This window comes from Pseudorasbora parva, chromosome 14, assembly GCF_024679245.1.
Source record: "Pseudorasbora parva isolate DD20220531a chromosome 14, ASM2467924v1, whole genome shotgun sequence".
Lineage (NCBI taxonomy): Eukaryota > Metazoa > Chordata > Actinopteri > Cypriniformes > Gobionidae > Pseudorasbora > Pseudorasbora parva.
Window position 1 is genome coordinate 24,207,419 of NC_090185.1, and position 247,337 is coordinate 24,454,755.

Consider the following 247,337-nt stretch of genomic DNA (forward strand, 5'->3'; position numbering starts at 1 on the left):
GGGGCCCAATTGATAATCGTCTCATTGTCCAGGTCCCAAATAATGAGATTTGGCTCAATTAGGGTCCTTTCAAGGTGCGAAAGCAGAGTGAAGAGGCTAGTAGCGCCGGAGGCAGCTAATCCACACGGCTCTCGGACTGAGCGCAGTGGATTATACCCACTGCTGCTGTTTATCCTGCTCATACAGCAGCCATCCGCACCACAGACACCTCCTCAAGAGATAACATCTGATCTGGGCAGAGCCAATGTGTGTGTGTGAGGAGAGTCTGACAAACAGCAGGACTCAGGTTTCTTCTAGGACTCATCGCAGCCCAAGTGTCTGGATCCTTGGATGCTTTTGTTTTAGCGTTCATGTGGTACAACTGGTAGACTTATAGCACTAATGATACCAAGGCTGTGGGATTCCCAGGGAAAATGATTTTTGTTCATGTTTTGCTGTCATACAGTAGATGAACTCCTGGTTCAAGGTGTGCAACAGAACAACAGAATCGGCAAAACGGAGCTATGGTCGCATTGCTTGTTCTGTTAAGTTTTCTGTCCTGAACAATTCAGCAATAATTTTCTTTTTTATTAATGAAATAATTAATCCATAAAATTATATTTTCATTTCTGTATTCTATGCAATAAAATATATGTATTTATGTATAGTTCTATTATATGTTATACTTACTGTTTCAAACCAACTTTTACATAAAAAAGAGAGACCAAAATACAAATCTATTTTGTATTTTTACACTATGCAATGTTCAATTTATTAAAACCAAGCATAAATTTCATCTAGTGTTTTTTTTAAACACATTTTTACATGTATTCCAAAATAATAACTTGTGGCCAAAATGCCACAAAAAGATAATACGCATGCGTGAACATGCACATGACAACACCGTTTTCACAAATTCAGGCTCCCAAAATGCTGTTGTCATAAATGAACAGCCGAAACGCATAAAAAGTTGTCGTGTAAACATACCCGGAGTGGCCATTAATGCCATCATTATCTTCATTCAGGCCGAGTCTGGAACACGCACGAAAACAAGAGGCGGGATTTATTGCACAAACCAACCATATCCAATCATAACCAATCCAATCATGCTCAATTACCTCCCATCAAACCTACTGCATACTCTGTTAAAAGTCTATGGGCTCAGGGGAGGCAAGCCTCCCACTGTAACTTCACCTGTGGGTGTCGCTGTTGGACAGTGTTACTAAAAACAAGCGACTTACTCTTTTACGCTTGGCAATAATATAGTTTACAGTTTGCAACCATAAGCAATCAAGTTGTTTTGATTTGTTTACGGACATATTGCGTCTCATTCAGCTCTCTAGGTATTATTGTAAAGTGTTACCAAATAATATTATATACTTGTTTGACATGAAGTGTTTTAAATAATATCTCTGGCTTTTATGTGAGTATTTATGCTCAAGATACTTGACCAAAGATGTAATTTGTTCACCTCGCCTGTGCTCTTTTTTGTAGTATGTGTTCTGCTACGACAACAACATGACAGAAGACAGGAAAGATTGTGTAATGTGAGCTGTGCAGCAATTTTGGTAGTCTGTCAGTCGTGTAGTGAGGGCACGGCCTAAGTTGCATTGGATAAAAGCGTCTGCCAAATAAATAAATGTAAATGGATGTTACATGAGCCGCAAGGACTGTGCTGAGGCTGATGGGATTAGATGCTCTTGATTGAGTCTTATACCTCTGCTTGAACTCTTTTCAGTTGATTCTACAAAGAAAATTACACCTACGTCAAGGTTCATGCGGACACGTACGCACGTGTGTTTGTCCCAAAGCACAGCCTACAAATATACACAACTGACTTCCCTGTAGGGACTTTTTGTCTGGTTAATTGTGGGTAAACTAGCCTTGCTGGCTAAACATGTTTAAATGCCACAACAAAATGGTACATTAAAACCCACAAAACATATTTTTGTTAATCATACAATACATTCTGTCAGCCAAAATAAAGACACATTATATCTTATATCACCAATGTAATTCCTGTCATTGTCACTGAATAAAACATTGCCATTTTTACCTTCACAATCCTGCACATTTAAAGCCACAATATGTAATTTTTCACCACTTATTCAAAACAAAGGCATTGCTTGACGAGACAAGCTCTTCCACTTCTTCTGGTCATGTGTATGTGGGGTAACGCAGCACTGTTTTATATATTAGATACAATATTTGACTCTGTTGAAAATTATGTTAGAATGCTACTTTGTAGCCCCTTTCACACTGCGATTCCGGCAAATACATGGATAATGCGACCCGGCATTTGTTCCCGGGCCGCTAGATTTGGTCCATTCACACTGCCAGCGAAATACCGTAATATGTGCGCTTTCACACACAACGCTTAACGGTCCCGGGGCGAGTTGACACGTGACATCCTGATGTGACGTATAATGGCGAGCGATCTCCGCTTCAGCGCGGATAGTAAGGAGCTCCGTGGTCTCGACTTGTGTCCAGTTTGCGCACATTTCTGCTTGTTTAATTTGAGTTTCTTTTGTATACGAACACTCTCTGCGTTTAAAACACCGACTAGCTCTTCTGGCACTGCAGGGTTGTATTATTGAAAAAACAAGCTCTAGGAGTCGCACGATAACTACGTAACATACACGTTGCGGCATTAGTTTCGGCTTTTGTTCTCACAGCGCTCGTCCCGGGTCGAATACCGCAATATTACTAGGTCCCCGACCCGGGTCGAATTCGGTAATCAATCCCGGGACGTGGTTGCTTTCACACAGAAGGCGACCCGGCAATGTTCCGGGAATATTGCGGGTCCGACGTGCAGTGTGAAAGGGGCTTAAGTGTTTGCTCTGTGGCTCCTATGAGACACTTGTCACACACTAAACTAAATCAGTATTAGGTATGGTAAAACATGGTACACGTGGTAAATCAAGAAAACGAAATTTAAACAATAAGACTGTGATGAGCTATATAACATCACATAACATTAATTATTAGTTTTCTGTCAATCAATGTATCCAAACCTGTCTAATAAAACCCATAGGCCTAATATTTTGAAGCGTTTTTGGAGTTTCCATGGTTTCTAGAAAATAAAACGAGGCTAACGGTCTTTGTCCTGGTTATTTCAACCTTCTTGGAAACATTTGGGATAATGTAAGTGCACAAGTCAACAAAATATATGACACTGTTCTAGTGATTTTTGGACATTTGAATCCAAAAATCTTACGTATTGTGCCTTTAAATTATCAGCTAGATAACTGCAATGTTGGATGTCAAGTTATAAGAATATACAACAATACATAAGACAAAAAATACAGATACAGTAAATACAGACCTTTTTTTGCTAATGCTACCGGGGTGCCTCAGGGCTCAGTGCTTGGACCAATTCACTTCTCCATCTACATGTCATTACTAGGATCTGACGTTCAAAAACATGACTTTCCTACCACTGCTATGCTGATGACACAACTCTACCTTTTGATTCCAGCTGTATGATAGGACAGTAGCTGCTCGCATCACAGCCTGCCTGACACTTCTTGCTGGATGAAGGACTATCACCTTCAACTCAACCTTGCCAAGACTTGTGGTTTCGGCCAACCCAACACTTTTCCATTCAAATCACAACTTCTCCATTCAGCTTGGCTTATCAACCATAACTCCTTCCAGGACAGCCAGGAACCAACTGTCCAGTCCTGCAGATCGACTCTCATGAGCTGGTTCTATTTAGTGAATCAAGCACACACAGTGCAACCAGTTTAGTCTGACTCCTATATGACTCCTCAAAAGCCTCTTTGTATGTTAGAAATGTTATAGATTGATAAGTCTGTCAACTTCTTGTCCAAACATCTACTCTTGACACAGCAGAAGTGAACTCATCCCAGCCTGGATGGGTTGGGTTTTTGGGGGGAATGGGGGCCCTCTTTACTTTTATGGCCTGTGTTGCAGGCCTATGGAGATTTGGTTTCATTTTCCCGGAGCGGGACAGATCCTGCAGGCCCCACTGCTGGCAGCAGCTTTTATTTGATGTGGACGTCTCGTGTTGGGTTTCAGCACCAGCTAAACATATGATCTTCATTACAGGCTGGAGCAGGAACGGATGGCGGTTGCTGACTGGTGATGCTATGGACACATAGATTTGGAGCGAGGCGTTAATACAGACCACACTGACATCCGCTGCCAGACAGGGGGTAAAAGTCAGCAGCTAAATCTGACATCAAACATGTATAGTCTCTTCAGCGAAATCTGAGATGCGGCTTTATCTAGGAGCTGAAATGTACCGTGAGATATCTGACAGGGTTTTGTAGAGACAAGGCGTGTGGCGTATAGGCCGTAATCTCACCATTTATCACCACTGTTTACTGAGGCTGTACAGATCTTCAAAAAAATAAATAATATGGCATAAATATGATAAATGACAAAACAAAACGCATTCTATGAGAAAATCAACTCTTCGCTGTCTTGGAGCTGTAGCCTACTGATCGCACAGGATATCCAAGATTCAGGTATCAGCAGATTTGTCCAGATTAACCTGGATTTATAAGAGATGTTGTGCACGGAGATTACCAATGCTGCTTATGTAACAAGTGCAACCGATCAACTAGTGTGAATGTAGAGTTCACTTGTGCCAGTAGCAAAGTCCCCTTTTGGTGTTATTTTTCCAATATGAATTCAAGTTCTAGATCAGGGGTGCCCAATCATGTTCCTGGACCTGGAGATCTACCTACCCAGTTCAGATCTAACCTTAAAGGGATAGTTCACTCAAAAATGAAAATTCTACTCACCCTAATGTTGTTCCAAACCCTTAAGAGATTCGTTCATCTTCACAACACAAATTAAGATATTTTTAATGAAATTCGAGAGCTCTCTGACCCCTCCATAGACAGAAATTGAATTAAATTTTTAAAGGCCCAGAAAGTTAGTAAAGACATTGTTAAAATAGTATGGAATAATATGGAACTCCAGTGGTTACACCTTAATTTTATGAACCAAAGTGAATACTTTTTGTGCGCACAAACAAACAAAAATTATTACTTTATTTAACAATTTCGTTCTAGCCTGTGTCTGACTCCTACACAGTTTACGTTGTAAATACAGTGCTGCTTCTGCATCATCATCACACGCTTGCTGACGTAAACGGCATCAACTGAACTCGTAGAACTCGAAACCTATGCACTTTACAACGGAAAAATTATATTTTGTGTGTGTGTGTAGCCTTTATCTGCATATCTGAAACATCATCCACTGGTGTCGCTGTTGGCCACTGTTAGGTATTTATACATTATTAAATCTCATATTTCTTTTTTGTACTGTGAATTATTTCATAATTTGATTTATTCTTATTTTTGAGCCTCCCATGAGAAAACAGCCCAGGTTAAATGAAAGTCATTTGGGTTAAGAATGACGGAATTCACAAATATATGGTGCCTTAAATGTTATCATATTCAAACGAACACAATAACATTAAAAAAGTCATCAATTCAGTAAATTATAGGAGTTCTTAGATTAACCACATTTAAAAGCTGTCATACCCAGCAGGTTTGTTTTATTGAGCTTATAATAGTGTAACTCTCTGTTTTATTGTCTAGGCCTTAGCATCTATTGTTCCCCCTCCGTTTGTGATTCAAAATATTTAGATCTCACATTTCCATAATATGATGGGACAGGAACATTCACATTTATTGCGTCTTTATCCTAAGTCCATTCTCTCCGTAAAATCATAACGGCACAGTATTTTATAACGCTCCCTTATCAGCTTCGGGGTTTAGTTATTTACTTTAAAATGGACTAATTTCTTATTCTAGCAGAGGGGGGAACGGCTGCTGACTTGAACAGCTGCTTCATGACCCAAAAAACTGTCAGTCTTTCCCTGGAATAAATTGTGGACTGTTCCATTTCCGACGGAGGGGGAGCGACTGTGTGGAGAAAGACATGCGGAGGAGAAAACGGCATTAATTACCTCAGGATTTGTTTTCTGAAACACAAAACACTTAAAACGCATTTTTAAATACATATGTGATTGGTTTGTAGGAATATAATGGTGGTGTTTGTACGATTAAAAGTTTATATGTGTCTGTGTTTACCTCAGTGTTTTTTCGCTCCGATTCGGGTAGGCTCATAGTAGAATCAATTCACAGAGAGGGGAGCTTGAAACCGTCCTCTCGTGCCCGCGCGCTGAGTTTGGTGAGCGGCGTGTTGGGTATCTCGGAGCTGAACTCTGGGTGTAAGATGTATGATAAGCTGTCCATCTCCAGGAGACATATTCATTTGTTTAAATGTTTCTAACATGAACGTGCGTTTGAGAGTGAAAGAAACAGGCGTTGCGCGCGCGCATTCGTTTGGTTACGGAAATTAAAACATTCTTCGCGTTCTTTAAGTTGCATCTTAAAGTTTCTCTTCAAGCCATTCTGCTGTTCAGGGCTTTAAAACGTGCATTTGTCTTCACCGCAGCGTTGTCACGTGTTTAAAAGCAAACAGTACGGTTAATTTTTTTTCTCAGGTCTATGTAGGTCTGATTCACTTGGTTAATTTGATTGACAGGCGTCAAGTATTACTCATGCAACTCCTTTGTGACGTCACGCGTCGTTAAACTCATGAATTATGTATATTATACATATTTATGACATTGAAAGGATGATATTTCATGTGTACATTGTTTTTGTTCTCGTTTATTGGGGGAAAACACCAGAATCGTCACTAACTGTCAAATTCATTCCACGAAACATTTCATATATTTAAAATATTTATATTGCTCCTTACTAAAGAGAGTCATTTTTAATATGTTTTAATATAGAAGTGAAGTGGCTATTACCAAAAAAAATGTCCATCCATAGTGTGGAATGAGGGCTGGCAATCCATGCATATAGATGTTCATATTTTTTAATTTAATCATAGCTTATTGCTGTCTTGTACGGTATACAACCTAAATCCAAGGTCAAACAAATACACAAATATGTCAATGTCATGCCTTATGCATATTTGGTGGTCTGTAAATGACCACATTAGTAAAACATCCAGAAAGCACCTACTTATGCATACATGAGATGATTATGGAAAATAGGCGATATCACATTCATACCACTTAGTTTCTCTCACTGTTTTTCTCTCTTTCATTATTCTGTTCGTTTCTACAGGCATGGCTATTTTCACAGGGCCCTGTGTGGCAGCGGCTTTGGCTCTTCAATACACTGCAGGCTGACTTTACCAGCAGGCTGGGACTGATAAGGAAGTCGTATATGGTTGAAGCGGAGTTCTAGCCCAAAGACCTCGGCAGCAATAACGACAGAACTCCAACTCGGCTCCACTGCGTCCCCTGTGGCAAAACATTTGAAGTGCAGGCACAGCTTTGAACTCTGACAGGACATGATTGACTTGTTAGTCACACTGTACTTATTTAGAGGTATTACGGGTAAGCACGTCATACCGCCGTCACTTTCAGGTTAGTGATAAGAATCAATGACATGGAATGAAAGTAATAAAATTAGATATCCATATGACTTCTTACAGGTTTGAAACAACATGAGGGTGAGTAAATGCCAGTGTTTTCATTTCGACCGCCGTCCCTTTAATTCTCCCACACTGGGATTACAGTCCCCCATATTCCCTCCCACTGTAAAGATTCTCATCTAGATTTATTCTCATCCGCTACCCAGGTGTGGCGAGCCACTGTTATTCAGAACCCAGCACAGGTCTTCATCAAGTGCAATGCACTGTGGGATAGGGCTCGGTCTGTGCGTAGGGGGGGACAAACAGAGCAGAACAGGGTTCATGTAGGGTTGTTATTAGCTTTGTGCGTTAGCATTGAGTCAGATGCTTCAGGAACTGACCGCGTGAGTCATACGCAAACAAATCTATCTTTAGTTGGGTTTCTGTAGTCCCCTAGCAAGCCTATTGTGTGGCATCGCAGTCCCGTCGACTATGTTAATGTTTGCACAGCCGCACAATGCTCTCTATCTGATATCCTCATCTGCTACCTATCAGGTTAATACTAAACTGAGGTGACTAGACGGACCAGATAATGAGTAAAAGAGCAAGAGGGCAGAAGAGAGTCATTAGAATAATGAGAATTAAAGCAATAGTTCACCTAATAATTGTGATCTCATAAATAATCATTTAAGGCACACTCACGCCACAGACGATAACGATATTGATTTAAAAATCGTTCTACATTTAAAAGATTTGCACCATAGTCTATATATAATGGCAGAGTACAACAGTGCCTGTCAACTTTTTCAGCTGTGCTGGTTTGAGAAGGATTTTTTCCATAAATTTTCCCCGTAGGGATTTTAAAAGCCTTCGTTTAAGCATTATAAGCCACGAACGAAGCCGACCAGCTATGAGGTGAATCATAGCATTTCAAACTTTTATTTGAAGCAAAAAAGTATTTGAAAATCAGTCGGTGGGAAAGTGAGGGAAAGAACTACAATCCCATGAAGCATTGCAAACTGCATAACCGAAATTAAAAACGATAGGATATATAATTACAGTGCTTCAAGGGAGTGGACGGAGCTAAGAGCTCTTTTGGCACATTTAACCTGTTTTGACTCTCTAATTGGTGGACATTTCAGTACACCATCATGGGTAATGTAGTTTTTCACCACAAATTCCGCGGTTTAACACTTTTATTTAAAAAATAAGCTGAAATAATGATGGTGGACAGCTTCAGCACAAGCATGGGCTGCCTTTAAAGGTTTAAAAGTCATTGTTAAATATCAATTTCCCTTTGGGAAAATGAATTGAGTTTTTACTTCCGGAACCCAAATGTTGCACTCTGTTGTTGGAATCACTTTCAAAACTAATTTTTAGCCATGAGCTGGTAATTATGACTTCAGAAGTGGGAAGTAGGAAATTTCCCACCAGTTCATTTCCAAGTTCTAAACAAAATTCTTGATTCTGATTGGGCGCTGATAATATTCGTCGTCGTCCATGACAACGCATATCAGCGCAAAGTCAGCGCTACTTTTGTCTGTAGTATCACGCAAACTCGACTTATCGTATACATGGTAATCGATGTCTTTTTCTTTGTGGAGGTTAGATTATAATACAATTTAAATTCAAATCAACATGTAATGAGTATTTAATCAGGCTTATGTTAGTAGCCGTGCAAAAAAATGGGATAAAGTGCAGTCAGCTGGTAATTAGTGCAAAAAATAAACATCGACAGTGGTATAAAATCTCCTCGCGGTATACCTCACTTACCATATAACACACTTTTTCCTGTGTTGTATTTCATCATCAATACACAGACGAAACGTGAATCGAAGCGCCAGGTGGGAAATGTTCTATGACAGCTTCAGTGTGTGTGTGTGTGTGTGTGTGACGGTGTTAAATCTGTGGGAAGTTATTTTTGAAGAACTGTCAGCTGGACATCTCGCTGACCTTCACAGGTTCGCACCTGCTTCACAGCACAGGTGGTTTGTTTTTTGGAAAATACCTGTAAAAGGTAAGTGATGCAGCTTTTGGGACCGTAAAAGTCAAAAAATAGATTTTGAGAGATTAAGAGAAGCAGTTTATAATGTGTCATTAATGGTTTTTGACACTATAGACACTATTCCGGGGTTAAATTGAGGTGTAATTACATCTGTGTGAATGTAATAAAGTAACCCCCAGGCGTCTACACGAATCTGTATGTGAAAGTGCGCCATCTAGTGGTCATAATATGAATGCACACTTTTGCACTGACAAATGCCTCCCACAATCAAGGTTCCACTATAACATAACGTTAAAAAATAGTTATGAGAAAAGTCTAAATGTTTTGTTTTAAAAATATACATTTTCATTAATTAAATTGACCATGAAGTACCAGTTATTATCCACAGCCATTCATTATGAAGAAACATACCGCTCTATCTCCCTCGTGTGGTGAATTATTACAGTTACAACTCAATTTCACTGTAAAAGTGTGCAGAGGACTTGAATGACAGGATTTGGTTGCAGTGGATTGGGAAAGTCAATTTCAAACTCTTTTTCTTACCATATGCAGTCACTAAATTTGTTATAGTGTCATATCCATGTCATTTTATATATAGGATGCATGATGAAACATTTAGTTGAACTTTAGATTTGGTTGAAGTTATTTTAATGTCAATTTATTTGAGATCAATTTGAACAGGATCTTGACCCACACCAGATAAATTACAACATGAAAACACTTTATTCGTCCGATATTATGGCGTATCGTATGGGAAACTGTTCAAACGAGAGAAAAAAAAAAGATATTACTGACTTGTATTTCACAGTAATGATGAACCAGTAGATATTAAATGGCTTATTAAGGTATCGCACCCCTTGACGTCTTAGTAATCTATGGTCATAATTACAATGCCTACTAAACATTAAGCAAAAACACAAAGATCACAAGCATACAGCAGTTTGTTTCCAAAATAGATGGGACGATATATTCAATGTCTCATAGCGTACTAGCATGCACTGTGGCTGGGCTTAAATGGGGGAAAACAGCAGCACAAGACAAATAGTGCCATGAAAGCTCCTCAATTCTACAGCCTAGTTACAAAAGATATTTGTCAAAGCCTGGTGGTAGGCATTCAAAACCCGCCCCCTCCACCCTCCACTGGTTTTCCCAACAAGCCGGGCAGAGATGGAGAATATAAGAGGAAAGGCATTGGAATAATACAACAATTCACTTTCGGTCTGAACAGCAAGCATTTTCCTCCCTACAACAGTTTACACTGGGAATAAATGTACAATTACGCATCATAAAATCGATGAGCTATCTAAATGAGATTATATTGCTGTAAGCTTTGAATAAATACATGAATAAATAAATAAATACACATCATGCTTCCGTGGCATGAATGCGAGTAGTTTAGTAGTATGGATGCATAATTATGCAAATGAAAATCGCCCTCGAAATACCTGCCTGTGTACAAAACATCCTATTTTAACTGTACAATTTAACAAAATCCTAATTTAACTTGCGTATTCACAATCTGTAAAGTAATTAAGAGTCCTTGTCGGTTTGATTACAGATCAGTTCAAAGGACGCATTCATGTTTTGTAAATGCTGTTATGAAACCAGATCATTTGCTAATTGGCTGCATTTGATTTTTCTTTTGCTCGTTTCACATCAAAGTGAGAATCGAGTGCGACTCTTCAACGGATCACCTTCAAAGCTTCTCTTCCAGTTTAAATGCGGCGCTAATTAATAACAGGGAGGGGCGCTTTAAAAGTATTCATCACTAAACTAAATGTTCATCGTAGTATCTAAACGCGGGGCGAAGCCCCCAAAGCTTGACAAATAACCCTGCTCTTCTTTTGAGGTTGTGGCATAATCTACCATCCGAGCCCGTGTTTATACAGTGCTTTTTTAAGAATTCAATAAGAACGTATCACAACAGCAATCAGAAACTTGCTGCAAAGTTGTTCATGAGCTCAAACATTACTAGTGTATGTATATATTAGTCAAAAATGCGTTAGTACATTATGTGAACAAGCACCTATACTACGATTCCATGAGGTTTCGCGAATTCGGTGAAGAGACTAGTGTTCAGACAGGACGTACGTCGTAACTGATATAATACATGGCGTCATGCATTTTTTTTATTTAGAAAAACAATGCAACTTTCCCTTAAATTGCAAGAAATAGCTCTGGAGATGATTTAAACCCTAGTCGTCAAAATTAGCGACCTCTTCTGTGCTTTTAAAGCGATGTTTTGCTGAGGTCGACCTTGACCGGAAGTGGCCCCGCCTCCTTGATCTCCGATTGGCCGATTGTCATTGCGATCACTGGAGTCAAGTGGTAGGGGTTCACCTTCTGGGTGTCATCCATGAACTCTTTATCTCCGTTGATGCTAAGCTGCAAGTATAACATTGATTAATGACATTTAACTTTTGTTTGGTATTCAATTTTTTTTTAAAGTACTTTATAGTAGCCACACTCTTGAAGGAGTTCTCATGTATGCTAGATACTTGTTTGCTGCTTTTCTTTCACTTTTTGCTCCAACTTGTCAATTTAAAGAAAGGCTCTCACCTTGTCTGCCTTACATTTTATTGGTAGTGTGCGCTTGATGAATGAACAGGTACCTGATTCTTGACGTGCTGCTCAGGTGCTGTGACAAGACTGGCACAGCTCAGCCACAGCATCACCATGATGGACAGGAAGAGGCACGCAGCTAAGATCCAACGTGGCAGTCCTGAGCGCCTAGGGAACGGAAATTAACTTAATGGACATCCATTAAGACATTACAACAAAACATAAAAGCTCTATCATGTTTTTAAAAATCTATTTAAAAGTGTATTTTTATATACTAAAACATTTTGGGACACCTGCCTTTACATTCACACATGAACTTTAATGACATCCCTTTCTTAATCCATAGGGTTTAATATAGAGTTGGCCCATCCTTTGCAGCTATAACAGCTTCAACTTATCTGGGAAGGCTTTCCACAAGGTTTAGGAGTGTTTGTATGGGAATTTTTGACCATTCTTCTAGAAGCGCATTTGTGAGGCCAGGCACCATGTTGGACTAGAAGTCCTGGCTTGCAGTCAAGTCAAGTTCCTCCACACCAAAGTCGCTCATTCATGTCTTTATGGACCTTGTTTTGTGCACTGGTGTGCAGTCATGTTGGAACAGGAAGGGACCATCCCCAAAATGTTCCCACAAAGTTGGGAGCATGAAATTGTCCAAAATATCTTGGCATGCTGAAACATTTCACACCTTTGCTGAAACGCCTTTCACTGGAAGTAAGAGGCCAAGCCCAACCCCTGAAAAACATACCCACACCATAATCCCCACTCCACCAAACTTTACATGTGGCACAGTGCAGTCAGGCAAGTACCATTCTCCTGGCAACCACCAATCCCAGACTCGTCCATCGGAAGCATGATTCTTCACTCCAAAGGACACGTCTTCACTGCTCTAGAGTCGGTGGTGTGCTTTACACCAGTGGTTCTCAAACCTGTCCTGGGGACCCCCAACCAGTGCACATTTTGCATGTCTCCCTCATCTAACACACCTGATTCAAATCATCAGCTCATTAGTAGAGACTGCAAGACTTGAATTGAGTTTGTTTGATGAGGGAACATACAAAATGTGCAATGGTGAGGGGTCCCTAGGACAGGTTTGAGAACCACTGCTTTACACCACTGCATCGGACGCATTCCATTGCGTTGATTTAGGGCTGGGCGATATGTGAATTTTTTGGGGGGGATAATCACCTTCAAAAATATTGCGATATCCGATATCCTCTACTCCGCACTGACCCCGCCAACGAGGTGAGATCTTGCATGGAGCCCCAGTCCAAGGGAGATTGACAGTCATGTTAAGCTTCTTCCATTTTTTAATGATTGCTCCAACAGTGGACCTTTTTTCACCAAGCTGCTTGGTAATTTCCCCGTAGCCCTTTCCAGCCTTGTGGAGGTGTACAAGGCGGCTGCGGGAGATCGTGGTGACAGTATTGTGGTGGAGACGAGGTTGAAGTATTCATAGGACAGTTCGGGGGCAACGTGGAAGCAGGTTGGGGAGTCAAAATGAATATGACAGTGGTCAAGGCTTTGCACACAGATCTGGACGCGCCGCTCATAGCAGGAGCAGACACGGTGTGACACGGAGCAGGGGCTATTATGCATAATATATAATATTATATATATGTGCCCCATATATGGAATCAGAGTGCCTACTGTATATAGTAAATGGAAAATCTCTACAGCAAAAGGCAAATCGCTACATGCATTCAGTTTGTTTCTTACATTTATTAGTAATGATTTATACAGCGTGTTTACTATTTACTATTTACCTGAACATTCAGTATTGTGTAGTATATCACACAGAAGGTGAGGGACATTTGGGGGAAAAAAAGTGCTGTATTTTATCATTTAAACATGTGGCTTTTCATGAAAATTCTATAATCTAAGATTGCCAACACCTTATGATGTCATAATATGCAAATTAGATGGGAAAATGTAATCCCTACATAAACTTTGTGTCATCCTTACACAGTGGACATGCACCTACGATGACAATTTCAGACCCCTTCATGATTTCCAGGTGGGAGAACTTGCAAAATAGCAGGGTGTTCAAATACTTTTTTTCCTCACTGTATATAAATTAAATGTAAAATATACATACATACATATACAGACATATTAATATTATTTTTATTGCATTATTTTATTTGCATTGTTTTAAAAACATTTTACTGTGACTTAACCAAACCATTACCAAAATGCAACTTCTGGATTGAAAAAAGCCCCTCTGACACCCACCTTGACATGCAGCCCAGGAAGTCGTGCTCGGCAGCTGGGTCCTCGGCATGTTGGCTGACATGCTTTCCTTTCACCCCAGGTTTTGCCGCATTTCTCTCCCCATGTGACCGCCCACCTGCAAGGATGCAGAGGCAGCACTTTCAGCATGTGGACATTGATTTTATGACCCTCAAGCTCCGGACAAACTACAGCGGCGCAGCACAGGATGTGTCGCAAATGAAAGTCAAAGCTCAAGCTCTGGTCCATGGCTCCACTTAAATGAGCTTTCAGAGGAAAAAGGAAAGCTGACAGCAGCCATCTGGGGTGAAAGCGGTCACTCTTACCAGTATGTGGCCGCTGTGTGTGGGAGTTGACTTGGGGCCAGGGTTTGTCAACCACATTGGAGCGCGGGGCTTGTAACTCAGGCAAGGAGTACTCGATCTCTGGCTGGCTCTGGGAGAATCAACAAACACACTGTCAAGGGCAGGAAACGGTATTATGGGATTTACTCAGCAGAAAGACTTCTGAATGAAACGGTTGGGTTTGTGACCGTTGTGTTGTGGTGAGGTTTTCAACACAATCATGCGCAGGCTGGCAAAGCAGGGAAAAGAAATTCAGAGTGACATAAGGCTGTGTTTCTTACAAACATACAGATGATGAATAGCACGGTTAAATATGATGACGTAGAGGGCACATTTCAAAAACTGCTAATGCGGCTTCTGCATGCGCCTGTTTTATGGACTGCTAGAATTGGCAAAAATAGATTCCCAGAAGGCAAACAGAAGAAAGAAATACCTGACACCAGGTTGATTTGATTACATCAATTGCAATATTTTAAGCAACTGGGTGGTCACTGCAATGGTTCCTGTTTATATAGTAACCACAACCAGGGCCGGCACAAGCTAAACTGCCGCTCTTTAATATTGTTGTGGCGCCCCCCCTTCATACCCACAATTAAACACCATCTTCAAGATGCATGTGAAAGACTGGAGATTGTGATTATTAATATATTTGCACTAAAATAAAAGCAGACACAAGCATGTTTTTTGATTTTAGTTTTTTCATTCTGCAATGTAAAAAAATAAATAAATCAGCACGCAACCTCTAGTACAGCTGCAAATGCAAATTATGTTTTATATTATATAATAACTATTACAGGCCCAGAGTGCCCATTGGGAAATTTGTTTTGATGGACATTTTTGGATGTACATCAGGGTGTTTTACATGTAGGCCGATGCCGCAATAAGAGTGTTCATTTAGATTTAGAATAACTTTTTGATTTAAGTGCAATAATTCCAAACTTATGTCTAAACAACAAGTAAATAATTGCATTTAATTCAAAATGAAATCTTGCCGCCCTAGGTGGATGCCTTGTTCATCTATCGGCCATGACCGCAACATCTCTGTTTGGTCAATCTTAAATATTTTGTCATGAAAAAGGTTCTCCGAGTTTGATTTACATAAAATGTTTAGGTATATGCACTAGTGGACCAGCACAATGTTTTCAACATTGATAACAATAAGAAATGTTTCTTGAGCATCAAATCACCGAATCTTTATATATTTATGTTGGTGTATACCGTATAAAGTATATATACAACAATTGTGTATAACATTATGACCTAATATTGTGTTGGTTCCCCTTTTGCTGCCAAAACAGCTCTGATCCGTCTAAGCATGGACTCTACTAGACCCCTGAAGGTGTGCTGTGGTATCAGATCTTAGCAGCAGATCCTTTAAGTCCTGTAAGTTGCGAGGTGGGGTCTCCATGGATCAGACTTGTTAGTTCAGCACATGCCAGATGCTCGATTGGATCGAGATCTGGGGAATTTGGAGTCCAAGTCAACATCTCAAACTCGTTGTGCTCCTCAAACCATTCCTGACCATTTTGCTTTGTGGCAGGAGCATTATCCTGCTGAAAGAGGCTACAGCCACCAGGGAATACCGTTTCCATCCTGGTGCCATGTGTTCCGCAGTTAAAGGGTTACTTCAGCGATTAGCATATGTCTTAGTATCAGTATATACCCTGGAGTATAATCAAATGATTGTGCTTATATTGAACAGACACGTTCAGTATTTAATTGTAGTGTCTGTTCTCTAACTCAGTCACAGTAATTCAGTAGCGGTGGCTTTGGGAATGGCCTCACAGGGCAGCGAAGCATTCTGGGAATTGTAGTCTTTCATCCCCAAGAGACAAAAATACATTTTCTGTCTTTTCTCAGTCTAGAAGGCACCATATTCAAAAATAATTTTACATTTCTATTACATTGATGACCCAGTTTAAATACAGATTCATCTTTCCAGCGCTAAAGTACCCCTTTAAGTGATGCACATGCACCCGGCCATCCACGTGATGTAAAAGAAAACATGATTCATCAGACCAGGCCACCTTATTCCATTGGTCTCTTTCGGCGATGGACAGGGGTATTGACCTTGATTGGTCTGAGGTTATGCACCCCCATAGGCAATAAACTGTGTATTCTGACACCTTTCTGAACCAGCATTAACTTCTTGAGCAATATTAGCTAGAGAAGCTCATCTGTTTGATCAGACCACACGGGTTAGCCTTAGCTCCCCACATGCATCAATGAGCCTAGGCCACCCATGACCCTGTCGTCGGTTCACAACTGTTCCTTCCTTGGACCACTTTTGATAGAAACTGACTACTACAGACTGGGAACACCCCACTAGAGCTGCAGTTTTGGAGATGTTCGGACCCAGTCAAGTACAAGACAAGTAGTACACAGAAATATATATTTACTAGGTTTACTTTTTCTTTTGCGTTGCACTTGGAAGCCCGGCCCACAGTGGAATCTGATTGGTCAAAATCCTGCACAACATATGCCTGTTTAATAATCACTGAATATTTTCTAACTGCCTATGGTTGTTATTCGCACATCATTTGTACTTTCAAAGACAAACTACTTCCCACTTGACTGTTGTCACATTGCACCTGTTGAGCACTTGGTGTAAGAAGGTCCAGACGACATTTTGGTTTGCTTGATGCCATCAAGATTCTTTAAAAGCTATAGTCAGCTGTTTCCAGCTCGAGAAACCACGCAAGAGCACCAAGTCAACCGAGTCTCTTTCCACCCTCAATTACATGGCTGCCTGGCGGCGCTAAGCCATGCTGGTCAAACCGAGCACTAGACGCCAACTCTGACGAGAGCGAGGGGACTACTTGACTTGAATAAGAGCTTTAAAGAGGCCACTTTCAAACATGATCCAAAGGATGTGATTTGAAATCTGTCTCATTAGTCTACGACTGGATGTGTCCCTTTCTGCCTCTCCATCTTGCCCTGTATGTGTAAATTAGCACATGTTTTTTTAGACTGTTTCCTTAGTTCCCCCTTGAGATCTTATTAAAGAGAGATTCTTGCTCTCTTCCACTGAATTCTTCTAAAACTGGCTCAGCAGAGCGGACCACTGAGATAACCTCTCCAGGGAGGCTCATATGAACTTCCAAAATGACCACAGAGAAGCAAGCACACATGGTTTTTCATGTCAGACTCGAAGTAGACAAGAACGCAAGGAACTGTTTGGAGTGTCATGTTATTCCTACAGTCTAATAGTTTGTAACTGGAGGCAGAAGGGGTACATTGGGATTGTATGTATAAATGACTGGTGTGTCCAATCCTAATTTCTAAAAGAATAAAGGAATGGAACAGACAAAATGAAAATCCTGTCATCCTCACCCTCATGCTGTTCTAAAGCCATATGACTTTCTTTTGCGGGGAGAAAATCTGAAGTCTGTTTTCTGTATTCTTTTTTTATGCAATTACAGTGAATTACAGCAATTACAGGGAATGAAGCCTTCAGGCTTCAAAAGGGTGAAAGTATCATAAGGAAATTCTCCATATGACTATATTGATTTTGAGAACTGAGTCAGTCAGATTAATGAACAAATCATTCAGGGATGTGTTTCCCATACAATGTCATAACTTGTCACTGTTTAACTAGCATAGTACATTGCATTGTTGAAGGAATTAAATAAGCTTTATAGTAACTTTATCTGTTTAAACCATGTTGGTTCACATAGAACTGTCCGTCACTAATGATATCACCGGTGGTGGAGTAACAACTTCTGCTCAGTCAGTTTGCGATTAATGTCAAAATATTGGGTTACATTTTTACGGTGTCATACTGGGCAATTATATATTTAAGTATTGAGTAATATTGAGTAGCTATATGTACTTAATATAGGATTAGGGTTTGGTTTTTGGGTTACTTGCATGTAATTATGCATAATTTACTGTTGTTACTATGGTATTCCCATGTAACATATAATAAGGACGCTGTATAATAAAGTGTTACCGAATATTGCCATAGATAACGAACATAGCATCTGAGGTTTTAATGCACTATTTTTGTTCTCCATTGTTTTCCTTTATTTCGAAATTTTTGATTCAATTGTGTGTTCCCTCTTACATCACACTAGCCTGACAAGCCAGACCCACATCAAGATGTTTGGTCTGGAAACTCACCATAGACAGGGCTCAATCCGAGAGGTGGGATAAACGGTTGTCTTTCAAACTCCCTCTGCATGCAATAGGATAGCGCTACACCAACCAGAGCAACGAAGGTGAAGCAGAGCTCGCTGACTGATTAAACATTCGCCGTATCCGGTCGGCTAATCTCTGAACACATCTTCCCTTTTTAAGAATGACTTCAGTGCCGCTCTTTGTTCTTTTCTCAGAGAAAAGCTTAACTCCAAGTCTTCCAGAGTCGCGGTCAAAGCTGATTCGAAAGACCGCCGTTCGGCAGTTTCTGTGTTTACTAGAAGCACACAAACGCAACTCGGTCGTCGTCATTATGGCCCCGCCCGCCGACTCTATACATGATGTGATTGGGCCGTCCAGATTGTGAGGAATACTGCTCAGAAGGGTATTGAGAGCTCCTAGACGACACTTGAGGGCAGATTAAATTTGCTGCCGCTAGGGTGCGTCTAGATTTCTAGGCTAACATCACACAGTATTCTAGAGCAAATTTGCACTTAAAAACTAAAAAGACAGAATGATTTTTGAATTAACATGTAATGAAAGATAGGAGCATGAACAACCTCATATTAGGGATGCATGATGACATCGGACAAGATATGCACATTTTTTATGTTATCGTTATTGCCCGATACGAAAATGTAGTCGATATACTAAGGACAATAAATAATGGATTATTTCCTTCAGCTGAGACACTTCAGATGTGCATGTTCACCATGATAGTTTTGAATTACTCAAAATATATTTGGAATCACTTAAAAAAGGAAAATACAGTTAAGTGAAACGTGCAGTGCAAGTCTGTCATATAGGCTACATCAAATTATAATAAGAACATTATAATTGTGTGCTTGGGACAAGGCTTTTAATGGTGAGACTTGTTTTTGCAATCAGCCTCTTCAAAAATTATATAAAAATTAGTATTTAGATTTATCAGCAAATATATCAGCTTTCAAATTTAAAGAATTATCACTATTGGCCAAAATCGGTGCATCTTTACCTCATATTAACAAGAAACTGCTTCTAACTAGAGGTTGAGAGCTTTTTGGTGTTGTTTGCAAATGTTCGTTGGAACAATGGTTTTTGAATTGACTAATTTGCTAACAATGCAATTTGCGACCAGAGTTGGTTAACGTCGCTTTTGGGAAATTCGCTTTTGGTTTTGCGAACAGGATCAACAAATTAAACGGAAAGATCCGGCTCCAAGAGTCTTGTCTTATACACTCACATGTACATAATATCTTTGATTGTGTTCCACAGAGAAAAGAAAGTCATATGGATTTTAACAACATGAAGGTGAGTACAGAATTTTCATTTTTGGTTGAACTAATTCTTTACATAAAGAGACATGAAGTCATGAAATGCAACATAGTATGGGCAATTTAGCTCTGTAAAAAGCCTGAGCCTCGCTGTTGCGTTAATTGAAAGGGATGCTGTCAAAATTATTGAATCCAGATGTCCGCAAGGGATGAGAATCAAAGGGGGGAAAAATGAACATCTGAGGAAGTTAATGTTGACTGGCCACAGACCAATGGAATCTTGCCATTAGTGAAAGCGGTCTGATGTGCATCTGTCACGCATTACCGCAGAACTAGCCAAAGGTGATCAATGCAGCTTACGAGACTGCCAAGAAGACGAGGCAGAGATTGTTGACTTCATAGTAAACAATTCCATTTCCCTTATTAGGAATTTGCTTGCTTTCTCTAAACTTGTCTTTTCGCATGTAGCGGCTGTCCGCATTCAATTTAAACAAGATGGCCGACCTCCGTCCAAACAAAAATCCATTGCACCAATCAGTGGCTATTCAGAGACCGAGTCGCGTTTACCCTTCAGCTCCGAGGAAATAGTCTGATTCCTGTTGATTACCTCTGAGGGACTCATCAAAACCCTGAACAGAACGGACAAACATTAAGCCCAGACTGCAGCGTAACCAATGTCAAATGTCGGCCTGATACTGATGTGAAACTAAGCTGCAGATCATAATGTGGATCTGGGGGATGGGGGAATTTTAATAAAAATTGCAAATATCTGGGCTCCAGAAAGATAATGTTGGTGGGCCAATCTGTAAATGTTATTTACTCACCGTTTCAATAGTGTAGCCACAAGACAAAAAATGTGTGTTAACATGATTTTAGTATGGAAAAATTGCTTACTAACCTTTTCTGTACAAAGTAAATTCAGTTGTACTTATAAACCCTATAACTCGTGTTATTTATCCACTCACACATCAGATGTGGTAAATCAACGGAAGCTTCTGCAAGAACCAATAAGGTTCATTCTCGTGTTACGCAGCACGTTTGAGCTTCTGCAAGAACCAATGAGGTTCATTCTTGTGTTACGCAGCACGTTTGAGCTTCTGCAAGAACCAATGAGGTTCATTCTTGTGTTACGCAGCACGATTGAGCTTCTGCAAGAACCAATAAGGTTCATTCTCGTGTTACGCAGCACGTTTGAGCTTCTGCAAGAACCAATGAGGTTCATTCTTGTGTTACGCAGCACGTTTGAGCTTCTGCAAGAACCAATGAGGTTCATTCTTGTGTTACGCAGCACGATTGAGCTTCAGCAAGAACCAATGAGGTTAATTCTTGTGTTACGCAACACGATTGAGCTTCAACAAGAACCAATGAGGTTCATTCTTGTGTAACGCAGCACGTTTGAGCTTCAGCAAGAACCAATGAGGTTCATTCTCATGTTATGCAGCACGTTTGAGCTTCTGCAAGAACCAATGAGGTTAATTCTCGTGTTACGCAGCACGTTTGAGCTTCTGCAAGAACCAATGAGGTTCATTCTCGTGTTACGCAGCACGTTTGAGCTTCTGCAAGAACCAATGAAGTTAATTCTTGTGTTACGCAGCACGTTTCAGCTTCAGCAAGAACCAATGAGGTTCATTCTCGTGTTACGCAGCACGTTTGAGCTTCAGCAAGAACCAATGAGGTTCATTCTCATGTTACGCAGCACGTTTGAGCTTCAGCAAGAACCAATGAGGTTAATTCTTGTGTAACGCAGCACGATTGAGCTTCAGCAAGAACCAATGAGGTTCATTCTCATGTTATGCAGCACGTTTGAGCTTCTGCAAGAACCAATGAGGTTCATTCTCGTGTTACGCAGCACGTTTGAGCTTCTGCAAGAACCAATGAAGTTAATTCTTGTGTTACGCAGCACGTTTCAGCTTCAGCAAGAACCAATGAGGATCATTCTCGTGTTACGCAGCACGTTTGAGCTTCTGCAAGAACCAATGAGGTTCATTCTCGTGTTACGCAGCACGTTTGAGATTCAGCAAGAACCAATGAGGTTCATTTTCATGTTACGCAGCACGTTTGAGCTTCAGCAAGAACCAATGAGGTTAATTCTTGTGTTACGCAACACGATTGAGCTTCAGCAAGAACCAATGAGGTTCATTCTTGTGTAACGCAGCACGATTGAGCTTCAGCAAGAACCAATGAGGTTCATTCTCATGTTATGCAGCACGTTTGAGCTTCTGCAAGAACCAATGAGGTTCATTCTCGTGTTACGCAGCACGTTTGAGCTTCTGCAAGAACCAATGAGGTTCATTCTTGTGTTACGCAGCACGATTGAGCTTCAGCAAGAACCAATGAGGTTAATTCTTGTGTTACGCAACACGATTGAGCTTCAACAAGAACCAATGAGGTTCATTCTCATGTTATGCAGCACGTTTGAGCTTCTGCAAGAACCAATGAGGTTAATTCTCGTGTTACGCAGCACGTTTGAGCTTCTGCAAGAACCAATGAGGTTAATTCTCGTGTTACGCAGCACGTTTGAGCTTCTGCAAGAACCAATGAAGTTAATTCTTGTGTTACGCAGCACGTTTCAGCTTCAGCAAGAACCAATGAGGATCATTCTCGTGTTACGCAGCACGTTTGAGCTTCTGCAAGAACCAATGAGGCTCATTCTCGTGTTACGCAGCACGTTTGAGATTCAGCAAGAACCAATGAGGTTCATTCTCATGTTACGCAGCACGTTTGAGCTTCAGCAAGAACCAATGAGGTTAATTCTTGTGTAACGCAGCACGATTGAGCTTCAGCAAGAACCAATGAGGTTCATTCTCATGTTATGCAGTACGTTTGAGCTTCTGCAAGAACCAATGAGGTTCATTCTCGTGTTACGCAGCACGTTTGAGCTTCTGCAAGAACCAATGAAGTTAATTCTTGTGTTACGCAGCACGTTTCAGCTTCAGCAAGAACCAATGAGGATCATTCTCGTGTTACGCAGCACGTTTGAGCTTCTGCAAGAACCAATGAGGTTCATTTTCATGTTACGCAGCACGTTTGAGCTTCAGCAAGAACCAATGAGGTTAATTCTTGTGTTACGCAACACGATTGAGCTTCTGCAAGAACCAATGAGGTTCATTCTTGTGTAACGCAGCACGATTGAGCTTCAGCAAGAACCAATGAGGTTCATTCTCATGTTATGCAGCACGTTTGAGCTTCTGCAAGAACCAATGAGGTTCATTCTCGTGTTACGCAGCACGTTTGAGCTTCTGCAAGAACCAATGAAGTTAATTCTTGTGTTACGCAGCACGTTTCAGCTTCAGCAAGAACCAATGAGGATCATTCTTGTGTTACGCAGCACGTTTGAGATTCAGCAAGAACCAATGAGGTTCATTCTCGTGTTACACAGCACGTTTGAGCTTTCACAAGAGGTTTGTTCTTGTGTGTCAATCAGGTTTGGTTGAGATTCTGTTTATGTTCGCTGATCAATGTTTTTATGTGAATAAAAGCTCTTTAGAAAATTTGGACTAAACTAAACTTTTCGAAGCATCAAAGTGGTAGATGCATTTTCAATGGAGGGACAGAAAGCTCTCCGATTTCATAAAAAAATATGTTAATTTGTGTTCCAAAGACTACAGGTTATATTAATTGATGACAATTTTTATTTTTGGGTGAACTATCCTTATAACAAGCACAAAAAAGCATAGTGCTACTCCTATTCACAAACACACTGCATGTTCTTCAATAATTCAGAATAAATGTAGCTAAAATAATGGTTATGGTTTTATTTGGCCGTTGAAGTATTCCCACAAATGTTCAAATGATACCATTACAGATATCCCCAAAAATTCCAGAGCAGTCATGGAGTACTGGGAGAACTTCCACCGGAGAACCTCAGACATTAATCAAAGATTCATATAGAATTTTACATTTGGTTTCTACCGATGCTCCTTGCTAGTGATTCGATTTTTTTCAACATGAGACTTCGGGGAAATGTGTGAAGTGCTGTGGGAAGCACTTGGGAAAACACTTTATGAAGTGCAAAAAATTCCCTCTAGACTTCTCTTCTTAAAGATATGTTTCATTAGTTCCTCACAAAAATCAAACAGATTATTACATAAATCACATTTATGCAGGAAACTTTCAAAATCCAGCACACCCAAACTTCCATATTCTGTTTTTCATGCCATGCTATTTATATTCCAGTTGTGTGATGGTTCACGTAACTGTGAAAACAGCATCTTCTGGGCTGAAATGCACACCACAGCAGGTCTGGTGAAAAACAATCTGTTTTCATTCCTCTGTTTAGACGCCCGAGGCAAAAAGGCCATCATTAGTGCTCCACTTCCTCCAGAAATTGAGTCTTGCTATTTCTACAAAGTTCTAACTCCATATGCTCGATTTAATGGATAGGTAGCGTGATGCTACCGCTAAAACCATGGGTTTTCACCCTCTGTGCAATCTCTGGCCCGTGTCAGTCCTTCACTTGGGCTGGCGGTCTTCCAGCTGACCGCTAAATACAGACTAGGCCTGCCGCAGGACTGCTCTGGAGGTTTTCTCTCGCTTCTTCTCCTGTCACGGCCATTAAATGCGCATTCATCAAGGCTGCGACTAAACTGAAAAATCACGGTTGAGTTTGTAATGATGAAATTCTACATTTCTATTTGTTTAAAGTGAAGAACTGTCTTTATTTACATAATCATTTTGAGGTTGTCTAATGATTGTAGCTGGTTTAGAAACAGCAGGGAATTCACAAAACATGTTAGGCTATGGATAAAGCTGGATGACCTCCAGGGAGAATAAGGTTTCTGATTAAACATCATTGGTTGTTCTTTGAAGAACCAGTCCCCTGTGCTCATATAATCCCAATACCGCAGTGATGTGACCGCAACTTTCGTAAAACATACCAGATCTCGAAACCAAGAGCATATGAGAATCACTAAAGGAATCGTCTACACCAGTGGTTCTCTACCAGAGGGTTGCAACCCAAAATGGGTCACAGGTCTGATCTGATGGGAAAAAACGATGCTAAATGCAAATAATAAAACTCAAAACATTTGAAATGGAGCAGAAAATGCTTCCCAGATATTTTGTTGCTGACATCAGAGGTTGAGTGGCTTGTTTATCCTTAATTTATTTGTTTTGTGAACGCCAAGAACACGAAACCCAAGAAATTCCAAGACATTTAGGAAGCATTTGAAAGAGTTTGGTCTATGTCAGGTTAATAATAAAATATGGAATAATTAACACGTTTAAAAATAAACTCTTTTTAAAGGTTTCATTAAATGTTTTAAGTTTCAATAAATATGAATTATAATATTTGCTTATTAATCGAATAAAACTAATAGAATTAATAGAACTGTTGACTATTCATCTAAAAACAAAAAAATAGTTAAAATTAAAACATAAATTACAATAAAAACTTATTAAAATTATTTCTCAGTTTTGCAACTTTGTATCTTGTAATTGGGATTGAATGTCTCACAATTGCAAATTTATTTCTCGTAATTTCTCAAACTCATAAAAGAATAAAGATTATTTTAAGCAATACCAAAATTTCAAATTTTTTATTTTTATTAACACTAAAAAACAGTGAACACTACAGTGTTGTTATTGTTAACTAAAACTAATAGTAGTAAATATTAAAATATTAATATTATAATTTAATATTAACTTATAATATTAAAAAATATATTAAAATTAAACCTAAAAGTTTTTTGGACCCACTTTATATTAGGTGGCCTTAACTACTATGTACTAACATTTTAATTAATCATTTGATACAATGCACTTTTTGTGTACATACATGTTTTTACATTGTACTTACATTTAAAAAAAAATACCTGCATGTAATTACGTCTGTAATTAATTTCTGTAGTTACATTTGTAATTACACAGTTGGCACTTCCCTTACCCCTAACCCTACCCTTAAACTGACCCACACCACCACACCTGTCCCTAAGTCTACCCGTATCCACCTCAATATCAGCAAAGGTGCTTTGCAATACAATTTGAACACAGTAAGTAAATTGTACTTACTTTTTTATGTAAGTACATAGTACTTAAGGCCACCTAATATAAAGTGGGGCCAATTTTTTTTCTTGCATTGGCAACTGAAACAAGTTAAGTACTAAAAGTAATTTCAATTTTCTGAAATAATAGAAATATAAAAACACTATAAAACTATATTAAAAAAAAATACTAAAACTGAAAATACAAAAATAAAAGATAATTTTATATATATTCTATTTTCAAAAAGTATTTGCTGAATTTTGTTAAACCTTGGCCCATAAGCAAAACCAGTTCCACATCATCAAGTCTACTCAGAGTCGCCGGTGGACTAACCTGGAACACAACGACCTTCCCATCATCGGCCTGCAGGTAGAAGGTCCAGGTGGAAGAAATGAAGCTCTGGGCGGAACTGACGATGTCATTGCACCAGCTAGACACGGCATCCATTACAGAGACGTGCTTGGGCCGGTTGGTCAGGGCCTTGAGCTGCAGATCAAGCCGAGAGCATTTGTCGAGTTGGATAAAGATGTCAAAACGTCGGCGCAAGCCCGAAAGGAAACAACCGAGAGTCTTACCTTTCTCCGCTTGATCTCCGGCTCGGCGGGTTGGCTAGCACACCCAGTGCTGCACGCCTCCTGCTCCAGCAGTTTACTGTAGGCCTCCTGGCATGCTGCGCACACACACACACACACACACACAAACCATACCTGTCAGGCGGCTCCATCTCCATTCAACCCTCCCCACGGTCAAGCAGTCATCAATATCAACAAACATCTGAGCAGCAGCCGCCCGCACCAGAAAGCGCAGGATTGATTTTCAATAAAACAGCTTCCCTCATGCCTAGCAGCTTCCCACAGACAGCTCTGTTTGCCACTAGCACACAACACCATCTCCAGATAAAAAAAAAAGAGTGCTATCAGCCTGTCTGCACACTCTATTGTATACGTCCTTGGGCTATGCGGCGCTTCATTCCCAAACATTAGCGCTGTCAAATGTTCATGAACGCATTCAAAACGATCGTTTTTCAATTTGAGCAGTCTGATATATCTTAGTGGTTTTTCAACCGAGTTCAAGTCCTCCTGGATAGTTTGAACTTACAAGCAAGGAAACACAGTTATGACATGCGTTCAAGAGACATTTACTGTATTTCAGGCAAATTTTCACAGGCGAAATCCCGTCATATTTCACATGAATGCGAAAGAATTCCCCACACAGATTTTGCAACGGGACCAATTTGTCATTGCGAATTCACCGCACTGACCAATAGATAACCGCTTGGTTTGAAATTGAGCTCTGTGAGAGCTATGCTTCATACATCGCACTACTGACAATAGACAACGGACCATTTTTGCCTGCAAACTTTCGCTAATGTGACCGCACCTTTGAGCTGCATTCAAGGCCTCCTGGGCTTGAATCATAATGGAATCATAATTACAATGCGCGTTCACGAGATCTCGGTCAGAAAATTAAGGACTTAAGGTGAGGTCACATTTACCAGTTTTGGTGCGAAATTCAGGCATTCCCACACTATCCGGAAATCTGCGTGAGGGTGAAAGATTTCCCCATGCAGATCAAGTTTGTCATGCCAGTTTGCTTGATTTGTTTTGAAAGTGACTTCTGTTTGAGTTGTGCTTCACTATTGACAACAGACAATGTACCTTTTTTGTCTGCGAACTTTCACTAACGTTATCTCACCTTTAAGCAGCATTCAAGTCCTCCAGGGAAGTTTGTACATGGGTCATTGACAAAGCTTCAAAAAAGCATGTAATGCATATTTTTGAGTCGTGAACAATGTGTTTAAACAAGCTTTAGCTGTTAAATAACATTTCAAAATGTTTAAATTCATTTTTTGACTGTTTTTTCGCCTGACATGGAAAGTGTACCAACATACCCTTGCTTGAAATGAGCAGCTTTTCCCAGTATTTGAGAGAGATCTATAAACCTCTTTGCTCACAAGGATCAGTTGGGCTGCTCTGGATGATGCATTATCAGGTTTACTGTTATTACCTTGTGCCACCCTGACATTTGAGAATATACAAAATGCTGGGCAAAAGTTTTTCAATGATCTCAACAGCTTTAAAACTACAGAGATTTATAAAAATAAAAATAAATGAATAAAGTGATGGTAAAGTGGCTATATAGAATAAAGTGATGTGTGTCATGAATTTATCATATTTTAAAAGGAAATAATGCACTTGGACATAAAAATATCCATGTCATGCCACTGACCCACAGCTCAAGAGGTTTTGGTCAGAAAAATAGAACTTAAAGTACTTCATACATAGCTACACAACTGACAATGGACCTTTTTACTGCAAAATTTCACTAATGTGACTGAAGCTTTAAATAGGTCATTAACATTGTTGGGGAAGCTACTTTGAAACTGTAGCTTAGAAAGACACATGCTATGGGTCATTCGAACTAGTTAGCTACCCTACAAGCTTCTAACAAAAATCTGAAGTTAGGCTACATATAAATAAATAAATAACAATTTAAACATAGTCATATTTTTGCTTGCACAAAATGAATGAATGATTGAATTAATAAATCTCAATTATAGTCCATCCATCCATCCATCATCTTCCGCTTATCCGGGGTCGGGTCGCGGGGGCAACAGTCTAAGCAGAGACGCCCAGACTTCCTTCTCTCTGGCCACTTCCTCCAGCTCCTCCGGGGGTACCCCGAGGCGTTCCCAGGCCAGCCTGGAGACATAATCCCTCCAGCGTGTCCTGGGTCTTCCCCGGGGCCTCCTCCCGGTGGGATGTGCCCGGAACACCTCCCTGGGAAGGCGTCCAGGGGGCATCCGAAATAGATGCCCGAGATGCTCAATTATAGTGACAATATCAAACTTGCACAGGTAACTTTATACTAAATATAATTTTTTTTAAAGAAAAGAGTGAATCATAGTGCATCTGTTACTTTCTGAATGGACCAATTCACTAGAATGATCTGAACGTTCCAGTTCTGTAGTTAAAGGGACAGTTTACCCAAAAATGAAAATCGATGATTTACTCACCCTCAAGCCATCCGATGTGTATATGACATTCTTCTTTCAGATGAATACAATGAAAGTTATATTAAAAAAAATGTCTTGGCTAATCCAAGCTTTTGGTGGCAGCTTAAAATTTGAATTCCAAAAAATTGCATTATAAAATAAATCCACATGGCTCCGGGGGGTTAACAACTAGCTTCTGGTTAACTTCTGAAGCGAACTGTTGGTTGTGTGTTAGAAAATTATCTTTATAATTCTTTATAAAGTAAAATATCTAGTTTCTGTCAGACCGCCTTCCGTATTCAATCTACGAAGAACAAGTAATGCCTCTCGCAGTTTAAAACGCTTATGCTACATCCAACGTCATCGTTATTCTGGTTAGTCTGGTGGAAGCTAGATATTTTACTTTACGTGTTAATCATGGATATATTTGCTTCAGAAGGGCTTTATTAACCCCCTGAAGCCGTGTGGAGCACTTTTATAACGGATGGATGCACTTTTTTGAGCTTCAGATCACAGCCATTCACTGCCATTATAAAGCTTGGATTAGCCAGGACATTTCTTAATATAACTCTGATTGTATTCGTCTGAAAGTGGAATGTCATGTACACCTAGGATGACTTGAGGGTGAGTAAATCATGGGGTAATTTTTATTTTTGGGTGAACTATCCCTTTAAGTTAATACAGTTGCAACTTTACTTCCAAAACTGGTCAAAATAGGTCATACCTCCTTGGCACTCTTCCTTGCTGGTATTGATGCCTGTATTTCCATTCACAAACTGGCAGATGGAGTAGAGCCGACAGCCACGGTGACAGGCATTCATGATAGAGTCCTGTAGGAAAAAAACCCCGAAAACTGTGATGTCATACACATGCGTATTACAAAGTGCCATTGCTGGTTTTTAATTGGTTTTGCGTATTGCAATGTTGTCGTCTGTACGTGAAAAACAAAAAGGAACCGCTTTTCTGTTTTTAGTACATCGTTGTCGTGTAAATGTTCAAATTTTCAAAATAATAATCCTCAAGAGCCATTTCTTTTTAGAGAATCAAAAAGATATATAAATCAGTCAGAAGGGTTATTGAAATGGAAGTTATAACTTTCATCATGTGCTACTTGAAATTATGCATCGTCTTTAGGTATTTTATGAAAAGGAATGAATCAGAGTTAAAGTTAAATCCACAATATGTAATTTTTTTACCACTAGAGGTTGCTTATTTAAAACAAAGGCGTTGCTTGATGATGCCTTGAGTTCGTGGAGCTTTTACTATGCCACAGCAAGCTCTTCGGCTTCTTCTGGTCATGCGTATGTGGGGTAATGCAGTGCTGTTTTATATATTAGATACAAAATTTGTATCTAATATACAAATCAAAATAAACAAATAAAGTCATAAGGGTATATTTTTTGAAATTGAGATTTATTTATTATCTGAAATAATCAGTTGAATAAATAAGCTTTCCATTGATGTATGATTTGTTAGGACAGGACAATATTTGGCTGAGATAACTATATGAAAATCTGGGGCCATATTCACAAAACATCTGAAGGCTAAAAGTAGCTCCTAACTTGCCAATTTATGATAAACTATTCAAAATAAGGGGCATGTCCGTCCTAATTTTAGGACTCCTAAATTTTTGCTCTAAGAGTTTTTCACAAAGCATTTTTAGAACTCAAACTAGCTCCTAAATCCACAAAACGCTAGGAGTAGTCAAGAGGAAACACTAAACAACCCTAATGGCAGTTGCAGCAATCCACCTAAATAAACTTTATACAATGTTGAGGCAATAGTGATAATTAATGTATCTTTAATAAAAATGTCAGATTAGCTGTGGTAGTTGTTTTTACAAGTTCACACTTACAAATGATTGAATAAAGTAAAACAATATAAGCGTATTTGCCGTGCTGTCCGAAGACATCGAGGGCTCCGAGCTCAGAATTTAGCCCAAACCCAGAGTTCTGCCCCGTATCGCAGACCGAGAGTGAGTACAGCAACATGAAACCTTGTTCAACAAAATATTTCTATAATTAAATCACTGACAGAGAACCAGAGAACATCCATAGCAATGAGGTCAACCCCGCCCTAACTCTTAACTTAAAGGGATGGTTCACCCAAAAAGGAAAATTCTGTCATTATTTACTCACCCTCATGTTGTTCACCCTTAAGAAGATATTTTGAATAATGTTCGTAACCAAGCAGATAGAACAACCATTCACTACCATAGTAGGGGAAAAATACTATGGTAGTGATTAGTTGCTCTATCTGCTTTGTTACAAACATTCTTCAAAATATCATCTTTTGTGTTCAGCAGAACAAAGAAACTCATTCAGGTTTGGAACAACATGAGGGTGAGTAAATGATGACAGAATTTTCATTTTTTGGGTGAACTATCCCTTTAAGACTTCTCTCGATTCCTTAGTAAAAGTTGCTCTCAGCAGCTTTGTGAATAGATGTTGAGAGAAAACTCGTAACCCAGAACTTTTACTGCCATTTAGGAGAACTCTTAGTGGTAAGATAAAATGTTTTGTGAATACAGCCTCTGGAATCTTAAAGTAAAATCATCTTTAAAATTGTTCTAATGAAGTCCTTAGAAATGCATATTAATAATAATAATACATTTTTGATATATTTACGGTAGGAAATGTACAAAATATCTTCATGAAACATGATCTTTACTTAATTTCCTAATGATTTTTGGCATAAAAGTAAAACTATAATTGACCCATATTATGTTGTTAGCTTTTGCCAAAAATATACCCGTGCGACTTATGACTTATTTTGTGATCAAGGGTCACATCTGAGTGTGTAAGGAAGTTATGTTATAATGTGCGTTTGCTCTGTGGCTACTATGACAGTAATTTAGATCGACATTAGGCATGGTAAAACATGGTAGGCTACTCGCAGTAAATCAAGAAAATAAGATGTAAACAATAAGTCTAACCGTGTTGAGCTAGTATATAACATTAATGATTCGTTTTCAGTCGATGAATGTAATAGCTACAAATAAAATATTAAAGCATCTTCGGTGTTTTCATAATATCTACAAAATAAAACCAGAATTCGAGGGTAACGCGGATATGATGTTATGATGATACACAGATCCGTGTCCTGGTTTAAATGGTTTATTTCTCTGGATTTAAACAGTCTTAGAAACATTTGCGATAATAAGTACAAAAGTCAACAAAATATATAACAATTCTAGTGGTTCTTTGATAATTTGATACAAAATCATACATAATATGTAAGATTTTGTATTAAATTATCGAAGAACCATACGAACTCTCCCTCTCTCTCTCTCCCTCACACACACAAACACACACACGTCTTTAAAGGCCCACTTTTAAACAGTATGTGAAAAGTCATCTAAAATCTATTTGACACAGCGTTTGTAATCCTAAATAGATCTGTTCTGTTGATATTCGAAATGATCTCGTTGCATTTTTAGGGCAGTAAAAGCAACCAGAGTTGATTATAATGAAAATCGTTCCAATCAATTCTCATCCCTACAAACGACCCTTCACTAAAGTGGTGCGGGCTTCAAGGTAAATGAGGACTCCATCTCAGTTTCCGAACACATTTAAATCTAAACGAGTGTAAAGGAATGACATCGCCCTCGGATATCGAGCAAATATCAACCCACGTCTTTACGGGTTTACGGGCCATCATCAAACAATGAGAATGTGCTCGCGTGCTTCTATTGGCGCGTTCCGCTTTGCGCATGTAGAATGTTCGTTGCCCTTTAAACGCATCCGACTGACAGGTACAGCCAGACAGCGTCTGTGTCTACATATTGACCGTTAAAATCCCATGCGTCACAAAGCATCATTCTCGGCCTGTTCTTGGTGGATACAAAGTAACGTTTCCACGCGGTGCCAAAAACTAGGACACAGAAATCCATGAATCGATTAAGAATTGGCTCAGGGTGCTGGCAAATAATGCTCCCATCTTTGCGCAGTGTCTTTGCGCAGAACAGTTTTATGTCAAAATTAAGGTTAGATTCCACCTTGCACATTTTCAATTGCAAAACGGCTTTATTTATTCACATCTGCAAATGGCTGCGGCTGTGATGAACCATAAGTAAATGCAAACATCATATTATTATTTATTTTTTCCACAGGCCGTTACAATATACTGCAGAAGCATCTGGTACGTGGCACTTACTTTGGCGGGGCTTTTGTTTTTGATGGACATCTGGCATTGCTTTTTGCAGTAATTGATATCGCCCAGTTGGTTGTCAAACAGATCAGATGATGCCGCCGCCAACGCCACCAGAATCAGAGAGACGAGCGCGGGAACGCCGCGCACCCTGCCGCCGAACTGGAGCATCTTTTATTCGCAGGATTCGGTGCACTGGCGCGTCGGTTCGGTGCGTCTCGACCTGTCCCTGCCGTTGCTGCTGCTTCGTTTCGGGCTCTATCAGCCTCGGAGATCTCGTGCCTTTGATGCGCCGTGTCGTCACTCCTCACATCATCACGCACGCGCTGCGCGTCTCCGTCCAATGCAATGTATCGCAGGCAGCAGATCGGGAGTGGATGGAAAGAATGTAGAATAGCCTACAGGGGGAAATATTTCTAGTTTATTATTGTAAATAAAAGCGACCAAACAAATGTTTAATTTCTACCAGATTAAACAATTAAGTTCTAATTATTTTTAAATTGCCATGAGCAAAAGAACTGAAAAAATGAAACAATATGTGGATTTAACTCCTTAAAATTGTATTTTATATTATTTTTTGATATTATTAACACACACTCTCTTTCTCTCTCTCTCGGTCTCTCTCTCACACACTCACACACTCACACACACACACACACACACACACACACACACACACACACACACACACACACACACACACACACACACACACACACACACACACACACACACACACACACACACACACACACACACACACACACACACACACACACACACACACACACACACACACACACACACACACAATTATATATTTACATTAGCCGAAAAATGACTATATATAACATTTTCATGTAAAAGTAAATATGCATTTATTCTTAGATTACAAATGAATTTTCCCCCATTTTAAAAAATGTTACTTGAGCTGAACATGGAGCTGAACAATATTCACTTGGATGTTTATTAAACTGATTTAAAAAAAAAAAAAAAAAGAAAAGTGGAATCTTGTAGAACTTATAAAAAAAGTTGAAAATTGCTCGACTTAGTTTGATGAGATGTACAAGCAATGTACATAAAAAACGTAGCGTTCTCATAACTCATAGATCATATAACTTTTTTGCAGTGTTTGTTGTGTGAACAGCAGCGACCAGGAGTTTGTTATCTATCCAAAATATAAATAAATTAATAATCAAAATAGGCCTACATGCGCTAAGAAAATATGCACAAGTTAAAAAGGTCTAAAGTCTAATAAATATTACAACATTTTAAAATACATTCATGGTAATAAATTATTGTTTGATCTCTAAATGATAGCCTAGGGCTATTTGTTAACTATTCAGCAATTACACAATTCATATTAAAGCAGCATGGGTGTGGATTTGCAGTGTAAAAAAACAGCCCATAACTATGCACTACAGATAGATTATAGCCTAAATAACAAATATGTGATGAATAGCTGACACTTTTGGAAAGGGTTTATTTCATTATTTTCCAACTTGGCATACAAAATAGTAAAGAAAACACTGTCTGCAGATGCCCTACTAATAATGACTTGTGGCTGTGTGGTAAGACATGGGAGGAGCTTCAGAAGAATCAACTTTTTCAGCTTTTGAGGCGTTCACTATATTGATTCTTCTCTAAAATTGAGAGGGAAGGTGAATCTGAGCGTCCTTTCCGCATAATGGTGCTTTTCGTAACCAGCAATGATTTTTACGAAGCTTTCTGGTGATTAAGGCTTTTATTTTTGTGCCGTTTATGTGAAGGAGAATGGATTATGAGTACGCGCGCTCCCATCACCATGGCAAGAATCGAGTTGAGAGCGCGCGCGACAGACAAATGACAATTTCAGTCATTATGTTGTTTTTTGTTGCGCTTCTACCGTATGCGCTCACAGCACGTAAGTACGATTTCAGGTGTATTTAGAGTTTATTTAAAGCCATAAGAAGACGTCTGCACTTCATCTTTATTTAAAGGTTATTTTTTGAGGTGTTTGTTTTCATTTCCATATCTACTTAAGGGAATGTCAATTTAGAGGATACGTTTTCCTTAGTTCACGCTAAAATAGCTAATGAAGAATTATTACTTTAAACAGTGGCAATTTGTCATTAACTGCTTTGATTAAAAACAAATACAACTAAATGACAAAAAGTTTTTCATGCTATTTGAAGGCGACCCTATAATCGTTTACAGCACTAATACTAATTGTATTTGGAAGAAACTGTAGTTACCATGGTAAATGTGTGCAAAGAGACGATAAGATAACAAAAATAATAGTTTAGAATAACAATGTTTACTAATAAACATAAGAAAATAAGGTAAAATAGGTAGTTTTATTCACAAAACAGCTCTATATATGCATTATTGCTATTATAAAATAGTTGCCTCATAATACATTTATTAATGACAAGGGTTTTTTGCATAAAATAAAATAAAGTAATTTACGCATTCTTCCGCTAAAAAGATATAGTCCATTATATAACAACGTTGCTATGCAACAAAAACAATCATCCGCCACGTTCGGTGTTTTGATCAAACAGAAGCGATAAAAACGGTATGCTAAATTGAATATAGCCCTAATTGTACATAAAGTTGTTTATTCACTAGTTCATTGGTCTGTATTTCCGAACTCAAGGAGAAAAAATAATAAGTCCCATAGTTGTTTCCTAACTCTTCTTCTTCAATGTTCCTTAGAGTTCAATGGCACGTTAAAGAGCTTGTCCGCCTCCCACCAGGAGCAGAAATGATCCACATCAACACTTGTTTTCCCTTAAGGCCAGTAGTAGCTTTTCAAACCCAGCCATTGTTCCCAACAAACATTTATCTTAAACATGAATAAATATGAGCTCATTGGACACACAAGACGAAAATTTACAAGATGGGAAACCACTTAAAATGCTGAAAAATGACCTTATGCAACCTTTCCAACTGCCGGTCATAAATCCAGTTGTAAAATTTGCTGGAATCATGAAACCTCCTCTTCTTCTGACCCCCAGACTTGGCTGTCATATCCCCCCAGGATCCAGTGCTTCACATTGGCTCGAGCTTGACTGCAGTGTGCACCGTTAGTGCCGAGCTGGAAATAACAGCTAGATCCTTGTACTGGACGCTGAACGGAAGACGCTTGGCGAGAAACACTTACAGAGTCCTGAGCCCAACCGAATCAAGCGTCACACTTCATCAACTCAATGGCTCCTTGCAGCAGTCAGGAGACAACCTGGTTTGCCACCGAAGCAACGGAGAAGTGTTGGCCGGATCGTGTATTTATGTCGGCTGTGAGTGTGTGAACAAGTTTTGGTGTTTTTTCCCTTGTGTTTTTGAATATTCATGCTTCTTTTCATTTAATTTGATTTACAGCACCCCCTGAGAAACCCGTCAACCTGACATGCTGGTCACGAAACACCAAAGATCTCAGCTGTAGATGGAGTCCAGGGAGTACGGGGGAAACGTTCATCAACACCAAATACGTCCTCAAATACAAACTAAAGTGAGATTTTATAACAAAAAAACTTTATATTGCCACATTTTTTTTGCAAGAATCCCTTTCAGCATGCAATTTCCATTTTGATGACCATCTAGATGGTACGGTAAAGAGAAAGACTGCGAGGACTACACGGGAAAGCCGTATATGTGCTACGTTCCACGTGACCTTGCAATTTTTACACCATATGAAGTCTGGGTGGATGCGTCCAATCAGCTCGGCTCTGCCACTTCTGATGTGGTCACCTTAGACATTTTAGATGTAGGTAAGTAGGTCTAAAATACGCTTGTTTGATGGAAAACTGGATGGTGGGATCAAGGTGACTTGGGATTACAATTCCCAACTCACACATAGATGCACAAAACCATCTGAACGTCTCGCATATGGTGCGCACACACTCGTCTGAGAGAATAGATTTTTACAGACTGTAAAAGCACTTTCCAACTGCTGAAACCGTTCCAAAAAGCAACTTGTGAAAATAGAAGTTTGAAGGTCAACAGGCAGCTGAAAGTCTGTTGGCAATTGGTTAAAATGCATTATTTGACATATATTACTTGACAAATTACTTTTTTGACATACCAATGAATTAATCGTATTAATCACAATTAAATTACATCCATCTATCAGCACTTTTTGCAGAGAAAAGCAAAGACATTACTTCACCATCTTCAAGTCCTCATTTCCTCATCTTCTGAAACAATAAGCTATGGAATTCTCCATGATTGGCTTTGCCCTAAAGGCAAGCTTGATTAAAAAACATATCAGTGGACCACGTCCAATCGCAAACATCAATGGAAATGGGAGATTGCATTTGCACGGGCAAAATATCATCTAGCTAATGAGCAGCGATCAAGGTTTATTGGGAGATTCAATTACAAGCAGCTAGTTTTCAACTCTTTGAAGGGAGCTTAAAATTACCTCTTGTATTTTTACTATCTTTTGGGTGATCAACAGTTCTGAAACAAAATTTTCACAGTGTTAGATAATGTGAAACATTTCTGTTCAGTAACTACAGATCCGCCTCCTGATGTCCTTGTGAGCCGTGTTGGAGATTTGGAAGATCAGTTAAGTGTACGCTGGGGAAGTCCTCCTGCCCTGAAAGACTACCTGTTTCAGGCCAAGTATCAGATACGATACCGCGTGGAGGAGAGCGACGAATGGAAGGTATGGTTGGAAGGGTTTTGTCCAATGGTGTCCAATCCTGCTCCTGGAGGGCCAACGTCCTGCAGAGTTTAGCTCCAACATGCCCCAACACACCTGCCTAGAAGTTTCTGGTAATCCTTTAAGATTAGCTGGTTCAGGTGTGTTTAATTGGGGTTGAAGCCAGTGTTGGCAAGTCTGTAATTTTCCTGTGGAATTTGACTACTTTTAAGTTGTTTCCGTGAGTTGATTTCCACCCCAGTACGATTTGGGTGTTCCAACACCCCACCAGACATACAAATTTATAGGAGAATTCGGCTGTTGGAGAAAATGGCTTTGGGCTATTTTTAGGCTATTTTTGGGCACCTTTTGACTGGCCCATTGGCCAACTTTTGTTGCACAGACCTAGCAACCCTAGTTGAACCTAAACTGCACTATTGAATATAATGGTTCCAAGTTTTCACAGCGATGCCATAGGACAGGGGTTCTCAACACTGGCCCTCAAGGTGCTATTTTCTGCAGTTTTACTCCAACCCTATTCAAACAGACCTAAACAAACTAATCAAGGTCTTCAGGATTACTAGAAGGTTATAGTTATTGGGCAACTATTTGAATATGAACAGTTCATGAACAGTGAACAGTTCTTATAATAACCTTTTATTTCTGTGTGTGAAGAACATTTTAATAATCTATAGAAGGTTTTTGCACTATATAGAATATTTTGTGCAAAGGTTCAATAGATATTAAAGGTTCTTCATGGAAGCATGGTTGCCAATAAAGATATTTTGTTTTCAAAGTGTGGAGCAGGATTCGATAGCCCTAACAATTTTGTATCCATACAAAGGAGGCAAACTTAAAATGTATTGAAATGAATAAGTTATCTTTAGGTAAACTTTGAGTATCTCACTGCTGGGCCGAGTGTCCTGGTTTTCGGTAATCAAAATATGGCCACCCTAGTGACCAAAGAAGCATGTTTGAATTCACACTACTCATAAAACAGTAGACGGGAAGTACCTGGATGACCTACTATTTCCGGCGAGATTCTGAAGTGTGTATATGATGGACACTTTACTATCACATGAGGCCACGGAAAAAGAAAGAAACAAAGTAAGGGTGGTGAAAATAAGTACCTACTCAAACTCAAAAGAGTATGCCATTTCGGATACATCCTGATTAAAATCACACCTGAATCAGGTAACCAAGGTCTTTATGCTGCATTAACGCCATGTCGTAATTTCTGTAAATATAGATTCGTATGTCATACACCAATTAGTCTGTGCAGCGCTGCTTCAAGTAGAACACACCTTAAATCTCCAGTGGTCAGGTGGTATAAGTTGTAGCTCTCAGAAAATTAAGAGTTCTACAAGCATTCAAAGCAAAGTTCTACAAGCATGTAAAGGCTTTTTACAATTCAGTATCATTATGGTAGCAGGTGTGTTGGAGCTAAACTTTGCAGGAAATTTCTCTCCAGGAGTAGGATAGGACAACCCTGATTTTAAGGGATAGTTCACCCCAAAATGAATATTCTGTTATTAGTTCTGTTATAATGTCTAGTGCGCATACTTGAAATGTTATTCTTAGTTATTTCTTATCTATTTCCTCTCAGGTGATAGATGATGCTGGAAACCAAACATCATGTCGGTTAGCAGGTCTCAGGGCCGGTACTGTGTATTTTGTCCAAGTACGCTGTAACCCAGTGGGCATATACGGCTCGAAGAAGGCAGGTATCTGGAGCGACTGGAGCCACTCGACCGCCGCGTCGACACCTGGTATTGGTGAGCTAAAATTCATAGCAGTAATGCAACATTGACATTAAGCTTCTGCATCATAAGCTAATTAGATTTAAACCATATGTAAACACCGAAAAAAACACATCAAGCTGCTTGATAGGGATCTCTCACAGGCAGATTTAAAAGACTTCAGTAAAATGTCAAAGCGCTTTAGGGGACAATTGATAAATTCTTTCAGCTTGTCTTAGATTGATAAATTAAAAAAGTCTTAGAGCATGTTAAGATTAAAAGGGCGATCGACCTGAAGCTTAGTGAAAACAGATTTGGTTCATAAGAAATTATGTTACATGTCTTGCATTAAAGAGAGGATGTTATTAAGCTCTTTTTTATGCCAAGCAATATGAGTTATGGCAAGTCTGAGCTCCTCCTCCTGCATTCTATGTTTGATGCTTTAGAGCTCATTAGCAGAGAGATGGTAAATAGCCTATTATTCATGGGTACGTGCACATCGCTCAGGGCAACACTGTGCAATCAACAGCAGTTAAGCAACTGTCGTCAGCTGGGGCTGAATTTAACAAATGTTTTACAAATGGTTGACATATAAAAATATGTAGACCTTAATGCAATAAAATACTAAATGAGCTGGATGATGTACTGAATATTCACAACATATTCAGGAAGAATTTGCTGGCGATTTAAAATTAAGCAATGTCATAGATATCAGCTTTAAGTTTCCTATGAACAGAGCTGTTATTTAGCTGTCAGGCTAGATTCACAATCCTTCCTTTTCCCACAAGTATAAAAGCATTATAGCCTAAACTATTTTTTTATGATTCATTTGTAAGGAATCAGTTCAGTTCAGTGTTGTCATTTATATTAATTAAATGTATTCATATTAAATAATTTTAATAAATTGAAATACAGCTGAAATAAAAAATAGATGAAAAACAGAAATGAGAAATTATACAAGTAAAAATAGCTCATTCAAAACACTAATAATAATATATAAATAATGCAAACACATAAACTTACAAAATTATCACTTTTAATATATTACAAATAATATGTTAAAAATTGTTAAAATTAAGGATTCATCAATATAAAAATTCTGGCTATTACTTATAAGCTAATAATTATAGGACAATAAATGACCAGTGTTCAAATTGTATAAAATGTTGTCTAAATAATTAAATAAAGCACTAAAATCAATCATTTTAAATTCTACAATTGTATTTAGAAATCAAAAGATTATAATGAACAGTAAGAATTATTATATTATAATAATTGACATATGGTACTGATATGTCATGCATCCAAAAATGAATACTGTCAAAATGTTGAAAATTTTAGATTTTTATAATCGGCCAGTCTAAGTACACTATATTGCCAACAGTTTTGGGACTCCTGCCTTTACATGCACATGAACTTTAATGACATCCCTTTCTTAATCCGTAGGGTTTAATATAGAGTTGGCCCATCCTTTGCAGCTATAACAGCTTCAACTCTTCTGGAAAGGCTTTCCACAAGCTTTAGGAGTGTGTTTATGGCAATTTTTGACCATTCTTCTAGAAGCGCATTTGTGAGGTCAGGCACTGATGTTAGACGAGAAGGCCTGACTCGCAGTCTCCGTTCTAATTCATCCCAAAGATGTTCAATCAGGTTGAGGTCAGGAATCTGTGCAGGCCAGTCAAGCTCCACACCAAACTCACTCATTCATGCCTTTATGAACCATGTTTTGTGCACTGGTGTGCAGTCATGTTGGAACATGAAGGGGCCATCCCCAAACTGTTCCCACAAAGTTGGGAGCATGAAATTGTCCGAAATGTCTTGGTATGCTAAAGCATTAAGAGTTCTCTCAGTCAGGCAAGTACCGTTCTCCTGGCAACAGCCAAACCCAGACTCTTCTATCGGATTGCCAAACAGAAGCCCCTTTCACACTGCACGTCGGACCCGCAATAGTCCCGGAACATTGCCGGGTCGCCTTCTGTGTGAAAGCAACCACGTCCCGGCATTGATTACCGAATTCGACCCGGGTCAGGGACCTAGTAATATTGCGGTATTCGACCCGGGACGAGCGCTGTGTGAACAAAAGCCGAAACTAATGCCGCAACGTGTACGTAGTTATCGTGCGACTCCTAGACCTTGTTTTTTCAATAATACAACCCTGCAGTGCCAGAAGAGCTAGTCGGTGTTTTAAACGCAGAGAGTGTTCGTATACAAAAGAAACTCAAATTAAACAAGCAGAAATGTGCGCAAACTGGACACAAGTCGAGACCACGGAGCTCCTTACTATCCGCGCTGAAGCTGAGATCGCTCGCCATTATACGTCACATCAGGATGTCACGTGTCAACTCGACCCGGGACCGTTAAGCGTTGTGTGTGAAAGCGCACATATTACGGGCATTTCGCTGGCAATGTGAATGGACCAAATCTAGCGGCCCGGGAACAAATGCCGGGTCGCATTATCCGTGTATTTGCCGGAATCGCAGTGTGAAAGGGGCTAGAGAAGCATGATTTCGTCACTCAATACATACATAGACAATACATCTCCACTGCTCTAGAGTCCAGTGGCAGTGTGCTTTACACCCCTGCATCCAACACTTTGCATTGCACTTGGTGATGTAAGGCTTGAATGCAGTAGCTCGGCCATGGAAACCCATTCTATGAAGCTCTCTATGCACTGTTCTTGAGCTAATCTGAAAGCCACATGAAGTTTGGAGACCTGTAGCTATTGACTGTGAGAGTTGAAGTCTTCTGTGCACTGTGCCTCAGCATGCGCTGACCCCACTCTGTGATTTTACATGGCTGAGTTGCTGTTGTTCCTAATTGCTACCACTTTGTTATAATATCACTAACAGTTGACCGTGAAATATTTAGTAGTGCGGAAATTTCACAAATTGACTTATTGCACAGGTGGCAACCTCCTCGTACCACGCTTGAATTCACTGAACTCCTGAGAGCGACCCATTCTTTCACAAATGCATGCCTAGGCGCTTGATGTTATACACCTGTGGCCAGTGATTGGAAGATCTGAACTCAATCCCTGCGTCCCAATTCGCATACTATCCATCCTAAATAGTATTCGAAAATAGAATTAGTATGTCCCAAATCGTAGTATGTTGAAAAGAGTATTCCAAAGATTCCCGGATGGTTTACTATTTCCGGTCCGAATTCACAGTATGGATCGATGTGCACTCTAACGGCTGATATTGCCCACAACCCATTGCGAGTTGGACGAGGATTCGATTAGAACTACAAACGCGGATAAAAAGCGTTAAAAAACTACAAACATGACGGATGTGCGAGTTCGACGGTTAAGTAGAGAAGTTTAGATAAAGGGGTTTGAGTGACCAACTACCAATATTTAACCTGACAAAAATATATTTATTCAGTGTTGTCACATTATATTTCACCCGCAGCAGCATTGAGAACTTTTGAAATGACACGTTTGGCCATTAACTTTTAAATGCATCATTATATTTAAACTGTAAATACATGAGGAGAGTCTCTGCATTAAAGACCCACAAATGGCAGATCAACGAGCGGCTACATTTCTCTCCGATACGGTAGGAGATTCAACTGAATGTGGAGGATTTGAACTGTGACGAATCTGACGATGATTGACAGGGCAGTTAAACGGTGACTGGATGCACGTAACTAAGCGACAGAGTCCGTTAAAGATGGCGAAGTAGTATGTCCCGAAGCTTGCATACTTTTCTGCTACACACTCAAAAGTATATACTTTTTCTTCACAAAAAGAGTACATACTTTTAGGACGTAGTATAAGTAGGCGAATTGGGACGCAGCACATGATTTGGAGGTTGTCCCAATAGTTTTGGCAATATAGTGTATTTACATATAGTATTGAGTATTGAACATTTACAGTCATGATTTTATGTAACTGTTTACCAAAAAGTCATGAGAAATATTTTAATATCACTTTCATTTCCCAACAGAAAGGTCACACAGTGGCTCGTGCGATTCAAAGCCCAGTGAGCACAACTCAACGCTTAGAAAGGAGCTCAAGCAGTTTTTCGGCTGGATGCGCAAACACTCTTACGGCTGTACAGACGTCAGCATCAAACTCTACGACCAATGGCGCGTCTGGCTGCAGAAAGCCCAGAAAACACACGACCAGGTCAGTACGGACAAAGCGTACCTCCTTTTGCGACACATATCAAGACGGCAAATCATCACTCTTGGCACACATGAAATGCAGCCTGTGCAAAAAAGCATTTAGTGGTTTTATATGACCCACAAAAAAGAGAGCCAAAATATCTGTTTATTCTTTTGATCAATAGACTCGCATTTGATTGCTTTTACTAATGGTGAAGCATCATATAATCTTCAGACGGTTACCACAACAGACGAGAACGGCCAGTCAAAGTAATCAGCCGGAATGCTAATAAATTCCTTTTAGGTTAGACTGTGCAGCAAGGCTTCAGCTGCGATCCAACAGAGCCCGAGAAGTCTTGTGTGGCGTACTCGTATGCTATCCGACATCCGCTGCACGCTCTCTGAACCGATTCAGTGGTTACTGTTGCTTTGGCCCTGACGACTGTTGGGAAACTTAGGTCGCTTCATTAGTCACACTGTCCTTTGAAGAACACGATGTAACTGCCACAAGAATGGCTGGTACCAATTACGCTTCTCTGTCCCCATATATCAAGTCATCACATTCACTTGTAAATGCCATTGTCTTGCCTTTCAGGTACTACAAAGCGGTAAATCATAGTGAAACTCTAAAGAAGAGCTTGGGAGAGTTTGCGGGGGCCTGCGACGACAAGGTTTTTATCACTCTCCAGTGCTTGGGACGTTTCATCTGGATGAGCCAAGACTCTGAAGGAATCCGTAGTTTGGCGACATGATCTACTGCTCGCCTCCTGCTACAGTCCCTGTCAAATACGTCAAAGGAAGTGCTTTTGTCTCAGACATGTTATTTATAAGGGGCATTAAAACATAAAGAGAGACTGAAAATGACGAAAGAGAGCATAAAATGTTGATGATGGGAGACTTTTTAATTCTCATTTCTCATCTCACCATTGACCTGTCATTCAAAAGAGGACCTTTACACTCAAGACACACATGTAGATTGAAAATGAAAGCAAAAAACCCTGACAGATCAGACAATTTTATATACTATGTTTACCGTATTTGCAAAGAGTGATAATTTAAGCAACAACAAAACGAATTTAAATATTTCACTCTATGAAAATGTTCCTCCAGTGCAATAGCCCCTAATGTTAAAGGGATAGTCCACCCAAAAATGAACATTTTGTCATCATTTACTCCCCCTCAAGTTGTTCCAAACCTGTATGAGTTTCTTTCTTCTGTTGAACACAAAACAAGTTATTTTGAAGATAAGTTGGTAACCAGACAATACCATGGAAGTCAATGGGTGCCGTCAACTATCGGGTTACCAACATTCTTCCAAATATCTTCTTTTTAGTTAAACAGAAGAAAGACTTGTACAGGTTCAATGACAAGTTGGAACAACATGAGGGTGAATAAATAATGACAGAATTTTCATGGTTGCATGAACTATCCCTTTAACAAATTAAACCTTATTGTAAAGTGCTACCAAAAAAGTTAAATGAGGACTGAAGCCCTATAAAAGTATCATAAATCCGACTTGTGCTTTATATTCCAAGGCCTATATTTTGTGTGACGGACAGATCAAATTGAAACGGATCTTAAATCTAGTTCATGAGATAATTAGCAATGTTCTGAATGAATTGTTCTTCACTGATCTAGTTTACGAAACTTTATCTGAATGATTCAATTACGATTCTTGTGTTTAATGACTCAATGATTCAGAGTCAAATAACTGTTCCTCACACAAAACTATCATATGTCTTCAGAAGACTTTGAATATCATCACTTGGAAAACTTTTTAGTGCTTTTGTGTCTTTTTTGAAACTTGAAAGCCTTCACATTAGAAAAAAATGCATACAGTTTGACAGGAATGACGTGAGTGTGAGTGAATAATGACAGACGTTTCATTTCATTTCAGTGTACTGTCCCTTTAATTGGCAAACATTGGATCATTTAAGTGGAATTTTAAATGCAGTTTGCAACTTGTTTATCCTCTCTGTTCAAAGACTTCATGTAAATACTGTATCATTATGTATAAATAGTTTTGTCTGTATAAATGTCTTAAAATATTTATGGAATGTTATGGGAACACTTATTATGCATATGATCATGAACAATATTTAAATTAAGAATTAACAGTTTTATCCTTTCAATGAACATTGTGTTGGTTTAATAAACAAAATGTCAAGCTATTTCAAACATAAACAAAATGATAAAATGAAAGATATTTTAATAAAAATATGATTCGCAAACCCTGCAACAGCATCAGCAATGCAGTCTATCTATGAGGCGCAGAGACAGCAATCGATACCTTAGATGACTCTTCATTAGAAGGGAAAGTTCATAGAGGATCTGAATCCATTTCTGTCTCCTGAGACAGACTACATCTCACTCCGGCTCTTCCGAGTCATACTTGAAGTCTTGCAGAATCTCACTCAAAGCAGCTGTATTCTTTATTACACTGACAGAGATGGGGCGAAACAGAAAGAGACAGATTTTTTATTTGGATGTTTAACAATAATAGGTTTTAATCATTACCCTGATATACTGTACAAAGTACAACAAAACCAAGATGAAACATTATAGTATTGATACAGTAGTGATATTTTCTTTATTTAATGAATTGTATAAAAATTTATACTTTTTTATTCATTTTTAATTAAATTACATTAATTTATTTTATTAATTCATTGTTTTTATCAGTAATATTCAATATATAACAGCAGAAATATATTAATAATATAATTATTTTAAATGTTTTATATCAACGTATTATAACATCTAACATAAAAGTGTGTGTGTGTGTGTGTGTGTGTGTGCATATACATATATCTTTTATAACATTATAAATCTTTACTACCACTTATCAATTTAACACATCCTTGCTGAATAAAAGTATTAATTTCTTTTAAAAAAAAATAAGAAGAAAAAAAAACTTACTTTTGAACAGTAGTGTATATTGTTAGAAAATCTTAATTTTCTTTTTTTAATGCATTTATTCTTATTATTTTAAATAAATGTTATTTTTGGACGGTTAATTCATCAAAGAATCCTGAAAAAAATATCATAGGTTGTAAAAAAAATATTAAGAGGTTTATTTAAAACATTGCAACATTAATAATAAATCAGCATATTAGAATTGATTTCTGAAGGATCATCTGACACTGAAGACTGGAGTAATGATGCTGGAACAATTTTAAATTGTAATGATATTTCACAGAAAGTTTTTTCTGTATTTTGATAAAATAAATGTGGGCTTGATGAGCATAAGGAATTATAAGAATATTCAAAAACAAACTTTTGACTCTCTATACACCACCACAATGGATTTGAAATGAAATGAACAAGATGTGCTTTAACTGCAGACTTTTAAAAAGTAATGGGACAATTGGCTGCTCATATTCAGCCAAATGCTTCAGAACTCATTGGACGGCGCTTCACAGTGCAGATGGACAATGACCCAAAGCATACTGCGAAAGCAACCAATGAGTTTTTAAGGGAGAGAAGTGGAATGTTATGCAATGGCAGAGGTGGACAGTAACTAAGTACATTTACTTGAGTACTGTACTTAAGTACACTTTTTGAGTATCTGTACTTTACTGAAGTATTATTTTTTCTGGAAACTTATGACTTTTACTTCACTACATTTGAAAGACAAATATCGTACTTTTTACTCCACTACATTTTTATCAAGGTCGAAAGTCGTTTCTGTAGCAGCTCTAAAAGTCGCAGGACTTTTTTTAGTGTGGTTGTTTCAGACAGTCTGTCAGGAATCACTCTTATAGGGTCATATACATTTTCCCAACTTTTTTTGAACACTGATCAGTTCATAGCAAAATGGAAGAAGATGTGTGTGCACCCATAGCCATACTTTGAAAGTATCTTTCAGTTTAAAAAAAATCAAGATTAGTTTAGTTGGCATACACTTGGTGCATGTCTTATAAAATATTAAAAATGTAAATGTCTGGGAGAAAGAGAAGAGTAAAGTTGGGAGAATATCAGATGTGTATCAGTGTATTGGATCCGTGCGTTCGGCCTTAAAGAGACAGCAGCTTTGTAAAGAGCTTTGTAACTTTTATACAAGTATTTAAATGAGTTTAAGTTAGTCGTATGCTAGTACGTCAGATGGAGCATCATTGACTGGCTTAAACCATGTTATGGCATAATGTGCATTTATACAACAATAATAAAATAATGCATTGCCATAAAAAAGGAAATTTACTTTGATACTTAAGTACTTTTGAAAACGAATACTTCTGTACTTTTACTTGAGTAAAAATCTATTTTTACAACTTTCACTTGTAACAGAGTAATATTTGACCAGTAGTACTTTTACTTTTACTCAAGTAATAGAGTTGTGTACTTTATTCCACCTCTGTGCAATGGCCAAGTCAATGACCTGACCTGAATCTGATTGAGCATGCATTTCACTTGCTGAAGACAAGACTGAAGGGAAAATGCCTCAAGATCAAGCAGGAACTGAAGACAGTTGCAGTAGAGCCCTGGCAGAGCATCACCAGGGATGAAACCCAGCGTCTGGGACTCTGGGGATGTCAATGCATTCCAGACTTCAGGCTGTAATTGACTGCAAAGGATTTGCAACCAAGTATTGAAAAGTGAAATTAGGGGCCAAGCACCAAAGGTGCGGAGTCCCTCTTGAAATCGTTAGCATTCCTATTATTAATAATATTCTGCTACTTCTTTTTCTTCTGCTCTGGAAGTCTATGGAAGCCTATAGAACCGCTTGCGGGAAAGTTATGAAATTTGGTACACTGATAGAGGTCAGTACCAATAGTAACCACACCAAATTTGGAGTCTCTAAATCCTTTCCTCTAGTGCCACCAACTGTCCAAAGTTTTACTCATGTTTATGCTAATAACTTTTGAACCATAAGAGCTAGACACAAACATTTTTTCCTCTGATTCCTTGGCTCAAGCCGATTTGATTGCACCTTATGACGTCATTTTCCGAATTCAGTATCGAATTCAAGTTGATTCATCAAATCATTTTTGATAAACGCGCAAACAAATTTTACGTAGTGGTTGCAAAAACACACTAAAGTCTATATCTCCGCAACGCTTTATCATATTCAAAAAAAATTTGGTACACGTCATCACAAGTATGACCTGAGGACACATGCCGCGTTTCGGCGAAAGCACCACCTACTGATCCGGAGATACGAAAATTGTTGGCTTATGACTTCTGAACCGTTTATCCAAAAATCAATCAAATAAAATAACCTTGTTAGATTTGGGGTGTCATGCTGAATCGACTAATATCCAATTTTGACATGTCGGCCATTTTGGATGTTGGCCATTTTGAATTATGTGCTAAAAAGCTGTATTTTATGAACACATGAATGGATTGTTACGAAACTAGGTATGGGTCATCACCACTATGCCCTGAAGTAGCCTGAGAAGTTCCAAAACAGCGCCACCTAGTGGAGTTTTTTTTCTTCAAACGCTTATAACTTTGGGTGTGGTTAGCATATTTTGATGGGAGTAACTTTTTTGTCTCCTGAATCCTTACCGAGTCCAACGATACCAGATTTCCCAGGTTTCGATGTATAGTTTGTGCAGAGTTGTAATTAAGTGCTTACCAAACATTAGCTGATATTCTCATAACCGCTAGTCCAATCGAGGCGAAAACAGCGTCAGAATTTCGGAAACATAGGTTGATAGCTAAAAGTTAATGCCAAAACATTGATAGTAAGGGGTAGTAAAATCCAATCAAAGTCAGGTGTCAGTCATTTTTAATGTGTTTTTTTTTTCATTTAAATGTCTAACTCCAAAACGAAATGAGATATTTTCACCAAAATCCACATAGACATCTATGGGCTCACTCTGAGGACACACAATTTTTTTTAATGATTGTGCCTCTTGGTGGCACTATAATTAAACAAAACATGTAATTTTGGTAACACACTATACAACTCAATGTATTAATGTGGGGTTTCAACATTTTTGCTTAAAAAGTGTCTCCAAATGTCTCACTCATTTTTGTTAGCTTACTTGTTTGCTTTTGTTGCGCTTGGCCCCGGTAATGCGAAACAAAGCATTCAATATAAAGCAGCTATATTATGATTTATGATTGTGTCCCATTACTTTTGGTCCCTTAAAAAGTATGAGGCAGGTATACAAACTGTTGTAATTCCTACACCGTTCACCTGATTTAGATGTAAATACCCTCAAATTAAAGCTAAAAGTTGTTTGTTACATTTCAAATCCATTGTGGTGGTGTATAGAGCCAAAACGATTAGAATTGTGTCGATGTCCCAATATTTATGGATCTGTCTGTATATACTGCTCCGCGGATAACGGTTTAAATGAACAAACTTTGAGTGCTGATCAAGAGTTTTGTGCAAGCAATTTAAGGTCGCGAGACCTGCAACTCTTGTCCCAAATATAGCAGGCTTCATTCAGTGATTGAAACAAATATTATTAATATTAATTGAAGTTTTACAGCATATTGAGCGCTCTGAGCGAGCTCTGCTGTGCTAAACATGGAGCTTTTCCCTGGCATGGTAAATAATCACACCAGTGAAAGCAGTGCATTTATCCTTTAATCATGCAATATCTCTTCAGTCAGTACAGTAGCCTACATTTTAGTTATGTTTCTGTTTAATGTTAAATCAAATGAGGCATGGTATGCTAACTGTATTTTTGCATAGCTTACATATAACTTTATCTCGCGGGGTCGCAGCTCAACAATTTTATCTCCTACCGACCAAAATCCAACGTACTTCCAGACATGTCGAGTTGGGCTCTGCACTTTCTGCCATCTTCTCTGCAAGACGCGTCCACTTTCAGCAGTGACTCCTGTGACCTGTCCCTGAACCCCCATGTGCGCGCTCACTCGTGAAGCAGACAGCCACACCTCTACTACCACGGCGGGGGATTTGTTTCCGCTTTTTTTGTAATTTTTTTAAAATTAATTTTAATATTAATTTTCACCTTCGAAATTTGTTTTTTAAATTTCAAAATACAGAAAAAACTGTAATATTGTGAAATATTATTACAATTTAAAATAATGGTTTTCTATTTAAAAAAATTGTTCCAGCATCATTACTTCATATATTCACTTCATAAATTCAATTTAAATGTTAAAGTATATTAAAATAGAAAACCATTATTTTGAAGTGTAATAATATTTACTACTATTGCCATCAGTGTTGGGAAAGTCACTCTAGAAAAGTAATTAATTACTAGTTACTAATTACATCTTCAACAGTGTAATTCTATTACTGTACTAATTAATCTTTCTAAACAATATCGCATCCCATATCAACCTCAACTATATGAACAATACAATGATAGACATGGAACGGCTCTTTTAATTCTTTCAAATATATAATATAAAATTGCAGAAATTATTATTGACCAAACTGACCAAAATATTTAAATTTTAACATTAGACATTACATTTTAATGTTGAATCTACTATTTTATTCTTTTATATAGAATTGTTCAGGTCGATAAAGTATTTAATGCAATCACATCAGAAGTAGCGCTAATTATATTACAGAAAAGTTCAAACTAATTAATTACTTGAATTTTATAAGGGAAAAGTACTTAAATTACAGCAATTCATGACGTAGTAATGACGATTACACCTATCACTACTTGCCAGTCATTTTGTGTATCATGTATTTGACATTAGGAGGCGTGTAGAAAAAGTTGCACTTACTCCTGTTTGATCTCGCGGACTTTCTCCTGGAAATCCTCATCTTCTGGGTGATCCTGGGCGTTCTGCTTGGCCAACTGTAACTTCGCTGTCTAAAAAGAGGTTAATGTAGATAGACATTAATACAGTAAACAGTTACAGATTTGGTTAAATACTATTTTAGTTTTTTGCATAAAAATAGGAGCAAAATCATGCTAACTGGATGACACAAAAGTAATGCATGACTTAAATGTTTATTTACTACCCTAAGTAAATACACTTGACAGTGCACATCATAGAATGGTTTCTTATGCATATAAAATATCAATGCACTGACTGAAATGTTGCATCCCATGATGCAAAATGCACTCAACTTTCCATTTACAATGTGATTAATCAATTTCCAGCTATTTTATCAGACTGACAAAATAATCTGGAATTTAAAAGCACATTAGAATGCTTTATATATTGTTGATATGATAAAAGTGCCTACCAGCTCTAGCTTTTCTTTCTCTTTTATCTGCAGTTTGTCAATGTGCTCTGAAAGGTCTGGCCGGTCGAAGTCTTGGTGCAGTTGCTCTTTAATCTTCAGAACTTCTTTGGAAATGCCACAGAATGCTTTTGTTATCTCATTTACCAGCTGTTTGTAGTGCTCAAAGTCATAGTGTGGTCCCGTCCTTAAGTACGCCTCATGACCCCTGAGAACAACAACTGTATTACCTCAAAATACCTCAGACAGACAGAAAGATAGATAGATAGATAGATAGATAGATAGATAGATAGATAGATAGATAGATAGATAGATAGATAGACTTACTCCTCAAATAGTTTGTACGCCTCCACACGCTCAGCTTGAAGAACATAAAATCTTCTGACCAAATTTTTGAAGTCTGTAGGTGCCTTTAAAAAATGAAAGATGCATGATATTAAGTTAGGATAGACAACACACAAAACATCAAAGACTTTAAGAACAATATGAATCCCATATATTTATGTATGTGTGTATGATTAACTTATTCATAAACTGTTATTTAAACGGTAGGCTACTTCAAATCATAAATTATCCCCAAGGCAAATGTTCAAAACATATAATCCACAGTGATATAATAAGAAAGTATTTGTATATATTGTAGTATTATTTTTTGTTAATATGAACTTTACTACTATTTATGTAATATTTGTAACTTTTATTAGAATAAAATTGTTGAACATTTGTACTTCTGTATAGCATTAGCAATTTAGCGACTTTGTATACATTTTCTGGTAATTTCATATTCTTGAATCTAATTATATGAAACAGGCTGAATTTTTAGCATTAACTTACCATGATGCTGAAACTGTGCTTTCGGTGTTTTCGTTTCTTGGCTGATGTTTCTAATCACTCGCGACATGTGTGTCGTTTCGTGTAGTCACGCTGTAGCACTCACTTCCTGTTTAGGTTCGCGGACAACAACGTCATGTGACGTCACCGCGATGCGATGCTCGCGTACTGGCCAAACCTGAATAAAGATTAATTTGAGATATATATATATATATATATATATATATATATATATATATATATATATATATATATATATATATATATATATATATATATATATATAGTTTATTTTGACTAGTTATTTCTACACCCCTATTTATTTTTTCTTTCTGTCGTATTTTCTATTTGGCCCTTTTTAATTCTTGTGTTGTAGCTGCCATTTTGACTGTTAATATGCTATATTGTTAATATAATGGTTTATGCCTTTTAGCACAATTACTTAAAGGGATAGTTCACCCAAAATAAAAATAAAAATCTGTCATTATTTACTCGCCCCCAAGTCCCAAACCTGTATGAGTTTCTTTGTTATGTGGAGCATAAAAGAAGATATTTTGAAGAATGTTTGTAACAAAACAGTTAATGGGTCCTCATTGACTTCCATAGTATTTTTATTTTATTTTACTTTTTATCTAGCATTTGCTACTTTATATTATGCAATTCTGACTATATAACTTAAACTCTGGCCTTTATATAACGCAATTCTGAGATAAAAAGTCGCAATTAATATTTTATTTTTTAAAGCTTCCATAGTTTGGTTACAAACATTCTTCAAAAAAAGTATTTTATGTTCCATATAACAAAGAAATCCATACAGGTTTGGAGTAAATGATGACAGATTTTTGGGTGAACTATCCCTTTAAGTAACTGCGATAAAAATAACTGCTTCAATTTAAACAATAGCCTATATATTTATTCTCCATGATAAAGCAATGTAATGTTTGTTTACGCTATAACAGTTTTAATCGATTCACTTTTAACCGGTATAAACACAAACACAACATAAACCGGTATAATTTTACAATACAAATGCTCAATTTAAATGTGTAGTGCTAAAGCGCCACTAGGGGGTGCCAATGTCCTATATTTTTGCACCTAAATTGTGCATGAATTCACGTCAGGTTAAAGTTTTACATTTTGACTACTAACTTTTTTATGTACATAAATAATATTTAAGAAACGCCTCAGTTAAATAATATATTTTTTTATAGTTATATTGCACATGCATTAAATCATTCAATCTCATTCAATCGGACCTGTAAAGCTTCCAATCTGCGTTGTAGGCACAGTGCAGTCTTGTCTCTACTAGCTCAGAGGGGCTCTGTTAGACTTGTTCTGACACACCACTGAATGAGACAAAAGCCTGGAGAGTTCAAAGGGGCAAAAGCAGACTGCCCTGGTTACATTGGGCTGTGGAGCTCAGCTCAATGGCTCTGATGTGCATTAAATACCGCTCTACTCAAGGGGTGGGGTGGATGGAGATAAGTTTTAATGCTGAAATATGAGCAATCCGAACTAAGGCGGATAAATAAGGCACGCCAAGAGGGATTGTCTTTACGCGTGGAGAGGAGTTCAAAAATCAGTTGCCGGACACGACATTGGGAATTGGGATAAAAACTGTAGCACGCGCTGCACCGGAGACTAGTGCGTTCCCCTCGTGGATACTTCAGTTTGCACTCGAAATAGTAATTATATATTTGTGGAATATACGCAGGGGAGACGCATTACAAAACAAACGAGGGACAAAATGAGAGTGTTGCATGTGCACCACAACTCCTGGACTCTGTGGACTGTGTTCATGTGTGTTATGAGTGGAGTTCATTCACAAGAAAGACAGTAAGTATGTTTGTAATGCTGTTTAACGCATGCTATAACCCGCTTTTTCATTTCAAGCATGCATATTTTGATTAGACTTCAGTCAGGTTCAGCCAGAAATGTTTGTGCATCAACCAAAAATAAACTCAGCAGCACAGCTGTTTAATGTGTGTGGACGTAACAAATTACATGTAATCCGTTACAAAAATGTTCACGGTAAGCATAGTTGTTATCAAAATAGCATAGTCACTGTAGCCTATGTAGTGGTAATACTGTAACACACACTGTGTAAACTAACATGGGATCCTCTTCAAGGAAGCTTTATTGGCTAACACTTTATTTTAGTGTCCGTTACACGTTACATGTACTTACAATAGTAATAACAGTAAATTATGTATAATTACATGCAATTAACACTCAACTAAAACCCTATAGTAAATATATGTTAATTAATATTACTGAGTACTTAAATATTTTATTACACTGTAATAATGACACTCTAAAATAAAGCCTAACTGAGTTTTGTTGTAACAGTAACTGATGTTTTGATCAAGAAGCTACTCGGCTTCAATGTTGCTATGTTGTAATGATTTTTACATCAGACCATTATTCTACTCAGATTCTTTCAACTTTCAGAACCCACTTCACTTTACCAAGGCCTTTTCTTATCAGGACACATTTTTACTGTATGGTTCTTGGGTTTACTGATAATGCTGATGATGTTACGCTGATTTTGCCAAGTTGGTTCATTCTTATTGGTCCTGGAACCAGATGTCTGTAACAACCCCTATATATATTCTCAAGCCCCAAGCATAATTCTAACCCTAAACCTAATGTCAAACGTTTGCTTGACGAGAATGTTGTCGTGTTAATTGACCCAGAAACTACAGAAGTCCGCAAACTTCTTCATCCTTCATACCAGAGTTGGGTAGAGCTCAGTGCCAGTGTCCGTACCTGTTACACATGGTCGTGCCAAGTATTTCGAACACCAGAGAAAGAGGTCAATAACCAGCTTGACCTCTTTGACAAAGAGCTACATTCTCTTGAGTCAGCCTGTGGCTGTTCTTTCCTTCAACAAGAGAGTGCTATCATGTAAACACTGAATATTTCTATGCCCACCGCACACACGAGACCATTGTAAGATAGGAAGGTGAGGATCAAATGCAGTCAATTCCGCATAGATGCCTTGGAAGGGATTTTCTCATGCCTTGAGACTTAAATTGCCTCTGGCCTTGCTGAACCGTAATGCCAATCACCTGATATCTCACACTCAGGCAGGCTATTAAACTCAAGGACACTGAGTTTCCCGGGTTTATTTGGGCATGTAATGGGTCAGAGAGTCACCTTCCAAATGTTTCTCATCGTTTAAGGTCACTGGAACCATAATTGTAACTGGATTTTTGCAGTTGTCTAGACAACTTGGATTCCGAAGAGGCGGAAAACACCTGAAGAATTAGGTTAATGTCACTTAATTGTATAATAATATTGCCCTAACCTTTGAGAAAGCCCTATTAGATTGTATTACATTGACCCCCAAAATTGGGTTTGTCCAGCCCTGTGAATTTTTCCTTCTAAGAGAACACACCAAACATGGAAAGAAATGGTCTAATGATCATTGCAGAGATTGAAAACAAAATGTGTCTGGAAATAACTCTATTACTGCTTTCAGAGGCAAGAATCAGGGGTGGGTACGTAATTTTATTTCACAATAAAGATATATAATACCATATAGTAATGTTTTTATGATATCAAAAATTTGATATTGAAATTTCATAAATCACCATTTTCAAAGAAAAAAGTAAAAAAAACTCAAGCTTACTAAAGTAAAACCATGATAAAAAAAGAGCAAAATAGATCAAAACAAATAAAATGGACCTGAAAAACTACATAAATGTATATAGTAATCAAACGTATAAAAGCACTGAATTTTCTTTAGTGTGCTTCCTATTAAAGTTACAAAAGTGATTCAGTCAAGAGCAGTGAGAGATTTTCTCTTTTTTTGTTGTTGTTTGATTAGCATTAATAATGACAGCGGTTCATTTGGACAGTTGCTTTAAAGGGGTGGTAAAACACATTCTTTCGAATGCTTCGTTTAAAAAAAAAAAATACACCTTTATTCTACACTGCTCTGTCCCTCCTTATAAAAACGGTCTGATTGTTTCTGGGTTCTATGAAGCCAGTCACTCAAAAATACGCAGTGGGCTCAGATTGGTTAGCTGGCCCAGTGTGTTGTGATTTGCTAACCGCCTAGTGCACATTGTTCGATATCTTTAAAACGATTATAGCCAAATATCTGTTGCAAGAAATATTTACCCAAAACTTTGGCTTTACTATAGTAGCCAAATCAAACACAGAACCATGTTTAGCATGCCTGTAGATAAACAATACATAAAAGCTCTAATCAAAGAATAATTTCAAGTTCGCTGTTGAGATTTTAAAAAGCTTGTAACGTTAGGTGTTTGTCAGATAATGTTAAGTATGAATGAGCATTTAACAAACTGGTTTGCAGAGCCAAACACATTGTCATTTGTCTACTTCCTTACTACAACGTACAATTAACAATACAAACTATTACAGGAAAACACATTGACGAAAAATAAATCATACTTACAGGTTGTGGGCCGTTTTTAAATTTGAAACTGCTCCATCTTTCAGGACAAGCCGTTGTGCAAATCCTGCATTGAACTTGTGATGAATGCGGATTGCGGAAGCTTTCCTCCGTAAAAATGTGCAGCACAGAGTGAGATTTGGGTAATAATTATGAGGGACCGAGTTAAAATAAAATGTAACCATTGATGCCTACCTCCCCTGTACCTAGGAAGGTTGAAAAAAGTGAACCTGCAATCCGGATGAAAATAACAGCGTTTCGTCGGTATTGCGGCAACAACACTCCAGCCAACTAATTATACCACAACAAATGTATGTAAATTTTGAGGCTGGTGATGTCAGCAACCTTGGAGGAATGTCTGTAGTTCCCGACCGGTCGTTTGCTATAGTCCTTAGAAATTGATTTCTTTAAACGCAAATATCTCCCTTTGCTTTAAACTTTGAACGTTGTAACTTTGCAGGTGTTGTTCATGCTCAAACAGCAACACTACACACTAGCTAAAGTTAAAAAAGTGAAATAGTATTTTACCACCCCTTTAAGAGTGACTGCACGGATCCAATATACTGCATTTTCTTTCTCAACTGTTTACATTCACTTAAGACATAAATTACCGTGTTTACTTGCAAAGACCTGGTCACTTTGACACATAGGTATATGTATTTAACCGTTCAAGCCCAATTAGTTGACAAAAAGCACTTCATTCAGTTCTTGCGAGCTTTATAAGCAGCGGCATCATGTGTGTGCGTCTCCCAGAGTGTGTCCACCAAAGGTTTTTTTTTCAATGAGAGCGTTGCATTTTTAAAACGGTATGAGCATAACAAGGCACTGGGCATCTATTTCACACTCAAGCGCTGAGCGCTCAGTGTTTTTTATTGGTTGCCGAGAGTTGAAGGATGTTCAACTTTGATTAAAACACAGCGCTCAACACAACTAACTTTAAACCCAGCCATCCAATCACAGTGGAGGAGGGGCGGGACACGGCCTAAGAAACAGACTCTCTGACAACCAGTGTTGCCAGGTCCTACTTTTAAGTTGTTGCCGCGGGTAAATGTTTTTTTCTGCAAGTTTTAAAAATTCACCCGTCCGTACTATTTTGCCGTACAATTTTGCACAGTGTGTACCACATGAGTGTGTAAAATAGCTTTCTGTTTAATAGTAATAAATGCAGTGCTCACTTGTTAAGCTCAAATAGTAACTTAATAAAACTAAAAACTGAGGGAAGAAACGCTGAAGTGACTTTAACTGGAAGAATCCATTCTCTAGCCGCTAAGTGTACTGTACATTGTTTGTACATTTGCTATTGCAGTGCTCTATGGGATTAAATAAGTGTACTCAATAATGTTAACTTTGGTTTCAGACACCACTACAAATGTTTATCCCACAAACAGGGGTCGATTTCCGATACAGCCCAGGTCAGGGTCCTGCAAGTTTCCTTTGGAGACCCTTGCTGTCGCATTGCGGTGGACTTCTTATTGTAATTTTAACCTATTTGGCAAATTGAGAAACATTTGGTAGACTAAATTGAGTAGTTGATGACCCTAATGATCAGCCCTGGTGACGAATATTCACATTACGGTCAGAAATGTGTTATTTCGAGATCAAACATAAGGCTCCCTCATTCTCATAACACCCAACTTGGCCAACAAAGAATCTCAAAACACTTGCCAGTTTGTGTTTTAACATGATATTTGTTTTGCTTTCCCAAGGGGTGAGGTTCGGCAGGAAAGGTGCTTGTTTGTTTGATTTATGTGCCCTATGATGTGAGATTTAGAAGTACGTTCTAGACAAAACAAAGTGTTATGATAATTGCTACCTGGGGTCTTGTGATGTAAACACACACAGCCAGTGCTCTGTACTCCCCGTCCTTTGATTCACAGGGGTTACCTGATTGCCGCGCCATCGGTGTTCCGTGCCGGTGTGGAAGAGGCCGTGAGCGTGACCATCTTCAATGCCGTAGAGGACACAAAAGTGCAACTGCAGCTCAGCGTCAAGGGCGAGATTGTGGCACATAGCCATGGCACTGTACGAGGTGAGTGTTACGTAGGGGAATTTACTTCATTGGTCAAGTCATCATCTAAAAGTAATGTCTGCGGTGCCAGGAGCTCCTCTTAAATATGTCATTTAAATTTTGATAACTAAAGTATAGTTTTCACTACAAATAGCTAAAGAGGTATGGTGTCAAAAAAAAAAAAAAAAAAAAACCACATACCAAGAGCTTCTTTTGCAATATCTTGGCCCACCAAAGGTGAATTCCCTTCGTTTGTGTGTTACACATTAATAACGCAAGTCTCTTTTTCATTTGTGACCAATTAAATATGGCACACATTCTACATGAATGAACATGATAGATTTAATGAAGGCTTTGATCAGTAAAGACCCTTTTATCTCAAAAAGTTAATGTTTTAATTCAGGAATCCTGGTGCTTGTGCAGTTTTCTCTTTACATGTAATTACTTTTTTTTTTCCTTCTCATTTCAGATAAAGCCACAATCAAAATAAAGGTGAGCCAATCACATCATCAGCCAGTTCTCCTTAGTGTGAGCATTAATAAACAGTGTTGAGGACAAGTAACTTTTCAACACTGCAAAAATGCTTTTCTTACTTAGTATTTTTTACTTGTTTCCAGTTCAAATATCTACAAATTCTTAAACCAAGATTATTCTACTAGATGAGATAAGATATTTTATCTTCTTTTTGATGGAAAAAAATAATCTAAAAAATAATAAATACAAGAAAGAAGATTTCAAACATAAGATTATTTTTCTCACCCCATTGGCAGATAATTTTGCTTGTTTCATGCAAAAACTCATCACTTCATTTGGATTTTATTTTACAGAAAACAGGAAAACATATCTTGTCATTTTACTAAAGGCATCTTGATTTAAGAATTTTTAGATATTTGGACTGGAAACAAGAAAAAAATACTAAATAAGAAAATTATTTTTTTGCAGTAAAGTAACTAATAACATTACTTCTAAAATTAATAATATAATATCTGTTAACGCAAGTTACTTTGTTTTCCCATTTATTGACTGACAGCTCTCTTGTCCTAGTTATGAGAAAAATCGTAAGTGCAAATTGTGTGAACATGATGGTTATTGTAGTTCTTGACTAAATGTGAGCATACATTTACTCATCTCACTAACAAAAAAAGAATCAGTATTCCTCAAAATGAATAAAATCAGTAAAATGTAAAATAAGAATAATATGCAAACCTCCAATAATTAAATATGTTAAATAAAACAAAATATCTTATGCATTTAATCTCACTTTATTGACCAATGTACTTACTGCTGACCTTTAATTATTCAGTTAAACCATAAGCAAAACATTTTATTGGTGAAGTGTTAAACTTTTTTTTTCCTGAATCCTATTTTTTGGTGGTCCAGAATGGCAGCACAGCTGAAAGGTTTGTTTGACATTTATGCCTAATAACCACAATGTTCCCAGGTGCCATCAGATCTCAGAGGCCAGGCACATCTAAAGGTTTGGGGGAACCGTCAGCTCAATGAGGGTGGCTACATCTTCCACAACCACACCACTGTGACGGTGGACAGCAAAGGCTCAACTCTTTTCATCCAGACCGACAAACCAGTTTATAAGCCCCAGCAGAAAGGTCTCTCTCCATTCACCTAACACGAATGGGTTACTTATGAAACTTAACTGTGTTTGTAATGCTAAATGTCTCAATGTGTCTTTCTCTCCCCTCTAGTTCTTATAAATGTATATGCCGTCACGCCAAACCTAAGGCCAACCAGTGAAAAGGTAAAGTCCTGAAATGACACGCTAAAATGCTTAATTATGTTTGTAGATTAGCATTGTCCTATTAAGCACTAGCAACATTAATTTATCGCTTAAAGCTAATCCTGCTAACATGTCTAGAAATGGGCAAAAGGTTGCTTAGCAGTATGTCACGCATACACGAAAAACACGCAAATTACAGAAACAGATTCACCTGAGCCAACTTGAAATCAAGCTTTTTTCCAAAAGCGACTCCAGCTATAGTGTGTGGACAGCATCTTTAAAAAAAAAATGGCCTGCTAAAGTGTGGCCACTGGCAAATCTTCTCTCAGATGCAGGATTGATTGAAATCTTGATGTTGCTAAGTAAAATGTAGCTATACATGTGTCATCTTCATCCCTCTAATCACTTACTTGTTTTTATTTTACAGATTGACGCTTACATAGTGGTGAGTGGAGGCCGTGGGGTGGACACTGCTGTGGTTGGTTTGTTTCTTTCCCAGCAGGGTCCATGTTGCACAGCTATAGAGCTTGACAACTGGTCGCTGGTGTTGGGTTCGACCCTGGAGCAGACGCTTGTGGGCGACTAGGGAGATAAAAGGGAGCGAGTCTTCCCGGGGCATTGCCCCCCACTGCTCTGCGCTTAGCTTCCATCTTTTCCCCACATGCTGCTTGGTCTTTGAAGCGTCTCTGGGGCAAACACTGTTGCTCAGTTCCAGAAAATTCTTCTGAAAGCTGTGCAAATGGCCAAAGGGGGAGCAGAAAAAATGTTTGCTATGTATACGATGTTTCATGTTTATGTTAGTTTGGCACCGTCGGCCTCTGGCTCTCGCTGGAGGAAGTGTCAGTTAGGGTGTGTGTAGTTTTGTCTTGATTGACGGGCACCTGGAGTGTTGGCCCTTTGAGTCAGGGCAAGGTCAGTTTGTTTAAAAGCATCATTGGATTTGAAACATGTTTTCGTAAGCTTGATTCTTTGCTGCCTTTTTACGAGTGCAAAGCGGCCTCTAGATTTAGGCCAAGCAAAAAAGTAAGAATGTGACTATTTTTACCACATACTGTTTAAGATTATCACTTTGTTTACCAAGGACCCCAGAGGATCCCGCATAGTCCATTGGAAAGATCTGAAGTCTGTTTGTTGTGGTAAGAACTCTTACTGTCTTGTTCCTATGGCTGTAATCAGGATTTTGTATTTTGTAATCATGTTGGAATCATTGCATCACACTGTACAACTGTAGTGTTTGACAGTCACAATGATATATAATAAGATTTGATGGTTATGATATATTTATAACGCTGATATTTTCATGTCACTATTAGGAATTGTCAATATGAGCTTTCCATTAGCAGACCAACCGGTTTTCGGGGAATGGTTAGTTTTCGTGGAAATGCAAGGCCACACGTACAACAAGTCGTTTGAAGTGCAAAAGTATGGTAAGCAGTGTTGATTGATCCTTTTATAAGAACTGATTTAGATTATTGTAACAACATGCTACACGTAACACAACATTATAGGCTCTAAAAGATGAAAAATCAATTACATTCTATAAACCATGAATTCAAAAAATGATATTATTTAGCTATTTCAGTCTAAATAAAATGGACAGAGATTAATTGATTTTGGTCTTTCTTCCTCTTGAACAGTCATGCCCAAGTTTGAGCTCATCATTGAACCTCCTTCCTACATTCGAGACCTCAATTCATGTGAACAGGTCACAGTTAAGGCAAGGTAAGAGGAAGAATCTGCATCTTAAACAAGTAATTTTGCCATGGCTTTCAATATCTCAATCACCCTGCCTTCTTCCAGGTACACCTTTGGTAAGCCAGTGTCAGGCAAATTAACTGTTAATATGACGGTTAATGGAATAGGTTACTACAGACATGAAGTTGGCCACCCGGTGGTGAAATCAATGGAGGTGAGTGCATAAAATATTTCCCTGATGAAAAGACCAGCATCCTTAACTTGCCCAAATAGTAAAACTTATTTGGTTGACCACCATCAACAGCAAAGTTTTGCTAGCATAGCTGCACTGGTCTACCAGGGCCTTGTCCCAAATGCAAGTTGACACTTAACATAGGACTTTAGAGTAGTTGTCCACTATGAAGTCCAAACCAGTGCAAGCTCAGCAAAATTGCACATTGCTCGTGTATGTTTTCTGCAAAGGCGTACTCTATAGAGACTCCTTGGGACAGATTTCACTCTTGTGGACCTAATAGACAAGACTGCGAGTCTAAACCCAAAGCATCAGTTGGGATAGGGCTAGGTAGACCAGTACCTAACCAGCATTAACTAACTTTTTCAAGCTAGTCTTTTCAACTGAGTCCAAAAGACCAAAAGTAGCAACTTTCTGTAACAAGTTTCTTTTCTTCTACATAGATCAAAGGCTCAGCCACTTTTAGCCTCTGCGTGAAAGACATGATGCCCTTAGAAGTTACAGATCATTTCCGAGGTGCAGTGAACATGTGGGTGACAGTGAGCAGTGTGGACGGTGGGCGGCAGACCATGTTTGACGATTCAACGCCAGTCCACAAGCAGCTCATTGACATCAAGTACTCCAAAGATACTCGAAAGCAGTTCAAACCTGGTCTGCCCTACAAGGGGATGGTGAGTGGTGGATCAGTGTTCTGTTGGAAAGCAGATTATGTGTCCTTTTTACTAATCAATCCTAATTTGGAATGATCATTTTTCACCACTGACCCTAGATTGAGGTGACCTATCCGGATGGAAGCCCAGCCGAAGGAGTGCAAGTGCGGGTTAAGGCTGAACTCACCCCGAAGGACAATGTCTACACCAGCGAACTAGTCTCACGCAATGGCAAAGCCACTTTCGAGATCCCCTCCATCCCAACGGCTGCCCAGTACGTCTGGCTGGAGGTCAGTGGGAGGGATTTGGAGATGTAGTGGAAGCTTCTTCAAGGGGTGGGTTAACCTAGTGCAGGGGTAGCCACCTGATGAGCTACCTTGCTGCAGACTTCGGTACCAACCCTGCTCCAGCAGACCTGTCACAGCCTGTGACTGTCGAGTAACCTTGAACACCTTTAATAGCTAATGTAGGTGTATATGATTACATCTGGAGCTAAACTCAGCAGGATGTTAGCGCTCCAGGAGCAGGGTTGGCTACTCCTGACCTAGTGATTAAGGGGTTATGATGGTACTAACCCAGAAAAGTTGTAGGTTCAAACCCAGTGCATGACTAGAACCATTGTTTAGCAAGGCACTTGACTTCCAGATTGCTCAATTGCCAAGCTGCATTTCCACCTCAGGAACCAGGAACTTAAAGGCTGCAACATATCCGCAAGAACAGAGAAAAAGTTCTCGCTCTCCTGGTTTGGGAGTTCTCGCAGCTTGTTCTCGACACATCGCCTGAGCAGAACTTTTTTCTTGCGGGTGTCCGAGGACTGTTGGTCAGAGTGATTGGTCAGAGATTTAAAGCGGGCGTGGTTAATGTGGAGAAACGCAGATGATCGGCACCTGCTTTTCTCATGAAGTATCGAATGTACTGCCTGAACGAACTTTGTTCTTATTCTTGCCACCTCGAGAAAACGAACAAATGTCTTTGTTCTTGCAGAGTTTGTTCCAAGCTTTAGGGTGGTGTGTTTCGACCACAGGGACCAGGGTCTAAATCAGGGGTGGAGAACGTTGATCCAGAAGGACCACTCTCTTGCAGAGTTTAGCTCCAACCCTAATCAATCACATATGAAACTAATCAAGGTCTTCAGGATTACTAGAGTTACAGGCAGGTGAGTGTTTTTTTCATGGTTGGATCTAAACTCTGCAAGTGAGTGGCCCTCCAGGATCAACGTTCCCCACCCCTGGTCTAAATGAAATTCCAGGTGAAAATTTTCCCCTCAGAAAGTGCCAGCTCACTAGGTACTTTTTCAAAGATCAGGAATTTCAGAGGTGGGACTTGGCCACTGAACATGCTGATTGGTTGAGTTTACACAGCATTTTATTTCAACCACCATTTTTAAAAGTCTGTTGTGGTATAAGCAGTAAGAGTTGTTTGCTATTAGAATCAACAATGTAGTTTAAAAATTCCAACATATTGGCCCGACGTCAAGGTTCAGGCTTTTTAAGCTTATATGCGGAGAACAAAATCCAGTGGGAAGTATAAAGTCCTACGTCACCAGACTAATTTGCGTAATATTCACGGTACTTTAGACCACAACTGAAACACAGACAGCAAAAAATCTGGGGGAAGAAGGTTCCTCGGACAAATTGTTCTGTGTAATTTCGGTGGATATCTGGCTTATGCCTCTAATGTCACTTTCACACTAGGAGTTTTGGTCTAAACCTTGGATTTAATGACCATAAAGGTTTATTTAGTGAGAAAGCTGTCTTTCAGCTGAATATCAAAGAGCCACACTAAACTGAATTACTCTTCTCTTTGATCGCAGTCAAAAGTGACTGCCATTGATGGCAGGCCAGCAGGAGACCAGTATCTCCCCAACTATCTGTCCATCAGTAGCTGGTATTCTCCGAGCAAGTGCCACATCCAGCTCCAAAGTCCCCGTGCTCCTCTTGTGGTAAGAGATTGACAGTATGATTAGTGGTGATTGCTAAGATATTCAAACATATTTTATTTCTTTAAACCACCTTTAATCGTGTCTAGATTGGAAAAGAAGCAGACATCTCCTTGAAATCCACCTGTCCCTGTAACTTCACCTTGCACTATGAGATCGCCTCTCGAGGGAATATCGTGCAGTCGGGTCAGAGGCCTACCAAGAGCATGGCCCAACGTAAAAAGAGAGCTACCATAACCTTTGACACAAACATTCACTCCACTGCCAAACCACCACAAGACTCAGGTCAGTTTTATTGCAATAATTGCAATAAGCCTTTGTTGAATTTATTAACTTGACTGAGCCTTTTTGGTTCCTTTAGATCCTTTTAATGAAAATTACATTTCTAAAAATGTTTGTTGTTCTTTTAAAAGCTAATTTCATAGCTAAAAATTCTATGTATAATTTATACATGTATTAATTTTATATAAATTAATATTTCCACTTTTTTGCATGATTTTCACAACTTGTGTGTGGAAATCAGCTTTTGATTAAAATATTTATTTCACCTTTTTGATTTGACATAATTTTTAACAAGTAATTCTTAATAATTTTGTAATGGACTGTTACTTTCCATTTCTTTCTGTTTTCTGTTCTGTTTACTAAGAATTATGTTGCTCTTTTCCTGACAAAATGTTTTGAAGCTTACTTTAAGGCACTATTCTTCCTCTCTTTTTTTGCTCCCATTTTTTTCTGTCCATCTTTATGTCCTCTGTCTGTCTAGACTCTGGTGTGTCCTCTTCTCAGGCGGAAACAGACAGCTGTGTGTCGTTTCTACATTTCAATGTGACTCCTGCCATGGCTCCTCTCAGTCGCCTACTGGTCTACTATGTTCGGGAAAATGGAGAGGGTGTTAGTGACAGTCTGCAACTTCCTGTGCAGCCCCGCTTTGAAAATGAGGTGGGTTGAGTCAATCATTAATTGTTATTCCTGGACAGTTCACCCAAAAAAGTTATCTTATTATTCACTCGCCCTCATATCGTTCCGAACCCATATGACTTTCTTGTCTTTAGGTCTCTGTGTCTTTGTCCACAAATGAGTCGATGCCCGGCAGTCCGGTCAGTCTGAAGGTCAAAGCAGAGAGTGGCTCATGTGTTTGTGTAGCCTCTGTGGACAAAAGCATGTACCTTCTTAAACCAGGCTTTCAGCTCACACCTGAGAAGGTAAGTCCTCATCTGAACCTTCAAATATACCACGGATAGCTTTGAAGTTGTCTTAACCGGGTTTGCTGGGTTTATTGGTTTGCAGGTGTTCAAGGAAATGGCTGACTTTGATGTATCTGATGCCTTTGGGATACCCAAAGATGAGGGACATTTTTGGTGGCCCGGCTTGTCATCACGAAGACGACGATCTTCTGTGTTTCCATGGCATTGGGACATCACTAAAGATGCCCGTTTTGCTTTTACGGTGAGGGCATTGCTTTCTCCACTCCAAATATAAACCCTTATGTCAGATATCAAATGCTAATATGTCCATGTGTGTGGACAACTGTGTTGTAGGAGACGGGGCTGGTGGTAATGACGGATATGGTGAGTCTCAATCACAGGCAGAGTGGAGGGATGTACACAGACGAGGCTGTGCCTGCTTTCCAACCACACACCTCCACCCTGGTGGCAGCAATGCACTCCCGATCTGGGACACGGTACACATGCTCACAGTGTCTGAAATTATAAGGTTAATCTCACATTCAGTTGTCTCTAAGATCAGTAAGAGAATTGTTTCTTATGTCAGTGTGTGTTTTTCAGGGCAGAGAACCGCAGACGTACATTCTTCCCAGAAACATGGATATGGCACTGCTTTAACATAAGGTTGTAAAATATTACTTTGGTTAACTCTAATTTTTTATTTTAGATACATAAAGAGAAACATACTAAGTAAAACACAAATGAAGATACTGTAAATTAAATCAGAGAGATTTCTGTCCCTGTTGACAGCCACACAGCTACCACTTTTACACTTTTAAAAGTTCATGAGATCATAAAGCTAATCCATGTGAATTGAGCGGTTTAGTCCAAATTTTCTGAAGAGACACTGTGGCAAGCAGTCAAGGCCGAGGGACCATGACAGAATGGCATCAAAGTAACACCGTTCTTTTTTAATGGGAAGGAGGAGGTGGCAACCAGCAAACCTTCAACAAACTTTAATAAATAAATAAACAATCGGAAAGTAAAAGCGGCAGCTTCCTCACGGACGACTGCCACGCACACACATACTAAAATGTAAACAAAACACAACATAAAGTCCAGGCTGGGTCCTCTCTCATCCTTCACTGTCGTCGCTCATCTTTTATCATCTGAGCTCCTCCGTGAGACAGGAGACCAATAAGGCACACAGCTGGTGCCCACTATCACGTCCCGTTCTCACAGTCCCTCGTACTCAACTGCTTGCCACAGACATGATCACCTTATATGATGAATAGATATAATTAAGGATTTTACAGCATATTAACATTAATTCATCAACACACACATCAGATATGGTAGCTCAAGCATGTTCGCTTGATGTGTGAGAACCAATTAGGCTCATTCTTGTGTTACGCAGCAAGAACCAATGAGATTCATTCTTGTGTTACGCAGCTAGAACCAATGAGGTCCATTTTCGTGGTCATGCTGCATTGTTGAGTTTCAACAAGAATCAATGAGGTTCATTCTTGTGTGTTACGATGCACGTTTGAGGGTCAACAAAAACCAATGAGGTTTGTTCTCGCATGCCAAGCAAGTATGGTTGAGTATGTTTATAACTTGCAATGTTTATATGTGAATAAAAGACTAAATTCAATCTGTTTATCATATAAAATGATCCAGTCTCTTCAGAAAATGTAGACTAAACTGCTTGATTCATATGGATTAGTTGTACCCAGGACACTTGTATATACACATACAGTTTTTGCTAATTGTACATTTTATTTACAGCAGTGTTACTGGGGAGGCCGAGTTACGTTTGGATGTCCCTGATTCCATCACCACATGGATGACAAGTGCTATTGGTCTGTCTGCGGAGAAGGGGTTGAGTCTGGCCCAGACTGCTGAACTGCGTACATTTAAGCCCTTCTTCATCGACTTCACCCTGCCGTACAGTGTTGTCCGTGGTGAACAAACCAAAGTCCCACTGACAGTGTATAACTACCTTCCTACATGTGCCGAGGTGTGTGTGTGCATATGCTTTTACACAGATCTTGGTAAAACCGATCAATATTTTCGACAATAATAACAGATAACAGAAAAACACAAGTTATCATAGAGAATTAGGGCCAATAAGGAGCCACCAAAAACACTCTAGCAGCTACAAAACAACAACCACTAAGAACATCTAAGCAACTGAATAGCAACACTTTGGCATCATGGCAACACAGACAAGAACCATTTCATGACTTTGATACACTACCATGGTTTCTGCCTTCATATCATGTGGCTTCAAATATTATTTAGTATCAGCTTATTTTTGACTTGAGGTATGTGCAGAAAAAAGATTTGCAGCAGTTTTTGGCGCTGAGGGGTTTAGAGTTGAATCCTTGAGGAACGATGGGAGGCCATGAGTTAGGCAGCATGGAAAATGTGCAATGCACCTAAAAAATTCTCTAGAATCCTTCAGGAGCCCTTGGGAGTTCATGCCGTATTTTTGAAAATGCGGGCAGCATGTGTTTGCGCAATATGGAGAAACTCCATGACTTGTTCCTATGCTCATTCTCCGTAGGTCCATGTGAAAGTGTCAGTGCCCAAAGGGATCAAGTTTGTGGGTCACCCCGGCAAACATCATCTTACCCGGAAAAAGTGTGTGGCGCCTGGGGAGGCCACGCCCACTTTTATAGTTCTGCTCTTTTCTGAACTGATATCTGCCAACATCACAGGTTAGTCCATTAAAGTAAACCAACTACTTTACAGAAACACTATGTGATCTGATCACAAGAATCAACTTGATGATTTTTTAAAACAGGTTAAGACACGTTTCTGACTTCATATTATTAGGGCCCAAGCCCTGAAAGGGCGCAGAGCCCTATTGTTCTTCTAAGGATTATTATTATTATTATTATTATTATTATTATTTTAACCCGACTATTTGGGCATTTTGGGGGCCCTTCCCATGCTCGAAAACTCTTGAAACTTTGCACACGCATCAGAATGCGCGGCCATCAGGGCCGGGCTGAGGCTGGGACCCGGGCGTGGCAGGGGGGCTCGACAGCGCCCCCTAAAGTGGGGTCTGAAAACGGGCTCTATAAATCAAACACACTTGCACGTACATATATGAAACTCGGTACACATATAGAGTTCATCGGGCCGAACAACTTTCGTGCTCTAAGTTATGTGTCAGCCCAACAGGAAGTGAGCTATTATGGGTTGTTCGGAAAACGCATGCTCTGGAATTTGCGATACTCCTCCTAGACGATTCACCCGATCAGCACCAAACTCGGTCAGCATGAAGTCAAGACACTGAGGATGCCAAATTGCGAGCGACTTTTTGATATCTCAAACGGTTTGGCCGTGGCGAAGAGACGAATTTATGGCGAGAAAAGGGAAACAGGAAGTGTGTTATAACTTTTGCATACATTAATTCATTTTGATGAAACTTCAGCTGTGTGTTCGTTGTAAGAGGCCGATCACATGGATATGACTTTTGTGAGTCAAAGTTATAGCGCCACCAACTGGCAGCAGGAAGTATGTCACTTTTGTCCAAAGTGGGGGGGTTAGTTTTATCTACATTCACCAAACTCGGTATATATATTGTACATTTCGAGCCGGACAACTTTCTAATTTACAGTCATTAGTTCTGACCAACAGGAAGTCAGATAATTTGGTTGGAAGATAACAAGAAGTGGCAAAGCGAGCTCTGAGTTTTTACCTTCTCCTCAAAAGCGATTCATTCAATCTCCTCCAAACTCGGACAACATGAAGTAAATATACAGAAGATGCTAAAATGCGAACGGTTATTGGATATCTCAAACGGTGGTCCCGTAGCAAAAGCCTAAAAAACACAAAATAAGAACACAAGTGCCTGGTTCATAAATAAGGCTATACTCCCACCTGCTGGTTATTCTATATATCACACTGGCTGTTTTTCTGTTTTTTTTTTTTCCTGTTTTTTCAACACTTATACTCTCCCTTAAATGACCAGTAGAGGGCAATATTGTATAAGTTTTCAAGCAAAAAACCTTGCCTGTGTGTGTGTGTGTGTGTGTGAATGGTTTTCTAGCCTGGTGGGGACTTAAACCTGAATGCACACAGACTCATGGGGACTTCCCAATGGGTACAAAAGCTTATAAATCAGACAGAATGAGTTCTTTTGAGGAAAGTTTTGTGTGATGGGTAGGTTTAGGGGCAGGAGCAGTGTAGGATGACAGAATATATGGTTTGTACAGCATAAAAACCATTACGTCTATGAGTCCCCAGAAAGATAGTGAACCAGACATGAGTGTGTGTGTATGTGTGTGTGTTTGTGGGTGGGTGTGTGTGTTGTGGATGGGGGATGGTGGATGGGCTTAACTGATAAGAGTTGCCTGCAGCATACTTCAGCATTACTACTGTGTGTGTGTGTGTGTGTGTGTGTGTGTGTGTGTGTGTGTGTGTGTGTGTGTGTGTGTGTGTGTGTGTGTGTGTGTGTGTGTGTGTGTGTGTGTGTGTGTTCTTTTTTCTAGCCTGGTGGGGACTTCAACCTGAATGCACACAGACTCATGGGGACACGTGTCACTGATTTCTACAGTGTGTGTGTGTGTGTGTGTGTGTGTGTGTGTGTGTGTGTGTGTGACTTTACTATTATTGTTTTGCTGAAAATCATGTTTAATCTAAATCTCACTTTGCCTCTCTCTCTCTCTCTCTCTCTCTCTCTCTCTCTCTCTCTCTCTCTCTCTCTCTCTCTCTCTCTCTCTCTCTCTCTCTCTCTCTCTCTCTCTCTCTCTCTCTCTCTCTGTATGTGTGTGTGTGTGTGTGTGTGTGTTTGTAGGGGGATGGTGCCAGCTTCATTTTGATTGTGAAAAGATTAGCTCATTGCTGTGTGCTTTGGCAAGCATTAAAGAATAAAAACATATATTATTCTGGGTTACAATAAAATTATAGAACCAGTTAATTTGTAACAATAGAAAAAACACATTTGAGTTTCCTTTTCAAACAATGAAGTTTGTGTAACCTAAAAATAAGCAGATTAATGCCTTTTATTTGTGGACGAAAATGAGAGCAAATGATAGAGAATAACAAGAAGGTGGGAGTGTAGCCTTAGTTATGAACCAAGTTGGATATGTCCTTGAGAACACCGTTTTGAAGATAAAACTATTGTTATTGCAAAACAGTGTTTCCAGACAGTGAAGAAAAAAAAAACTTTCTCCCACTGTTTAGATTATTATTTTTTTGTTTTTTTTCAAATCTTGTTTCTTTCGGAATTAGACTCTGCCTCTCTGTTTGTCGTTCCCCTCCCCCCTCCCTCTCCCTCTCTGAGTTTCACTCTGTTTGGGTTGTTTGTGTGTGTGTGTGTGTGTGTGTGTGTGTGTGTGTGTGTGTGTGTGTGTGTGTGTGTCACCTTGTCTCTTGATTGTCATAATTTAAACCTTCATATCACAAATAACTATCACTTTAGTGTGAAAAATAAGTTTAAAAAAAAAACAAAAAATATACTATATCTTTAATTAAATACTGGCCTTTTGAACTTACAACATTTTGAGCTGCAAAATATACATTTGCACATAATTGAAAGTGACCCATTATATCCTAATACATAAAAAAAAAAAATCTATATTTAAATTTCATAATAGGTGTGGCTTGTGGTCATAGGGGTACCAGCTGCTGTGATACATGTGGCATATAAGAGCAATTTTCAAATATTCTCCTGTTTAAATGCATATTGCCTGTCGTGCACATTCTCAGCAGTATAAAAACATGCTGCATGTTTTAGAGAGGTCGACTTTGACCAGTAAATATGGCATATTCAGATGACTTTGATATCGTTATTTTAAATTTAATTACATTTAAACATTTAAAAGTGGCTGTTTATAATACACTTCCATAAAATGTATGCAGGCATATTCCTCTTACCTGACACTGATATTAAAATAATTTTTGCAGTTTCTGTGATTTGGCTTTATTTTTTATTATTTTATTTTAAAAAAATATTCAAATGCCACACATATTGAAATAAAAACAAGCATGCTTTTTGCTGCATAAAATTGGTGAACAATCACAAGCTACGGTAGGTCAAAAACACATAAAGAGAAGTGTAAGGATAATACAACATCAGCATTTGGAAAGTATTCTGCACTCATTTTGAAATTGACATTTGACATCATCTGACATAAAATTAATGAATAAAATGTAATTGATCTCAGAGATGTGACTGTTGTGGTTCCTGGTTATAGCAGCACCAGTTGCTGCAGTTAATGAGGTGAATTCAAATGACTTTGACATAGTCCCTTTATTTATTTTTTCCCATATTAAATGCCTATTGCCTGCTGTGCACAGTTAAGCTGATGCCACCGGGGTGGCGGTGCCCCCGGCTTGGGCCCGTCATCGCTGCTCGCAGCTTTAATTTGGGTTGAAGCCCTTAGACTAAAAGACTTTTAGGATCATGAGAATAAAATTCGGTCACTTTTTACCGGTAGCTTACAGATCTTGCGTTTGCTACATGTTTGACAAGAATTGTGTATTTATTCTCACTGCAGTTTACAGAAAGTTTATTATTACAAGACATTGCAAACATTCTTGGGAATATTAATCAATCGTTGTCACATATTGATTTTTTGGCTTGATTCAGCCTGCGCATTTCTTAAATGTAGAGCCATTTCAGCCTTAGCAAAGCACAGTTGCCAAACAAAACTTTTGTCATTGACTTATGTAATGACCCGTGCTGGACAACAGCTATGTTCTTGATGAGGAAAAGTACATAAGGGCATAGTGCCCCCAAACCACCCCACGGCTATGTCCTAGTCCCCCTGGCTCCAAGTCCTTCCTTCTCACTACACACATACAAAGGGGCTTTGCTGGCAAGCAGCCATTCTGCTGCAAAGCCATGTGTGTATCCTATTATCCCCAGGCCATCAGGGTCTCGGAAGACATTACGGGTTTGTTAAAAAAAGGAAGAAAGCATGCTGCCAGAAGTCTCCCATGTGTGCACTTGTATATATTTGCACATGTATACTGTGCCAAACAACTTTTCCCCTCATATGCACCCACAATGCAAATAAAGCATTTTCCTCATTTCCCATATTTGTTTCCATGGCAGCTCGTGCCGTGGCCTACAGTGAGCCAAGTTGTTGCTCTGATGGGCTGCAGTCCAGCAAAGCAGGCAAAGTGGGTGAGGAACAGGAGGACAGGAGAAGCCCCGCAGGCATGGACTATGTGCGCAGGAGCGTGCTGGTAGAGGTGGGGACCCCGAGTCTCATTGTCTCTATATGTTGTGAACAGGTGTTTTAGTGAGCATTTTATAACTGTTCTGGTACTTTTTGAATGTGATTTTTAGTTTCGTATGCTTAAATATCCCTATCTTCTTGCTTTTCCATAGCCTGAAGGTTTGCCTAGAGAGTACACCTACAGTGTCTTCTTCTGTCCCAACGGTAAACAAGTCTTTCCTGTTCTTTATTATTTCTTTAATATGTTCACACTGATAGTATTAGCTGCCAGCTTCAAAAATGGGTAGTTTATTCTCCAATATTTTTACCCTCACATTTCGCAGAACGAATCCACATCTCCACACCAAACAAATACGAGTATCAATACGTGAAAAAGCCAGCTAAAGTCGCACACGTTCAAGTGTCCATCAAAAGCCACAATGACGCCCACATTGCCCTCTCACCAAGCGCACATGACAGTACCGAAATAGTGGAGATTGTGCTGGGTGGGAGGCAAAACTCGCGTTCCTGGATCTCACAGGGTAAGATGGGAGAGCCTGTAGCCAGCGCCCCAACACCAGGCATCCTATCCTGGGATGAATTCCGAAGCTTTTGGATCAGCTGGAGAGGAGGGGGGGTGCAGGTAAGTTAGACTTGAAAACATTAGGAGTTGTAGTTTTTGATTTAATTGCTACCATATAGGTATTTCAGGATGTAACTTCAGGCTAAATTATAGGAAGTTATAAGCAGAATTACAAATTTTATGTTTTTATGTCCACGAGGGTCACTGTGATCAAATTGAGCAGGTATGTTCTGATCATGTCGATTGTTATGCTTAAATAATTTTCGCTTTGGTAAGAAAAAGTGGTGGACCGTTATGCACTTACAGTTGACTTTGTTAGAACATAATGTGTACATTTTATGAGGCTTGTTCATTTGGTAGATTTATGAGATGATGGTGAAACCTTGGAGGAGTTTTGTTGCGCTACTGGAAATAGAGCACTGAAAAATGTAGTTATGTTAGCAGTGTTGCTCTGCTTTGTTTGTTTGGCTCCCTAGCACTGCATACTAATGCGGTCATATTCTACTGGCCAATGTCATTGTCAATGTGATTTATGACCACTGCCTAGCTCTCACTGGCACAAAAAGATTCACACCCGACACTGAAGTTACTCTGCTTCATTTGTACATATACTTGCAAATAGCCGGGGCTAGATTTGTTTTGATATTGTGGCCTATTTTTTATTGTAGCATAAATCATATTACATTTTAGATGGTGTAATATTTAATGATAAATTATTTTCAATACCAAGGTAGTCTGTTTACGGGAGATTCCAAACTGGCTCTATGTAGGCTTAAGGTGATGTGGGTAGCTATTGCCAAGGCTTGGCAAGTGTTTTTTATGAGCTCCTTGAGCTTGTTAAATGCAGTGTTCATCAAACTGCTTTTTGAGTAGAACTTAATTGGTTTCCATGTTATTATTGAATTAAAGTGTAGTCATACTTTGTTTCCTCTGGATGAACGCATACAAATCACCACCATGTCATGCGCAGATCACTTCATTGTTTTGTAAGGATGTTTCTGAAAAATATACATTTTTATTTTTCACAAGCTCTACAAGCAAGACAGAACACCTGCACAGTGCATATCAGTTTTTCTGTGTTAAGCTAGTTGGCTAGCTGGCACCCAAAATGCTTTATATTTGAAAGCCGATATATTGGTTGATAAATATAAATCCAAATTTGTATATATTTTTTTGACAGCCTGATTACAAAAACAAAAGTCTCACTATTAAAAGCCCTGTCCCATGTAATATTGTTATAATTTTATGTAGTCCACATGACAGGCTTGCATTGAACACATTGTACTTTTCCTTTTTTGAAGTGATACCATATAATTGAATATCATATTTTAAAGGTTCCGTTCTTCGTGTGTTTTCAAAGCTTTGATTATGTTTACAGTGTGCAATATAACATGAGTTCATATTTCACGTGTAAAAAAACAGTATTTTTCACACAATTAACTTATCTGTACAGCGCTGTTTCCTCTGTCCTAAAAACGGCCTGATGATTTCCTTGTTCTATGAAGTCCCTCCTTCAGAAACACGTAACGAGTTCTGATTAGGCCAGCGCTTCCCGTGTTGTCATTGGACAGCAGCTTAGCGTACTTTGCCCGGAAAGGTCCCGCCTCTTACCATAACGGGGAGATGCAAGCGCTGAGAGCAACAAGACCACGCCCCCTATTTTGCGTGTTCTTGTGGGTGGAGGGTTAGTCAACAAACTGTTCTAGTGATGTTATTCAAGCAAGGAAGTGCAGGGGTGTAGTCCAAACCGGCCGTTCGCTGTAGGCTTTGAAAGGGAACTTCTGTTAAATAAAATATCTCGCTTGGCATTGAACTTTGAGCTTTATAATTTTACAGGTATTATTTATGCTCTAACAGCAACATTACACACTAACTAAAGTTTGAAAGATGGAATCGTGACGAACGGGACCTTTAAGCAATTAAAAAAACATCATAGTGAATAGTGCGCATCTGAAGTGTCTCAGCTGAAGGAAATAAGCTTTTATTTGTGGGCTTTAATATATCAGCCAAATTTTCTTATCAGGCTTAATAACGATAAAATAAAAAAATGAGCATAAACCGGTAGATACCGTTATGGTAGCCAATATATCGTGAATCCATAGCTAAAAACTATAGTCTGGTTTTACGATTACGTAATCTGTCTTGTAATAGGTTGGCCATGGCCTAGAACCATCCAGTGAGTCCCTGATCCTGCAGTGGGCCGGACCACTCCCTGCTCATGTGCGGCATATTGGTTTCTCCACTGGCTGGGGTTCTGTAGGTGAGTTTAGGATCTGGCGTAAAGAAGATGCAGATGAGAACCACAATGAGGCCTTCACTCTAGGAGTCCCACACAACGTGGTGCCGGGCTCAGAGCGAGCCACCGCCGCCATGATTGGTGAGCATGAATTCAGTGTATCCAACCAACAGAACACACCAAAACTTAACCTTCAAGTTTGTTAGATGGCTTGTATAATTACTGACAATCTTTCGTGTCCTAGGTGATGTTATGGGGCCCACCCTAAATAACCTTGACAAGCTCCTCAGACTTCCCTTTGGTTGTGGGGAGCAGAACATGATCCACTTTGCTCCTAACGTCTTTGTGCTCAAGTACCTTCAGAAAACCCATCAGCTCAGCCCAGAGGTGGAGGCAGAGGCCACCGACTACCTACTGCAAGGTACAAGACAGAACATGCCTTCGTTCTTAAATGCGTCGTCTTGATTATTAATCTTCTGAAGAATTATTTAAAAGTGATTGAAGGTCTGTGCAAAAGCAATGCAAACAATGCCTTGGGTCTTCTAATGTACCTGGCAGGTTATCAGAGGCAACTGACATACAAGAGGCAGGATGGTTCCTACAGTGCCTTTGGGGAAAGAGATTCCTCCGGAAGCATGTGGTAAGCTTCTACTGTGTGAAGTCTGTACATGCCATGTCTGCTAAGAAGTTGGCTTTAATTACAATAGCGTAAGCCATTGGTTCTAGTATGTCCTTTATTTAACCCTCATCTCCAGTAAGAGAAAGGTGAACTTCATGAACATGGAATGTTTAATCATTTTGTTCACAAATATCCTCATATATTGCCATACCATGCCACTCTGATTAATGGAAAGTTAAACCTCAGATTGAAAGGATGTTTGTGTACCTTAAAAACACACAGAAAAGCATTGTCCTCATGATATATATTTGTTTAGCACAAAAATTGAAGTGATTCATTTAAGCATGGTTGTCTGACTTTTAATAGAGCCATGGATTGTAAAATTTCGAGCTGACTGTACCCTGGAGCCTTATTAACAAACTACTAATAAGCTCCCTGACTCCAGTCACTGGAGTACAAATTTATTGGTTGTTATGGGGGATTTCTTCCCGTGGTCTAGAACAGCCATCATTAACTATGCCCTCTGTGAGGTCAAAAGCCCCTACCCCCACTATATCGCCTGCTTCACTGTCGGACACACGGGAGCCTGAGTTACAGGAAAAATGAGTTAGCCTATAGGAGTCACTAAGAGTAGGATACATGCCTGATGTCTGTACCCCCTCTTTTCTGTTTCCTCATTTTAGCTAGTCAACTAGTCATCCAGAAATCTACTTGACTAGACTACAGGCTAATGTTTATCTTGTAAATTACCCACCATACTCTTTGCAACCACAGCAGTTTTAACTGTTTTTGGAAAATTAAATTATGCATTGATATAACGCGTGGAAGTGGAGAAAATGTCCATGCAGGTGAAAAACGAATTTGTTGACGACTGAGGCAAAGTAAAAATGAATTGAGAAACCCTGTCACTACTAAGAATTCTGCATTAAGTAGTTGACTTAATGGGGGATTCCATTTTAAAGCGGTTGGGACGTGATCCAATGGGAATGTCAAAGATTGTACATTTGTCCGAGACTGTTTACTAGTCCGAAACAGCCCCGCTTTTGTTTCTGGTCCAGTTTCAGCTATTAGCACAGATCATTTATTGCCAGGTGAACAGCAGCTCCAGAGCTGGGCTAATATGTCCCAGCTTGGGCTGAATGATAGGACAGGAAATTGTGGTTCCTAATGAAAAGATTGGCCATAATGGTGCAGCAAGTATTTAATGTCCCCATCAGCGCCTTGGTGCCCTAGTAATGCCAAGGCCTTCAAACCTAATCTGCTTCAGTGGAAAGAGCAGCTAATGTTCTGGAACACAGTGGAAACTTTTATTTATAAATGCCCGTTCAGCTTTAGCAGAGTTTCATAATGTGTGTGGATGCCTTCGAAAGTGGAGGAAAGATGTTTAGACCTTGGACCAGACCTGGCAACCCATCTTCTGGCATCATTCGCTGGCATCAGCATGTCTGGATCCAATGTGAGCCATATGCGGCAGTAATCTACTCTACATGTCCCATTAGCCCCCAGTAATCCCCCAAACTGTAAGGTTGCTCCAGAACCTGATCGACTTTGTCCTGCAGACCACTTATGCAGAAATGTTGAATATACTGGCTATACAGATATACTGAAAGCGAAAAGAGATCCAGGCTGATGAGGCCAGCAACAATTTCTATGGACATGGATAGGAATAAAACCCAGCTTAATACATTGAAGGTCAAATCTGTTATTGAAATTTTGGTTTCGCATTCAAAATTTATATGCTTAAGGGTTAGTAGCTCTTCACCTCGAGTTTGTTATTGAATGCTTGGAGTGGTTCAACACAGATGTTTCAGGATCATTTTAAGAGCCCTGTTTGCCTTGAGAATCCTGGCAGTGGTTTCGGAGCATTCCAGAGTATTAGGTAAGGTGACTTCCTACAAGGATAACATTGTGATAAAGGCACCTTGCAAACTTCTGATCGAATGTCCTGTGCAAGCCTAACTAGAAGAATCAGGGATGTCCCCTTTCCTTTGCTGCTCTTTATATCATACAAACACTTTCTAGAAACTTTCCCCTGGGTCAGGCAGTTAAAGACACAGTATTACTTAACATTATAAAAATTCCAGAAGGCTCAATGCTCCAGTCTTATGACCTCTCTTGGGGAACATAACATTTAAGGCCAGGCCTGCAAGGACTCTGTAGTGTTGTTTGGGTGTATGTCTTGACATCCCTACAGCTCATGCTGTGGAAAAACTCACTGATTGTTTATTTATTAACCTTTATTTTAAGTGAAGTCACTTGCATCATCATCTGGATGCTTTCAGGAATGCTGTCATGACATGCCATGTTGAGTTAAAACAAGTGGTTTACATGTTTGTAGAGCCTTATTTCAGTTGACTCAGAGGTGAAAACATTTACAAGGCAAAATCACTCAGCATTTCCATTAGCTCTTTCTTACATTTGTGAAAGCTCATCCTCGATGCTTCAATTTATGTATTTATGTATTCCAGCATGCAGAAACATACTTAATTTGGCATTCTCCAAGAAAATCTACTTTGTTCACATCCACACTCTATTTAGAAACTGTGTAGCTTGACTTGCACATAAGCGTTTGAGTAAGTTTGACAGGTCAAGAAAGAAAGTAGTTTTGGACAAAGACAGTTTTTCTGCTTTAAAGGGTTAGTTGACCCAAAAATGAAAATCATTAGTCATTAATGACTCACCCTCATGTCGTTCCAAACCCGTAAGATATTCATCCATCTTCTGAACCCAAATTAAGATATTTCTGATGAAATCCGAGAGGTTTTTGAACCACCCATAGGCAGCAATGTCATTGCAACTTTTAAGGCCAAGAAATGTAGAACAACATTAAAAAAATAGTCCATATGACTACAGTGGCACTTCCAGGATCTATGTCAGAATGCCAGCTCATTATTGGCTTGCTGCGTTAGCATCACACGCATGTGTCGTGGTGCTTATGTGAATGACATCGGCCAATAATGGGCCAGCGTTCTGATGTAGAACCTGGAAGTGTTACACTGTGTTTACTCATGAACGGCATATGAGAAAGACCTGGAAGAGAAGATTGTTGAAGTCCTTATTTTGGAGTATTTTTGTGCACAAAAAGTATTCTCGTCACTTCATAACATTAAGGCTAAACCATTGGAGTCACATGGACTATTTTTACTATGTCTGTACTACCTTTCTGGGCCTTTAACGTTGCAATGATATTGCTGCCTATGGGTGGTTCAGAAACATCTCAGATTTTTTTTTAAATATCTTGTTGTGAAGATGAACGAAGATCTTATGGGTTTGGAACATCATCAGGGTGAGTAATTTACGCTTTAACGTCAATTGTCATACCTTATGAGACTGATTTTAAACCCTCTACAAGTTGCCTTGAATGAACTCCTAGTATAAGGCATCATTGTTTGTATCTGTTACCTCTTGGTCCTCCAGGTTGACTGCATTCGTACTGAAATCATTTGCTCAGTCACGTGGCTTCATCTTCATTGATCCTGAAGAATTACGTTCAGCCAAATCCTGGCTGATCACTCATCAAAAGGATGAAGGATCATTCCCAGCGATGGGCCGGATACTCAACAAAGACCTGCAGGTACATAAATGGAGAACTTCTTATTGTTCGATTCTGAGAAATTTAGACTACCACAGAAATTTGAGTGACATGGGTGAACTAGGAAAGGTCCATATGGACTTCGGCCCACTGGCCCATGGAATTTGCAAAAGGTTATCGCTTTTGGAAATTACCTTAACAAAAAGTTTAGCTTAAACCAAGATATGTTAAGTCCTAGAAGAACTATTTAAAAAACAGTTTAGTTGTCTCAGAACATTGTATAATTAAGCAAATAGCCCTTAGGTTTGCAAGTTCTCATCAAACTGAGGAAGCTTGGATAGAAGTGGTATTTATCATCACTCTGGTGAAAGTTGCTCTGTCCTATTCCTTTTAAGGGTGGGATTCATGGAAAGATCGCCCTGACTGCTTATGTGGTGGCAGCTCTTATGGAAACTGGGATTACAACCGAGGTGAGAGATCTCCCACATCTTGTTTATCTCCCACATCTTGTTAAACTACCTCTCAGTGCGGTCTCTTAGACAACCTTTTCACACAAATTTCCGGGATCCGTTGTAAGGTGATGGATGTGCTGGCAGAGAATCAACAGTATTTCTTTCAGCCTTGTGATAGGTAATCTAATATGAAAGCTTGCTGTCTAAATCTAAAAGATTTATGATAAGAACATGCAGAGACAATGGAATTATTTTGACATTTGCTGCTTACATTCCTTTCTTTAAAGTTAAGAGATTTGACAGTTCCATTAAATGCAACCTGACCATGTTGCAATTTCATTGTATATATACGTTCATTGTCATTAAAAAAGCAACTTGCTGAATATGAATTAGGGCTGTCAAATGTATGATTGCGTGCAAATAATTGCCGCTGATTAGACTTGCATCCTGAAGTTAATCATGATTTAAATATTTTAATTGTTTGACTGCCCCATTTGTACAATATGAGTTTTCATTAACAAAACAGCACCTCATAACTTCCCGCTGAAGATTAGAGACAAGTCTTTCCCATCTGCCCTCTAAAGTGTCGCGTTGATAATGTGTGGCATTGTAGCCTTTCAAGTACAGACAAAATGATTCACTTCAAAGATCCACTTCTCTCACTCTCAAAATCAACTTGATGAAAAGAATACCGGTCAGATTAGCGTGCATGCCTGCTCAGGGCTAGCGTCCAGGTTCCATGAGAAAAAGGGACATATGGTACAGATAAAAGTCAGTCGACTGATGCTAAACAGATGAAAGATCATTAGCGAGGTTGTACATTTCTTTGGAAGAAAAAGCTGAAGGATTTAAATGGATTTGCACTGAAGGTATTTTGAAAATTAGCCTAAGAAACACCTGTTTGCTGTGTAAAAGCAAAGCTATGTCTTGACATTGTTTGGTAATTGTTCTCTACACCTCAGAAAAATGTTCAGATACACTTATTAAACTATATTATCAGCAGCTAATGAATTATTCTGAATGGTGTTTTTATTCAGGAAGAGAAGATTTCTGTGGCTAAAGCCAAGGCGTTTTTGGAAAGCAACACATACTCTGCTGACGACCCGTATACTACTGCTCTGTCCGCATATGCACTCACTTTACTTCGCAGTCCTTATGCTCCATTGGCTTTGAGGAGACTTAACCACATGGCCATCACCCAAGGTAATTTATCAAGGTGTATTAAAAGACAGTTATTGGTTGCGATTAGCATGTTGCTGATTCCAAATGTTTTGCTATCTTTGCAGATGGTTTCACTCATTGGAGTCTTACTGGCAGCACTGTAACTGATGAGGACACATTCATGGGCTTCAGCGATGGCCTCTCCCAATCAGGTATGTCTGTCTGTCAATTAACCAATCAACTCACCAACGATTTTCAATATATTAAACTTGTTTTTCTCTGCTTTTTAGTTGTGTCAGCTGAAGTTGAGATGACAGCTTATGGCCTACTCACCTACACACTTCTGGGTGACGTGGCATCGGCCCTACCTGTAGTTAAATGGCTGTCAAAACAAAGGAATGCCCTGGGAGGTTTTTCCTCAACTCAGGTGACAAATCGGATTTATTTTTCAGTCCTTTATAAGATTATTGGGCTTTGTTATGTTTGTATACTATTTCTATTTATTGTGCAGTATCTATACAATCCACAGTATGAGAAAATTCTGTTTACCCCCAACAATCTACTAGATTTGCTAAAATGTGCAAATGATGTATACCACAGTGCAATCATTCAATCCAAAAATGGCTTTATTTGTTATAGACCGGTGCCATTATGATGTCACTTTGTAGACGAACCAGCAGTTAGCATTACTGGTTCCCTCGACAGCTTTTGGATTATCGCAAAAAACAAGCTATGTGATCAACAGAAGTTTATGATACTTGCATGTTTTGTGATCTGCAAAGATCATTTTTGCAACTTTTAGGAATTATGAAGCCTAAATGCAGTCACACGAAGTTAAAAGCTATATTTATGCTATAAAGGAACTACACCACGGTTGCTTGACTATCAACAACTCTTTCAGTTTTTACCTAAAGACATTTTCCCAGAATGTTTGAGTCAGACTAGTTTATAAGAGCACAATTGTGAGCATAAGGAGTGTTTAATCTCCCCGACAGCCTCTGTAATCCCATTTAGCACTTGTTAGCAACCGCCTTTCTCAAGACACGTAACAGCTTCAAATTATCACAAGTGGGGTAATACTGATGTATTTTATGTCACAGATTAAAACGTCTAAATGTTTTGAGCTTGTGTTCACCACAGACCTTATTTTAGCCATTTAACCAAGATCCCATTCAAAAACCCATCGACTTTAATTGTGCTAAAATGTTACCTCGCTTCCACCTACAAAGTGATGTCATACCTACGCCGCTCTATAGTATACTACTCTTTAGGATACAAGTAATAATACACTAGAAAACACTTTATTAAACTTGGTTTCTTTTCTTTTTTTTAAATTCAAAAACAGGATACTTGTGTGGCATTGCAAGCCCTGTCTGAATATGCAATCCTCTCATATGTGGGTGGGGTCAATCTCACCATATCTCTGGCTTCCACTAATCTGGATTTCCAAGAAACTTTTGAGCTTCAGTGGGACAATAAGAAGATTCTACAAAAAGCTGCGGTAAAAATCCTCCACAAACACTACTGACATCTCTACATTCTACTGTCAGAGAGGTATTTTCAGTGAGGGCCTGAACTTGATACGCCCCTCCTCTCAGCATCTGCTTGGCACATCACCCCATCTTGTGATTAGCAGTGTCAGTTTAAATGCGTGTAATTTGGATGTTGGACTGGGGCCAGTCGGTTAATGTATTTGCTTATGCCTGTGCCGGTAATCTGATTGATAAGTCTTGCATTCTCTCACTCTCTTTGTACAGATACCCAGCATTCCAACGGGACTGTTTGTCAGCGCTAAAGGAGAAGGCTGCTGTCTAATGCAGGTACTGTTTCTGGCAAACCCATTCCACATTCTCTATACGGATAAACAGTTGTACTCTTCGTCCTTCTCCTCCTCTTCTAAAGGCGAATCCCTCTGTGGCGACAGCCAGTTCTCTTTCCAGAGGAAATTCAGTACTAATGTTCACATTCCTGCCTTTAGAATGGAACGATCTAGTAAAATTTACGTAATTGTTTGCCAGAGGTATGTTCTTTCTCCTGTGATTTACCCCCTAGATAGGATGGACTCAATTTAGAATCTCTTAGAAACAATACACCCATTATAAGCCACAGAAGCAACTAGAACCACGTCAGCATCTTGTCCTAGAACGTTCTGTTCTCAGATTGTTTGGACTAAACTATGGAAGTTTTAAGATTATCTTTCATCTGTGTGCAAACAAATAGTTCCTAACAAAATCCCTTACACGAAATGTTAAACTTTGGCATGTAATTAAACAAATTGTGCTACAGACATGAATGAAACCTAAAATTTTAGGAGGCCAAACGTACAACTTTACTCGTGGTTGCCAATAAAATGTAATGGGGTGCAAGGAAAAGCCATGGTGCTCTGACCTCTTGGTACTGATCATATGCTTGTCTGCATCCCCAGATTGATGTCTCCTATAATGTGCCTGATCCAGTGTCTAAGCCAGCCTTTCAGCTGAAAGTCGACCTCAAGGAACCCAGACAGGAACAGCACATCTTGCCGTCCTCACGACACATGTCTCCTCGCTCCCGCTCTCGTGCTGATAACCGATCAGAGCGGAGTCGTCAGCGAAGGGCTCCTGTAGACGATGAAGACCCCGCAGCCCATAAAGACCACCTGGACTACAGTGTTACTTTGGAGGTTTGCACCAGGTAACAACTTTGATAAAAGAAGAATTTGATGCATTTTGAAGTCTATTTAGAGATTGATCCTACACTTCAGCTCCCCCTGTACTTCTTCAGGTGGCTGCACGCTGGCTCATCCAACATGGCTGTCCTAGAAGTCCCTCTGTTATCTGGCTTCCGTGCGGATATTGAGAGTTTGGAGAGGGTGAGATTTCTCTTTTTTAAAATTGTTCTACTTTCTCTCTCTCCTACAACTTCCCATCCAGTCACACTCACATTTCACATGATTTAAGGCAGGTAATAAGGACACAATATTGACAAGGTGTCTCTATAATAGGAAAGTGCATTTCTCTTGCTCTTTTCCCCTTTCTTTCTCCTTCTCTGCATGTGTTCTCCTGGCAGATGGACAGAGTTTACATCTGGAGGCCATTTCAAAGGAGGCAGTATGGCGCAGAATTTATCAGTCTCTTTCACTCTCTCACCAACACACACATAAACATAAACTCATACAGAAGAACAGTCATTCATATTTGGTGAAATTATATTTTAAATAAATATTGTTATATTCTTAATTTATAAGTCATACATTCATCAAATATACTTATTATCCAAAATAATTATAATATAAATTTTATATTCAAAGTCCAGAAAATATCAGAATTTCTTATATTATGGATCAAAATAATTATATATTAAATGGAATTTAGGTAGGATATAATAATAATAATGGCTGTTGCGTTTTTATTTTATTGACAATTCTGGCTAATAATTAACATGAATATAATTTATATTTAGTACAAGTATATTTTATAACTGCATTACATGCTGAGGATGAAGACAGTTATATGAGTGCGTTTTGTAAATATTATTGGTTCATAAAAGTTTCTGGCCACAATCGAGTGTGAGGGTCATGAAGCTCCAGCTGGGCTTACAGACCCTCCACAGGACCGTAATGTCCACAACAGCAGCCCAGAACAGGAAATGCTCAGGGGGGGTCAACCAGCCCCATCTCCTCCTTCAGCTGGGGGTATGTGGTTAAATGGAGGTTGGTTTAGGTCACCACCGTTGTCCCCAGTCAACTGATTGTCCCTCATTAGTCATGTTATAGGTCCCAGGCCTCATGTCCTCCACGCTAGTAAACCGACGCTACCTCGGGAGCCGTATAACGTGAGCTGACTCCGACGTTCACCGCGGTGGAACTTGTCTCATTAGCGCCATTAGCCAGTAACGAGCTGGCTTTACACAGCCACCTCTGGCTGGCTCTATGTTTATTGCACGACCCCGGCTGTTCACATTCCTCGTTTCGCTATGGGAAGCGAGATTGCTTACACCGTCATGTCTCATTGTCTTAATTTATAGTAAGGGGGAGGACATGCTTGGAAGATTGTTTGCTTCTCATATATTCCACAGTGAAAATCAATACTTTTTACAATGAACAGTGATATAAATGTCGCAATTACGACAACAATCTCTGGTCCATAAAGCAACAAGTTTCCTTTTTTAGATTTTTATTTTGGCAGCGTTAACAAGCAAGGCTTTTTCTGAAATCAAGCTCTCTGCTGTGGCTTTTGGACAAATGAAATCACTCTTGGTCATTTATTCGGGGCTCCAGTCATACTGTGTATGTTTGTGTATGCGTGTTTATGTTCGAACGTGTCCTTGTGGCGCCAGCTCACATTGGGCCTCTCATTAACTGTGTCCAAGTGCTCGCCACCTTTCTCTTTCTCACTCACACACACATAGGATGAAGGATGTTAGGATGCTAAACAGGCTCTAAAATGTACCGCTATAGGTAAATAACTAGATGAAAAATACGTAGTAAACTGTAAATATTTTCATATATATATTTAAATATATATTTCACATACCAGTGTGTTTATGATTACAATACTTCATATTTTTGGTAGACTTTGTTTACTTCAGAATTTTACAACTGGTACCTACAGTTGTGCTCAAAATTATTCATATCATTGGTAAATATGACCAAAGAAGGCTGTGAAAATGTGTTGTTAATCCTTTTGATCCTTTGTTTTAAAAAAAATCTAAAAATCAAACCTTTCATTGGAGAATAAGAATTTTAAATGGGGGTAAATCTTATTAAAATAAATGTTTTTCCTCTAATACACATTGCTCACAATTATTATACAACTGATCACTGGCCTGTTGGAAGATCCAACCGTGGCCAATTATATGATTTCTAGCTAGGATAGTCAGGTCTGAATGTTTTGTCTGTTGCTGTTTAATAGAATCCATGATGCCATGTATCTGAATAAGATGCATGAAAATAGGCCCACAACACTTAAGATCCAGTATATTTCACTTCACACATAGGGTAATTTTTATCCCTGTGTGTACCAAACCCATTTTGAGTGTTTGCTGACAAAAAGCTATTTTTTTCACCTGACCACAGAACGAGATCCCATCTGAAGTTTCAGTTGTGTCCGTAACTTTTCAAACGTTCTATGGTCACAAACACAATGATCCACCCACGATTGATTTATTTTTTATTACTTGGCCCGCCCGATCAGGGGATATAAGCGAGAACCACACACACATAAGCGCCAGTGCTCTTCAAATATCAAGTCAAGAGAGTGAACATTTACAACGAAGATGAAGAAATTAATGTTATTTCACTATTTAAGATTCACCGGCCTGCCGGCGTGCTTACGTTTTAGTGTGGAAAACACAGCCCTGGGACGTTGGGCTTTACGAGCCCCCTGGCCCATAACATATCCGATCTGATCTGTTCTGATCCCGAATTGCAATGAACCAACAAATAAGGGATTTTCCAGCCTGTGACAGCGTGCTAAGGTATTTTCTGTTAGTGTACACACAAGCTATCTGTAACAATGCAATACTACCACATATAAAAAACACCTTTTACACACATAAGTGTGCGGCACCATTCCTGTCGTATAGAAGGCACAGCATTGTGTTTCAATCTCAATATGTCTGCAAATCCTATGTCGACTTGTGTCTTGTTTTCAAGCGATTATCTTGCTATCTTCGGCTTGTTTATTGCTCGGTAACACGATCAGTTTAGCTCCACGAGTCGGTGGGCGGGGCTACAGAAGCAGGCGTACACATCTATCTGTAGAGGCGGCGTTTCCCCCTTCTAATACGTCATTGATTTGAGAGCCTCGTTTTCTGGGCCTGGTGTCTATAAAAGCTTTTCTTTGACTAACAAGGAAGTTTTCAGCTCGGAAACTTACAGGATATTCTTATATTACCATGATCTTTTATATATCAAATGCTCTAGGGAAAGTTGCTTTCTCAATTCATCCCCCCTTTAATGTCATGTGCCTAATCTTATTCAGACACATGGCATCATGGATTCTATCAAACAGCAAAATATAAAAAATCAAAACCTGACCGCCTCTGCTAGAAATCTTGGTAACTTGGTAACTTGGTAACAAATATTGGTAACTGAGCACAAAACAAAGCTTCTGCCATGGCTATCCCAGTTCCCTGATCTGAACACTATAAAACGAGTGGGGTAAACTGAAGAGAGGAAGCACCAACTTGTATCTTGGAATCTGAAAGATCTGGAGAGATTCTGTAAGGAGGAATGGTCTCCGATCTCTTGTCAGGTGTTCTCCAAACTCATCAGGCATTATAGAAGAAGCTGCACTCAGAGCTGTTATCTAGGCAAAACGAGGTTCCAAAAGTATTGAATAAAAGGGTATGATTAATTGTGAACAATGTGTATTAGAGAAAAAAAACATTGTTAAACGACATTAGCAAGTTAGCATTGTATACAGTGTTAAATAATCATTCTTCCTAATCTTGCTCCCAGCTCTTGTTGGATAAGCGAGTGGGGCTAAAGAGGTATGAAGTAGACGGACGGAAGGTTCTTTTCTACTTTGACGAGGTGAGTTAATTTTGCATAATGACAGCTTGGTGCACTTGTTACGTAATTTGAGAGCTGTATGTTAAAGACTTGAGGTTCAAGTCTCATATAACTCCAGGTGTTTTGTCAGGGGAGCATATTAAAGAATTTTTGTTGTAAAATCTGCTGGTCTCGTCTTTTCCGCAGATTCCCAGTCAGTGTATGACCTGTGTGGCTTTCAACGCCGTGAGGGAGTATATTGTGGGCAAGACAGCTCCAGTGCCAGTTAAAGTCTATGACTATTATGAACCAGGTGGGTTTTGACATACAAAAGAGTACCATGGTACCACACGTTGTTCTATTTGATCTCTCTATGTCTTTTAAATTCCATGATTTTTGCACATGACATATCTTAATTGACTTTGTGCGTTGATATACAGCATTTGAAGCCACTCGTTTCTACAACGTGAGCGAGAACAGCCCACTTGCGCGAGAACTGTGTGATGGCCCCACATGCAATGAAGTGGAAAGCTCCAGCAATCACTGGACAGGTCAGTACATCTTTTCCTGTATATCTACTTCTATCACATACTGTACTTGACAGTGAAAGACTCTTTCACTCTCCCCCTCCAGGCTTTGTCCAAGGTGGCCAGTGCAATAACATTTTTGACTGTCCAGAGGAGGAACACTACGAGCGCTGTACATGTTATCGTGACTGCGGATATGACGGCGAGCCGGTGTGTGGTTCTGACGGCCAGATCTACCAGAATCAGTGTCAGATGGAGGTGTCCGCCTGCAGAAACAGCACACGGATAGAGCAGATGCCCTTCAGCCACTGCCCACAGAGTAAGTTCTGCCACCTACCTGTGAATTTATAGCCTAGATGTGTTTAGATAAGATAAGAAATCCCCACTTTTTGCGCATCCTAACCACATAAGCTTTCTAAACTTGTACCGCTTCATTACAAAACTAATTTATGCCATGTGATCCTGAACCAGGTGCTAACCTCTCAAGACACTCTTAGATGAAGTCATCCTCGTTGCATAATTAGAGACATGTTTCCTTCCTTTTAAGAGGTTCATTTGCAGGACTTTCAGATACACACACAGGCACTGACATGTGCAAGGACAATCGCAGATGTTTCGGGCAAAGATACCTTCGACCTAGGGGCCGGATTCAAGAAACTCTTATTAAGAAAGAAGCTAAGAATTTTTGGGGGAATCAAAATATTCTTAACTTCATTCTTAAGTTAAAATAAGAGGAAAATCTATTTTCTTTTAAAGAAGGTTTTGTGAATCCGGTTCCTGGATCAGAGCTTCTAGAGAGTCATTTTGGTCTCCTGTTGAGATTTGCATCTTGCCACTTGACATCTGGTTGCTGGTTTTTTTTTTCATATCACAGGCGAGATTAAAGCCTCATCCACTTGCGCATCAAAGACAATCAAAGTGTTTTCAGCGCTTTGCAATTATCCATGTCCAGACAGGCCCGATTTGAGGAATCAAACCCCTGCTTTTGCAACCAAGAAAGACTGAGGTGTGTGTACCTGCTTTGGTAGGAACAGCTGTTCAGGTGCTGCATTTGCAGATATAAACACATACATACTCTCATATACACCACCAGTATATGATGTATTACAGGGTTCCCAAATGACAGAGCGCTTTTGTCCGAGGCCCTTTAACAGTGAAAAGAAAGGGGGGCAGAGGGTTAGAAAAATCCTGTCACATTCCTTTCCGACGCGCGGACCAACAACAAAGGGGTTTCTTGTTTTACAGAGGACCGCCATCGGGAAGGGGACACAAAAAAGGTTACGTGGGAAATTTGTGCCAATGTGGTAGGCCGCGGTACCGTGTAGGGCTGCGGGGCTGTTTTATTTGCAGGTGCCCTGATTTTGATCAAGAGAATATTGTTCAAAGTTGTGGGAGCTGTGCAATGCTGCAGGTTTATAGGCCCTAAATTAGAATTAGTTTTGGCCTTCTTAATCTTAGTCTACTTTTACACAAATTCTGTGGGTATTTACTATTTTCACTTCATTAAAAAATGTTCCTAGATTAAAATGTTTTATTAAAAAATACATGGGTAAAATGATTTTAAACAATTTTACATGTAAAATGTAAGCAACACTGTAAATAGTGATTTATTTTCAAGATTAAAACATTTTTTGGCACACATTTTCCTAAAGATTGTGTCATTAGGTTAATTTTAAATGGTTAGTTCACCCAAAAATCAAAATTCAGTCATTAATTATTTACCCTAATGTCGTTCGACACCCGTAAGATCTCAGTTCATCTTCAGAACACTGATGAAGATATTTTTGCTGAAATCCGATGGCTCAGAAAGGCCTTCATTGACATCAATGTCATTTCCTCTCTCAAGACCCATAAAAGGCACTAAAGACGCTGTTACAAAGCCCATCTCACTACAGTGGCTCTACAATCATTTTATGAAGCGACGAGAATAGTTTCTGCGCAAAAAAAATTAAAATAACGACTTGTATAGTGATGGCTTATTTCAACAACAAAAAAAATCGAATGTTATGAATCGGTGTATCGATTCATGATTCAGATCGCCAATGTCACGTGATTCCAGCAGTTTGACACGTGATCCAAATCATGAATCGATACACCGATTCATGACTGTTCGAAACTTTGTTTTGAAATCAGCCCATCACTATAGAAGTCGTTATTTAGTTGTTGTTTTTTGCGCACAAATATATATACACAAAATTATTTAACTGGTTAAATTCAAGCAACAATGTATTTATTTATTTATTTTGGCATCATGATTTTTGTTTTTAAAGACTGTCATTAAATTAATTTCATGATTGTTAATGCACTTTATTCAAAATTCAGATTTGTTACTCATTGTGATTTCATTTTTGTGAATCGGGTCAAATTGTTGTCCCTAAATCTGTTTCCTAGAAGTCACCATTTTTCAGTAAACATACTGAATTTTCATACATATTTTTATTACCATTTTGTTGTTGTTGGTTAAATGTTATCAAAACATTGTGAGAAAATTAACATAGGGTTCTTTGAAGCTAATTTTTGTGTTTTATTTCTTACATTTAATTATTTTGGATCTTGATTTTAGTTGAAAATGATGTCTCAATATCATTCCAATAGACATCAAAATATGAAACTAAGTGGCATCACAAGTGCAAACAAATGATTCTACACCTGGAACTGGAAACCAGATATGAAACACTGAGCTAATAATTTATCTAATTAATGTAAATTACTGCAATGAACATTTGTCTGACCTGTTTATGTATGTACCATCACTTTACAGTGGGGGTGGGCATAGAAGAGCGAGAAAGTGCTACAGGAGAAGAACCAGAACAGGAACCTGTACTCATTCCTGCAGGTATCATCTACTCCTCTTCCTCTCTTCTACTTTTTTTTGAACACATCTGCGTCAGTGCCCTGCAGGTGTGAGCATGTGCCACACATGGGCAGGTGTTGAAGAGTTCAACAATCAGAAGCTACATGCGTGCACAGGCCTGCATGTCAGCCCAGACTACATTAATGCTCGGATAATTCTCATCCCAGCCTCCTGTGGCTCAACTCGCACCCTCCTGTATAAGGGTTGGCCAGTTCAAACACCATTAACTGTGAGCAAAAGTTAGCTTGGTTTGATTTAAATCATTTGTGGGAATTTTATGAGAACTTGCATCTTACAGATTTAACAAAGCAAAATCTTTCCAAATAGCCCCTGGAACCTGCTTAAGTGTTTTTTAGCAGGATTTATATCCTTCATATTCTTGACTTAAATATCCTCATTGGATAGCAATGAAATGGGAAAACATTGCACTCTAAATATATATATAATTAATTCAAGATATATTCTATGAAAACTAAGTCACAATAATGCTTGCTTCCCAAGAAAATGTATGTTGTTTAGCTATTTTTATTGGAAAACAGGACAAAAGTACATGTTTGTAGTGTATGTACCCTCATTAGAGGTAATTTGATAAGAAAAAACATTACAACCATTTAAGTAGCAAAATTAGTACTTAAGGCAAGTTAGAAGTGCTCATAATATTACATGCACACTGCGTGTGCGTGTGTGTGTGTGTGTGTGTGTGTGTGTGTGTGTGTTTGTGTAGGTATGTGCGTCTGTGTCCTCTGGAAAACTCCCAGACTGATTAGACAGTCTCTTGTAGAGCTGTTAAGACTTGCCCTGTGTTGTGTTTGGGCCGAGAAAATGTGTCTATAGGGCTGTGGTTGTTGGGGTTCCTCAAGGTTATGGTTTTGGCCTGCTTTTATTTTGTTTTTATTTTACCTGGATGCCACCTGTTTAAATGTTTATGAGAATTTAGTTCATTTTTTGTTTTTTTGCTCGAGGTAATTACCAAGTTTGTTTGTCTATTAATGCTTGAGGTGACTTTCTTGGATTTGTCATTTGTAAATATGTTTGGGAAAAGTCACCTGCGTAGCAGAAATACGTGTTTTGAAAATCTGTGAGAACATTTTCTAGACACGGATTTAGCTTAGTCTTAGATGGAAGATGTTTTTCACACAATCATGACTTGCAGTGATGTCCTGACTAAATCTCAAAAAGATGTGAAAAGACGGATAAGCACGTGAAATAAAAAAAAAAAATGTATTCTACTTTTCTGTTACCTTAGTTTTAGGTATGTGTATGATGAATGTTATATTATTGTTAAAGGATAACATGGAAATGAGTAGCCTTCAATTTCAGGTATAATTCCAAACTGCAAGCAAGACATTTATTATCCTTGATGATTAAGTGGTGCTGAGCAGCTGTGTTGACAGAAGCCTATAAGCTGGGATTTAACTTTTTTTAATTTGTTTTAAGTATCTCATTTAAGTGTTAAAGTCCAGCAAACATTCTCTGTGGAAAGATAAATGAGTTGAGACACCCAAGCTATGAATTCCTAACATTAGAGATGCATTAAAATACTTGGTCTATTGAAACATATGACAGTAATAGACACACACACACGCACACACGGACACACGCACACATGCACACACGCACACACGCACACACGCACACACGCACACAGGTATATGCAAGGATTGCCCTCTACTGGTCATTTAGTAAATGCACTTTCTCTGTCCTGTTGTCTTCCAAAATATATTTTAGCTAACTGCAATTGTATTTTAGCAGTTATTAATAAAAACTAATATTTTTAATATATTTAATTGTAGAAACATATTTTTAGAAAAAAGAAAAGCGGGTCAAAAACATACACTTGAGAGACACCACAGCCATGATATTTTTGAGTTCCATAAATAAAATACTGTATAACAACCAATAAATCAAACAATGCTTTTGTCAAAGACAGCACATTGTTCTGAAATGTGATGGACTGCTTTTATTTCATAGGAGGGGAGGAGCCAGGCTCTATGGCTGAAGTGTCCTACTATTCTTACGAGTATGACCCTGACACGGACAGCTTTTCACCAGAGAGTGAGGAGAAGTTAGTGCCTATAGAAGAGGTAGAGGAGGCGGAAGACACCGCACAACTTCTGGGTGGACATATCCTCACAGTGGACACAAAGGACTCACCTGAGCGATGGTGAGATACAATTCCTTTAAGGGATAGTTCACCCAAAAATTATCCCATGATTTACTAACCCTCAAGCCATCCTAGGTGTACATGACTTTATTTCTTTCAGACGAATACAATTTTTTTTTAAAGTGTCCTAGCTAATTCAAGCTTTATAATGGCAGTAAAAAAAGTGCATCCATCCATAGTGAAAGTGCTCCACAGGGCTCTGGGGTATTGATAAATCAAAATGCTTACGCTACGTCCGACGTCACATCACACCAGTAATGCTTTTTTCATAAGTTGAATATGTGTGGATTACTTTTATAATGGATAGATGCTCCTTTTTGGGCATCAAATTTTGGGCTGCCATTCACTGCCGTTATAAAGCTTAGCCCGGGCATTTTTTAATATAACTATGTGTTAGTCTGAAAGTAGAATATCATATACACCTAGGATGGAGGGTGAGTAAATCAGGTGGTAATTTTCTTTTTTGGTAACTATCCCTTTAAATGGCTTGCCCATGTAAAACATTATTTAAGTTTATTTTAAGCAACTTTTGTCTGTTTTTCTGCCTCCTCTACAACAGAGACCTTTGGCCACCAGCAGCAAATGCGAGAGCTCCACATTGTACATTCTCTGTGAATATGTTTGTGTGAAAGAAGAGCTGGAAAGGAGAGGTGTACCCGGAGAGATGACAGCTCTGCGTGTGTATGTGTGTGTTTGGAAAGAGAAATAATATCAGTACTCTTGTTTTTAAATTAATTTCCATAGCTCTTTACGTTTAGTGATGGTATGACGTCTCCCTGTATTCCTCTTGTAATCTAGTTTTAATAGTCCAGTATTTATGTTTGTAAGTATAATTCACCTAAAAATCAAATATTTTATTGTTTTTGTTTTCTATCGGTGGTATTTATTTGTGGCTAGTGCCTTTGTTTCGTATGGTTCGGTTTCATATTTCTCTCTTTTTTTCTGAACACAATCTGGTGGTTTTACGGCCCTTTAAATGTGCTTTAATCAAAAGTGCATTTCCAGAACAGGTCTTTCTTACAAAATTAAGGTGCATTACGGTGTGTAGCTACAATTTTTTACTTATTGATATCTGGTTTATTCACCGGAGAGGAGACTGCAGCTGATAAATAAGCTTCTTTCCCAGTCACCTAATGCTAAACTAGTCTTTGAATCAGAGAAAACAAACTGTTACATAAACTGGAATATGATTTGTACAGAATATAAGCTATTTTGACTAAAGTGCCATACTAAATAAAAATCGTCAGGCCCACACGAAATCTGCACCCGCAGAACATTAAACAAAATGCCTCTGTGATCATTAAGTTAATATATTGGTCAATTTGATTATGCATTCAGGTATCAATAAGAATGTATTACTCTCAAGGACTGTTTAACATCATTTACTTTAACATATTTAAAGGGATAGTTAACCAAAAATAAAAATCTCCTTACCCCAAGGGCATCCAAGATATACGTGTCTGTTTTTTCAGTAGAACACAAATTAAGGTTTTTAACTCCAACCGTTGCAGTCTGTCAGTTGTATAATGCGAGAGTGTGAGAGCTATGCGAGTAAAAAAACACACACATGGAAATCCATATTAAACCCTGCGGTTCATGGCGGCACATTGATGTCTTAAGACACAAAACGATCGGTTTGTGCAAGAAACCGAACCGTATTTATATATATATGCCCAACAGCCTTCAGCACACGATCGCTTCCTGTAAGTGAGGTCAATGTACATGATATGCCGTAGTTTACGGCGGAAGTGCGGCGGAAGTGATCTCGCGCGTATCTCCATGGCAGATCGTGTATATTGACCTCAATCATTGCGCGTTTAAGGCTGTTGGACATTAGATGCATTAGAGGTAAAAAATTATATAAATACTGTTCGGTTTGTGCCTTAAGACATTAATGTGTCAACACGAGCCACAGGGTTTAATATGGATTTGTATGTGCATGTGTTTTTTTTTTTTTTTTTTATCTCAAAGATCTCATACTCATGTGTTACAATTCACATGCATTATACGACTGACAGACTGCAACGGTTGGAGTTAAAAATCTTCATTTTTATTCTACTGAAAAAACAAAGTCACCTATATCTTGGATGCCCTGAGGGTATGGAATTACCTTTGTCTCAATAAAACTGAACGAAACTTTATAGAACTGAACGAAACTTTTTCAGAAACTATCAAAAATATGCCATTACAAAAGAAGAAAAACACATTGAAAATGAAAAAAAAAATTAACTCAGTCGCACAAATGTAACAGGATATTCAGCATGCTTCATTCTTTGTTAATGTTTTTCAAAGATTCGTTTTCGCAAATAGTGGATTGTGAATGCATTGCCAAAGATTTCGCTTGCGTTTCTCAGTTTTTCGTTTGCTGTTTTGACACGAACCTCTCGTGGGGGCGGGCTTAACAGTGCTCTACTCTGATTGGATAAAGAGCTTTTGATGGACAGGGGGAATGATCTCGCGGTGCTTTGTATTAGTTCGTAAAGATGAGCTCTCAGGAGAAACATGGAGCGGCTTCATCTTCATCATAAAGATCGATAAAAGTTCTGGCTTTATTTGACATATGAATTATTTAAAAACGTATGTATATCAACAGTGGCATAACTTTGTTTTAAAAAGTTGGTGGGACATGGGTGGGGGTGGGGGGGGGGGGGGGTGGGGGGAGAGAGATATATATTAAGATGTCCAGAAATCAATTCAATAGTTCATTTGTTAGCTAATATAAACCTCATGTTTAATTCTTTCATCTATACTGAATATCATCAGTGGTTGTATATCAAGAGCAGGGACAGTTTTTTAAATGCATTTTATTTTTTATGATTTCACCGGAACAAATAGAAAGTCTCTGCAATGGCATTAAGCGATTAAATCGCTCGATCGTCTTTGTGTAGACTGCACATGCACGCGCCACTGAGCGCCAGATCGCCTGTTATATAACAAACGATTGAAATGATGCTCTTCTAGTTAACTAGAGATGTTTTGTTTGTATTAGTTAGGTTTATCCATGCAACAAGATGTTTCAATGTTTCAAAAAGTGGTGGGGACATGTCCCACCTGCAAATTGCGCCTATGTATATCAATAACCCACAACGAAATGTGTTGCACACTGTACATGGATACTTTTATCGATATTATTGGTTACTTAAATAACACAAACTTATTGCTGCCTTGAAGAACAAGCGGGTAAAGATGATGAAGATGAAGCAGCTCCATGTCTCTCCTGAGAGCTCATCTTTACGAACTTTCCATCAAAAGCACTTTATCCAGAGTAGATCACTGTTAAGCCCGCCCCCACGAGAGGTTCGTGTCAAAACAGCAAACGAAAAACTGAGAAACGTAAGCGAAATCTTTGGCAATGCATTCACAATCCACGTTGCGGAAAGGAACCTTTGAAAAACATTAACAAAGAATGAAGCATACTGATTATCCTGTTACATTTGTACGACTGAATTAAGTTTTTCTTCTCTTGTAATGGCATATTTTTGATAGTTTCTGAAAACGTTTCGTTCAGTTTTATAAAGTTTCATTCAGTTTTATTGAGACAAAGGTAATTCCATATGGGGGTAAGCAGATACGTGTAAATTTTTTATTTTTGAGTGAACTATCCCTTTAAATTCCCCAAAAATCTATGCAGAAATGCAGATTTTCAAAGTGGCCCATGTGAATTTTGAAAATACACATTTGGGTTGGTCAATGAGAATAAACTTTATATGCAATCTGTATTGTGTGAAAGCTTTCTTTTTGCTATGCTTGAATTTCAGTTTGCATACTGTCTGATCTATATAATTAGGAATAGTGCATACCAAATCATAGTATGTTGGACTATTTTTGGGAGGGTTTTCAAAACATTTCTCACAATCTGTTATATCAAGAAATTTGAAACGCGTAGCATTTCAAAGTATACACAATTTGATAGTGTGTACGGACACAAACACTAAAGCACACTAAAAAGATTCATTTTTGTCCATTGTCTGCACAATTACTCTCCAAAAAATGGTGCGCTTGTTTAAACTTGTTGTGTGAGTTGTGTGAATATCTTAATCTTGTCACCTTGTGGGCAAACACAACCATAACAAAATTCAAGGCACGTGCTCATAATGAATCAAATCATTCTCATCCTTGGTCTCTCATTAAAAAAAAAAGTATTCTCAAAATTAAAACCAAAAAAAATATTTTATAATGTCTTCATGTGTATCTGAAAGCATTCTGAAGAAACTCGAGAACTGACTTAGGACCCAAGCGTGGAACAGCTCATTTGCTCCATATAGCCCTATAAGGCAATCTAGTGACAATAGCCATAAAATATAATGTCATACACTCACCTCAAGGATTTTAAGGAACAACAAACTAATACTGTGTTTGACCCCCCTTCGCCTTCAGAACTGCCTTAATTCAACATGGCATTGATTCAACAAGGTGCTGGAAGCATTCTTTAGAAATGCCGGCCGCTGAGGACGCTAGCCCGGCACAAAACTTCAGCCACCATGCAGTTCAAGCCCGAGGAGACCACCAGTGAACACCCCCAGAAGAGAGAGCAGCTGCAGCGAGTAACATGAAATGTTCTTCAAACCAAAACCAACCGCAACAATTCAAACAAAAATAGCAGAGAAGCGGTGAAAAAAAAAAAGGCGAACAACGTCCTCTCACTGGCTGCCAGCAATCAGCAACAGTCCCAATCGTAGTTCTGACTGTTAGACTAGTCACAAACATAAGAAAATAAAATCTAAATCTAGCTGTACAGTTAACATGATTTGTGGGTGGAGAAGCGGAGAACAGACAACGCCAGCGTCATCTACCCCACGTTGCCTAGCAACACTAGGTTGTGCGTGTTGTGGCTTCACAAATGCTTTGCTGCATACCTTGTTTGTAACGAGTGGTTATTTCAGTCAAAGTTGCTCTTCTGTCAGCTTTAATCAGTCGGCCCATTCTCCTCTGACCTCGAGCATCAACAAGGCATTTTCGCCCACATGACTGCCGCATACTGGATGTTTTTCCCTTTTCACACCATTCATTGCAAACCCTAGAAATGGTTGTGCGTGAAAATCCCAGTAATTGAGCAGATTGTGAAATACTCAGACTGGCCCATCTGGCACCAACAACCATGCCACGCTCAAAATCATCTTTCTTTCCCATTCTGACATTCAGTTTGGAGTTCAGGAGATTGTCTTGACCAGGACCACACCCCTAAATGCACTGAAGCAACTGCCATGTGATTGGTTAATTAAATAATTGCATTAATGAGAAATTAAACAGGTGCTCCTAATAATGGTGAGTTATTTTGAATTTAAGTTTTAAGAGTGTGCTTAAATTATTATTTATTAATCAAATCTAGTAATTTAAGGGTAAATAAAATAAAACATCTCCAAAAAATAAAATACATATAATCAAAATGAAAGGACATAAGTTTTCTGGACAAGTATAATTTTAGGGCTTCAGGTCACTTTGACCCGCGAGGGAATGATTTGTTACAAAGTGGGGATGAGGCTTAAAAGCACATACATTGGGTTAAAGTTACAAAGTATGTGTGAATATGTTGTCCCTGGTGAAGTGCTTCAGCTTCTTGAAAGCTCTCTGAAACTTTGAAACATTGACCTTGGTGTTTCTGTGTCTGCTGGGTCAGCTTTTGAGAGTTTGCCTATGTTAATATCCATCTCCAGTTACCACAGCATCAGACAGCATGGTTAATGTTTAATGTTTGTTTGCTGGTCAGTAAAAGACATGTTTGCCTAACATACCTCCAACTTCCACTTCCTGCGATTTTAAAAGCACTCACTGGATATTATGCAATACATTTCAGTTGGGTAGACTGGAATATAGTGGTACATACTCTTTTAGATGTTTCTTCAGATGTCCCTAGCTTCTCTGTTTCTGAGGGCCCTCTCTGCAGCTTTGCAGGGGGGCCCCCAGCAGCTGGTCTCCCTGGTGACCCATGCTTGCTGATGGTCTGTCTCTGCTCTGATGAACAGCGAAAAGCATGAAAGAGAAAGGGTAAATGAGGGGAGGGATTACCTGATGGAGATAGTGTTACATGCCAATGAATTCAAGTGATGACACCTTGTCTCCCATAGGCATTTGTATTTTTAATGGGTTAGTCAGCCCCTGATTGAGTCGGTCAGGTTGAATGAAGATTACTCCAAAGCATCCGTTTCCACTTGGGCAGCTTCGGTTTTGATCTTATCAGATGGTGGACGGTGGAGAACTTGCCTGGACTTGTCAAGAGGTCAGAAAGCAGAATTTCCAGCTGTAAACAGAGGACATCTGATTTAGTAAAGCTAGGAAGATTAAAATGAAGAGGTCGTACTAACTATCAGCGCAGCTTTGATTGTGTTCTGAAGATCTAACGTTACACCTACTTGAGGTTTTTGCATGTAACTTAACGTTAGCAAATTCTGGCGTTAATGTTAATACCTTATTTAATTGCTCGTCCTTGAGCTCTGTTTACTTATATTTGATGGAAAAGTTTGGCATCGAGATTTGATAGACCTCTGAGTCTGCCCACTTTTACAGCTAATGACAACATAGATTTCTCGAAGTAACTTAAATGGTAAAGTCTCAGATGTTATCGTGACTATGAGTGAAACGGAGAGGAAGCGCCCGGTTATTGCTGGCAGAGAAAAAGGTGAGCTATTTAGTGCATATTTTTATAGACTATTTGCTAAGTGCTATGTAATAATCTTACCTTCAATGTAAAATGAATGCCTCGCGTGACGTGAGTGACGTCAAATTAAATTGGACAACCAAAGCGAACTGGGACTTTTCGCAGTTTGTATTACTCCGCTAGCTAAACTGTTAATCTGTGCAATTATTAGGGTGCATTTTCAGCGATTCTCTCTGCAGGTTAAAATAAAAATGTTGAAATTAAAAAAAACAATTTACTTTTTATAAGTAAATCATAAAATAATTATAACAAACTGGTTCATTCATCAGAACTTAATAGGATGCTGAGTCTACTTGGAACTATTTTCGTTGGCGGAGCAAAAATAGATAAAGTTACTGGCAGCATTGCGTCCAAACATAGAGAGTTCTCAATATTTACTAATATCTTGTTATTTTTGTATTGCCTAAATGTGTTGAATAAGAACATTCCACAATAATATCTTTAAACGCAGGTATTTCTTTTGGCCTGTTATCCCACTGTCGTGTAGGCTACTGATTCTGTTTAAAGCTTTAGGACTCTCTCTCTCTCTCTCTCTCTCTCTCTCTCTCTCTCTCTCTCTCTCTCTCTCTCTCGTATTTTGTGACACTAAACCCAGCCTGGTCGGCTAAAAAAGTGTCCAAACCCCTCTAAAATCAGCCTGGAAGACCAGCTAAGCTGGTTTTATTAGTTTTTATTATTCAGCAGGGCCTTAACATTTTCATTTAAAAGGAGGGAGTTACTTTTTCCTTCAAAGGTCAAACTTTCAGGGAGGTTACGATAACTCTGTGCCCTTGCCGCATGCCTGACAAAACATCAAGTAAATGGTAAAGAATGTTCTGTGCTTCCAGTAGCCCTTCTCATGCACACAAACATTTGTAGGCTGATGTCACGGCATTCCCCTGGTAGTATCAGAGAAGATAGCCACAGGCATTGTCTGTCCACCACTCCAGGAAAAACCATCACGCCACTGCGCTGAGATCACATTCCTGCTGGGTTGCATCTAATGGGTGTGGATCTCCCTAAAATATTCTGCCAAAACTGCCAGCCAAAAAATGCATCACTGCATATTTCTCATTACTTACATAAGTAGGGCTGTGCATATGTCGTGCGCACACATGAATACAGTGTTTGTCACGGCTGTTTTTTCCAATCTTGTCTACAGGGCCTGGGCCCGGACGATACATCCTTCCACCAGCTATTGGCTTTGTAGGCCACGATTTCACCAAGACAACGAGTCCTGCCTTCTCCTTCCATGGCAGAATGAGTAACAATAGTGAGTTTGTAATGACTTTAGCCAGTGAAATAGTTAGCAGGGAAATAAGTTACTTTAACAGAGAATAACACAAATATAACAAGTGGAGCTCTGTTTTTTTATAAAACCCTTTTAGCTCATTTTACACCAGGCACGTTTCCAAATCATCCATGTTAACATTTTCACTTAAAGGGATAGCTCAACCCAAAATGAAAATTCTGTCATCATTTACTCACCCTCATGTCATTCCAAACCCCTAAGACTTTTGTTCATCTTCGTAACACAAATTAAGATCTGACTGAGAGATTTCTGTTCCTCCATTGACAGCTATGCAACTACCATTTTGACGCCTCAAAAAAAGTTTATAAAGAGATTGTAAAATTAATCCATATATAATCCGTATATAGAAAGAATTTTCCTTTTTGGATAAACTTAAATCATAAAGTTCATAATACTGTATTTAGCTAATGTCACCATTAGAGGGAGACAGTCAGCTGCTGAAATTTCCATTTTTTTAATCATTGCTGTGTACTTTTGCTAATACATTAGTACCAACATCATTTTTCCATATTTTATTATTTTTATTTCACATTATTATTTGTAGAATTTTGCCTTAAGGCATTTTTTTTGTGGCTGCAAACTGTATTAAAATGTTTATTATACCTTTTATTTAATAGTGATAAGTAAACACACACACACACACAGTACATTATGTTTGTTTTGATTAAAAATCATGTCGCGAAGGAAGTTAAAGAAAGGCCTTTTACCCCAAGTATGGTAAATACTTCATGCTAATTGAATCATTTAAATATAACAAATTTAAGTACATACTTCAAATGGTGCACCACTTTTTATTTCCTTAATCACTTTAGGCATTTCATAAACTCTTAGCTTCTTTATTATTTTGCATTATAGTACAGCATGTTGTACATCTAGGATCTGTGACATTTTATATTTAATACTTTTAGGCATTAGCTATACAATTCTGTAACATTTCATTGCATGTGATAAAAACATACATGTAGCATATTTAACAAAACAATTGCATTTCAATTTAAATACATGTAATCCTTGTGTATTACAGTTTACTTTCATATTCAGTAACACAAATACTGTGATGTAAAGTGTGACAGTTTCTTTCCGTGATGTAATGCTGTTTATTCTGCTTTGATTGTACAGTGCACAGCATTGACTGTAGTCCAGGGCCTAAATATCATATTGATGCCAGACTGACCCGCTTTGGAAGAGACGGCACTCCTGCCTATTCCATACATGGCAGGATGGAGAGTCGAGGTAAGTCGGTTATTCATTGTGTCATTCTGTTGAAACGGTTAGTTATTCACTGGTCGACTGATCCACTTCATGTCGAAACCACCAGGAAACACTTAGCTGGAATCGACTGAGTTTGACAGTTCCTAACTCTTGTTGTATCTGATAATTGCAGCAGGAACTTTCTCCACCCCTGGACCCGGAGCATACAGCCCTGAGAAAGCCCCTCTGTGCAGCACCCATCGCAAACCACCATCCCACACCATGGGCTGCCGTACTCAGTATCGCACTGTGGACGCCGTGCCCGCCCCGAACAAATACACCCTCCCTTCTCTCATGGGCTCCCACATCCTGACCAAAACATCCAGTGCCAGTTACACCATCTCTGGGCGAAGCAAATGTGGAGGTCCTGCCGAGGACTTATCTAAGACTCCCGGTCCTGGTAGATATAACCGCACAGATCCCAGTGTCTACCTCCCGAGGCAGCCTGCGTTCTCTATGCTGGGCAGACACACTGCTGCCAGGGAATCCACGCTAGTACCAGGCCCTGGAAGTCATAACCCAGAAAAAGTGACAGTGCACAAGCCCAGACCTCCTGCTTTCTCTTTAGGGGTTAGGCACTCAGAGTTTGTGACCCCTTTAGTGGTAGATTAGTACTCATCAGCGATGAGGTGTTTTGTGGACAGAGCCTACCTGGTGGCACAAAGCAAGTGTGGGTATCTGCAGTTTGGGGTAATGGGCGTGCTGAAAGGTAAGGGATGCAGAGAAAGGTCTTTATCATTGGTGAAAGCTTATCATTCGTGAAAGCTATCTGTCAGGGTGTGGGGGATAGGGTTAGGGGTTAGTTTTTGTTTTAGCAATTCACCTTTTGGCACGCCCATAGAGTGGTGCAGGTATGACATCACTTTGTAGACCAAAACGTGGAAGCGAGTAAGCATTTTAGCACTTCCGGTTTCCATCGTTCCGAAGTCAATGTTTTGTTTTTTTATGGGATTTTGCTTAAATGGCTAAAATAAGGTCTGTGGTGAACACAAGCTCGAGACACTTTCACGTTTTATTCTGTGACTGAAAATACATCAGTATTACACCCACTCGTGATTATTTGAAGCTGTTACATATCTTGAAAAAAGGTGGTTAATAACAAGTGGCTAAAAATTGGACTACAGAGGCTGTCGGAGAGATTAAACGCCTTCATGTCAAAAAGGTCAAATCAGTCCGCTTTTACAGCCTCATTATGCTCATAATTATGCTCTTATAAACTAGTCTAACTCAAACATTCTGGGGAAATGTTTTTAGGTAAAAACTAAGAGTTGTTGGAAACAGTGATGAATCACGGTTGAGCGACCGTGGTGTAGCTCCTTTATAGTCTACCTTTAGCTTTTTACTTCTGGTCACTGCATTTAAACTTCAAAATTCATAAAAGTTGTGTTCATGTGATAATTATCTTGATGGACAAAACATGCAAGTATCATCACCTTTTGTTGATCACAAAGCTTGTGTTTTAGTGATAAATCCAAAAGCCTAATGAGCTAACTGCTGGTTGGCCTACAAAGTGACTTTATAATGGCATGGCACCACCCCATTACTCCGACCTACAGCTATCCCTTTATCAAAAGAAAATTGCAGGATGTAAACTTGATATTCTGTCTTTTTTTCCTTTTTAGAATTTCCTGAAATTCAGACTTTTTTTCTCTGTAAGAGATTAAACTTGCAAGAAGTCACAATTGTGATATAAAATGTTAAAGGTTTAAATATTATTTCACTTTAATTGTAGGGCTGATAGATTTCACTCTACAAACTGGATATGTGAATATCATATAGATTGTTCACATCAAATCCATGCTTTGATAGTAGCCTAATCATCAAATTAAAAACATCTTTTTTTGCAATTCAGTAAAACTGTAGTAACTGCAATTTCTGCTCACAAATGGTCCATTTTGAAGGCTGTATATGTAAATACTACTTTTCTTGACTTCATTTTGAAAAGTTCAATCAATGCATTCTTGAAAATGTTTAATAATTTTCATACAGTGGAATCTGATGTTGGAAATATTTGACATTCTCATGCCAATGAATTTCCAAGACTTTTCCACACACTAAAATAAATAAATAAATAAAATTATATATGTATAGAAAGAGAGATTTTATCAGCTACATTTGTATAGTGATGTCCATTTTAAAAAAATGTATATCTGTTGTTGCTTTACATGACATATTGATCATTTTATCATTAATTACAAATGAGGATGCAAGACGAGCTAATAAAAATAATATTTATTGATTTGTCAACAACAAATGAGGAACTAACAAATGTTGACTGCTCAAAATACAAGGTGGAGATGTTAACAAAAGCAGTTCATCAACAGAAAGCATCGTAGTGCACAACAAAAACTATTCCTTCTATTCACGACAGGGGCGATTACTTGACCTGAAACACCATCCGACTTATTTTACATGACTTCAGTGTAGATCTAAAGAAAACACTTTGGAGGAGGCAGCCCATTCCCTCCCTGGACTCTTGCTGCCATCAGATCTCCGAATGAAAGGGGGAGGAGTAGTAACATTTCATCACCATTGATCTGCAAATAATAAAACTTATATACAAATCACAACTTATGGAAAGAAATGCACTCATGGTCAGATCCAACCATGTAGTTTAACTTCCGATGATAATCTTTGAAAGTTCACTCCTTGGGAAGCGGTCTTCGGAATAGCAGAATGTGAGGCTCTGAAAAAAAAGAGTGGAATTAGGGTTTTGGAGAATAATGGGCAACGCTTGCTGATATATTTGGAAAAATTTCACTCACTACACCTAAAATGTGTCTCAAAACTAGAGAGATGCCAACCTAGACAGGGATTAGGCTGTCAAAGTAAGGTTTTAAAACACAGCCCTGGTCCACAGGTGAGTAGCCTACTAACCTGGTTTATGGATCATGTAATGGATCCAACCCTGACTTTGCTGGACTCCCAGTCCTCTCCATTCCTCCTCTGACATTAAGTGGGAGGACGGCACCAGTTTGGAAAGCTGCTTGGGAAGCATGACATGTCTTTGTGGAAGGAGAAGGACAATATGTTAGTTTTGACTGATTGAATATTATGAGTATGAATAAACAATCCTTCACACTGTTCGCCACGCAATATAACGCCGTTAAGACGACAGAACCAGGAAAATAAGTTTTAAACAGACCATTTTCAATTATTAACGGATGTTTTAATATACTTTCCAAACCAAATGAAACAGCCAAATGACAACAGCCACCGTGAAGTATCACGTCATCCTGAAATAACGAATGAAATTCCTCACCTGTACTCGAATTCCTCGTCCGTATACTTGTCGGAATAGTAAATCTGCTTTTTCGTTGAAGACATTTTGGGTAAATGTTAAATGCAGGCAAAATCCAACGTGAAATGCCGGAAAAACAAGCGCACGGTCGTCACAGAGTGGCAGTGTTTTCCTGTAAAGGGCGCCGCTTCAGTTTTGAACTCAAACGGTCCCTGGCGCGCCTCTGATAGGTCGAGTCACTCACTCACCGTTTAGGCTCCGCCCCCTTCGCGCGCGGCTGCGTTTGGTTTGACAGTCACAGAAGAAAATCTGTTGGTCTGGACCGTCTGGAACATGGTAAAGCAAAGGCCGGGTCAAGTGGGCAAAACACTCAACATAATTTATTCAGTCAGAGCATTTTTCTTCTTCTTTTGTTTCGTCTGAAAGCAAGATAATGTTTAGTAGGAAATTTTATTTATTTATTATTCATTACCCGTGTTTCCTGCGTGTGAACCTATGGTGTGAACCATGGTGTAAACGTAGAAGTGTAACAGAAGTGTGAAACCCAAGGGTGGTATTTATCCTGTGAGTGTGTTTATGTAGACAATTTACTTTGATGACCTTATGATATGTTATGACAGTGGTAAAGGCGTCGCTTTACTCGTAAATGTCACTTTTAATCAAACGACGGCAAATGATAGATTCTAAAATGTGTATTATCACTACTAGGCTTTTTGCATACAATTGCACATGATTTATTGTAAATTTAAAAATAAATAAAAAAAATGTAACATACTTAATTTACATTTCAGTACAATCAGTGCAATATTGTGGTTTTCTACAGAAAATAATTTCGACAATCTCTCCAAAATACATTTTATGTTTGCAATGGAGGTCAATGGAAAAATCAACTAACAATAAAACACAGTTTTGAGTACAGCCACAAGACTTAAAGGGACAGTTCACCCAAAAATGAACATACCCCATGGTTTACTCGCACAAGCCATATGTAAATGAATTTCTTCTTTCAGACGAACGCAACAGCGTAAGCGTTTTGAACCACGAGAGGCATTCACTTTCTTCATAAGCTGAATACAGAAGGCGGTCTGGTGGAAGCTTGATATTTTACCTTATAAAGTTATGGAAATTTTTCTTACATAAACCCATCGATTCGCTTCAGAAGCTTTTTTCAGATTGCTTTTATAATGGATGGATGCAGTTTTTAAGGCTTTTTTTATATAACTCCTACTGTATTCATCTGAAAGAAGAAAGTCATACGCCTAGGATGGCTTGAGGGTGAGTATATCGGGGTCATTTTCAGTTTTGGGTGAACTGTCCTTTTAAACCTTTTGCTTGGTTTCACAGTCAAGGCCTAGTCCCAGGCTAAAATGCATTTTTGCCAATTAAACAAAAGCCTAATCCTGGCTTGATCTAAGGCCTGTTTGTGAAACCAGGCCTATATCTTTTAAAATCAGACACGAGGGATACAAATTGCTTGCTAACTTGGTTTAACTAACTCTTGTTATGATCATTTACAGCCACCAAATCTGATAACCTATACAGTATGTGGAGCGATGCTAGAAAGAATGTGACTTATCCACAATACAGTTTACAAAGAACAAAACACCCGCAGCAATTACATTGGTAACACATAACTGAAAGTTCACCCACATAGAAAAGCTTAAAATGACGATTTAAGCAACTTCTGTATGAAAAAAAAACAAATATTGCATTTTTCACCAAGTAGCTAATTCACAGAGTTGTTTGAGGTGGCAGAGGTTTGCTCCATTTTTTTCTTTAGTTTGTTGTCGTCTTTTTTTTTCAGATGCTTTAACATTTAACATGTCAGGGCTGCTGATTTGACCACAGTGTTCCTGTGACCTTTTTAACAAGCGCATACTTTTTCAGTGCACAATCAAGTAAGCAAAGAAGGCACCCGAAAGCTACTTTATTGTTTGTCTTTCACCCATAATGTTTTAGTCATCAGTTTAAATGACGGTGCGTTTTTGATGAAGTGTTGTGCAGTGTGTATCTTCCTCTGACCACATTTTCTCCACTGAATGCCCCCCCCCCCCCCCACCCCTTGATTTTATTCCTTTTTATTGTTGTTTTAAAAAAACGACCAGGCTTGCTAGAACTTTAACTAAAGGTTAACTTCAGTGACTCTTTTGTTAATGAATTACACAGTTTCCGTTTCACAAGTAGCACGTAATAACTTTTGTTCAAGCTATGAATTCGAATGAGGAATGCATTTGTGCATATAAACGATACAATATTTAGCACAGTGCTTGCTTGTTAGAATTTAAATATGCTTTTATACTTTCTCAGACACACTGAGGTACATGTTTTTTCACCTTCCCTTCACTCGTAGCAGCATCAACCATTATTATAATCATAATGTTCAAATTCGAGAATATGTTACGTTGTTTACGCACTTTGCAACTTGACAACTATTGAGACTTTAAATGCATGAGACCAGAACATCAGTAACGTGATTGGGCATGCCATTGTAGGAGGTGTGTTTATGTGATGCCTGAACAAGGATACATGGTTCTAGCCTGTGGTTTAAGTGGCTTCTCTCACCCTTTGGGCTCGAACTTCACATCTGTCGTCTCTTAAGTGCTATTACCCTTCCTCTACATTCAAATACATAGGTTTGCATGTGTTTTTGGTGCTTGTGTAGGTGCCGGCGTTGCAACCTGCAGCAGACAGCACTAGATTTGGTGAGTTGCTGATTGTCTTTCATGTATGTATTTAATCTTTCTCTGCATTAATATATTTAGTAATAGCATTTTGTGATACATTGATTGAAATGCTTTAAGAGGATGTGGTACATGCCTGCCACGTGGAAGATGCATGTTCATTTCGTGGTATTCTTTTAAGAAAGCAAATATTAAAATATCATATTCACCCACACTGACCACAATTTGATGTTAAATGTCATGATAATACGGGGGAATGAACTCGCAGTGCGTGTCACCTGCTGTCTGGCATTGATCTATTTACGTACATGTGTCTTTTACACAGGCCTGTTTGAGTAGGAATATGTTTTATCAGATTTAAACAGTACTTGATTTTCCACGTTGGCACAAAAAAAATTATATATGCAGCTATTTCTCCACTTTATTCATGAATATTCACAAAATGATGTTCAATTAGGCTAATGATAATAGCTGTAATCAATGAATATCTTTGTCTTTTGTTTGGGTAAAATGACCTTGTTCATTGACCTTGTTGTTGTGCAGAAATCTTATGAAATCCCTTTCTGTGTTATAGAGTGACCTACATTTATTTATCAACATATAATGTACAGTTGCGCACACAAGTTTACAAACCCCACTTTTTTCATGCATTTTACTCTCTTATTAATAAAAGTTTAATTCAGAATGCTGAAGGAAAAAAAAAACGATAATTTTTTGTGTGAAAAATTATATATAATAGGGGTGGGCGATATGGCCAAAATCTTATATCACAATATGAGTCATTTTATTTTACGATAGCGATATATATCACGATATTGTTATTAATGAGGTTTTTATGATATCAATATTTTTGATACCATTGAAATATGATAATTCTTATCTCCATTTTTTATATCATTAAAAAAAACGAATGACTAAAAAAAACCTCAGCTAACTGAGCAAAGACCTTCACCTGAAAAACTGTAAGAAATAGAAAAACGACGTCAAATGTATAATCAAATATAAAACTGAATCAAATTTAAAAATAAATTAAATATAATTATATTCGTTAAAGTTACAAAAGTGATTAAGTCAAGAGCAGTTAGAGATTTTCTCTCTTTTTTGTTGTTTGATTAGCATTAATAATGACAGCAGTTCATTTGGATGCTGTCACTTTAAGAGCGACTGCACGGATCCAGTTTACTTGTGGATTGCTCTTTCTCAACTGCTTACGTTGACTTAAAGGTAGGGTAGGTAAGAATTGGTTAAAAAACTTTTTTTTCAAATTCGTTTAAACGTTCTTTATCAATACATAATTCAAATGTAAGTACTCTAAAAAAGAATGTATAAAAATTTAGTGTCTGTAGACCTCTCACGACCTCTCATTTTCATTCACTCCACCTTTTCCCTTCTGGGCTCTTTCCAAAGCCACGCCCCCAAAATACACTGAAACGCAAGTGTCAAAGCGCGAAGCGGAAGTAACTTTGTGGGCGGGTCTCGGCGCTGTTGCTATTTTCCCGGCGGGATAAATGGCTCTTGCGCCCGGCGCAAATCTAAAATGGGTTGGTCTGAAGTAGCTTCATTATTCATAGGTGTGGTTTGGGCGTAACGTGAATAAACCAATCAGAGCGGCATTCAACATTCCCTTTAAAAGCAGGTGCGCAAGTTCCATTATGGATTGCTATTATTATGGCGTATTTACTTACCAGGCGCACGTTCTTGTAAGAGCAGCCCTTATGAAACAAAAATATATTGCAGTATATTAGAAACTTTCATGCAATACATTAGGCAATATATTCACATATATGGGAATTAATTTTTATATTTTTCAATATATTGCAATATATTGAAAGTGGCAATCATTTGTATATTTTGCAATATATTACATGAATATAGAATTTTATAATACCATCAATATATTATTCCATATATGTACAATATATTAAAATATATTTCAAGTAATATATTGGTAAATATATTTTCCTTTCGTAAGGGAGTGAAAGACAGAGAAGTTGTGATGTATGGGGATGGGAGAAACCCACCCAAAATAGCGTCGGTTAAACAGGCGTCGGTTAAACAGTTTTTCAGTCTATTTTTTTTCCTGGTTCTTGACGGACAAACCAATTTGTCAGATGTCCTTATATACATATATGTCTTGCCACTATTGGGCAAACAGGTCTGATCCTTAATTACTACAATAAGCCTGAATAATTTGTAAGGTAGATGTATGCCTATTTTTTCACATCTTCGTGGCACACCACAATGTGTTAATATTTTTTTTAGTGTAACAATTTATGGTTTGCAAAAATAACTGTTGCCCCTTATGAAAGGAAAATATATTTACCAATATATTACTTCAAAATATATTATAATATATTGTAAATACATGGAATAATATATTGATGGTATTATACATATTATATATTCCTGTAATATATTGCAAAATATACAAATGATTGCCGCTTTCATATATTGCAATATATTGGTGAATATAAATATTAAATCCCATATATGTGAATATATTGCCTAATGTATTATATGATATTTTCCAATAAACTGCAATATATTTTTGTTTCGTTATGGGGCATCTGTGTAGATTTCATGAGCAAAGTGTATGCGCGTTGTGCACGCTATACATTATGGTCAAGCATGCGCCCTTAAAATAGCATAATGAACAACGCACAACGCACCACTGACTTTAGACCAGGTTTTTTCTGGTCAGTGGCGCAACTGTTTAATGGAACAGCAAAATAGCACCAGGGATTGTTTGCGCCGGAACACGCCTCCTTTTTTGCGCTGAACCGCCCAGGGAGCGCAAGTTCATTCACTAGTTTAGCGACGTGCTTCTGTGGAGGGAAAAGCGCGCTTTGCGCGGGTGCAAAATAGGAATGACACATGCGTCGGTGTACAAAGTCAATTGCACTGGGTGCAAGATAGGGCCAGTTTTGCATGTAAGAGTTTCCACGATGAAAGCATTGTTGATTAATAGTAGCTAAAGCTAACTTAGTTCTACAAAAAGTTCCTGGATGTTGTGTACTAGCTTTTACACATGCATTTTGTTATCTAAAGTTAAATTTTGCGCAATTCAACACTACAGCGATCAACCTTTTTTTGCATTGTTTGCCTTTGCTGACTGCAAAAGCCAGCACAGTGCATTTTGAATGCTTTTGCTCTTCCTAGGGGTGCGCGCATGTGTGGACAGAAACTGTAGCAAAAGCAGTGGTTGCCATGGTAGCAAGAGAGCGTGACAGTCGCCCAAGCCAATCATTTGTTTTGTCCCAAACGAAAATAATGAGCGGTGTTTATTGCAGATTAAACAGTCTAGAGTTACTTGATTTTTATACTCTCTTTTTCAGAGTACTTACATTTGAATTATGTATTGACATATAAAGAAAGTTTAAACAAATTTTGCCAAAGTGTTTTAGATCATTCCTACCTACCCCACCTTTAAGACTTAAATGACTTGCAAATACATAGTAACTTTGACTTATGCGGCAAAAAGCAGTCATTTCAGTTCTCACATGCTTTATGGGCACGGCTCTCAGACAGCCCTGAGAAACTCTCAGAGAGCTCGTGTGCATATTAAAAGGAGTCCTCTTTCACTGCTTATTGTGCTTCTACTGTTTAAAATCACCTGTTTTTAAACCTCAGTGTTTAAAAACTCATTTAAAGACGTTAGTCCAAAATCTCTACCGGTTAATTGTTTCTACCGGTACGTCACCCACCCCTAATTTATTGATTTCAGCTCTCTGATTGCTTGTGGTGGCAACGCACAGTATTAAGAACCGAAGTAAACTAAATTACCTTTTTATATTCTCTTGCTGAATATATGTGGATGTCCGTTATGTCAAAATGCTTTTGTGGGGCTGTACATTTATTTTTATGATCCCGCTTATTTAAAGGCGCAATATGTCATATGGCTTATTCAAAAGTCGTTGCTTGATGACGCCAAGATTTCGTGGAGCTTTTATTAGGCTGCAGATGACCACTTCTACTTCTTTCTGCTGTTTGATCATCTTAGATACATTTGAGTGTGTTGAAAGTTTTGTTATAATGCTTCTCTGTACGTTCGCTTGGCAGCTACTATGAGGCACTTGTTCACACTGCAGTGAGCTAGATCGATATTAGGCATGGTAAAACGTGGTACTCGTAGTAAATCCAGAACAAGATTTAAACAATAAGACTGTGTTGAGCTACTTAACAATGATTAGTTTTCTGTCGATGAATGTATCTATGTGTCTATGAATGTATGTCTAATAAAACACATAATATGTGACCCTGGACCACAAAAGCATTTTTTAAAGATTTTTTTAAATATTTTTACATCATCTGAAAGCTGAATAAATAAGCTATAATAAGCTTTGTTAGTATAGGACAAAATTTGGCTATTTGAAAATCCGGAATCTGAGGGTCCAAAAAAAAAGAAAAATCGAAATATTGAGAAAAACGCCTTTAGAATTGTCCAAATTAAGTCCTTAGCAATGCATATTACTATTAATAATATAAAATATAATTTTAAAATATATTTACGGTAGGAACATTTACAAAATATCGTAATGGAACATGATCTTTACTTAATATCCTAATGATTTTGGCATAAAAGAAAAATCTACAATTTTGACCCATACAATGTTTTGTTGGCTATTTCCACAAATATACCCATGTGATTTATGACTGGTTTTGTGGTCCAGGGTCACATATATGTTTTAGTAGTTTTTGGTTATTTTAATCTGAAAATCTTACCTATTGTGCTTTTAAAAAATGCATCTTGCAGTTTGAGATCAAACAGTAGCCTTCGGTGAACCCCATGTTGAAGATTTCTACTGCGTTGTTGATTTTCGTTTGTCAAATCACATTAATTTACTTAATTAAGGGAATGCTGATGAGATAAGGGTAAATATGAAGAGTGGGTCAGATTGCTCCACAACTGAGCATTTTTGGCTCCCAGAGGAGAACCGGAAGGCGAATGAGTGAGCTATCTCGTTTTCTCCTTTTCCCGCTTTTATGTACTCTTTTGTGGTTTTGCTTTTAACAAAGATATTGATCCAGACTGTGACGTGCACTCTCACTAATTGCAAATGGTCCCGATGACCCCATTCTTGAAGCTAAAATTACCCCATCAAGGCGCGCAATGCATGTGACAAATGGAAAAACAACCAAATCTCTGCACCTTTTATAAGTCACACAAGAGCTGTTGATTTAGAAAAAAACATGCATTTGTGAGTTATGAAGCAAGTGTGAGGCTTTGTCAACACCACAGAACTGAGGTTTCCACCAAAATAGTCTGTACACATAGGCATCGGTAACGGAATATAGAGTATTTTAGTGCTTCCTGTTTATTTGGCCTTGTGGAGTCTATGCGTTTACTTTTTGGGCAGTTGCGAAAAAAGTGACGTCAGTGCAAAAGGAAGAGACTATTTGTCAAACAGGCACCACGTCTTGCGCAAGTCCTGTAAATGTGACAGCTCAGATGTTTTCTTGACTTCGACAGCAAGAGAAGACCAGAGCAAATCTCACCAATTGTTCAATTGATCCATTCTGCAGAAATATGAAGAACTCAGTTAGGATGGAGAAGCAAGTAATGCTGTTGTGAGGTATTTAACATTATTCTATATTACCGGTGTAAAAGATGCCTGATGTCTCATATGTGTCACTGTGTAACAAGCTACTTAGATATTATATACGTGTAGCCAGGTCTTGTTATTTTGCTATAATTGTTCATTTGCAGATGTCTATAAATCTTAGAGAAAGCTATGCATTAGTATTCTAGTTCATCTCAATGTTAATTGCTTAACTGGCAAAATCCCAAGACTTTGACTGGTGACTGATCTGTGACACTGTAAAAGTAGTCCATTTTGTGTTTTTAATAAAGTTGTTCACTGAAGGAATAATATATAAAAAGAAATATACCCGTATATATATTCTTCTGTGGAACACAAAAAAAAGAGATATTTTGAAAAATGTTGGGGTTAAAACAACATTGGATCCCATGCACTGACTTTCATTGAAGCATTTAGCATAGGTTCTAATTTGGGTAATTAAAACATCTGTTATAATGTAACAAATTATTATCGATAACTAGACATGAAGAAAGAAGATTTGGTTACACTTTATTTTAAGGGTGTCATTGTTGCAGCGTAATTATATATTTAAGTACTGAGTAATATTAACAACATGATGTACTTATGATAGGGTTAGGGTTTGGTTTAGTGTTAGTTGCATGTAATTATGCATCATTTACTGTTATTACTACGGTAAGTACTTGTGACATATGTAACAAGGACACTAAAATAAAGTGTTACCACAGTTTTCCTTCCAGGTGTTGTAGTTACAAAATTCACCAGCAGAGACTAACCGTCCTATGCTAACCAGCGAAACCTTGATCCCATGCAAGCAGCAACCTCCCCCAGTTTCTGTTGAAGCCAATACGGAAATGACTTAAACTGCAATTCATCGACTAGCCAGTAGGGACAGGCTCCCTAAGGAAGGAGAATCTTATTGAGCCCCATGTTAAAAATCCCAATTTACAGCAGAAAAAAACATATTTACAGCCTGGTACAAATTGTGGTTGTCTAAATGGCTAATTTTGTCCTTCATGACAACTGTGAGGGGGGTAAATTTTTTTTGTGTATATTATATAAAGCCTTAAAGTTCTGCATAATTAAGGGCGTGGTTTCTTTGAGTGACAGGTGGATAGCCATTTATCCTGTGTCTGTTAGTCATTGCATCACCTAAGCTCCGCCCACGTCCCGCCTCTTTTCCCATTTTCTGTTACACGCAATGACGCGCTAGCAAGATGGTAACGCCCAGCTCGCCGCTACTTAATGCTTCAGAACTGCTCTTCGGAATCCTATGGGTTACGTCACGGACACTACGTCCATATTTTTTTTACAGTCTATGATCCCATGGCATTAACGGTGAACTCGGTAATTTATGCACTACTAGCGTCACCAAACAACTGGAAAAACAACTTATTTCTCGGCCAAACTTGTCATGTTGGGCTAGTTGTCGGGATGCTCAAAAATAGTTTTAATAGCGCCACAGTATTTCCAGAGCAATCAACCTTAGCTGAGATAGAAGAAAGTATTGTAGCATTCAAAACCGCACACATCACCTTTAGCTAATGCTGCAGACCTGATTGTCTTTGTACGTGTCAATGTTTAGATAATAAGTGGGAGAAGGTGCTCAGGCAGATGTGCATTAGCTAATGTGGTCTGAACGCAGCTGGGTTGGGCTGGCTAATAGACAGACCATAACACTATGACATCATCAAGAGAGTGGGGGCGAGCTGGGCTGAGAGAGAGAGAGAGAGAGAGAGAGAGAGAGGGAATGAAGAAGAGAGGGAGGGATCAAGCAAGCCTCAGTAAGGGACAGAGCAACTGTCAGAAAGCAGAGAGAGAGAGAGAGAGGACGCAGGGCTAGACTCAGTCCGCTCAGAACCTTGCGGATTTCTCCTTTGCTTCCACTGCATCTTTCCTTTTCCCTTTCCCTTGCCATCCCCCCTTCCCCTCCCTCTTCCCCCCACTGTCCTCTCCGCTCTGGACCGCTCCTCCGGGCATGCTACTTAAGCCCAAGTATGGCCGCTTCCGCAACGACTCTGTGACCTCCTCCGACGACCTGATGCAGAGCCTAGCCATGAGCGGGAAGGTGGTGGCCACGCCGATGGCCTCCTCGTCCGTGCCTGGCTTGGAGCTGCCGCCCCTGGAGACCACCGCCCTCCCTCCGCCTTCGGCCCAGGTGCTGGCCGACTCACCGGGGCTGGACAGCGAGCAGGACGGGACCACCACCTTCTGCATGCTCATCCCCAAGATGCCCCAATGGAAGTTTTCAAACTCGCTGCTCAGCCGTAGCCCGTCCAATAGCAGCTCCGGCTCCAATTCCAGCAAGGAATCCGGCAGGGCGGCCCCAACCAGTAGTTCCCAAGCCGCGTCTTTCGGGGGGGCGGCTGCCCCCAGTGGTCCTGTGGCGAGTCTCGCAGCTGTGTTCAACTCCTGTGACCCTGTTTGTGTGGGTCCATGTTCCCTTCAGGCCTCCAGGAGGCAGAGGGCAAGTCCGAGAGAGTCCAGTGCAGGGGCCGCCGAGGGGAGTCCAGGGGGCTTCAGGACCGGGATGAACCGGAGGACCAGGGTGGAGGGAATATGGCTGGGAGATAACCTCACCCAGAAGGGCAGCTTCATCAACAAGCCCTCGCAGGGGTGGTTGCACCCAGACAAAAAGATCAGCAGCACGGGGGCTTCGTACATTGTCAGGGTGAGTCCCCAGCTTATCATCTTCATCTCAATATGCTTTCCGTCTAATGTTATTTTGCAGGTTGCAGCGGTGTCAATATGCTGCCAAGTGCTGTTATCAGTAGTCGTTCATTTGCATTCATTGCACCATCTTATGCAGCTCTGGAGACGCGGAGAGAGATTAGCCTCTCTTCGACTCCAGCTTACAAACAACTGCAACATCTTGTCCCTTTCAAAAGCTGAGTTCAGGCAAAACTGCTTATGATATGAAAACAATGGTGTTCTATTCACTGCAGTGTATTGGTTATGTCAGAGTGCAGTTGCCTGAGGAGAAGAGGAGAAAGGAGGAATATATAATTTAATCTAGATATACTGCTTTGTGTGGTACAGCGACTGCGTCAGAGTAGGGAGCAGGCGTGGATAAACAAACTGCAGATGTAAACAACTAAACTAGAACTGAATGGGGGGGTTATGACCCAAGATATGCACAAAATGTATATTTGATCTCAGGATGAGCAAAATTTCCCTTTCGGGATCAATACGGGTTCCTATAGCAAACGTTTCCTCAGGAATCATAAGGAAATTGCTATTAAAATTAGCATAGCATGCTAATATAAAGGCAGATTGTTCAATCTGACTTTTTTTTTTAAAGCTCCTTTCAATATATAAACATTGAAAACGTACTAGCAATGTTTGAAGTTGGACAAAACATAGTGTAGGCTAACCGATAGCAGTTTGGTAGATGTTGTGGATATGTGAGCCAATATCTTCAGCTCTGGGCTGCATCTTGGTCCATCAGGGTTATAAATGTTGGCAGACTATTTGACGTCAATGATCCTCTCTCAACCCTGTTCTCACCCCTCCGCCCCCCGCTCCGCTCTCTCCAACAAGGCAGACTGGGCCTGCGCACGCTCCTTAATTGCATTACACAGGCACCATTCATTCGTTTATTCAATTACGTTTAATCACAGTCATTTGTATCACATGTGTAGCAGAGGAAACAGACATGGAAGGGAGGCTGTTATCCAAATAACACTGGCATGTTGGTACACCACAAATAAAGGGATTTTAGTTTGGCCAAAACTAGCGGTTAGCTACGTAAAGGCATTTCATTTTTTTATTTCATTTTTTTTAAATTATAATCTGCATTTCAGTTGGTGAATAGAAAGTTGTTTCAAATTTAGACTAATTTGTGTTATTCTATGATGACAAACTTTCTAAGAAATTGTATAGCAGCCCACAGCATTTGTAGGTTTCACCTTTCACCTGTAGATGTATAAACCTCACTGGTAATTTCCTCTAGTGAAAACCTTTCTGGGCCTAACCTCTTTAAAAATAGTTTGTGTGTGTGTGTGTGTGTGTGTGTGTGTGTGTGTATATATGGAAGGTGCATATATTTTTATACACATATATACACGCACTACTGACACACCAGTTGCAATACATGTGACATCACTGAATTATGTTTTTCACTTGTTCTGTCGCTATGTCACAATATATCGTTAATTTATCACACGGCATGTTGGCCGACAATGAGGTCTTTGAGAAAGAGAGGAAGCCAGAGAGATGCAATAAAAAAAAAGGAAGAAGATTCAACACTGATTAAACACTTCCCGCTGCTGACTAATGTAGTTAAGATGTCTGCAACGGCTTGCTAGGATAGAAATGGGCAGGTGTCAAGATATACTCTTTAAAAAAAAAGAGAAAAGCTTAAGCATACCTTAAAGGGACAGTACACGCAAAAAGGAAAAAATCTTATTTTCTCAGCCTCCAAACCTGACTATCTTTTTCCCCTGTGGTATACAAACGAAGACATTTTGATTTTATCTGTGTTGTTGTTTTATTTGTTCAATATATTAAAAGTCATTGGTGTCCAATGTTGTTTTGGAACCCATTGACTTTCATTGTATAGGCAAATAGTACTTCAAAATATAATTTTTGGTGTGTGTGTTTCAAAGAAGAAAGACAGTCATACAGGTTTGGTACAGCATGAGTACATTAGAGAATTTTATTTTTTGGGTGCACTGTCCCTTTAAGAGAAAAGAAGTGATTGCAGAAAACGTCGATGCAATGTTAGAGGGACTGATTTATATTCACAGAGAATAGTTTTAAGGTCATAATCAGTTTTTTGGGACTTCCCCAAAGCACTGTTCTATTTGTTGAAGAAGAAAACACAGAGGATGTTTGCTTCAAGAACGAAAACACCAAGAACTATATAGTTCACCACAATAATTATTATTTTTTCATTCATAAACTGGACATCAATGAGCTCCGATGTTGTTTTGTTCCCAGCGTTTTTCGAAATATCTTCTTTTGTCTTCGGCAGAAGAAAGAAAGTCATGCAGAGTTTTCCTGATTGGGTGAATAACTAGGGAAACCACTTTGACTCAACCGTAGGCCACATGATCTGTGCTTTGGGTCGAGGTAGGCGTAGGCTTCTGAAATCCTTTACCCACCCTAAGGCAACAAAAGTGATCTGCGATTACTTTCTACAATCATCCGTAACCACAAACTCCTTGATTCCGACATATGTCGCACTGTTAGTGTGGGGGTGGGCATCTTGCACTATGTTCCTGTGACCCTTTTGAACGCATTAGTGACTAACTGCCGAATAGATATTTCCCTACACCTTCATCAGAGCACTTTCCACGTCCCAGAAGGGCCAGACTGCAGTAATACCTCTTTATCCAGTCCACCCCCACCAGTGATGTGGTTATTGCCGTCAGTCTCCTCACACTTCATGGTAATTACCTTCCCCGGCACAGCTATTATGTCGTCTTCATAACCGTCGAGAACAAGCTGTCTTGCTGAAATTATACGTTTAGTATTTATCTGTGATTATGCGCTGTTATGCTAAAGGCGCGTATAACTCTCTATGCACCCTACTGCCATCATTGTGTATTTAAACCATCCTTGTGTGTGTACGTGTGTGTGAGAAAGAGAGAGAGACATTTGTTGCTTTTGTTTTCAGCATCGACATCATGCACTCTGGCTCTTGCCAGCAAGTATTAGATACATATTTCCATGAAGCAATAATGACCTCTGGGAAATTAAAAGTAATTAAGTATAATGAAAGTAATGTGTGTCATTTTGTTCACTCTTTTTTTTTTTTTTGCAGTACATGGGCTGCATCGAGGTTCTGAAATCAATGAGATCCTTGGACTTCAGCACTAGGACACAAGTCACAAGGTAAAGTGTTTTTTTATATATATTACCTGAACCTAGATAATTTTTAAGCACAACATTTTGTACACAAATATTTCACCCTCCATGATTTTATTGTTTTGTTTGGCTTATTGTTTTGTTTTATGTATATTATTTACTTTGTTTTGTGTATTTTTTTTATATTTCTCCTTTGTTTTAATCACAAATGAGTCACTGTATAAGTTTTGATTTGGTTTGTTTTTCCTGAGCCAAAGCAATTTCCTTGATTGATTTAACTCATTATTTTTATTTGATTTTTTACCATTTATTATTGTTATTTTACTTAATTTTTATATTTGAGATTATGCCCTCCTTTAGTTTAGTTGAGTCTTAGTTTAGTTGAGTTTAGTGTGATTTTATTGTATTGTTTTAACTTTGCTCTGTTAATTATCTGTTTAACACACACACACACACACACACACACACACACACACACACACACACACACACACACACACACACACACATATATACAAACTTTTATGTTAGATAAATTGATTTGACAGAACTGATATATAGACAGACAGACTCACAAAAAAAACATGGAGGGTGAGGCTGTTATTTAAAACATGAGAAATTACCAAATAAAAAGATGCATATATTAGATGCGATGAGTGTGTGTATGTGTATATATATACATATATATATATATATATATATATATATATATATATATATATATATATATATATATATATATATATATATATATATATATATATATATATTAGTGCTGTCAAATTGATTAATTGCAATTAATCGCATCTTACATAAAAGTTTGTAAATCTAATAATATTGCGATTAATTGCATCTAACACGTGAGCATGAGGACTGAACCACGGAGCAATGAAAGAAGGGGGCCTGGTCTGATAAATCACGTTTTCTTTTACATCACGTGGATGGCCAGTTGTGCGTGTGTCGCTTACCTGGGGAACGCTTGGCACCAGGATGAACTATGGGAAGGAGACAAGCCGGCAGAGGCAGTGTGATGCTTTAGGGAAAGATATATTTCTCCTCTCCACCAATAATCTGGTGTTTGGTGGCCGTTCAAGTGCAATATGGCTGCCGTCGTATCATCCGGGTGTATGCTGCACATTGGTGGTGTTTGAGTAGATTCCCCTCTTCTCTGAAAAGCGTGTTGACTGTCAAGAAAAGCGCTATATAAATAATATTATAATGTACTTCACATAAATGCGATATATATTATCACTTTGCGGTTCACTTTTTGTGTGTCAAATCATGTTTACACGTATGTAAGTGTGCATTCATGTGTCCGCACGCTTGCATTAGGTCTTGTGTATATTTATTTATATGTGTGCAAGCATGTGCATTCTTGTAGCGGGTGACGGGGCGGAGCTCCAGATTCCCGAGGGCATCAGTGGAGTCCCTCTCCCTGCCCTTGCTCATCGATCAGCAGTAACCCGAACCCCATGGCCCACAATGGACTAAAGTGCAGAAAGCGCAGGCGAGATGGAGACGGAGTGATACAGCCATGTATTATTAACGACTCCAACTAATGACTGTGGAGGTCTTCTGGGCCCCAAGATGATGCAGAATGCATGGGGTGGAGAAAGTGTTGATAAACAAGGATGACTGGAGAAGAGTGATCGTTTTGAGTAGAAAGTGGCAGTCTGTTATGACATTATAATGGTTATAATGGGAATGCTTGGAAAGGCCTGCATATTTAGCCAGAATCTATTTCGCAGCAGAAACGAAGGGCTTGTAAATCAGCTGATTTGCGGCGCTCCGGGGAGAGAGGGAGTGAGGGTGGGCTCTCTCATTTGTCATTGTCATGTCGTGTGGCCTAGAAGCAATTTCCATAAGAACAAAGAGGCAAAACACACACAGGCACATAATCTTGCAACACAAAACACACTAAAGCAAATTGTCACAATCACACTTTCCAATGCATATCCTATAACATTTATTTGAAAGTCCTTTGCTGGGACAGTTGGTACTTTTAAATTATTAATGAGTTATGTGATAGCATGCCAGTGTTTCGAAGTCACTTCGTCCACTGTTGACCTCACAAACCATAATGCTAAACTCTTCACAGCTATTGAAATGATTTCACATATTACACTTTTTTGTTTTATTAGTCGTATTAATGAACCCATCACTACTGCAATTTCTAAATCTGTTAAAAGTGGTAGGGTTGTTTTGTGCATTTTGGTCTTTTCTCATTTAAGATCAATTTTGGAATTTGTAGTGTTTTGTTCTAATCTGGTTTGGTTTGGTTTGTTCTGTTCTGGTTTGGTCTGGTCTGGTTTGTTCTGGTTTGGTCTGGTTTGGTTTGTTCTGTTCTGGTTTGGTCTGGTTTGGTTTGGTTTGTTCTGTTCTGGTTTGGTCTGGTTTGTTTTGTTTTGTTCTGTTCTGTTCTGTTCTGTTCTGTTCTGTTCTATTCCGGTTTTGTTTTGTTTTGTTTTGTTTTGTTTTGTTTTGTTTTGTTTTGTTTTGTTTTGTTTTGTTTTGTTTTGTTCCGGTTTGGTTTGTTTTGTTTTGTTCTGTTCTATTCCGGTTTTGTTTTTTTTGTTTTGTTTTGTTCCGGTTTGTTTTGGTTTGGTTTGGTTTGTTTTGTTCTGTTTTGTTCCGGTTCCGGTTTGGTTTGGTTTGGTTCGGTTTGGTTTGTTTTGTTCTGTTTTGTTCCGGTTTGGTTTGGTTCGGTTTGGTTTGTTTTGTTCCGGTTTGGTTTGGTTCGGTTTGTTTTGTTCTGTTTTGTTCCGGTTTGGTTTGGTTTGGTTTGGTTCGGTTTGGTTTGTTTTGTTCTGTTTTGTTTTGTTCCGGTTTGGTTTGGTTTGGTTCGGTTTGGTTTGTTTTGTTCTGTTTTGTTTTGTTCCGGTTTGGTTTGGTTTGGTTCGGTTTGGTTTGTTTTGTTCTGTTTTGTTTTGTTCCGGTATGTTCTGTTTTGGTTTGTTTTGTTTTGTTTTGTTTTGTTTTGTTTTGTTTTGTTTTGTTTTGTTTTGTTTTGTTTTGTTTTGTTTTGTTTTGTTCTGGTTTGGTTTGGTTTGGTTTGGTTTGGTTTGGTTTGGTCTGGTCTGGTTTGGTTTGGTTTGTTCTGTTCTGTTCTGTTCTGTTCTGTTGTGTTCTGTTTTATTCTCTTCTGTTCTGTTCTGTTCTGTTGTGGGGGTATTCCAGAAAGCAGGTTATGTGACATACTCGGGTATGTGTAAAAGTAAGTTTGCAGATAACCTCAACTTTAATTTTCAGGGTATGTAAGTAACCATGGTAACTCACTCTCTGAACACAACCTGCTTCAGAGCAGGTTATGTTCCACAGTTAGTTTGCTTAAGAGGTATTTAGATGTGTTTTATATAATTAACATAGTTATTAATATAACCAAATTTGTTTCAGTTATATAATATACAATATTATATAATAATTCTAAAGAATTATAATAACAATTAAATTAAATGTTAATCAAATTCAAATATATTTATTTTATTGTCATCTCACACTTGCCATCTCACAAACTTCAATTAATTAGCATCAAATCAACAATATAATCCTTATTCTCAGTGAATAAAGATTACTTATTAAACAAAGAAACAAAAAAAAAAATTGCATAACCACCAAATAGGTTTCGATCTGCACTAAGTAGGTTATGTAACTCGGCATTAAACAAAAGAAGAAGAAGAAGTAGAATGGCGTGCTTCTTCTTAGCGTCTGTTTCCATGGTGAATCATTGATTCGTCGCTCTGTTGAGAATGTCTTGTGTGATAACCGGGAACATACTCTGAGTTGTCTGAACTTACTCTGGGACTCGTTTTTGGAACCAGCATTCCTCAAGTAAACAAGGTTTGGGTTAGTCAACCGAGAGTTCAAGGTATATGTGACGGTAAATAAACCTTGCTTTCTGGAATACACCCCTGTTCTGTTTTGGTTTGTTTTGGTCTGTTTTGTTGTGTTCTGTTCTAATTTGGTTTGTTCTGTTTTTTTTTTTTTTTTGTTTTTTTTTTCAGTTTTTTTTACATTTGTTCTGTTTTGTTTTTCCTTTGTTGATTTAACTCAGGTGTTATTTTATTTTATTTTATTATTTTAATTAAATTAATGTATTATTTTATTACATTTTTGTATTTAATTGTATTATTGTATTAATTTTTTAGTATTTAATTGTATTATTTATTTAATTGTATTTATTATTTTACTTTGTGCTTTGCTCTGTTTATTTTATACGCTGAAAATACACATACACAATATTTGAATAAGCATTATACTTAGGCTCAGACTCATTCCTTATTTATTTTCACACAGCTGTTGCACTGAAACACAAGAGAAATTGTTTTTTGTGGGTTTTCCGGGTGTGTGAGATTGTGAGATCTGGTAATACCTCTCTAATAGTCTCTCTCTCTCTCTCTCTCTCTCTCTCTCTCTCTCTCTCTCTCTCTCTCTCTCTCTCTCTCTCTCTCTATGTGTGTGTGTGTAAACACAGGGAGGCCATTAATAGGTTGTGTGAATCTGTACCCGGAGGAAAAGCTGCCTGGAAGAAGAAAGTAAGAGCAAATTAAATTGTTGTCCCTTTTTTTTCTTAAGCACAAATCTAAGAAAATGTAGTGACATCCAAATGCTTGTTTTGCTGCCCATTTTAGACCACCAACAAAACCCTCCAGTCTATCATGGGGAAGAGTAACCTACGTTTCGCTGGAATGAGCATCGGCGTCAACATCTCCATTGATGGCTTGAGTCTACTCGTCCCCACAACGCGACAGGTCGGCCCTCTAGACAAGATAACCCCTCAAATCATATCAGCCTCACCCTCATCTGATTTATCACAACATTATCTTTCCTATACGGTGTTGAGGATTTGCAGTAACTCATTTTTAGTAGCATGACGATGTAATAAGGAAACATTTCAAAAGAGCCTTTTCTAACTTGAGAAGCTGTGATTTAGTTTGATTTATTTTAGTGAATCCGTTCATTTAGATGACTCATGTAAATGAACAAATTAGGCTTAAATTAGATATAATATAATACAATTAAACAACTTAAATCAGGATGTTTTCAAGTTGTCCTAGTTATAAATTTGCCACTTAAAGTCTACCTAATTAAGTTAGTTCATCAAAACTCTCCTTGTTTTGTGCCAGAAAATTAGGGCTCTGATTAAATCAGAAAGGATATCATTGGATAGGTAATAGATATTGCCCCTTTAAGCTTTGCATACTTTTCCCCGACACTGTTTGTTTATTAATTTATTTTTAGCATAATTTTGTATTAATATATACAAGTGCTGAATGTTTGAATTGATGCAGACCTCTCACTTTCTCATTTTCCTCTCTTTATGTAGGTGATTGCCCATCACCCCATGCAGTCCATATCTTTCGCCTCTGGTGGAGACTCGGTGAGACCTCTAAAATACATGTTTACAGTTTAAAGTCTCTTCTTTCATCTCATATCTCTCTCCATTATTCTGACTCTGTTTTTTTTGTGGGTTGCAGGACACACCCGATTACGTCGCCTATGTGGCCAAAGACCCTGTCAATCAAAGAGGTATTTTTATTTTTGGTTATATATTCACTTATGTTGAGCTATGGTGCTTGTTTGGGAGGTATGGGTTTGATTCCAGCTCGCGTCATATCCCCAATTCCATTTCCCGTTGATTTTCCTTGTCTCTGATTATTTGGGTCTGATTTCTCATAATGCGACCTTGTTTTCATCCCTCTAGCGTGTCACATCCTGGAGTGCAGTGATGGTCTTGCCCAGAATGTGATCAGTACCATCGGCCAGGCCTTCGAACTGCAGTTCAAACAGTATCTACACAGCCCACCCAAAGCCATTCCCACCATGGATAGGTGAGATTCACATAATTTCCCTTGAACTACTGTTTGTTTGGCTTTTGGATGCATCGAAATATAGTATAGCTCCTCCACCGTTTTACCTGCAGTCAGTGTTAATCTTCAGCTCTGAGCAGTTTTTCACAAGGTTGAAACAGGATACACACGACTTTTGTTTCATATAGCCATCCTGCTTTGATCGCAGACCGGTATTTAAAGCTAAATTTATTTAAGGGGCTCTCAGAAACCACAAGACTGCTCAGTGTCACATCAGTAATGGATCATTTCTTTCAATTTGTTGTTTTAAATCGTTGTTACATGCGCTTTCTTGTCGTTAATATGAGCTGTGAGCTCTGTACTTCCCTATATAGACAAGGTTCTGCAGGAACTTATGGCACTCATGTGAACTGCGCTACATAGAAAAAAGCTATGTGGGCTGTTAGCATGTTGCTAAGCTAACAACATGAATCTCTAACGGTGAGATCACATTTCGCTGGCAAAAAGTATATTGTCCATTGTCAATAGTGTGGTGATGTATGAAACTCTACTCACACAGAAGTCACTTCCAAACTCATGTGACCAACTACGAACCTGCAAGTGTTACTATTAAAATGACTGGATTTGGCTCGCAAAAAACTCATAACAGGAAATGTGACCATACCTTAATAAGCATAAAAACACAGACACAGACAAATATTAATTTAAATATTTGAAAAGTCATTTGTAAGTTGATACTACTAATTAGGCATTTTATTGGCACATTTTAGTACCGAAATTTAAATATATTTATGATTTATAGGGTTGCCAACAAGTGTGAGACTAAATCGACACTTCTCACGCTACACATCCATCTGGAAAGACATGAATAAAACAGCTTTTAGTCACGTAAAGCTAATAAAAGATGACATCATAGCATGTTACTTAGCTAGAAAATCAACTCTATAAAGGAACATTTTGCTAAATATATATACTATGTCATATTATATATGTATTCTTAAATCATTCAAAAATATTAATTATGTTAATTGTATGAGAATGAGTTATTTTTAGTCAGTTATTTAGTTTCCCTGTATGTTTACAGCATTAGAGAGTTGAGAGATTTGTTTCCTTGAGAATAATTAATATGTAGGTCCTACTGTACCTAGTATTTAGCCAAATGAATCGATACTGAATCAAGATCAGAACTGAATTGCAAGCTTATGAATTGACGACCCCCCCCCCCCCCCCCCACACACACACACACAAAAAGAAAAAAGAAATGTATATATAGTATATTTGGTGGATTGATTACCATCTGTATATAATCTGTATATGTATCTATATATAGTTTTAACTACAATATCAATGCTTTTTTGTTTTTTATTTGTAGTAAACCCATAGTTCATTTTTTGGAAACAGTAAATAGCTTGATTTAATGTTTAGGACTATACGAACAGAAGAGTCGGCGTGGGGGGATGACGATGAATCGTCTGAGCACGACTACTACAACAGCATCCCAGGGAAGGAGCCTCCTGTTGGGGGAGTGGTAGACTCTAGGCTCAGGCCTCCTGCGGGCCTACTGGGTCACGTCCATACACATCCACAGAGCAAAACTGCTCAGGTAAAGTAATAGACTTTATTATAAATGGATTTTTTTTTGCTGCCTTGATTTGTGTCATGAAAAGCATGAAGTTTGTGGAGAGATTACACTAAAATGGGCCTTTTACTTCCATGAGTGGTATTAGCATAAAGCTAACTGCGTCAGGCTGTTTGTCAATACAGCACATTTACTAATGAAAGCTGGAAGCCCATATGCCATTTGCAAGAAATGAGCAATTCTTCAATTATCAATGATTATTTTTAAAATTACTTGACCTTTTTTAAACCCTTTGACCTCTTAACCTGCCCTGTCAAACCATCCATCATAATTTGCTTAAAGTACCTTCTGTGCCTTTTCCCCCCAAAATATATTATTACTAAAGATATTCCAAGACATATCAACACTAAAAAAAATACTTTTTACAACGTTTTATTAGATATATAAAAAATGTCTTTCTTAAGGCTCTTGGGTCTGCGTCTTCCTTGGGTGTCCATTAAAGCTTCCATGTTGTCCAGATTCTGGTTGTTTAAATCTTTTTTATAATTCTCGAATATAAAATGTATTCTTTCAGACGGGGTCACCGGCCAAAAGAGATGCTTGCAGCCTCCCTGCCGCCCACTTGTGTTATGAAGTGCACTGGGACACAGAGAACAACAGCAGCTCAAGTAAGACGCCTAGTGGTTAACTATCAGTATTATGTTTCTTTTGTGACGTTCTGTTGATTTTTGTTGCTTTTTAACACATAAAAGGTGCCAGAAGTGATTTCTGTGCCACTAACATGATATTTCACATTTTCCCATCTAATGCCAATATCATTTAGTAACCCGTTTATTTTCTTTTGACCACTTCTGTAGGTTTGACTTCCGATGGTTACCTGCGAGCAGATGGTCATCCTCAGGGCAGCCGGGATTACGAGGAGCACTTGTATGTTAACACACAGAATCTGGATAACATGGAGGCTTCAATGGACACCCAGGGAGGACGCAGACCCGAGAGCCCGAAGAAAGACATTTTTGATATGAGTGAGTCCACTGCAAATGACTGAAACTGAGTAATGCCAAAAACGGATTTCATCTTACAAATGGTGCTGTCCTTGACCTCACAGGGCCGTTTGAGGACGCTCTGCGTCTACACGAGGCCAGTGGAGTCTGCGTACTGGAGGACAAGTGGCCGAGTCCCCCACGACGCCGGGCCCCCGTCGCACCTACAGAGGACCAGCTCCGGCGGGAGATGTGGTACCACGGCCGCATGAGCCGCAGGGACGCAGAGAATCTGCTGGGTCGTGATGGAGATTTCCTGGTACGGGACAGTGCCACTAACCCAGGCCAGTATGTGCTGACTGGGATGCAGTGTGGGCTTCCCAAACATCTGCTGCTAGTGGATCCAGAAGGAGTGGTGAGTGACTGAGTGCTTTCAAGCTCAGTTTTAGGGTGATAACATTGTATTATCAAACCAACTATGTTCACATTTACATTTTCCTTTAGGTTCGGACTAAAGACATGCTTTTTGAGAGCATCAGTCACCTGATCAACTACCACCTGACGAACAAGCTGCCGATTGTTGCGGCGGAGAGCGAGTTACACCTCCAGCAGGTGGTCTGTAGAAAGCACTGACCTCCATTTAAAGCCCATAAACATGGTGAGATATTTGCGGAATGTTTCCTACAGATGACGAAAGCTTTTTGGTTGAGCAATTCACCGATTTCATATTGTTTTTTCAGGGTGAAAGGCCGTCCCCTGTGCCGCCTATTTAGAGGCCCCTCACTATTGCCTTAAACACAGACTGTGAGCTTCCACTGGGACTTGTGGGATATCCCTGTTCCTTAGGCACTGACCACAAACAGCTTTCAGCATGCCTTCAAATCGACCCCTTCTTCAACAGAGAAGACCCCAACTGAGAGTTTGGCATTGGGAAATATAGTGCTTGTGAACATTGAATTTCTCAGCAGACTTTTCTTGGCATTGCCTGACAGAAATGTGAACTTGTGAAAAACACGTAAGACTAACCATCTTATTCCATTCCTTTAAATCCGTACGAGCATTCGTCGTCCGTTCCAAATGTATTCTGTAACTGTGGCTGTGATCTTCTCTGATGGTCACCTCTGAAACTCTGGACATCAGTGTGTTGTTCTGCTTACCAACGGTTTGCTCTCAGGATGCAGTGTTTGTTAAGGACGTTATGTAATGCTCATAAGCTTTAATGCAGTCGTATCAAATGCACATGTTTAATTTATGAACTCAGGACCAACCGTTTGGGTCACGCTCATGTGATATTGTCCTTTTTTAAGCAAAAGTGTTCCAGACATGAATTATACTTCACAATTACACATATGTGTTTAGTCACATCAACGAATGCGCACGGTTTCATGTAAAGATGCGTTCAGTAGTTTCTTTTGTTAAGAGTCAAGTAATTGGTGTACTGACATGACTATACTCATAATAGTTTTCAAAAAAAATTAATGTATGGTGTGATATGACGTGAATCGCGTCCACATTAAATAGAAATTTTGCAGGCAAAGAAGGCCCATAGTTCATTATCAGTAATGTATCGATGCATGTTTAAAGTTGAACAAATTTAAATCTAATGCGAAATCCGTGCGAAATTTTCGCCTTTAGAGTCACATTTATCTTTGTTCTGCTAATTTTCATGGCCGAATTTTTGCATTTAGGTTAGAGAAAAAAATGTAATTGTGACTTGTGACTTGATCTGTCAAATCTCTTTTTTTCCCCGAATTGCGTGATAAAAACAATTGCCAGTTATAAAGCCAGAATTACTAGATATAAACTCACAATTGCAATATAAAGTCAAAATTGGAAGTTATTAAGTCAGAATTGTAAGATATAAACTCGCAATTCTGATATAAACAATTGAGAAAAGTCAGAATTGCGAGTTTATATGACAGTTCTGATTTTATAACTCGCAATTCTGATTTTATAACTGGCAAATTTGACTTTATATCTCGCTATTGTCTTTATATTGCAATTGCGAGTTTATATCACACAATTGTGAGGAAAAAAGTCAATTACGAGTTTATAATCGCAATTCTGACTATAACTCACAATTCTGACTTTTTAACTCACAAATTTAACGTTATAACTCCCAATTCTGAGTATAACTCGCAATTCTGACTTCATATCTCACAATTCACTTTGTCACAGTTTTGACTGTATAACTTGCCATTCTGACTTTATATCTCGCAATTGCGAGTTTATATCACACAATTGTGAGAGTCAAAATTGCAAGTTTATATTGCAATTCTGACTATAATATTTGTCTTTGTAACTCACAATTGCGAGTATGTCCCAATTTAAAAAGAAACTGAAGTGTGAGACAAAAAGTCGCAATTATCAGTTAATTTGTTTTATTCCATGGCGGAAACAAGTTTCCATAGGTCATAGCTTCACCGCATTGACGAACAGAAAACTACTTTGTTTGAAAGTGATTCGTGTGAGCTGTGCTTCATTAATAGCTACACTGTCGACAATAGAAAGACTTTTTTTTAAAACAAAATTGTGTCAATATTTCGATAATGTGACCGCATCTACATGCGTCCCTCACACTAAATTCTAGATTGCATAGATTCCTATGGAGATGACGGTATCAGTGTTGTGCCAAATTTTGACCCCCTGCCAAATTATTCCCCCCTCGTTGAAGTCGTTACCTGATTGACTAATTCTAATCCTAGCCCCTCCCCCTGACCTACTCCTAAACCTACCAAAACTAGGGGGATATAATCTGGCCGGGGGTCAGAATTCAGCACAACTGCCTTTTGCCCACTGTATTTCGTCGTAAAAAGGTATGTGGCCTCTGTAGATATAGTTGCGTAGTGTTGTTCGGTGATAAGCCAAATTAAACAATGAAAAACAATTATTATCAGTAGAAACTATTTTTGGTAGGCAGTTAAGGGAACTAATTATTGTAAAACTCACTAGCATCATAGTAATTTACATAAAACTCGACGATCAAACTGACCATGTCCATAGATGGCTGTGCAATGCAACACCATTGTGGCTTTGGTGTTTAAAAAACACATAGAACAGCGATGCTAATGCTAGCTAAAGAACTACTGAATGCACCTGATTTATATTCTTTTTTTTTTTATCTGGTCACAAATGTCATCCATACTTTTTTTTTCATACATTCCTATAAATATTTTGTAATGTCAAAACACCTTATTTTAACCTAAAAGCTGCTTTCTGGAGAAATGTAGTCGACACAGTTAAAGCCTGCCTTTATAAATGTCCAAATATTATTGTTATATAAAATGAAGTGTTTGGCTCACTACAGTGTATTAAGAACCACATTTTCTTTTATATGTCTTCCCACATTATCAGAAAAGAAGATTCCAGTGCCTTAAAAACTATTTTTATTTTATTTTAAAAACATCCTTCCTCTTATGTAGGGTTTATACTTCCTTTTTTGCATCCCAGTTTCAGTTATAAATCTCAGTATGTCAGAGACAGGATTTAGAATAGCATACTAGCACACTGCTATTTCAGCCATATACAGATGCAGCAGAAATAGAATTTAGGGTTTAGCTAGTTAGCATATTTCAGTATGCACCAGCTGGTATATGCTGTTACGACATCGTTTGTGTTTAAAAAAGGCATTTTTACCCGCTGACAGCTGTTAAAAAGTAGCTGTACGTTTTTGCAAGCAACATATAGGCCTAAATCACAAATATTTCAAAACACATGGGACTCCTGCGCCAGCCTAGCAACTGACATTGAGATGAATGGGAACGCTAACGGCTAGCTTTTTCCAGGTATGCCAACACCAAAAACCACTTGCTTTACTTTCTCAGGATGTTGTTTCTCTATGCTGTGTTCCTCTAAAAGCATTCTCAATAAAATTGATCAGGAAGGGAAAACTAAAACAAAAATAGTTTGGTTTATTTTTAAAGGAACGGTACTCCCTAAAAATGAATGTCATTTAAGAGATGTGTCTAAATCTCCATACTTTTTTTTTTTTTTTTTTTGAAAAAAAGTCTTTGATCAAACAGACAGTAAAAACAGTAATAGTGTGAATTTTTCTATTTGAATATATTTTAAAATATAATTTATTAATGTGATGCAAAGCTGAATTTTCAGCATCATTACTCCAGTCTCAAGAAAGATTTCTTAATATTTTTGTATAAACTGATATTTTCTTCAGGATATTTTGATGAAAAAGAAAACAGCAGTTATTTGTAACATTATACATGTCTTTACTTTCAATTTAATGCATCCTTGCGCCATAAAAATATGAATTTCTTTAGAATTGTTTTTTGCAGCTTGGACATTCTGCAAATCATCTCCTTTTGTTTTTAACAGAACAAAACTGATACTGGTTTGAATGAACAGATACTGATCAAATTATTTTTTTTTAACGTGAAATATTCCTCTGATTTAAAAGGAAAAGGCCTGTATTTACAGATGTGCTCAGAGGTGAGAATCTTGAATAGCAGGTGCGCTTGAAACAGACAGATGGCCTGTGGTGTGCAACGCAACTTTATAATACCTCATAACGTTCTTTTCACCGCAAAGTAACATTTGAGATACAGTATTGTGCGAGGCCTGCCATAAAAGCATCAACCGCAGAGTTGCAAAGAAAGACGAGCAGCGGTTCTCAATGTTTATTGAAACGTGGTACAAAATTATCAGTGTTCCCCCTCATAAATCATCAGGTTCAGGAAATATATTCATCATGTGCCAAAACTATATCTTCTCATTCACAGTTTGACGATGACGGTGCACAGTGCTGATATGCTTCGGCTCAAGGGTATATATAGCTATCAGTTAAAAAGCACTAATTTTGACCTTTAGTAGTCATACGAAGGATTTGGAGCAAAAGAGCCTGAACTTCTTCATCCATCCGACCCTATTGAGTCAAAAACATTCGCATAGATAAGCATAATAAAAGACATCAGATGTTCCTGTAGAAGTAAGGTTGGGTTTATAGGTCTCACCTGTACAGCGGCTAATAGATGAGAACGATATATCGAAACGACAGCCTTGTGTTTGCGCTCCCAGTCCTGCGCACAAGAAGAAAGAAAAAACTTTGGTTTTATTCATTTAAATTTGAAAGAGATCTTGAAGAGGGGATATTTTGGGGTTTATTAGAATAGGTTTTCATGCTTGAATGTTCATTATTTTTCACGTTTTTCATTGTTGCGGCACCTCTCTTCCCAGTTTGTCAGTAACGCTCTTTTTAGTTATGGTGTCTATGAAGCCCCTCCTTCCAGAAAGTGCAATGTGCTGATTGGTTGGCGCGACGATTGTCCCCATGGGAAAGAAAATGCTCATCAGATTCACACTCCAGAATCTCACCAGTAGTAGGTACTTGTCACCTACTGGTTTATGAATTTGGACATATTACTCTTTTCACGTATTGTTTTTTGCTGAATTGTTTATTTATAGATATATTGGATGCAGGTATAGCAATTTTCATTTTAGTAGTTTTGAGAAATCCACTTTACTTAAAGGATCTTTAAAAATCCCGCTTCTTCTTCTTTAGTTATACAAAAAAATATCCTGGCTCTTCCCAGCTATATAATGGTAGTCAATGGTAGCATTTTTTGAAGCCCAAAAAAGTCCATCCATCCATTATAAAAGTAATCCATTCGGCTCCAGGGGGGTAAATAAACGGCTTCTCGAGCGATTCGTTTTCGTTAGAAAACCACCATGTATATTTTCATAAACTATGATAATTGGCTTCTGGTAACGGCCGTACGTTAGTCTAGTTCAGGCCGAAGAGTGACCTCTGTCCTCATGACATATTGACAAACAGAGAAGTGCAGAAGATAGAGCAAAATAAAACACTGCTAAGCCAAAAATTTGCTTTTTTTAAAGAGAAATGTCAGAGGAGCTTGAGTTTGTTGCCCAGCCCTATTTGTTTGAACCGCGAAAGGCGTCTACTCTCCTTAAAAATAAAAATTCTTTCCTTGCAGGTCAATTTGACCCCCTTAGGAATGAATGAAATGCGAGGAATGCTTCGTTATACATAGAAATATTTAAAAACAAATATTTTAAAATGTCTATGTGTGTCTGAATGCAAAGTGAAGAGATAAAGCGCTATAAGGCCATCTAGTGGTAAAAGTTTTGAAATATCATGTTAAATTATAATGTTTTTCCACAAGAGGTCGGGTTATTGCATTTTTGGTGAGTTATTTTGAATTTAAGTTAAAAGAATGTGCTTAAATTATATTATTTATTAATAAAATCTAGTAATTTAAAGGTAAATACAATGAAAAAAATATTTTAAAAATCTCCCAAAAAACATTATAAAATGAAATGATATAAGCTTTCTGGATAAAAAAAAAAGTATTATTAATTATATAAGTATACATTTTAGGGCTTCGGGTCATTTTGACCCACGAGGGAAGGATATGTTACAGGATGCAAATTTTGTTTACTGAAAGGTTCTTTGATGGAACCCAAAATGGTTCTTCTAAGGCTTTGCTGTGGAACCTTTATTTGTTAGAGTGTATTTATCAATATGGCTGATAAAGGGTGGATCACGTTATGTTTATGGTACCTGCAGTTGCTGTGTTAGTGTGGTCACGCGGTTCTGCAGTGCCAGCTGTTGTCCAGGTATCCCTGAGGATGGCGGAGATGGGGAACGTCCCAGCGGGGGACTCAGAGCCCCCAGAGCCTCCTTCAGACGAAACACCTCCTTAGACAACTCTGTGATCTGCAGGGAGATGTTAAGAAAAAATCAAATCTACATATGGATTTTTGCCTCTGGACAAAAAAAAGCATGGATTGTGCATCTGGATGAGGTTTAGAAACGAGAGTCAGTACCTGCCCTCAAATTTGAATGTTTCAGCATTGTTAAGGCCCGTTTATAGAAACAATAACCATATTTGTTTCCATACCAACCCACAATAATGTTCTGTTTATTATAAGCACATGCTGCAGTTATATCGTCTGCCGCTTTAAATACTCAAGTCCGGGTTGATTCTGATTGGCTTTCAATGTTTTTATCGCTCATCAGCTGGAATGAAAGTGATTCCAACAATATCATTCCTTTGCAGAGTTATCGTAATATTTGTGGTGTGGACTTGTACTCATAGAACTGAAATGATTATTAAAATCATGAAATCTTTCATGTGAATGGGCTTTTATTTGGCAAAAAGTGGCTTTATAGTGAATGAATATTACACTAACCTATTCAGTTCGAAAACACTCATTTGTGACACATTTGCTCAATTCATTCAAATACACCAATTCTTTCGGTAATGAAACTCTTTATAAGCGAGTCATTGAATCATTCACTTAACCAATTCGTTCAATACCAATGATTTATTCAGTGACACCACTGCTGTGTGTGTGCGCACGTGTGTGTGTCTGGCTAAGTTATGAGGTTATGACAGCAAAATCCCAAATCCCTGACCTCGTGGGGACATTTTTTGGTCCCCATTAGGAAAACAGCTTAATAACCAGACTAAGTGATGTTTTAAAAAAAAAGGTAAATGCAGAAAGTTTTCTGTGATGGTAGGCTTAGGGGTATGTAAATATCAATATGTCTATGAAAAGTCCCTATAAAATGTGAAAATGTTTGTGTGTTACTTTATTTTGTTGGCGCAGCAAAAACAGACAATGGCAGTATTGTGCCTGAAATGTACGTTACTCAATATTAACTTATTTTGTGCCGTTGGTCTGGTCTTTTGGTGCAATTATTATTATTCTTTTTGCAGAATCATGGGAAATATAGTCTTTCACCAGGAGTTCTACTGTTGAACAGAATAGGCTGATGGCTTCAACAAAAGCCTGTAACATTGGGTAATCTTAAAGCTCACAGTTGGTCTGTCTTTAATGGTATATAAATGATTGTCTTTTTCTCCCTCACACCTTGCGGTCTTTCTCTTTGACGAGCCCCTGCGAGTGCTGGATGTCCTGGTGCAGCTGTTGGATGTGGGTGGACTCAGCCTGAAGATCCGCCAGCTGCTTTTTAACCGTCTCCAGCTGAGATTCAGCCACCTGACGCTCGCTCTTATTAAATAAAGCATCCCGCTGCACCTGGAACACCTGCGGAGGGAGACTTTTTTAAGATATGCACAAACAGATGAAGTGGAACCTGTCATACACAACATCAAGGACAACACACACACGCACACCTCATTGCAGGTCTTCTCATGCTTGCGTGCTAGATCAGCTAACTGTGCGGTCAGAGTGTTGATCTCAGCCTGCAGGGAGAGTCTCTGGGCCTCGTGGTCTTCTTTGGACACCAGTCCCTGTTCTAAAGCTTTCTGTGATCGCAGCTCTTTCAGTTCCGTCTCTTTCTCACACAGAGACTCCTTCGCCGCTGCTGCACTCTGCCGACTCTCCTCTAGAGAACGCTCTAGCTCTGCCTGAAGTGAGGAAGAATCAAATGAGTACTATAGTATACTCTTAAAAATAAATGTTCCACATTTTCTCTGTCATGTCTACTAACTTACATTACAGTGTTAGTAGACTATTAGTAGACTGGTAGGGTTATACTAAGTTGACATATAGTTGCAAAGGTGCACTATGTAGTATTTTGCATCAAAAAAAAAAAACACTAGGCCAGTGCTATATATTTTGTTCAGTTGAATTCTTAGAATATCTTAAATGTTTCTAACTATTTGTAAATTGTTAGAAAATTGCTATTTTAACCCGAGGAGCCGGGACGTCTGAGGGAGTCGCCTGTCAATTGCGTCATATCTGCGTTACGATCGGTTTTCTGCAGAAACGCTTTACTCTTATCAGTGTGAACATGTCACAGCAGCCACTAAGCAAACGCACAGAATAACATCATCACATTATTTTTAACACACCTAAATGTATCTAATATGATAAACAGAGCTGCGTTACATCATAATCATGACTGGAGACCATTGGTTCTAATAAATCATAACTGGTTCATAATAAAAGTCCTGTTGCTGGCGAGCCGTGTTTTTGCGTAACAATCGCTCCAGCGGCTTTGCTCCGCTCCTTTAACATTCGGTTCGGTTCTGCTCTGCTTTACACTACAGTAACGTTAATAATCACATCCATGAACATGATTTCTGCCCGAGTCCTAGCCCAATTCTTTTCCACCGGCTGGTTACATGTAGTTTTTGCCAAAGTAACTTGTGAGGTGTATTGTATTCCATCATACAAGCAAAGTCAACAGTTATTACAAGGTAATTTCTTTGACATGTTCATGTTGTATCTAGATCACTAGACTATTCTTGGGCTATGGTTAGACATCTATAAAATGTTCACAGACAGCCTAATTTTTGCCTTGTTTTAGCCTAGTTAAAGGCTATGTACGGACGGCCATTAGACGTCTTTTAATGCAAAATTGCTTGCTGGGTTATAATCAGTAGATTGTCTGTTGGAGGACCATCAGAACATTTAGCATATATTAAGCAGACAGCCTACTAATACTCTAATGAGTTAGTTGAGATGTAGTTTCTTTTAGTCAACAAAATGTTCAAAAGGAAGCATCCTTTATCCTCGTTATGTATTTCTGCCACATGTCGCAAGTGATTATGTTGCAAGTGATTGCCATTAAAATATATTCTTGATCATTAAAAGTTATTTGGCATTCAAACAATAAAAATCATGGAATCATGGAAAATCATATTTACTTCCTGCTAATTTAGCACAGTGGAATTGTGTGCATTGTGGTAAGTAGGGTGACCACCTGCTAATAAGCTCAAGGGGGTCAAAGGGTATGTTTCTGAGAGACAATGTGGGACACTGCCACCCCACGGGCAGTTGGGCAGATAGTGGTTTACCCATTTCTAGCACATGGCACCTTACATGGTATATTAATAATGCCCTATTCCCCTAAACATGTGTAGGCTAATTGCTGATGTATGCTCATGAATAGGCCAACCAATGTGTATTTTTGACATAATATTTTGAACATTCAATAAATTGACAAATGCACTTCCACTTACGATTTACTTTAGCTATTTTACTTTACTTATTTTTCATTACAATTTATTTACTTTAAATAAATTATAATATAAAATTATAGGATTAACAGAATTTGTAGTTGCTCAACACCACAAGAACAGAAAAATAAATAAATAGTTAAGTTAAAGTTAAACTAGAGGTTCACGGAATGAGAAGGAGGGGAAGGATGGTGAACTTCCATGTTAGTATAAAGTCTGCACTGCAAAAAAAAAAAAAAAAAGCATTCTTACTTAGTATTTTTGTCTTGTTTTAAGTCTAAATATCTAACAATTCTTAAATTAAGACACATTTACTAGACATGTAAAATATATTGTCTTGTTTTGGGGAAAAAATCATTCAAAATTAAGCAAAATAATATGCCAATGAATGGGGTGAGAAAAATAATCTTGTTTTCTGCTTGAATTAAGATTATTTTTCTTACCCCATTGTCAGACTATTTGTCTTATTTTAAGCAAAAACTCTTTAAATAGCGGTATTTGTTCCCAAACCAAGACAATTACTTTTGTTTGATATTTTTTTATACATATTTTGGCTAGAAACAAGACAAAAATACTAAGTAAGAAAAGCATTTTTTGCAGTGTGAGTCTGCACGCGAAAAACCGCGTACCATACGCATGCCAAAACTCATTTTGGCGTATACATTCCACGAGATTGCAAACTCGTACTATTTATACGCATGACCATGAGATCGTGTTGCCATGTCCGATTGAGAAAGACAATTAGCAAAGGTCACAAAAAACTCTCTCGGTCAACACCTTTCAGTCACAAATATTAATTTTCCCAGTCTTTCTTGTACCCACTCGATCTTCTCTTTTTAGTTGATGATTGCGGTGCCTCAGACTCCATTTTTCGAATAGGAAAGTGCGCATCTAAAAAGTTCCAAGTGTGTCTGGTATGCACGTGCGTGCGCTGTAATGACAACAACGAAAAAGTTGACAACAGCAGTTCAACAGTAACTGAGGGGGTGTGTGTCTGTGGCAACAGTAGTGTGCTGAACTGTCAAGTAATGTTGGTTTGGCTACCTGAGGCACGAGGATATAGAGCGACCAACTTTTTTTGAGCAAACATTAATTATGAGTGACACGGTCTCAATTTGCGGGACGCATAAATTTGGCCTCAAACGCTGTGCGCGCACGCGCTACGCGGGACGGGTGGTCACCCTAGTGGTAAGTATTCAATCTAGTGTGTTTTGGTCTACACTTCACAGTTTGGTATAATGTGTGCATACAGAAAAAAATCATACTATTCACACTATTAAAATTTACACTATTCACTATTCGCTTTGAGAAATCCACTTTACTTAAAGGATTAGTTTAACCAAAAATGAAAACGATCCCATAATTCATTAACCCTTTAAGCCATTGTTGGTGCATATGACTTTCTTCTTCTTTAGTTATACTAAAAAATATCCTGGCTCTTCCCAGATTTATAATGGGAGTCAACGGTAAGATTCTTTTGAAGGAAAAAAAAGTGCATCCATCCATCATAAAAGTATTTAAATCTTCATAAACTACGATTTTAAAGCTTGGACATTTTTTGGACTCTGATTGTGTTCGGCTGAAAGAATAATGTCATATACACCTAGAAAGGCTTAAGGGCAATTAAATCATGCGGTAATTTTTGGGTAAACTAACTTTATTCAAATCAATTCTTACATATGAGTATTTTATTTATCGTTTTAAGTGTATCATTAAAAGGAAGATTCCAAAGAACAATTAATTTGCAAACTGGAAAATGCATCATTTAAGCATCTTGTGTAACTCACCTTGACTTTATCATGTTCTTCCTTACTAACTGAGTCTTTTTGCACAGCCTTCAGCTCTGATTCCAGCCTGGCGAGCTCGGTTTGAGCGTGCTCCCGCAGTGCCCTCTCTGCTTGCAGCTCTTTCTCTGTTTGAGCAAGCTGCTGGGCTACAGCGGACAGCGTCTCCTGGTGTTTGACCAGAGGTATTGCATCTCTCATTTGCTGTTCATCCTGAGCCCGGCTCTCTCTCTCGGCACACAGGCTGTCCAGAGCTTGTGCTGCTTCTTGCCTCGCAACTTCCAGTTCCTCCTTTATCGCCTCCAAGGTCCGTCCACCCGGCGACAGGTGCAGGGAGTGCTCTGATTGGTCAAAAATGGGAGTTATATTTGAAGGCAGGAATCAATTGGTTATTTCTGAGAGTCTCAAAGGGACAACAGGTGCACTCACCAGATGCAATGGAAATCTCTGAGCTCTCAGATGGGTCCTCGTCGTCCTCATTTTCCTCAATGTGGGATGGCGGGCGGAGCCTTTCCAGCTCCAGCAAGGCCTGGTTGAGTCGTGTAGCCACTTCGGCTCGTTCTTGAGCTAGCTGGTTAAGCTGAAGACCCAAAGTGACCTGAATCTCCTCAAACCGACCTCGAGGTACGCTCTCCTTCAACTCCCTCTCAAGTTCTTCCACCCGTGTCTGCAACCCGTTCACCGGCGCTCCCTCGCCCTCCTTACGCCCTGCTACTTTGCTTTGCTCCAGGGCTTTTTCCAGCTGTTCCACCTGCTTTTTGAGCCTAACAACTGTCTCGTTCTCCTCCTTTCCGTCTTTTCCTTTCTCTCTATCCTGCAGATCTGCCTCAAGTTCCTTTACCCTCTCTTTCAGCTGTTGGATGGTGTCATTGTCACCTTCACTAAGTCCATCCCCATCTTTCTTTTTTCTGGCTAGCTCCTCCTCCAGCTCCTGTACCCTTGCTCTCAGCTGCTGCGTCTCCAAATTTGCCCCATTCTCTGAGGCCTCAGAACCCCCTTCAGGCTTCGCTCCTGCGTCCTCCACCGAGTAGACCCCCAGACGCATCTGTTCTTTGAGTTCCTCTAACTCGGCCTGGGCTTGCGCCAGCTGTTCCTTCATTGCACTTTGATGTTTCTCCTCTTTTTCTTCAGATCTGAGAAGAAAACCAAACATTTTAATTACATGACAGGATTCATATGTGCATTAGTTGTGGATTTTAGTTTAGTCTAAGTAAGAGCCAGCTCCAATATTTACCAACAACATCTTTCTCAATTGTTCAATTTACTATTTACGAATATTTATTTAGTAATTGTGAGTAAATATTGTGTAAAATAAGTGTTCACTTAAATTGAACACATTGAATAGATGTCTTATTGACACAAACAGTATATTTTATTAGTAAATCAATTGCCTGAATATGATATCATCTGAATCCTATCAAGAAAAATATTGACGTTAGTCTGATTTTAACTACATTACCCAGGATCCTCTGCAATGCTCGAGGCTTCAGTTGAAGCTTGGACTCTGGAGTATTTCTCCTGTAGTTCCTCAAACTCTTTCCTCAAAGATTCATACTGAGCTGTGGAAACAAAATCTGGACCCGAGCTCTGCATATCCGTGTCATCCTTCTCAAACATCTCCAGCATCTGCAGACAACACAATATAGATTCGTTTCCCCGAATATGGTATTTTTTGGAGTTCTTTGATCTGTTTATTTAACCCTGGACTTCACTGGAATACAACCCAGTTTTTGAGAACATTTGTAAACATTGATTTATGTTAAACATGCAGTTATAAGAATTCAATTTGAGACAAACAGTTCTGATTAAGCTCATTTGCATTAGAAAACATGAGCTTGCGGCAAGTTCCCCAAACATTCCCCATAAGGGCTTTGTAGGTGGAATGCCATAATTAGCACTTAGCATTACATGCCATGCTATTTTTACCAGAATATTCTACAGTACTACACTGATCTGATTAGTGCTATTATACTGTCAGCTGTTTTAGCTTTATAAATAAACTCTCTGTATCTTTAGACCATGAAACATGTGATTAAAATTTGGAAAGTACTGTATGTGTCAAAGTGTAATGCCATATCTATTTGGTTCGATCTAAATATAAAGACATTTGTTGAAAGTTAAATTCTTCATTTTGTTCGCATCCAGTCAATTCACAATACTGTAATGCAATACAATTTCATTTATATTTGTGTAATGCTATAAAATAATGATAGAGTATTTATATGTTTTTCAATATAAAAATAACCATTGAGAATCACCACTGAGAATAATAATTGCAAAAAATAAAAAGTTTAAGGTGCTTTACTACAATACGTAATTCACCTTATATGTTGTAAACCAAAATGTTAAAATATACTGATCCAAAGTGAATATATGAGTGATATATACAGCATCAGGTGTAAAAAGTATATGTTGTGTTTTCCTTTAAATCTCTATAGCAAACTGTAGTGCTTTAGGAAGCAGGTCAGATGCAGCGTGTGGTTAGTGCATATTTGTCTTTTTTTATCTTGTCCATCTTAACAACCTTTAAAAGGCTACTAAAAAAACATCTAAATACAGACAATGAGGTCAGTGTTCTATATACGTGTGTGTGTGTGTGTGTGTGTGTGTGTGTGTGTGTGTGTGTGTGTGTGTGTGTGTGTGTGTGTATGCCTTTGATTTAACGGCGCTTTGTCTGCATGTGTGTGTTAAAAGCAACCTGCACTTTGAGAACCAGCTCGGCATTCTGGGAGGTCAGTTCCTCCACTTTTCTGCGAAGTTGCTCCACCATGGCAGGATTCCCCTGAGAGGCGCCCTCACCCCGGTCAGCCGGCGAATCAGCATCTAATCCTCGTGATTGCCTAGACAGCAACTTCTCTGCTCCTGATGACATACATGTTCATTAATGTCCACTTAATGTGGGACGGCATCAGTTAGTACTTTTTTCTAACTGATCACTGATGTTCATAACACAGGAAGTGCTCTTGGCTCACCTGGGAAATCCAGCATGTCATCGGAGTCCTCCGCGTCTTCCGAGTCGCAGGTCACACCGCTCACCCGGGCCGCTCTTAACTCCTCCAGCTCGGCCAGCAGCTGGTCACGCTCTTCCTCAGCCGCGCTCAGACGCTCTCTCAGAGAGTTAAGCTGAAGAACAATTGTGATTACTGCTATAAAGTGACAAAATCATTCAAATCTAGGTTGCAAAAATGGCAAACATCATGTAAAATGAATGTTTTGATTTACTGAGTCCCCCTGCGGTTGACAATCAGCATTTTCTAAAGGTAAAGCATCTCCTTTAACTGAAATTTGAGTTTCAAATGTCATTTTGTTCCCTGTCAATGCCAATACGTTTATTATAGTTAAAGAAGTGCAGTACCTCCTCCAGGGCAGTTGTGGCGCTACTCTGCTGCTGCTCCAGAACCTTAATTTTCTGCAGTAGGCGACCTCTCTCCAGTCTGAGCTTACGGATCTCTTCAAAGACCTCCTCATCCTCCGTCTGACACACAGAATGCAGTAGAAAAATGTGTACTACGTGATTATTCCAAATTATTAAATGTGTAAATCATTATAATCAGTGTTGGGGAAAGTTACATTTGAAAGTAATGCATTGCTCCCTAAAAAGTAACTTAAGAAATGGAAAGTTATTAGTATGGAAACCTATGTGTTACGCTACTTTTTTTTTTTTTTTTTGCTTGCTTAAAAAATTATATTTTTGGAAAATGTAAAGCCCCTTTACCACTAAAAAAAGCCTCAGGCTGCAGGAATGCGAATTCTCACCTGTACAATAGAAGGCATAGTTCATTGAAGGTCAGCAGCAAAGAAATTGGATAATAAAGTGAAATTAAATACATAAAGTGTATTTGTGTAATTTCACAGTTTTTATTCATTTTGAGGAACCTGAACTAACATAACTCACATTACTTGTAATGCGTTACCCCCCAACACGGATTATAATGTACTGTAACAGCTGACTATGGGCTATGCTGGAATAATCAGGGCTACAATTTGTTAAAAGCTTGAAGTTTTTACATTCGTTGCCACTCACAAGGTTCTCAGATGAGGGAAGTTGGGTCCTGGGGGCGGGAGAGGGCGGACCAGGGCTCTGGGATTCAGGTGATTGGGTGGGGACAGGGTGAGGTGGCATACTCGAGGTGTCTGAGGAAGGGGACGGGCCCTGCAAAATTATTATGCATAAGCCATGCATATGTAAGTGAAAACAATGGGTGCCATTCAATAACCATGTGTAGGATACTAAAGCCCTATGATTTCCATAAAGCAGAAAATGCAGACTGACTCACGAAATCAGTCATAAAAATTTAATTTATAGTAAAACCAGTGAAACGAGAACATTTTTAACGAGAAACGAAAAAATAAAATAAAATTTTTATAGGACCATGCGTATGCACACGTGCGTGAAATCTACAAATGAATGTTTTTACAAAAAGAAATCATGATTCATCAATAGCGCTCAAATTGTCAGGAAAGCCCTTATATGGCTTATCTAGAATATTCCAAATTTATTCACATTTGAACCAGGTTAAGATAAGAACAAATTCATCTTTGTACAAACAGGATAAGAATTAGCTAGACATTTTTTACATAAATTCTCCTGTGCGCATAAATACGAATAACCCCTGAAATGATTAACTAATGCAATGTCCATTTAAAAGAATATTTCACGCAAAATGAAAAGTCCATCATGCTTTTATGGTGTTAATTTTTTGTCCTTTAGAGCAGTGTGAACATTGATTAAAACATCTCATTTTATGTACCACAGAAGAAGAAAACACATACAGATTTGTAACGACATGAGGAAAGATTTTTTTGGGTGAACTATCCCTTTAAGACAAGTTTTTTTTTAACGGCAGTGTTTCATAGGATCCATGAATCCAATGTTGTACCTGATTAGGAGATTTAGGAGGCGGAGGGGCTTTCCTCTTGCGAGGGGTGGTTCCGCTAGATGGGGGGTTGGGAGGGGGAGGAGCCTGCTGGTGTGGGCGGGGTTTCAGGATGCACATGTTAGAAAGCAAAGCATGTAGAGGCAGTGTTAGTCAGATTTGTAACACACTTCTGTCAATTTTAAATGTGAATGCACCTTAAAGCAGAAGTTTAGGCTAGAAATGGGCGATTTTGTCTGGTGCCACAAGGGCGCAAAAGTTACACACTTCACCTTTAAATCAAGCTGTCTAGATACTGTAGTTACCCTACACTCATTTGAGGTACAAAATTGATTATATATGTGAAACATTTGTATTTTACAGCAGCATAATGCATCCCTGACCATCATTTTCTCTGGTTTAGTCATTTGTATGCATGTGATAAAGTGTTGGAAGGGGCTGTTTTATTTTAAATGCCATTAATAACAATTACCTCCTCACTCGAACCCTCAGCAGCTGGGAATGCACAGGATAGAAATAATAAACAGACAGCAGTGCTGTGAGACTCACATACACCACTCAAAAACACATTGTAAATCCAGTTCAAACACATAACTATATATAATCTTGCCGTTCCACCACATGCTCACTATTGCAGTAAAAAAGAGGCAACATGAAAGCAGACGGGCAGCACATTTATCACTCTGTCAGGTGGTACGACCACAGGGGCCTTTTATTAACACTGGGATCCATTTCCAACTCAGTCCAACATATGTTTCCAATCAGCTTTTGTAACTTGAGTTAGCAAACTTCTCTATGTTTTTATCCATTGACCCAACGTAACATCTGCTTTGGTCTCTCCTCTCAGATTACGAGCATATCCAAATGGAGAAGGGGCCAAACATCAGAGACGGGGGGTTGAAGAACCACCAGGCTCCAGATGGCCCCTCTCTCTGAGGAATTAAAGGTGAGGGCTAGATGTGTGTGTGGTTACCTGCGATCACGCCTTCACTCTGTAGAAGCTGGGTTATATTGTGGTTATCGGCAGTGATGCTGTAGTTGGCGGAGTTGTGCCCCAGGGCGTCGGATAGGTGTGGGTTAGCTCCGCCCTTTAGTAACACCTCTACAGTCTCCATGCTGTCACTCTCAGAGGCCAACATCAACGCTGATCTGCCTCGAAAACACATGATGATACCAGACCACACAGGACAATAGAGATCAAAAGTGCTTGCCTACTTTTTCAGGTTACGGAAGTATATTTTCCATACATTTTTCCAATAGGGATTTCAACCAAAAATGAAAATTCTGTCATCAATTAATCACCCTCAAACACATACGACTTTCATTTATCTTCAGAACACAATTGAAGTAATTTTTGATGAAATCTGAGAGATTTCTGTCCCTCCATTCACAGCTACGACTTTCACACTTCAAAAAGTTCATAAAGAGATCGTAAAACTAATCCATATGAATTGAGCGGTTTTGTTCAAATTTTCTATTGAGACTCGATCTCTTTAAATGCTTAAATTCAATCTGTTCATCATTTATTCACATATAAACATTGATCAGTGAACATAAACAGAAGCTCCACCGAACCTGCTTGACACACGAGAACAATGCGCAACACATGAGAACGAACCTAGCTTTCTTAACTTAGCTTTCATTAAAAATATCTTCATTTGTGTTCTGAAAATGAACGACAGAAACAACATGAGGGTGAGTAATTATTGACAGAATTTTCATTTTTGGGTGAACTATCCCTTTAAGCGTTTTAAGCCATAATCCAAACCAAACAGCTGCGAGGTGAATAATAACATTACAAACTTTGATTTGAAGCAAAAAAAAAAGTGTTTAAATTGGACAAAAATATAAAGTTACAAGGAAAGAACTACAATCCCATGGAGCAGTGTGGACAGCATAATCAAATTAAACCCAATGGAGAAATATAAAACTACTCACTTTTAAAATGTTGATTTTATATTTATATATAGTACAGTATATATTTTAAGGTTATTGCTAAATTGAATGGCCTTTGTACTTCTGGATCCTGATTATTGCACTATATATAATAGAATATATATATAGAATATATATATATATATATATATATATATATATATATATATATATATATATATATATATATATATATATATATATATATATATATATATTCGTTTTGGTAAATTGTGTCTGTGGGGGAAATTAATACATGCAACAATTACATTAAAAATAGATGCCAAATGGCTTTTCACTGAAGTGTGACCATTTGATACGCTGATGTCAATTAGGTTATAATTCTATTACTATTATTATTCGTTACTGTTATAATGTTTAATAATAGTTTATTATTATTAAACATTATTTTTATATAATCAGTTCAATTCATTTTAATTTAAGCTTTAGTTATTTTCTCATGTGCTTTTGTCATTTAGCTTTAATTAATTTTAATTTCAGATTTATTTTAAAAAAAAAGTGGACTTTAGCTTATATTTCAGTTAGTTGTCAAGGCAACATTTCATCTAATTTTTTATATTTAGCTTATTCCACTTTTAAAAAAATGTGTAGTGGTTTAGGTTTAGTTCAAAATAACAATACTGATTGAAACTTTTTGAAAATAAAACAAAACAAAATTGAATTGAATTGTAAAGATTCTTCAAATTTTATACCAGCTGTTTAAAGCATATCCAACCTGCCCTGGTTATCCTGTATATTAGGATTGGCTCCTCGTTCCAAAAGAAAGGCACACAGCTCGACTCTGCTCATCTGGGCGCCCAGGATCAATGGAGTGGACCCATCCTAAGAGAAAACAGTAAGTTTATCCCTTTAGATTCGGTGGATACTTCAATGCATACATGCACACAAATTAAAAGTATATCTTGATTGTAACTTCAGATAAAAAAAGTAAATGATAATTTTACATTGTGTTGTGTTCAAATAAACTTACTCCATCTTGCGCATCAAGGTTGGCTTTAAAGTCCCACAGAATCTCAGTGCAGGACAAGCAGCCACTTACAGCTGCACAAAAAATACACAATCAACCAAAAACAGCTTCCTGTTCCATATTACAAAGCAGTACAATGGTATAAAGTTAATATGTCTGAATATTAGAGGTGTTTTTAGTACCAGCATGGTGAAGGGAAGTCCTCCCAAAACTGTCCGTGGAGTCAACAGGCATCCTCTCCTACAGGGTGAATATTACAACGGTACTTCAACATCAATACTGGCTCTATTTTTTTCTAGGACTATGGGATTATGTTCAAGACACCTACCTGAAGAAGTCTCTTTAGACAATCTGACTGTCCATTCTTAGCAGCAAGATGGAGAGCATTAAAACCTACAGAGAGAAACCAACAGATCTCATTGAAATCTATCAAAACTTCCATTAGAAAAACTAGTCGAGTAAACCGTACCTGTGCCGTCTGTTACGTTGATGTCCACCCCATGAGAGAGGATGACCTCTAGACAATCCAACCGGCCTCGAGACGCACAAAGATGGAACCTGTGAACAATGTTTTTTATTGTTAATGTGTTTAGTACAGCTTTTACAAGAATATGTCACTTAAGCAAGAACAGTCTATGGCTTTACATCGTCGATATCAAAGGTCCACTCACGCTGATTTTCCCTCCGTGTCTAATTTGGACGGGCAGAGACCTTTCTTCACTAGCAGCGTGGCTACTTTTTCCGGATCATTCTGTTCCACGGCCTGCAACAACCTATCATCGGTCTTACTCCAGTCCTGACTCTAAAAACACACAAATACACATCATTTATTAAAACACTTTAAAAGGGATGGTTCACCAAAAAAACAAAATGCTCTCATCATTTACTCACCCTCAAGTTGTTCCAAACCTGTATGAGTTTCTTTCTTCTGTTGAACATAAAAGAAGATATTTTGAAGAATGTTGGTAATCAAACAGTTGACGACACCCACTGACTCCCATAGTAAGGGGGAAAAAAACAGTGGAAGTCAATGGAGCCCATCAACTGTTTGGTTACCGACAGTCTATAAAATATCTTCTTTTGTGTTCAGCAGAAGAAAGAAACTCAGAATTTAAATGTTTGGTTGAACTTTCCCTTTAACTTTAAATACAACCTTATAAAAGTTTACACAATGTCCAATTTACTGAAAAATGCTAGTGGACTGAATGACAAAGATTTTCAATATTATACTTGACATCTGTGACCAAAATCTACTGCATAACCTATTACAAACGTAAACTACATAAAAAGTATAAATCTACTGTCTAACTGTTAAAATAGTAAAAACAAAACAAAATTGAATTCAGTATTTTGGTCTAAATAGATAAATTCACTTTGACAAACTGAGTTAGATTTGCGATTGAAACAGAATTTTTTTTTATTTATTTAATATATATTAATGATTATATCCAGTCATATCAGTAGACTAACAATATCTGATTTATTTTACATGGAGCAGGACCCCTCATCGAGGCCGGCATTTTGAGATCACATGACCAGCCGTATAAAATGCTGCGTTCATGTCATGTCATAATTACTGTAGTATCTAGATGAAAATACTCTATTCAGTTCTATTTGGGGGTGTTCACATTCTCGGACTATAAATTATGCGCTTCTATGGCACCACTATTAATGCATAAAAGAATTTGCAGTGGTCAGGTGGTACAAGTTAGCCTGGATGCCAACCGAACTTAGCCGCGATATGCGGTGACGTCACAATCACGTTGCATTGTGGTATATGAAGCTGCCTGAAGTGTACATATGAAGTAGACTTGCTCCCTCGTTCTAAATCGAGCAAGGGTCTGTTCATATAAACCTCCCTTGTTCACTTCACGACGTGGAACGCACTTCAAAATGGTGGCAGGGATTCCCCCGAGGGGAAGTGCTTAGGGAAGTTTGCAAGTGCATTTCTAAAAGTGGAGTGGAACGCAGCATGTGAATAGCAGATCATGCCATCTGCTGTGATTTTGCCTCACCACCACTAGATTTCATTATAAGACCAAGACCACTTGCATCATACAGCGTCTCACAACGTGCGTCAACAAAATAAAAGTAAAATTTTATTTGCTATTAATATTTACTGAGCCTCACACATGAAATGCAGGGGAAAAATAGATTTGGTTCCACTACTAATTACTTCATAGCTATGTTTTATAAATGTTTTCATTCGTTTTAGTTCAATCATACAGAGCCCCGCACATGATGTGCAAGAAAAAAAAGTTTATTGTGCGCACAATTAACTATTTAATGTCCTCGATTTCCTAAATCGTGCAGACTATTTACTACTTTGTTCCCTCGACTTGCTAAACCGTCCGCACGATTTACTAATTTATTTCCATCCATTTATAAATTATGCTCACAATTTAGCAAATCGCGTGAACGAAATAGTAAATCATGTGCATGATTTAGCCTACTATTTTTTCATGTGTGGGGCATCGTAAAATTGCGACCACATTGTATAAATCTTTTCTCTGGGTTTAGATAAATCACGGCCTTTGTTGTACTAATTTGCTCCTTTACTCTAGTTAAACTGCAACCACATTGTACAAGTTTGTTCCCTTGTTTTAATTAACACTCTGGTGCTGTTTGGCCATTTTAAAGGTCCCGTTCCTTGCGATCCCATCTTTCAAACTTTAGTTAGTGTGAAATGTTGCTGTTAGAGCATAAATAATACCTGTAAAATTATAAAGCTCAAAGTTCAATGCCAAGAGAGATATTTTATTTAACAGAAGTTCCCTTTCAAAGCCTACAGCGAACGGCCGGTTTGGACTACAGCCCTGCACTTCCTGCTGTAATGACATCACTAGAACCGTTTGTTGACTAATCCTCCGGCCACAAGTACATGCAAAAAAGGGGGCGTGGTCTTGTTGCTCTCCCACGTGGAGAGGAGCGCGCATTCAGCGCTTGCATCTCCCCGTTATGGTAAGAGGCGGGACCTTTCCGGGCAAAGTGCGCTAAGCTGCTGTCCAATCACAACACGGGAAGCGCTGGCCCAATCAGAACTCGTTACGTGTTTCTGAAGAAGGGACTTCATAGAACAAGTAAATCATCAGGCCGTTTTTAGGACAGAGGAAACAGCGCTGTTCAGATAAGTCAATTGTGTGAAAAATACCGTTTTTTTACACGTGAAACATGAACTCATGTTATATTGCACACTGTAAACACAATCAAGGCTTCAAAAACACAGGAAAAACTGGACCTCTAAACCGAAAAGTTATATATTTTGTTTTTTTAGAATTTTTTACTTTACTTTGTCGGAATGGTAAAAAAAAGGGGTTTGGTACTTTGGTACCACTCATTTCAGTTGCCTCAAAATATGCACCTAAACACACCTCTTGTTAACCCCTCAGAAAAATTAACTTTCCTCTCTTGTCAACATGAGCGCGGCGTGCGCTGTCACGTCATGAAAGGACGCACACTTAAAAGTAATCGGTCAGATCGTTTACATGGTGAAAAAAAATTAATAACGCGTATGGAAGAGATTCAAGCTGTGCTGCTTTTGCTGGTTATGTATAGGTTTACAAGGTAATTAACAACGACAGAAAAGAGCACTAATATGCAGATTCAGCAGCATGCAGCATATTCAGAAAGCTTGTAAAGCTAGATTTAAAATGACAATGTATATTATTATCAGCTATTACGGACATTGCACGTGAGATGGCTGAGACGAACGCGCACCATCAGACAGAGAGCAAGACTGATTATTTACTGAACGTAGACCGAACCTCGCAAAAGACTTTTAAAAATGCTGGTTGAAATAAAATGCTGCGTGAGCTCAACCAATCAGCATGTTCAGCGCCCAAGTCCCGCCCTCGAAAGTTCCTGAACTTTGAAAAAGTACTACGTCGCGAGCAGTGCCGTTTGGAGGGGGAAATATTTACCCGGAACTTCATTTAGACCCTGGTTCCTGCGGTCTAAACACACACCGAGTACCACCCAAAGTTCCTGGTTCCTGGGTAAAGTTCCTGTGGTGGAAACGGGGCTTATCATGACCATAGGTGAACGTACTAGTGCATTTGCTATTTAAAAAACAAATGTTGGTTTCACGCTGGACGTGAAAATGATAACTGCGTCAGGCTGAAACTAGCAAAAAACACTCGCGTTGTGTTCGCGGTCAAAAAATGACGAATTTCATCTAGCGGAAACTTTTGCTACTGTGCCCAAACAAAATCTTACTGAAAGCTAATTTTTTGAGATATCAACCTCAAATTTGAAACATAACTTGTCTAAACAAGTCTATTCATGTTGTGGAAAATATATATTTCATATTAAATTGTAAAATAGTATTTTTGTGCATTTTTCATAATAATAAACCTAAACTTCTATAACTTTTTTTCTTCACTTTTTTTACTTGAGTAATAATCTACCAAGTGTCTTCTTTAAAAAGAGACCAAACTCAAGATTTATGAGAGTTGAAGTTGAAAATGTAATTTTCAGGTCTATGAAACCTCTCAAAAAGTGATTAACAGGCAATAAATAGATCATAACTATATATAAATATAGTACAAAAAGCAGCATCAGTGGGTTAAATTGTAACCATATTGTACAAATGTCTTTGATTTATTAGTTACATCACGAGATTTGCGACCACACTGTACAAATTTGTTCCCTCATTTCAATTAAATTGTAATCATGTTGTACCAATTTCGTTCGACTCATTCTAGTTAAATCGTGACCACATTGTACAAATTCGTTCCCTGGTTACAGTTAAAATGCGATCATACTAAAGCATTCCTTTTAGTTAAACCGTGACCATGTTGTACAAATTTGTTCCCCCATTTTCATTAAATCAAATTAAATCAACATGGCCACATTTAAACTAAAAACAATGGAACATATTCATAAGTCATAGGAGCGAATTCTTAATTCAAGGCCACATCTTTTTTGCTTCTCAATGACATTTATCTACTTTTAAGGATGTTTAGATATGTTTACTAAAATAGGTAAAAATAACGATTAAGCAAATGTTGTTGCAGTGCAGTCTGGTGTTTCCATGTGGCTCCCCTCACGAGGAGGAGCTGTACGTACCGTTATCACACCGTAACACATGCAGAAGCGTCTCATTGGGCTAAAGACGACATGAGGATCCATAGAGCTCAGAGGACGTATGAAACCTCTGCTTCTTTCCACGAGCCATCCACACTATGTGCCCTCAGCAAGGACACTAAAAAAAGTTCAAACCTATCATAAAAGAGCCAAGGTTTTGACTTTATATCTAATCTGTCTGTAACAACACAAAGGCCTAATTCTGATTATATATCCAATTGCTGAAATCTGTCCTGCAAACACAGCTTTGTCGAGTGCTCTTGCTATGCCGTCCTGTTCTGCTGTCTGCAGAGATATACGACACACACTGCAGTCCCTGCCTGGCACACACACACACCTCTCTGTCCCGGTGTCCTTCTTTCTTACTCTCCAGCCCAATTCTGTCTAACTCCTCTGCAATAGCATCTGTTTTACCGTAGAGCTCAAGTTTAGGCTAATCATTCTCTGGTCCCAAAGCTACTGTATTAGCATCAGCGGGTGAGAACTCAGCAAACACAACAGAGAAATACGCAGTCAGCAATCAGACTAAATGGAGGTATAAAAATAAACAGTTTGGGTTCTGCAACCCCTCCCAGTGTGCACACTAGTGTATCACTTTCATGCTAACTCAGTCTGATTTAGTCACTTCCTGTGATGATGTACAATAACAGTTTTGTGTTTGTTAGTCAGTGTCTGTTAGCTTAGTTTGAGGTCATTTATGCTAACACACTAAAAGTCACACTAACACATGCTAAAAGTTCCCAAAACTAGCTTTTAGCAAAAACAGGCTTCTCTCCCTTATAAATATTGATGACTCATCTTTTTCACACAAAGTAGCAATATTTTTGACCAATCAAATGCTTTCTGTAGACTTTTTTCTGAACATCACTTTTAGAGAAGCCATTTTTGCAACATTTTTGCAACTGGCCAAGTTGGTTAAAAGGTTTCAGTACATGAAAGTCAATATATAATAGTGTTCACAACCCATTGTACTTCTGTAATGTGATATTTCGAGTTAAACATGAGAGTCAACATTAAAAAATGTAGGCCAAGATTTTAACCAATCAATTTTTCCTTATTAAAAACATGCATATTTTCACCAATAATTTATATGATCATAAAGCTTATTATCATTCAGTGTTATTGTTTACTTAAAATAGTTTTAGCTGAAATTAAATTAAATCTAAATAATACAATAAAAACGTATCTTAGAAATGTTGCCTTGGCAACTAACTAAAATAAAATATAGTTTAAGTTGAAGTACTAAAATTACTAAACTGATATAAAAATAGCTTAAAACTGAATAAAATATATTAAAAACAAAAAATAATAATACATATTTTAAATTTTAAGTTTTAAAATTGAATAATTCTTACTGTATAAAACTGAAAATACTAAATATTATTTAATAACAAATAATATTAACATTTTTAAAAATCTGAATAAATAATATAATTGTATATAAACAATATTAAAAGAAAAGAAAACAATGATATGTTTTATATATATATATATATATATATATATATATATATATATATATATATATATATATATATATATATATATATATATATATATATATATATATATATGTGTGTGTGTGTGTGTATTTTTATTGTTGTTTATATTTATTATTTATATATTATTTTACTATATAAATAAATTTGATAAATACATGTATATTTATTATATGTATATTTATAAATATATATCAGCATAAATTATTCACTTATTAATAGTTTACATTAGTAAATGGCACTAGTATCACCATGTTCATTTTTTATGTAATACCTTAAAATATAGCATATTATATTATATCTTCTGAGAATCACCATTGAGAATAATGGCAATTATGAAAAAATAATCAGGTTTAATTTTATATATGTGTGTATAATTTATTAAACAGTATATACAGGTTATATATAAATTATAATACATTAATAATTCTCTCTCTCTCTCTCTCTCTCTCTCTCTCTATATATATATATATATATATATATATATTTATTTATTTTTTTATTTTTATTTTTTGTTTGTTTGTAAAATTGTTTAGTAAGAGCCACCCATTCAGAGAGATAAAACTGCCCCATTATTGACTTCATGACCCCAGCGGACATCCGACCCAGACATGAGGCTCGAATGAAAGATAATATAAAAACAAGGAGAAAACAAGCAGCTCACTTTCTCTCCCCTACGGTGGGTCATATCTGTCCATCCCAACACAAACTCAAATCTGATACACACCACCTCAGCAGGGGGAAACACACACTTCATTATGAATATAAGGATGCTGTATTTCGTCTTCACACAGTGGGATTACATCCAATACAATAATGTTTTGTGAATATTAAAGAAGATGAAGAGCCATAAAAGCTTCCAACGCTAAACGACCCCTCAAAACAATGAAGACCGCAGTATATACTCAGTCTGTGAGTGTGTGAATGAATGTGTTTCAATAATTGAACACTATAGAGGTCTCTGGTTACAGGTGCCGTCTGCAGGCTGGCCTGCTCTTCTACTGGTAAAACACATTTGTTGATACAAAGCAACAAGTCACCAAGATACTCAAGATATACAGTACAGTTTAGGTACTGTGAAACATTATACAAAACAGTTTTGCAGAAATAAAGGCTTGGAATAATAATCAAGCGTAAGTAAGAAATCTAGCATACTTAGTATGCGACAGGCTCTTACCTCTGTCTTCTTGAACTTTGCCTTTAAGGTTTTCATTTTGTTCTAAAGTATTTTCATGAGCTGTAATAAACAAAACAACATTTATTTATTTATATTAGGAAATTAAAATAGTATCTACTCGTTTTACACACACGTGCTTCTGAAAGTTATTGTGTAATGTGATGTATCTGTAATTAATATAGTCAGTAAGTCTAACATTGAATCAATAGCAACTTTGCGTCGTAGCTTATTTTGTATGATTATTTATTTGGAATACAGGAATAGTCGTTTTTGCTCTAACCACATGTTTAAAGATGACTCAACTCTAGGAAGCATATAAACAGGGAAGCTTTATAGAGAAGGCTACGCAGTAAATAAAACAAGATAAATGCTCAATAACTTACATTCAGTGTATGATGTTATTCTTTTGCTTGAGGGCTGCTGTATGAGAAGTTCTGTGGTGGGATGCCCTGACGTCATTTGCAGAATACACGCTTGTTGGGCTGACTGGGCACGAAATTCGACCAATCAGCGACGAGGGGCGGGTAGAAGAGTCTTGATTGACAGTTCCCCGCACCGCATGTTTCAAACTTCAGGTGTCATGTGTGCCGATACTCTTCTTGTTTATGTAAAAGCAGTGTAAGCAGTGTTAAATAATAAAATAAGACGCTGATTTTAATAAGAATAACATAAAGAAAATGTGAAATATACATATAAGTAGCCTATAGCTAGCTACATAAAATAAAATGTTAAATAGCTAAAGCCAATCAGCTGAAGTTGAAAATCTTAATAGCCAATCAGTGCTTCTGTAGAATGCATGTATCACCGGATGTGTCTCAAATATTGCACTGCATTCACTAATTTGAAGCAAATTCTTTTCATTAGCAGGTGAGGCTTGTGTTTTATTTCGTAGCTCATTTGTTATATTATCGATTATATAGCTAATTTAAAAGTAGCTATAACACATTTTAATTATGTTTGTAGTGTAATATGAATGTGTTAAAAAATAAACATTTCCAAATGGCTGAGGTGGGTAAGCACGTGGACTTTAAGATGAGCCAATACATATGAAACACCACTTGAGGGCGATAAATACTAAATGAATATGTTCATATTGGCTCTTTAACCATTTCTACAATGCAATATAATACGACATATATGTATATGTATATGTACAATTTACCATTTATTTATATTATAATATAAATACATATTAAAATATGTTATAATATAAACTATTTATATAATGTGGAATCAAATTAAAATAAATGAAAGTAGATGAAAATAGCAATATGTAGGCCTATAATTAAATAAAATATTTTGTAATTTATTCTATCGTTCTATTCTCACGTTACTAGGCTACTTATATTCAATTAAAAAAGCAGCACATATTATTTATACAAAACAGTTTCTTACTTGTTACTTATACATAAAATTGCAAACAGACAACATTTACTATGGTAGGTACACCTAAGGACAAAAATGCAAATTTAAGCATGTATAATAATATTCAAATATTAACCTTTTCCCTATTCCCTTCAGTCACTCTTTAAGAAGGGCAATTTCCCTCTCTGTACTGGCGTTTTCTTTGTCCCAGGAGGCCCTCCTCTCTCTAACATGTCCCCGTTTGAAAGGGGCAATTTAGAAAAGTGAGGGGAAGATGTGTGTCGACACTGGCTGGTAATGGAGGGGGTGGTGGATGCCGTCTGCTATGACCTCATCCCTCGCTCCATGTGTGGAGGAAGAGAGAGTGAGATCATGGCTGTCGTAAAAACAGCGTCTTTATATAGTGAGGCTTTCAGGCTCACATGTGAACGGTATGGGAAGTATATATGCTGACAATGTCATCTGTTTCTTCTTTGAATTCAACTTGCGTCTGAATAACATTAAGACATCTGTGTATGTAAGAGGAGCGCGACCGCGACCTCGAGCTAGCAGCACAGATGTGCGTTTGTTATTTGTTGTGTGTTGTAAATGATTACCCCTGGGCCTCTGTTTTATGTTCTTCTGCATTCGTGCTCACACGTAACTGAGAGAGGATTTTGATGTGCAAATCACTTACACACACCTTCACACCATTAACACTTTGGTGAGCCTGACAGATTCATGTGAGATTGTCAAAGCGGTTCACAGGTGTGAAAGCTGCAGAAGAGGTGTGTTTCCTTTTAATTAATCTGAAGCACATCTATCTATCTATCTATCTATCTATCTATCTATCTATCTATCTATCTATCTATCTATCTATCTATCTATCTATCTATCTATCTATCTATCTATCTATCTATCTATCTATCTATCTATCTATCTGTCTGTCTGTCTGTCTGTCTGTCTGTCTGTCTGTGTCTATATATCTTTGTCTATCTGTCTGTCTTTGTCTATCTTCTATCTGTGTCTATATCTTTCTGTCTGTCTGTCTGTGTCTATCTATCTTTCTGTCTGACTGTGTCTATCTTTCTGTCTATCTGTCTGTCTGTGTCTATCTATCTTTCTGTCTATCTGTCTGCCTGTGTCTATATATCTTTCTGTCTATCTGTCTGTCTGTGTCTATATATCTTTCTGTTTATCTGTCTGTCTGTGTCTATCTATCTTTCTGTCTATCTGTCTGCCTGTGTCTATATATCTTTCTGTCTGTCTATGTCTATATATCTTTCTGTCTATCTGTCTGTCTGTGTCTATATATCTTTCTATCTGTCTATCTGTCTGTGTCTATATATCTTTCTGTCTATCTGTCTGCTTGTGTCTATCTATCTTTCTGTCTGTCTGTGTCTATATATCTTTCTGTCTGTCTGTGTCTATCTGTCTGTCTATCTTTCTGTCTGTCTGTCTATCTGTCTGTCTCTATGTCTGTCTGTCTGTCTGTGTCTATATATCTTTCTGTCTATCTGTCTGTCTTTGTCTATCTATCTTTCTGTCTATCTATCTGTCTGTCTGTCTCTATCTATCTTTCTGTCTATCTGTCTGTCTGTGTCTTTCTTTCTGTCTATCTATCTTTCTGTCTCTGTCTGTGTCTATCTATCTTTCTGTATATCTGTCTGCCTGTGTCTATATATCTTTCTGTCTGTCTATGTCTATATATCTTTCTGTCTGTCTGTCTGTCTGTCTGTGTCTATATATCTTTCTGTTTATCTGTCTGTCTGTGTCTATCTATCTTTCTGTCTATCTGTCTGTCTGTGTCTTTCTTTCTGTCTATCTATCTTTCTGTCTCTGTCTGTCTGTGTCTATCTATCTTTCTGTATATCTGTCTGTCTGTGTCTATATATCTTTCTGTCTGTCTGTCTGTCTGTCTGTCTGCCTGTGTCTATATATCTATCTATCTATCTATCCCTACTTTTTCTTTAAAGTTTTTCATTGACAATAGACAATCGTTTTTGACAATAGTTGTCACACGTGAACTCTACCTCAGTAAAATTGTATTAACCAAAAGTCCAATTACATAAATGTCATCAGTTTTACTCTTTAAATTTAGATAAGCCTATAACTTGCATTTCATGATGTGTTCCACACTGTGATAACTAATCCCATAGTGTGACAATGTGTTCCATAAACTGTATAGTGTGACAATGTGTTCCATAAACTGTATAATTTTCCGCTTGAGAAATAATAGTGTAGAGTTTTTTCTGCAATCAAGACTTTAAGGTATGTGACCAAATAATAAATCTAATCAGAGAAATATTGTCTGGAATAAAAAAAAGAAAAGGTGTGGGGTTTTGTATATTGATTGATTGCTGTTAACAGTCTCCAATCTTAAACAGTGCCAAAACAAGACACCTAAAAAAAGCAGATTTTCAGATCTATGCCATACAACTTCTAATAATGATCGGCTAAAGGAAAACACAGCACCTCTGGATGTGAGGACCTCCCCTTTAAACGCTACAGCTCTCTCGCTCAGTTGCTCTCCTCTCACTCACTCAGATCCAGACGCGTTCAGACGAGCTTTACAGTTATTCTCGTATTCTTCTCATATATTCTCCAGGAGTGAGCACGTTCTTCATCGCATTATTGGCGCCTGTGTTGTTGTCCTCGTGCAACATTGTAACATTCGGAACGCGGGAACCGCGTTAGGAGTTCCACGATAATTCAACCTCTATCAAAAACGTGAGTATCACAACTTGGGGTTTAATTTGATGAAAAATCATTAACAGTGGTATATATTGGAAGTGTTTACCGCGTCAGCTGTAAGATGTTTAACGTTAAATAAAAGTGCGACTGTTTATCGCATATGCGCGTTTACGTTTAGTTTGCAAGAGTTCTCAGCTGTTACCTTACAGAGTTATTCAGTTTTATTTTATACTCGAAAGTGCATGTCAGTGTTGAGGTTTTGTGAAATAATTTCTTCTGAAGGTTCAACTGAGATGGTTTATTGTGCGCATCACAAGCACGTGCGAAACCAGTTTGTTTGCTTTTGTTCTTAAACAGCTTGTTGCAGCTGCTCATTTATCTGTCTGTCCGTCCCTATCTATCTCTCTATCTGCCTGTCTGTGCACCTAGTATCTATCTATCTATCTATCTATCTATCTATCTATCTATCTATCTATCTATCTATCTATCTATCTATCTATCTATCATGTATGTAAAGGACATCTTATTGAGTCTCATGTATAATGGAAAAAAAATATTTCCAGACTTAATAATGTGGATATTATGACTTGCATTTATTCTCTTTTTTTCTTTTGCATGCATTAACTCATTCCTGAATGTATTTCTACTGTTGCAGAGGTGTTGAGAAGCTCAAGATCATTGCCGTCCATGGACCACCTGTAATTCCAGGTCGGTATTCCCAGGGATTGATCTCGGACCGCAGCCATGCCTTTAAACTGAGACATGTTTTTAATCTATTCTCGCGAAGGTATTTATCTTAATTTCAGGATTAACATCTAATTTGATCCATAATCTACTTCCTTGACCTCAGATTATAGGTCATCATTGGACACTTACTCTTTGTGTCCTTCACTGTTGGACATTCACAAACACAATAGAATGGCAAAGTGGTTAAAGGATTATTTAAGTTTTGGGAGCAAACGAGTCCCCCCACAGCCGCCGAAACCGGACTACACAGAGAGTGAGATTTTGAAGGCGTATCGCGCACAGAAGAACCTAGACTTTGAAGACCCTTATGAAGACTTTGAGAACAGGGCTAGAAATGACAATGGGGCGACTGAAGTGCCCCACGTGGGCTTTGGATCCCCATTGAAATCCTCAAGTCTGGATATCAAGGTTGTTTCGCCGAAACATCGCCTCATAAAGGTGGATTCGCAAGACCTGGGACGGAGCAAGATTCTCCTGAGCTCCGTGTCTTTAGAGGAACCAACAGATCCGGTAAGTAATTAAAAAAACAATATTATTAATTAGTGACTTTTGGTTCTGTTTTCAATTATTTTGGAGTAAATATTTGCCATCAGTATTGTGTAGAATGTTCATTTAAAGTTGGCGTTTATAATTAGTTTTTTTATAGTTTAAACAACCAACCAACCAACCAACCAAACCAACACTAAGTCATTGCCTTAACCAATGGTGTGTGTCTGGAGGCAGTGCTATATGACCAGCCAATGGGATATATGGGGTAGTATTTAGGCAACTTTAAAGACAGTCATTTAAGATGCACACGATTTTCACTCAGTATTTGCTAGTAAATTTCACAAATTAAATGGCAAGTAACATTTTGTTAAATTTGTTATTGTTAATGTTAAATTTAATTTAAATGTAAATCTGAATTATAACCACATCCTCTAATAATACGTTTGAATTCCAACTTAATTTATTTTTACAGTATATATTATTAATATTTATATATTTATTTATACATAAACTCAATATACACCACTTTTCATTTTTCAAAAAGATCTGAGGATCTGATGCCTGAAGCCATCAGGTACTTAAATACATAAAACAAACTGTCAAACAAGTGATTTGCGGTGTGAAACAATCTTCCATGTAAACCCTCTGTTAACCCTGCATTAGATTTCGTGTCTCGGAGCACCGTAGGTGTCAAAACCCCTTGATCCACCAAAGCTGAAGCTCTTGAATAATACATAGAGTTTAGTTAGGGATGGAGCGTTCCCATAGAGAATACTCACAAAAGCCATACAGGTTTTTCCTGTGATCAGACATTGAGTAGAGACCCAATACTGGCAGACAGTTGAGGTATCCACACACACATACACACACGCGTACACACACAGCCTTTAGTGGAGTGTCATTGATTGTAATCAGTACCAGTGATGAGCAAGCTGATTGGTTGGGCTTGAGGAACGACCCTGCCAATGCCGCGCCATCGATTTAAATCCCAATTTAATGGTGACCCTCTAAGTGCATTGTCTTGCGAGCATCGTTACGCATCAGTCCCTGTTAACCTTCATTAATTTCCACCGTAATCCTAATTACGTTTTTATAGCGTTCCTAATGAACATTTCAGATTTATTGTCCTCCTATTCTTGTTAAAGATCAACCAGACAATAGGCGATTTGCCTGGTGGGAAATTGGGGGATTGTTGCACGCCATAGTTTGCAGGCTGAATGGTGCCGTGCGGAGCCGTTGGCTAAAATCCTTGTTTGAGAGACCATATGGCCGTCTTTGTAATTGACCCAGTGCCAACTGACTGAGGTTCCTCCCGGGCCTGGATTGGGAGACAAACACACCTCCTAACATGCTCATCAACACTTCTCCACAGCCTCCTTCTGCTTCACGGGGGAAGGTCGCACATTTTTGCAAAACTGTTGGTTTTTAGCATCTCATGCTTTGAGGTGCTGTTTCTGAATGAATACATTTTTAAAATAGTATGTGCAGACAGGGCTGCATGATTTGAGGGAATATATATATATATGGAATATATATATTTGGAATATATATATATATATATATATATATATATATATATATATATATATGGAACCTACATTCCAGGTTTACTGTGCTTATTTGTAGGGCTGCACAATTTTACCTAAATATTTGTGAATTATATATCTATATGACTCTTTAAACGGACCGTTAAAAGGTGCAGTAAGCGATTTCTGTGAAACACTTGATCTTTGAAATCAACCCAAACAAAAACACCCCTCCCTTCAATGCTCCGCCCCCAAAATCAACAAACACACAGTTCAAGTGTAGGTCTCTCTATCATAGCTGAAGCGAAGCAAAATAATGCTTATCAAAAAATAAGACTAATATGACAAATTAACAAGAACCCCCCCCCCCCCAAATAAATTAACATACAATACACAAGACTCTCTCTCTCTCTCTCTCTCTCTCTCTCTCTCTCTCTCTCTCTCTCTCTCTCTCTCTCTCTCTCTCCAAACTCAACCTTGCTATAGTGAAATAATAAGAGTTCGGTACAAAACACCATTGCCTCCTCCTTCATATGTAAATCTCGTGAAATCAAAAACACCACGGACAAAAGTGCTTATCAACATAACACCAACCCTGACACAAGCGTTGGGGATAATTTTTATGCACGCCCCCAACATTTGCATATGTCCAAACATGTTCATTTTGTCAGGCAGAACTGACAGAGCCGAATCATCAGTTTAGCCTATGAACAAGCGACACTCGAGGATAGCAAAAATGGCAAATCTCATGACACATACAGTGCCTTGCGAATTTCGGCCCCCTTGAACTTTGCGACCTTTTGCCAAATTTAAAAAAACTGTAATTTTTTTGTGAAGAATCAACAACAAGTGGGACACAATCATGAAGTGGAATGAAATTTATTGGATATTTCAAACTTTTTTAACAAATCAAAAACTGAAAAATGTGGCATGCAAAATTATTCGGCCCCTTTACTTTCAGTGCAGCAAACTTTCCAGAAGTTCAGTGAGGATCTCTGAATGATCCAATGTTGACCTAAATGACTAATGATGATAAATAGAATCAAATTGTAATCAAGTCTCCGTATAAATGCACCTGCACTGTGATAGTCTCAGAGGTCCGTTTAAAGCGCAGAGAGCATCATGAAGAACAAGGAACACACCAGGCAGGTACGAGATACTGTTGTGGAGAAATTTAAAGCCTTAAAAGTTTAAAGATTTGGATACAAAAAAAGATTTCCCAAACTTTAAACATCTCAAGGAGTACTGTGCAAGCAATAATATTGAAATGGAAGGAGTATCAGACCACTGCAAATCTACCAAGACCTGGCCGTCCCTCTAGACTTTCAGCTCATACAAGGAGACGACTGATCAGAGAGGCAGCCAAGAGGCCCATGATCACTCTGGATGAACTGCAGAGATCTACAGCTGAGGTGGGTGACTCTGTCCATAGGACAATAATCAGTCGTATACTGCACAAATCTGGCCTTTAATGAAGAGTGGCAAGAAGAACGCCATTTCTTAAAGATATCCATAAAAAGTGTAGTTTAAAGTTTGCCACAAGCCACCTGGGAGACACACCAAACATGTGGAAGAAGGTGCTCTAGTCAGATGAAACCAAAATTAAACTTTTTGGCAACAATGCAAAATGTTATGTTTGGCGTAAAAGCAACACAGCTCGTCACCCTGACCACACCATCCCCACTGTCAAACATGGTGGTGGCAGCATCATGGTTTGGGCCTGCTTATCTTCAGCAGGGACAGGGAAGATGGTTAAAATTGATGGGAAGATGGATGGAGCCAAATACAGGACCATTCTGGAAGAAAAGCTGATGGAGTCTACAAAAGAACTGAGACTGGGACGGAGATTTGTCTTCCAACAAGACAATGATCCAAAACATAAAGCAAAATCTACAATGGAATGGTTCAAAAATCAACATATCCAGGTGTTAGAACAGCCAAGTCAAAGTCCAGACCTGAATCCAATCGAGAATCTGTGGAAAGAACTGAAAACTGCTGTTCACAAACGCTCTCCATCCAACCTCACTGAGCTCGAGCTGTTCTGCAAGGAGGAATGGGCAAAAATTTCAGTCTCTCGATGTGCAAAACTGAGAGAGACATACCCCAAGCGACTTACAGCTGTAATCGCAACAAAAGGTGGCGCTACAAAGTATTAACTTAAGGGGGCCGAATAATTTTGCACGCCCAATTTTTCAGTTTTTGATTTGTTAAAAAAGTTTGAAATATCCAATAAATTTCGTTCCACTTCATGATTGTGTCCCACTTGTTGATTCTTCACAAAAAATTACAGTTTTATATCATTATGTTTAAAGCCTGAAATGTGGCAAAAGGTCGCAAAGTTCAAGGGGGTCGAATACCTTTGCAAGGCACTATATGGCATGTTCAGGCTGTGCAGGGGACGTGAGGACTTTTCATATGTCAACAGTCATGGTTGAGGTTTATTATAATTGGATACCACAACAATTTATTTAAAAATCGTTCGTTTGTTCTGCCCATTTCAAGCAAGCTTCGCCCGGTGTCTTTAAAATAAAGAAAGGGGCAACTACAGTATATTCCTGCAAGCAGTAAGTAGTGATTTATCCACTTATTGACTAGCTGTTTAAACAATTTCTGATCAAATCGAACATTTCTTAAGACCGCATTCTCTAGATGACGCAAGATGCTAGTACAGTAACAATAGGAAACTCCAAGTACCATACAAAACTAAATAGTGTATCTAATGACAAAGGTTAATATTATTTTGTATTACAAAATACAACCGTAGATACGTTGCTTACAGATCGTTTACTAGATCCTTCTAGCAATCATCACCTTTTCCACCAAATAAGTTAAAACGACAGTCATTTGACAAGGCTATTCATTTTGTAAAAATATAAGTTGTATATTTTTTATATGTTTGAGAACTGAAGTAGGCCTATGATGTTTTTGCATGCTTGTTTGTCAAAGTACATTACAGTCACTGCATAGCCTACATTGTGACGAACGTTATATAAACATGCAGTATCATTGACAAAAAAAAGAAAAGTCTAAAATGTAGACTCAATGACACTTTAGGCAGAACATCTCAAGTGGAGATTGCTGAAATGCAACTTACAAGTTTATTGGTGTTTTCAGATCATCCACGTGCACACACGCATATGGTTGCCAGATTGGACATGTTTAGGTAGATAGTATGGATAGTATATGTTTTTTCACAGAAAAGCTCTGTTTGGGGGATTTAAATGACTGAAATCTGGCAACCGCAAGTACGCAAGCTCTCTCTCGCGCACAGATGATCTGAAAACACTAATAAACAAGTAAGCTGCATTTGAGCAATCTCCATTTAAGATGTTGTGCTTAAAGTGTCATCCAATATCGTGCATCCCTACCTTTATTCATCCCTCATGATCAGCAAACTAACATAATCTAACATAATTTTGTTGCACAGAATAAAAGGGATTTCTTATGTTCCCTCTTCTGGGTGAAGATCTTTACATGTTCTTGTTTCAGGTGGTTCCATCAGCTCCAGTTATGGGAGATACTGACTACTCTGACCCATTTGATGCTCGTTTGGACCCGCGTCCTGAAACCGCCCAGGGCCCAATCACTCCTGAGAACAACGGCTACATGGAACCCTATGAGGCCCAGAAAGTGATAACTGGTAAGTCAAACTTCTTCTCGTTTCTATTTTGGAGTGTGTATTCTAATGCCCCAGGGGAGTCTACTTTGCCCTTTGAGTCATATGGAGAGAACGAAATAAGAGTGTGTCCTTCTCAGTGAGTCCCTCAGGCAGACAGTGACTCACCGCTGATTCTCTCCTGGAGTCTCACAGATTGCAGTTCTGTGTTTATGCAATCTGTTCCATTGTTTTATTCTTTCCAAATTATCGTTTGCCCCCTACACTTGCTGATTGGGGAGATGTACATTTTAAGACAAGTGTTCAGCACAAAGACCTTTTTTAAAATGTAGCCACTAACATTTAGCTTGTTCCATGTATTGTTTGCAGTTTAAGCAGTCCCACAATGCACTGGTTAAGTTACAGCCTTATACCAAAATAGATTAAATTAATTGTTGTCCTTAAAATTCTACAAACAATATCATGTAATGACAATGTGAAATAAGTTAGTTTGAACTCTTTTAAAATGTATTAAAAAAATGATAATGAACATGTACAAAATTAACAAAAAATTACATGTACATATCACGTGTGGCCTTTTCTCAATACTTTGTTGAAGCACCTTTGGCACGAATTGCAGCCTCATGTCTTTGAGTATGACACCTATTTTTGGGTAGTTTCTTCCATTCTTCTTTGCAAGACCTCTCAAGCTTCATCAGGTTTGATGGTGTACAGCCATTTTCAGATCTCTCCAGAGATGTTCAATCGGGTTTGTGTCTGGGCTACTCAAGGACATTCACAGAGTTGAATTCATTTGTTATCTTGGCTGTGTGCTTAGGGTCATTGTCCTGTTGGGACCTTCGCCCCAGTCTGAGAGGACTCTGGAACAATTTTTCATCAAGGATGTATCTGTTCATTGCTACGTTCATCTTTCCCTCAATCCTGACTAGTCTCTCAGTTGCTGCTGCTGAAAAACATCCCCACAGCATGATGTTGCCACCACCATGCTTCACTATAGGGATGGTATTGGCCAGGTGATGAGTGGTGCCTAGTTTCCTTCAGACATGACACTTGCCATTCAGATCAAAGAGTTCAGGCCAAAGAGCCAAGAGAATTTTGTGCCTTTTGGCAAACTCCAGGTGGGCTGTCATGTGCCTTTTACTGAGGAGTGGCCTTTGTCTGGCTACTCTACCATACATGCGTGATTGGTGGAGTGCTGCAGAGATGGTTGTTATTCTGGAAGGTTCTCCTCTCTCCACAGGCAAACACTGGAGCTCTGTTTGGCCTGGGAGGCCAGCTCTAGGAAGAGTCTTGGCGTTTCCAAACTTCCTCCATTTACGGATGATGGAGGTCATTGTGCTCATTGGGATCTTCAATGCTGTAGAAATGTTTTTGTGCCCTTCCCCAGATCTGTGCCTCAAAACAATCCTGTCTCCGAGAATTCCTGGGACTGCATGGCTTGGTTTGTGCTCTGACATGCACTGTTAACTGTGGGACCTTATAGAGACAGGTGTGTGCCTTTCCAAATCATGTCCAATATGTCTAAGTTGTCGAAACATCTCAAGGAAGATCAGTGGAAACAGGATGAACCTGAGCTCAATTTTGAGTGTCATGGCAAAGGCTACGAGTACTTATTTCTTTTTTTATATATATATATATATCTTTTTATTTATAAAATTATGGGGTATTGTTTGTAGAAGTAAAATAATGAATTAAATCCGTTTTAGAATAAGGCCGTAACAAAATGTGGAGAAAGTGAAGCGCTGTGAATACTTTCCGGATGCACTGTAGAACTGGCAGAGACCAGAAAAATTACAATTATAAAAAACTTATGTAGAGTTATTTAGGCATAATACCAGTTAGTTTGTTAGCCAGGAAGGCTAATTTGACATGGGTTCCCTCAGGAATTCCCAATGGGTTTTTAGAATTAGCATTTTTCTGATTTTGAGGAAATTAGTTAGCATTAGCTAAAGAAACTCATTCTCGAACACATGACGACACAGTCATACCTCAAATGTTAAATTTAACTGTGGTCCTAATTTCCTTTACTTTTACATAACCATTGTCATCATCTAACACTCATGCAATCATCATCTTTAAAGAAAACGAATTTAGTAACAGTTAAATGTATCAAATCACAAAATTAATATCCCTTTTCAAACTGTACATTACAAGATGTCGAAATTAAGTTTTTTAAATGACTGATTTTAGTTTTTAGTGTTTTATGTTAGTATTTTAGTTCATTTGTTTAAAAGATTTTTAGGAATTTTAATATTGTCTGTTATCGGTACTTCTACTGATTCAAAACAACCGTTGAACAAGCTATTTTTGCTAAAAATGGAAGCATCATATTCCTCAAATGTTAATAGGTAATATTTTTGTATTTTGTAACAGCAGTTCATTGGCATTTCAAAACTTCTTGTAATCCTCAGAGGTGTCTCTATGTTTTGTTGCTAGAGTAATCCTGTGTTTTGTTTCTGTCTCGTATTTACTACTACTTGGCTAAAGAGGCAATGATGTAGAAATAGGTGGTGATCTTCTTTCACAGAGGCTGTCTTTCATCGCAATATGACATAATAATGCAACCGAGTCGGTAATGAGTCGTTTTTTTGAGCTCAGTTTCAATACAAGCTGTTTTTGCACTAACAAGGAAGTTTTGGGTTCTGAAACTTACAGGATATTTTTATAGTATAATGGTCTCTTATATTTTGATTTCTTTATTCATGACCTCTTTAACCCTTCTATGCATGAATGTTTCACCATTCATTATTACATATATGGGTCTTTGGCAACCCGGTCTAAATCTAGCACGGATCTCTACCTGTTGTAATAATTTAAATAAAAGAATAATTATTCCATTATTTATATTATCTGAATAATAATTCTGTATAACCAAATAATAATTCCGTCATCAAAGATTCAATTGTTGTTGTGCAGAAAAAAATATACTTGCGCCATTACACACCTTGAGCACATTTGAGATGTTTTGGAGACAAAGTTAGAGAGGCCAGGTTGAGATGGTTTGGACATGTTCAAAGGAGGGAGAGAATATATCGGCAAAAGGATGCTGAGGTTAGATCTGCCAGGCAGGAGGTCGAGAGAAAGACCAAAGAGGAGGTTTATGGATGTAGTGAAGGAGGACATGAAGGTAGTCGGTCTGAGAAAAGAGGATAGGACTGGATGGAGGCAGATAATTCGCTGTTGCGACCCCTGAAGGGAATAGCCGAAAGTAAAAGAAGAGTTTATAATGCATACTTAAAGGCATACTAAGATAGTTGATGTTTAACTTTAAAAAATGAAGAAGGAGGATGGTAGGAATGACATCCCCGGTCACAAAAGACCCGAGGTGTGCATTTAAGGGTTAATGGTTGGAGTATCATGTCTAATATTAGCTTAGCAATGTGCTAAGCATGACTCCTATTTTATTTATGATACCAACTTAGGACCATTCACACAGAGCATTATTTTGTGTTAAAAAAATATTTAAAAAGATGCATATTTGAAGTAATTTTAACTTGAGCGGTGGTTTTTTACTTCAAATATGTCCATCTGATACATTTGCATAGAAAAACAATGAAAAAAATATTCAGTATAACGCAAAAACGCATTCTCTGGTTTTCAGGGAATTCTGTTTTCTCGTCGTAAGACCTCAGCATCCACCTTAATTTCTCCTCAGATCGGTCTTGCCTTAAGGGCAGCCTCATTTAATTTTCAATCCATCTCTACAGGTTAATCTCTTCTCTCATTCTCAATCAGTTCTCAGGTATGGAGAATCTAGCAGCCCCCCTCTCATGCGTCACAAACACTTAACATCAACACACACTCCCGTAGCTCCCTCACTCCCTCCACCTCAGGGTCGGTCCCCCAGGGCCTCTCTGTCGCTATGGAGACGGTTAAGGAGCCCAATAGAAGCAGGATGTGTGAAGGTTAAAGTTTTTCTTTCTCTTTTTACTCTGGTTTCTTCTCAATCCTCTTTTTCTTTCTCTCTGAAACGCTCATCCATGCCAGTATTTCTTATGCAGGTAGTCCATTCCATGTCTGGTGCGTTTGATTTCACGGTTGACATAATTTTAATCTCTGTGAGTTTGGTACTCGCAACTCGTTCATGTTTGTAATTTAACATTTCAGAGTTAAAAAGATTAAAATAATGTTCAGAGTTCAATGCATCTTGGAATCGACAACATTTGTGCCATTATTACCTGTAGTTTGAGGTAAATACAAAAAACAGCTATTATGAACGAGGAATGCACAATATCAATATGTACCACTCCACAATAGGAACACTCCACTTTTTTTGAAAATAGGCTTATTTTCCAACTCCCCTAGAGTTAAATAGTTGTGTTTTACCGTTTTCAAATCCATTCACCCGGTCTCTGGGTCTGGCGGTAGCACTTTTAGCATAGCTTAGCATAGATCATCGATTCAGATTAGACCGTTAGCATCGCACTTAAAAGGTTTTTGTCATTTTTGATATTTTTCCTATTTAATACTTGATATACACTTTTTTAGTTACATCGTGTACTAAGACCGACAAATGTTGTGATTTTCTAGACTAATATGGCTAGGAACTATACTCTCATTCCTGCATAAAAATCAAGAAACTGCTGCCATACCATGGGTGCAGCAGCGCAATGATATTACTCAACACCTAAAAAATAGGCTAACTTCTGTCAACCTAACCAATGTGACAACCTGATTGCACAGGGAGCGTGCTGGGGACTATTTTCAGGTGCTACGTAATATCATTGCGCTGCACCTGTGGTACGGCAGCAATTCCCTGATTATTACACAGGAATGAGAGTATATTTCCTAGCCATATCAGTCTAGAAAAATTACAACTTTTCATTTTCCGTCTCTCTAAGTACACAATGTAACTACAGAAGTGTCAAGTATTAAATAGGAAAAATATCGAAAGTCTTTGGTCATTTTTGAGTGAGAAGCTAACGGTCTAATCTGAATTAATGATCTATGCTAAGCTATGCTAAAAGTGCTACCGCCAGACCCAGAGACCGGCTGAATGGATTTGAAAACGGTAAAACGCAACTTTTTAACTCTAGGGGAGTTGGAAAATAAGCCTATTTTTTTTAAAAAAGTGGAGTGTTCCTTTAAGAGAGATTCTTTGAGTTTCTGGTAGATATTTAATTGTGCTTTACAAAAATGCCAAATAAAGTGATCAGGTTGATGTTTAGCTTAAAATCGGAATTGATGTTTTGCATGCACACACTGCACAAGTACACAAAGTTCCAGCTGTTTCAAAACAAGGCATCTGTTGATGAGTCCGAAACCAGGTCTGGTCGTCCATTCGTAGATGATGAGTAAAAGGAAATTTTTAGAATGGAACTACAGTCATTTATGCATCCAACAGCACATTCCTTGCATTATATGTCATTATGCCATTTCTATGTCGTTGCACATGTGCAGTACTTTCCAGGTTCATTTTTCCACCTGATCAAGTGTTTAGGCCAAGATATAGATGGTTTCATTGGACGCACGTGTGTTGCCACGGTCATGCGCCTGGCCCGAAGTTAACTTCTGGTCTGTGTTTGTTGATTTGTCTGGTTAGTATGGTGTTTTTGACATACTATTCTTGGTTAACATATATTAACAATCAAGCAGTATGCAAACGGTATATCACCAATGCAAAAACAGTGAAAAAAACTTTAAATGCTTCATAAATATCCAATCTGACTGCATATGAGATCGGCATCTAATGTAATTTAGACTGTGTGTAATGTAATTTACTTGTTAGTTATTTAGCTTCATATCAGAAATAATCTACTGTTGAGCTAACTTATTCTGGCTGCGTTTACACTTGGCATTAACATGTGATCATGTCAATCAGGACACAGCGCATTTACATTTGTTCACATCAAGTGGTCACCTTCTGGATAACTAATCGGATATATGTTCACCGTGAAATATTAAATTAGGTTTCTAATAGGCCTTTATCACATTGTTTAAAAACAACTTTCACTTTATTTTCTATCAGTGGCAGTGCATAGTGCACGGGATTTCTGTGATGCATTCATATACAATCAAAGTCAAATAGGGTACTTTATCTACAAGTTTGTTTCCCAACATTAATCTTTTATTAGGAAACAAAGAAAAAATGTTATTCCGACATATTGCATAATTGAAAAGTGAGCTTGCACGCATTTACACTCACCTAAAGGATTATTAGGAACACCTGTTCAATTTCTCATGAATGCAGTTATCTAATCAACCAATCACATGGCAGTTGCTTCAATGCATTTAGGGGTGTGGTCCTGGTCAAGAAAATCTCCTGAACTCCAAACTGATTGTCAGAATGGGAAAGAAAGGTGATTGTAATGTTGAGCGTGACATGGTTGTTGGTGCCAGATGGGCCGGTCTGAGTATTTCACAATCTGCTCAATTACTGGGATTTTCATGCACAAAAGTTCCTAGGGTTTACAAAGAATGGAGTGAAAAGGGAAAAAACTAACAATATGTGGCAGTCCTGTGGGCGAAAATGGCTTGTTGATGCTAGAGGTCAAAGGAGAATTGAAAATTGTTCAAGTTGATTAAAAGCTACTTTGACTGAAATAACCACTCGTTACAACCGAGATATGCAGCAAAGCATTTGTGAAGCCACAACACACACAACCTTGAGGTGGATGGGCTACAACAGCAGAAGACCCCACTGGGTACCACTCATCTCCACTACAAATAGGAGAAAGAGGCTACAATTTCCAAGAGCTCACCAAAATTGGACAGTTGAAGACTGGATAAATGTTGCCTGGTCTGATGAGTCTCGATTTCTGGTGAGACATTCAGATGGTAGAGTCAGAATTTGGTGTAAACAGAATGAGAACATGGATCCATCATGCCTTGTTACCATTGTGCAGGCTGCTGGTGGTGGCGTAATGGTGTGTGGGATGTTTTCTTGGCACACTTTAGGCCCCTTAGTGCCAATTGGGCATTGTTTAAATGCCACGGCCTACCTGAGCATTGTTTCTGACCATGTCCATCCCTTTATGACCACCATGTACCCATCCTCTGATGGCTACTTCCAGCAGGATAATGCACCATGTCACAAAGCTCGAATCATTTTAAATTGGTTTCTTGAACATGACAATGAGTTCACTGTACTAAAATGGCCCCCACAGTCACCAGATCTCAACCCAATAGAGCATCTTTGGGATGTGGTGGAACCGGAGCTTCTTGCCCTGGATGTGCGTCCCACAAATCTCCATCAACTGTAAGATGCTATCCTATCAATATGGGCCAACATTTCTAAAGAATGATTTCAGCACCTTGTTAAATCAATGTCAGTTCTGAAGGCGAAAGGGGGTCAAACAGTATTAAGCCCTATTCGGACTGGATTAGATTAACATGGGGACATGGGGGTAAAGTCATTTTACCTCAGGACGTCTGTAATATTAATGGCCAATTCGCACGGGATAAGACATCTCAGTAAAACTAGCAGAAGTGGGAGGAGTAACTCGCTTTACGCACCTCCTTGACGTCATGTGCGTATGACGTTACCGTTATAACGTGAGCAAACACAACCTGAGCGCCAGTCTGAACTCCGTCTCCAATATATATGTGTGTTTTAATAAACAGTTAGGTCCAGTCTAACGATTCTGATTGGATTGTGTTGGTAATAGACACTTTCCTAGAGCTAAAAAGTGTTGTGCCTCTAATAATTGCTTTTGATCTTCTTTTTGCTTTAAATGATATGCGGAAAATACTAGACATTTTCCACAGATTTGTCCCACCACCTACAACGCAACTGAATGCTTCAAGCGCCTCCAAGGTCGCAAAATGCGTTTTTTTTAACTTTTAAACAGGAAATGACGGAATTTTACTATACATTTTTACAGCGGGTCTATTCGAACGGGATTAGTATTACCCGAGGTCATTTTTCCAGACCATTTTACAGAAGGTAAAAGTCTCGGTAATCTTTACTGACATTGTCCGTAATGATTAACGAGATGGCACATTCGGATGGGACTAAAATCACAGAGAACCTCTGGTAATAATTACTTTACACCCACATCCCCATGTTAAACTAATCCAGTCCGAATAGGGCTTTAGTATGGTGTTCCTAATAATCCTTTAGGTGAGTGTATATAGGCTATTGTACAGAAAACGGCATTACATGGTCCTTAAAGGGTTAGTTCACACAAATGCGAACCCACAATTGCACAATATTTGAATTGAGAATGACTCCTAAATTCCAATGTTATTCTTGAATTTGAATTGATGTCAAAAACAGGATGTAGATATATAACAATTTGAATTAAAGAAGCAGAATTGAAATTCAAGAAAAATTCAAAGAAATTCATATACTTTCCATCTTGCCATAGCAGCTTCCTCTGCACCTGTTGAGAGAATCTTTAGTGTTGCAGGAAAGATCTTCAGAGCAGTGCAGACTCGATGATAAAACATTTGAGGAGCGATTGAGAATTAGATGCATCTAATGTTGCTCAGTGAGTTTTGCATTGTAATTAATGATAACTGCATTTATAACAACTTTATTTTATTACTTTGAAATTAAATTAACATTGGAACAAAACAAATTGAAAACATTAAGGGGGTCATTTATTTCAATTGATCATTATCTGTATTTTAGAACAAAATGTATGCAGGGTTGAGAAGTGACACTGTAAAAGATTAATCATGGGTCTTGTCATTTTCAAGGTGATAATTAAAAAAGTGTGTATTTTTTCTTAAGTAAATTGTGGTTCAGTGTTGTATAGAAATAAAACCGAGATACACTTTCCTATTTTGTTAAGGAAATGTAAGCAATATTGAGGCTTGAATTGAGGAAGCGATTAAGCTGATAAAATGAAGGAAAATAAGGTTACTTGTTTATTTTAAGAGAATTAGCTCAATTATGCAGTTTTATTTAGAGACACCATTGTTAGTTCCCAGCATGCTTTGCATATGGCTGGAAATGGAGATTAATATTGAAATGGTGTTGTTTAATGTGTTTTTGAGTGAAGGGAAACATCTGTTAATGTATAATGTTCATTTATGTTTGACATTTGAAAGAATTTCAATGTTGAAGTTTTGACCATTACCATTGTGCAGAAGAGTAGAGCTTATGGTTAGTTTGTGATGTGAATAACTGCAAGTATTATTATTATTATTATTATTATTATGAAGAAGAATGTTGCTTTGTTCAATAAGCATTTGCTAATGCTAGTGCAATAACATGTTTGTTTCTACTTGTGCCAGCATCAGACTATTAATTGAATAACAACTGAAAGTCAAATATAAACAGTTCATTTCCATTTACTCTAATATATATATATATATATAAAATGTGTAATATTGTTACCATCATTTAAAAAAAAAAGTAAATAATGTGTAATATTTTGTGTAGATGCGTGTAATGTAAATTGTGTTATTAAATTTCAAAATTAATGTAGTTGTTGTACTACTGAGGTAAAATGTGTAATTCAATTAGTTACTATTCATATTAAAAGGAAATTGCTTTGCATTGATAAAGTAATCCAAACTACATGTATAATGGATAACTTATAACAGTAAGCAATTACATTTCCAAAGTAACCTTCCTACACTGAATGCATGTGAGAATCAACACATTCTTTCTGTTGTGTGACTGTGAAATTTCTTTGAATTGTGAATTTAACTCTACTTCTTGTCATTCAAATTCAACTTCCTGTGGGGCAGAGTCAATTCATATTCCAATTCATGAATTGAATGGAGGCCAATTCTGAAATTCTGAATTTTGCACAATCCTGGCTAACCCTTTAAGGGGGCATTTGCCCACTCTATATTGAAGACAAAAATGGGAGTTTAGTTATATAATAAGCATGCTAAAACAACAAAAAACATATAAATTAAGATGATGATGTACAATTAAAATGAAAGATGATAACGCATAAGAAAGATAATGCAGCTACTGTTTTAATTGATGTCTACCGGAAGTTACGTTTGGGCCACAAAAGTGCGCATGCGCACTCGCAGTAACGTTTGTTTATGTTGTTACCATTGAAAACCTTCTATACTTTCGTCAACGTTTTTTACCGTTCTCCTTAAGGGGTAAAATGAAGTTAATATGTGCTGCTTGCTTTCCTCTCAATAACAAAATAAACACACAACAAAATTCAGTCACGTCACAATTATTTATATAGCACTAATACAATAGATTGCTTAAAATCAAACAGCTTTACTGTCAGACTCTTGTATCATCTAAAGTATAGTTGCATATTCTACTATTAAGCAGCTCTCCATGCTTTTACTTGTGGACATCTGACCTCGACCGACTGAACAGGAGAAATGAACCAGAAAAGAGTTCCACTTGAAAGAAGGCGGAGCCTCTGCACACACCTAACTATTACATAATCGCCACAGACCAATGGTAGTACAAAGGTGTTTACCAGCCATTGTAAGCTTTTTCAGAAAGTATGCTTTGGCAAGCCCTTTTAACCTCCAAACAAAGTTCGTTTTCACCTGTTGTTGTTGTTTTAAATTTTTCTTTTCAAAATGACATATCCGTTTTCAATTACGCTTCAAGTATATCAGGGCTTTAAATGTCCTCTCTTGATTAGATTAGAAAATATGTCAACCATCCCTTACAATCTGAATTAAAATTTTGATTAAATTTTAATTAGTTTTATTAACACTCTTAAATATAATCTTTAGCAAATGCTGTCCTTCATGTTGTGTTATATAGTATTGATATAATTTTTGTATATTGACTTTAATTTTAATGTTTAAGTTCTAGTAATTTTATATATATATATATATATATATATATATATATATATATATATATATATATATATATATGTGTGTGTGTGTGTGTGTGTGTGTGTGTGTGTGTGTGTGTGTTTTGTTTAAATGTTTATTTTATTTTAGTACTTTTACTTTAAACAAAAATAAGAAATGTTTCCTTGCTGAAATGTAAAAATAAATATAAAATTTGGTGATAGTTCACCTAAACATTAAAAAAATCCCATCATTTACTCACCCTTAAGCCATCCTAGGTGTATATGACTTGATAAGTAATCCATACGACAAAGTTATAAATATTGCATATTTTTAGAACAAAAGCCCATCGCTTCACTTCAGAAGGCATTTATTAACCCACTGGAGTTGTATGGATTACTTTTATGATAAATGGGATGCCTTTTTGGAGTTTAAAAAGCTGGGAAGAGCCAGGAGCTTTTTCTAATAAACCTCAATTTGTGTTTGGCTGAAAGAAGAAAGTCAAATACACCTAGGATGGATTAAGGGTGAGTAAATGATGGGGTACTTTTCATTTTCATTGAATTAGATTTTATTTGTATCTTCTGCCTTAATTTTAATGTTAGTCCCAGTAATTGTTTTTGTCTTTTTTATTAGTTTTCATTTTTCACTTAATAAGCATCACATGTTGGCATAGCGTTTGGTATCTGCAGTTCATGTCATATAGGCTATTAAGCGGCTGTTATTTTTTGCTGAAAAGCCCTTGAAGGTCATTCCGTCATCCTGTTGTTTGGTGTTTGTGGTTTGAGGTATGATAATGGAAATGATAGTGCCCATCAGGAGAGATTGAAAGACCCCAGTCCTTGAGATTGGACTCCATCTACAAACGCGCACACACGTACATCTCTCTCTCTCTTTAAGCCCTCTCGTATGAAACCAGCAAGCTGTGCAAACACAATTTGTCTCTCCTTCAGATTCATACCCCGCCACTCTTCTCCAGACATTTTCATAATTAATGTGACCCAGACGAGGGAGCCCAGCTGTGGAGCCAAGGGAACATATCGATTTATTGTTGTGTCTTGATTTAACAGCACGTCTTGTCTCGCACCATTTTAATGAATGCCACAATGCAACTCCCTCTAGAAGATGCCTGGATCAGCTCGCAAACCCAACTGTTAATCTCACGACAGTCTTTGGGCTGGAAGAGACCATCTGATGAACATGTGACCAAACGCAGTTTGTTTTTGTTTTAAGGGGTCAAACCGACTTAAGTGGAAATTTGCAGAACGTAGCCAGATCAGGGTGGAAGTGAGTTTGTAATGTGTTTGTTTGTTTGTGTGTTTGCAGAGCTGCAGAGGAGAGCTGGTGGTGGAGCAGGAGGTTGGGGGAGAGGGGAGGTCCAACTCTATGACACCCCGTACGAGGAGCGCGTCCCAGGGCAGCCGGATCTGCCCGAGGAGGGCAGGGAGAGCAGGCTGCCACAGGACGACGAGAGGCCAGCTGATGAATACGACCAACCGTGGGAGTGGAAGAAAGAACATATCTCTAAAGCATTTGCAGGTACCTTAACTTTCCTGATTTTAAGGAAAAATCACGTGCCGCGTAAAAGGTTTCAGCACGGACTTTGCATCGCGGTTCATCTCACATCTGATGACGCATCTTTAATATAGGTTGTAACTTGAAAATAATGCTTTATGTATGTTTCTGTCGATGGATACACGTGCTGGCTCCTCAGTTATACATTACAACAACAGTGATAATAAAAGAAAAACGTGGGCAAACGGTCTCTCTTAGTAAACTTTGTTCAATGCATGTGAGTGCTGCCGTATCTTCGAATATGAATGCGGGTGTAGAGCCAGAAGACGCGATTGACAAACACGCGTGCGATCGTGATGTGAGAAGATTTGTCTCTGTGCATCATCCAAAAGCGCACATGCACGTCTCACAGCGTGCAACTATTGAGTTCTCTTTCAAGTCTTGCGCTTGAACGGACTAATTCACTCAAGAAGTAGCCGATGTGATGTCAACATGTCCATCTTGATGAGTATCCAAGCAGACATAGTCTGAATATGCCTTAAGTTAACATACAGTCGAAAAAAGAAACACCCCAGAGTCTTAAAGGGGCAGTAGCCTTTACTGCTGTCTGTTTATTGTCAAAGAAGATAAGGAATCACTCACTGCTATTGACTGAATAGCTTTTGTAAGTTTAATAAGGATAAATATTTAATTTAAACAGTTAAATATGCAGTAATTTTTCATTTGATTACTTTATTCAATTTATTTACCTAAAAACTAATGTTAGACCTACCTGAAAAGAAAAGAAAAAAGCATTATTTTATTATCTTTGCTCAATAGTAATTATTTGTGCTGCTGCTTGTATTTAAGTTATTTGTTCTTTTCTTTATTTTTATTTGACAGTAGTCCTTTTTTCCATAAACATAGCAAATACCGAACCATACAGAAACCGTGAACCTGATATTGTGAACCTAAAACCGAATCGTGAGCAATCTGTACCGTTACACCCCTACCGTAACGTATGCGAGGGGGTGCCACAAAATTTAGAACATTTTCAAAGGGTGCCATGACTGAAAAAAGGTTGGGAAACACTGGATTCATGAATTAAGTTATCTAGGCTATTTGACATGGCAGCACTTAAACACGAGCAGGAACAGAAAATAGCTGATTGCTTAAACAGCTTTTCCAATATTAATCTCTGTGGAATTACCCCGAATAATGATATAACCGGGTTTATTGAAGAAAGTGCAGGTTGAGGGTACATGATGGTAAATAAATGATGACAGAATTTTCATTTTTGGGTGAACTATCCCTCTCTTTATTTATACTCCAGTACTGTACTTAATGTTAAATAGTAGCCCAGTAAAATAATTTAAGTTAGAGATTTTCTACTGAAATGTAATATATTAATTGATTTATATGTTAATGAATTTTAAATTATAAATTTATATATTAATATTAATTAATTAATTTCAATTAATTGACTTGGTAATTGTTGCTACAATCAAGCTATTGTACCCCCAATTTGTTTGAATGTTTTTGTGCTTTTTGGACATACGCATCATAATAAATAGGCCTGTTTACAAACCTTTAAGAATTTTCCCATAAATGTGTCATATATCAATGAAAATGGGAGAATCTCAGCTTTAATGTTGTATATGGCAGGATAATTATGCATCAAATGTGTTGCAGTTTTAAAAATAAGCTTGTGTTTACATTGGAATTTCTCAAAAACATGATTTTCTGAGCCCGAAATTCAGCAAATCATTAACATAGCCATACTCAGTTAATATTAGAGATATCAAGGTTATATTTTAACAGAATGTTCTTTACATTATGTAGGATGATTTTATGTAGAAAATAGTGAATCACAAAAAAATGACTTTAGGAGGGTTTTCACAGACAGGGTCTCACACACACACACACACACACACACACATATATATATATATATATAATTGTTTTTATTTGTATTTATGAATGAATAAATAAACAAACAAATAAAAAAATGGTTTGTAGCAGGTCAGGGATTCTTTTATTTTAAATACATTTTTAAAATGAAAATTAAAACAAATAATTTAAATATGTCAAAAAAGTATTTGTAAATTAAGAACAAGAAAATTGTGGCCAGCGTTTATATTTAAAACATTTCTAATAAATTAATGAATAAAATAATAAATTAATAAAAATAACCAATAAAAAAAATCTTGGTTTAAAATGAAGTAATAAGAAATGTTCAAGAAATGTTTCGTATTCAACTTACGAAAAAAATGGAAAAAAGTGGACGAGACGTGATCTATGATGTAGAACGTTACGTGGCGTAAGCGGTTTAAACTGCGAGAGGCGTTACACTTTCTTCATAATTTGAATATGAAAGTCGGTCTGGCAAATATAGATATAGATTTAAATTAGGGATGGGACGATACACTTAAACTCACGATACGATGCACCTCGATAAACCAGGGTTACGATACGATACGTCACGATACGATATCAAAATATTTTTTATTTTTTTCCAAATCTGTGGGTTTTTTTTTTTGTACAACCTAAGTAATGTACTTAAACGAAAGGTAGGATTTTTCTCTTTTTTTGCATTTTGGTTCTATGTTGTTTAAAAAAATTTTAAACTTATTTTTAGAAGTCCGCGAATTTTTAGAAGTCCGCGACCTCATCTTAAACAGGGGTGCCAATAATTGTGGAGGGCACTGTAGGAATGTCAATCGATTAAAATATTGAATCGCGATTAACTGCATGATTGTCATGAGTTAACTCGCGATTAATCACAATTTAATCGCACCTTTTTAGCAATTGTAAATGTATCTTAAATTAAGTTTTTAATACTCTAATCAACATAGGTATGGACAAATATGCATGCTTTATGCAAATGTACATTTATTATTAGTGAAACCATACTTATTCAATAATAATCAATACAGCATGAAGACTAGACATATCAAAGGTCATAGATATGTTTATCTAAGAAATTGTTCATGTCTCTTAAGCCTAAACTTAAAAATAATGAGTAAGTAGTGATTTCTCTCATTTTAACAATATAAAGGGAGTTTTTACACTGGCAGTTTAATTCAGAACAGGGCAAAGTTTGTATGAAAAATTGTTAATGTGTACCAGTGAGCGAACCAGAACCACACCATACCTGGAGGAGGTCCATATTACACGAGGAGGAATATAGTGCGGCCCCTTTAAGAGATCCGCATTCCCTATTGAACTGCCGGTACTTTGCGTGTGCACGCCGCCGAATTGGTCCGCGATTCACGTGGACAGTGTGAAGAACACGGACGACTCGACTTGTTCAGGAAAGTAACCTGTGCATTCGTTTTAGCCGATTGTAATGTATTTAGTTCAATAAAACAGGTTTACTGTAAGCGGTGATGGTGTTAATGATTTACCTCAGAGCGAGAGTGAGCTGCAGTGCATCGCGCTCAGACTGCAGAGAATGTGCTCAGTGAAAAAACGCCCTTTTCTTTCTGGAGTCTAATAAAAGTTAAATAAGAAAATATGGTAGTTTATGTAGGCAATAACTGCATTTTTGGTTTAGAATATTAATGCTAATGTCAACCATTTTCTTTCCCTATTAATGTTTGCTGCTACATCCTTTGTCTGACAGCTCTCACTTTTTCCAACTACGGGCTATGCCTCAGATCAAACAGAAAATGCGCGCTGCGTTTTGTCATGTCTGCCCCACACACACACACACACACACACACACACACACACACACACACACACACATACATATAATACACTAAATTATTTATATACTACGCTAATCATGCAGAAGTGCCATCTATCTTTATTTCGCGATCCATTTTTATCGACCTCGATACGTTTCGTCACGTTTTGTATCGCGATATTTTGTCAAACGATATTTCGTCCCATCCCTAATTTAAATATGGATATTTTTCTTACACAACCATATCGATTTGCTTCAAAAGGCCTTTATTAACCCCCTGGAGCCATGTGGATTACTTTTATAATGGATGGATGCACTTTTTTGGGTTTGAAATTTTGTTCTGCTATTCACTGCCATTATAAAGCTTTGATTATCCAGGACATTTTTTAATATGGCTCAAATTGTGTTCGTCTGAAAGTAGAAAGACATATACACCTAGGATTGCTTGAGGGTGAGTAAATCATGTGGTCATTTTTACATTTGGGTGAACTATCCCTTTCATAATGAATGCGTTCATTAATTCTGTGGGTGGCGCGTTTCAACAGTGGCATCTAATGGATTGATTGTAACTGTGAGCTTTAGGTGACGGCTTCAGTAGGAAAGTATTTTTCATTGTTGCTTATGGCACCGATAAAATCTGTGAATCTTGTATTACACTTGTAAATGTGTCACGTTATGGAAGTCAGACAGGTTACGAATGCTAATGTTAATTCATGTTCTATCACTGATCTGAGGTCAGTTTTATAGATTGCTAGGTAATGATTTAAAGTGTTTGGAAACAAATGCCTAGAACAGCAATTAGGACTAACAGAAGAACCAATCCAGCCTGTAGGAATCAATTCCTCATGTTATCGCATTGATTTTTTTATTTTGTTCTTTGGTTTATTTTGGTTTAGGTCATTACCGTTTTTTTGTTTTTTGGTGGCAGAGGGAAGTGAAAAGCGCTCCATATGGATGTTATTGGATCTTGTGAATCTGGCCCCGTGTGTGTGCGTGTTTTGCAGAACTCGCGGGCAGTAGATGAAAGCGGTGCCGCGGGGCCAATCCTGTTTAATTGAGCTGTATCTCTGCGTCAGGGGTCAAGGTGACACTGGAATAAATCATCCCCCGCCTCGCGCACCTCCAACACAGACGCACACTTTTTTCCATTAATTAGGGCCTTTCTCAGCATGTCTGAGCTTCAGTACAGCAGAACCAGTGGTCAGCAGTGCCATGCGCGAGCACAGCACTAACCCACATCGAAACTGCAAGCACTTACTGCCGCAGAAGCACTCTGTATTTTTAGCTGAGAGAGAATGGAAGGGGTCTGTGAGAACTGATGTGATGGCCTGCTTTTGTAGCACAGAAATAAAGGAGGGAAATAATTAATAAACCACAAGAAAGCATGTCATGTGAGCGCTCATAATAAATCTGGGTGGTCTGGTGGACCCTGATTATTTAGGGCTTTCTTAACACCGACTAGTCAAAGGTAATATTCTTATACTAGTCTGTGTTGGAAAAAATTGGCCCTAAAATTGTCTCCTTATGTCTGTTTTAATTGAATTTAGTTCTGTCATTTTTTTAAATTTCATATATTTATTTTATTTTATTTACCAATCAGTTTAATGGTATAAATAATGTTAATTATTATATTAATAAATTACTAATAAAATATATATTTTATACACATTATATACACACACAGATGCAAGAAAGTGTGAACCACTTGCAAATTTTTTGGAAATTATTAATAACTTATAAATTGTGAATAAATTAACAAAATAAGAGAGTGATTATAGCTTATAGTGAGGTGTGTATAGATGGTGTGCGTGTGGTATGTAAATATATATGTATATTATGTGTGTGTGTATATATATATATATATATATATATATATATATATATATATATATATATATATATATATAATATACATGTATATGTGTGAAAAATAAATACATTTTTATAACTTTAGTTAAATTGAATGATTAAATGTTTCAATGGATTCGCTTGTATGTCATTTTATACAAGTGTAATGGGTTTCATGTTCAATTTGTATAATGTGCTTCTGATCTGAGACTGGTTTTATAGCTCACTGGATAATGATTTAAACTAATGTTTTGAAAATGAAGACTTTCGTCAAGACCAACTAATCGACTAATTGTCCAGTATTTGTTCTTTTGAACATTTCTAGTAGCGAAACTGCTCTACTACTGAATAGCGATGCTGAAAGCACTTGTGTGTGTGTGTGTTTCTTCATGCGAGTGAAGAGATTTGTGTGCAGAGACAGGGTGATTGTGAGGAGGGGGCTAGCCTTGCGAATGGAGGGCCGCAATCAGTCACACACTGACACCTCCGCTCTCTTCAACCTCCTCCCCTCTCTCACCCTTTCAGCTCTGACAGGTTTGTCCTCCTGCAGTGCTGACACACTCGGGCTGATAAACCACCGCAGGGGTTCAGGGGCATCTCGATCCACCTCCTCCCCCCATCTACCCCTCCAGCAGTGGTGATTATCACACTCGGGGGAGAGGGAGTGAAAAAGACAACTGGACTGAGAGCGGGATGAGCTGAGGGGGACAGAGAGACAGAAGGACACATTAAAGCATCTTTAGCACAGATATAGCCAATATCAATTTTCGAACTGCCTGATTTTCAAAACCCCCTTAGCCAATCAGATGCTTTACTAAAGGTGAAGCATTTATTTCATTATGTTTTGTTTGATAAAATTATAAGGCAGCATTACATGTATTCTCACAGGGGGGAGGGGGGGAATAAAAAAGTCACTCTTCAATTGTTGTCACCTGTCAAGAACGGTTCAGATTTCTTGATTTCAGAAAAACGCACACGAATCTGATCATGATAAATGGTAATGCTGTCTATCAGAATGTGCTACCAACACTATATTAATGTTAAGGTTGGTGTAATTGTGTCGGCAATAAGCACTGTGATTGACATGACAACAAAAACAGATGGCGAGCTGAAAGAAATGTTGAGTAAAAATGTGATTGACATGTGGCATGAGAGTGTTCTCACACATCAATTTTCTCACACAGTGAAAAATCGCAAGGCAAAGAGGACATGACACCCACAGACAAGACCGAGCAGGTTACTTTGATATAAAACTGTCTTAGCTTTCAAATTCTTTCAGTTTTATTATGAAATGCAAAAAAATAAATCAGTTTTGCCGCTCTTAAATGTGGCGTGATGGATCGCTGTAGCGCCTCAGTTCAAACGGCATGTGAACCGATCAGCTCTTACTCTTTACTACTAGTTGATAGTAAACTAACACGAATGAACATTAGAAGGTATGTTATAAGATGTAGTAAAACATACTGAAATGTATCATTTAATCGCTCGGTGTATCAAACCAGTTCAATAAAAACTGCTGAAGAACAATGTTACATTTACCTCAGGAAAGCCATTTAAATCTACTACGTAATTTGATGACACCAAGTTTGAGCTCAGAATCTTGGAACGTGGTCTTCCCCTCAGCCGGTAGAAAAGAATCAGGATAGGTCTCAGACAGAAATCATGTTCATCGATCTGATTATTAACGTTACTGTAGTATGAAGCAGAGCAGGACCGAATGTTGAGGAGCTGAGCAAGACCGCTGGAGCGATTGTTACTCAACACACGGTTCGCAAGCAGCGGGACTTTTATTATGACAGGACACAGTCGCCGGCGCCATTTCTGCTTTTACTGTCATGAGTATGAGGTAACGCAGCTCTGTTTATCATATTAGATACATTTAAATGTGGTAAAAATGCTGTTATGATGTTATTCTGTGCGTTCGCTCAGCGGCGGCTGTGACACTTGTACATACCGCTAAAACCGCTAAAAATCACAATTTACAAATAGTTGGAAACATTTGGGATATTGTAAGAACTCAACTAAACAAAATATATAACACTGGCCTAGTGGTTATTGGATATTTTACTGCAAAAATCCTACATAGTGCACCTTTAATGACCATAGGTAGCATAGCATGTTTTAGCTAAAATATATATATATATATATATATATATATATATATATATATATATATATATATATATATATATATATATATATATATATATATATATATATATATATATATAGTGATTAATATATTTTGATAAATATATACACTATTAGACATTTTTACTCGCATCTCAAAAAAATAGACCTATAAAATAATTCTAATTAAAACATTAATTTGAATGGTTAATTTTAACCTTATATATAATAATGCCAGCTAACAGGTTTCCCTGTGTTTACAGCATTAGTTAAGAGATTCGTTGAGAGAACTTTATATTTAGCGATATGTACCTGATATTTATCCAAAATGAATCGGTATAGAATCAAGATCAGAATCAAATTGCAAGCTTATGAATTCATAATACATTATGATTCATGAAGTTTGTCAAGCACTAAAAAAACTGTAGCTTGCCGTTGTACCATGTAAACTTTGTAACATGTTGTCACTAAATGTAATGAAATTCGTCTTACTGTTCTTACTGAAATACACGTATTATGCAAGTTTTTTTCCCCCACTCATTGGCCACCTTTGAAACACATCATGCAAATGCTGCTCCTATCTTTTGGGAAAACCTAGTCCTAAGTGCGCACCTCAAAACACTGCCTGTTTCTATAGTAACCGGAGCTTCTAACGGCAGCTGCAGTGACACGATGACTTTACTAATCAACGATTGCGCTTTCATTTAGAAGGCGGGACTTATTCGCCATATTGGGTGTGGTACTTTCTCCCATTCATAAGTAAACGGAGTACGTGACTTCCTATATATAAAGTCTTTAGTATAGCACATACGCATGACATCAGCGGTTTTACAAATTCACAGTTTTGTAGTTTACAATGATGATGGTATATCGTTTTCAAAAAACGTTCACTTTGAAACCCGTTTTCAAAAGTTTGCGTTTTTAGGCCCCCAAAATGCTGTTTTTTAGTTAAAAACGTTGTTGTGTAAATGGCCCCTTAAAAACAAAGTAGCAAAATGTGTAACCATCATAAATTACCTAATAGTTTCCCAGCTGTTTGTGATGTGATTGCAATAAAAAGCAATGTCATTTAAAAAACATGTCCCAAACTCCTTTGCTTTGTGTGTTGACATACCTTCACACCAGATGGTTTTGTTTTAATTGCATTTCATCTCCGTTTTCTGTCTCTGTTCGGTTGTTAAAAGTGTGAGGATGACGGTAAAATCTTGGCCGCAGTCCAGTGAGTCTTAATTAGGCCATTGCAAAGCTGTCACTATCCACTCAATTACCACAATCACTTAAGCCACACGGCTGCCCGGCACGTCCCTCAAGCCTCTCTGCACTCATTACCACGCTAATCAACCACAGAGATGCATTCAACAGCACGCCACCCACTGCAGATCATCCAGACACACCAGTAGAGGATGTGAACGCCGGTCTAGTTGTCTGTCATTTCGTCCATCAAGGGTTTGTTGGCTTGTACGTGTTCTTGAGTTGCTTTTGATGTTTTAAGGAATCTTGTGGAATTGTGCTTAACGTATCTTATTTTCAAATGTGTCTCCTTTAAAACTTCTCCTGCTTTTTTTAGAAAGGCTTCTGCCCAAACCGAAGTGCAACTGGATCAGTTGTGAGGAGGATTTGGTCTGGCTGAAAGTCCTGCTGAGGGAACATGGTTTTGTGTGTGTGAAATAGAGAGAGAAAGTGGTGGCTCTCGTGTCCTGGGTCTGTCAAGCCGCTGTAAGCAAGCCCGAGGGAAGCGAGAATGGCTCCTATATCAATTTATTTCCCTCTCTTTCTCTCTCTTTTTCTCTTTGTGACAGTAATGAAAAGGCATGTCCTGGTAACTCGCTCTCGCGCAAATACACTGAGGCAGGAGAGGGAGAAATAGATGCGGGAGGGGGATGGAAGAGGGAATATCATCTCACTTAGGAGGAAAAATGAAAGCGAGAGAGGAAAGAGGGCGGTAAGTGGTTTACAGAAGATAAAAAGCTCAGACAGTGGAGCAGAAAAGGATGAATGTAATGAAAGGGGAGAAATGGGATTTTCTTAGCACTGTTTTCCAGTAATTACGTGAACAATAAGTGAGGTAAATTGCACATTAGCTTTATTTGTCATTGTGACCATTAATACGGTCTTTGTGTGGTAAATAGAATTTTCTCATATTTCACTAGATTAGGGTGAGGTACAAAATATTTCTGATCGTCATTATCTGATCATATCATTTTGGGGACCATCTGAAAGGTTATCAGCACTGTTAATGGTTTGTATATGCGCAGATCAGCAATAACATTATGACCTAATATTGTGTTGGTCCAAAACAGCCCTGACCCATTGAGGCATGGACTCCTCTAGACCCCAGAAGGTGTACTGTGGTAACTGGCACCAAGATGTTAGAAGCAGATCCTTTAAATCCTGTAATCTCACAGATGCTCGATTTGATTGAGATCTGGTGAATTTGGAGGCCAAATCAAAAATTTAAACTTGTTTTTGCTTATGCACATTATCCTGCTGTAAGAGGCCACAGCATAAGAGAATACTGTTTCCACAAAAGGGTGTACATGGTCTGCAACAATGCTTAGGTAGGTGGTACGTGTCAAAGTTTCCCAGCAGAATATTGCAACCTCCGCTGGCTTGCCTTTGTAAGGGTGGATCGCCTACAGTGGTTCAGGCTGCAGGGTTGCTGAATGACTAAAGAAACGTTATCAGCAAGATGGTAGAAAACTGTGCATTTCTCAGCTTTACCACCCACTGCTACTTATACCAACGACGGAAATAAGCACAGTTACAATAGCAAAATATGTAGGAGAGCGTTGTTGTAGTGTGATGATATTGTATTGCAGTAGGTAGCACATCAAAGTTTATACCAAATCGAAATTAGTTAGCAGATCATTTGTAATGAAAGGGTTTAATGGCAATTTCTGGTTATGGGTACATTTAAAATAATTACAGAATGTTATCTTAGAGATTGGATGGGAGAGGGCTTCAGAAAATAGAAGAGAGAGCCAAAGAGTAGGCCCCAAGAAAAGAGAGAGCATAACAGAGAGCAACAGTTGCAATATTCTTTTATCCCTTCCTTGACCGTGTGAACAAAACCCAAATGTGAGATATTCAAACTGAGCAATCAGATAATTATAACTTGACCTACAGGCCTTGAGGACAATCAACACCTCTGTCTTTAGAAAAATCCAAAAAAATTTAAAGACAGAGCAGCCTTGTTGTATGAAAGATGAGGGTTGAAACGGTAAAGCTATTAAATATATTTTATTATAGTGCATCCTGGTGCCACGTGTTCCCCAGATAAGTGACGCACACACACCTGGCCATCCATTAGATTTAAAAGAAATCGTGGCCAACCATGCCAACTTCTTTCAGTTCTCGTGCGAGACTGGAATTTTTATTAAAAATGATAGCCTGCAGAAAGCTTGCTATCCAAATGGTGGTCAAGCAAATGTGTGCGCTTTTTTTTCTGTTTGATATAATTGTAAAGTTATCTATCAAAATACTGAAATTCTGGTCTATAAATTCTCCCAGAACTGCCCACTGCCCTGTATTTCTCTCATTGGCTGTAGGTCGACTCATCGGCAATTACATTTTCAGTCAGAACGCATTCACACAGCTGGATTTTGAATTGCAACAGGTCCAGATATTTAGCATGCCAAATATCTCGCAGGCGATTCTCTCAGATCGCATCTTTGATAATTCACACTGTGTGATGTTCACTCGCGTGAACGAGCAGGCATTTGTCTGCGATTTCGCAAAACCAAATCACTTAATGCATTACATTAATTACATATGTAAAATTTCTATATTATAAAGAGCAGACATGATTTATTTAAATATTATGTATATCCTTGGATGCCTTTATTATTTTTTTCTTGATATTTACTGTAAATATCGAGGTATACAGTATATTGATTGTAAAATGCCTGGAAAAGGTTGAGATTTATTTAGCTGCCTCCCCCAGCCTTAATTGTCACCATTAGCAGTAAAATCCGTGAATGTTAGATGCCACACCATGTTAATTGAATCCAGATACCAAGAAAAAAAATCCTCTAGATGAGTTTTAACAGCGCACATAAAATGCTGCCAAAGCATAAAGCGCATTAAGAGTTTGTTTGCACCTTCGGTAATAACATCTGTTGTGTAAATTGAGACTTAATCACAGTTTTCAAGTGATGTTATATCATTCCTTTTTATGAGATGCTCAAATGAGGCTTTCATTATTCCAGATGGGCCTCTCACACTTAGAGTAATATGCCGTCTCTGCACATTTCTAGCCACGGACGCATTTCTCTAGAGCCTTGTGCTTTAGTAGTAATGATGTACGAATGGTGTGGCCATCCGTCCCAGCGTGATGTATTGTAGCCCAGAGATGACCTTTGTGGCGAGTGGTTGGCGCTCTTCGGTGTGGGTTTTTTGCAGGACAGCGGCTAACAGGCACTGATGTGCTGGCCTTTGTCAGCCTGACTGGGTCTGACAGGCATGCAGGAACCGCAGGAGTGATGGGACAGTTAATGGAGAGCATTAGAGTCCTACTGTGAAGGGCCAGAGAGGTCTCAAACCAGAGTAGAGAGTAATGCACCTGTAGGTCTATGGAGCTAACGAATGAAGTCTGGAAGTCTGTCTGTATAGATCCATTAGGCGTGTATGAATATTGTTATTGTTACAGGACTTGCACATAATTTTACTAATTTGCTGCAGAATTTGTGCTTTTACCTAAAGTGTGCGCCCAAAGCTGTCTCAGTACTAAATTGAGTTAGTTTTCGCTGCTTATTGCCCTTAAATAGTTATATGCACGAAATTATGTCAAATTACTGGTCTTGGTGAGTTTTCATATAAATAGTCAGTTATATTTAAAGTGAATGTAAATGTCCATGTTTCAGGTCTTAAAGTGAAATTGAGATATTATAAAAAATATCTATATGGATGTTTTTCCCATGGTATTGATGTTAAAGGGTTAGTTCACCCAAAAATGAAATGTATGTCATTAATGAGTCGCCCTAATATCGTTCCACACCCGTTAGACTTCAGACACAGTTCACTTCAGACACAGTTTAAGATATTTTATATTTTGTCTGAGAGTGTATCCAAGTGTTTGCACACACCATACTGTCCATGTCCAGAAAGAGAATAAAAAACATCATCAAAGTTGTCCATATGTGACATCAGTTGGTTAATCAGAATCTCTTGAAGCGTCGAAAATACATTTTGGTCCAAAAATAACAAAAACTACGACTTTATTCAGCATTGTCTTCTCTTCCGCGTTTGTGTTCAAACCTCAAATAAAGATTCAAACGGTTATGAATCAGCGAATCGATCAATGATTCGGATCGCGTGTCAAACTGCTGAAATCACGTGACCTTGGCGATCCGAATCATTGATCGATTCACTGATTCACAACCGTTTGAATCTTTATTTGAGGTTTGAACACAAACGCGGAAGAGAAGACAATGCTGAATAAAGTCGTAGTTTTTGTTATTTTTGGACCAAAATGTATTTTCGATGCTTCAAGAGATTCTAATGAACTAACTGATGTCACATATGGACGACTTTGATGATGTTTTTATTCCCTTTCTGGACGCGGACAGTATAGTGCGCATACACTTGGGTACACTCTCAGACTAAATATAAAATATCTTAAACTGTGTTCTGAAGATGAACGGAGGTCTTACGGGTGTGGAACGACATTAGGGTGAGTCATTAATGACATATTTTATTTTTGGGTGAACTAACCCTTAAAAATTTAGGTCAGTGAATATACTGAGTGGCTATCAACTTTGGAAAACTACTAGCCACATATATTATTATAAAATTATAAAAGACTACATAAAAATATATACATGTATATTAAAATTACATATATATATATATATATATATATATATATATATATATATATATATATATATATATATATATATATATATATATATATATATATATATAATTTTTATTTTATTTATATTATTTAGACATTTTATAATTTATGCGCATATTGTAATTTTTGTATGCATTGTTTTATTTATTAATATTCTTGAATATCAATGAGTGTATGATTATAACTAGATATGTTTAAAATTACGAATATATTACATACTTTTTATGAAGATTTTTGTAAATGAATAATTTCAGTATATTCCTTGATTTTAATATTAAATACAGAATTAGTTTGTTTTTTAAAATATAGGATCATTATTCAGTTGTGTGTGTGCGTGCTTGTTTTTGTGAAATATGAGGACTCAAATGTGTATAATGACATGAGTATGACATAGGTATTACAAGGAGAGGGTGAACTATAAGGACATTGGCCATGTCCCCATTTTTCAAGATGCTTATAAATCATACATGATGAGTTTTTTTGAGAAAGTAAAAATGCAGAATGTTTCCTTTGATGGGTAGGTTTAGGGGCAGGAGCAGTGTAGGGGGATAAAAAATACGGTTTGTACTGTATAAAAACCATTACACCTATGGAATGTCTCCACATTTCACAAAAACAAACTTGTGTGTGTGATCTTGAGGTTTGTAGTCCTTAGTTTAGACTTTTATTTCTTATTTATGTCTTATACTTTTTTTCCAGAATTACACTGGATTATTTGTGAAATTATCAGAATTATTGGGGGATTATTTACAGGGTTAGAAGGAGGATTAGCAGGTCCACGCTCTGATTCGGGTTCTCCAGATGGGACCATTGTACCACGCCAGGCATCAATAATGCACAGAGAGTGGGGCGAAAGAGTCTGTGACATTCTGTCTTCAATAATTCACCAGTCAGCGGGGGGACGTATGGGCCCGCCTGTTTCTTTTTCCAAACATCACCCCGTCGTGTTTTTTCCGAGAGGGCGCGATGAAGGGGGTGGAAGTGTCGGATGGTGGTCTGTTTATAAAGATGTCACACACCTCCCCTTTGGCCTATTCTTCATCTTGTAATCCTGTTTGAGAGTGTGATGTGCTTGTAGGCGATACAAAAAGCGCCATTGCAAGTATGTGAGTTGGGATTGAGATCATTGAGATGCTTAAATAGGGAATTTTTGGGCTGATATTTAAATTTTAACCTGTATGCTAAATAGCTAATTAATTGAAAAGATTAAAAATAAGAATGAGAATAAGATGAATTATGGACCAGACCTTTTACTGTTTAGTCTCAATGGAGCGTTCCTCATCAAGTTAAATATTGTGAAAGTATGGGAATTCGCAAGCAGCCAATGTGACTGAAATGAGTATCTCTATCTTAAATGTCACAATGGCCTCTGTTTAAGTGTGTATATATATATGTGATGTTGATGAGATTTATGGGATTGAGATGGTAATTAGATGTCGAGTCAGAGCTCACATTGCATTTCCTGCCTGATAAGCAATGCTTGAACACTGACATCGGTGGATTGTGTCTCTTTTACCTGCTATCTCTGTTTCTCACTGTTCTCTCTCTGTCTTTCACTGTCTGCATCACTCGCTCTGTGCTGACATAGATATGAAAGATCTGACCGAGCTGCCATGGCCTCCTCCGGTCGGACAGCTGGAGGAGGAGCCCATCTGTGGCGAGCAAGGTGAACTTTGACCCCTCCTCCCCACTGCTGCATCTCCCGAGCCGCTGAGTCACTGTATTGCAAGAAACCTCCCGTTTGCTTCCCATTTGATTTCAGTCACTCCCGCTCAGTGCTGCTCTCATCCCGGTAGCATGTGATGAGTGCATGAGGTCAGATTTGTCCTCCAGTCATGTTTCATTGGGGATGCACCAACACTATAATTCTACTGATATCAGTGTTTTAATCATTAACTGAAACCTATTAAAAATAGTATTCGTTAATTAAAATGCAGCTGAAATAAACTAAAATATAATTCTTATATGAGAAATTTTTACTTAAAATAATCATATATTACTAAAAAATATTACGAGTGCTGTCAAATCGATGTAATCGCATCCAAAATAAGTTTGTGTTTTCATACTATATGTGTATGTGTAATTATGTATATTTAAATAGACACTCATGCATGTATACATTTAATTAAAAACTATATTTATAAAATATTTATAAATAATATAAATCTATACAGTATATGCATGCATATGTATTATACACAGTACACACACTTTTTTATGTAAGCACAAACTTATTTTGGATGTGATTAATCGATTTGACAGCACTAATTACAGCTGAAATAAAAATAAAGATTTTTTTTTAAATACTACAAAAATTATTAAAAGTTATGAAAGCAAGTTAATTTAAAAATAAAACCAATGAACAATGAAATTTAAAATTTTTTCTAAATAAATATTATACTAGTGAATAAATACTCAAATAACACTGTCTGATACAGGTAACTGAAAAGTCACAAAGACATTTTAAATACCACAAGTGAAGTTAGATATCACAACGTTATAATGTACTGTATGAAAAATGGATATTCATTTTACGAATATGCAAAAGCCTACATTTAACAGTGTAACAACGCAAAGCAGATTGAAAATTGGTGAAGTTACACTTCCGACACGATGTCGGTAGTATATGTAAATGAACATAAGTGTTACCTGGACAGAGAAATTCACATTTATTTGTCAGCAAACGTCTGTCGGATGACATGGAGTTTTGACATCTCCAAGGCTTTTGTGGAAACTACAGATTGTACTTCCGGGTAGAGTGGAACTTACAAAATAGATTTTTCTTTTATAATTCTTGCCCTCTATTTGGACTTAAACATGTTCGTTGTCATCCATTTTGAAATGATGACTACAAAAAGGTTTTTCACATTGTCTGTCATTGCGTTCATATTAACAATTCTTTGCGGCCTTTAGCTGCTACCTATATCACGCTGGATCTTTCACTGGAAACCAAAAGTAACTTAAAACTAAACTTTGACTCTTTGAATTCTTGCACCCGGGGACAATACAAGTCGACACCATTGACTAAAAGTTTGCTAAGAGGTATTTCCTACAAAAAAAGGTGGTACTCAACCCAATCCTTTCAGTTGACTTTGTATTGCGTGAAGATGCCTCCTTGTCATCAGACAGAATAATGCTTAAAAAGCTGCTGTGTGACAGGGTGTACAGCAAACAAGCTAAAACACCCAGAATTGCAAAGCCAGCCTTTAAGGAGACAAAAGTGGAATCCGGCAATAAGACGTGAAGCATCAGCAGGAAGAACGGGTAAATTGTGGGATCCTGATATTCAGTATGCCTACGTGTGCAGTAAACATTTGTCTCCGGCTCACATAGGGTGGTGAAATAATCCATTGACACGGTTAAAAATAATGAATGATTTTTATTTGAATCATATTCTGATTACGTTCCCCTTCAGTGGGTTTAGTTCTCAGAATAATCTGACACAAAATGTGCTCTGTCTCAATTACCTGTATCCATTTTTATGTCCTTAAAGGCGTGTTTTTTGGGGAGGTCGACAGCTTATAAAAACTTAGTTCTGTTTTTTTTTTAGCTTGTTTGCTGTACACGTCTCACAGCAGCTTTTTGGGCAATGTTCTGTTTTTTGAGGCAGCTTCATAAAATACAAAGTCAATGGACAGGGTTGCCCCCACCCCCCACCCCCCGGTGGGCATGGTTTTCAGATTGACGCGTGTCAATCTGTCTCTTTAACAGACAGGTGGGAGTGGCCTTGTACGGCAACATGCCCAGTGCATTATGGGTGTTGTAGTTTTCCCATTTCCTATTTTCCTGTTCCTATTTGGCAAAGGGGAAGACTTTTCTCCTGTTCTCTCTATTCAGGTAAAGCCCATTTAGCCAGCAGCAAAAATACCCCTTTAACTTTACGTGATAATCTAAATGTAAAACTATGAGAAATGAGCATTTAGAATGAAATGCCTACCTACTGGTAAAAAACCTTTTAAAAATATCTGCTGATTACCAACAAGGTACCGGTGAATTGTGCATCCCTAGTTTCCACACTTGGTTTGATTTGATTGGTCTGAACTTGAGTTCGAATAACCCCTTCTATGGATCAGCAGATTCCTTTTCACATTATATTGCTTGCGTTTGCTTCTGAACCCTGTTTGCATTATAAATGTGACCTTAATTCCCTACAACCCTCCTGTTTTATTATTCCTCGTTGCCCTGGTTTAGGCTTCTCATGCTCTGCATATTCACCTTTTTTCTTTTTTACTGTCTTAACCATGCGTAATGCGACAAACAGGATTTCCGACAAATGAGCAACAAGTTCTGTTGCATTCACTATAAACCACATACATCATTCGAACCATAAAACTGAGACTAACATGAAAGAGGTTTTTGATTTTCCAGTTTGTTGCATCATTCCTGGTTAGGAGCCAGTGATGATAAACCTACCGTGTTTTGCTTTTTCAAACAACTATCTTTAATCACTTTTGCACTGCTGTTAGATGTTGAATGAAGTATTTTTTTGTCTCTTTCGCTGTGTCCTTAATATAGTGCAGTTTGAGGGTGCGGAGTGGGACCGTTCCTGTTCCCCCACAGAGCGCCTGAGGTGTTCCAGGCCTCTACAGACCACAGGCAGCATGAAGCTACGCAAGCCCAGCGATCCCCATTCCATGATCGGGGAGAGAGTGGATCCCAACCTTCCCCTGGAGAAACAAGTGTACGTCCAACACTTCGCCGCAAACCATTAGAGGTTTGAAGAAAAAATTGAGAGGGAACAAGAGATGGCTAAGCTAAAAAAAATTGCTGCAATTTGAATGCTATTCTGTAATAGATTTGCTAACCCTCATGTTGTTCCAAACCTTTATGTACTTTCTTCTGTGGAACATGAAAATATTTTGAAGAACGTTTTTTTTGTACAAAACATTGAGTCATTTCAAAATATTTTCTTTTGGGTTCCAGATAGAAAATAAAATGTCATACTGGTTGGGAACGACATGAGGGTGAGTAAATGGTGACTGAATTTACAGTTTTGACATTTTCAAGATACTATCTTGATGGTGTCAGTGTGACGTCTCGGGCCTTTGGGAGTGTCAACTTAGTGTGTTATTGTTTTATGGCCTTGAGAATACGATTTATGACGGCGGTGTGCATGGTTACTTCATTAGAATATGCAGCCAAGTGTGTCCAAAATATTGCTACAAATTAGAATTCAGAATTCCCCAGACACATCAACCTCAGTTAGACAGCAGCTGGGGTCTCACAGGGGACATGCCACGACAGTCACAAACATTCTCCTGCTCTAAAAATATTTACAGGTGTCATATTCCACACATTTTTAATGCACCAAAAGCAGTGGAAATTTCGTTTTTTTAAAGAACATTTTCCCAGTGAACCCTCAGAATTTAACAACCTGTTTGTGAATGTTAAAGGTCCACAAATTTTAAAAGATTAAAGTGCATGATAAATGGAGGTAATGTCTCCTCAAAGAAAGAACCAATTCTGATCTGTCTGAAACGAGTCTGTAATTCCAGTCTTACTTGCTACTTGAACCTAGGTAGGTTTGTAACAAATTTGCATAACGCCAGCCTGTGGTCTTCATTGGCTGCCCACGATCAACATCTACTTTGAACCGCCTTTGAACCACCTAAAATGCTGAGGATGCCTCTGTAGCTGAAATTCAGATATGGTAAAAGGAGTTATGTTTCCAACACACAGTAAGCGGTAGACCAATCACAACAGACTCGGCCATCTGACCAGTCTGAGCAGAGTAGACCAATCACAACAGTAGACTCTCAAAAAGGAGGGGATAAAGAGGCTGAATCCTTTATCGAACCGTTTGAGACACTGTGAGAAAAGAGGTGATGCTGCAGTGTATATTATGAAAAACTTTGTGTTTTTTGACTTTGGATGCATGTCAACTTATTGTAGGAGACATCCAAAACAAAACTAGAACCCTTTAAATGAGCATAAAACAGACACTTTAAGACTTTTATGTTAATGGCTTTTGTTCTGGTTTGCTGACCTCTTAGCCTTTGAAATGAGAATCAAAACTAATAAGTACTGGCTAGCCTTTGATTTGTAGACATCATGGTTTTGAAATCACATCCTGTTGTCCTTCAGATGGTATCACGGCGCTCTGTCGCGCTCGGAAGCCGAGTCTTTGCTGACCCTCTGTAAGGAGTGCAGTTATTTGGTGCGAAACAGCGAGACCAGTCGCTTGGACTACTCCCTCTCTCTGAGGTACAGCTCCACACCTCCTCCCTCCAGCACATTTTATTTCTCCATTACCTCCATTACCGTTAAATGAAAAGAGCAAATCTCATCCCTATTACCCCATTTGAGCTAATTGCCTTGTGTTTTGCTTCATTTGTGTCTAGTTGTCTGTATCTTGGTTGGTTTTGTTCTTCATTCTCACCTACAATTATTTTTTCACACCCATTAGAAGAGTTAATCTTTTCAAAGAAATAGCTGAAAAATATAATATAAAATTGTGAATTGTATATATGTATACCTTGCATTAATTTCCTTTATTTTAAATATATAATATTGTGCTTTTTATATTTGTATACCTTACATTTTTCTTTATTTGTAATATAAAAATACTTTATTTTATTTAATATACTGTATACTTAAAATCCCTTCATTAATAATACTTTTTTCTATTTTATTGGTGTATTTTAAATATGTATGCCTTACATTTCCTTCATTTAAAAAAAAAATATTTATTGAAAGTTACATCATAGAATTTTTTTTATTGTTAAACAATAACTATAGTAATAGAGCATGTTTTATGTGATCTACAGGGATGTGATATTACTATTAACTGTTGTTTGGCTATAATTATTAATCACCTTTTATAGCCAAACATTGCTTGCTGTCGTGTGACTGTATGCCATCAGTGTTGGACATTTAGCCTTTTATACTTAAAAATATTAGTTTTTGTATTGCTTTATCATTTTGTTTCGATTTAATTTTCTCCCTTATCTCCTCGGACAAAACGGCCCTGCCTCATTTGCACACTGATGTGCTTTTCGATAGGCTATCAGCTAGAGCGATAGTGCTTATCTGGTCAAATCTCACAGCTCTAATTACCGTCTTGATCCAGAACCCCTGTTCTCCCTCCTTTCTTCTTTTCCTTTTTATTCTCCCCGAGCTGTAATCAGGCAGGTGAACAGCTCTTCAGTTCACAAAGCTGCTCCTGCCGGCGTTAATGAATATGAATGACCCGCAGAAAACCGCAGACACGAGCGGGGAGGCCTTTCACACACCTGAACACACTCAGTAATCACACGCGCCTTGTAATGCAAGCGCACACTTCATAAGTCATGGGCAAAAACACTGCGGAACACGTTCAGCGACATGCTGAGACTTCTGTTCACACAAAATCTTATTTTTACAAGCCTGATCCAAACCGTGTTTGAACGACGGCATCTCACAACCGTGGGAATGAATGAACGGCGCTGTCGGATGTCATAATGCTGCACGCCAACGGCCTTTGAGGTCTGATCCAAATCAAAGTGACAGCGGCTCAGCATCGAGAGCTTTGAACGAGCCGCCATTGAGATTCACAGGCTCTATCTTGAGCCCAAATCCTTCTGTAAGTGACTCTGTTCGTCACGCACCTGGTAGATAATACCTTTTTGGAGACGACGAGCTCTTTGAATACATTAAGTCTTGAATTTCAATGTGCTTCTACAACGTTAGCTTGATTTTTAAGGCGGGAAAGATGCTCATTCACACTTAGGTGAATTGTATAGTACAGTATGACAGCCTCAAACTAAACAATTACTTCCTGTTTCTATACATAGAAATCCAGCAGTTTGGACTGAGCCGTCTTAAAGGGGAGGTCTAGAATAATGTTAACCAGGCCGTTCTGAAGTTATTCTTCTACATCACTCAGATTGTCCTATTTATTGCGGGTAGTCTTTTGTTCATCTGTGACCCAAATATGAGATTCACAGCCCCACCTAGGGATCATGTAATATAGTGTGGTAGTCAAGACCACCTAAACCGAGACCAGGTAGAGGCCAAGACCAAGAATTTGTGGGGATTAAACCAAGACACGACCAGACCAGCACTCCTTAAATTCATCTAATAGATCCATATCTACTGTCTGATAAATCACTTATATTTAATTAATAAACATAATTAGAATAGTAAGACACGATATAGTGCTGTTACCAATCACTAACAATAAAATGTATGGGACAGAAGTTGCATCTTCATAAATAATGTTAAGATTAATTTAACATTAAAACAGTAACATTAGTTAACAGTCACAGAATCATTTATTCAACCGATTTGTTCATCAGCTGATTTAATAACGAAACCTTGCCGAATTAGTAGACACAGTTTAAAATTTGTCATTTAATATTAACTTCTTGCTTATTAAAGGAACACTCCACCGTTTTTAGAAATAGGGCTTATTCAACATCTTTTCTACATTTAGATATGTGGGCAAATGTATTTTTGTCTCCCTGCATGCATTGTTTGAGTTTGGCATGTTCGCCGCTAGCTTAGCTTAGCATAATGAATGGAATCTTATGTTGCCAGCTAGCATGTCCCGAGTAAAAGTGATCCCAAAAAAACCCACCCAACTAATTTATTCTTGTGTCCTGCGTATTCACAACGAGTACAAATAGCGATGCAGATTAAGATTAGGTGATTTCCTTGGCAGATATTGACTTGGGACTATATTTTAGGGAGCACAGGCGAAACACTGCTACTTTGGCACAGCGATATCACGCAACACATTGTGATCGCTCAACAGCCAGAGGACGTGAGGATGAGAGCCGTGATATCGCTGCGCCCAAGTAGCAGTGCTTCCACTGCCACAAGTATACCCGTGCGAGCGACTTTTGTTTGTCCAGGGTCACATATATGGATTTTTTCATATGACGCAAGCCATTATGATAAAAATGATTGGAATATTGTTTGTTGTCATCTCTATTACAGATCTTTATTTCTTAAACAGAGCAGCATCGTTTACATTGGTATAATGTGATGGTATAATGATTGTTTGATTACCATATTTATATACCATGGTACTGTTAAGAACTTTAAATAAATACAATGGCTTGGTGTCATGGTAGGACTTTTTTTAGAGCATTTTTTTGTGCACATTTTATTTGGGAGAGGGGGAATTCATTTAATTTGAGGCTTTATTTTCATAGAACAACAAAGTAGAAAGCATTGTCAGGCTTATTTTGTTGATCAAAATGGCTGAAGAATAATAGTGGTTTTGGATGTTCTTTTTTATTTTCAGGAGCTGTCAGGGTTTTATGCACATGAAGTTCAGCCAGTCCAAAGATGGCCGCTATATCCTGGGCCAGAACAGCCCTCCGTTTGGCACCATCCCTGAAGTGATCCACTATTACACCACACACAAACTCCCCATCAAAGGAGCTGAACACTTGTCCCTGCTCTTCCCTGTGCTGGTTCAGACTCTCTGATTGGTCACTGCAGTGCTATGGGTGAAAAGACGGAAGAGGTATATGCCATTGGGAATGAAAAATTCTTGGATGAACATTCAGCGTGCATTAACTTTTGGGTCGCTCGTGTCTTTGATTGTGCAAAAGCATCTGAGGACACAGGCCTTTACAATAGATACTTCAGATCCATTTACAATTCGATCTGTCCACATGCCATTTCACACACTTGTTAATAACTCTTTTCAATCTCACCAAATTAACCTTCTATGAACTGTACCGGACGGATGGCAGTTCGACCTGTTGCTTGTCTTCAGTCGTCCGCCTGTGTTATTCTCCACTGGGATGGTGGATTAGCCACTGCTAATGTTTATTGAGCGATTAGCAGCCTCTTAGGATGAGCAGACGAGCTTCCGCGCTTTTATAGCTGCTGTAAAAGACATTTCCACATGACCATTTATGACTATCCTCTAAAATTTGTAAAGCCTTTTGGTTCTAGTAAGACCCTTGAGACCACACACATGTTGTTTGGTCCACTCAAGACTCTAGTCCTTGAGAAACCAGTTTACTTCTTACATTGTCTTTGTTAGACCTCAGCTTTGGCGCTGTGGCTGGTCGTAGATCAGTGCATGTTGGCATATTTTAATGTTGAGGATAGTAGATGAAACCAGCTGATCAAATGATTGATGTAATATTTGAATCATGATCACTCACAGAGATGTTTCTGTAATTGGTATATTAGGTCACTAATGCAGTAAAATGCTGAAAATGTGTTTCTTTAACTCCTGTTTGTAATTTACATGTGTTATATAATAAACTTTCTAAAGAGAACGCTGGTAGTTAATAACAACTGATGCTTCAAACTGTATTTCATATCAGTTGCTGACAGCTTGAGATATAGACAAGATTTTGATTTGATTTTTACATTTGTAGTATACATATGCAAAACCCACCACCTTGCTGTTAGGAATGTTCTGGGTATTGTATAGAATGTTCTGGGTATTATATAGAATGTTCTGTGTATTATATAGAATGTTCTGGGTATTATATAGAATGTTCTGGGTATTGTATAGAATGTTCTGGGTATTATATAGAATGTTCTGGGTATTATATAGAATGTTCTGGGTATTGTATAGAATGTTCTGGGTATTGTATAGAATGTTCTGGGTATTATATAGAATGTTCTAGGCGATTGCTGAGTAGTTCTGGGTATTATATAGAATGTTCTGGGTATTATATAGAATGTTCTGGGTATTATATAGAATGTTCTGGGTATTGTATAGAATGTTCTGGGTATTATATAGAATGTTCTGGGTATTATATAGAATGTTCTGGGTATTATATAGAATGTTCTAGGCGATTGCTGAGTAGTTCTGGGTATTATATAGAATGTTCTGGGTATTATATAGAATGTTCTGGGTATTGTATAGAATGTTCTGGGTATTATATAGAATGTTCTGGGTATTGTATAGAATGTTCTGGGTATTATATAGAATGTTCTAGGCGATTGCTGAGTAGTTCTGGGTATTATATAGAATGTTCTGGGTATTATATAGAATGTTCTGGGTATTGTATAGAATGTTCTGGGTATTATATAGAATGTTCTGGGTATTGTATAGAATGTTCTAGGCGATTGCTGCGTAGTTCTGGGTATTATATAGAATGTTCTAGGCGATTGCTGAGTAGTTCTGGGTATTATATAGAATGTTCTAGGCGATTGCTGAGTAGTTCTGGGTATTATATAGAATGTTCTAGGCGATTGCTGAGTAGTTCTGGGTATTATATAGAATGTTCTGGGTATTATATAGAATGTTCTGGGTATTGTATAGAATGTTCTGGGTATTATATAGAATGTTCTGGGTATTATATAGAATGTTCTGGGTATTGTATAGAATGTTCTGGGTATTGTATAGAATGTTCTGGGTATTATATAGAATGTTCTAGGCGATTGCTGAGTAGTTCTGGGTATTATATAGAATGTTCTGGGTATTATATAGAATGTTCTGGGTATTATATAGAATGTTCTGGGTATTGTATAGAATGTTCTGGGTATTATATAGAATGTTCTGGGTATTATATAGAATGTTCTGGGTATTATATAGAATGTTCTAGGCGATTGCTGAGTAGTTCTGGGTATTATATAGAATGTTCTGGGTATTATATAGAATGTTCTGGGTATTGTATAGAATGTTCTGGGTATTATATAGAATGTTCTGGGTATTGTATAGAATGTTCTGGGTATTATATAGAATGTTCTAGGCGATTGCTGAGTAGTTCTGGGTATTATATAGAATGTTCTGGGTATTATATAGAATGTTCTGGGTATTGTATAGAATGTTCTGGGTATTGTATAGAATGTTCTGGGTATTGTATAGAATGTTCTAGGCGATTGCTGCGTAGTTCTGGGTATTATATAGAATGTTCTAGGCGATTGCTGAGTAGTTCTGGGTATTATATAGAATGTTCTAGGCGATTGCTGAGTAGTTCTGGGTATTATATAGAATGTTCTGGGTATTATATAGAATGTTCTGGGTATTGTATAGAATGTTCTGGGTATTATATAGAATGTTCTGGGTATTATATAGAATGTTCTGGGTATTGTATAGAATGTTCTGGGTATTATATAGAATGTTCTGGGTATTGTATAGAATGTTCTAGGCGATTGCTGCGTAGTTCTGGGTATTATATAGAATGTCCTGGGAGTTCTGGGTATTATATAGAATGTTAATATTGGAAATAATATAGAAAATCTGTTTGCTATACTAGGTAGTATATAGAATGGAGTATATAGAATGTTCTGGGCGATTACTGGAGATGTGTGCAATTGCTAAGGAGTCCTGGGTGTGTCTTTGTGTATGTATATATGTATGTTTATATATATTTAAAATATGTCTGTTTTATTATCTGACAGACCATTAAAAGTCTACTTGCTTAAAATAACCAGCATGTAGTAACCACAGATAGGCTGTTGCACAAATCCTTAATCCCAAGTATAAGCTATAGTCATTTGGTCAGCATTGTTGTTTTAATATGTGCTTTATAAATAAATTGGAATTTTAATAGTCGTATTGATATGGTAGCAAGCACTTGTAGTCAATTTAATTGTTGTAGCTTGCCATGCATATTACTTTAATAGCTTCACATTGATTATTATCAGGAGACCGAGAAATGGTGTTGAGATTGACAGAAAGATGTGTTAATGGTTACTATACGCTTGTTTTATCCTGGGACCACATGCCATGCACGAAAAGATCGCAAAGATTGAATGTTAAGCACTAGTGTGAACATTTTGCTTTTCCCATTGCAGCCCACAGAAGGCCATCTTCCTAAATCAGACGGTGTTTGTGTGTTCATGTGTGTGCGCCTCCTCATTATCTCTGTACTGCCGAAGCGAAGCGTTCTGGGATTGCTTTCATTACACTGCCAAATGAAACGCCGGAGAATGATTACTGGTGTGACGGGCGGGGAAGGTGGTTCAGATCAGTCTTCGTCCCTCCAACTTCAGTAAGGAAGACAGTGAGATAAAACGGGGGGAAATTAAGGGTTGTTTGCAAGCACATTTTGCCGCTTTTTTTAACGCAATAACATTTCGGTGTGCTTCGTGATGTCTGTCACAATTTAGGATATGCCTTACTCTTGTGCAGATTGGGGCAGCAGATGATGATCTATCAGATGCGCTCATTGAAAAAGACACCTGCGATCACATCGGAGCCAGGAATAATTTCACACTCAAACCACACCAGTCTCGACCAAGCCCCAAAACTCGCGATCCCACGGTGGATGGCATCTAATGCTGGTGGCTTTTGCGTTGCCTACTGGTAGCGATTGTTCCCAGCTGCTCTGACACACATCCAGGCATGTCTTGAGCGCCTCGTATCACATTGTCCGAGACAGACACATTAATCTCCCTCAGACATTCCACAAACAGGCACGCATTCGCTCTCGGAGGGAAAGCCATGTCGACAGGTGTGTCTGCTAGAGTGTAACCAGAGATCGGTCAAAATTTAAACAGCTGAAACTGGGGGCTCATCTACTGTGTCAATACCTCGAAATCCCTACGACGTCTCCCTCACAATGAACGCTGCGCTAATTCCTCTGGTAATTAGGCCCTTACTAGTCATGGAATAATTAGGCCTTACAAAGAGAGGCATTTCTCAGCCGCGAGCTTAGACAAAAGCCGAGCAGTGAAAAGGGGGTCCAGATGTGCTCCGACGGGAAAAAGAAGAAAAAAAAACAGCATTCACAAGGGCTGCCGTCATTATTGTGTTACCGGCGCTCAAGCAAGGTGTCGTCTGGATTTCATTATGGTGAGGTCTGGCAACTTATACCATCTGTTAATTTACTGACATCTGACCTTTGAACCCTCCTCCCGCCCTTTGTGGGCAGCTGGCTCAGATAAAGTCCTCATCTTGGAGAGCTTATCTTCTAAAGCCCTGTCAGATGCAGCTCGCATACAACTGAAGGCTATTGTAATGGATTGAAAAAGACAGGGATCTGGGGGAGGACTGAATGTATCCTCGGCTCTACTTCAGAGGATAAAGGACCTCCGAATCCTTAGATTTCCAGGTCTCGGAATAGTAATTCAGGTGTTCGTATGATGTGATTAGGCCAAGTTGGAATGATCCTTGATTCAATATCCTTGGTCCTTTGCAAATATTTATATCAAAAAGTCATAGGCAAAACCCTAAGCCTAACCCAAACGTATCCCTAAAAGCAAAGTGGCAATGGGTCTTGTGAACCCTTGAGTTTTAAGTCATACAAGTAAGTTATACACTTTAGATGGTGGAAGATATAAATATATTTAACACTGTTGAAAAATTTGCCCAGTGTCTAGTGGGCTACCATTCTACAGAGTTTAGCTCCAACACACCAGCCTAGACATTTCTAGTAATCCTAAAGACCCACTTAAGTGTGTTAATGTAATTTTCACTACAACAGGAAGTCATGGCAGGGCATATCGAACAGCTCCTTACCTTTTTAAATTAGCCAATAGCGTTTAGTTTATATCACAGCTTGGGCAGAGCCATTGGGTCTGGTAAAGCCGCAGTTTTCTCCTAATCTCTAACAATTTCTCCTAATATCCCGGTTGTTTTAAAATATAGCATTCTGTGCAAAAGTTTTTTTGGTATGGGCCAGCTCGCTCATTATGATTCGCTCTGTGCTATTGTGTCTCTGGACAGGAGCAGACTGTACACGGTGCACATGAAACTAACGTGAAACCAGACTTCATTCGCCCCAGTGGAAAGCATATTTACACTGTCTGAATCATTCCCTATCCCCTATATAGTGCACTATTTGACATTCACCATGTAGAAAAATAGTAAAGATGTGAATAACTGACCAATTTTAGCTGCAGCTTCAGCGTCTATTTATAATGTTTGGGCCTTTAAATCCTAGAGAGAATTTGATTGTTCAGAAAAACTGATGAGAAGCTAAAGCGCAGAGTGATGTCATCAAAAGTGAGAGACTGTACTTTTTGAATGCTTATATCTTCTAAATATGAATTTTGTCATTGTTTTGGAGCATACTAGCTTATAGATAACACATTCATACTAAAAGCCAAAAAAAAAATGTCCATTTTGATTTAACAGGGACTTGAAGACTTTGATTAGCTGGTTCAGGTTGCTTTAGCTAATCTCTGCAGGAAGAGGGCCCTGCTTTAGCTTGTCACTAGGGCTGTACCCTCAAGGGTATATTTTTGTTCCTTACCTACCTCATAAAGAACTAATATGCAGTCTTTAAGGGGTATACGGGTTGCAACAGTGTACCTTTGGGGGTTCTGCCCCTAAAAGTACACTTTCTGTATTATTTCTACCAGTGAAGAACAATAATCCATTGTAGTATTCCACCATTCAGTTGGTTTTTATTATTAATTTTGTAAGTAGAACTAGCATAATTTGGGCACGCTTTATTTGGCACGCCCCCTTGTCAAATAAGAAGACTGGGCTTGTTACGCTACAGCTTGTCAAAGTCTGGCATCTTCGTTGAAGCTTCGTATCTCCGCTTTTATATCCAATTTGGATCTGTATTTGTTCTTGAGACAAGGGTGCTGGATCCTGCTTTGCACTAAGTGCTAGCAAATGGTACCAACTGTTTACTCGCTCTCATGTCATTCCAAAGCGGAATGACTTTGTGTAGGACAAAAAATATTAAATGTGTCCGTCTTTGTACAATGAAAGGGGTTCACTTGTTTAGGACTCCATTGACTTTCATTGTTTGGAGCCAAACTGTTCTTTAAATTATCCTCTTTTGATTTGATATCCTCGTTTCCATGACCAGGGCTCTAGCTAATGATCACAATCTCACGTCTTGGGCTAGCAAGCCTGGTCTCGGGCTGAATTCCAAACCTTGACCAGAAGTAAGCCAAAGTGCCGACACATTTCCTAAGCAACACACGTACACACAAACACCTTCTATCTCAGTCCACCCTTGAAAGCTTGTTAAAATGTGACCCCTGGTCCCCGAATGGGAGAAAATCAATTGAGTGCTCTCGCATTGGCACATCCTGAGTCGCTGGTCCAGATGGAGGCATTGTTCACACTGAGTGCCGGGCCAAGCAATGTGCCAGTCTGATGTATTCAGCCACAGAGACTCCCCTCAGCTCTGACAAGCACACAGACAAATGAATATTCTCAATAGTGGCCATCCACAATAGCTCAGTGGTCCGCGCTTTGATCCATTGTGGCAAAGAGCCATTCATTACACGAGGTGCAGAGGCACATTGTGTGTAGCAAGTGTGTAATGCCTCACTTTAAAGGATTAATGTCCTCTATGTGGCGTGTGCTTATTTCAAGGACTTTGTATAAGGCTTATTGTTGTGTGTTGTGGGTTGATGTTTGTTTTTCCTCAAGGTTACGCATTATAGAATCACACTCAGCCATCATTGTTTGTTGATGTTGATGCTTCACGTCACTTCAGTCGTTTGGTGTGAAATCTCTTGACGTGCAGATTCTGTGATACTGAATGTCAGCTGTGGGATGCCAACAAGGCATGATTTTTACCTAGGAAACTGCTTTGGCTTTTGTAAATGAGTTCGATTTTGTTTAACATTTCTGTTTTTTGACTGCAAAGATCATGGTGATAGAGAGAGAGAGAGCGTCTACAGCTTAGGGTGGTAAATTACTTGAAATGTCACACTTGTCAAATGCTTTGAAAAACATTCTTCAACGAAATGTCACTTGTTCTCGCAATGTTCTCAATATGAACAAAAGTCACGCTGAACCTCTTGTTCAAACAATGCAAGAAGCAGCATGACTAAGCAACGCCTGCCTTTCAGTAATTGCTAGAATTGAAAGAACATTCTTAGTTAAATACAAGTTGAGCTCAATCAACATCATTTGTGGCATAATTTTGATGACCAGAAAACAACCGTTTTCAATGAATCATTTGTTGTTAGAGGGTTAGATCACCCAAAAATGTTAATTATCCCATGATTTACTCACCCTCAAGCCCTCCTAGGTTTATATGACTTTCTTCTTTCAGATGAACACAATTATATTAAAGTTATATAAAAAAATATCCTAGCTCTTCCCAGCTTTAAAATGGGAGTGAATGGTAGCATTTGTTGAAGGCCAAAAAAGCATGTCCAACTATCATAAAAGTTATCCATACGGCTCTAAGGGGTTAATGAAGGCCTTCCTGAAGCAGTGCGTTTTTGTAAGAAAAATGTCCATAATTATACCTTTTTATAAACTATATTCACTGGCTTCTGGTTACCGGTTTGTCAACGAGTCACACGTCATGCGAGAGGTTACTCTTCTGCTGGAACTCAATTTGCATACGGACATTAAAGGACAACTCCGGTGAGAAATGACCCTAGGGGTAATTAACAGATGGTTACCGAGTAAATCGTTCTCTGGGATGCGTTTTCATGGAAATCGAATGTAAAGAGTTTTATCTCTAAAAACAGATTAGCTTATAACACTAGTCTATGGGGCACAGGGTAAGTGAAATGAAATGGCTAGTTAATACCACTAACAAGGCTCAAAATAGCCTCACACTAACACGGCAGCATAATGAGGGTCCCTACATGCAAACCGAAGCATTGAGAACTTTGTAAGTGTACAAACAGTTCAATAAGAAGATACTTTATAAAGACAGTGCATTACGCGTTCACGGACAGGCGCCATCTTGGAAAACAGTCTCGACGAGTCGAGCCACGAGCGCTGTTCTAAGTGATGAACTGTGACTTGGAATCTCATATGGTCCGTTGTTTCTGGAAGAAAACACTGAACACAACAGAGAAAATAAATAAATAAAAATGTCCATGTAATTAGATTTCACAAACTTAATTCCTATCGACCAGCTCACTTAGCACAGCGTTAGTCGCTCGACTCGTCGAGAAGGTTTTCCAAGATGGCGCCTGACCGTGAACGCGTAAGGCACTGTCTTTATAAAGTATCTTCTTATTAAACTGTTTGTACACTTACAAAGTTCTCAATGCTTCGGTTTGCATGTAGGGACCCTCATTATGCTACCGTCTACCTGTGCCCCAAAGACAAGCGTTATAAGCTCATCTGTTTTTAGAGATAAAACTCTTTACATTCGATTTTCATGAACACTCATCCCAGAGAACGATTTACTTAACCATCTGTTAATTAACCCTAGGTTCATTTCTCACCGGAGTTGTCCTTTAGTGTCCATATGCAAGTTGAGTTCCAGCTGAAGAGTAACCTCTCGCATGACGTGTGACTCGTTGACAAACGCAGAAGAGGATAGAACAACACAAAACCCCAGTCACGAATTAGAAGTCTAAAACAAGAAATGTCAGCGGAGCTGGAGTGTGTTGCCCGGCCCTATTTGTTTGAACTAAGCTTACACTACGCCTGCGACATACGCCAGAACCTGACTCTCTCGTGAACGTGTAGACGACTGTTACCGGAAGCCAATGATTACAGTTTATACTAATAGTTATAATTATGGAAATTTTTCTTCAGAAGACTTTTATTAACCCCCCAGAGCTCTATGGATTACTTTTATAATGGATGAATGTGGTTTTTTTGGGGCTTTAATTTTTTCCCCCATTTTAAATCTAATATAAGACGTCTGATGAATGCCAAATACACCTAGGATGGCTTGATGGTGAATAAATTATGAGATCATTTACTTTTTTGGCTGAACCATCACTTTAAAACAGAAAAAAATAAGGCTACAGTTAAGCACTTACAAATAAATAAGTGAATGGGGTTAATCTTTGGAGGGTTTTTATACATAAATATAAAACTTATAATTTCATAAAAGCACTTGCATGAATTCTTCTGTTTTTATTATTAGAGCTGTAAAGTTGTCAGTTACGTTTGTTTTACTGTCATGGCAACAAACCACACTAAAAAGGTTAGTAAGCAAGTATTTCACACTAAATTTTCTTAAAGGGATAGTTCAACCAAAAATGAAAATTACTCCCAGGGCATCCAAGATATAGGTGACTTTGTTTCTTCAGTAGAACACAAATTAAGATTTTTAACTTTAACCATTGCCGTCTGTCAGTCATATAATGCATGTGAGTGATAACACGAGAGAATGAGAACTATGAGTAAAAAAAAAAAAAAAACTACACATACAAATCTATATTAAACCCGGCGGCTCGTGACGACACGTTGTTGTCTTAAGACAAGAAACGATGGGTTTGTGCGGGAATCTGAACAGTTTTTATACAATTATTTTACCTCGAATGCGACCTTTGTACAACAGCCTTCTCAGCACGATGACATCCGGTGAGTGAGGTCAAAATGCACGATGTGGCGTAGAGATAAGCGTGAGAGATCACTTCCACCGCTTGTATTCGATTGAGATACGCCATATTGTGTATACTGACCTCACTCAATGGAAGTCATCACGCGGCAGGAAGGCTGTTAGACATAGTGGTGCACAAGAGGTAAAAAAATTATATGAATACTGTTCGGTTTCTTGCACAAATCGATCGTTTCATGTCTTAAGACGTCAATGTGTGATCACGAGCTGCAGGGTTTAATATGAATTCATTTGTGAACGGTTGGAGTTAAAAAATCTTAATTTGTGTTCTACTGAAGAAACAAAGACACCTATATCTTGGATGCCCTGGGCATAAGCAGATAAATGTCAAATTACAATTTTTGGGTGAACTATCCCTTTAACATGCATATTGTTTGTCTTGTGGCAGTGTTATTGAAACGGTAAGTATTTTAATGATTAATGATCGGCACCCTTTACTTCCATTGCAAGTGTCTCATAGTAAACCAGGTTTTGTCTCAAAATTTATTTTTGTCCTATTCAATATTGTGCTGTCGACTGAACTTAAAGGGATAGTTCACCCAAAAAACGTTTTCGTCATAACTTACTCACCCTCATGTTGTTCCAAACCTCTATGAGTTTTCCTTCTGTTGAACACAAAAGAAGATATTTTAAAGAATGTTGGTAAGCAGACAGTTGACGGTAACCATTGACTTCCATTGTAGGAATAAAAATACTATGGAAGTCAATGGGTGCCGTCAACTGTCTGCTTACCAACATTCTTTAAAATATCTTCTTTTGTGTTCAACAGAATAAAGAATATCATCTTTTGTGTTCAACAGAATAAAGAATATCATTTGTGTTCAACAGAAGAAAGAAACTCGTACAGGTTTGCAACTACATAAGGGTGAGTAAATGATTTTGGGTGAACGATCCCTTTAATCTTTAAAGCAAGCTAGTATGGTTAGTATTTACTGCTCAAAGATTGGTGTCATTGATCAGGATTTCTACAGACAAAGCCATTTATAAAGAGCCTATCACGATGCATCTACCAAGGGACTGAAAATTATAGTGCTTGACTGTATTCATAGACATAATGTGTGTCTATTGCCTTCACAATTGCTGTGGCGCAGTCCATTTGAATGTGATACTACTGCTCCCTCTAGTGGTCATATGCAATCTCGACATTAGAGTGACCTTTTTCTTCACACACACATACAACTGTCAAAAAATGTAAGTGTTTATATAAGTTAGCAAGTACTATTAAGGGGGGAGGGGGGGAATCAAGACATTCACAACGACACCACCTCATCGTACATTCTTCCATCTAAACTGTTCCACAGAATATTAACCATAGACCTCCACAGTCTTCTTTAAAACACTCAATTTGTTAAATATAGTTTGTGTAATAAGTAAGAATAGCAAACTATTCAAAATGTTTTTGTCTAGTAATGAACTGTGAGAATATGTTAGTCTTACACACAGAGTACCATAATATGCATAATACTGTTAAGGCGTTTTCCTTCATGAAAAGCTAAGATACCGTTGTACAAATCAGGTTATTTTGATAGAAAAGATTGCACACCTAAGCATTTCGAGTGATTACATTCTGTAGTGGCTCTAGGTTATGTGCTCATAGCACATGCTCAGTTTCATAAATATGAGTACATGTAGAAGCAAATTGAGTTAGTGTATCCTCTGCTCAGCATTTGTTCAATCAAACGAGTCTGTTGTACCTTTTAAATCTCATTGTCTTTTGTAGGAAAGCAAATCCAAGTTTTGTAATCCTCCGAGAGCTGAAGAACAGTACATAATTACACGGGAATCGTGGCCAAACATCTTGGGAAATGACAAATTCCCGCTCTTTTGTGCTGACTCCTGTAGTGTCTCTTTCAAAACTTCCCCAAAGAGGGAAGTGCGCCAGCTTTAACTAGCACCGCAGACAGTAGGTCACCTCGCCCTGAGGGGTGTGTGACTGCTGGAGGTGACGTGTCCCCATGGTGGGAGTTTGACGGGGTTGAAACTTTACTTCGCATCAGGGAGGACTTGGCCGCACCGCTACCTGCCCCGGCCATGCTTGATTTGCTGTTCTCCGCCGTTCCGATAACTATTCCTGGGATCGCCGCCCCTGCCACCGTTGGCGTGGAGTCCAGTGGCGTGTCGCAGCAGCACAGCACGCGTAAGAAAGCGGTCCGCATCTCACGGCTGGAAAACGTGTAGATGAGCGGGTTGAGGGCGGAGTTGACCACGGCCAGAGCGATGAACCAGTCCACCTTGTACAGAACCGGGCACCGCTCTGGACTGCATCCCACATCCAGCAGCAGTAGAAGAAAAAGAGGAGCCCAACAGGCCACAAAAACCCCCAGCACTATAACCACCGTGCGTAACAGTGCGAGCGAGCGGTCCGTCGGGCGGGAGCTCACCCTACGGCCGCTGGACGTCACAAGCTGGTAGATGCGCACGTATAGCACCACGATTGCGGCTAGCAGGGCCGTGAAGACGCTGATGCAGAAGGCTATGTAGCTTTTGTCGTACAGCGGTAGGACAGTGGAGCAGGTGTGGACTCGGCCCAAACAGTTCCAGCCGAGGATGGGCAAGGAGCTCAGCAGGACCGAGATGGCCCAGCAGGCTCCCAAGAGAGCTAGTAACCTCCCCCTCCCTGCGGTCTCACACGGCCGCAAGCGAACCATCGTCATGTGGCGCTCGATCCCAATAGCGAGCAAGCTGAAGGTCGAAGCGCTAAGTGCCACGAACATGCTCCCCTCTCGCAGCAGCCACTGCCCAGGACTGAGAAAATACGTATTGCTGCCGGAGGTGAAGATGTTGACCACGTACGCCACTCCAGCCAACAGGTCCGAAAGCGCCAGGTTGCCTATAAGAAAGTACATGCGGCTGTGGAAACGCTTGTTGCGCCATAGTGCCAGCAGCACAGTGATGTTCTCCAACACGATCAGAGTGCAGACGCAAATCAGAAAGGCTTTCTTGCACGTACTGTTGTCTTTTGGTCTTCCCCACTTGCCCGAGTGGTTGTAGTGGCTAACTATAATTTCATTCATTCCAGGCTCAAATTCGTCACCCATTTTTTCACACACTCCCCACTCTTTTGAACAGCAGATGGCGTTTATGAGCAGCTTCCAGTGGGAAAGTTGGAGAAGGGATCCACCACTTCACACATGATTCTTGTAGGACCTAATAACAAAAACAAGGCAAAGAAAACATCATCTGACTTGACAACAGTTAGTAATGTGTGTAAATGTGGTTTAATATGGCTAAAGGAAACTATTTAAACAAACTTTTTGGTTGCTAAATTTAGCAAGTTCATTTGTTTTAGGTAGTTTAAGCAGTTTAACCAGCAAAAAGTTGTCCCAAATTCTTCTAAAACAAGCCAAAAGACCAGTATGGGAGACCAACAAACCAGGCTAATTTATAAGGTTTTTTGTGTGTCTTTTTGTAAGAAAATATAGTAGTTTGACTTGTTTTATGTTTTTGTTATGTTAAATTGATGTTTATCTCACAGTTATGAAGGATACATTAAAGTTTAACGTTAGAGCTTTTCAGACGTCTGGTCTGTGTACTAATGCCTATAAGGTCCTTTTTAAATACATCATCCATCTATCTGTCTGTCTGTCTATCTATCTCTCTTTATCTTATATTAGGCTATATTATATTTATCAGTGAAACTAAAGTGAATCAGTGATACTAAAAGTATGCGTTCTTGTTAACTTGAACTTGTCACCACAGAATTATTTTTAAGTTAACGTCAGGCATGTAGACACAAAGTTTATTTTACAATCAGCTTGAAATTATACATTTAAGCTTACTTTGTATAATATTCGGTGTGGTCGTTTGTTTATTTTTTGTCATCATAGGCTATTCTGTGTATTTTTAAAGCATTGCTACATTTAGCCTGTACGCTATTTTACCAAAATACAAAAAATAGATGGTAGCAATAATTTTCAAAATGGCATAACGTTATTCGTTCGGTGATGGTAGCCTATTCATTGTTTCAGTAAACAAAAAGATTATTATTCAAATTTAATTTAATGAGTTTGCAGTGTTCTGAAGCTTAAGAAATCAATAACGTTCTGTATAAATGTGTAACTATTACAATGCCAAAAAGACTTAGAAACTTACCAGTTATTTACCTGAGAGCACCTACATCGTGGGTTACTGCTGGTTAATAAAATAATATTTTATGGAGATGAAAGCCTTCCAAATGCAGGCTCAACGATCAGACGTGTGGAATTATTAGTCCTTGAAGCAATGTATCCGCTTTTCCCAATTCGCAACGCTTTGAATCTGTATTTTTAACTATATCCAGGTTTTTTTGGACCCCAAATAGAAGTGCTGACAGATTATTAATGGAAAATAATTCACCTGCGAGTTCTATTCCTAAACTCAAACTCGCCTTTCCACAACATTCCCTCTCATTCTGGGCGGGAACTCAACAACACTTCGGGTTTTTTTTCCTCCAGGCAGCGAATGGACGTTCCGTCGTGTGTGTTTGGATAGCTCAGAATTTGAGTTTGTTTGGAAAGGGCGCGCGCTAATATCAGACAGTGATGATGAAACGCGCACGTGTGCGAGCATCCTCTGATTGTGGTTTTATTTTGACGCCTGTCATTACACTGGCATCCCACGAACTGAGGGAAATTACTGGGTTAAGTCACGCAGAATGACATAACCCCGTACAAGTCATCGTAATGATGACCTATGACACCTGACTTGAGCGTAAAGGAGTATTTTACACGACATTTAAGCTTGAGAGAGGCGTTACCAGGGTTTCTCATTGAAATGTACACGCAGCAGACTATTCTGATGATTTAGCCAATGAAATGAAATTGAAACTAGTTGATATTGTATTAAAGAACAGAACTTTTCTGTTAATGTAAAAAAAACAGGTATCGGCATTCACATCATGTTACAAATTTCTTTGCTAGTCATTTTTATATAGGCTAATTACAAATAGTGGGGACTCGAGGATCATGCGAGTCTGTGATTAGGCTATATATTCCAAGTCTTCTCAATCATAATTAGGCCTTTTATATTGCACTACACGATTTGTGAATAATTTTTTGGAGTTGGAGTCAGACCTTAATGAATCGTCTGATCCAGTTCACAAAACCGGACAGAATTATTAATTAATTAATACCTATGCTACCACTGTAAACCATAACACTCAAAATAATTCAGTTTGAGTAGAGCCAATTCAAATTTAACTGAGTATTTTGAACTTTTTTACTTTTAAGTTCTCTCAACTGACACATTTTAAGTAATTTTAATTATTTCATTGTTTTGAATTTAATGAACTTGTTTCTTTTAATTTAGACTAACTTAAATTTAACCAAAACTGGGCTGGGATTCCTACTTCCCTTCATGCGTTGCCATGACACTCAAAGGGGACAGTAAATGCCAGAATTCAGCGTTATACAATGCTTATTGTGCAAGATTAAGTGGGAGATTTAGTAGTGTTCATGATTTTGTTATGCTAGTGTCTGTTATGTTAAAAGTTAGTCACGTTTCCACTACAAAAAAATTGAGATTACATAATATTTTTAAGTTAAAAGTGCACTGTGTAACTTTTATTGGCATCTGCTCATCCCTCCCTTTCGAAGCACATAGAGAAGCTACGGTGGCCGACACAGGACAAAGATGTTGTCGTCTGAGACAGCAGACAGTGCCTAGCGCTCTGTAGAGCAGTTTGTCCGTTTAGGGCTACTGTAGTGGTGCAAAATGGTGACCGACCACTAAGGGGCCCGCTATATATGATATCCCCGATATATATTGATTCAGTCATCGTACCTTAATGATAATTTGATTGTGTCCTTTTTGAAGTTTGAAACCAACTTCAGTCCATGTTAATTTTAATTACATGTGAAACCCTTTTGTGTTCCACTACTTGAATAAAAAATGTCATGAAGGTAAGAAAATGACAACATTTCTGCACTGTAAAAAATTATTTAGAAAAAAAGTTACCTGGTTGCCATTGAAAGTTCATTGAAATTACAATTTTTAGTTAATACAATGAACATTTTTTGAGATTCGACAACCTTTATTAAAATATTATTAAAAGATTTTGTAAGCATATTGGGTAATTGTGAGTGTTTTATTTCTGATGATGCAGTGAAACATGCCAAATAGTGCTATTTTCATGATTTATCTTTTTTTTTATGTAGTTCAGATACAATAATATTTTGAGTTTCTATTTATTAAACTAATTTCCTTCATTGTATCAACTCAAAGTTTTAATTTCAATAAACTCACAATTTTAAGGCAACCAGGTTACTTATTTTTTAAGTTAAACCAACAAAAACCAACCAACATTTTTTACAGTGTGGGTGAACTATTTCTTTAATAGGGCATCTAAAATAACCTAAAGTACGTGACAGATTGTTTTTGTTGTTTTTTTGTCTGACCCGCTTCGTTTTGATAATTCCACAGATGACAAGCCAAGGCCCAAAACATTTCCACTCACAACATCTCATATCCATTCTTTGATCAAACATTGTTTTTCATGGTAAAATGGGAAAAGACATTTTTTCCTTCCCCTTCGGGGCGACAGGTCATCACTCTCCCAGACCCTCGAACCGCTCAAGACACACATGAAACGCACACACAAAAAAAAAAATCTGCCTGTTTCATATGTGACACAGTTGGCCTAAAATTAGACCTTGGCTCTAAATAGCCATACATTCTTCACAATGATTAATAAATATCAAAGCTTCTTCTAACTTAAGTGTTACGGTGCACAAACCAGACTTCACATTCTCAAAGTATTCCCAGAGGACGGTCTCCAATCTAGCGTTCAGCTTGGAGATGGTGCATGGGCAAAGGAATGTTTGGGGAGGGGCTGCGTGGACCACTATCAGGTTTTCTTGGTTCTGATCTCCCACACTTCACTCAGTCCAATCAGATGGAAGATCTCAAGTTGAGTGAAGGAAATGTGGGGGATACATGGTTACACTCTTTCAAAAAGGTTCTAAAATGCTGTTTTCACCGTAGAAGAACCATTTTTGGTTCCCTAAAGAAACTTTCATGAGTTTTTAATAAATAAAACAAATCTAAAGAACCTTTTTCCACTATAAAGAACATTTTGTGTAATGGAAAGGTTTCATGGATGTTAAAGGTTCTTTATGGAACCATATGCCAATAAAGAATTTAGGGCCATTTTTATGGCTATGTCCACATTAATGTGGACAAATGAAAAAGGCACTTTCATTTGGAAACTAGCATCTTAAGTGTTTTCCAAAAGTTGCTCGTCCACACTGAAACATCTGAAAACACTTAAATTTTACTTCACCAGGGTGAAACATAATAAAAGCTCACTGAGACGATACAGAGAGAAGAAGTATAATAATAAAGTTTTCACACCAGTCTTCTGGCACAATCATTTTCTTAGCAAAATATCCCACCACTTAATAGTGCGTCCAGAATGCAATTAAAATACCTGTTCCCTTTATGGCCCAATTTTCATGGTTTGCCGCAGGACAGCAATTGATAGTAAAGTTTCATTTCACTAATATTTTTAGGAATGTGATGAGCAGTGTTGGGGAAAGTTACTATTAAAGGTAATGCATTACAATATTGCATAACTTCCTAAAAAGTAACTACACTGTAAAAAAAATTGGTTGGTTTTTGTAGGTTTAACTTAAAAAAGTAAGTAACCTGGTTGCCTTAAAATTGTGAGTTTATTGAAATTAAAAATTTGAGTTGATACAATGAAGGAAATTTGTTTAATAAATAAAAACTCAAAATATTACTGTATCTGAACCACATCAAAAATGTGATAAATCATGAAAATAGCACTATTTGGCATGTTTCACTGCATCATCAGAAATGAAACACACACAATTACCCAATATGCTTTCAAAATTGTTTAATAATATTTTAATAAAGTTGACGAATCTCAAAAAATGTTCATTGTATTAACTCAAGATTTTAATTTCAATGAACTCAAAATTTTAAGGCAACCAGGTAACTTTTTTTCTAAATAATTTTTACAGTGCACTGCATTACTAAATTTCTTGTCTGGGCTTGCTTGTCTGCTTTTAATAACAACGGCAGCAAAAAATGTAGAATTCTGGAAAATGTAAAGGCCTTTACCACCAAACGTAAAATGAATTAAGGCCAAAGAATACTTTGCTTTTTACGCGTATGCGAAGGTTATTTATTTATTTTTATTTTTACAGTGTTTACATGGGTTGTACACCCCACGAAACTGAAAACGTGCCAGACTGAACACGCGCTGTGAATGTATGCAGCAAGGGCGGTCGTGTTTACCTCAGGAGAGCTTCATGACGTTAAATGTAATCTGACTCCTGCAGCGTTTGTGCCGTGACACTCGCGCGGCGACTCACTCGTTATATTGAACAGACACGTTCAGTTTTTAACTGTAGTGTCTTTTCTCTAACTGAACTGATTTTATGAAAATGAACGCAGTGGGAAAGTGATCCAGTCACAGTGATTCAGTAGCGGTGGCTTTGGGAATGGCCTTGTAGGGCAGCGAAGCATTCTGGGAATTGTAGTCTTTCATCCCCATGAGACAAAAATACATTTTCTGTCTTTTCTCAGTCTAGAAAGCACCAAATTCAAAAATAATTTCACATTTCTACTACATTAATGACCCAGTTTAAATACAGATTCATCTTCCCAGCGCTGAAGTACTCCTTTAAGCGTCAGGTGACGGAAATGCAAATTCACACTTACAGAACAAACCTTTCAGCTGTGCTGCCATTCAAGATCGCAGAGAACAAAATTCAACTCTTCAGCAATAAAAATACATTAAAAAAATGTATTTTTTTGCTTATTAATATGGTTGAATTGGATTATTGAAGGTCAGCAGCAAAGACACTGGATAATAGAATTAGAGAGAGAGGGTAATAATACAGTTAGATATAGTTATAACAGATGATAGAGAGTACAATTGCAGGTTATTGCAGGTTTGCGTAATACACAGCATTTGCATTTCACTTTTTATTCATATTGGGGAATACTTAATCTATTTTTGTGCTAGTGAGATGAGTAAATGCCTGCTGACATTTAGTCTAAAACTACAATTACCATCATGTTTACACGCAACGCTGTTGCAACACTGCCACTGCCTTCACGTGCAAAGAATTATCGTAAATTGAGGTTCCTGTTTAAAAATTGACCATGCCAGGCTGCATTTACACTGCAGGTCTTGATGCACAATTCCTTGATGCACAATTTGGTGACTATATCCGATTTTTTTGACGACCCGCTTACATCATCTTTTCAAAAGCGACCCGTATCCGATATTTGCATTTACACTGTACACTGGCAAAACAGCCCAAGACGTAACCAGTGAAAGGAAGTAAAACAGCACGATATGCAATGGACGCAGACAAAATGATTGTACAATGTTTTGCTGTCTGCACTGTTCCACACATCTTTAAAGTCGGCAAAACATTTCTCTCTTAAGACGGAGAAAAAGAGGAGAGCCCTTGACGGGGTTGCCAGGTTTTCACAACAAAACCTATCCAATTGCAACTCAAAACTGTGTTAAAGTAGTCCAATTCCGCATGAAAATCGCAGACTTGGCAACAATGGATCGCAGTTTGTGTCCGCCTGAGTTGACGTCATTCGCCTCCGTCCTTTTTTCAATTACGTACGACTCGCATTTACTGGGGGATATCCGATTTGACCACTTACATGGCAGACGCTAATGCACGCATCCGAATCATATCGGATTTATTACCACATATGAGTGAGGCCTGAATCCGATCTGAGGATATCGGAATTCATGCGTTTTTTTTTACTGCTTACACGTTCACATGTCATATCCGATCTGTGCCACATGAGAGGAAAAAATTGGAATTGGGTCACTTGAACCATGCAGTGTAAATGGGGCCTTAAAGGGTTAGTTCACCCAAAAACAAAAATTCACCCTAATGTCGTTCCACACCCGTAAGACCTCCGTTCATCTTCAGAACAAAGTTTAAGATTTTTTATATTTAGTCCGACAGCGTATCTAAGTGTAGGCCCACTATATTGTCCATGTCCAGAAAGGGAATAAAAACATCATCAAAGTAGTCCATATGTGACATCAGTTAGATCATTAGAATCTCTTGAAGCATCAAAAATACATTTTGGTCCAAAAATCTCAAAAACTACGACTTTATTCAGCATTGTCTTCTCTTCCGCGTTTGTTTTCAAACCTCAAATAAAGATTCAAACGGCCATGAATCAGTGAATCGATCAATGATTTGGATCGCCAATGTCACGTGATTTTAGCAGTTTGAGGGAACTAACCCTTTAAGTCGTATTTATCACTGGGAAGCTCAGGGATGCCATAAACATGGCGGAGAAGAGAAGGATTGCTGCTGTGACTGGTATTCTTTATTCGTTTTTTATACTTCACAACAGCTACATCACGTTGTCTTGTAATTAAAGTAGTGCATATTTACATAATATGGATAATCATTTGAAACATATTGTACAGCGAAAATAACCTGTATTTGACCGAAGTTATCTAGATAGCACGGTGAGTGTTGATATTGTCAACGCATGCGCATGGGACACTAAATATCATTTTGGTTTTAGTAAGATTTTCCCCAAAATAGGCAAGTATAAACCTGGTGTCCTCCATGATTCGGTTGTTTCTGACAACAAAGCACTTGAATGCGACAAGCTCATATTCACAACTTCAGAAGTGGGAAGTAGGACATTTTCGCTAGAAAACAAAGGCAGCATTACTCCCAATTTCTTTCAGCAGAGCTGTCAGTCAGTAAATGGAAAAACAAAATAACTTGCGTTGCTTATTTGAAAAAGCAACGTAATGCAATACCAGTTACTTGAAAAAGTAATCTGATTACATAATTTGTAATGCATTACCCCCAACCCAGGTGATAAGAAGATTATACAAAGGAACTTTTACCTACAAAGACTATGAATGTGAATAGCTGGCACAACAATGCCAGTAGCACCGTCGATATCTATGGGTATAATATGCGTCACGTGACTAATAAGTTATTGTTTATTATCTCTATATTGACAGTGCCAAAAACACTTGGTAGAGTGTTTTCAAAAGATGTTTTCATTGGACAAAAATGCCATCTCCGTGTGGACAAAAGGCCAAAACAAAGACAAACATGCATATTCTACTTGTCCAGATTAATGTGGATGTAGTTTATAGATGCCATTAATTCTATCAAAAGTGCCCAGAATACTTTGTTATGCTTGTTGTGCCCTACTTCCACATTTTGTTTAACTTGGACTTTGGGGAAAGGAGATGCCGTAGACGCAAAGCCCCTTGCGACTTCTCTTCCGAGTAATCAGCCGGTCATTTTCGAGGTATGTTTTTAATAGCAACGGTCTAGATTTATTGTGCTGGTGTTTGGTATGCTTATGGGTACTGCTGTGAGTCAAGGCTTCCTGACACTGAACTAAATGGTGAGTTGGCTTGTTTGGAATGTAAAGTTCAGTGGGAACTCAAGGGGTATGTGTTTATGAGTGTAGGAAAATGGAAAATCTCTCGGGCCTTCACCTTTCTGCCCCGGCCCATGCCTCCATCCTAACTGCCCCAAGCCCATACCCATACGCCTCCCACCCCTTTCGCTCAGACACCAAACATCTGGCTTTTGCTTATACAGTAACTTACCGCATTTTACTAGTTCCCATCAAATAAATGCTTCCTTTTCCATTAGTGGCACATCCACACCACATCAGAACATAACAGCCTGTTCTCACATCCACGTTCTCATGATCCTTCAGGGATGCAAGAACATCCACTAAAAGTCCTGATCACAGTTTTCTCAGACACATATCTGCTGATACGAGTGTGAAGAGTATCTTATCTTGGCTTTTCCCATTGTATCTTATCTATTGGCGTTTGGGTCATTTACAGTCCAGATGTTGCACTCTAAGAATAGTTTTGACATATGTTGTACCTTCTACAGGCCTGTTTTGGCTTGGAGTTAAATACCTTTTTTCTCTATATTTTAAAATGTAGACTGCTGAGAAGCATGTCCATATTTAAGTTATTTTTTAATGCTTGCCAAAACAAGAAATATTTTACTGTTGATAATTAGCTTGCATGTAGTTAAAATATTTCAGTGATGCCATTCTATCACCTTCTTTGTCAAATGCTTTGTCATGTTTTTAATCCAAAAATTATTTAATTGATACATACACTGTAAAAAATGTTGTCATTTAACTTAAATTACAAACTGACTAAACAAAATTAGTTGAATCTTGTATAACTTGTATAATTGAAAACTGCTCAACTTATTTTGATGAGTTAAAGCGGAAAAAAATCATAAATTATCAATCATACAGATAATATTATATGTGGGGTTGGGTAGTTTTTATCAAATGCAAATTGTTGAGTCTACACACACACACACACACACACACACACACACACACACATATGCAATAAGTCAATTTTTTAAATTTCCTCACTTTTTATATTATAACAAAATGGAAGCAGCTGGGAACAACAGTAACTCAGCCACAAAGTGGGAGGCCATGTTAAATCACAGAGCAGGGTCAGCGCATGTTGAGGTGCACAGCGCGCAGAAGTCTCCAACATTCTACAGAGTCAATAACTACAGACCTCCAAACTTCGTGTGGCCTTCAGATTAGCTCAAGAACAGTGTGTAGAGAGCTTCATGGACTGGGTTTCCATGTCTGAGCCGCTACATTGAAGCCTTAGATCACCAAGTGCAATGCAAAGCTTTGGATGCAGTGGCGTAAAGCACACCGCCACTGGACTCTAGAGCAGTGGAGACATTCTCTGGAGTAACAAATCTCGCTTCTCTGTCTGGCAATCGGATGGATGAGTCTGCGTTTGGTGGTTTATAGTACTTACCTGACTCCATTATGGCAAGTGTAAAGTGTGTGTGTGGTGTGTGTGTGTGTGTGTGTGTGTGTGTGTGGGGGGGGGGGGGGTAGTTCCAGTGAATGTAACTCTTAATGCTTCAGCATACCAATACATTGTGGACAATTTCATGCTCCCAAATTTGTGGGTCAGTGCCTGACCTCACAAATGCACTTCTAAAACAATTGTCAAAAAATCCTATAAACACACTCCTAAACCTTGTGGAAAGCCTTCCTATAATATAATATAATATAATATAATATAATATAATATAATATAATATAATATAATATAATATAATATAATGTAATATGTAATATGTAATGTAATGTAATGTAATGTAATGTAATGTAATGTAATATAGTATAACATAATATAATTCATATAATATAATATAAATGTTCTTATAAACAACAAAGCTATACCTTTTTAATTGGAGGCCTTCATTTTGAACATACTTTCCCAACCATCATAATGATAATGATCATATAATCATAATGACACTATTTGGACATAAAGGTCATTTATCATTATATGTGTAATGGGATGTGTTTTACTGGGAGATTTTTTTAACAATGTGAATTTATTTGGCTTGCAAACACTATGTTAAGCACTAAGTAAACTTTTGCCCTTTGCAGTTGAAAAAAGCCATCATGTAAACAACTCTAACACGTTGAAACTCGGCACTTTTAGGACAACAGTAAGGCTGGGAATGCTTTTCTAATCCAAACGTTTGAGGGTGGGGATGCGCCTTTTAGATGTGTCCATTTCATGTTAGATGTCGAGTGTAGAAAGATGTTGTCTATTACATCAAACCATCTCTGTCCTCACATATTGGACAAAGCATTAGTCTTCTCTGGAATTCAAGATATATGTATTTTGGCAGCAAATACTCTACACAAAAGTTATTCTCTGTTTAGTGATAGAATGAGACAAGGTCAAAATGAAACTCCCTACAAGGAGTGATTCTACAGCCAAATCTAATTTTGTTGCAATATTATCCTGTTTGACACTGTGAAGCTACTTTGACACAATCATGATTGTAAAAGCGCTATATAAATAAAGTTGATTGATTGATTGATTGATTCTGAATGTGTCTTATTTTGTGTCAACACAGAATCAATTTTTCTTCTCAAACAGTTCTCTTGAACAGTATGTCTTCAAATAGCCTGAAAACATCTTATGCCCAGTCATCATCGAGTCCTTACTCTTCTTAACACTTTCTCATTCTCATTTCCAGCAGTCTGTGAGTTGTCAAAACTAATTGAATTGAAGGAGACATTCCAGGATGTTATTATTCAACTCCCTCCTTCAATCCGACAACTGAAGTTTTTTTTTCAGAGCTATTATATACTCACTTAGTGCAATTTCTCATTAGTGCAAATAACTAATCAACCAATCACATGGCAGTTGCTTCAATTATATAATGCGATATAGTCAGATATTCTTTTAGCTGCCTCCTCAAACTAAAGTGTGTATTCCTGCCTTATAAACGCATTTAATGTCATGATAATTTTCAAAACAATCTCTCAATGTTCATTAGAGAAGGGAATCAAACGAACACTGTGATTGGCTGTTTGCCACACGTGTCACACTTTCAGGTGCACGCGCTTCAGAGTTAATCGCTTACTCTGGATTTGAAACTCAGAGTTTGTTCAGCTCGCTTCATGCAACAGGCCTCTGAACTCCAAACTGAATGTCAGAATGGGAAATAAAGGTGATTTAAGCAATGTTGAGCTTGGCATGGTTGTTGGTGCCAGATGGGCCGGTCTGAGTATTTCACAATCTGCTCAGTTACTGGGATTTTCACACACAACCATTTCTAGGGTTTACAAAGAATGGTGTGAAAAGGGAAAAACATCCAGTATGCGGCAGTCCTCTGGGCGAAAATGCCTTGTTGATGCTAGAGGTCAGAGGAGAATGGGCCGACTGATTCAAGCTGACAGAAGAGCGACTTTGACTGAAATAACCACTCGTTACAACCGAGGTATGCAGTAAAACATTTGTGAAGCCACAACACACAGAACCTTGAGACAGATGGGCTACAACAGCAGAAGACCCCACCGGGTACCACTCATCTCCACTACAAATAGGGAAAAGAGGCTACAATTTGCACGAGCTCACCAAAATTGGACAGTTGAAGACTGGAAAAATTTTGCCTGGTCTAATGAGTCTCGAGTCAGAATTTGGCGTAAACAGAATGAGAACATGGATCCATCATGCCTTGTTACCATTGTGCAGGCTGCTGGTGGTGTAATGGTGTGGGGGATGTTTTCTTGGCACACTTTAGGCCCCTTAGTGCCAATTGGGCATTGTTTAAATGCCACGGCCTACCTGAGCATTGTTTCTGACCATGTCCATCCCTTTATGACCACCATGTACCGATCCTCTGATGGCTACTTCCAGCAGGATAATGCACCATGTCACAAAGCTTGAATCATTTCAAATTGGTTTCTTGAACATGACAATGAGTTCACTGTACTAAAATGGTAAAACATAAAACAATAATAAAACAGTCACCAGATCTCAACCCAATAGAGCATCTTTGGGATGTGGTGGAACCGGAGCTTCGTGCCCTGGATGTGTATCCCACAAATCTCCATCAACTGCAAGATGCTATCCTATCAATATGGGCCAACATTTCTAAAGAATGATTTCAGTGCCTTGTTGAATCAATGCCACGTAGAATTAAGGCAGTTCTGAAGGCGAAAGGGGGTCAAACACAGTATTAGTAAAGTGTTCCTAATAATTCTTTAGGTGAGTATATGTGTATATTTATACATTTATATTTTTTTCATATATATAAAAGCAATGCTTTTCTCATTTATCACAATAACAACTTTAAATGATCATTTGACCAAATTGTATGGGCAAATATGTTGTGCGATTCATTTACATGAGAAAGCTGCAATAACATTGTCAAACATGATTTCAGTACAGTGTACAGTGTTTTTACAATTTTCAATCAAACCCATGACCAGTTGAGCTTTATGATGTATTCTATGAAATATTTTGTTTAAAAGTTCAGTAAGTTAATTATGTGAGAGCCACAAAATGCTTAAGGTTTGGTTTACAAGAGTTCAATCTCAATTTAATGAGAAATTCAGAAGTATCTTCAAAAACGTTGAACATTCTTAAATGCACTGTATTATCGTTTGTAACATATCCTCTCCTCTCATTTTTATTTCAGCCCAGCAGAAGAATTCAGTGCCACTATTCAAATATACAGGCAGAAGAGAGGATGAATAGAGGGAGCGACGACATAAAGAGAGGAGATAGAGATCTGCAGAGGTAGCACGTGCCCTGTTGACCTTCTCACTGCATCCAATGAAGAACAAGACTGACTAACTATTGAACCAACCGTCCCAAAGCTCCATGGCTCCATGAGTGTGCCTCACCAACCAAAGTGCTAAAAACAACATTTCACGCTGTATTACCCTCAATAACTTTAAAATCCCGTCACTAGAGAATGCCGCCAGATAGTAAATCCTTATTACCCAAATAAGGGTCCTTTTTCACCCAGTGTTACTGCAGTTCAGTGCGCTTTAGCTTCATAAATATGGACATGAGATATTTTTGTAGTGATGATACCAGAATTTTCCATGATTGATATTTCAGGTATATATTTAATCCTGAATTGCCACAGATAGCCAAGTTATGATAAGAATCATCACTATTAGTACTGCTAATAATGTGTTATAGTCCAAAAACTTAGTACTACACTGTAAAAAAAATTGTTGTTTTTTGTTGGTTTAACTTAAAAAAGTAAGTAACCTGGTTGCCTTAAAATTTTGAGTTTATTGAAATTAAAAATTTGAGTTGAAACAATGAAGGAAATTTGTTTAATAAATAGAAACTCAAATTATTATTGTATCTGAACTACATAAAAAATGTGATAAATCATGAAAATAACACTATTTGACATGTTTCACTGTGTCATCAGAAATAAAACACACACAATTACCCAATATGCTTACAAAATCTTTTAATAATCTTTTAATAAAGGTTGTCGAATCTCAATTTTTTTTCATTGTATTAACTCAAAATTTTAATTTCAATTAACTCAAAATTTTAAGGCAACCAGGTAACTTTTTTTCTAAATAATTTTTTACAGTGTACTTTTAAGAATAAATGCGCTTAAGGGAGCCATCATGTTGAGATCACACGACTAGCTGAAATACTATAGCTTTGGTAACCACAAACTTCTGCTTTTGCACGATTCTGCATTCATACAACACTCACACTTAGTCTTATTGATAGGGCTGTGGATGTGCTCAGGGTTTTGTCGATCACAGATATAAACAATTGCATTTTACTGACCATGAAATTCCTCTTAGGGTATGGTCTGTTACATTTCAAACTGCTTTAAGATAACAAAGTCTGGCACAGTGCGTGCCACTGGGAGGGGAGATCTCATTTTGGATCTAGAGATCTTTAAAGCGCATCTGTCTGGCACATTTTCTCCCTACCGCACCTTGACCACCTGTGTTTATACACCTCTGAGACTGAGCGTGTTGTTTAAAACTGGGCTCTTTTGTGGGGGGTCTACAGGCGGACGTAGCCTATGGCTAACGCTACGGCACGCTTGAATGGGTGCTTAGAGCGACCTGCAGCGAGGCGAAGGTGTGGAGGCTGAAGATGCTGGAAGGTCATGTGGTGCTGGCTGGGAGGGTTCCTTACGAGAATGTGGTGTGAAAATAAACTTAGCATGACGTTGGGTGTGGAGAAGGAAAGACACCAAGAAAGAATTGATGTGGAATTATCTCTCTAATGAGCTCATCCTTTCCTCTGCCTCCTCCCAAGTGACAGACTGGATGAAAAGTCTTTTGAAGTGAAAACTGTTTAAATGGAGAGTAGTTAGCCGTTAGCTAAGCCATATTAGGGGTAGGCATGTGTTTGTTTGCCAAGTATTGCACTTAAAGGCACAATATGTAATTGTCGGCACTAGAGGTCACTTATTCAAAACAAATGTGTAGCTCGATGACGCCTTGTGGAATTTTGTGTTTTAGTCTTCACCTCAGCCGTCGGAAAAGAATCCGACGGGACCTGGGCAGAAATCATATTCATGGATAAGCTAATGTATTAAAGATTTATTAGCGTTACTGTAGTAAGAAGCAGGGTGGGGCTGAAAGCTGTTGGAGCGGAATGAGACCGCCTGAGTGATTGTTAATGAGAAACAAGTGTGACAAAAGGCTCGAGAGCAGTGGAGCTTTTATTATGCTTCTTCCGGTCATGTGTATGTGAGGTAACTCAGCGCTGTTTATCATATTTGATACATTTGAGTATGTTGGAACTAAAATGCTACACTTGTTACACACTGCAGTAAGCTAGATCGATTTTAATCCAAAAATATTTCTTATTGTGCCTTTAAAATATAAAATTCTGTCATTAATTACTTACCCTCAAAAATCTGATGACTCAGAAAGGCCTTCATTGACACCAATGTCATTTCCTCTCTCAAGACCCATAAAAGGCACTAAAGACGTCGTTACAAAGCCCATCTCACTAAAGTAGCTCTACAATAATTTTATGAAGTGACGAGAATAGTTTTTGTGCGCAAAAAAACAAAACAAAAGGAAATAACGACTTGTATAGTGATGGGCCGATTTCAAAACAAAGCTTCGAACCATTATGAATCAGATTCATGATTCGGATCGCGTGTCAAACCGGCAAACTCCTAAAACAATCACGTGACTTTGGCGATCCGAATCATGAATCGATACACTGATTCATAATGGTTCGAAGCTTTGTTTTGATATCGGCCCATCACTATACAAGTCGTTATTTCCTTTTGTTTTATTGCACACAAAAACTATTCTCGTCGCTTCATAAAATGATTGTAGAGCCACTGTAGTGAGATGGGCTTTGTAACGACGTCTTTAGTGTCTTTTATGGGTCTTGAGAGTGGAAATGACATTGGTGTTAATGAAGGCCTTTCTGAGCCATCGGATTTCAACAAAAATATCTTTGTTTGTGTTCTGAAGATGAACGGAGGTCTTACAGGTGTCAAACGACATGAGGGTGAGTAATTAATGACATCAATTTATTTTTGGGTGAACTAACCCTTTAACTACATATTTCACATTTTTAATATTTATTCTGAGTTAGCAGTTCAAACTGTATAGATTTTTGTTTGCAATACTTTAGGAGCCATTCATACAGAATGCTTTTTTGTGGTTAAAACTCGAGACGAACTGTCAGAAATTTGTATAAGAATGTTGATCTAGACAGAAAACACAGATAAAAAAAAACATAGCTAAATTTTTAAGAATTGAGTGAGTTATGGCCTGTTTATACCAAGGATGATGACTATAGCGATACCTATAACTATGTACAAACTACAGATTCAATGATAACATCACAGAGGAACGATATTGTTGGAATCACTTTCAGAACGATTTTTTCCAGGTGATGAGCAATAAAAACATTGATAGCCAATCTTTATTGTCATCGTTATTGTTCTTGGTGTAAATGGGCTTTTAGTCATATCCCCCCCTCATTCTCTATTAAATCCTAGAAAGGGTCTGTAGCGTTCAACAGCAGTTTTCCAAAGTATTTTTAGCCGAGGGTCAACACGCCCATAAATGGCTCATGTCGAGGTGCCTACTGGGAAGGAGTTTTATCAGTAATAAAGTGCCTCATATCAAATCACGGCCTCGCAAAGGGTTGTTGATTCTCACGGCATCCATTCCACATCAGCTCTGAAGAATTGTTTTCTATGGACTGGAACCAAAAGATTAAAACAGAACCCTCTGAGGAGGCTGACAGTCACGACTAGCGTTAAAGGCTAAGCCTTTTTTTCTACATTCGGAAAGAGTGACAAAACATTAATAGTATTTGATGGCTTACAATTTGTCCTCAGATGACTTTAAATGTAGTTTAGGGTAGCGAATGAAGTATATTGAGCTATAATACATGTTTATGCTAATGAAAAAGAAATATGTTCAAATGCTAGTTGGTGTCCGAAGTTATATTTACATTGGAAAGAGCTAGGCACTGAATATTTAGCTTGACACTTAGTATCTGTCAGCAAATGCTTTTCAAGATGTTGCTTTTTCATATAAGACCTTTGGAAACGGCCGTTGAATAATTCCAAAACACTTCGAGTAAATCAACAATGCTGTGTAGCGAGCTAGCACTAACCGTTTGAGTTGAATTCCTACACAAGAGAGGAATTGTGTTGGATATCTAAGGCACTTGTGTGTACCTGAGTCAGAACGTGAATGCGCTGTGTGTCTGGCCGATTTAATGACACCACTCACGGCCCAAATTACACTCAACTTGCTGTGTACGTTTGGAAAAATAACACTCAAAGTCCTGCAACACTGAATCTCTTGTGTCACATCAAGAGGTTAAATTAGCGCTACATGCAGCTAGCTAAACCTGTCGACATACCTGATTATTTTTTTGCCTCTTAATCTCACTTTTTTAGTTGAACTCTGTGATACACCAAAGGCAAAACTATTTAAATGAACTATGCTGAAAATAAAAACATCATGATATGAAGAAAGAGAGGGATATTTGTAAATGTAAACAGAGAGGCTGCCCTGGGTAAAGTTGTCAACTTTAATTGCCGCTTACAGGAAACTCTCCTCTGAATTACCACCTCTGGATTTACTAAAACTGCCTCCAGCTAGTCTACAATGGACTCTGAGAAAACTATTTAAAGAACTGTGATAAATGCCATGCTAATTTACAATTTAGTAGGTGTTTTATTATTATAGTCACATTTTTGTTTCACCCTACAAGGGTGGTTATTAGCATGTTTCGTTGCAAGGTGGTTTCTAATTGGACAACCTCCAAGATCCCTGCTGAGAAAACCCCCCAGCTTACCTATAAATTCAGTCTATGCGAATTGGATGGTCTTAGCTAGTTCTAAATGCTTTCCCTGCCTAGGTTTTTTGTTGGCTGGATGGTCAGCTGGTCTCCCCACTTGATCCAGACAGCAACATACACTGTAAAAAAAATTCAGGCCTCCAATTGAAATTTTTCTAGTGACCAATCACATCTACATTTTTTAGTTGGACAAATTTAATTTCTGTCAATTAAATTGCATACATTCATAGAAATTAAATTTGGCCAACTGAAAAATTTAGATGTGATCACTAGAAGACTCTAGAAAATGTTCAATTGGAGATCTGATTTTTTTTTAACAGTGTATTGTCGGCCCAGATCCGGGCCACATCTGGTACATATGAATTTGACTTGTACCAGATGTGGGACGGATCTGGGACGACACTATGTTGCTGTCTGGGCAGCTCTAAAACCATTCCACTTAACCAGGTATGACCAAGACCAGCTAAAACCAGTCAACCAGCTTAGGCTGGCTTTTTTCAGCAGGGACGTCTCTTTAAGTATATGGGATTCTTCTGTCCGTTTAATCATTTGCAAGGAATTACTGATAAAAGTATTTTGTTTTCAGTTGTTAATATGCCTGTATATCTGCGAACATATTTGCATGTTTACTTTCGGATAATCCTATTTTTGCAAGAGCTCAGACGGTGTGTTGCTGTTATGAAAAGAAACCTAGGCTCAGTGAAATAAGCACAGGCAATTGGGATCCGATCCTAAAACACGTCGCCTACCGCTTACAGGAAGAGATTCAGCCCTGCGTCAGTCTAAAATAAACAGAATGGAGGTTTTAATCCCAGTTAATCTAGATTGAAGGATGAGGTTTACTCTGGGAACTCACTAAGAGCTATCTGACCATCAGCTCTGGGTTTGTCTACGGCCCTCAAACGGGCATAAACATCCTGTTTATGCTGTGAGAGAGAAAGAGAGTGATACATGTTAGAAACACTCAATGTTTTTGTCCGTATGCTTTACAATAAGCAAGAAAAATGACAAGTGAGATCTCACTAATATCACTTTTCTAAGTATATATGTGTGTGTGTGGGGGAGAGGAGAGAGAGAGAGAGAGAGAGAGAGAGAGAGAGAGAGAGAGAGAGAGAGAGAGAGAGAGAGAGAGAGAGAGAGAGAGAGAGAGAGAGAGAGAGAGAGAGAGAGAGAGAGAGAGAGAGAGAGAGACTTTTTTTTTTTTACAGTGTATATGTAAAAGCAACATTACATTACTTTAAAAATGTTCTGTCACATGAGGAATCCGTAATGGTCTGGCACAATGCATGGGGATCATACTTGAATTGTGACATCCACGGACTGGACCACAAAAACATGGACCACAAATATTGTTCCTCGTTTTGTTTACATGACAAACTCGTTCATTATTTCCCTTCAACACCAACACAGCTGATCTGACCACTGTCAGCCTGTACAATGATAGTGCATTATAAAGTGAATAACAGGCCTACTTGGCTGGTTATTTCAACATTCAGGATCCCCTTTATGTAGAATGACTGCTATTTCTAGAAGACTGATATGGCTGAAGACTTCATCTTGTGTCAGCGTTTCATTTTAGACATTACTGTTAAACGTTCTACTAATTTATCCTCTAGCTCTAGAAAGCACACTTTTAAGAAAGCGGGTTGAGGGGATGTTGCCCCCTTCTGGTGGTTTGTTGGTGCCACTGCCAAACCACAGTTTGCTTTTGATGCTGTCTGCTTTAAAAGCAATCATAGGGAAAGTAAACTTCATTTTGATAAAGTTGAATACTACACACATAGAAAACATATTATTATGCTATCAGTGATAAAGTGCGTAAACATTATAAAATGAGCTGTTTTCAGCTTATCTGCATTTTAATGTCTGTCTACAATGCTTTCATTGTGATAGGAAATTTGGCAAATGACAGGAAATAGTGTTTATGTTTATATAGGGGTGACTCATTCGTTTAATCTATCAGCACTTCTATTTTAAAAGTTTCAGCGGAAATTAAATCATGTTTTCTTTTTTATTCGGTTCACCAGAAGAACAAGCTTTCCAACATCCTGAATCCACTGCTAAACTATATGAATCGAAATACCTAAAAATATTTGTGAGATTACGTGAGGTTGCACTCATCACGGGAATTTAATATGCAGCGAGGCTTTCAAGAGATAGAAAAGCCATTTTAAAAAATAGCCTATGATTCGAATTCCAATTCTTCATAATGTGTCGTAGTTTTGAATTTTCCAAAATAATTAAACGTTCTAATTATTTTCAGGCTTAAGTTATATTCTAAATCTAATTCTGCTGATCCAGACGTTTGGGTTCGAAATTAATCACAGCTCAAAAACTCAGTTCTGAATTAAACATATAGAAATGTTGCTAGACGTTAGGTTAAATGGCAGAATTATTATTTTTGCCTAAATATTCCATATTCTGCTGTCGCTTAAACGGGATTGCATAGCAAGACAGGATGACAGAAACATGGGAAAATAATTTCTGATTGTCCAGGACAGTCTGATCTGGATTATTCCCAATATGAGTGCTTTCATTTCAGCATCTCATAGAAAAGAGAACAATATACACTGATATACAGTTAAAGAGAAGTGATGACTGGAGAACTCATGTGAATTGGTAAAGTCTCGTGTTTGCATGAACATATTCATATATGGTTTATTAGTAGCTACTTTATGCTGACTTGAGGGTTAAAGGTGCAGTGTGTAGTATTTAAGATGACTGACAAAAAAACAATATAATATACAGAACTATGTTTTCGGTGTATGAACCATACATGATGAACCGTTATTTTTTTATTAACTGAATGAATGAAGCATTTCTGCCATAGACTGTAAAAAAAAAAAAAAAATGGAGGTAGTGTCCGTGACGTCACCCATTGGATTCTGATAAGACATTCTGAAGCGTAAAGTAGAGATGAGCTGGCCGTTGCGATCTTGTCATCGCTGATAACAGAAAATGGGCAAAGAGGCAGGATGTGGGCGGAGATTATGTGACACAATGACTATACACAGCAGCTAAATGGCTATCCACCTGTCACTCAAAGTAACCACGCCTTTAATTATGTAGAACTTTAAGGCTCTATATAATGTAAACGATTGAGTTATAAAAAAAATTCACCCCCCTCAGAGTTATCATGAAGGGCAAAATGAGCTGTTTAGACCCAAACCACAATTTGTACCAGGCTGTAAACATGTTTTTTTCTGCTGTAAAGTTGGGAATTTTAACATGGGCCTTAATGAGATTCTGCTCCCTTCTGGAGCATGTCCCTTTTGGCCAGTTTAGAAATTGCAGTTTACATTACTTCCAGTATTGGCTTCAAGAGAGTTTACAGGAGGTTGCCGCTTGATTTCTACATACACAGATGGTTCCCTTACAGTTAAGTCTACAGTAGCCCTAAACGGACCCCTACAGAGCGCCACTCTCTGCTGTCTCAGACGACGATATCTTTGTCTTGAGTATCATGACTCATGAGAAATCCTGTCCCCCTGTGAAAAAGTGTCCGCTTAGGACCCAATATGGTATTTGTTTTAAATGCCTGATCAAAAGCTGTTATCGTGACCTATAATGTAAATACAACCCCAAATCAGAAAAAGTTGGGACAGTATGGAATGTGCAAATAAAATAAAAAAGAAGTGATTTCTAAAATTACTTTGACTTGTATTTCATTGCAGACAATATGAACACAAAATATTTCATGTTTTGTCTGGTCAACTTCATGTCATTTGTAAATATGCATCCTTTCCTGTCATTCACACCTGCAACACATTTCAAAAAAATTTGGGACCGTAAAGCATTTACCAATTTGTAATGTTGCCATTCCTTTTCACAACTCTTAAAAGACGTTTAGGGACTGAAGACACCAAAAGATGAAGTGTTTCAGGTGTAATTTTTTCCCATTCTTCCTGCAAACAAGTCTTAAGGTGGGCAACAGTACGGGGTCTGCGCTTCAAAATGCACCACACATTCTCTATTGGAGACAGGTCGGGACTGCAGACAGGCCAGTCAAGTACCCGTACCCTCTTCCTCCCCAGCCAGGACTTTGTAATGTGTGCAGAATGTGGTTTTGCATTGTCTTGTTGAAATATGCATGGACGTCCCTGGAAAAGATATCTTCTTGAAGGCAGCATATTATGCTCCAAAATCTCTATGTACTTTTCAGCATTAATGGTGCCTTCACAGAAGTGCAAGTTACCTTTGCCAAGGGCACTGACACAACCCCATACCATGACAGACCCTGGCTTTTGGACTTGTTGCTGGTAACAGTCTGGATGATCCTTTTCTTCTTTGGTCCGGAGCACACGGCGTCCATTCCTCCCAAAAAACACCTGAAATACTGATTCATCTGACCACAGTACACATTTCCACTGTGTGATGGTCCATCCCAGATGCCTCCGAGCCCAGAGAAGTCGACGGCGCTTCTGGACACTGTTAACATAAGGCTTCCTTTTGGCACAGTACAGTTTTAACTGGCATTTGTGGATGTAACTACCTATTGTGGTACTTGACAAAGGTTTGCCAAAGTAGTCCTGAGCCCATGTGGTGATATCGCTTATAGATGAATGACGATTCTTGATGCAGTGCCGCCTGAGAGATCGGAGATCACAGTTGTTCAGCTTAGGCTTGCGGCCTTGTCCTTTACGCACTGAAATTCCTCCAGATTCCTTGAATCTTGTAATTATGTTATGCACTGTTGAATGTGAAATATCCAAATCTCTTCCTATCTTTCTTTGAGGAACATTGTTTTTAAACATTTCAATAATTTTCTCACGTATTTGTTTGCAAACTGGCGATCCTCGGCCCATCTTTGCTCCTAAAGGATTATATCTTTCTTGGATGCTGCTTTTGTACCAAATCATAATTTCAATCACCTGTTGACATCACCTGTTTCAAATCACATCATTATTTAACCCTTTTACCTCATTACTAGCCCTAAATTGCTCCTGTCCCAACTTTTTTTTTAAATGTGTTGCAGGTCTGAATTACAGGAAAGGATGCATATTTACAAATGACATGAAGTTGACCGGACAAAACATGAAATATTTTGTGTTCATATTGTCTGCAATGAAATACAAGTCAAAGTAAATTTAGAAATCACTACTTTCTTTTTTTATTTGCGTTTTCCAAACTGTCCCAACTTTTTCTGATTTGGGGTTGTAATAAAGAATTAATTAATAAAGAATAAAGAAAAACAACAATATACAGAACTGTTGCACAAAATAAATACAACAGTATTTTTATTTATTTAATTGTATAAACAATAAAGTGGGGCTAGGGCTTTTAAGATGTAGGGTAAGTGCAACCATGATGTATAAACTAAGCTAATCGGGTAGCTGTATGCTAGAATGTACACTAAGTAAAAAATTATTAAGAATGAGAATGATTTCACAAGTTATAGCTTCGGTTATATACTAGTAGATGAAACATAATTTTTCAAAATGTTAAAGACTATTGTAACACAATTTAAACAACAAAAAGAAAACATTGTTTTGTAAAAATTGTGATCAGGCTCTGAACAGATTACCCATTAAAAGTTATTTCACTGCTTTGGAGTCCTAAGCAGACACTGTATCACAGGGGGACAAGATTTCTCATGACACCTGTCACCGTAGCTTCTCAATGCGCTTCAAAGGGGAGGGGTGAGCGGTGGACGGTTGCAATTCACAATCATACCACCAGATGGTGCTAAAATGTACACAGTGCACCTTAAAATCAATGATAGCAACGGGAAGAGTTTCTCCTACAGCCACTGCCTCCTGGTGGTTTTGAGTAATCGGCACATAAAGGTGTCACGGTTCATAAATTCATGGTCTCTTTCCTCTCTATGTGTGTGTGGTTGTGTTGGAGGCGGGGTCACTGATTACTGGGATTGGATCACCGTCACCTGCTGCACTCATTATCCACTGCATATATACACGGAGCTCACATACCTTTGTTGTCAGTCATTGCAGTTGTCCAGCGGGTTCCTGTCTGTCGGTGTGTCTTTCCCCTGAGTGTGTGCTTCGTTCCAGATTCCAGGATTCCTTCGGTTCCGTGTGCCCATTGCCTACCTGCGCTGCTTTGCCTGCCGCCATTCATCTGGATTTATCTGTCTATCCGCTGGATTGGACCTGTTTCCCGACGGCGGTTTAGGAAAATAACCATCCTTGATACTCCTTGTTCCAGGCACTCTCGGAAGAGATGAGGCGTGTGTTCGACCGTGCGGTCGCGGGCCGCGAGGCGGCTCGCAGGCTAGCGGATTTACATCAAGGAAGAAGCACTGTCTCAGAGCATATGATCCAGTTTTGAACTTTGGCCGCGGAGTGCAAATGGAACGAGGAGACGCAGTGGGATCGATTCCTGCATGGGCTGGCTGACCGTGTCCAACAAGAGATCTACGCGTTGGAACTGCCCACCGGCCTGAACGATCTGATGGCTCTAGCGCTGCGAGTGGACTCGAGACTAGAGCAACGCGACCAACGTTCACGCTCCCGAAGACCTCCTGAGGCAGGTGAGTTCCTCGACAGAGACACAGTCAGCTCACTCAAAGACCCTGAGCCCATGCAGCTGAGGAGAGCTCGGCTTTCCCAGGAGGAGAAAGAGCGTCGGAGGAGTGGGGGACTTTGTCTGTATTGTGGCGCGACAGGGCATTTCCTCAACCGCTCTCCTTTAAAAGATCAAGCCCGCGTCGTTGGGGAAATCCTCGTCCGCAACTGTCCTTCCGGGAAGTCTGCAATGGGCACATGGTTCTTACAACTGCCAGGACCTTTTGGATTCCGGAGCGGAGGGTAACTTCCTGGACCGTTCCCTGGCTGTACACCTCCACATTCCCATCACTCCCCTTTCCAACCCCATTGCAGTTCATGCTCTGAATGGACAGATACTTCCCACCATTACACACACCACCAACCCCATTACTCTGACTGTATCTGGCAATCACACTGAGACTATGGAATTCCTCATCACAGACGAATGTCTCCCCGTCCTTGGTTCCTATCTTCCTTGGTCATCCCTGGTTGGTCAAGCACAACCCCAGGGTTGACTGGGGACACAGTTCTGTCTCTGCCTGGAGTAATCGATGTTATGCCTCTTGTCTTGTGTCTGCTCGTTAGTCTGTGTCTAGTTCTGTGTTACAGGAGGAGACGGTGAATTTGTCTAATGTGCCCAGGGAGTACCTCGACCTGAAGGAAGTGTTCAGTAAGTCCCGGGCTGCTTCTCTTCCTCCGCATCGTCCCTATGACTGTGCTATAGATCTTATGCCAGGTACGTCTCCACCTAAGGGCAAGTTATACTCACTTTCTAATCCTGAGAGGGAGGCCATGGAGAAATATATTTCTGATTCTCTAGCTTCTGGGTTCATCCGTCCTTCCTCTTCTCCAGCGGGGGCGGGGTTCTTCTTTGAGGGTAAGAAGGACGGCTCTCTGTGACTTTGCATTGATTACCGAGGACTGAATAACATCACGGTAAAGAATACTTATCCTTTGCCATTGATGTCTTCAGCCTTCGCTAAGTTGGACTTACGTAATGCTTATCATTTGGTGCGTATCAGGGAGGGGGATGAATGGAAGACTGCGTTTAATACCCCTAGGGGACATTTTGAATATTTGGTCATGCCCTTTGGGCTGTCCAACTCCCCCGCAGTCTTCCAAGCACTGGTGAATGACATGCTGAGAGATATGGTGGATCAGTTCATTTATGTTTACCTGAATGACATATTGATTTTTTCTTCCTCTCTCCAGGAGCATGTTCAGCACGTCAGGATAGTGCTCCAGAGGTTGCTAGAGAATGGACTTTTTGTCAAGGTGGAGAAATGCGTTTTTCATGCACAGTCTGTCCCGTTCTTAGGTTATATCATCTCGTCCGAGGGAATGCGCATGGATCCCGATAAAGTTAAGGCTGTGGTAGATTGGCCAAGTCCAGATTCCCGTAAGGCCCTGCAGAGGTTTCTGGGGTTTGCCAATTTTTACCGACATTTAATTCGTAACTTCAGCCAACTAGCCGCACCTCTGACAGCGTTGACCTCCTCCAAAACGACATTCAGGTGGTCCGGTGTAGCCGAGGCTACATTTTCCAAACTGAAGAGCTACTTTGTTTCGGCTCCCATTCTTGTCGCCCCTGATCCATCACGTCAGTTTGTGGTGGAGGTGGACGCTTCAGAGGTGGGGGTAGGCGCGGTGCTTTCCCAGCGCTCTTCCTCGGACGACAAGATGCATTCTTGCGGGGTTTTTTCCCATCGATTGTCGTCAGCTGAGCGAAACTGCGACATTGGTAACCGAGAGTTGTTGGCAGTCAAACTCGCATTGGAAGAATGGCGCCATTGGTTAGAGGGGTCGGGGGTTCCTTTTATCGTTTGGACCGACCATAAGAATCTGTAGTACATCAGTACCTCCGCTCACGCCTTCATCCAGAGGTGTCGTCACACATGGAGCAGAGCCCGCGAGACTCTGCTTTAGGTGGGTAGACGCACCAAGGCCCAAGCCGATCGCCTAAGGTCAAAGCCTCCCGTTTACGTCGTGGGTCAAAAAGTGTGGCTTTCATCCAAGAACATTCCTCTCCGTTCCGTAAGTAATAAACTAGCTCCCAAATTCATTGGCCCGTTCAACGTCACGAAGATCCTTAGCCCGGTGGCGGTACGCCTCAAACTACCTCCCGCGTACAGGAGTATTCACCCCGTGTTCCATGTCTCTAAAATAAAACCCGTTTTTCATTCTCATATTAATCCGCCGGCCCCGGTCCCCCCTCCGCCGCGTCTCATAGATGGGGAGCCAACCTATTCGGTGAATCGTATTCTGGACGCTAGACGGAGGGGACGCGGATTCAAATACTTGGTGGACTGGGAAGGTTACGGTCCAGAGGAGAGAAGTTGGATTCCTGCCAGGGATATACTGGATCACTCCCTTATTGATGATTACAATCGATAGGTAGGTCCTCCTGGGAGCTCCAGGGGGCGCTCCTAGGGGGAGGGGTACTGTCACGGTTCATAAATTCATCGTCTCTTTCCTCTCTATGTGTGTGTGGTTGTGTTGGAGGCGGGGTCACTGATTACTGGGATTGGATCACCGTCACCTGCTGCACTCATTATCCACTCCATATATACACGAAGCTCACATACCTTTGTTGTCAGTCATTGCAGTTGTCCAACGGGTTCCTATCTGTCGGTGTGTCTTTCCCCTGAGTGTGTGCTTCGTTCCGGATTCCATTCATCTGGATTTATCTGTCTATCCGCTGGATTGGACCCATTTCCCGACGCTGCCATGACTTTTTGTGCTTTATGCATCTGTATCATTGAGAGCAATAAATCCTTGTTCTAAATCGCATTTGGATCCTCTGTTTTCTGCCCACGCATGTCACAAAAGGGGGGAGGGTGGGGAATAATAGTTCTGTTGTTGTGCTGTTGTTTCTCTTTTTAAATGCAACAAATGTGATCCATGATTGTTTTATAGAAAATATATCCAAAGAATAGGCCTATGTAATGGTCTTTAGATCATTGAGACTATATATTCACTTGTAATCGGAAATATTCAACCCGAGGCTTAAAGGTAGCATATTATGGTGATATGTACAGATAATATATATAATAGGTCTCAGTAAACAAACAAAAAATATTGATACATACAAGCAATTTTGATAAGATAATTTGACATATTTATTTAATTAAATTACTTAAGGTTTTGAATTCTTACTTTCTTTAGCAGTTTAAATATTTATTAATTGCAGGTGTTTATAAATGAAACCACGAATAGAATATGTGTATAATGTCTCGGTCAATGAGGAGGGTTATTAAACAGGCTCTATTTTATCTAATAAAAGCTTTCTGATTCAAATGGCATGGAAGAGTCAGAACTGAAATATAAAGCAATCAACTGAAATTGAATCTGCATCTCTTGCCTGTGGTTTTACAGTCATATTATTATTATTATACTCATACAGAATGAGAAGAAGAAAACCAAAAATCCAGAAAATCATATTTTCAAAATATGGAGGAAAATAAGTATTTGGTCAATAACAAAAGTTCATCTAAATTCTTTGTTATAACCCTTTGTTGGCAATGACAGATGTCAAGCATTTTCTGTAAGTTGCCACAAGGTTTCTACACACTGTAGCTGGTAGTTTAACCCATTTCTCCATGCAGATCTCCTCTAGAGCAGTGATGTTTTGGGCCTGTCGTTGGGCAACACTGATTTTCAGCTCCCTCCAAAGATGTTCTATGGGGTAGAGATCTGGAGACTGCCTAGGCCACTCCAGGACCTTGCTTGGAAATGCTTCTTAAGAAGCCACTCCTTCATTGCCCGGGCGGCGTGTTTGGGATCATTGTCATGCTGAAAGACCCTGCCAGGTTTCATCTTCAATGCCTTTTCTAATTGAAGGAGGTTTTTACTCAAAATCTCATGATACATGGCCCCATTCATTCTTTCCTTTACATGGATCAGTCGTCCTGGTCCCTTTGCAGAAAAACAGCCCCAAAGCATGATCTTTCCATACCCATGCTACACAGTAGGTATGGTGCAACTCAGCTGCTTTCTCCTCCAAACACGACAAGTTGAGGTTTTACCAAATAGTTCTACCGTATATACCCGAATATAAGACGAGGTTTGTGACCTAAAAATATGCTGAAAATTGAGGGGGTCGTCTTATATTCGCGATATAGACAAAATCTCATATCTATTATAGTGGATAATAGTACGGTTTAATGAATTGACGATAACAAGGTCGCGCTGCTGACGCTCGCGCAGCCTCTCGAGGAGAAATCACAACACATGATGAGTGCCACTCACACTGAGAAACTGCAGTAAACATTCAACATGTTAAGTTTTTTATATTCATACCATAAATTGGTACAATTGGTAACAGCCCTATAGTGTCTTATTTTAGATTTATGTATAGATCAAATTTAAGGATATAAGATAAGATTAGGGGGGTATACATAAACAGAACACAGACGTAAACACATTTACCTTAAAAAGGTAAACATATCGCAAATATGCAGATTTCAATATGCCAAAGCTAATTGAACACTGGTGAGAATATTGCTTCAGAATAAATTACATTTACGACAGAAAAAAAACTTTTTTCTTTTTTAAACTTTTTTAAAACTTTCTTCCGGACAAGCAAATTTTTTACTCGGACAAGTGAAAGACGAGCCCTGTAATGAATTGTGTTTTTTTTTTAAATCAATGAATTATCAGTAGAATTTTCAAATAAAATTATTATTATTATTCAATAATAATTATTAATATCAAATATATTATTATTTTCTCTTGAAATAATCTCATCTTATATTCAGGGTCATCTTATAATCGGGTATATACGGTATTTTTCTCCCAATCCTCTTCTGGATCATCCAAATGCTCTTTAGCAAACTTTAGACAGGCCTGGACATGTACTGGCTTAAGCAGGGTTCTTTGGTCCCCGCTCTCTGCAGGTCATTCACTAGGTCCCCTCGTGTGGTTCTGAAATTTTTGCTCACCGTTCTCATGATCATTTTGACCCCACATAGTCAGCTCTTGCGTGGAGACCCATCTTGAGGGAGATTATCAGTTTCTTTTGTCTTCCATTTTCAAATAATTGCTTCCACAGTATATTTCTTCACACCAAGCTGCTTACCTATTGCAGATTTAGTCTTCCCAGCCTGGTGCAGGTCTACAATTTTGTTTCTGGTGTCCTTTGACAGCTCTTTTGGTCTTGGCCATAGTGGAGTTTTGTATGTTTGAGGTCGTGGACAGGTGTCTTTTATACTGATAATGAGTTCAAACAGGTGTCATTGATACAGGTTATAAGTGGAGGACAGAGTTATAGGTCTGTGAGAGCCAGAAATCTTGCTTTTATTTTCCACCATAATTTGCAAATAATTTCTTAAAAAATCAGACATTGTGATTTTCTGGAATTTTTTTCCTCATTCTGTCTCTCATAATTGAAGCCTATGTACCTATGATGAAAATTACAGGCCTCTTTCATCTTTTTAAGTGGGAGAACATGCACAATTGGTGCCTGACTAAATAATTTTTTGTCCTACTGTATATATTATTTTAACCCTTAAACACATACCTTTAGTATTCCTCAAGCAATTGATAATGAACATTATAAAAAGGGAAAAAAGAATACAATTATAAAAGAATGACTGTTTTCTGAATCTTTTGTGTGTGTGTGTGTGTGTGTGTGTGTGTGTGTGTGTGTGTGTGTGGTGTGTGTGTGTGTGTGTGTGTGTGTGTGTGTGTGTGTGTGTGTGTGTGTGTGTGTGTGTGTGTGTGTGTGTGTGTGTGTGTGTGTGTGTGTGTGTGTGTGTGTGTGTGTGCGTGTGCGAGCGTGCATTTGTGTGTGTGTGTGTAAAAACTATATAGTGTCGCTAAAGACCCGAGGTTTGTAACAGTGCAAGTATATTTTTTCTGCACAACAATAATTGAAAACTGAATAAGTGCAAGTCAACTTTTTTCTGCAAGTTGGCGACGTCTGATATACACTGATGAGATGACGTTTCACTAAAAATTACCGCAGACAGAAAACAAAAGAATAGGGAGAATCAACAGCAAAACTTGAAATGGTGAAACATTCATGCATTGAAGGGTTAAGATAAGCTTTTTATAGCTAGAGAGAGAGAGAGAGAGAGAGAGAGAGAGAGAGAGAGAGAGAGAGAGAGAGAGAGAGAGAGAGAGAGAGAGAGAGAGAGAGAGAGAGAGAGAAACATAATATATACATGCGGCTATATTACATCATGATTTTTTTTATGTTGAATTGTTCCACAGCAAAGAACCTTTCGGCTCTTTTCAGTCAAACCACATCCTCTGAGAAAATGCACAGGTGTCTCTGTAGACTTTACTGTTGATTTCTGAAACCAGTGGTTATTGTTAGTCACTAGGATTGGGCTTTGAGCAAGGAAGCAAAGCTTATTGAACATCAGGGCAAAAGGACAGCCCGTACTGACACATACACTGTTACACAAGATGAGTTTATCTGCGAGCAACACACTCGCCACTCCCCCTTCATTCTCTCCAGTGAATCTCCATGTCTGATTACTACCACCGATCACATGGAGTCTACATGCCGTCCAATTTCAAAACAATAGTCTGTGAGCATGTTCAAGTTCCTGTTTTGTGTTATTCAGGCCTTACATTCAAGTCAAGTCACTTTTATTTATATAGCGCTTTATACAATAACATTGTTTTTAATCAGCTTTAGAGTAATAACATGAAAATGAATTAATGATGCAAACAGAGCTCATTTCGACTGAAGCTCTAAAAAGAAAATAGTGTCATTGTTCAGCTGACGTTAGTTCAGTGTTGATTCAGTTCTGTTGTAAAGCTCATCAATTATTAAATGAGTTCATTTCATCTATAAAGCAGTTCTGCAGAAAACAGTGATGTCATCATCCAGCTCAGTTCAGTTCTCATCTTATACAAAAATATTGTTGCATATAAGTGTCCCTAACTAATCAAGCCAGAGGTGATGGTGGCAAGGAACCCAAACTCCATCAAGTGACAGAATGGAGAGAAAAAACAGGCTCTCCTCTGGCCAGTGAACAAACGTGTGATTATGATTCAGGCTGCACCACAAGCCAGAATTTAGGTAGCGTTTAAAATATTTCATCCAGTTCCTTCTGCTTGAAGATTGGATTCATCATGCTGGTATGGAGCCGAAGATGCATGGCCATAGGGTCTGTACAGAGGACTTCTGGTTCTTGTGGTCTTTGCTGAGGATCTGTGCTGATGGCTGTCATGTCGACAAGGCCCTGTCTCTGTTGACATTCAAGGCTGCGTTGAAGTTGTGTCTAGGTGCAGGTCCACCATCTGATCTGGATACGGCCCGAATCCGGCTGACTACAGTAACCTTAGGATAAACAGACAGACTAATATTAGCATAGATGCCATTGTAACAAGTACATTTGGTGTTATGGGAAGTATTCCCAGTCCTGGCTGACTTAATTTATGCAACCTAACAATCCGTTAACAGATTTGAATGATAGAAATGTGACAATGTGTTATGTATACCAGGTAAAAGAGATGTGTTTTTAGTCTAGATTTAAAGGAATAGTTCACTCAAAAATGAAAAGTACCCCATGATTTACTCACCCTCAAGTCATCCTAGGTGTATATGACATTCTTCTTTCAGATGAATACAGTTGGAGTTATATTAAAAAAATGTCCTGACTAATCCAAGCATTATTGTGGCAGCCTAAAATTAGAAGCACAAAAAAGTGCATCCATCCATTATAAAAGTGCTCTACACGGCTTAATAAAGGCCTATTTACCACATACATTACCAAGGCTGTAATGACCATATATATCGAGTCGGTTGGGTTGATTCGGTCCCCCTCTTTGGATTACATTACATATTTTATATTTAATTTAGGATAAAGCATTTTATTTATATAGACAATACAGAAAGTTTATTATTACAACAAAGAAAAACCTACCCAATTATCTGCAGTTTATTTAATCCCAAATGTGTATTGTACTCCTTGAAACAAACTGCATACTTTTTCTAAACTGTAATAATGTTTATTATTAGCGATGCATGATATATTGTCCACCGGTATCGGCTGATATATGTTCATATTTAATATTAACGTTATTGGCTCAATAAGAAAATTTGGCTGATATCTTAAAGCCGATAAATAATGGCTTCATTCCTTCCAATTTCCTTCAGCTGAGACACACATACACAGTTCACCATGATGGTTTTGAATTGCTTTAAATATGATTGGAATTACTACAAAAAGTAAAATACGTTTAGGTGCAACATGTGCAGCGCAAGTCTGTCGAGAACATTATAATTGTATGCTTGGGACATGGGTTTTAATTGTGAGACTTGTTTTGTAATCAGGCTCCCAAAAATTACATTTGAATTTGGATTTAGATTTATTGGCCAATATACAGAATCAGTTATCACCTTATTAAATATAAAGAATTATGGGTTATCGGTATCCGCCAAAAATGTAATACCGTGCATCCCTATTTATTAATCAAAATAAAATAAGTAATAAATAAATTAGAAACAATAGTGAAAGAATGTATTTTATTCTTGGTGTAAAATTGTAACTGATGGAAAACTACTGAAAAAAAAGAAAATAAATAAAGTTAAGACCTAAAAAAGTAACAATTTAATATGAATGTATTTAATAATATTTAGAAATTTGCAGGGAACTATTTTTTACAGTGTGAACCAGTTATCCTAATTTTTTTTCAAAATGGAGCTATACTTCATCAAAATCAAGAAAACTAAGTAAATAACCAGCCTTACTTAACACTG

General features: G+C 38.4%; 10 protein-coding genes and 1 long non-coding RNA gene across 19 annotated transcripts in view; 5 read left to right on the forward strand and 6 right to left on the reverse strand.

Moving 5' to 3' along the window:
* The window catches only part of LOC137040408 (uncharacterized), a 54,792-nt gene extending 48,342 nt beyond the window's left edge, over positions 1 to 6,450 (reverse strand). The window contains exon 1 of the long non-coding RNA XR_010897893.1: positions 6,051 to 6,450. This is a non-coding gene — a long non-coding RNA (uncharacterized lncRNA). The remainder of the gene's footprint in view (positions 1 to 6,050) is intronic.
* Positions 6,451 to 10,097: 3,647 nt separating this feature from the next.
* Positions 10,098 to 33,236, reverse strand: tmem59l (transmembrane protein 59-like). The gene is made up of 8 exons (XM_067415977.1): positions 33,055 to 33,236; positions 29,624 to 29,729; positions 26,480 to 26,574; positions 26,238 to 26,390; positions 14,515 to 14,623; positions 14,192 to 14,306; positions 12,010 to 12,127; positions 10,098 to 11,782 (listed from the first exon to the last, which is right to left on the reverse strand). Exons 1-8 carry the CDS (start codon positions 33,217 to 33,219, stop codon positions 11,627 to 11,629), a joined length of 1,017 nt encoding a protein of 338 aa, XP_067272078.1. The 5' UTR covers positions 33,220 to 33,236; the 3' UTR covers positions 10,098 to 11,626.
* An 80-nt stretch (positions 33,237 to 33,316) lies between these two features.
* On the reverse strand, positions 33,317 to 52,639 carry rex1bd (required for excision 1-B domain containing). 2 transcript variants are annotated; one of them, XR_010897892.1, is made up of 6 exons: positions 52,484 to 52,639; positions 51,977 to 52,059; positions 51,653 to 51,857; positions 51,184 to 51,272; positions 45,809 to 45,958; positions 33,317 to 33,446 (listed from the first exon to the last, which is right to left on the reverse strand). XR_010897892.1 is itself a non-coding variant. In XM_067415979.1 (5 exons), the coding sequence occupies exons 1-5, from the start codon at positions 52,484 to 52,486 to the stop codon at positions 45,886 to 45,888; spliced, it is 453 nt and encodes a 150-aa protein (XP_067272080.1). In that variant the 5' UTR covers positions 52,487 to 52,639; the 3' UTR covers positions 45,585 to 45,885. The 2 variants fall into 2 exon arrangements, 1 of the variants encoding a protein (XP_067272080.1); XM_067415979.1 differs by lacking the exon at positions 33,317 to 33,446 and having other exon boundaries at positions 45,585 to 45,958.
* On the forward strand, positions 34,633 to 44,915 carry crlf1b (cytokine receptor-like factor 1b). Of its 2 annotated transcripts, XM_067415974.1 has the most exons (8): positions 34,633 to 34,951; positions 36,048 to 36,326; positions 36,409 to 36,538; positions 36,631 to 36,797; positions 37,539 to 37,696; positions 39,279 to 39,447; positions 43,363 to 43,540; positions 44,114 to 44,915. In XM_067415974.1, the coding sequence occupies exons 1-8, from the start codon at positions 34,822 to 34,824 to the stop codon at positions 44,268 to 44,270; spliced, it is 1,368 nt and encodes a 455-aa protein (XP_067272075.1). In that variant the 5' UTR covers positions 34,633 to 34,821; the 3' UTR covers positions 44,271 to 44,915. The 2 variants fall into 2 exon arrangements, with proteins under 2 accessions (XP_067272075.1, XP_067272076.1); XM_067415975.1 differs by lacking the exon at positions 44,114 to 44,915 and having other exon boundaries at positions 43,359 to 43,642.
* Positions 52,640 to 53,644: 1,005 nt separating the features above from the next.
* cpamd8 (C3 and PZP like alpha-2-macroglobulin domain containing 8) lies at positions 53,645 to 95,583 on the forward strand. The gene is made up of 43 exons (XM_067415981.1): positions 53,645 to 54,316; positions 58,781 to 58,932; positions 59,381 to 59,403; positions 60,353 to 60,518; positions 60,615 to 60,667; positions 61,074 to 61,091; positions 61,728 to 61,782; positions 61,960 to 62,073; positions 62,284 to 62,368; positions 62,447 to 62,555; positions 63,017 to 63,244; positions 63,343 to 63,513; positions 65,037 to 65,165; positions 65,252 to 65,447; positions 65,926 to 66,101; positions 66,215 to 66,364; positions 66,450 to 66,608; positions 66,701 to 66,843; positions 66,947 to 67,009; positions 68,114 to 68,345; positions 68,895 to 69,048; positions 73,401 to 73,540; positions 73,680 to 73,731; positions 73,851 to 74,149; positions 76,241 to 76,466; positions 76,570 to 76,746; positions 76,884 to 76,965; positions 80,362 to 80,518; positions 80,872 to 80,946; positions 81,966 to 82,131; positions 82,215 to 82,301; positions 82,380 to 82,516; positions 83,435 to 83,590; positions 83,847 to 83,909; positions 84,515 to 84,762; positions 84,853 to 84,940; positions 88,532 to 88,606; positions 88,772 to 88,877; positions 89,005 to 89,115; positions 89,198 to 89,410; positions 91,853 to 91,927; positions 93,917 to 94,109; positions 94,669 to 95,583. Coding segments are annotated over exons 1-43 (5,592 nt in total). The 5' UTR covers positions 53,645 to 54,227; the 3' UTR covers positions 94,670 to 95,583.
* Positions 95,584 to 100,520: 4,937 nt separating this feature from the next.
* On the forward strand, positions 100,521 to 104,038 carry cimap1d (CIMAP1 family member D). The gene is made up of 4 exons (XM_067415978.1): positions 100,521 to 100,725; positions 101,906 to 102,016; positions 103,175 to 103,288; positions 103,440 to 104,038. The coding sequence occupies exons 1-4, from the start codon at positions 100,677 to 100,679 to the stop codon at positions 103,916 to 103,918; spliced, it is 753 nt and encodes a 250-aa protein (XP_067272079.1). The 5' UTR covers positions 100,521 to 100,676; the 3' UTR covers positions 103,919 to 104,038.
* A 1,485-nt stretch (positions 104,039 to 105,523) lies between these two features.
* On the reverse strand, positions 105,524 to 106,777 carry cks2 (CDC28 protein kinase regulatory subunit 2). Its single transcript, XM_067414836.1, has 3 exons — positions 106,569 to 106,777; positions 106,184 to 106,311; positions 105,524 to 105,992 (listed from the first exon to the last, which is right to left on the reverse strand). The coding sequence occupies exons 1-3, from the start codon at positions 106,631 to 106,633 to the stop codon at positions 105,949 to 105,951; spliced, it is 237 nt and encodes a 78-aa protein (XP_067270937.1). The 5' UTR covers positions 106,634 to 106,777; the 3' UTR covers positions 105,524 to 105,948.
* A 2,334-nt stretch (positions 106,778 to 109,111) lies between these two features.
* On the forward strand, positions 109,112 to 131,247 carry shc2 (SHC (Src homology 2 domain containing) transforming protein 2). Of its 3 annotated transcripts, none has more exons than XM_067415983.1 (14): positions 109,112 to 109,249; positions 117,236 to 117,457; positions 120,554 to 120,624; positions 125,069 to 125,129; positions 125,226 to 125,345; positions 125,921 to 125,974; positions 126,072 to 126,123; positions 126,299 to 126,425; positions 127,830 to 128,007; positions 128,558 to 128,651; positions 128,841 to 129,008; positions 129,092 to 129,381; positions 129,471 to 129,624; positions 129,707 to 131,247. In XM_067415983.1, exons 1-13 carry the CDS (start codon positions 109,187 to 109,189, stop codon positions 129,597 to 129,599), a joined length of 1,629 nt encoding a protein of 542 aa, XP_067272084.1. In that variant the 5' UTR covers positions 109,112 to 109,186; the 3' UTR covers positions 129,600 to 129,624; positions 129,707 to 131,247. The 3 variants fall into 3 exon arrangements, with proteins under 3 accessions (XP_067272084.1, XP_067272085.1, XP_067272083.1); XM_067415984.1 differs by lacking the exon at positions 109,112 to 109,249 and adding an exon at positions 114,602 to 114,801; XM_067415982.1 differs by lacking the exon at positions 109,112 to 109,249 and having other exon boundaries at positions 114,827 to 117,457.
* Positions 131,248 to 133,586: 2,339 nt separating this feature from the next.
* On the reverse strand, positions 133,587 to 156,684 carry ankrd24 (ankyrin repeat domain 24). Of its 3 annotated transcripts, XM_067415987.1 has the most exons (23): positions 156,603 to 156,684; positions 156,220 to 156,279; positions 149,130 to 149,260; positions 148,928 to 149,016; positions 148,787 to 148,851; positions 148,641 to 148,698; positions 148,462 to 148,532; positions 148,207 to 148,313; positions 146,509 to 146,684; positions 146,008 to 146,030; positions 145,539 to 145,625; positions 144,683 to 144,811; positions 144,014 to 144,133; positions 143,631 to 143,781; positions 143,357 to 143,520; positions 142,118 to 142,284; positions 141,088 to 141,791; positions 140,662 to 140,999; positions 137,084 to 137,317; positions 136,818 to 136,994; positions 135,502 to 135,657; positions 133,934 to 133,999; positions 133,587 to 133,845 (listed from the first exon to the last, which is right to left on the reverse strand). In XM_067415987.1, exons 2-23 carry the CDS (start codon positions 156,253 to 156,255, stop codon positions 133,774 to 133,776), a joined length of 3,321 nt encoding a protein of 1,106 aa, XP_067272088.1. In that variant the 5' UTR covers positions 156,256 to 156,279; positions 156,603 to 156,684; the 3' UTR covers positions 133,587 to 133,773. The 3 variants fall into 3 exon arrangements, with proteins under 3 accessions (XP_067272088.1, XP_067272086.1, XP_067272087.1); XM_067415985.1 differs by lacking the exons at positions 156,220 to 156,279; positions 156,603 to 156,684 and adding an exon at positions 153,526 to 154,019; XM_067415986.1 differs by lacking the exons at positions 156,220 to 156,279; positions 156,603 to 156,684 and adding an exon at positions 153,526 to 154,018 and having other exon boundaries at positions 145,539 to 145,622.
* A 3,357-nt stretch (positions 156,685 to 160,041) lies between these two features.
* Positions 160,042 to 202,561, forward strand: shdb (Src homology 2 domain containing transforming protein D, b). Of its 2 annotated transcripts, XM_067415988.1 has the most exons (9): positions 160,042 to 160,293; positions 160,913 to 160,965; positions 161,108 to 161,514; positions 166,509 to 166,659; positions 178,645 to 178,857; positions 193,927 to 194,004; positions 196,854 to 197,019; positions 198,423 to 198,542; positions 201,568 to 202,561. In XM_067415988.1, the coding sequence occupies exons 3-9, from the start codon at positions 161,176 to 161,178 to the stop codon at positions 201,752 to 201,754; spliced, it is 1,254 nt and encodes a 417-aa protein (XP_067272089.1). In that variant the 5' UTR covers positions 160,042 to 160,293; positions 160,913 to 160,965; positions 161,108 to 161,175; the 3' UTR covers positions 201,755 to 202,561. The 2 variants fall into 2 exon arrangements, with proteins under 2 accessions (XP_067272089.1, XP_067272090.1); XM_067415989.1 differs by lacking the exon at positions 193,927 to 194,004 and having other exon boundaries at positions 160,047 to 160,293; positions 160,913 to 161,514.
* A 10,115-nt stretch (positions 202,562 to 212,676) lies between these two features.
* Positions 212,677 to 216,015, reverse strand: s1pr3a (sphingosine-1-phosphate receptor 3a). 2 transcript variants are annotated; one of them, XM_067414839.1, is made up of 2 exons: positions 215,584 to 216,015; positions 212,677 to 214,627 (listed from the first exon to the last, which is right to left on the reverse strand). In XM_067414839.1, the coding sequence occupies exon 2, from the start codon at positions 214,516 to 214,518 to the stop codon at positions 213,331 to 213,333; it is 1,188 nt and encodes a 395-aa protein (XP_067270940.1). In that variant the 5' UTR covers positions 214,519 to 214,627; positions 215,584 to 216,015; the 3' UTR covers positions 212,677 to 213,330. The 2 variants fall into 2 exon arrangements, with proteins under 2 accessions (XP_067270940.1, XP_067270939.1); XM_067414838.1 differs by having other exon boundaries at positions 215,573 to 216,015.
* Between the last annotated feature and the right edge of the window lie 31,322 nt (positions 216,016 to 247,337).

What these genes read in the sequence shown, in the direction of transcription:
- cimap1d (XM_067415978.1), top strand. Translation starts at nt 100,677, where the DNA reads ATGAGTGAAACGGAGAGGAAGCGCCCGGTTATTGCTGGCAGAGAAAAA. An exon ending in TATTGCTGGCAGAGAAAAAG is followed by an intron (nt 100,726 to 101,905) that starts GTGAGCTATTTA and finishes TCTTGTCTACAG; the next exon opens with GGCCTGGGCCCGGACGATAC. An exon ending in TGGCAGGATGGAGAGTCGAG is followed by an intron (nt 103,289 to 103,439) that starts GTAAGTCGGTTA and finishes TGATAATTGCAG; the next exon opens with CAGGAACTTTCTCCACCCCT.
- cpamd8 (XM_067415981.1), top strand. Translation starts at nt 54,228, where the DNA reads ATGAGAGTGTTGCATGTGCACCACAACTCCTGGACTCTGTGGACTGTG. An exon ending in TACTCAACAAAGACCTGCAG is followed by an intron (nt 80,519 to 80,871) that starts GTACATAAATGG and finishes ATTCCTTTTAAG; the next exon opens with GGTGGGATTCATGGAAAGAT. An exon ending in CTTCAGCCACTGCCCACAGA is followed by an intron (nt 89,411 to 91,852) that starts GTAAGTTCTGCC and finishes ATCACTTTACAG; the next exon opens with TGGGGGTGGGCATAGAAGAG.
- rex1bd (XM_067415979.1), bottom strand. An exon ending in AGAAAGAAAAGCTAGAGCTG is followed by an intron (nt 51,273 to 51,652) that starts GTAGGCACTTTT and finishes ACCTCTTTTTAG; the next exon opens with ACAGCGAAGTTACAGTTGGC. An exon ending in GTCCGCGAGATCAAACAGGA is followed by an intron (nt 45,959 to 51,183) that starts GTAAGTGCAACT and finishes CATCTCTGTCAG; the next exon opens with TGTAATAAAGAATACAGCTG.
- tmem59l (XM_067415977.1), bottom strand. Translation starts at nt 33,219, where the DNA reads ATGCTCCAGTTCGGCGGCAGGGTGCGCGGCGTTCCCGCGCTCGTCTCT. An exon ending in CACACAGCGGCCACATACTG is followed by an intron (nt 14,307 to 14,514) that starts GTAAGAGTGACC and finishes GCATCCTTGCAG; the next exon opens with GTGGGCGGTCACATGGGGAG. An exon ending in TTCCTGGGCTGCATGTCAAG is followed by an intron (nt 12,128 to 14,191) that starts GTGGGTGTCAGA and finishes TCCGTTCCCTAG; the next exon opens with GCGCTCAGGACTGCCACGTT.
- crlf1b (XM_067415974.1), top strand. Translation starts at nt 34,822, where the DNA reads ATGGATTATGAGTACGCGCGCTCCCATCACCATGGCAAGAATCGAGTT. An exon ending in GTCCTCAAATACAAACTAAA is followed by an intron (nt 36,539 to 36,630) that starts GTGAGATTTTAT and finishes ATGACCATCTAG; the next exon opens with ATGGTACGGTAAAGAGAAAG. An exon ending in AGGAGAGCGACGAATGGAAG is followed by an intron (nt 37,697 to 39,278) that starts GTATGGTTGGAA and finishes ATTTCCTCTCAG; the next exon opens with GTGATAGATGATGCTGGAAA.
- ankrd24 (XM_067415985.1), bottom strand. Translation starts at nt 153,588, where the DNA reads ATGGATCCTCATGTCGTCTTTAGCCCAATGAGACGCTTCTGCATGTGT. An exon ending in TGTGTTACGGTGTGATAACG is followed by an intron (nt 149,261 to 153,525) that starts GTACGTACAGCT and finishes GTGTGTTTTTAG; the next exon opens with AGTCAGGACTGGAGTAAGAC. An exon ending in CCACAACTGCCCTGGAGGAG is followed by an intron (nt 143,782 to 144,013) that starts GTACTGCACTTC and finishes ATTGTTCTTCAG; the next exon opens with CTTAACTCTCTGAGAGAGCG.
- shdb (XM_067415988.1), top strand. Translation starts at nt 161,176, where the DNA reads ATGGCAAAGTGGTTAAAGGATTATTTAAGTTTTGGGAGCAAACGAGTC. An exon ending in TATCTCTAAAGCATTTGCAG is followed by an intron (nt 178,858 to 193,926) that starts GTACCTTAACTT and finishes GTGCTGACATAG; the next exon opens with ATATGAAAGATCTGACCGAG. An exon ending in CTTCCCCTGGAGAAACAAGT is followed by an intron (nt 197,020 to 198,422) that starts GTACGTCCAACA and finishes GTTGTCCTTCAG; the next exon opens with ATGGTATCACGGCGCTCTGT.
- cks2 (XM_067414836.1), bottom strand. Translation starts at nt 106,633, where the DNA reads ATGTCTTCAACGAAAAAGCAGATTTACTATTCCGACAAGTATACGGAC. An exon ending in GACGAGGAATTCGAGTACAG is followed by an intron (nt 106,312 to 106,568) that starts GTGAGGAATTTC and finishes CCTTCCACAAAG; the next exon opens with ACATGTCATGCTTCCCAAGC. An exon ending in TTACATGATCCATAAACCAG is followed by an intron (nt 105,993 to 106,183) that starts GTTAGTAGGCTA and finishes CTTTTTTTTCAG; the next exon opens with AGCCTCACATTCTGCTATTC.
- s1pr3a (XM_067414839.1), bottom strand. Translation starts at nt 214,518, where the DNA reads ATGGGTGACGAATTTGAGCCTGGAATGAATGAAATTATAGTTAGCCAC.
- shc2 (XM_067415982.1), top strand. Translation starts at nt 116,765, where the DNA reads ATGCTACTTAAGCCCAAGTATGGCCGCTTCCGCAACGACTCTGTGACC. An exon ending in AGACCCTGTCAATCAAAGAG is followed by an intron (nt 126,124 to 126,298) that starts GTATTTTTATTT and finishes TCATCCCTCTAG; the next exon opens with CGTGTCACATCCTGGAGTGC. An exon ending in CACAGAGCAAAACTGCTCAG is followed by an intron (nt 128,008 to 128,557) that starts GTAAAGTAATAG and finishes GTATTCTTTCAG; the next exon opens with ACGGGGTCACCGGCCAAAAG.